At 45.1% G+C, this 263,658-nt stretch overlaps 2 protein-coding genes and 2 non-coding genes across 8 annotated transcripts; 1 reads left to right on the forward strand and 3 right to left on the reverse strand.

Moving 5' to 3' along the window:
• Nucleotides 1–32,981: 32,981 nt before the first annotated feature.
• Nucleotides 32,982–230,748, reverse strand: DOCK11 (dedicator of cytokinesis 11). 5 transcript variants are annotated; one of them, XM_053892125.1, is made up of 55 exons: nt 230,471–230,748; nt 181,097–181,213; nt 180,694–180,783; nt 180,197–180,279; nt 178,850–178,919; nt 177,897–177,992; nt 164,727–164,861; nt 162,132–162,309; nt 161,621–161,700; nt 160,172–160,255; nt 155,964–156,104; nt 154,565–154,777; nt 146,839–146,961; nt 145,443–145,525; nt 142,134–142,256; nt 141,857–141,933; nt 139,002–139,186; nt 138,843–138,908; nt 136,789–136,881; nt 133,971–134,094; nt 130,276–130,397; nt 129,504–129,590; nt 127,618–127,707; nt 121,480–121,598; nt 119,613–119,682; nt 119,405–119,530; nt 118,741–118,812; nt 117,293–117,439; nt 113,751–113,834; nt 112,804–112,915; nt 112,254–112,292; nt 110,441–110,619; nt 103,252–103,368; nt 101,252–101,327; nt 100,539–100,648; nt 98,155–98,266; nt 91,417–91,483; nt 89,551–89,598; nt 87,679–87,821; nt 86,193–86,308; nt 83,288–83,425; nt 78,447–78,629; nt 76,343–76,456; nt 73,334–73,549; nt 73,187–73,244; nt 62,753–62,859; nt 55,334–55,456; nt 50,601–50,714; nt 49,916–50,062; nt 41,035–41,245; nt 40,458–40,648; nt 39,542–39,642; nt 37,880–38,018; nt 33,614–33,631; nt 33,344–33,456 (listed from the first exon to the last, which is right to left on the reverse strand). In XM_053892125.1, the coding sequence occupies exons 1-54, from the start codon at nt 230,570–230,572 to the stop codon at nt 33,626–33,628; spliced, it is 6,147 nt and encodes a 2,048-aa protein (XP_053748100.1). In that variant the 5' UTR covers nt 230,573–230,748; the 3' UTR covers nt 33,344–33,456; nt 33,614–33,625. The 5 variants fall into 5 exon arrangements, with proteins under 5 accessions (XP_053748097.1, XP_053748099.1, XP_053748098.1 ...); XM_053892122.1 differs by lacking the exon at nt 33,614–33,631 and having other exon boundaries at nt 32,982–33,456; nt 230,471–230,745; XM_053892124.1 differs by lacking the exons at nt 33,614–33,631; nt 230,471–230,748 and adding an exon at nt 220,741–221,035 and having other exon boundaries at nt 32,982–33,456.
• Nucleotides 90,633–90,705, reverse strand: TRNAQ-CUG (transfer RNA glutamine (anticodon CUG)). The gene has a single exon. It is a non-coding gene; the product is annotated as a tRNA-Gln (tRNA).
• On the forward strand, nt 93,217–97,546 carry LOC109250786 (DNA endonuclease RBBP8-like). The gene is made up of 2 exons (XM_053892127.1): nt 93,217–96,785; nt 97,299–97,546. Exon 1 carries the CDS (start codon nt 93,559–93,561, stop codon nt 94,894–94,896), a length of 1,338 nt encoding a protein of 445 aa, XP_053748102.1. The 5' UTR covers nt 93,217–93,558; the 3' UTR covers nt 94,897–96,785; nt 97,299–97,546.
• Nucleotides 230,749–240,438: 9,690 nt separating the features above from the next.
• TRNAK-CUU (transfer RNA lysine (anticodon CUU)) lies at nt 240,439–240,512 on the reverse strand. The gene has a single exon. It is a non-coding gene; the product is annotated as a tRNA-Lys (tRNA).
• Nucleotides 240,513–263,658: the final 23,146 nt, after the last annotated feature.

Consider the following 263,658-nt stretch of genomic DNA (forward strand, 5'->3'; position numbering starts at 1 on the left):
CATTTTAAAAGCGCACATGCAACTTTCTACATAATTCTTTTTTACCGGTTTAGGCCGAAGGACACACACTGAATACAGAAAGTGGGTGACCGTGAAGGTCAATGAGGCTGGGGATGGAGGAAAATGGGAACCCTTGTTACTTTCCTATTGCTGCTGTAACACATTACCATAAATTCAGTGACTTAGCACAGTTTTATTAGCGTTCTGGAAGTCAGAAGTCTCACTGGGCCAAACTCAAGGCGTGAGCAGAGCTGTGTTCCTTCTGGGGGTTCCGAGAGAGATTCCGGTTTAAAAAAATTTTTTTTAATGTTTATGTATTTTTGAGAGAGAGACCCCGACAGAACCGAGCGGGGGAAGGGCAGAGAGAGAGGGAGACACAGAATCCGATGCAGGCTCCAGGCTCTGAGCTGTCAGCACAGAGCTGGATGCGGGCTCGAACGCACAAATGGAGAGATCACGACCGAGCCACCCAGGCACCCTGAGAGATTCTGTTTTTAGCTTCTAGAGACTTCCCAGTTTCCTTGGTTTGTTGCTGCACCACTCAGGCCACTGCTTTCCTTGTCTCCTCTCCTCTGATTCTGACCCTCCTGCCTCGTTTTTTCATTTATAAAAACCCTTGTGATTAGATTGGACGTACCAGATCATCCCTGATAAATCTCCCCGTCTGAAAATCCTTTATTTAATCACATCTGCAAAGTCACTTTTGCCTTATAAGGTTACATAGTCACAGTTGTCTGGGACTGGGGCATGGTCATCTTTGGGGAGGGGCATTGTTCTCTCACCACCCCCCTCCAAAAGGGTCGCATCTGGATGGATGATGAGACCTACTAACCTAGGTGTATATTCTGGTTGAATTAAGCCAATGTTGAATTAAGCCAATGTATGCACCTGAGATCTGTTGCAAGAAATACAGAGCAATAACAATGCTGATAACACACCTAGTCTAGACCCTACCCAAAAGGCACGGGGATGTTTTAACGTATCTGAAACAAAGGCCTTACTCTTAGATTTGTGGCCCTCGAGTTCCATAAATAATTACTGGCCTTTCAGGCCCTGTAGTAGCCACTAATTAAAAGCAGGCCCTGCCAACAAAGAGCTGCAACCGGTGTGTGTGGGGGGGGGGGCTATTGTAAAGGCAAAAGCAAGGAGCTGTGGGACACAAAGAAGGGGTCGCCCTCTGGGAGAGAAGAGACAAAGGAGGCTTCCAGAAGGCAGGCCTGCCTGCACAGAATCTTGCAATACCAAGTCTTGCGCTCAAGGTTCAGAATAAGTCCTTGTGTTATTGAACGACATAATGTTTAGGAAAACACTTTGTGAACTATCGAAGCTGGTAGAACTGAGAGATGTTACCGTTTTTTCTAAATCCCCCTGCAAATAGGACAGCCACTCTCTAACCTAAGACCCCCCCCCATCACCACACACATGCACTTGTTGACATTTGCTATAAACATTATACAATAAGTTTATAATAACATTTCCAAAGTGATTATGTCATCTGCCTTTTAAGAAGTCTCCACTTGGAACTGGAACCCCTGGACGCTGGCTTCGTGCCACCGTGGGCACTGTCTGGCATAGTTTGAGTGAGTGCTTAATGAAATGAGCAGTACTGGCAGCAAATGATTAGAAAAATAAGGGTCACGATTTGTCATTAGCCTCCAGAAACGTCCCTGTGACTTAAACATTGTGAGGCAAAAGACAAAGAAAGGGCAGTGGTGCGGCCATAATGGTACTGGCCTCCTGACCACAAATACGAGTGTTCTAGCCAATTCTACTTCCTCTCTACCCTAAACTTGAAGCAATGTTTTTTTTTTTTTTAAATGGTTTGGGGGGCGCCTGGGTGACTCAGTCGGTTAAGCATCCGCCTCTTGGTTTCAGCTCAGGTTATGGTCTCACGGTTTGTGGGTTCGAGCCCCGCGTCAGGTTCTGTGCTCACAGTGGGGGGCCTGCTTGGGATTCTCTGCCTCCCTCTCTCTCTGCCCCTCTCCCACCGTCTCTCTCTTTCAAAATAAATAAACATTAAAAAACATTTAAAAAAAATGTTTTGGGGCGCCTGGGTGGCTCAGTCCGTTGAGCCTCTGACTTCAGCTCAGGTCATGACCTCACGGTTCATGGGTTCGAGCCCCGTGTCAGGCTCTGTGCTGACAGCTGAGAGCCTGCAGCCTGCTTCAGATTCTGTGTCTCCCTCTTCTCTGCCCCTCCCCCGCTCAAGCTCTGTCTCTCAAAAATAAACTGAAAAAAAATTTTTTTTTTAATGTTTTGAAGGGGGTGGTGAGGCTTAGGAATGCTGTGTCTTCAACATCAATGTTTTATTTGTAATTTCTGTGTACTTTTGCTCAAAAAGCATCTTAGACTGAATTAGGCCACTGCTCTGCTCTGCAGGAGGATGAGGACAAGATGAGGACTTTTCAGGAACTGCCACAACCAGCTCTTATTTGGGCTTTGTGTAATCAAAGTCATAATGAGTCAACATCACGTTTAGCTCTAGTCCTTAATTCTTTGAGCCCTGATGATTCGGCTAATCGCCTTTCTTTTTGCCGTGGCCTGACGTGACTGGAGTTCTGGGCTGATCTATGTACCTCGGCCACTCCAGCTGGCTTTTGGGGTCTTTGCCCTTTTCCCTAAGGCTTTCCCCTTTTTTTGTAAGTGGAGTCAGAAAAGGGCACAGGCCAGGAAATATCTGGGGGGAAAGAATGATGTTCCTCTTGCCACGGTCAGGTCTCCTTCCAGCCCGTTAGAAACGGCCTCCTGAGTTTCTAAAGGACACAGACACCAGCATACATACCAAGGGCTTAGCTACGAATTCTGGCCCCTTAGGTAAAAATCTCACAAAAGGTCTTCCACCTTTTATCAGGCAAAACCCGAACAGATGCTCACAGCCACTGCAGGGCAAAGAAAAATAGGAAATAGCAAATAGGGAACTTCCCTTCTTCTGACATTAGTGCGCCGGTTCCCAATCGAGGTTGGTTTTTCCTCCCCAGGGGACGATTGGCAATGTCTGGAGATATTTTTGGTGGTCACGCTTTGGGCTGGGGGGGGGGGGGGGGGAGGGGGGGGCGTGCTATGGGCATCTAGTGGGTAGAGGTGAGGGATGCTGCTGAACATCCCTGCCATGCAGGGGACCATCCGCCCCCCCCCAACCAAAAAAAAAAGAATTATCCAGTTCGAAATGACAATAGTACCAAAGTCCAGAAATCCTGAGCTAGCAGACTCTTTGTTTCTTTTGTTCTTGGCTCCTATCCACCCATTGTCCTCATGCCCACCACCAATGAGTGAGAGGTTAATGCTAAAAGTACTTGTCCTTGATACCTCCCTTTCCTGTATCTAGTGCGTGTGGTTTTCCCCGCCCTGCCTCCAGCCGTGCAGTCGCTGATCTCACAAAACATCTCTCGGGTCTATTCTCCTCCTTCCTCCCCTCCACTGTTCTCATCAGGTCCTTATTGCCTCTCCCTTGTGCTATTGCAAGGGTCTGCAAATCTCCCCTCTGCGAGCCAGATCTTCCCAGTGTGCGAATCTGATCATTTCACCCCAGAGAACGTAAAGATGAAAGTGACATGGTCAGTGTCGTGCTCGCAACGTCTGGGTTTCATTGACTTGAAGGTTCTTGCTCTTCGGCAAGTCGTTTCCTTTTTAAATTTTTGTTTTGAGAGAGAGAGAGAGAGATGGCAAAAGTGAGCGAGGGACAGAGAGAGAATCCCACGAGGGGCAGACGGGGGTGGGAGGCGGAGTGGGGGTAGAGAAGCAGGGCTCACTCAGGCCTCGTATTTTACCAGAAGCAGGGCTCGAGCTCACCCAAAGCGAGGATCGAGCTCACGAACGGTGAGATCGTGACCTGAGCCGAATCAGACACTTAATGACCCAGCCACCCAGGCGCCCAGTAAGTGTTTTTCTCCTACAGGTTTGGTGAAGCTCACCCAAGAGAGTGCTTGTTTGCACAAGGGGCCTGTGACAGGATCCTTTGGGTTTTAGCCTGAGGCAGAGAGGTGTGGTGCTGGGACGTCTGCCTGGGTCAAAGTCCCGAAGCCCATCCACGTCCAGGTCTCCAAACGTTACAGTGGCTATTAAACGGACTCTTGGATTCAACAAGGCACCCATCTGCTCAGAACCGTCCACTGACCTCCAAGCCCCTTCCCTATCCCCCCTTTCTAACCTCCTCTTCCACTGCTCAGCCCAATGCAAGCTTCTCTGGCCACACTCACCTCTCAGCTATTCCTCGCATGAGCCAAGCGCACTCCTGCCTCAGGGCCTTTGCCCTGTCTATTTCCTCTGCTGTTTGCTCCAGCCTCCCCGGATAGCCACGGTCTTACTCCATCATTTCATTTAGGTGGCTCCCTGAGGCCTGCTCTGGCCACCGCGTGGAAAATTGCAAGCCCCACCGACACTCACTTCTAGCCCCCTTTCTGGGTCATTCTGCCCCGTTACACCGGAACGTAAGCTTTGTGTTTTCTGATTTGTTCCCAGCTGTATCCCCAGCACTGAGAACTATGCCTGACACGTAGTTCATACACAATAAAGATGGGAATAAATAGACAAATGAAGAAATCACACTGTGCCAAGTGCTCTCAGGGATCCCAACCAACCAACCAACCAACAAAACGCAACCATTCTTGCCGTTGACCTTGGGAGATTCCCAGTCTCAGGTGTGGACAGGTATAGAAGACAATTAAGGAAAACGCAACAAACAAACAAATGTAAATGGCAAACACGTTCGTTTGTGAAACGGGTCTCAGAGAAAGGCAAGACAGGCCAGTGTGGCGGGAACTGCTTTTGAAGACTTCTTGGACTAGATGGGAATTGAACTAGGCCTTGAAGGATGACCAGAACTTGAGAGAGACAAACAGGAAGACAGAGAGACAGAAAGAGAAAGAGAAAGAGAAATGAGTGAACAGCATTTTATGGCTGGATCTTATACGCAATAAGGAGCCACGGAGCACTTTTACGAGCAAGGTGGTGACATTGTGAAGGTGATATTCGGGAGGGGTGCCTGGGTGGCTCAGTCGGTTAAGCGTCCACCTTCGGCTCAGGTCGGGATCTTGTGGTTGGTGGGATGGAGCCCCGCGTCGGGCTCTGTGCTGATGGGTCGGAGCCTGGAGCCTGCTTCGGATTCTGGGTCTCCCTCTCTCTCTGCCCCTCCCCCACCTGTCCTCTCTCTCCCTCTCTCATATATAAATAAACATTAGACAATTTTTTTAAGTTGAAACATATCTTGAAAAAGTGATACTTGGGAGATCTGGTTTTCTTGAATTATGAAAACTTCTCTAATTCTTGCCTGGAGGCAAGAAGGCTGGAGAAAGACTGAGGGGGTGGCACTCGGGGACAGGGCCGGCCGCCAGGCCAACTTCGGGCTCCTCCACCAAACCCCAGGGGGGCCGTGAGGTTGGTTCTTCCCTGGGCCCCACTCCTCTGTGAAAGAGCATGCCCTTGAGGTCTGGCAGCCCGTTCTTTCTTGCGCCCCTTCAAAGCGTGCGATATCCCCTCCAGTCACTCCCTTCAGGCTGCAAGCTCTTCCTCTCTGGTCTCGGCCCTGTTCTGCTTTCCGACCCTTCGGTGTCCGAAAGAGGAAGAAGAGCCTCCATGCGTCAGCATCCAGGGCCCCACCTCTGGCTTTGGGTTTGGGGTGTTTTCACTGCTGCCACTACCCCAGCATCTCAGCCAGGACCCCCCACGACCTTTCACTGCACCCTCTCCCCCAACCTTGCACCTCGCCCAACTTAGGCCCTGCCCCCTACCCCGGCCCACAGCCACCATCTGTCTAATCTTTGCACACTGTCGAGGGCAGCCTTTATTTTATTTTATTTTATTTTATTTTATTTTATTTTTTAATTTTTAAAGCATTTGTTAAGTGTATTTATTTCTATTGAGAGAGAGAGAGGGAGAGGGAGAGTTGGGGAGGAGTAGGGAGAGAGGGAGGGAGGGAATCCCAAGCAGACCCCGCGATGCCAACACAGAGCCCGATGCAGGGCTCAAACTCACGAACCATGAGACGGTGACCTGAGCCAAAAGCAGCAGTCAGACGCTTAACCGACTGAGCCACCCAGGCGCCCCAAGGGGCAACCCTTTTAAAAAAAAAAAAAATTTTTTTTTTACGTTTATTTATTTTTGATAGAGACAGAGCACAAGTTGGGGAGGGGCAGAGAGAGAAGGAGACACAGAATCCAAAGCAGGCTCCAGGTTCCAGGCTCTGAGCTGTCAGCACAGAGCCTGACACGGGGCTCGAACTCACAAACCGCGAGATCATGACCCGAGCCAAAGTCAGACGCTTAACCGACTGAGCCACCCAGACGCCCCTAAGGGGCAGCCCTTTAATTGCATCACCACTTAGCTACCCTTAGTGTCTGTCTCTCCCATCTCAGCCTCAAGACTCCTCGGTTTAAAGATTCAAATGCTTCATTTGCATGTTAGTTCTCTGCACCTTCTTGCCCTGGAAAGTCTCCATTGTTCATTTGCCTGAAGCATGTGGGATAAACAATATTTACATCTGAACCTAGAAACCTCCAGTCCCTCTGGCCTCTTAGCCACCCCCTCGTTCACAAAGCGCCTGGGTGGCTCAGTTGGTTGAGCATCTGACTTCCGCTCAGGTCATGATCTCGCGGGTTCCTGAGTTCGAGGCCCGCGTCGGGCTCTGTGCTGACAGCCTGGAGCCTGGTAGGATTCTGTGTCCCCCTCTCTCTACCTCTCGGAGGAGGCCATTCGCATAGCTGTGACGCAGTGCAGAGGAATCAACGCTCAGAAGTCAGTTTGCCTTTCTACCTGTCATTTCCCTAAAGAAGCAAGGAACTGAGGCCTCAGGGTTCACTTGGAAAACACTGGGCTTGGCAGGGGCAGGGGGAGTGGGAACAGCAAAAACTCCTCCTTGGTCCCGAACTGGCCGATCTCTCCCACGTCCCTTCACCTGGATCGCCTTTTCCGATTGTGCCGTTTGGAACCAGACCCCTGCGTGGCTGCAGCCCTCCCCACTTGGTGGCACCCCCAGGGCTGAGCCGGCGTGTGTGCGCTCGGGGGGCTGTGTGCACTCTGTGCTAAGAACCAAAGCCCAGCCTCGCCGCCACTTCTCAGCCACAGAAGCGAAGGCCAGTCGTTTCAACTTCTCTGCGGCCTCAGTTTCCAGGACGGTACCACTCCTTGCAAATTTGACGAGGTTTGCTTTGTGACCCGGTGTATCGTTTACTTCCGTAAATGTCCGCGTTTGAGGATGAGCGTTTGAGGACAATGTATACGGTTGACTCTTGAACAATGTGGGGCTTAGGGGCGCCATCCCCGGGGGCGGTTGAAAAATCTGCAGATAAGTTTTGACTCCTCCCCCCACACTTAACCTACTCCCCCCAAATAGCCTACTGTTGATATGACGCCTTCCCAATAACATCAGCAATCAATTAGCACACTTTTTGTACGTTTTATGTATTATATACTGTCTTCTTACAATAAAGGAAGCTAGAGAAAAGAAAATCTTTGTAGGAAAATCATAAGGAAGAGAAAATACGTTCACAGTACTCTGCCGTATTGATTGAAAAATTCCGCGCACAAATGGACCCGCGCAGCTCAAACCTGTTCTGTTCCAGCAGCAACTGTATTCTCAAATTATTAGTGTTCTACCTTTGTCCGTTAAGTCAAATTTGTGAATCCTGTTGGTCACATTAATATTCTTGCTCTTTTTTTTGCCCGTTGGACCTATCAGTTGCTGAGAGACCAGTTAAAATCTCCCATTACGGGGGCGCCTGGGTGGCTCAGTCGGTTAAGCGTCCGACTTCGGCTCAGGTCACGATCTCGCGGTCCGTGAGTTCGAGCCCCGCGTCGGGCTCTGGGCTGATGGCTCAGAGCCTGGAGCCTGCTTCCGATTCTGTGTCTCTCTCTCTCTCTGCCCCTCCCCCATTCATGCTCTGTCTCTCTCTGTCTCAAAAATAAATAAAAACGTTAAAAAAAAAAAAAGCACACAAAATCTCCCATTACGATACCATGATGGGCAGATTTCTCAAATTCTCTGTAGATAGTAGTTCTAATACATTTACGCTTCTTTCTACCACCTGATTTTGTGCCATTTGTCCCACTTTTTTCTGTTTCTTTTTGTCCTTTCCTCTCTTGACTTCTTTCCAATGTTGTGGGGCCCTTGGGAGTCTGTTTCTCATCACAAGAGCCTGTTGTGCGTTCGGGGTTTAGTTGTAAGGGTTCAACGAGATGAAGAAGCTCACACCAAATGTTAATCCAGTGCCTAACATATAGTAAACACTAATAAATGGGAACTATTATTAGAAGGTTCTAGTACTCTTTCATCTTTGGGGTTCCCTCGTCTCTTACGGTTCCTCTTCTATTGTTCTCCTTTCTGCTGACATTGTCCTATTTGCTCTCAGTCCGCTTTCTTTCATTTCTCCTTTACTACCATTCGGTTTCCTGTTTCCTCTTACTTTTTCATCCCCAGGCTTCTCTGTGTGCAAGACGCAATGGCGAAGCCCCTCCGGGAAGCGAGTCACTGTGGAGGGGCGTGGTGGCACAGCGGGGTCAGGAGGCAAGACAGCACTGCCTTGTCCCCTAATGCCCGTTCCACAGGGTGACAGAGGCACCGCCCGGCACGAAGTGAACCCTACGTGTCACTCTAGGTTGGCCACGGTACAATTGGGTCAGCTGGGCTCATTGGCGTCTGTGAAACGGGTACAAAGCCATAGAACTCACCACTTCGGGCGAACAGTCTCATTCCTCAGTGCCTTCGCCTGTAGAATCCAGCTGGGGCCCAGGAGCACTGCTGTCGGAACATGGGTGTCACCTCACTAGGAGTTTGTGTATGTACAAACCAGAACCTGGAAAGAGGAACCATTTGTGCTTGAACACGTTGCGGTCAGAGGAACATTTTGTCATCATCGTTGTGACAGAGGTGCAACTAAAGTTAGCAAGCTGTGGATTTGTTTGCGCGCGCGTGCGTGTACGTGTGTGTGTGTGTGTGTGCGCGCGCGCGCCTGTATGATGCTTGGAGAAAGCAACCCATAGATGTTTCCGAAAAGCAAAAACTCCCCAGACCAAAAAAAGAAGCCCTCTTCTGATGTGGTCTTTGCCCTGGCCATCCCTTACTCCTGTTACTTCAGAGTTTTGCTTTTTCTGTGTCCTTCGTAGCATGACAGTCTCTCAAGATAGATTGTGTCACCGGAGGAACATTGGCCCTTGGTGGAGTTTTGGGTGTTTTTCTCTTCTCTGGTGGTTTCCACACTTGGATTGAAATACACAGGGGTGTCGGACTTCCATATTTTACGTGGGCCTCGCTCAACTATAATCTTTGATAGCAATTGAACAGATGCTTTGCCTTTTCACAGGAAATTTTAAAGAGATGCTGTTGATATTTTTGAAATCTCTTTCATGCAAAAGTGCCATTTCCACTTCCAATGTAGAGGAAATGCGATACATTCCTGGCTGTTGGCATTTATGATCCCCACATGCCTCTCTATGATTCAGAAGTTCTAAAAAAAAAAACAAACCAAATGATATATAACATACTGGGTCTGTCTTCGTGAAAACAGGAAACAGGAAAACTTAATTTCTTGTAAGCCGCAGAAAGGATATGGAGTAGAAGGTGAGATAAACATATGCTGGGGGTAGAGGTGCAAAGTGGGAAAAGGAATAGAGATATGAGAGAGAGAAAGAGAGGGAGGGAGGGAGAGAGAGTCTTCCAATTTGAGTAGTCAGATAAATATTTGATTGAAGTGACTTTTTTTTTTAACGTTTTATTTATTTTTGAGACAGGGAGAGACAGAGCATGAACAGGGGAGGGTCAGAGAGAGGGAGACACAGAATCCGAAACAGGCTCCAGGCTCTGAGCGGTCAGCACAGAGCCCGACGCAGGGTTTGAACTCACGGACCGTGAGATCATGACCCGAGCCGAAGTCGGCCGCTTAACCCACTGAGCCACCCAGGCACCCCTGATTGAAGTGACTTTGAGTGAGTTTTACTTCCCCTAGTATGCTCCAGACCAGGGACTCTCTAAATGTTTACTCTTAGGACCCCTTTAAACTCTTAAAAATTATCAAGGACCCAGGGCGCCTGGGTGGCTCAGTCGGTTAAGCGCCCAACTTCAGCTCAGGTCATGATCTCACGATTCATGGGTTCGAGCCCCACATCAGGCTCTCTGCTGTCAGCACAGAGCCCGCTTCCGATCTTCTGTCCCCCTGTCTGCCCCTCCCCTCCATGCACACACATGCAATCTCTCAAAAATAAATAGACATTAAAAAAGATTATCAAGAACTGTAAGCTCTGCCTCAGAGTTTACTTCCTGGGGAGCCTAACCTGTGACAAGTGTCCAGCACAGCGCTTATGACATTTGTGTTTAAATTTTTTTTTTTTTACGTTTATTTATTTTTGAGACAGAGAGAGACAGAGCATGAACGGGGGAGGGTCAGAGAGAGAGAGGGAGACACAGAATCTGAAATAGGCTCCAGGCTCTGAGCTGTCAGCACAGAGCCTGACGCGGGGCTTGAACTCACAAACCGCAAGACCATGACCTGAGCCGAAGTCGGATGCTTAACCGACTGAGCCACCCAGGTGCCCCTGACATTTGTGTTTAAACTATGGAAGGAACTAGTTTCCTCAGTTACAGGTATACTTGACCTTGAACAAACTACATCTAATAGCTTTTAGACACACGTGGGGATTATTCATTTTGTTAACAGATTTTTTAAATCGTTTAAGGTCTTTCTCGATCCTAGGATTTATTAAAAACTAAGGTGTAATAATTAGGGAAATGCAAATCAAAACCTCAATGAGATGCCACTTCACAGCCATTCAGATGGCTATTATTTTTTAAACAACAGGGAAAAGGGGGGCCTGGGTGGCCCAGTTGGTTCAGCATCCAACATCCGACTCTCTTCGGCACAGGTCATGATCCCAGGGTCGTGTGATTGGTGGAATGGAATGTTAATCAGTCTTAAAAAGGAAGGCAATTCGGACACGTGCTACGACGGTGTTGAACGTCGAAGATATTACGCTAAGTGGAATAAGCCAGAGACAAAAGGACAAAGATTGTATTATTCCTCTTCTAGGAGGTCTCTAGAATGGTCAGATTCATAGAGACAGGAAATAGACACGTGGTTGCCAGGGCTGGGGGAGGGGGAAATGGGGAGTCATTGCTTCACGGATACAGTTTCAGTTTGGGATGATGAGAAAGTTCTGGAGATGGAGGGCGGTGATGGTGGCACAACTGTGCGAATGCCCTTAATGCCACTGATCTGTACACTTAAAACAGTTAAAAGGAACCAAAAAAGAAAGAAAGAAAGAAAGAAAGAAAGAACGAAAGAAAATGGTTTAAATGGAAAACGTTAGGTTATGTGTATTTTAGCACAATAGAACAATGGAAACGAGTTTTAAGGTATAAATGTCTGAAATCTTGCAATACACTAGTAAAAGGTTGCTTAAAAGGGTTAATGAATCATTCCTTCTTATTGCCAAATAAAAGTTCATTGCATGGATTATACCACCTTGAAAACATGAGCCTCAGCGAAAGAAGCCAGTCATTCAGTAGGCTCCGCCCCCAACGTGGGGCTTGAACTCACAACCCTGAGATCAAGAATCACATGCTCTACCCACTGAGTCAGCCAGGTGCCCCTGAATTCAATTTAAATGACTGAATTACATCTCAATAAGGTGGGTGCTCACAAAAAGGTTAATGAAAACCAAAATAATAGACAGCCTCTCTTGAGGAATATCTTTCTGAACTGACCCAGGAAATTAAACTTTGATGCCTCGGTGTGGAAAAGTTCATGGGTTTTCTTGTATTTCCCTTTGATCATCCAGTAAATATTTATCGAAAACTTGTGGGCAAATAACACTATTGAAGGTACAGAGCGATCCCCAAAAAAATTGTTTTAAAATATTGTGCCTGCATAGATCGATGGGACAGAATAGAGAGCCCAGAAATAAATCCATGCTTACATGGTCGGTTAATCTTTGATAAAGGAGACAAGAATATACAATGGGGATAAAGACAGTCTCTTCAATAAATGGTGCTGGGAAAACGGGACAGCTCCATGCAAAAGACTGAAACTGGACCACTTTCTCATACCATACACAAACATAAACTCAAAATGGATCAAATACTTAAATATAAGACTTGGAACCATAAAACTCCTAAAAGAAAACCTACGCAGTAATCTCTTGGACGTCGGCCTTAGTGATATTTTTCTGGAGTTGTCTCCTGAGGCAAGGGAAACAAAAGGAAAAATAAACTATTGGGCCTACATCAAACTGAAAAGCTTTTGCATAGCAAAAGAAGCCATCGACAAAACGAAAAGGCAACCTACTGAAGGGGAGAAGATATTTGCAAATCATATATCTGATAAGGGGTTAATATCTAAAATCTTATAAAGAACTCATGTAACCCAACACCAAAAAACCCACAAATACCTGATTAAAAATGGGCAGAGGACCTGAATAGGCATTTTTCCAAAGAAGACATACGGGTGGCCAACAGACACACGAAAAGATGTTCCACATCACTGTTCACGGGGGAAGTACAAATCAAAACCACAATGCGATGTTACCTCACACCTGTCAGAATGGCTAGTATTAAAAAGGCAAGAAAGAAGTGTTGGCAAGGATGTAGAGGAAAGGGAATCTTGGTGACTGTTGGTGGGAATGTAAGCAGGTGCAACCACCATGGAAATCAGAATGGGGGGCTCCTAAAAAATTAAGGATCAAAATGCCACATGACCCAGTAATTCCACTTCTGGGTATTTACCCAAAGAAAACAAAAACACTAATTTGAAAAGATTATGCGCCCCTATATTTATTGCAGTATTATTCACAATAGGCAAGACATACAAGCCACCTAAGTGTCCGTTGGTCAATGAATGGATAAAGAAGATGTAGCGTGTATATGTACCCACACACACACACACACACACACCAGAATATTCTTTTTTGTTTGTTTGTTTGTTTGTTTGTTTAGTTTTGAGACAATGCGAGAGACAGAGTGCAAGCAGTGGAGGGGCAGACAGAGGGAGACACAGAATCCGAAGCGGGCTCCGGGCTCCGAGCTGTCCGCCCAGAGCCCGACGCGGGGCTCGAACTCACGAACCGCGAGATCATGACCTGAGCCGAAGTCGGACGCTTAACCGACTGAGCCACCCAGGCGCCCCCACACCGGAATATTCTTCCTCAGCCATAAAAAAGAATAAAATCTTGCCATTCGCGACAACGTGCCTGGACCCGGTACACTATCTGAAATAAGACAGAAAAACACAAGACTTCCCTTACACGTGGAATCTAAAACACAAGACAGGTGAACAAACAAGCAACAAGCAGAAAGAGATTCGTACGTGTAGAGAACAAACCGGGCGTTGCCAGAGGGGAGGGAGGTAAGGGGATGGGTGAAGGGGATCAGGAGGTACGAACTTCCAGTTATGGAAGAAATCAGTCATGGGGATGAAAAGTACCACATAAGGAATGAAGTCAGTAACACTGCAATAACTTTGTATGGTGACAGGTGGTAACTACCCTTAGGGTAGTGAGCATTTTGTAATGTATATAATCGTCGAATCACTATGTTGTACACCTGAAAATACTGCAAGATCGTAGGTCAACTATATTTCAGTTAAAAATAATATGGTGTCTTTCAGAAGCTTGCTCTCTGGTTAAGGGGACAAGCCATACACACGTGAAATGAGATTGATCAAGGCGATGCCATGTTGGAGTTCTATTATCAACTCTTGCTAATGATCCCCTTTGCGGGGCGCCTGGGTGGCTCAGTCACTTGAGCGTCCGACTTCGGCTCAGGTCATGATCTCGCGGTCCGCGAGTTCGAGCCCCACGTCGGGCTCTGCGCTGACAACTCAGAGCCCGGGGCCTGCTTCGGATTCTGTGTCTCCCCCTCTCTCTGCCCTTTCCCCACTCATGTTCTATCTCCGTCTCAAAAGTAAATAAACATTAAAAAATACTAACTAAAACAAAATGATCCCACTTGCCACATACAACCAGCGGAAAGTATCACTGTAAAATTAGTCATACTGAAAATAGGGTCTTTGAGTGGTTAAGGTCAAGGGATCTGAAGCCAGAGTGCCTGGTGTGAATCCTGGCTCGATCACTTACTAGCTGTGTGACCCTGTGTGAATTATTTAACTTCTCTGTGCCTCTGCTTCCTCCTCTGAAAATGGGGGTGATTATGATAATAACAGCACCCACTTCAGATGGGTCGTTGTGAGTATTAGATGTGTTAATGCATGTAAAGTGCTTAGGGCCGACCCTGGCACATAGCAGATGCTTGAGAAAAGTATTAGTTACTGCTATTTCTGGAAAATGGTGAATATTGAATATTTGTCCCGTGAAAAACCTTAAGCATACATTAAAAGATACTTCTTAACAGAGCTGTGGCCCTTTGGACAGAGATTTCAACAGCACATATGACAGGGTGTGATTCAGGAATGTCACAGTGTTACTGGCTTGCGGTATCCAGAATGTTCAGTATCCTGATTGGGCACAAATTAGGGATTCAATTAGTACTAGAATGTAATGAAACAAATTAGATTAAAATGTTATCCAAAAAGTATAATGAGATTATAGTTTTTGCTACTTTCTAATTTTTTTCTCAAAATGACTGGGTTTCTTTTGTCTTTATATTTGCATTGTTAATATTTCAAGTATACAGAAATGCATAGAAACAACATGATGAACACACATATACCCATTACTAAGCCTTATTAAACTGTAACCCTACTTACCTGAGTTTCCTTTCTCTCTAGGAATTAAAACATCATAAACAGAGCTGATACACCATCTCTCCATAGAGGTACCATTATCTTTAAAAAAAATTTATTTTTAATGTTTATTATTTTTGAGAGAGAGACAGCACATAAGCAGGGGAGGGGAGAGAGAGAGAGGGAGACACAGAATCCGAAGCAGGCTTCAGGCTCCAAACTGTCAGCCCAGAGCCCAATGCGGGGCTTGAACTCACGAACCGTGAGATCACGAACTGAGCCGAAGTCGGGCGCTTAAGGAACTGAGCCAGCCAGGCGCCCCATGTATCTTGTTCTTCCATTCTATGTAGCTTCTGTTTCTCAGGTCACCTCATGGTCCAAGATGGCTGCTCTTGCTCAAGCCTTCACTTTTACATTCCAGCCAGCAGGAAAGAGTAAGAGGTTAAGAATAAGGGACCCGGCAGTTGTCTTTTTTTTTTTTTTTTAATGTTTATTTTTGAGAGAGAGAGAGAGAAAGAGACAGAGCATGAGCGGGGGAGGGGTAGAGAGAGAGAGGGAGACACAGGATCTGAAGCAAGCTCCAGGCTCTGAGCTGTCAGCACAGAGCCCGATGTGGGGCTCGAACTCACAAGGGGCGAGATCATGACCTGAGCCGAAAGTCAGACGCTTAACTCACCGAGCCACCCAGGCGCCCCGCAGCAGTTGTCTTTTAAGGAAAATGCTCAGTAGCTTCCGTATGACATTTGCTTTTATGTCCCTGGTCAGAACTTAGTCACAGTAGCTATTATTCAGGGTGGCCATGTATCCAACTGAAAATTAGGAGTTCTCTTACTGTGGATGTACGGGAAAATGATGTTGGGGGATAACAGTCTTGGCCACAAGGGTCAAACCTCAAGTCAGTAGGTCACAAGTTACCTGCACACCACCCTGGGTCTTAGCTCTCTTGTCCTCTCTGGCACCCGATTTTCTTGTACTCTCAACTGTGCCTTTCAGCCATTTATCCGATAAATATTTCGTTAAGCACCTACTATGGGCCAGAAACTGTTTTCAGAGCTGGCGTTACAGCAGGGACCACGACAAAGGCCCTGCCCTCACGATGCTTACATCATAGTTGAGGGAGACAGACCATAAAGGAACCAGAAAAGGCAACACGGAAATGTCGGAGGGTGTGGATTGGTATGGAGACAAATAAAGCAGGTTGCGAGGCAAATGGATCGGGCTGAGAGTAGAGCGAGCAGTTATTTCGGGAAGGCCTCTGCGGTGAGGTGACATTTGAAGAGAACCCTGCATGAAATGAGGGAGAAACCTATGGCGATGTTTCGGGCAAGAGCATTCCGGGCAGACATAAGAGCAGGTGCAAATGCCCTGGGGTGGAAGTGGACATGGCGTGTTCAAGGGCCAGCAAGGTGGCCTGTGTGACTGAAGCAGGCTGGGAAGGTCGGAGAGGGATAGCAGCGGTGTGCCAGAGGTCTGCCAGGGCTTTGTAGACTTTTGTTTTTACTGGAGCGAGTAGCGGGGCCATGGGAGGGTTTAAATGGAGGCAAGACGGGATCTGCCTTATGTTTTAAAAGGATCACTTCAGCTATTGAGTTGAGTTGGTAAATGGTGGATGCAGAAGACCACGGTGGTGGGCCAGGCAGGGGATGCAAGTTATTTGAACTAAGACGGTAGTAATGGAGGGGCGAGAAAGGGTAAGATTATATTTTGAAGGTACGCCAAAAATTTTGCTGAGGGGTTACAAGCAAGATGTAAGAGAAAGAGAGAGGCAGTAGAGGCGACTGCTAGGTTTCTGGCCTGAGCCACTGGTGGAGGGGCGATGCCATTTCCTGAGATGGGAAACTGGGCAAAGAGCAGGTTTGGGGGATGGAAATCGAGTCCCGTTTCAACCAGGTTATATTTGATTTGTGGGCATCGGATGTTTGAATTGAGAGAAATCTGGGTTGAAGATACGATTTGGGAGCCATCAGCACATACATGGCCATGAGATTGGATGAGATCACCAGGAAAGGCAGCAGGGAGGTTGATAGATTTGGCAACAGGAGGACAAGGACATTCTCTTCTGATTCTTCCTGGTGTTGTTTTTTTTTTTTTCAGTGAAATCATAAGAATGATTATTTGCCAGCGGGGTGGTGAGATGGTGAAGAGGAAACTGGAGGTTTGGGGAGACGGGAGACAGTATATCTATTCATGATGTTTTATATATAAATATATATATATATATTTTTTTAATTAATTACTTAATTTCTAAAGTAGGCTCCATGCCCAATGTGGGGCTCGAACTCATAGCCCCGAGATCAAGAGTCTCATGTTCCACTGACCGAGCCAGCCAGGTGCCCCAGCACCCCTGTGATGTTATATTTTATAAAACATTTCTTTTTTTAAAAAATGTTTATTTGTTTTGAGAGAGAAAGAGAGAGAGAGAGAGACAGGGAAAGAGAGAGAACAGGGTAGGGGCAGAGAGAGAGGAAGAGAGAAAGAATCTCAAGCAGGCTCCACACCATCAGCACAGAGCCCAAGGTGGGGCTCGAACCTACGAACTGTGAGCTCATGACCCAAACCAAAATCGAGAGCTGGACGCTCAACCGACCGAGCCACCCAGGCACCCCTATTTTATAAAACATTTCTAAGCGTTTGTCATGGGGAGGGGTTTTGCATTATCCAATGAGCAGTTTGTTGTCATAGCTCACTTTTATGAGGAAAAGTGGTCCCTTTTTTTTATTTTTAGAGAGGGAGAGAGAGAGAATCCCAAGTAGGCCAGGAGCCTGATGTGGGGATCGATCCCACGAACCATGAGATCATGACCTGAGCAGAAATCAAGAGTCAGACGCCTAACCAACTGAGCCACCCAGGTGTCCTAAAAAAAGATCCTTTGAAATGAAAAGGCGTGTAGCTACTTAAATCATCCTATCCAGCGTAAGCCAAAAGATGCTTTATTAAGAAACTGACCTTGGGGCGCCTGGGTGGCTCAGTCGGTTAAGCGTCCGACTTCAGCTCAGGTCACGATCTCGCGGTCCGTGAGCTCGAGCCCCGCGTGGGGCTCTGGGCTGACGGCTCAGAGCCTGGAGCCTGCTTCCGATTCTGTGTCTCCCTCTCTCTCTGCCCCTCCCCCATTCATGCTCTGTCTCTCTCTGTCTCAAAAATAAAGGTTAAAAAAAAAAATTAAAAAAAAAAAAAAGAAACGGACCTTATTAGACAACAGAAAAAAAGGAAACAATCGAAAACCCGAAAATGTTTCTTACATTCCAACAAATGAATAAAAGAAAAGAGAAATGATAAAACAAAATAAAGGCTTTTTCCTTCTTTACATAGAAGGAGTGATGTCAGAGATTGATTTCTGTTTCTTGCTCCCACCAAGACTCGGTGACTGTCATCATGCAGGCAGGGTGAACTCCCACGTTGTTTGGCCTCTGGTCACATGTCCAGAGAAGGCTGCTTCTGTCCAATGCCACACTGTATAGGATAGACAGGACGGAGGACTAGAACTTGAGAGGCAGATGTTTCCGGGGTCCTTTGCAGATTAGCTGTGTCCTAGGCACATGCAGATAGTGTGGCTCCAAGGGAAAGTAGGTCCAAATGTCCCATCTGGAGACCACTGGAAAAAAGAGGCCAGACCCAGTCCAGCCAGTCCCTGAGGTTAGGCAGAGTCTGCGTGCGCTCAAGTCGTCTTTCCCATTCTTTTTGTAGTCCTTTCCACTGGGACTGGATTACAGAACACCATGTACTCTCTTCTCCCAGGCCACTGCAGAAAATGGTGGCATACCTTAACACATTGGATCTCCGGTGCCAGATGAAGGAAGAAGCAAACTCGTCTGTAGCTTATGCTGCATACTGTGAAGAACCTAAAAATATGAGAAGCACAGGTATTTTCATGTACCATAGCTGTAGAGGATCTTTCTTGCAGTCTTCCATTCTGCTTAACTGTCAGAAAGCAATGTGGGCAAGTACCTGAACTAAAATGATGTAAACATGGATGTTTGCCAACCATTTGCAGTTTCCCCTCTCCAAATTGCCCGTTCCTGTCCTTTACCCATTTTCCTATGGGGGAATTCATTTTATTGATTCGTAAGAGCTCTTTTCATATTAAGGTTATTTATCCTTAATCTGTCATATGTGCTACAAATATTTTACTCATTTTTTCCTTTGGCTTTACTTATGTTTTTTTTTAACTTATTCATTTTGAGAAAGAGAGAGAGAGAGAGAGTGAGTGGGAGGGGCAGAGAGAGAGGAAGAGAGTGAGAATTCCAAGCAAGCTCTGCACTGTCAGCACAGAGCCGGATGTGGAGCTCAAACCCACGAACCGTGAGATCATGACCTGAGCCAAAATCAAGAGTCACATGCTCAACTGACTGAGCCGCCCGGGCACCCCTACTTATGTTTTTAATTTAGCTTTTATGTGATCAAATTTATTAGTTGCTTTTCCTTTTTGACTTCTGGATTCTGTGTCTTCCTTAGCAAGACCTTCCCAACCTCAAGATTGTACACATGGTAACACATGTTCAATTCTATTTCTTAAGGGTCTTGTTTTTTACATAATAAGACTCTGATAAACTTGAAATTTATTTTTTTGTGTAAATAGTGAGGTAGGGATCCCTTAAATATTGTGCAAATACTTAGCCAGTTATTCCAACACATCGGTTGAATAATCCCGACACAATTTATTGATTTATTTCTTGAAATGCAATCTTTGTCATATAGATTCGTACATACACACGGATCTTTTCTGTGACATCCTTCTGCCTATTTTTATATTGGCAAATGCCCAGTTCCTAAAACGTCTGTGAAGACTTACTTTTTTAAGAGCATTTTTTTAAGGTTCGCAGCAAAATTGAGGGGAAAGTACAGAGATTTCCTACATACCCTGTGTCCCCACATATGCGTAGCCTCCCCCATTATCAACAGCTTCCATCAGAGTGGTATATTTGTTACAGCTGGCGAGCCTACACGGACACATCATAATCACCCAAAGTCCATAGCTCACCTTAGGGTTCACTCTTGGTGTTGTACATCTTGTGGATTTGCACAAATCTCTAATGACGTGTGTGCATCATTATGATATCCTAGAGTATTTTCACTCCCCTAAACATCCTCTGTGGTTCATCTGTTCATCCCTCCCCACCCCCAACCCCTGGCAACCACTGATCTTTTTATTGCGGCCACAGCTTTGCCTTTTCCAGAATGCCATAGTTAGAATCAGACGGTATGCAGCCTTTTCAGATTGGTTTCTTTCACTTAGTAGGATGCATTTAAGGTTCTTCCGTGTCTTTTCATGGCTTGATGGCTCATTTCTTTTTAGCTCTGAATCCTATCCCACTGTCAGGATGTATCGCGGTTTATCCATTCACCTAGTGAAGGACATTTTGGTTGCTTCCGAGTTGTGGTAATGACGAGTAACGCCGCCATAAATATTCACGTACAGGTTTTTGTGTGGACATGAGTTTTCTTTTTTTTTATTAAAAAAATTTTTTTTGAATGTTTATTTATTTTTGAGACAGAACATGAGCAGGGGAGGCGCGGAGAGAGAGGGAGACCCAGAATCCGAAGCAGGCTCCTGGCTCTGAGCAGTTAGCACAGAGCCCGACACGGGGCTCGAACTCACAAACCGAGAGATCATGACCTGAGCCGAAGTCGGACGCTTAGCCGACTGAGCCACCCAGGCGCCCCTGGACATAAGTTTTCAATTCCTTTGGGTACATACCAAGGGAGAGTGCCGGATCATGGTATGAGCATGTGTCATTTCTAGAAACTGCCAAACTGTCTTTCGGCAGTTCTAACAGGTGCGTAGTGTTACGTCGTTGTTGTTGAAATTTGCATTTTCCTGTTGATGTCTCACGTGGAATAGCTTTGTAAGTGCTTCTTCTTTTTTTTTTTTTTTTGCAAATATTTTCTCCTAGTCAGTGGCTTTTCTCATTCTCTTGGCATGGTCTTTCAAAGAGCAGAAGTTTTGATTTTAATGAGGTCCAGCTTATTAATTCTTTCTTTCATGGATCTGTCCTTGGTGTATCTAAAAAGGCATCACTCTGCCCAAGGTCATCTAGGCTTTCTCCTATGTTATCTCCTAGGAGCTTTAAACTTTCTTTTTTTAAATTGTTTTTAATTTTAATTTTATTTTTTAGAGAGGGAGAGGGAGGGAGAGAGAGAATGAGCAGGGCACGGGCAGAGAGAGGGAGAGAGAGAATCCCAAGCAGGCTTGGAGCCTGATGAGGGGCTTGATCCCACGACCCTGGGATCATGACCTGAGCTGAAATTAAGAGTCGGATGCTTAACTGACTGGCCACCCAGGCGCCCCTAAACTTTCTTGGTTTTATAGTTTTGCATTTTACGTTTAGATCTATGATCCATTTTGAGTTAATTCTTGTGAAGGGTATAAGGTAGGTGTCTAGATTCATGGGCGGGGGGTCGGGGGGGGGGGGTTGCATGCGGACGTCCGGTTATTCCTTAACCATTTATTGAGTAGACTATCTTTGCTCCATCGTATGACCTTCGTTCCTTTGTCAAAGACTAATGGACTCTATTTATGAGGGTCTATTTCTTTTAAAAAAATTTTTAAAATTTATTTTTGAGGGGGGCGGGACAGAGGATCTGAAGCAGGCTCCGTGATGACAGCAGTGAACCCAACACGGGATTTGAACTCATGAACCATGAGATCATGACCTGAGCTGAAGTTGGACACTCAATTGACTGAGCCACCCAGGGGCCCCTATGAGGGTCTATTTCTAAGCTCCCTATTCCGTTCCATTGATCTGTCTCTTTTTCATCAATATCACACTGTCTTCCTATCACCTCATAGTAAGTCTGCAGGTTGGGTAATGTCGGTCCTCCCATTTTGTTCTGCGAATGCCCACTTTGAACTAGCTATAGATTATTTAATTAGCTATATCATTTTAATATCTGATAGGGCAAGCCTTTCTTATTCCTCTTTTTTTACATCCTTCAGAAGATAGTCCTCTCAGGGTGCCTGGGGGGCTCAGTCGGTCGGTTAAGCATCCGACTTCGGCTCAGGTCATGATCTCACAGTTCATGGGTTTGAGCCCCACGTCGGGCTCTGTGCCCACGGCTCTGAGTCTGGAGCCTGCTTCGGATTCTGTGTTTCATTTTCTCTGCCCCTTCCCCGCTTGTGCTCTCTCTCTCTCAAAATTAAATACACACTAAAAATTTTTTTAAAAAAATAAAAAGAAAATCGTCCTCTGAACCTAGTGCTTTTCTTCCGGCGCTAATTTCTTAAGAGGTCTTGGGTTTTGTTTTATGGGAATTAAAGTCCTTCATAGGTGGCAACAAGTTGGGGGCTTGGCGGGGGAGAAGGACTTCACCAGAAAGTACAAGAAACAGCTCCAGAGATCGGGGAGCGGACCTTGAGCACGGCCAACCTGCAGACTAAGCGCCGGGTGAGAAATGAAGGTCAGGCCCACGGCTACTGCTTGTGGTCTGCAAGCAGGGGGGTGGGGGGAGGGGCAGATCGTTGCAACTAAGGACAAGCGCAGTCACCAGGAGGAAAGTGATCTCCCAGCGGACTTCCTGGTGGGATGCCCAGCCAAAGGGGCCCTGAGGACAAACCATCTGGTGGAGTGGCCATCGAGGAGTCCAGCGAGGCAGGCGGTCCTTCTTAAGCGGCATGACTGACATTAGGGGCTGGGTAAACTTTTGTGTGAGGGTCAGGGCCGCCTGTGCATAGTAGGATGCTTAGCCACATCCTCGGTCTCTGCCCACTAGCTGGCCCGCTTCCCCTTGGGACAGCTAAACATGTCTCCGGACGCTGCCAAATGTCCCCTGGGGAGCAAACATCACTCCCAACGAAGCACCAAGGTCTCGGAGCCTATGCGGCAAACAAATAACCGACGGGAGCGTGTGCGGTCAGCCGGCCGGGTGCCGGCGGTGGAGGTGCCCGTTGGCCTCCTAGAAAGGGGAAGCGCGACATACCCCATCCCCACTCCGCCACATCCTGGCGGCCGGGGAGGGATGCTCGGGTAGCCGACTTCCTAGCGACGGCAGAAGCAGAGCAGGGGCAGAGACCGATGCGCTCATGCCCATCTGAGGGAAGAAATCGTTGCCGGGGAATCGCCTGGCAGGGAGGGAACCTGAGGGCAGAAAAGGTATCCATCTCTGAGAACAACTGCACGTTTGGGGTGGAGAAAGGGAAACCATAGTACTTCCAGCTCGAGAGGTTTACGTCGCAAAGACTTGGCCAATCCCGACTGCATGTCAGTCTCCCCGGGGGGGGGCGGCAGCGGCAGACTTATCGAGAAATGCCTTTACGTGAGCCGAGCCGGAGTTACGGGTCATGGTTACGGACGCTGGTTCATGCAGACAGCGGGCATCGGAAGCCTGGTGTGAAGAGAGTGCACGGCACACGGGTACAGGGGTGCTTTCGAAGAGTCGAGAGAGCTAAGCGGAGGAGGACAGGGTCTACGAGGGTTATCAGGAGGCAGGGGCCAGCACCTTACGAAAGGAGGGTCGCCTGGCTGGCTCAGCGGGCAAAGCATGTGGCTCTTGACTTCAGCGTGAGTTCGAGCCCCATGTTGGGCGTCAAGATTACTTTAAAAAAGTAAAAATCAGTGGGGGCGCCTGGGGGGGCTCAGTTGGTTAAGCGTCCACTTCGGCTGGGGTCAAGATCTCATGGCTCGTGAGTTCGAGCCCCACACCGGGCTCTGCGCTGACGGGGCTCGGGATTCTCTCTGTCTCCCTCTCTCTCTTCTGCCCCTTCTGCTCGCTCTCTCTCTCTCAAAACAAATAAATTCAAAACAAAACAAAACTCAGTTGAAGGAGGCAGTGTGTTAGAGACTCTCTAGAGGGACTATCGAGGGAACAAGTCTCACCAGTTCAATTTCTTATCCAAAACCACTTTTGTGGGGGCGCCTGGGTGGCTCAGCGGGCTAAGCTTCCAACTCTTGATTTTGGCTCAGGTCATGATCCCAGGGTCGTGGGACTGAGCCCCGCATCGGGCTCCGTGTTGAGTGTGGAGCCTGCTTAAGATTCTCTCTCTCTCTCTCTCTCTCTCTCTCTCTCTGCCACCCCCCCAACACACGTGTGCACTCTTCGTCTCTCAAAAAAAAAAGCCAAAAAACTTTTGTGTAGTTCTGACAGTGGAAGAAGGTTGGAGAAGGTGGCACTAAGCAGAGAGGCCATACAGTGGGGGCAGCGGGGCGGGGGGGGGAGGCAGGAGGGAGCACTCACCGATGCTCAGATGTGCATGGCACCCGTAAATAACTAGATTGTGTCCGAAAGGACAGACACAGGGGCAGGGCTGGTTAAAGGGCTGGTTAACGGCCAGTATCCGTGTATATTTGTTGGTGCCTGTACCGCAAAGGGAATAATGTCCCTGCGCGTGGGCACAGATCTCCATCCTACAGCGAGATCTGGCGAGGCTAGAGGTGATCTGTGGAATATCAAATGGTAAAAAGGGCCTGACCTTGACCCATCCACTGTCCCTGCCCCACGTGCACTAACAGTGGAGAGAAGGGTCCAGAGACACGGAAGATGCGGTGGCTGGCAAGATCCTGTTACGCTTTGGGGTAGGTTGTAGTCAGAACGAACACGTATAACGTATAGACGTGCCAGACATCATTCTCTATGCTTTACACACGTCACTGAGTTTTCATGTTAGGAGGTAGGCACAATCCATACATCCATTTTATTTTTTTAATTTTTTTTTTAACGTTTTTATTCATTTTTGAGACAGAGAGAGACAGAGCATGAATGGGGGAGGGGCAGAGAGAGGGAGACACAGAATCTGAAACAGGCTCCGGGCTCTGAGCTGTCAGCACAGGGGCCCGACGCGGGGCTCGAACTCGCGGACCACGAGATCGTGACCTGAGCCGAAGTCGGCCGCTCAACCGACTGAGCCACCCAGGCGCCCCCATACATCCATTTTAGAGATGAGAAAATGAAGGCATGGGGGGTGGGGGTTAACCTAGCCAAGGTCCCACAGCTCGGTAAATGAGGGCCGGGATTCTCACTCAGCCAGCGGGCCTTCGGGGTCCGTGAGCTTAACCACCATAGGCTACGCAGAAGAAATGTCCAATCTCTCAAAATGAGAATCATCATTAGAGAACGACCAAAGGCTCCTGGGTAGGCTCCAGGGACGTGTAACTAGCCCATCCCCACCAAAGAGTCTCATCTAGAAGCACGGCTGGGCACCTGGGCGGCTCATTCGGTTAAGCGTCCCGACTTCCGCTCAGGTCATGATCTTGCGGTTGGTGAATTTGAGCCCCGCATTGGGCTCTGCGCTGACAGCGTGGAGCCTGCTTGGGCTTCTCGCTCGCTCTTTGTCTCTCTCTCTGCCCCTCCCCTGCTCGCGCTCTCTCCCTCTCTCTCTCGAAAATAAAGAAACGAGCTTAAAAAAAGAAACTTCCGAAGACTCAATCCAGTTAGTGACAGAAAAAGACTGACCTTGGATTATCTACTTATCACCTCCCCTCTGCCTGCCTGCCTGCAGATTACTGCCTGGATCACTCACACCCCGGCTCGCAACGGGTTACCAAACACACATGTAATGAATGAATGACCTACAATTCCCAGACTGCAGCCCTGTTCGTATGATAACTTCTGTTGGTTTTCTAACAGAGGCGCATGCAGTCAGCGTGCAGGATGCGTCCAGGGCCTTTAAGACTCAACCCTAAGAGACATCCTGAAGCCGCGATGATCATAAAATCCTACAGTACATAAAGAATGAGACTTGCAGATCAGATTTCAACCGAGGCTTGGTTGAAAAAAGTTCTCTCAGGGGGAGGAAGCGAATGGAGCATGAGTTTTCTGAACAACAACCACCAAAAGGCTGATCCATTCAGTTGGAGTCTCAGGCCAGAGGATAAAAGAACCTGGGAAAAACAAGATGAAAAATGTTGCCTGATTTTATGTGCGCTCTTTGCACATTCCTTGCAGCAGTGATCGGTTTTAAGGGTCAGAGTTCATATGACAATTAGAATGAAGAAGTTAGTTTTTCAGCTTCCGGTTAAACTCTTTCTCAACACACACACATAATACTTCCTATTCATCCTTCAATGCCGTGTTCATGCCCTGTCTTCTCTGCAAAGCCTTTAAAAGAACAAAAACAAAAACAAAAACTTTAAGAACGCTACGTTCAACCCGGGGCTCGAACTCATGCCCCCAAGATCATGAGAGTCGTGATCAAGAGCCAGCCAGGCGCTCACAAAGCCTTTTTTTGCTCTACATATAGAAAATCTCTGCCTATTCAAGCACTTGTCATCATCGCCACTGATTTGCTATTATCAGACTTCTTCATATCATCTTTTGATGCGACTAAGTCTTATCTCCCTCAACCACAATCTCTCTGAGGGCTGAGATATCTGTCCACATTGCCTTGCATATAACGAAGGCTCCAGAAGTATCTGCTTGTCTAAACTGGCTTCATTTTCTGGAGACTGTTCACGCACTTATTCCGTGCCAGGAACTTTTTTGGTTCCAGGGAAACAGAGGTGAAAAATCAGACAAAGACTTCACCTCTACGGAGTTTACCTTTTCGGGAAAAGAGTGGAAGATCTAAACCTTCTTGTCTCTCTAGAAAGTTGCAGGAAGTTGTAGCTGGAGACCATAAGAAATAGTACAGAGCAGTTGAAAATACCGTGGATTGTGAGTCGTGATCTACGTTGGCCTCATCCCTAATTTGATATATATCTTGAGTACATTTCTTTAAAAAAATTTGTTTTAAATGTTTATTCATTTTTGAGAGACAGAGAGCACGGGCGGGCGGCGGGGGTGGGTGGTGGGGTAAGATAGAGGGAGCCACAGAATCGGAAGCAGGCTCCAGGCTCTGAGCTGTCAGCACAGAGCCCGACGCGGGGCTCGAACTCACGAACTGCGAGATCACGACCTGAACCGAAATCGGACGCTCAACCGACTGAGCCACCCCGGTGCCCCGAGTACATTTCTTAACCATTTGTCATCTATTTCCCTGTATGTCATATAGGGATCACATAGTTACTGGGAGAATTGGATCAAAAAAGATGCAAATACTGCCGGAGGGAACTTCCTCAATCGGACAAAAAGCATCTATGAAAAACCCACAGCTAATACCACACTTAAAAGTGAGACTGGCTGGCTTAGTCAGAAGAGCATGGAACTCTTTCTTGATCTAAGGGTCGTGAATTCGAGCCCCACATTCGGGATAGAGAGGACTAAAAAACCCAGAAACTTAAAAAGAAAAGTTAGGGCTCCGTCGGTTAAGGGTCCGACTCTTAATTTCAGCTCGGGTCATGATCTCACAGTTTGTGGGATCGAGCCCCTTGTTGGGCTTCACGCTGGCAGCATGGAGTCTGCTTGGGATTCTCTCTCTCCCTCTCTGGAAATAAATAAGTAAACTTAAAAAAATAAAAGTTAAAGACTGAAAGCTTTCTCCTATAGTTACTGTGCAACCCAGACTAACGCCATCTTGGACAAATCTGCCCCGATGACCTGTGACATGAAGCCTTCTTGAGCAGTCCCTTTCCCCCACATTCTTCATTTAACCATACCCTTAAGTACACCCTTGGGGCATAATGTCCTTGATAGGGGTCCTCCTGGATGGTCCGCAAACATGTAGTCCCTAGCCTCTAGGGCTATAAAAGCAGGTCTCATGGGAAGGTGGGATTGCCCTAAGATCTCACCATAAGTCCTCTTAATAAACCATTTCCTGTCAGGCTGGATTTGTCAGCCTTTTTTTTCAGTCTTAATGGCTCCTACAGCCTTTGGAGGTTGTTTTGCATATACTACCCTCCCTCCTCTCTTTCCCCCTCTTTCATGGAACAATCAGTAATAAGACAAGGATGTCTGTTCTCCCTGATGCTATTTAATATTCTACTGGAAGTTCTAGCCAGGTTCTAAGTAAGAAAGTGAAATAAAAATAATGAAGATTGAAAAGAAAGAAGTAAAACTATCTCTATTTTCTTTTTTTAATGTTTATTCTTGAGAGGGCGAAAGAAAGAGCATGAACAGGGGAGGGACAGAGAGAGAGAGAGAGAGAGAGAGATTGAGAGAGAGAGAATCTGAAGCAGGCTCCAGGCTCTGAGCTGTCAGCACAGAGGCCGACGCAGGGCTTGAACTCACGAACCACAAGATCGTGACCTGAGCCGAAGTTGGACGCTTAACCGACTGAGTCACCCAGGCGCCCCAAACTATCTCTATTTTCAGATGACATGATCTTATACAGAAAGCACTAAAGAATCCACCCAAAAAAAACCCTGTATTAAAGCTAGTGAATTCAGCAAGGTTTCAGAATACAAGGTCAATATAATGAATCAGTTGTATTTCTGTAAGCTAGCAATAAACAATCTGAAAATGAAATAAAAGCTTCATTTACAACAGCATTGAAAAGAATAAAATACTAAGGAATAAAATCAACAAAATATAAAACTTGTATACTGGAAACTCCAAAACATTATTGGAAGAAATTAAAGAAGACCTAACCAAATGGTAAAACATCCCGTGTTCAGGGCTGGGAAGGCTTATTATTGTTAAATGGCAATAATCCCCAAATTGTTTTATAGATTCACAGCAGATCCTACTAAAATCCCAGTTCCCCCCACCCACTTTTTCTTGCAGAAATTGACAAGCTACTCTGATCTTAAAATTCACATGGAGATTCAAGGGCCCCAGGATATCCAAAAAATCTTGAAAAAGAACAAAATTGGGAGACTCACGCTTGCCAATTTAAAACCTTCCTACAAAGCTATAGTAATCCAGACTATGTGGTACCGGAATAAGGACAGACGTATAGACCAACGGAACAGAGCTGAGACCCCAGGGAAAACCCATGTTTTTATAGCCAACTGATTTCGATAAGGGTGCCAAGACAGTACAAGGGGGAAAAGAATAGTCTTTTCAACAAATGGGTGCAAGGACAACCAGATATCCACAAGCAGAAGACTGAATTTGGACCCCAACCTCTTACTATATACAAAAATGGAAATGGATCAAAGACCTAAAAGTGAGAGTTAAAACCGTAGAACTCAAAGAAAACATAGGTGTATATCTATCTCTATGACCTTGAATTAGGCAAAGTCTTCTTAGATACGACATCACAGCACAAGCCACAAAAAAGAACACAGGTAAATTGGACTTCATCGAAATTAAAAAAACTTGTGCTTCAAAGGATGCCACCATGAAAGTGAGAAGGATAGGAGATATATGGAAATCATAGATCTGATAAGGGACCTGCATCTAGCACGTATAAAGAACCCTTACGACTCAATAATAAAAAGACAAGCAATTTTTAAAAAATCGGTGACAATCTGAACAGACACGTCTCCAAAGAAGACATAAACATGGCCAATCGCCACATGAAAGATGCTCAACATCATCAGCCATCAGGGAAATGCAAATGAAAACCACAAGGAGAGACGACTTCACACCCGCTGGGAAGGTGATAATCAAAGAAGCAGAGAAGGAAGAGTGTTGTAGAGAATACGGAGAAACGGGAATCCTTATACGCTGCTGCTGGTGATGTAAGGACCGCAGCTACTATAGAAAATAGTCAGGTACGGGCGCCTGGCGGCTCAGTCAGTTGAGCATCTGACTCTTGATTTGGGCTCAGGTCATGATCCCAGGGTCGTGGGATCGAGCCCCGCATTGGGCTCAGTGCTGCGCATGGAGCCTGCTTACGATTCTCTCTTTTTCTCTCTCTGAAATAAAAAAATTAAAAAAAATTAAAACAACAACAACAACAACAACAAAAGAGAAAAGCTGGGCAGTTCTTGGAAAGGTTAATTGTAGAGTTACAATATGACCCAGTAATTCTACTCCTAGGTATATGTCCCAGCAAGCTGAAAACCTGTCTGCCCAAAAACTTGTACGCGAGTGTTTACGACATTAATAATAGCCAGAAAATGGAAATAGCTCAAATGTCCATCAAGTGAGGAGTACATAAGATGCGGTGTATCCATACAAAGGAATGTCGTCCAGCCTTAAAAAGGAATGGAGTGCCGATCCATGCTACAGCATGAAGGAACCTTGAAAACACATTAAACGAAAGAAGCCAGTCACGAAAGGCCATGTATTGTATGATTCCACGTATATGGAATGTCCAGAGTAGGCAAACCCAGAGATACGGAAAGTAGATTCGTGGTTGTCAGGGGCTGAGGGCTGACTGATCGGCATCGGGGAGAGGCTGCTGGTATATACGGGCTGTCTTCTTTGGCGGGGGGGATAAAATGGTCCAAAATTAATTGTGGTTGATGGTTGCACAGCTCTGGATATGCTAAAAACCATTGGATTGTGCATTTTAAGGGAGTGGGTTGTGAGGCATGTGAATTATAACTCGACAAAGAGGAAACACATAAAAAAAAAAAGCACACTGGAGTAAGTTTTCCGATGCCACACATGGAGGCAAATCTCTCTGTGGGACTCAGTCACCACTTCAACCAGGAGCTAGATAAACACACATGCACTTAGAGAGTGACCATTACGTGGTTGAGGGCTAGAAAAAAAGCCTTTATTGTAACTGGAACCAGATAAACAAAGCACTCTTGCTGGCCAACTCTCAGGAGAGGGGAAGAGCCTTGGACACAAACCCACTCCCCATCCCCAACCAACTTTTATTCTACTCCTGGCCCTTGCTTTTTTGATGGCTCAAGTGGTGTACTTTCAGCACAAGACCGAGACTGAAGGCAGCCCACCATTTTGTGGATCAGAACCCCAAGAGACGTAGCGGATTATTAATATTTTGAAGAGCTTGGAAATTCCTATTACTCCAATACGCCGCTCAGATTCTCCATTTCCGATAAAACTAGTATTTATACATGAGAAGCCCAGGTTGTTACACTGACCTATTTAGTTTGTTGATTAACCAGTGACTCATCTCTAGTTCCACGATACGGAGGTCAAGGTTCCGAGGCTATTGCTACCACAGCTGCTTTCTATTTCAGTTTTAAGAAGATGTTTACAAGATGTATATAGGCAGGCAAATCACATAAACATGGTCACAATAACAATCCCGTCCACAGAGACGATGCCACTGGCGACAGCTGGTTACCAGGAGAGTTTGCGTGGACTTAGGTTCTCTCTGGGTTGTCACCGCAGCGATAAACAAACACTATCAGGGATGACTTATTCCGGTTTTACAATGTGTTCAAAGACCTACCAGAACAGTTGCTTCCAGGGGGAACTGGATTCAAGCTTGACTGTAAAACAACCAGTATAGCAGAAATGTATTCTTTTGACGTGAGTTAGTTTGTAGAGGCCGGGTCACTTCATGAAATCATTCAACTATATAAACAGTAATACCTAACACAGATCGTGATTCCAAACACACTTTCCTGCTTCCTCTAGTCCAGCCCACCTGGTTCTCTACAGCTTGCTGCCCTTTGTCCGAAAGCTGGGAGAAATAAACCCTCGTGACACTGTGTCACGACCTGGGGGGACTCATTGGCCACAGGACACAAAATTATCCTTCAGGTTTCCCTTTTTTCCCCTGAGCCATCAACAGCCCAGGGCCAGTATTTCCACATAAGGTCTCTTGTTTTTTTTTTTTTTTTTTTTTTTTTTTTTCACATAAGGTCTCTTGTACTTGGTATTTCTTCACCATTCTTGGTCTTATCTAGGGGGTTAGGGCCTCATAATTAGATTACTGCAATAGCTGTCTAATTGGTTTCCACATTTCTATCTCCCTCTGCCTCAGACACATCTGACAGCAATGTAAAGTTTTAAATATCTAAACGTAAGAGTGAATCAAGCGATCTGTCTAAAAACCTTTGACTGGCTCCCCCATGTTTCCCGAGTAAAGTCCAAACACCGTCAGCCTGCCATTCAAGGCCTTCCACCATCTAGGTCCGTGTTTTCATTCTAGGTTTATATCCTCTACTACTCCCTTGAACAAAACTCGTCTCCTCGACACCCCCTGAACTCCTGCTATTTCGTTTTGCACTTCTGTGCACGATGTTCCTTCTGCCTGGAATGCCCTCTCATCCTTAAGAGCCTGTCCGGGGCTTCCTTTTGTCCACAAAGCCATCCCTGACCATCATAATCCATAGCGATCTCTCATTCCTTGAATGTGATGAAAGGTAAGGGCAGTGTGGCTCTGTTGGCAAATGCTCAGGTAGGACTTTTCTGGTCTCAGGTTGTCAATTCTTGTATTACGTTATCTTGTGTGTATCTTGCCTCCTCAACTACACTGCAAGCTCCTTGAGCACACGGACCAGTTATGTTACTTTAAAAAATTACCCACGGTACAGAACACTGTGGTGGGGGCCGTGATATGGGGCCAGCTGTCGACTAAAGACCACTGAAATGTCCCCAAGATGCCTCATTCTAGGTGACGGCTCCTTACACACACACACCAAATCTAATCACTTTAAACGTGAAACTAACTCTACGGGTTACTCCAAGATATTAAGGAATTACAAACTGCTTCTGGAACACTTCTGAATCCCCTATGAAAATACAAAGTTAACCTTCAATAAATAATTTCATGCTCCCCTCAAAGCTTCAAAATGACATGTAAAGAAAAATGGCCAGCCAGGAGCATAATCCCTAAGATTTACTTGATCACAAAGCATTTAGAAAAGCCAAGGCTCCATGCAATTCATTTCTATTTCAGTGTCTTTTTTTTTTTCTCTGCAAAATAGGCTAAACTAGATAAGGAAAATATGTCTAGAACCTGAAGTTTACATGAAAGCCGGTCAAAATGACGTGGGTAATTCCAGCAAAAGAAGTTCTTTACATCTTGGTTTCTCTTGAATGATTTAGGCAGTCTGAGAGGTCTTCGTGGTTAGAAATGTAATCCCTAGCTAGCAGTCGCTAAGTCTGCGGTGGGTATGTATCCTGACCCCCACCCGCCAAAATGCTGCAACCATCAAGTTCTATCAACATACGTGCCAATCTTGCAAACTGGAAAAAAAAGAGTCATTACAAAATGCCTACCTGCCTCTGCTGCTTTGAAAGCTCTGAAGTTGCATAGGGTGCACTCACTGTAAATTCGCAGGAATGTTTTATCTAGCTTTGTGGATGGCCTCCGATGACGAAACCCTGGCAACAGATGCCGCCTTCCTAGGGAAACCTATGTCATATGTGAACCCTCGTCCTGCAAGTCGGAGAGAGCCCGCCTTGATTACCTACCCAGCTTCGCTGGATCAAAACTTGAAGGAAACGGTTAAGTGTTGGTATTTCTAGGTACAGCCTTTCCTTCTGCAAGTCTCCGCTTTAAGTAACAATTTTGTCTCCTTGAGCCTCGCCTTGACTGCCAGCAGGCAGGATTTCAAGTGCCCTCCCCACTTTGAAATATCCATGTTTTCTGGAACTCTGATCAATTTTGTGCTCTCCAAGGACTAGCATGATCATGCCGTGGGCTCCTCGTCAAGAAAAATGCTAAGTTCAAAGTATTGTTTCCTTCACTTCTAATTACAAATAAGTTTTACCTTTTATTGTGTTCCATTATACAATTTTACATAGTACCATGGTTACTGTAAGCGATAATTAAGCAAACTGAATTCACGTTGCTGAGCTCTGCTTCTCCGTATATAGATTTACCTAAAAAAGTACAAACCGAGCACAGTGGTGCAATTTACCAGGCACTTTCAAGTTGCTTAGATATTTACAAATATGTAAGCACCCTGTTTGAAAGCATGAAAATTTTGGTGTCAGGAAGAAACGCTCCGTGTGTATCACATCTTTACATTGGAACGTTTGCACAGCTCCGCTCATTCCTGAGAAAGGTCAGTCTCGTTGTCACTTTACAGTTAGTTGCACGTCCTCATATTTCAGCAGTGTATCTTGGGGAACCATAGCCTCGGTCACTCGACGTACCGCTAATGGCACAAAATACATGTAACGTGTTCCTCATCCAAGGGGAATGTATTGTGTCTTCTTGTAATATCTAAAACAAACAAAAGAAACGTACGTGTTTATCACGAGGCATAATGGCCGCTGTCAAGAAAGTATGTGTATATGAAATTACAGGCATATTTCAATTTGTCACTGACACTTAGCTATTTAAAATGACATAAAACAGAAAGAGCAAAGGATAACGTTACCGACTTAAGTCTTCAAAGCTGTATTACAAAGGCCGCATATTAAAAAAGCAGAAAAGATCTGGTTACTCATTTGGAAAAACAAAAGACTGTGAAATGCAAAATTCAAGAAAAAGTGAGAGGTAATGCGATCTTGAAAATATTTTTTAACGAATACTCATAACAAGAGCTCTAAACAGTGGCTCTCAGAATCACCCGTAGGGCGTTTCAGACACACAGATACCCGTGCTCCTTCCCGAGAGACTTGGAAAATAATATCCAGTAAAGTCACAAGTGCGTATTTCTTTTCGAAAGATACCCTACAATTACATAAGCTGATCGATGCAGAGGATTTTTCATGGAAATGAAGAACTCCATACATACAAAATATAAACTTTATATCCCATAAGTATATAAACATATATATTCATATTGATACAGATATTTAAAAGATTTTTCCATTTTGTGTGACCAAAAGCAACAGAAAGCTCCTGCTTGGATTAGATGGAAGAAAAGAATACCATACACATCACATCTGACCTCCTTACTATGCGATCCCCACTGAGATCTCAAGCTTTCGATACTTGGTTCTCAAGTCAGCTTTTGAAAATTCAGTATTAAGCCCACAAACTGGTCTCTGGTGACAGCAATGAGTCACATCGTTTGTGTTGCTACAAATCACATCTTGTAGAAACTCCATAATAATTTCCTCTTACAAAATTTGTAACTCATGACACTAATCTGAGAGCCAAGCAGAGGTTGGAGGGATGACTAATTATTTATCCACACCTGTCAGATGTGATACGCCAATATGGGACTCATTGCGTAGAAAACAAAACGTAGAGTTGGTAGGACTCTAACTCGTTAAGAAATCTGCAATTATGGGGCACCGGGGTGGCTCAGTCGGTTAAGCGTCCGACTCTTGATTTCGGCTCAGGTCATGATCTCATGATTTGTGAGATGGAGCCCCATGTCAGGCTCTGTGTTGACGGCTCAGAGGCTGCTTGGGATTCACTCTCTCCCTCTCTCTGTCCCTCCCCATTTTGCTCTCTCTCTTTCCCTCTCTCTCTTTCTCTCAAAAATAAACTTAAAAATGGATTTGCAATTAATGGTTTTTTAACTTTAGTTTTTTAAAAAATGTTTATTTATTTATTTTGAGAGAGAGAGAGAGAGGGAGTGCAAGTGTGGACAGAGAAGGGGCAGAGAGAGAGAGAGAGAGAGAGAGAGAGAGAGAGAGAGAGGGAGAGAGAGAATCCCAAGCAGGATCCATGCTGTCAGCGTAGAGCCTGACAGGGGGCTCAATCTCACGAACCATGAGATCATGACCTGAGCCGAAATCAAGAGCTGGAGGCTTATACTGGATTCGACTCCTGAAATCATTATTGCACTATATGCTAACTTGGATGTAAATATAAATAAATAAATAAATAAATAAATACATACATACATACATAAATAAATGAGTTGGAGGCTTAACCGACTGAGTCACCCAGGTGCCCCTGCAATTAATAGTTTTAAGAGAATATAAATCCCCTTTTCAGAGTCAAAAGCTTGAAGAAGTTCTAAAAATAACTGTATATTGTGGTATACTGTAACAGATTATACCGAAAAGGGGCAAGGAATCTCCAGGCCATATATCTTTTGTCAAGTAATCATTTATGGAGCACAACAGAATAGTTTATATGTCACAACACAGCTACACTTTATTTTATTTTGTATTATTTTATTTTCCTTTGGGAAATAATGTGTGCCAAAGTGTGACTAAAAAAAAAGGCTCTCTTTTATGGAGAAAAAAAAAGGTTCTCTTTCCTTCTAATAGGAAAGCCTGAATTATAAAAACTCACTATAAAGTCAACATTTACTCAAAACGAGGCACACCTAAATATGATGCATTAGGACAGGACAGCTCACGTAAATATACACCAATAGAAACTAAGATTTTTCTTGGTTATCTATCAATGTATAATGTCAAGGATCTAAAATATAGGTCTCTACAACTAAATAAAATAGCCACGGCATATGGGAATTAAATGAGAGATGGGAAACAGGACAGCAGAGTTGTAAGATCCATACTTCAGGGGGAAAAGAACTTTATTACAGTGACTGCTCTAAATCTCTTGATCACCGTAATAGCAGTAAATTGAATAATTTGTTTTCAGTTTGAGTAATTTAGAGTTCAAGGCTAAGTCATGCAGTTGCATGCAAATCGAGTAACTGCAATAGACTGTACTCTTAATTTAGGCTCGGGTCATGATCTCATGGTTTGTGGGTTCGAGCCCCACGATGGAGCCTGCTTGCGATTCTCTCTCCCTCTTCCCCTCCCCAGCTCTCTCTCAAAAAACAAAACAAAACAAAAAAAAAAAAAAAGGAAGAAGAAGAAAGAAAATGAGACTCCTGGTCATTCAATGCAACCTTGTGCTAACTAAATTTCCCACAGGCTTCCCTAAAGGGAAGCATACAAAATCAATTTGGAGAGGCAGAGCTTGATTCAAAGTCAACTAGCCTGTTTTCCTAGAATTATCTCTTCTTTTCCTCATCATTTCCATGCAGCTCTTTGGACACTAGCCACTGCTGGCTTATTTGTAAGTACACCCTTGGTGTGACAATCTCATCTGGGGGAATGCCTTCATCAAGCAATCACTGAAATGCAGCTACCAGGACAGAGAAGGTTCTGGAACCAGCTTTAAGAATGTGTTCTCAGGGTGCCTGGGTGGTGCAGTCAGTTAAGCGTCTGATTGGCTCTGGTCATGGTCTCACGGCTCGTGGGTTCAAGTTCTGCGTCCAGCTCAGAGCCTGCTTTGGATTCTGCGCCCCCCCTCCACCCCTCCCCCGGTCACAGTCTGTCTCTCTCTCTCTCAAAAATAAATAAACATAAAAAAATTAAAAAAGAAAAAAAAAAGAATGTGTTCTCTAAAGAAGGGTTGTAGTTTCCCTTGTTTCTTTTAAGAAGTCTTAATTTCTTAAAAATTCAGAGTCTGAAGAATTTCTGAAGCAAATATTTATCTTATTGGGTGTTTGCATTAGTAAGGATATGAAGGTGACTTTAATAATAAGCTTACTAGGCTCAGTCACTGAGGGACGAGACCATAATGCTAAGACTTTTACAAACATGTTGAAGATGTTAAAATACTTCAAGTAACAATCCATGTGTACAGTGGTCAGGGTTCTGGCATAAAAATTCTGACGTTTAGGGGCACCTGGGTGGCTCAGTCGGTTGAGCGTCCGACTTCAGCTCAGGTCACGATCTCAAGGTTCGTGAGTTCAAGCCCCACATTGGGCTCTGGGCTGTCAGTGCAGAGCCTGCTTCGGATCCTCTGTCTCCCTCTCTCTGCCCCTCCCCTGCTTGCGCTTTCTCAGAAACACATAAACTTTAAAAAAAATAACCTAGGAATACTCTGGCTTTAAGATAAATAGACGTATAAAAGTCCTAACAACTTAATTATGACGTAATGTGGCTGGAAGTGGCGAACAGGTCTCGACTTCCCTGTTTTTTAGGTTGTGGTTTTAATAAAGTAGCTGCAATTGTCAGGAACACTTAGTCATAGATGAAAATGCTAAGAAGTTTTATGAAAACAGAGTTTTGGGTAGGCTGTTCAGGCATTAAGACAATTCTCGGGTTTTAGAAGCCTCTCAGAACGTCACCTAAACTATAGTTTCTTATGGCTGAGACAGGGATATTCTTTTTTTTTTTTTAAGTGTTTTTTTTATTTTATTTTTGACAGAGAGAGAGAGACAGAGCATGAGTGGGGGAGGGGCAGAGAGAGAGGGGGAGACACAGAATCCAAAGCAGGCTCCAGGGCTCTGAGCTGTCAGCACAGAGCCCGACGCGGGGCTCGAACTCACAGACCGCGAGATCATGACCTGAGCCGAAGTCGGACGCTCAACCGACTGAGCCACCCAGGTGTTTTTTTTTTTTTTTTTTTTTTTTTTAAAGACAGGGATATTCTTTTAGGGATTTGCCTCCTGTGCTCATCATTTCACTTCTTGAGAGACTCTTACCCATGTTTACAGTAGAGCAGGTCAGATTTGCTCAGCTCATTACTTCCAATAGCACTGTGGCCCAAAGAACAAAATGGCTAATTACCGATAATTGCTTTAGCAACTGCTTCAGATAATGACTTCCAATGCCATTTGCATTATATCATTGAAACGATTAAAGACAGTAGGAGCAAATGTGAAAATACCGACGGGATCATTTCAAGGGAATACATTTCGAACTAACAGATTCGGCTAAGTAACACTTCAGGGGCCCCAGATCGTGTTTTCATTTTCAACCACCCTAGGACTTGCCTGCTCGTGGATAATGTCAGACAATTCTTTTACCATGTCTCTGAAATTTGACTTTAGCCCTTCATGGTATTCAATTTGATCCTCTTTAATTAGCCGCTCATTTAGTTCAAGCGCAAGGCTGCATGCCTGTATGAATTTCCTGTAGACAAAAAGCAAAGACAATAAGGGTTTCGTCATTTATTCCTACAAAGTCTCACGGACCATCAATCTGATATTCACTTTAACCATGGCTTGCCTAGAAGGAAAATTAGAATCCTGTATTTGCTCACTGCTACTCTTTGCTGATGCCACTTCCTAAGTCTGAAATACCTTTTCCTTTCTTTCCCACCTTTCCCTTCTGGTTTCTTACTTTCTTTAAAACCTGGCTCAAAACGCAGGCCTTCTAGAAAGCCTATTTGCTCAGTCACTTGATCTTGTATCAGCTAACGTTATTGTGCTCACGTTAATTTGCATGTGTAGATGAGTCGTGCATTCAATTCAAAAGTAATTTATTTGGGGTTAGTATGTACCCAGTACAGTACTGGGTGCTACAGGTGAGAGTTATCTGCCCTGTGCTGGGAGCGGGGACAAAGATTGCGGGGGCGGGGAGGAGTGAAATCGGTGAAGGAGATTGAGAGGTACAAAAACTTGTTATAAAATGAATAAGTCACAGAGATGAAAAGTACAGCATAGGCAATGTAGTCAATAATGTTGTAATAACGTTGTATGGTGACAGATGGTGTGACCGTACTTCCCGCGGGGAGCACTGAGTAATATATAGAATTGTCAAATCAGTGCGTCATAGGCCTGAAACTAATAACACTGTGTCAACTACACTTCAATAATTTTAAAAAAGTGGGGACAGTTGATGACTCATTGTAAAAGTCTTTCTCCATCATTTCATGTGTTTATATATTTAAATGTCCACGATCGGGGTGCAGGTCTTAGGGGGCAAAGTACCTCATTGCCCATTTGCTTTGTATCCCTATCATAGCAACTAGTAGAATCTTTCTGCGCATGCCAGGCATTAATAAATACTGGTGAATGAGTGATTACTGGTTACTCTGCAACCTGGAAGGGCTGAGAACACACAGACAGGAAAAGTAAATGAAATTAAATCGGCAGCAAACGAGTGGATAAGTTCTCTTTCTCCTTGGTGTGTTTTACTCAACCCATCTCTCTTATTCTGAATATAAACTCTACATATTAAACAGATTTGTAATGCAAGACCATTCAGACATGCCTGGGGATGCTCAACTCAAGCCCTGGACCAGCAGAATCCCAATTGGAACTAAGAACACAAGATAGGAGGGGCGCCTGGGTGGCTCAGTCGGTTGAGCGTCCGGCTTCGGCTCAGGTCACGATCTCACGGTTCCTGAGTTCGAGCCCCACGTTGGGCTCTGTGCTGACGGCTCAGAGTCTGGAGCCTGTTTCAGATTCTGTCTCCCTCTCTCTCTCTGCCCCTCCCCTGCTCTTGCTCTGTCTCTCTCTCTCTCAAAAAATAAACACTAAAAAGAAATTAAAAAAAATAATAAAGTACCATTAGAGGGTCACTTAGCTATTGTAAAAAAGAACAGAATGTCTTTTTTTGGAAGGATACCATTTGGTGAATATTTTGGTTTCTATGAAGAAGAAAATGGAGTAAAAGATAGAGGTCTAAAGGGAAAATGACAAAGCACTTACCTAAACATGTCTTTCAACTCATTTACTTTCTTTGGTGGATACTTGCTAGCTTGACTATCATTTAAGAAAGCTCTTGCATATGCTAATGGACCAGCATTTACCTAAATTACAAAGGGAGAAAAATAAGAGAGTTGTTAGAATGTAATCAAAAAGAAACGTCTACATTTCTCTCTTATTTTTTTAAGATTTTATTTATTTATTTTTTTAAGGAATCTCTACACCCGACATGGGGCTTGAACTCACAACTCCAAGATCAACAGTCAAGATCAAGAGTCGCACACTCCACTGACTGAGCCAGCCAGGTGCCTCTGCACTTCTCCTTAAAAAAAAACAAAACAAAAAAATCCCTGGGGCGCCTGGGTAGCTCAGTCGGTTGAGCCTCTGACTTTGGCTCAGGTCATGATCTTGCACTCTGTCAGTTCGAGCCCCGTGTCGGGTTCTGTGCTGACAGCTGGGAGCCTGAAGGCTGCTTTGGATTCTGTTGTCTCTATCTCTCTCTGTCCCTCCCCGACTCATGCTCGTGCTCTCTCTCTCTTAAAAGAAATAAAAATTTAAAAGCCCCCTCGATGCATTAAAAATCTGTACCTGAGAACCATATTTACTATTCTTGCTATAAGCTTATTCAAAAAAAATGACTAAAGCCAATAATCTGCAAAGATGATATTCCAGTAAGGTACTTAATGACTTCTGCTGTGTAAATACAGAGCTTGGCTGCAGTCAGAGGAGTTTATGTTAAAGTCTTCTGCCATAACGCAAATTTTATGGCCGCTGAACATTTTTTTCGGTTAATTGAAAACTGCACAGGTGTTTGCACTCAGTAAGCGCAGAACACACACTGAGGTTCATGCTTGCTCTGTGCCCTCGGGAAAGCAAGCCTATCGAGAAACGTTTAAGACGTATTCAGCCACCGACATACCTGCACTGAGACACAACCCTGCAATTTCAGCTGCAGCTGAATCATGTCCACGTCGGCAGAGGAGCAAAGTTTTTTCAGCTCTGCCGTCTTATCTTTGATCTCATCAGTCGCGACATCGATGGGCTTTAAATGAATCTGCTGCTCATAGTTTATAGGGATCCTCTTCTTCACATACGGAAAGGAGTTTGAAGCTGTTAAAATGTTCAGATTGGTTGTGGTTACCTTTAAAAAATGATCCGTTCCAACGGCCAAGTCAAAGGAAAAAAAAAAACAATCCATGATGCTTAATTGCCCCCACCATGCTTTCTCTAGAAAGTACCGTAGGGTATCAGAAAGCACCGCAGTACTTCAGGATTGAGGGGGAAATTCTTTTTATCAGATACCCTAGAGCAATCGTGAATTACATATGGGGAAACTCTGGTATATGACATTGCCATGTCTGTGCAAGCTAGTGACAGAACAGCAGAAAAATGAAGGATGAAAATTTCAGTTCACACTTGCCTGCTGGCCACCTGCTACTTGTGTGTATCAAAAAGAAGCAAGTCAAACAAATGTTATCTCGCCAGGTCCTACTTACTGGTCAAGATGGTGCGGCGTTTACACTGTTCTTCTATGCAGCCTTGCTTTTTGCCTGATAATGTATACGGAGCTTCAAAAACAAATCTGTTGATATTATGGTTTCTTTCAAACTCGGTCTTTCTTTCTGTGAGTTCTTTGTCATCAAAGTAGGGCTTCACGTAAGTGACTTGGATATGAGCATATTTTGGATCGAGATCTTTAGCGTTCACCTATCAAGTAAGAAAGTTTGGCTTTTTTTATTCAACGGAAGGGAAGAGCGGGTACAGGTAAGATAATAAACTCCTTGGAGATTACTTGAGGAACCCTGTCATTAGGATTGTGCTCCCAAGTGAATACACACCTGGAGGAGAGCTTTATTCTTTTCGTAAGGATCATTTCCTCCTGATTGTAAAGAAGTTACAGAAACTTACACGGAAATTATAGAAATGTAGGAAGATAATATAAATTGCAATCCTACCACTCAGCAAGGACCGTCGTTCACATTTTCACGGATTTCCTTTCTTTTTCTTTTTTTTTTTACTTTTTATTTATTTTTTTATTTTTTATTTTTTATTTTTTAATATATGAAATTTACTGTCAAATCGGTTTCCATACAACACCCAGTGCTCATCCCAAAAGGTGCCCTCCTCAATACCCATCACCCACCCTCCCCTCCCTCCCACCCCCCATCAACCCTCAGTTTGTTCTCAGTTTTTAACAGTCTCCACGGATTTCCTTTCAATCTGTACTCTGTGCACACACATTTACAAAGCTGAGGTCACACTAGATGCTGTTTCATATTCTGATTCTTTAAAAATACATGACAATGGTTAACTGTACATTTGAATTCTACCTCCATAAAAATAAGATTCTGGAGAGGATTCTGAGAAGGCAGGAGAGCACCAGAAATCTATCTTCCTACTTAGGCAACATTTACACGGGCAGAATCTGTCTGCTCTAACTATTTTGGAACTCTGGAGTCCACTGAAAGCTTGTAACTTGTAGGGGAAGGCCTGGACGGAAAATCGCAGTTAGGCTTGATTTTTGTCAATTTCAGCTCTTGGCACGACGGTAGCTACCCGTATCCTACCCCTCAGCCCCATGGCAGGCAGCTGTGCACATGTTCCCGAAACAGCTTGCAGGAGCCAGGGTGGGCAAGAAGGACCCTGTCTTCCAAATATTGGGGATCTGTGCTCTGACTGCTGTTTCTGATTATAGAGGTACAAAGAGGATACAGCCATTTTCGTTATAATCCCCCACCCCTGGCTGAACTGACTTCCAGAGGATTTTTAAGTTTGTTTATTTTGAGAGAGAGAGAGAGAGAGAGAGAGAGAGAGAGCGCACACATGTGTGCAAGTAGGGGAGGGGCAGAGAGAGAGAGGGAGAGACAGAATCCTAAGCAGGCTCCAGGCTCTGAGCTGTCAGCACAGAGCCCGACACAGGGCTTGAACTCACAAACCATGAGATTATGACCTGAGCTGAGATCAACAGTTGGAGGCTTAACCAACTGAGCTACCCAAGTACCCCTGACTTCCAGGGGATTTAAAAGATCTCTCCCCTTTATTTTTCTTTTTCCCTCTTGGGAGCCAGACATTGAAGACTAGGGCACTCAAAATCAACTGCATAGAGGAGGGAAGTGAGAAACTCACTACACATGCCCAGGGGAAGGTGCAGGTTCAGAAAAGACCCGAGAAGACCCTGAATTTAGGCAGATCCGTGATACAGAGACAGCCTACGACAATTAAAACAAAACCCAGCAAATCCTGGAAGAGGGGGAGAATCTGATTTCTGGAATGATCACAGGATCAGATCCAAATGTACAGTTTTCAACAAGAAAAAAAAAATCACCAGGCATCTAAAAAAAACAGGAACATGGCACATTCGGAGGGGAAAAATAAACCAATGGACACTTGTCTCCCCAAAAAGACCTGATAGCAGACCTACTAGAAAAAAACTTTAAAATAACTGTCTTGATGATCAAAGAACTAAAGGGAGCTGTGGAGAAAGTCAAGAAAACAATGTATGAACAAATGTCAACATCAATCAAGAGGTAGGAAACCTAACCAATTTTTGGAGCTGGAAAGCACGATAAATAAAATGAAAATTCACTAGGGGGATTCAAAGGCAGACTTGAGCGGACAGAAGTAATCGTCACAGAACCTGAAGATATGACAATCACGAGGAACATCACCCCGTGGACCAACATACACACTGTAGGAGTCCTGGAAAGGAAAAGAGATGAAAAGAGGCAGAAGTAATAGTTGAAGAAATAATGGGTGAAAACTTCCCAAATTTGATAAAAGGCAGGAGTATAAACATCCAAGAAGATTCTGAGTAGGGTACGTCAAAGAGACCCACACTGAGCCACGTTAAAACCAAACTGTCAAAGAGTTTTGGAAGAATCAAGAGAGAAGCGACTCATCACACATAATAAACAAGTCTCAATAGGATGATCAGATTTCTTATCAGAAACTTTGGAGGCCAGAAGGCAGTGGGTGAGTGTAGTCAAAGCGCTAAAGAAAAAAAAATCTGTCAACCAAGAATTCTGCATTTTTAAAAAAAAAATTTTTAAGTTTATCTATTTTTGACAGAGACAGAGTGCGAGCATGAGCTGGGGAGGGGCAGAGAGAGAGGGAGACACAGAATCCGAAGCAGGCTCCAGGCTCCGAGCTGTCGGCACAGAGCCCGACGCGGGGCTCGAACCCACGAACCATGAGCTCGTGACCCGGGCCGAAGTCGGACGCTCAACCGACGGAGCCACCCAGGCGCCCCAGAATTCTGTATTTGACAGAACTGTCCTTGAAAGTGGGAAAGAAATGAAGATAGTCCTCAGTAAAGAAAAGCTGAGGGAGTTTGTTGCCACTAGAACCGTCCTACGTAAGATGCCACAGGAAGTCTTGCAGCTTGAGATGAAAGGACACCAGACGGTAACCTGAAGCGGCGTGAAGAAATAAAGATCTCAGTAAAGGTAAATCCGTGGGCAATTATAATAGCTAATGTTATTGTGACAATGGTATGTAACTCCATTTTTTGCTTTCTACATAATTTAAGGGACAAATACATTAAAAAATTATTGGTCTAAAAGCTAGTATTGTTGCAATTTTGGCTTGTAACTTAAAAATTTCGTTTTCTACAGAATTTAAGAGACTGACGTATTAAATCATTAGCTTATGGTTTGGGGGACACACAAAACATGTAATTCTACAACATCACCAACAGAAAGGGGTAGGGAAGGAGCTGTTAAAGAAGCAGATTTCTTGGTATGTTATGGAAATTAAACTGGTATAAATTCGAATTAGAGTGGTATGACTTTAGGATGTTAAATATCATCCCCATGAAAACCATAAAAATATACTTAAAGGATACAGTCAGAAGGAAATGGGAGACAAATGTAACCATTCCACTGTAAAAAAAAAATCAATTAAACCAAAAGAAGACAGTAATGCAAAAAAATGAGGGACAAAAAAGCTATAAGGCACATAAGAAAACAAATAGCAGAAGGAAAGAACTCTCTCCTTATCAGTAATTACTTGAAATGTAAATGGATTAAAATGTAATCAAAAGGGAGATTTGCAGAATGGATAAGAAATTATGATCCAACTATGTGTGGTCTACAAGAGATTTATTTTAGGTCCAAAGACACACATGGGCTGAAAGTGAAAAACAGAAAAAGATATTCCATGCATACAGTAACCAAAAGAGAGCAGGAGTGAATATACTAATATTGAACAAAGTAGACTTTAAATTTTAAAAGGTCACAAGAGACAAAAAAAGGACACTGTACAGTGATAATAGGTGCAATACAGCAAGAAGATAAAACAATCATAAACATCTACACATCTAATAACAGACCATCAAAACATATAAAGCAAAAATTGACAGAGTGCAAAGGAGAAACAGTTTTACAGTAATACTTGGGACGCTGTAGCACCCCACTCTCAATACCAGATACAGCAAGCAGACAGAAGGTAAGTAAGGAAGTAGGGGACCTGAACAACACACTTAACCAACTACATCTCACAGACATACACAGAACACTCTACTCAGCGATAATATGCATTCTTCTCAAGTGTACATGGGACATTTTCCAAGATAGGTTGTATGTTAGGCCACAAATGAGTCTCAATAGATTCAAAAAGACAGATACCATAGAAAGTATCTTCTCTGACCGTGAAGGGATGAAGTTAGAAGTCAATAACAGAAGTAAAATAGGACAGTTCATAATTTTGTGGAAGTTAAACACTTAAAAATCAACGGTTCAAAGAAAAACAATCACAAGGGAAGTTGGGACATACTTAGAGTGTAATGAAAATGAAATCACAACATACCGAAGCTTACAGGACACAGAAAAAGCAGCGCTAAGGAGGAGACTTAATAGTTGTAAACACAACATTACAAAACAGGAAAGGTCTTAAATCAACAACATGACTTTACAATTTAAGGAACTAGAAAGAGAGGAACTAAACCCAAAGCTAGCAGAAGGAAGGAAATAAAGGTGAAGCAGAGATTAATGAAATAGAAAATAGGAAAATAGAGAAAAGCAATGAAACCAAAGGTCAGTTCTTTGAAAAGATCAATGAAGTTGACAAATCTTTAACTAGATGGACTAAGAAAAAAAAGGACACTCAAAATTGCTAAAATAGGAACTGAAAATAAGGACATCACTACCAAATCTACAGAAATAAAAAAGATTGTAAGAGTGCTATGCACAACTGTATGCCATCAAATGAAATAACCTAGACGAAATGAACAAATTCCTAGAAACACACAGCCTACCAAGACTAAACCATGAAAACAAAATAGAAAACTCTGAATAGCGCTATAACTAGTGAGGAGATTGAATCCATAATCAAACATTTTCGGATGGAAAAAAAGCTCTGACCTGATGTCTTCACTGATGAAGTCTACCAAACACTTAAAGAAGAACTACCACCAATTCTCAGACTCTTCTAAGAAACTGAAGAGGGGGGAACACGCCCTGACTCATTCTGTGATGTCAGCATTACTCTGAAACCAAAGCCAGACAAAGAAAATCTACAGACTAGCATCCCTTACGAACGCTGCTGCAAAAATCCTCGACAGAATATTGGCAAACAGAATTCCACAGCATATTAAAAAGGATTATATGCCATGACCAAGTAGGATCTACTCCTGGAATGCAAGGATGGTTCAACACATGAAAGTCAATCAATGTAAATACAACCACATAAACAGAATAAAGGGGGAAAAAACTACATGATCACCTTAATTGATGCAGCACATGCATTTGACAAAATTCAGCATCCTCTCATAATAAAAATACTCAACAAGCCAGGAGTAGAAGGGATTTTCCACAGTCTGATCAAGGGCCACTATGAAAAACCCAGAGCGAATGTTATACTCCATGCTGAGAGGCTGAAAGCTTTTCCTCTAAGATCAGGAATAAAGCAAGGAGGCCTGCTTTTGCCACTTCTATCCAACACGGTGCCGGAAGCTCCAGTGAACTGCACACGTAAGGATGGTGAGAGCAGTAAATTAATTCTTTTTTTTTTTTTTAATTTTTTTTTTGAACGTTTTTTATTTATTTTTGGGACAGAGAGAGACAGAGCATGAATGGGGGAGGGGCAGAGAGAGAGGGAGACACAGAATCGGAAACAGGCTCCAGGCTCCGAGCCATCAGCCCAGAGCCTGACGCGGGGCTCGAACTCACGGACCGCGAGATCGTGACCTGGCTGAAGTTGGACGCTTAACCGACTGCGCCACCCAGGCGCCCCAACAAAAACCTCTCTGGAAACAGTCTCTGTATCCTTTTTTTTTTTCTCCCCACATATACGGGAGATGGCCAGGAGATACAAAGTTCCTTAGCTTCTTTTAGCTTCTCCAAATCCATTCTATCTGTTCTTACGTAAATATCTAAAAGCCTGTATCTGGAAATCTTAATCTTTTTTCTCCCAGTACATAGCTAGATTTCTCGACAGAGAACACACTGGTGGTTGCCAGAGGGGAGAAGGGTGGGGGGCAAATGGGCAAAATGGGTAAGGGGAGTGGGAGATACAGGCTTCCAGCTATGGAGTGAATAATCAGGGGAATAAAAGGCACAGCACAGGGAGTACAGCCGATGGCATTGCAGTAGCTTGTACGGTGACCGACGGTAGCTGCCCTGGTGGTGAGCACAGCGTAACATACCGAGAGGTTGAGTCACTATGTTGCACACTCGAAACTAATGTACCATCGTGTGTCAACCACACTCAGAAAAAGTAAGCTAGATTCCTCCTAAGAGGCACCTCAGGAGATAGGTGAGGTAATTATCTGGGCTAAGACAAAACACAGAAGGGAAATACACAAAAAAGAGGTCAAGCCTGATTTTAACCTTATAAAAGTAAAATATGTACATGGTAAAACATTCAGGGGGGCCTGGGTGGCTCAGTCGGTTAAGCGTCCGACTTCGGCTCAGGTCATGATCTCACGGTTCGCGGGTTCGAGGCCCGCGTCGGGCTCTGTGCTGACAGCTTGGAGCCGGGAGCCTGCTTCGGGCTCTGTGTCTTCCTCTCTTTCTGCTCCTCCACAGCTCACACTCTGTCTCTTTCTCTCTCAAAAATGAATAAATGTTAAAAAAATTAAAAAAAAAAAACAAAACAACCACATTCAAACAGTACACAAGGGTATAGAGGAAAAGTCGAAAATTTCTTTCTATGTAAGATTCTAGTCCCTCTCTTCAGGGGTAAGCATGGTTAACAATTTTATATGTATCATTCCGGAAATTTCCTAAGTATATACAAGTTATTGTGAATATCAATGTTTGCACAAATGTGATCATCCTATCCATGACATCCTGCACCTCACCTTCCCCCCCCCAATAAAGTATCTTGATAGTTTCAAACCAACACTTAGAAATCTATCTCAATTAAAAAATTTTTTTTTAATGTTTAATTTTGGAGAGCGCACGAGCGTGAGTGGGGGAGGGGCAGAGAGAGACAGAGACAACAGAATCTGAAGCAGGCTCCAGGCTCTGAGAGGTCAGCACAGAGCCCGACGCGGGACTCGAACTCACGAACCATGAGATCGTGACCAGAGCCGCAGTCGGACGCTTAACCGACTGAGCCACCCAGGCGCCCCTATCTCAATTTTTTAATGCATAGGTTGCCACATCCATTATAGGGATAATACCATTTCTTTAGCCATATGGACGTTTAGATGGCTTCCCGGTTTTTGCTACATAAACCTTGCAGCAATGACCACCTTTAATCACACATCTTTATGGTAGCGAACACCCACAAGATAAAATCTTAAAGGTGACCTTATTGGGTCCAAGGAAACGCAGGTTTTGAAATATTAGAAAACCTCGCCAAACGGTTCTTCAAACGGTCCGTGCCCTCCAGCGGAGTTTGTTCTTTGGCAAGGTAAAAGAGTGTTTTTAATTTTCACTTTCACGCATGAAGAAAGAAAAAAGGAACTTGCAAGCAACTGCTTATTATGTCTGTTGTCTACGGAGAAGGACTAAAATATTGTGCCTACAAATAACGTCAGGGGCCCAGCTGCCCGATGGTGCTTTTCCGCTAGCCCTCATGAGCCAGGTTTTCACGGGCAGCTTAGAGTAGGAAACTGCACATGCTGTTCAGCAAGCCTGGCTTTCCATTAACTTTCCATTTATAGTATCAGTTATGTGGCAGTGAGCCTAAGACTAGCTGGCTGCAAGGAGCTAAAATCTTCCGTTGTCTTAACTTAATAAGACACCACAAAAATAGTGAAGCTGATAAGAGGTAGAGAGGTTTTGCCAAATATTAATGAATTCCAAATCTACTGGCCTATCAACTTTTACATGTCTAAGGCATACGGTCAAGATAAAAGCATCTCCAAGAGAGACAGGTGAGTCTCCAAAGGGAAGACATCGTTTTCTTTTCTTTGTTCCCTTTGAGAGAGAGAGAAAGAGGGCGCAGTGGGCGAGCAGCAGAGAGAGAGAGAAAGAAAGAGAGAGAGAATCCCACAAAGGGCAGAGAGAGAGAGAGAGAGAAACGGGCCCCACCCGAAGTGGGACTCAAACTCACGAACCGTGAGATCGTGACCTGAATCAAAGTCAGATGCTTAACTGACTGAGCCACCCAGGTGCCCGACATCATTTTTGGGGTAGGCCAGGATGTGTCTTTACCGTGGCCGTGAGCTTTCCACTCTGGCAATGCTACCTACTAGCCGCTAAGCCACTTGCATCAGAGTCGCTCGGTAAATACTGCCGTGGTCTGCAGATCCTGAACCGTGTAGGCCCCTTCCTACCTTAGACACCAGCTCTCGTTCTGGGCACACCAGTGGCGACTAAGAACGGTCAGGCAGTCCCACTGTGCTTTTCCAAAAGTCTGCCTAGAGGAAACTATGCGTCTCTAGCAGGGAGCCTGTCTTGCTAGAATCTTTCTCATCCTGGCCTGGCAAGGCCTGCTGGGACGGATACCCTTTAGAGCAAGTCTCAAGGGATCTCTCCTAAATGTACTTCATTGCAAACGTAACTACCAAACTAAGGATATTTTATAACAAAATGCACTTAAAGCCCCTGTCCTTTCTCTCTTTTTTTTTTAATTAAAAAAAATGTTTATTTATCTTTGAGAGAGAGAGAGAGAGAGGGAGAATGTGAGCAGGGGAGGGGCAGAGAGAGAAGGAGAGACAGAATCCGAAGCCGGCTCCAGGCTCTGAGCTGGTGGCACAGAGCCTGACGTGGGGCTCGAACTCACGAACCGTGAGATCATGACCTGAGCTGAAGTCGGACGCTTAACCTACTGGGCCACCCAGGCGCCCCTCCTGTCCTTTCTTTCAATATCTGGACAGGCTCTATTTCCAAACTTCTCCCCCACCAGCCAGAAAAGGAAAGAGTCAGGAGCGATGTAGCATGCTTGGAACTAACAAATAATGATTTCAAAATGCAGGGTCTATGTTACCTTGTCTGAATCCTGAATTATTTTAACATTCTCTGTACCAAATTTTTCACCATAAAGTTTAACGAGTCTCAGGGAAATCTCCGAGAGGCCGGTGAGCTTGGGTTCTTTATAGATGTACTCCTTCCCATCCTCTTCTTCAAAAAAAGACTATGGCAAAGTGAAACACACAATCACTTACAAATAGCACGAGCCGGCACGGCATTTACAGAAAATGCACGAGATAACTAGCAATAACATGCTTGAAATACATTTTAAGCGGTACCAAAAGCCACATGGCACGTACTGACCCTTTCAACTTCAAATAAATATGAATTTCCCAATTCACAGTCATATGGCCGTGTACTTGGCCCGAAGATTTCCATGCTAGTTTTTTCTCATTCCCTGTCATACTTACCTATTTTTCGTCTGAAAGCTCTCAGTACTGGGTATTAAATATATACCTTAAGAGGTTTAACAGAAAATGAAACTGAGGGAGAAATTCAAATCTTCTGCGTTGGACTCTGGCCTACTGGATTTAGATAGGGAAACCAAAGTGAGCGTCACACTTACAGAGGCTTCCGGCTGTTGTGTTAGCCGCTCTATCTAGACAGAAGGCAAGAACCAATGCCTGCTGCTATAGTAATCTAATAATTCAAAGGTGAATGTTTAAAAAGAAAAACAACTTTATGAACGAAAGTATACTTACTTGGCCATAAAAGGCAACTCTGAAGAAAGTCCCTAAAAGTCTTTTTTTTGTGTGCATGACCTCTAGAATTTTTGTGTAAGCTCCATGAAGAGTTCTATAAACTTGCGTAAGTTTCTGAAAAACGAGAATATACAAACCGGCTTTATCTTTCGGTTAATTACTAAGTGGCTAAGATAAATACACGGCGGCGGGGTGGGGGTGGGGGGTTGGGGGAGAAGCAATGCTATTTCCTTTTCAAAATGTGTTTTGGGGTCAGCCACACTCCCCTGCCCCTCTGTCACAATTAGACGAAATTCCTCAACAATGTCAAGGCTAAGGGTAGAAATTAAAACGGTCAATAACCATTTCTACTAGATGCGTATCTGTGGGTTTATTTCATTCATACCTCAGTGGGAAGGCATACTTTAAACCTACTGTATTATTGACTACTACTTGCGTTATATCTGAATTAGTTTAACTGAAAGAGAAGCCAGATGCTTTTTTGCTTGAGCCTTTAAGGCAAAGGCGAGAATTAAAAATCCGTGCAAAAAGTTCTGGAGATAAAAATAAATGCAGATGCAGTCAAGCTCAGAGAAACAGCAGAAGCTGGGGGTAATTTCCCTCTCCCATTGTTGGATGAAGAAATAGGGTGGAGTGATGAGGAAAGGCTTGATTTAGGATGCTAGAGAGATCTGGATCCTTCCATTCTGAGGCATAGATAGTAGCCCCAGAAATACAGCAGACCACCAAGAGAAAAAAACAAACAAAATATGCAGATACAAAAATAACAGTATATGCCTCAGTGAGGACTGCTTTTATACAAGTTTACAGAAGTTTTTTTTTTTAAATTTTTTAAAAATGTTTTTATTTTTGAGACAGAGAGAGACAGAGCATGAGCAGGGGAGGGGCAGAGAGAGGGGGAGACATAGAATCCAAAGTGGGCTCCAGGCTCTGAGCTGTCAGCACAGAGCCTGACGCGGGGCTCGAACTCACAGAGTGTGAAATCATGACCTGAGCTGAAGTCAGATGCTTAACTGACTGAGCCACCCAGGCGTCCCTAATTTGGATTACTTTTCTTTTTATTTAAAAAAATTTTTTTTTATGTTTATTTATTTCTGAGACAGAGAGAGAGAGACAGAGCATGAGTGGGGGAGGGGCAGAAAGAGAGGGAGACGCAGAATCCGAAGCAGGCTCCAGGCTCTGAGCTGTCAGCACAGAGCCCGACGTGGGGCTCGAACTCACGGAGTGTGAGATCATGACCTGAGCCGAAGTTGGACACTCAACCGACTGAGCCACCTCATCTGTACCCAGAAAAAGGGAGCACATTGTGCCAAGAACATTATTAAGAATGTGAAAAGCCAACCTACAGAATGGGAGAAAATATTTGCCAATCACAAATCTGATAAAGGTTTAGTATCAGAAAATAATAAAGAGCTCTCACAGTTCAACAACAAAAAGACAACCCAATTTAAAAAGGGGCAAAGGTTTTGAACAAGCATGTCTCCAAAGAAGATATACAAATGGCTAAGAAGCACATAAAAAGATGTTCAAGATCCTCGGTCATAACGAAATACAAATCAAATACCATAATGTGAACACACTTCACATCCACTAAGATGGCTTTCATGAAAAACCCAAAACAACAGGTGTTGGTCGGACTGTGGAACGTATACATTGTTGGTGGGAAGGGAAAAGGGAAAACGGTTCAGTGGTTTCTTAAAACGTTAAACATAAAATCATCCCATGACCCAGCAATTCTACTCCTAGGTATATACCCAAGATAAATGAAAACAGTTGCCGTGCAGAAACGTCGACACGAATGTTCACAACAGCAGCAACTCTCCGTGATAGCCAAAAGGTGAAAACGACCCAGATGTCTGTCAATGGATACGTGGATAAACAAATCGTGGCGTAGCCACGCAATGGAAAATCATTCAGCCATAAAAAGGAATGAAGTTGTGACAGACGCTACAACGTGGACGAACCTCTAAATATTATGCTAAGTGAAAGAAGCCAGACACAAAAGGTCACATCTCTATGAATCCTTTTTTAATGACACATCCAGAATAAGGAAACCCATAGGGATGGAAAGCAGATTAGTGGTTGCCAGAGGATGGCGGGTGGGAGGGGGAGGAACCACTTAGTGGGTAGGACGTGTTTTTCTGGGGTGATGAAAACGTTTTGAAAGTAGAGAGGGGTGGCGGGTTCAGAATATCACGAATGCACTGAATGATACTGAATCGTACACTTTAAAAATGGTTAATTGTGTATTACGTGAATTTCACCTTGATAAAAACGGGGAGCACAGAGAGGCTGTGCTCAATTTGAGGGAAATCTTCCTTATCTTTATGGCTGCTGTCTCTGACACTTTTTCAGCCTGTCCCATAAAGATGCAGTGAAAAATGATATATCAGTGCCCGAGAAACAAGGACTACATCCCATGTGGAACGCTAGGGGATCCGCACAGACCTTTACAAGCCGACAAGGGAATAGGAGGAGTGTCCCTATAGAAAACAGCGTTTCCTTTCATGTGTAAAGATATATTTTTCTTTCTTCCCTATTAGTTGATTGAGCAGCAAAATACTCCCTGAGGTTCTTTTTCTTTTTAAGATTTTTTTTTTACATTTATTTATTTTTGAGAGACAGAGAGAGACAGAGCACAAGTTGGGGAGGGACAGAGAGAGAATGAGACACAGAATCTGAAGCAGGCCCCAGGCTCTGAGCCTGACGCGGGGCTCGAACCCACAAACCGTGAGATCGTGACCGGAGCTGAAGTCAGATGCTTAACCCACTGAGCCACTCAGGCGCCCCCTCCCTGGGGTTGTAATAGCCTTATCTTCAAGCTGGTAAGAAAGCGGGTATTCTGGAAATTTTACAAAGGTTCTTAGGATGTCATGTTTTGCTAAAAGGGGCAATCATCTTGTGGGCTATTCTTTGCCACCTCTATGACCTAGGTTTAGTTATTAATAGAATCACTCAAACGCCGCTATGATTTTTCAGGCATGCCTCACATACCCCAAAACTACGGCAGAGAGAGAAAAGGCCTAGAACCTGGGAAGAAAAAGTGAGTTTGATCAGGGCCAGTCTGAAGAGAGAGTAGAACAGTGCAGATGATATTAAATGTATGTGTTTTCCTTCTGGGAAAACGATGAAAGCGTACTTGCTATACTTAAGGATAAATTGCTTTGCTTTTTTTTTTTTTTAACGTTTATTTATTTTTGAGACAGAGAGAGACAGAGCATGAACAGGGGAGGAGCAGAGAGAGAGTGGGAGACACAGAATCCGAAACAGGCTCCAGGTTCCGAGCTGTCAGCACAGGGCCCGACGCGGGGCTCGAACTCACGGACTGTGAGATCGTGACCTGAGCCGAAGTCGGACGCTTAACCGACCAAGCCAGCCGGGCGCCCCCAAATTGCTTTGCTTTTTAAAAAAAAGGGGTTGAGGGGCGCCTGGGTGGCTTAGTTGGTTGAGCGTCAGACTCTTGATTTCAGCCCAGGTCACGATCTCACGGTTCATGGTACCAGGCCCTGCGATGGATTCTGGGCCGGGCGTGGAGCCTGCTTGGGACTCTCTCTCGTGCTATGTCACTCTGCTCCTCCCCTGCTCACGTGCTCTCTCTCTCTCTCTCTCTCTCTCTCTCAAAATAAATAAACATTTTTTAAAGAAGGCTTGGATCCTAAACCACCCCTTCCTAATACGATAGGCGTAGAAATTACGATTTGGACTCCAAGACTTGAATATAAAACCTGGGCCGGTGGCAACAGATATTCATTATACTACATTCTTTATTAATTACCCTTTACCAACAGCTTTATCTGACAGACTAAATTGGAAAAAAACTCCTCACAGTAGGGCTACCAGCCCCTTTGGTCTCCCCCTCGAACTGCAAAGAATCGTAAAAGCCTATGACTCTTCCCGGGACAACATGGAAATTCAATAGCTTTTTTTTATTTTTTTATTTTTTTAAGTTTATTTTCAGAGAGAGAGAGAGAGCAGGGGCAGGGGCACAGAGAATCCCAATCAGGCTCTGACGTGGGGCTCAAACTTATGAGATCATGACCTAAGCTGAAATCGAGAGTCGGATGCTTAACTGACTGAGCCACCCAGGTGCCCAGGAGATTCCATACCTTTATTAGGCGAAGGTTTGGTGAAGAAAACACTGAATTTTTTATGCCCTGAGGGGAAGTGGAGGGGAAGGTGCTAGATTAAAATGTTTTAAGAACCACTTGTATAATCTAAAATTTATATTCTGGATGTTTTACCCTCAATTTCCTTTGGAAAATTTATAGGAATATAAGGTAGGATTCCGATTTTAGGATGTCCCAGGACTTTTAAGGATAGGAACTTTCAGACTGGACAAATGTGTCAACACAACATAGTTAAGTATCTATGTTCTACAATAAAACACAAATGCCATGATATAATTAACCTTTTATTCCTCAGAGGACACACAGTAGAGGGATAGGAACATAACGATGTTACCGTGTTTTCCGAGACCAAAATAAAATATAGTTTAGGCCAATGATGCAAGTGTTTAGACTTTTTTTTAATGTTTATTTATTTCTGAGAGAGAGAGAGAGAGAGAGAGAGAGAGAGGGAGACAGGATCCAAAGCGGTCTCCAAGCTGTCAGCACAAAGCCTAATGTGGGGCTCGAACTCACAAACCTCGAGATCAAGACCTGAGTCGAAGTCAGAGGCTCAGCTGACTAAGCCACCCAGGCGCCCCCAATGATGCGAATGTTTCAATTACCTACCTCAAACTCACGACGTTTCTCATAAATTGGAATGATCAACTTGGAAATCTCAGAAATGACTTCGTAACGTTCTGCTTTCCATAAGCCATCCACACACTGTTCTAGCAACTCCAGCAAAACTTCCTGCGTTAAGGGCAAAATGCAATCAGGAATTAGAGGTGGTTTTAGAGTTTTGGCAAAGAAATTTTGAACCGTTTCAAGTTCGTAGAGAACAAACAACGTGTACAGAAGGGAGTATGCTTGTGTGACTCTATTTTCTAAATCAAACGCTTGTAATGTCTGGAACTGAAACCACTCTTGAAAATATGAAATCAATATTGATAACAGTGAAGCGTACCTGTGGATATCGTTTACTCACATGGCGAGGATGTTAACTGTACTTAGAAATGTAACCCATTAGGAAGGAGTATCTGTTTTCTTTTTTTTTTTTTTTATTTTTAAAAAATGTTTTATTTATTTTTGAGACGGAGAGAGACAGAGCGTCAACAGGGGAGGGGCAGAGAGAAAGGGGGACACAGAATCCGAAACGGGCTCCAGGCTCTGAGCTGTCAGCACAGAGCCCAACGCGGGGCTCGAACTCACGGACCGCGAGATCGTGACCTGAGCCGAAGTCGGACGCTTAACTGACTGAGCTACCCAGGCGCCCCCAAGAAGGAGTATCTTTAAAAGGGGATATATTATTTGTTCCAAACTGTATGTCTGATAAGGTAAATTCCCCTAAGCCTATAAATGTTCACAGCTTCCTTTTTATACTGAAGTTATATTTACACATAATGTAATAGAGCGTTCAGAAGACTGGACAACTTTCAAGCTGCTGTGTTAGTGATAAACATGTTTACTAAAATGATGCAGTCTTGGTAAACAATGCTTCCTTCCTGACTGCCGGCCCTAAAGTTTGTGAGAAGGACAGGATAATAGCTCAAGACAGAGATCTCTGACCTCGCCAGAATGATAACAGCTGCTGTAAGTTACTTTATGAACCCTCATCTCGACAATAAAAAGATGAGGCCCATTGCTGACACTATCTGTGAGTCTCAACAGCCTGTTTCTATCTATTTTTTTTTAATTTTTTTTTTTAACGTTTATTTATTTTTGAGACAGGGAGAGATAGAGCATGAACGGGGGAGGGTCAGAGAGAGAGGGAGACACAGAATCCGAAACAGGCTCCAGGCTCTGAGCTGTCAGCACAGAGCCCGACGCGGGGCTCGAACCCACGAACTGTGAGATCGTGACCTGAGCTGAAGTCGGACGCTTAGCCGACTGAGCCACCCAGGCGCCCCTCTATCTATTTTTTTAATGTTTATTTATTTTTGAGAGAGACAGAGAGTGAATGGGGGAGGGACAGAGAGAGAGGGAGACAGAGGATCCGAAGCAGGCTCGCGTGGTCAGTGCAAAGCCTGATGTGGGGCTGGAACTCATGAACCTTGAGATCGTGACCCGAGCCAAAGTCAGTCGCTCAGCTGACTGAGCCACCCAGGCGCCCCAGCGTGTTTCCATCTTAAAGAGATGTTCTTGAGGTTTACAGCGCTGAATGCTAAGACAGTTTTTCCTGTATGCCCTTTAGGCAATTCTGAACTCAACTTCTTCCTAACCTAGTTCTTTCACTTGTGCTTTCTACCTAGCCGGGGGCGACACCCTACGAACCCTTAGCTAGGAAACCTAAGAGTACTTTTGACTTGGCCCTGTCATGGGGTGACTTGTGTCCCTCAAAAAGAGATGTTGAAGTCCTGACCCCCAGTACCTCAGAATGTGACTTTATTTGTGGAAACAGGGCCCCTGCGGGTAGAGTTAGTTCAGGTGAGGTCAGACGGGAGGAGGCTGGGCCCTTAACCCAACAGGAGTGATGTCCACACAAGCAGACAGAGACGCGCGGGGAGAACGCCACCTGACTCCAGGGGCGGAGCTGGAGTAACGCAGCTATGACGTCAAGGGACCTAGAGACCAGTGGCCACCACCGAAGTTGGGAAGAGGCGAGGAAAGAGTCTACCCAGAGTCTCAGCGGGAACACGGTCCTGCTGACACCTTGACTTCAGACTTCTGGATGCTGGAACTGTGAGGTAATGGACGAGCGCATACTTTGTTACCTCGGTTCCGGAAAACGGACACGCGATCTCTTCACTCACCCTCCAATCAGCTCACCGCTGACTTCTGCCAGTGTTGCTTCCTCAACAGTTCTCAAATCTGACCCTTCCTCTCCATTTCTACTCTCCCGGCTAAAGCTTAAGACCTCGTTATTTTTTTCTAATCGATCTTCCTGCCTCCGGCCTTGGCACTTTTCAGTATGCGCCACGGACTTCTGGTGAAAATGCACACCGGACCACATCCCTCTCCCCTTCTTAGAACCTCAGGATGGCTATTATCCCTTCCTTCAAAGAGCAAAGGACAAGTTCTTTCACTTGGCGCCCAAGGCTTGCAATAGTCTGGCTGATATTTCTATAATCTTATCATTCACCAGGCCCAGCCTTGTACTTTATGCTCCAACAACAATGAACCCCTAGTAGTTCTCCTGAAGCACCACGGTGTTGTCTTAACTTTGTGCCTTTGCTCCTGTTGTGCCCTCTGCCCTTTCCTCCCCTTACTTGGTTAACTCCCTTAAGACGGCTCTTTAAGATCACCTCTTCTGGGATCCTTCTCCTCATGAATACAGAGGAGCAAGACACTAGATGCCTTTTATCCTACTCTGGTCATTCATCGGGTGGGTATCTATCATCATACTTGCCCCTCATCTATGTACCTGACTTTCCAAATAGGCCGGGTCCCTTCAGGGGTAGTAATGAGATCTTATTTTTATTGGTTTCTTTAGTCACCAGTATAGTGGCGGTGCATAGATGGTCATTAGCTGTTGCTGCTTCAATAAATGTATGTTAACATTTAATAGCCAAATTAAAATCTCCAGTAACAGTCGGAAGGAAGAACTTTGGGGGTAATTAAAAATCTGTGACAAACTACTGGGTCCCAGGCATGTAGAGCTGGTTTACAATTAGGAAAAAAATTCAGTGTAATATACAGAACAAAGCAGAATAAAAGAGAAACACGGTACCTCCAGTAATAGATGCAGAGGAAGCATTTGAAAAAAACTCAACATCCCTTCGTGATATTAAGAAAGAACTCTCCAGGGGCGCCTGGGTGGCTCAGTCGGTAAAGCGTCCGACTTCGGCTCAGGTCACGATCTCGCGGTATGTGAGTTCGAGCCCCGTGTCGGGCTCTGTGCTGACAGCTCAGAGCCTGGAGCCTGTTTCGGATTCTGTGTCTCCCTCTCTCTGACCCTCCCCTGTTCATGCTCTGTCTCTCTCTGTCTCAACAATAAATAAATGTTAAAAAAAAAATTAAAAAAAAAAAAAAAAAAAAAGAAAGAACTCTCCAGAAACAAGGACTAGGCAAGACCTTCCTCAATCTGATAAAGGGCATCTATGAGAAATCTATAGGCTGAATGCTGTTCTCATAAGTTTGAGAACGAGTCAAGAATGTCTTCTCTCGGGGCGCCCAGGGGGCTCAGTCGGTTAAGCGTCCGACTCTTGGTTTCGGCTCAGGTCACGATCTCACGGTTTGGGAGTTCAAGCCCCGCATTGGGCTCTGGGCTGACAGTACAGGGCCTGCTTGGGATTCTCTGTCTCCCTCTCTCTCCGTCCCTTCCCCCTGCTCACACACTCTCTCTGTCTCAAAATAAATAAATAAACTTAAAAAAAAAAAAAAGCCTGCTCTCACCGCTTGAATTCAACATTATGCTGAAGGTCCTAGGCAGCACAAGGCAAGAAAAAGAGAGAGAAGTCCTACAGATTGGCAAATATAAAACTGTCTGTGCAAATGGTATGATTGTATATATAGAAAAGCCTAAGGAATAAACAAACTACTAAAACCAATAAGCATACTTAGCAAGGTTACAGATTACAAGATCAACATACACAAATCAACTGTAGTGGTATATGTTAGCAACAACAAATTGAAAAATAAATCAAGCAATACTGTTTACAGTGGCAACAAAACATCGATTATCTAACAATAAACTCAGCAGAAGACTTCTGCCCTAAAAAAATCACAAAATACTGTTGGGAGAAATTAAAGATGACCTAAATAAATATTCACTGAAAGACTCAATATTGCTAAGCTTGCCATTTTCCATGTACTCGTATATAAATTTAACAAAATCCCCCGAAAACTTCCAGCAGGCTATTTTGAGGAAGTGGAAAAGAGGATTCTAAAATTTATATGGAAATTCAAAGGGTGTAGAATAGCCAAGATGAGTTTGAAAAAAACAGTTAGAGGGCTAACATTACCTGATTTCAAGACTTATAAAGTGAAAGCCATCGAAATGGTGTCATATTCATATCAAGATGGACAAACAGGTCAGTGCTATAGAACAGAGTACAGAAATAGGCTGCACACATACACAGAACTGAAATTTAACCAAGGCGCCAAAGGAATTCGATCAGGCAAAAGGAAAGTCTTATTTTCCCCCATAGGGTATGAACCATCTAAATGTCTACCTTGAACCTTGACCTCTATCTAATTCCATGCTCAAGAATGTATTTTAGATTACAGACTTATATAAATTAAAAAAAAATTTTTTTAACGTTTATTTATGAGAGACAGACAGACAGAGTATGAGCAGGGGAAGGCCAGAGAGAAAGGGAGACACAGAATCCAAAGCGGGCTCCTGACTCTGAGCTGTCAGCACAGAGCCCGACGCAGGGCTCGAACTCACAAACCGTGAGGTTATGACCTGAGCCGAAGTTGAATGCTCAACCGACTGAGCCACCCAGGTGCCCCTACAGACCTAAATATAAAACTCATATCCAGGGTTTATAGAAGAAAATGTAAGGGGCGCCTGGCTGGCTCTGTCAGAGGGGCGTGCGACTCTTGCTCTCGGGGCTGTGAGTTCAAGCCCCATGTTGGGTGTAGAGGTTACTTAAAAATAAAATCTCAAAAAAATAAAAATAAAAAAGAAAGTGTAAGACAATATCTTTACAATCTGGAGGTAAGCAAAAAATTCTCAGACCAGACACAAAAAGAATAAACCATTAAAATGGGAAACTGGACTTCATCAAAACCAAACTTTTTGGCTCAATTAAATTAAAAGACTCAATTAAGCAATGAATAAGCAAATCAAAGATAAATTTGCAGCACATATATCTGACACAGAACTTATATCCGGAACATACAAAAAACGTCTACGAGTCAACAATGAAAAAACGAACAATGCCATTTCTAAAAATGAAAAAGACCTGAACACACATTTCACAAACGAAGACATATGAAAGGCTAAGAAGCACATGAAAGAGTGCTCAACATCATTAGTTATCAGGAAAATATAAATAAAAAAAAACACAATGAGATACCAATTCATGCCTAACAGAATGGCAAAAATAAAAATTAAAAAAAAAATCAGCAATATCAGATGTCGGTGAGGATCTCGACCAACTGAAACTTTCACCTGTTTACTGGCGGGAGAATAAAACGGGCCATTCACTTTGAAAAACTCTTTGGCAATTTCGTAGAAAATTAAATACACAACCTCCCGGGGATCCAGCAATTTCACTCCTAGGTATTTACCCAAGAAAAATGAAAGCTTATGTCCACAAAAGGGCATAGATAAGGATGGTTAAAGCAACCTTATTCCTAACAGCCCTGAACTGGAAACAATCCAAAGTTCATCAACAGGAGAATGGATTACAAAAACAAATCAGATATCAATACAATGGAGTATTATTTAGTAACGAAAAAGAACAAACTTTTGATATACTCAACAACGTGGATGTATCTCAAAAACATTAGGGTGAGCAAAAGAAGCCAGAAACAAAACGGTATGTATCGAATGGAATGAATGAGCCCATTTTTATGGCACCAAAATACAGGCAAAACTCATCTATGGTGTGAGAAATTAGATGGTGGGGGAGGAGGGACTGACTGGAAATGGGCACAAGGGAACTTTCCAGGAGAATGGACGTGTTCTCTTTCTTGTTTCTGATGGGAAGTTACATGGGTGCATACAACTGTCAAAGTTCATCAAACTGTTCATTTAGGAATGTGCATTTGACTGTGTGCTAATTATATCTTTACAAACTACTGAAAATCAAAGGTCAGAAAAGTCATTTGAGAAACAAATTAAGTTTCACTATTATTGGTTTCATTCATGCGTTTAAATACAGGCACTAAATAGACAAACGTTTGTACTTTTCAATAAAACTCCCAAATCAGTGTTGGTTATTTTTCCACTGGTGAGGGCATGAGGAGGAAGCCTTCTTACCTAAGCTGAAATATACAAAGGCTCTTTTGGAACAGGATTCTATCTGTATACATCAAATAAAATATATAAATTTTTACTGTAGAACACAAAAGAGTTCCAACAAATGTGTTTACATACAAAACAGATCGGAGTTCTTGACTGATAAGAAATGTTACCCGTCTCCTTGAGAGTATTAAAAAGAGTCAGGATCAAGGCTATTTCTTTCTTTCCTTTTTTTTAATGTTTATTTATTTTTGAGAGAGAGAGAGAGAGAGAGAGAGAGAGAGAGAGAGAGAGACAGACACTGAGTAGGGGAGGAGCAGAGAGAGAAGGAGACACAGAATCCGAAGCAGGCTCCAGGCTCTGAACTGTCAACACAGAGCCGGACACCGGGCTCGAACTCACAGACCGCGAGATCATGACCTGAGCCTGAGCCGAAGTCAAGACACTTAACAGACTGAGCCACCCAGGTGCCCCTCCCACCTCTGAACTTTGGTCCCTGCTACTATCCTCCTCTGTTAGACTGCCTCCAGACTGTCCTTTCTCCACCCCTCTCTGATCATACCTCCTCTGTTTTACTTCAGCTCAAAGGCATCTCTCTCACCTTTGACTTTACATGGAGCACACTGAGGCCATTATTCAAATGGCATAGTCTTTTTTTTTTTTTTTTTACCCATTTCCATGTAGGTACATTAGCTGTTCAGGTTGATATTGGAGGTCAGGGATTAGCCATATGTAATTATTTTACAGCTCCTATATCACCAAGTCCAGAGCCTTGTTCCTAAGTCAATACGTATTCACTGATTGACAACTAAAGCTGTTTTGCTACCCATAAGAAGTTTACGGCAGAAATTTTCCAGTTTAGAAAATACTTTTCTGCGGAGACTGCTCAGCTGTTGCATCGTTAACTCTATTTTTTATGGAGATTTTTCCAAAGTATGTGGACCCTGACCTGGTTACTGGGATGGTAATTTGAAGATGATAAATACTGCCTCTCTAAAACCAGACAACAGGAACCGCTCCAGAGGCCAGGCTCCACATTCCAAATAGGGACATCTCTGCCCTGGGCAGTTTTAATGCTTACAGTTCATCAGCCCTTGGTTACCTTCCAAATTAAGTTAGCTGTAATAATTTTTTAATATAAATTTTAAGAAGTTAGATTTATGTAACTGGCATTGCAGGCCCCGGAATCTTACCTCACTGTAATGGACATCCATCATTCCAGCATCTTCTTTCATTGCTCCTTCTTCATCTATATTGGGAGTTATTTTCTTGAAGGCTGAACATCCACTCGGGAATAATTCTGTATGCATAGAAAGAAGTGAAGTAAATTCATTCATTCATTCATTCATTCATTCATTCATTTATTTATTCGAGAGACAGAGCATGAGTGGGGGAGGGACAGAAAGAGAGGGAGACACAGAATCCGAAGCAGGCTCCAGGCTCCGTGCTGTCAGCAAAGAGCCCAATGCGGAGCTGGAACCCACGAGCCGTGAGATCATGACCTGAGCCTAAGTCAGATGCTCAACCGACTGAGCCACCCAGGCGCCCCAGTACATTTATTTTTTAAAAAGTGCTTTGTGAAGAACAGCCTTACGTGGACTGCTCACCCTGAAAAACAAACACAGATACTTTTGTGCCGGTCAAAGCCATCAGTGGCAATTTTCAGCTTGTAAAGAATTTTGCAAATTACTCCCATCTATTACACATTCTACCAGTCTTTTTCCCGAAAAGCGAGCTCAAGTTACCAACAAGTCAGGTTCATTCTCTGACCATGCATCATCCTCAGTGGCTAGTATAGTAAATGTTTCCTAGTGTAACTGACCGCTTTGATCCTGTGTGTTTCTGGTCTGTCACCTAACCGAAAAGGGCATGTACTTTTCAGGCAGCCAGGGAATGTGCTTTGGTAACCGTTTCCAGTTCCTAATTTTCCTGAAGAACTGGAAAAAGGAAGTGGGTTGGGCGGCTGGAGGAAGCCTAGCCTAGGACTTGTAAGAGAGGCAGAGAAAACATGTGGCAGGACTGAAGCGTCCTTGGAGAAAGGGGACAGGCCCTGGGAGAATCAGCACGCTTTCAGAGTTAGATTGCCCTGGGAAGTAGCAAGTGAGCTGAAGCTGGGAACAGCTGCTGTGGGACCGTGGACCAAATGTTTGCCGTCAAGCAAGAGTTCAGGTATAGAAGGCAGGCTTTGTGGTTGCCCTACACGCTCTGTGCATGTGTCCAAACACTCTTGGGAAAAGAAGAAGGAAGGTTTAAGAGAGTCAGGCTTCCCCGTATTTAAGAGATTTCTCAGAATTCTGGCAGAAAGAAAGGTCAGCTATCAGGGCTGGGGTTCTGCCAGCTCCCCTGGTCTAAATGAAGGCTACACACATACATCGTCTTGTAAGATGCTTGATAGAGCGTGAGTTATCAAATAAGCACCACGCTTCTATGAGAGAGAGACAGACTTCTGGAGAGGGAAGATGGGGTTATTCTGAAGTGCTTTTTCAAGAACGGAGAGACACAGAGGGAGCAGTCAGTGGATTTCTGTGAAGAGAGGCGAGGCAGAAGTGAAAATAAGGGACGCCTGGGTGGCTCAGTCAGTTAAGCGTCCGACCGTTGATCTTGGCTCAGGTCATGATCTCCCGGTTTTTGAGTTCAAGCCGTGCATTAGGCAGATTCTCTCCCCGTTCTCTCTCTGTCCCTATCCCGCTCGCACTCCCCGCCTCTCGAAATAAATAAATACACTTAAAAAATTAAAAAAAAAAAAAAAGAAATGAAAATGAGATTTACTTTGACCCAATGGCCTTCAGGGCCATTTTTGTTGAAAGAAATTAGGTAATAAAAGACACTGAAGACAGAGCGGAATGCGCTTCATTTCTGAAGAGAAGCATGCCTAAAATGGTCTGTTATAGACTTCGAGGCAAGTTCTGTTCAAAGTGCTGGACCACAACAAGACAAGGAACTTGCACCCGAACATAAATCGATTCATCATTTCCTTCTTCAACTGAGTCTATGGGAAAAAAAAAAAAGTCTGCTAAATTAAATACACTCAGTGACATAGCTGATTTCCACTCAGGATAATACTCCTTAGCTTGTTGTGACCCAGTAACAAAGTTCTCAGATCGGCCACTCTTTGAATAGTGCGTTAGGAGAACTTTCTGAAATGTAGGAGACAATGTCCCACTTGATCAACTCTGCGAAGTCAAGAGCTAGGTGATAGGGAAGGGGGCCCCCAACGGTCCTCAACAAAGAAAAGGCCTCTGGCAGCTCGGTCCACGACTAGGGAAAAAAATGCCTGTCTGCTCTGAGACTTTTAAGTGATTCCCAAATCTAGGATTTTTCTAGAATGCTGTGATTTAGGGGAGGACAAAAAGGGGCACACTCCTGTGCCTGAGATCAGATGAGGCTAAAGCATCTTGGGAGAGCTATTTTAAGTAAATTTTAAGTAGATTTCAAATATATATTTTCTTTTATTTTTAATGTCTATCATTTTTGAGAGACAGACAGAAGGAGACACAGAATCCGGAGCAGGCTCCGGGCTCCGAGCTGTCAGCACAGCACCTGATGCAGGGCTCGAACTCATGAACCACGAGATCATGACCTGAGCCGAAGTTGGACGCTTAACTGCCTCAGCCACTCAGGCGCCCCTCAAGTATATATTTTAAGTATAAGGAGGGCAAATTATGTTTTTTCTCATAATCTGACAGGTCAATGCCCACTTTGGAGTTTGTTGTCTGCTTCATGGATTGTTAGCTTCAGAGTCCACTACACGTGGTAAGCGTGTTATCGGGAGTCCTATGCCTAATGACGTATCTCTACCTAGAGGAGAATATATCCCCCTTGTTTGCATAAGTTATTAGCACCCACCAAACTATCCAATGACAAAAGGACCCTTTTCGTTGTGAGGGTCTTTAAAATGCTTGGGGAAATTTCTGATTGCCCTTAGCCCTAGAAAGATTTTTAAAGTTTTTTTTTCATGTTTATTTTTGAGAGAGAAGAGACGGAGTACGAGCGGGGAGGGCAGAGAGAGGGAGGGCGACACCGAATGCGAAGCAGGCTTCAGGCTCTGAGCTGTCAGCACAGAGCCCAACGTGGGGCTCAAACTTGTGAACGGCGAAATCGTGACCTGAGCCGGGGTTGGCCACCAAGGTGCCCTTAGAAAGATTTTTAGATGAAATAAGCTGCTGAATCTGGAAGTGGCCAGTGTATATATCCCAACAGAGGGAGGCACGCGTTTTGGGGATCTCACATAGCGCTCTGTAGCATTATATAAGGTGGTCTTCAAGAGTCTGCTATCAATCTTTCTGGTATATGACCTGGATTCCTGACCTTGCCCTTCAAAGCTATAGCTTCTGTAGTCCTGACTGCTGTCCTAGGGAAAGCAAGATGCACACTGTCCAAGGACAGACCATTACCTTGAGCACAAGTGTCCCAGGAAAAAATAAAAGCCGGGAGGAGTTTGGAGGGTGGGGAGGCAGTTCAACCCTTGGTAAAATAAGACCGCTAGTCAGAAGAAGGATAAGAGGTTAAGAGTCCTGAAGGGGGAGGGGAGGCAAAAGGCGGGGAGGGCTGTGATTGGCAAGGAGTCAGGAAATAAAAAGACTGTGGAACTTAAGCTATCAGATCCTGGGTAAAAAGACTTGGGAAAGGGAGCAACATTACCCTATAAGGAATGAAAGGAACAGACTCTATGGGAAAGGAAATTCCTTTTTCTGGGTTGTTGGCGGGGGGAGGGGGGCCTCTAGGACCGAAGCTTTGCTGAGCCTTGGATGCCAAGTGGTGGTGGAAGGATGCAGACACCTGACTCTTGTCTTCCCCGGGTCAGAATAGTTGTGCCCTCTCTCAGGAAGAGGTACATCAAGTCTCGCCTCCAAAGAATGAGATCTAGAATACTTGGGGGGGGGGGGGGAGGGAGGTGTTCTCAGATAGAACCGAAATAGGGACATTGAGACCTTTTTTCTTTTTAGATCCGTGGGGGTGAGAGTACCCAACACCCAGTAAGTATCACCACTTAGAGGGAACTTAGGTCAAAGGAAGAGAAGGGTATCCTTAAGGTCTCTCCGGGAGGAAGAGCAAGGGCTTTGGCTGACTGAAAGGAGGGTGGGGGCAGGGAAAACTGCACACCTCCTCCCCCTTTCCCGTTCAGTCCAGTGCTTGAAACATAAAAAAAGAAGGATCTAGAAATAAGCCATCACTGGTGTTTTGTAGTCAGCCCTAGGGGACAGGGGCCCAAGCCTTTGCTTGCTTAGGCAACCACCCAATGGAACAAACTCTTTAAAAAAAAAAACAAACTCTCATCAGAACATCTGTTTCCAATATGTCAGCTGGTAAGTAGTATTTCATTTCATCTTGATTAAAAGAAGCACTTTATAATGACTTCAAGAGAAATGGCTTAGGAGTTTGAGAAAACAAAATTTTTGCAATTGCTATGGCCAAGATTTAAAATACTTTCTAACTCTCCTTCCCTTTTGTCTTCATTATCAAAGGACGCTTAACAGTAGAAAACAAAGGGTTGTGGAACTGCTCAACTATTTTTGTGAAGTCTGTTTTAAGGACTAATAAAATCTTTTTTTTTTTTCAGCGCTGAACTCAAACGTTTGTTTTATTTACTCTGTAAATAGCCAGCTCTTATCTAGATCATGAAGTTCTCAGGCTAGATGACAGGTTAACAGATTAAATTTTTAACTTGTGTTTTCAATTAATAGGGTCTATTGGTATAACTGTCATAGTTTAATCAACTCATCACCAAAAGAAGGTGTTTTGGATCATCTGAATGACTAAAGCCAAGGGTGGGGGCACCCTGAGGATTTTACTACTGCCACCACTTAAGTTTTTTTTTTTTAAAGTTATAAATAAAGTTATTTATTTTGAAAGAAGGCAGGGGGAGGGGGGGACGCCGAGACAGGGGGAGGGGGAGAGAGAGAGAGAGATAGAGAGAGAGAGAGAGAGAGAGAGAGAGAGAGAGAATCCCAAGCAGGCCCTGCGCTGCCGGCACAGGGCTCGAACTCACAAGCCATGAGATCATGACCTGAGACGAAATCGAGAGTCAGATGTTAACCAACTGAGCCACCCTTAGAATAAGGTTGGCTAGTTTAAGCAAGTAGGATTTTCCAGGTTTAAAAATAAACGGGGCCTATAAATAAATACATGAACTCCTAAATGTTAACATGTTTTGTTAAATGCAAAACATTTTTTTCCTACTCAGAGAGGGACTCTTTGCTTTATAGGAAGGATAAACTCTTAAACACCTTGGGGTACTAAGAAGTAAATATTTAAGCGGGAGGGAGATGGGCAAAATGGGTAAGGGGAGTGGGAGATACAGGCTTCCAGCTATGGAGTGAATAATCAGGGGAATAAAAGGCACAGCACAGGGAGTACAGCCGATGGCATTGCAGTAGCTTGTACGGTGACCGACGGTAGCTGCCCTGGTGGTGAGCACAGCGTAACATACCGAGAGGTTGAGTCACTATGTTGCACACTCGAAACTAATGTACCATCGTGTGTCAACTCTACTCAAATATTTAGAGAAGTTTTTAAAGCACTATTTCCACTTACTGAAACAGGTCGCATTGTTTTGTGTACAGGCTAGCTGCCCCCAACTCATGTCCAACAAACCACAGTAATATTTATATTCTATTTTAGTTGCTATCTTGCCCAGTCTTGTATTTTCAAAGTTTAAGGACTGATAATGGAGATTAATAATTCTTGATTGTTGCCTAATTTTAAGCCTTTGTACCTATGGGGAAAAAAATCTAGGGAAATATTTTAATATATTTAACAATTTTCAACATCTAAAGGGTACGGTTTTATACTCCGTGGACATAAAAATCTTTTTGCAGATTTCTCTAATTAGAGAGAGGAGATAACACTACCCTCGTTTGTCGGAAAACTACACCTAAAAATGCATTACCGTGTTTTGAGTTCTCGTAGCAGTTTATTTGGAACTGCAGATGTACAATTTCAATATTTATTTTGACTATAATTTCACAGGCAGACTGGTGATGTAGGGAAAAAAAAAACCCTCAGATGGGGCCTTCTTTTGATAATTATTATTTTTCCATTTTAAAACCAAGTCTAGGCACTCAAAGGAGAACACTAGAGTCTACCAATTTCAAACACACGGGTTGTTAAATATTTCAGTACCAAACAGAAAGTGTTAATGTAAAATCTAAGTGAAAAAGGGCCGCCTGGGTGGCTCAGTCACTTGAGCGCCTGACCCTTGATTTTGGCTCAGGTCATGAACGCATGGTTCCTGAGATCGAGCCCCGTGTCAGACTCTGCACTGACAGCGTGGAGCCTGTTGGGATTCTCCTTCCTTCTCTCTGCCTCCCCCCCCCATTCGTGCACACTCTCCTCCCCCCACTCTCAAATAAACATTAAAAATAATAATAAAAAAATAATAAATAATAAAATAAAAATAAAAAATAAAAAATAAATAAATAAATAAATAAATAAATAAATAAATAAAATAATAAAATGAATCTACATTTTATTCATGATACCATGCTTGGGATGACTCTTTATGTATAAAAAGAGGTTCTCCCCACATGGGTGGTGTTATTATATGAGGCAATCAACTGAGCCTTAGACGTAAAATGGAAGCTATATAGTTAACTGTAGGAATTCAAAACAAAACAAAACGTGGCTGTGTTCTCCTAGATCAAACCAGAGTGATAAGGCTCCCACGAGATGGTTTCATTCTGCCCTGATGTTACTCATTTAACTACCGTAAAGGAAATAGCTTGGCCGTTATGATAGATAGCAGAAGGTTTCTAACTCAACTATTTTACTATTTGAGTAGTTTTATAGTAGTCAACAATACTGGTTTTGGAAAGGGAAGCTTTCAGGCAGATTCTTGAATTGGATCTGCTGGATCCTGAAGCCCTTCAAGACCCCCGACTCCCCTTTTGTTTCTCCTTCCCTCGCCTCCCCGCCAGCTCTGTTGAGACACAGCTGAAATAGAACACTGTAAGTTTAAGGTGTGTGCGTTGATTTGATACGTGTATATTGCGAAATGAATGCCCCCCCCCACATAATTACCATTTGCGGGGAGATGAGAATATTTAAGATCCACTTTCTCAGCAACTTTCAGGTATATAATACAGTATTAACTATCATCACTGGGCTGTACATTAGATCCCCAGAATTTATTCCTCTTCTAACTGAAAGTTTGTACCCTTTCGTCAACGTCTTCCCACTTTCCCCACCCCCTAGCCTCTGGCAACTACCATTCCACGCTCTGCCTCTGTGGTTTCGAGTTTTTAGATGCTACATGAAAGTGAGATCATACGGTGTTGGTCTTTCTCTTTCTGACTCATTCCACTTAGCATAATGCTATGCCATGCTATGCTATGCCATCCATGTTGCCCAAACTGGCCAGATTTCCTTCTTTCTTGTGGCTGAATATTGTGTATATGTGCCACACCTTCTTTATCCATTCTTATGGATCCATTTCACAGGTTTTCATGTTCTTAACTAGCATCTCTTCATTTCGGCTTGAAGAACTCCTTTCAGCCTTTCTTGCATGGCAGGTGTAGTGGGGATGAACTCCTTCAGCTTTTGTTTGCCTGGGAATGTCTTTATCGGTCCTTCACTTCTGAAGGACAACTTTACTGGAGTCCTCTTGGCTGGCAGTTCTATTCTTTCAGCTCTTTGAATACTTCATCGCACTCTCTCTTTGCCTGCAAGGCTCTGCTGAGAAACCTACCAATGGCCTTATGGGGGTTCCCTGGTCAGTTACAAACTTCTCTCCTATTGCTGCCTTGGGGTTCTTGGTCTTTTGATAGTTTTATTATAACGGGTCTTAGAGAAGCTCTCTTTATGTTGAGCGTTTGGGGGATCTATGAGCTTCGTGAACATGGATGTCCAAATCTCTCCCCAGATTTGGGATGTCCTCAGTTATATTTCTTGAAATAAAAGTTTTCTGTCTCCTTCTCCCTCTCTTCTCCTTCTGGGACTCAAAGAATTCACAGATTGTTTCTTTTGATGCTATCCCAAAGATCACGCCCGGAGGCTTCTTTACTCTTTTTCATTCTTTTGTCCTTGTTCTCCTCTGATGAAACAAATTCAAAGGTCCTGACTTCCAATTCACAGATTACTTCTGTTTGATCCACTCTGTTGGCAATGCTGTTGCAGTTTTCACTTCATTCATTGTATTCTTCAATGCCAGAATTTTTTTTTTTTTTTAATTTCCTATCTGCGTTTAAGTTCTTGTTCTTGTACTATTCTCCTGGTTTCATTGAACTCTCTGTTTTATCATAGCTCATTAAGCCTCCTTAAAACAGCTATTTTGGATTCTTCATGAGGTACACTACAGATCTCCAGGACTTTGGCCTCGGTTACCGGAAGGTTATTGGGAGCCTCTGGTGGTGCCATGTTGCCTTCATTTTTCCTGTTCTCTGAAGTCTTTTGCATGGCTGTCTTTGCATCTGAAGTAGCAGTCACCTCCAACCACCTTTACTGACTGACTTTGGGGGAGAAACACCTTCCATCTGCCCTGCTACGGAGTCTGTGGCTTTCACGGACCTCCTATGGATACAAAGGCTTCATCTTCTTGCTCCCTTTTGTGGCAGATTTTTTTTTTAATGTTTATTTTTGAGGGAGAGAGAGAGACAGAGTGGGTAAGGGGAAAGGGCAGAGAGAGGGAGACAGAAGCTGAAGCAGGCTGCAGGCTGCAGGCTCCCAGCTGTCAGCACAGAGTCCGACGCGGGGCTTGAACTCGTGAACCATGAGACCGTGACCTGAGCCGAAGTCTGACGCCTAACCGACTGAACCACCCAGGTGCCCGTTTTGTGGCAGATTTCTGAGGCTTGTATGCCTTCTCTCCATCGTGCGACACACCAGGCCAAAGTGCTAAAGCTCAAGCGTGTGGTCTCTTAGTGGCCCACAGATGCTGGATGGCCTTCTAGTCGGCTGCCAAGGCTTGCTCTTAGCCACCCATCAGGAGCACACACAGGGAGCCGGCTACAGGATAAAGGAGTGCAGGGTTTAGATGCACAGAGCACTGGAGGTGCCTGTGGGCTAGGTGGGGGTGGGGGCAGGAATCCATGAGCTATGTGTCCCTAGTGCCTTGGGCTTCTAGATGGAGCCTGCGATGCGGTTAGCAGGATCCACGTCTCTTTAAGGCCCTCTGAGAGTCCGATCTACTCCCACCTCTTCCTGCCCCTAGTCACGCGGCTCATGAGCCAGGTACCCCGGATGGGGCAAGAGAGAAATGCGTCTCTTTGGCAGGCCTTATACTGCTGCGGATGCCAGGGGCCCACTCACATGCTCCCACTTGTTCCCCACAGAAGAAATCATGGGCGAGAAGGTCTCTCTTGGCACGGAGCTGTGCCACCTTGGGGGAGGGGTGACATGAGTTAAGTCAAACCGTTCCTTTCACCCTCTACGATGCATCTGAACTTGTATTTGTTTTGCTCCAACGGCATGCTGGAACTTTGCCACGGGCCTCCTGGACGTCCACCAAGGTCCTCTGGTCTGTGGATGATTGTCTAAGACGGGGCTCTCCAGGTGTGCTCAGACCACAGCTGAGAAAGGCTAGGGCCAGTTCATGAGCCACTACAGGGTCCACGTCCAGGACCAAGGTCTGTCTGCCTATTACCTGAGAGGCACAGGTGGGGGAGACTCCTCCCGGGTCCCTGGCTGTATGGTGCTGAATCCCACAGCTCCCACAGAGGCACTTTTGTCCGCAGACGGATGGCAAACTGCTGAGGCGGGGGGATACAGAAACAAGGGGCATCTTACTTGGCCATCTTGCCGATGCGCTCCCTTTTATTTATTTGTTAGGTTCATTTATTTTGAGAGAGAGCGAGAAAGAGAGAGCACGCAAGAGCAGGGGAGGGGCAGAGAGAGGGGGAGAGAGAATCCCAAGCAGGTTCTGCACAGGCAGCGTGGAGCCCGATGAGGGGCTTGAACTCACGAACCATGAGATCATGACCTGAGCCGAAACCAAGAGTCGGACGCTTCACCGACTGAGCCACCCAGGCGCCTCCTGACTCCCTTTTCATATTGTGTTTTTTTTTTTTTAATTTTTTAATGTTTATTTATTTTTGAGAGAGAGACAGAGCATGAGCAGGGGACGGGCAGAGAGACACAGAATCCGAAGCAGGCTCCAGGCCCTGAGCCGTCAGCACAGAGCCCGATGCGGCGCTCAAACCCACCAATCGCGAGATCATGAACCCGAGCCGAAGTCGGACGCCCAACCAACTGAGCCACCCAGGCGCCCCCTCGCCCCGAGTCCCTGTTAGTACCAAAGTATTATTGCACTAAAGTGGCTATGGAGCTGTAACCTGGGTGCATTTTTGAAGTCGAGACGGATGAGGGGAAAACAAATGATCTGTATTCACCAGAGCTCCTCACGAGCCCCGAGAAGAATTTAATTTGTGGCAGTGTTCCAGGGAGACGGTCTTGGAAAATAAACATTGGGCATCAGGCCTGGCCCTGTGCTATTTAACTTATTCCTGTACTCTCAATGAAAGCAGAAGGCAAAGCGAATAATCCAGTTTTCCAACACCTTCTGTTTGAACACCAACTGAGGCTAAAGGTGAACATATATTTCAGAGCTCAATCGTATCACATTCAAGCTACAAAGAGAAAAACTCCGGGGCTAACTGAAATTCTCCCCGTCTCTAGGAGCAGAAATCTCTTACTTTTTCGATGGAGAAACTCGGCAACCAGAGCTGCCACGTGCACGTAACACATTGCTGCCTGGAAAAGGATGACAAAGGAAGAGCGGTCAGAATGCGTTCCAGAGCTTTCTGCAGGGTGGTGTTTAGAACAAAGCCCGAAGCAGTCACCTCTGAAAAATCTCCATTTTTTACATGAATCTTGGCCATGCTGTCAAGCCAGGTTTTCCTGAGCTCCGGGGTGCTCGCATAGGACTTGGCTAGACTATACTGGAGATCAATTAACATTTCGGGATCTTTCTCATGCTCCTTCATCTGAGCGGTGGCCATAAGGACGGTACGGATTCTCTTGGTCAAGTCTTTGACTTCTGTGGGAAAAGCGGTGGCCTAATTTCAAAACAAACAAACAAACAAACAAACAAACAAAAAAGACATGTTTATCAATATTACCCATGTGCTTTCTAAGCCTTGGCATCCAATCCTGGGAATCCCATGACTTATATTCCTGATTACAGTTCTTGGTAGACCCATGTGTCTACGGAGCTTTGATTTTTTCTTTGTACGGGGTGCCTGGGTGGCTCAGTCGGTGTGGAGCATCCAACTCCCGATTTCGGCTCAGGTCTTGATCCCGGGATTGTGGGATCAAGCCCTGTGTCGGGCTCTGCACTGAGCACGGAGCCTGCTTAAGAGTGTCTCTTTCTCTCACTCTCTCTCTCCCTCTGCCCCTCCCTTGCTCATGCTCCCTCTCTAAAATTAAATAAATAAATATTAAAAAATAAAGAGCTTTATTTTTTTAACGCTCATTTATTTTGAGAGAGAGCACACACGGGAGAGAGCATGAGTGGGGGATGGGCAGAGAGACACAGAGACAGAGACAGAGAGACAGAGAGACTCCCAAGCAGGCTCTGCACTGTCAGCACAGAGCCCGACATGAGGCTCAATCTCACGAACTGTGATGACCTGAGCCGAGATCGAGAGTCGGATGCTTAACCGACTGAGCTACCCAGGCACCCGTGAAGCCGTTTAAATGAATTCTCTTTTAAAATGTCCAATGAGCTCAGGCTTCAAAGGCTCTAAACTTGACGGCAGTATATTCACAATACATAAAAGCATGGATCTGGAGGCAGACTACCTGGCCCTGAACTCCAGCTTTTCCACGGTAAATTCAACAGCCAGGAGAATTATTTGCCATTATTGTGTGATTTTAGTTATAACGGTAACTAAAAATCGACAGCTTACTAGGTACTCGTATGGTCTAGGCGTGCCTTACATGTTTTCACTTTTGCAGCAACCCTATGAAATAGGTACCATTATAATTCGTTTTATAAAGGGAAATTGAGGCGCACAGCCGTTACATAGCTCGGCCAACGCATCACAGTTGGTTAGGTGGTAGAGACAGGATTTATACCCAGACATTCGGGTTCCAGACTAGTGATCTCAGCCACTCTTCCATCCAAACACTGCCACGTACACTAAAGGAAAAACCTTACACCGATACCGTAACGATTTCCACTTACACAACTAAAAGGTTGTGAATCACAGAAAACCCTAAAGAGTCAATAGCCTCTCTCAAGATGTTGTTTTGTCCTCCAAACCCATTAAGCTACAGTTTCCTTTTTATCCTACTAAGAACGTATTCTCATCGCTTCTCGGCCTTTTGGCTAAGATCAAGTGTAGAACGTATTCTCACTTCCTCTTAACCCCAACGGAGTAATCACAGTTATCCGTAGGATTCAGAGAAGACGAGGAAGGGACAATACAGGGGTTGGGGAGCTTTTCAACGGGAATGTAACCAACTGTGGAGGAAACGGTTTTTCAAAGTGCCTTCCCGATCCCTTCGAAAATAATAATTACATATGATAAAGTTCCTTCTTATGCCCCAGTAGCAGTCCCATTTCCTGGGGTGAAGGCATAACTTGTTGTCATAGGGTTTATTGGTAATGACAGCCCCACCAGAGTAAAGCGAGGTCATTTCAGAAATGAGTCATGAAAAAGATTTCTTACCAAGGTCAGCCAATACAGACCTCATTTACTTTGAAAATGATGCTAAGACAACTTTTATATAACAAAGAATTAAGGATGGTCACAAGTGGTAAAATAAACTCTCAGAGTGTGAGATCCTAAATGGCATAAAATGTTTTTGTGCTCATGGGATTAGCTGGAGCATATGCTGATCTCCCGGGGAACCAGTAGAACTGGCTGAAAAGCAAACTTTCCCAGCCTGAGAATGGCTGGCACTAATCAGTGTTGTTTTTTTTTTTTGTTTGTTTTTTGTTTTTTTTTTTTTCAGTCTAAGCAACGTTCCTATGGGAATTATTTTTTGGTACACAGATTCTACACGTCCCAAACATCAAGTATGCTGTGACTGTGGTTTTTTTTTTTTTTCTTACAGTTTTTACACAATATGGTCAAATTATCCTGGAGGATGACCTTTCCCAAGAAGGGCGATAATCCCCTGGGGAGGAAAAGTCCTTGACTGACAAAAAGATTCTTCTTCCCTTGTACACGTGCATCGCTGAAGATCAGAACCTGTTTTCCGTGCAACAAGACAAACGAAGTTTTACAATGGTATAGGTTCTGAGTATGTGGGTAAGGAACAGGACCGGTGGTCAGGGTCTTAGGCTTGGCCTCAGCCAGCTGGTACCGGAGAACGACAGCCTTGGCCTTGGGTTTGCCCACACATATCCACGGCAAGCCATAATCAGTTCAAAGATAATTCTCAAAACTCAGAAGACCATCAAGTGGCGAATTCCTTCTGCGTTATTCCTCCTCTGTTGGCCACTCTCGGTGACATTTTGTGGAAGTTCAAACTCAGTGCTTCATTAACCAATACCATAAATGGTATTGGTAGCCAAATGGTAGTCAAAAAAGAATCCATGCCTTGTCTGAGCAAGTGTAGAAATCAAGCTCAGGAAAAAATTCCAATCCTACTAGCTCGAACAGCTGTGTATACATAACATAGTCATTCATCCGTCCAGTCAACGAATACTGAAGCTCTGTTCCGTACGGGGCGGTGCTCTGGGTGCCGTACCAAACAGAGCCTTGACTCGTGAAACCCACGTTCTATATGCGCCCTGTGCCATCAAAAGCTGTGAGTCCAATGAGGGTTTGACTACAGGAGTGTAAGCTTCTCTGACAGTGAATGTGGTGCTAGTTTATTACTTGTAGTTGAGGACGTACCTTCATAGGTCTGTCACTGTTTGCGAAATTGTTGATAATGAACAGGGATTCCTGAAATCGCGATCCGCCGCTTAGTGCCACGTCGGCTATCAGCTGGCTCACAGCAATTATGATCTGTGGGAGGAAGCACACGTTGGTTTTCGAGTGTCTTTTGAACAAACGCTGCTTATCCTCATCATTGGATGAGACCATAAGCACCCGTAGGAAACGCTTCTTTTAGTTTTATTGTTTGAAAAATTTTTAGATGTTTATTTCTTTTTGAGAGAGAGAGAGAGAGAGAGAGAGAGAGAGCACGAGCAGGGGACGGGCAGAGAGAGAGGGAGACGGAGGACCAGAAGCGAGCTCCGTGTGGACAGCAGAGAGCCCGGTGCAGGGCTGGAACCTCGAGATTAAGATCTGAGCCGAAGTTGGATGCCTGACTGAGGCACTCAGGCGCCCCTGAAACGCTTCTTTTAAAAATGCCTCACTGGGGTGCCTGGGTGGCTCATTCGGTTAAGCGTGGGACTCCTGATGTTGGCTCGGGTCATGTTCTCACGGTTTGTGAGATCGAGCCCTGCCTTGGGCTCTGTGCTGACAGCACGGAGCCTGCTTGGGATGCTCTCTCTTCCTGTCTCTCTCTCTCTCTCTCTCTCTCTCTCTGCCTCTCCCCCGCTTGCCCTCTCTCTTAGAATAAATACACTTAAAAAGATTTTTTAAAATGCCTCACAGTTCCATCATAATCGAGTTTCCTTCATACGTGAGGGGTTTAAATTCTTCTAGTGTAAGAGCAGCTCCAAAGGTCCCAGTGACAAATGTTATTGGGACGTTTCTTGGTTTAGAGGTGAACGGCTGTTCCAAACTCACAGCACAGCTAGATCTAACACGGTTTTCAAAATCATGAACTGCTAACGGGGGCGGTCAGACCCCCACTCTAAACACGCTTTGCTAAGGAGTAGCTCCGGCAAAGCCGGGAACAAATGACGTTTGTCTCTGACGGCCTCTCGCCCGCCTTTCGCCGGTCTATTTCCGTGTGCCACACTCCCAACTCCAGGACTTCGGCTCCCTTCTTGGCTTCTCGCTGGGGTCTGTCTAGTTTAGACAGCAGTGGACGGAAGGGCCTTTGATGGGGATTTGAATCTCTCAAGCTCCCTTGGATGATTACCTAAATGATTCACGTTAAGGTGTCGATGGCCGCTCCCGGGAAGCAGGGCTTTGTGGGAACAAGGAGCACAAGCTCTAGGGTCAAACTGCCTTCGCTTCAAGTTTTGACTCTATCAATTATTCGCCGTGTGGCTGTGGGGAAGCTACGGAACCCTTCTGTGCCTCGCTTTCCCCATTCGTAATAGGGGGGTGACGACAATACCTGTTTGAGTTGGCCTCGTTTCACAGATGAGGCACACGGTTAAATGCCTTTAAATGGAGTAACTCGCCTAGGGTCACACGGTAAGCAAGTAGCCAAACTAGGATTTAAACCCAGGTAGGTGTGCTTCCAAAACCCATGCTTTCCACTAAACCTTGAGCCGTCTCTCATCCTTTACAAACCGGGCATGCTGGAACGTGAAAAACAAACTAAAAAACCTGTTACCGTAACGTACGGGCTCTCACCGGTCATGTTCTCCAACCAATATTTGGTGTGGTATTTCCTTATCTCACTTAATCCTCATGAAACCCTATGAAGAAACTGAGGCACTGAGAGACTCGGGCAGTTGCTCAAGGTCGCACAGTGAGTGGGAATCTGGGATTCCGCACTAGAGTCTGGGCTCTTCACATCTACACTCTGGAGCAGCACTGCCCAACAGAAATAGGTGGGCCACATTCGCAATTTTAAAGCGTCCAGGGGCCACGTTAAAAAGCAAAAAGACATAGGTGCAATTTAATAGGTTTTACTTCACCCAATTACGTCCAAACTGTCACGTCAACATAAGGTCAGCATAAAACAACGGCGATATTTTACTTTTGTGCCCTCAGCCGTCCAACACCAACGTGTATTCTACACTGACGACACGGTCAGGCACTCGGGGGAGACCTAGGTGGCTGGCCGCTACCGTCGTGGACCGAGTATCGCCGGGCCTCGATCTAGAGGCTAAAGAGGGAACAGAAGAAAGGAGCTTTGGTTTTCACCGACCTGCAGATGGGTCCTCAAAAAGGTTTTCCTCTTGGTGTACTCAAAGTTGTTCCTCATCAGAAGATACAAAAGCGCGGACGCCTCGTTCCTGGTTGAGCTGATCTTCGAGGTGCAGCACTTGAGAACCTCGTAGCAAAATGCGGCACACATGTTAACCCTTCCTTTGAAAAAGGCGGAGGGGAACTAAAGAGCAGGAAAAACGGAAGTAAGTGTCCGGAAACCCACTCCCCCCCCAAATCACTCACCCATCCAACGCCTTCCATCTTCTCACTCACAACTGTACCGAGTGCCTCGAGGACACAAAACCAAACTAAGGTCAGGGCTCTGCTCCGGAGAACCGGAGACCGGCACACATTAATAATAGAACAATTCAAGTCAGCGGACAGGTCACGACACAAATGTGCAGGGCAGACTGTAAATGCTACAGATCCGAGAAGAGCTCACGATGGTCTGGAAAAGACGGTAAGTAGGCTCTTTTGGTTTTGGTTTTTGGGTTATTTTTGTGTTTTCTAAGAGAGAGAGAGAGAGAGAGAGAGAGCATGTGCGAGCACGGGAGATGGGCAGAGCAGGGAAGAGGAAGAGAATCCCAAACAGGCCCTACGGGGGGCGTGGAGCCCAACACGGGGCTTGATCCCATGACCCTGGGACCATGACCTGGGTTGAAATCAAGAGTCAGAGGCTTAACCAACTGAGTCACCCAGGCGCCCCGATAGGTAGGTTCTTGATAGTACGTATTAAATTAATGAATGGCTGAAATGATGAATGATTGATGGGTCTCAGTTTGGGCTTTGAAAATGGGAAGGACAGTCTGCATTATTTACTCTTTTGCTGTGTATTTAAACAGCTCCTTATGTTCCGAACTCCCAAATGCTGAGAAAATTATAGTGGGAATCTAATCAGCAAGTAAAGTTGATCTTTTAACAAACTGGGGTATAGGCAAAGTATAGGCCCACAAACATACGCACGTGTGTCTTCTCATAAATAGTTGTTGAGTAAGATACATTGTGGCATTAGAAAGAGAGTACAAAAGTTATGCTCAATCTTCAAAACAGCCAAGTGGCTATTGCTTTGAAAATATATTCAGGCTGCTTTGTGGAAGATAAACTATTCATCATAACATAGGCTTGTTACAATCTCCCATGCTTACATGTCTAAGCAAGCAGGAAGTTGCTTTGAGGGCACACAATGGATTTTTTCAGGGAGTGTGAAGCTAGAGGGCCACCCTTTCAAAATTATTCCTTGGGAATCTTGAGTTTAAACCCATGTTATAGGAACCTTTTTTTTTTTTTTTTTTAAGTTATCTCTATGCCCAACGTGGTGCTCAAATTCATGATTCAAGAGTCACATGCTCCACCGACTGAGACTGGCAGGTGCCCCAAGAATGTATTTCTTCTTGGTTTTTTAATGTTTATTTATTTTTGATAGACAGACAGACAGAGTGTGAGTGGGGTTGGTGCAGAGAGAGAGGAAGACAGAGAATCCGAAGCAGGCTCCAGGCTCTGAGCTGTCAGCACAGAGCCCGACGCGGGGCTCGAATCCAACCACCGTGAGATCACGGCCTGAGCTGAAGTTGGATGCTTAACGGACTGAGCCACCCAGGAGCCCCAAGAATCTATTTCTTTGTAATCACCTTAACACCAAGTACAATGCTATGCGGATAATGAATGTTTAATGAACGTTTTCTGACTGGCAATTGGGAAATCTCATCAACAGTTTCACCGGATTAGACCAAATATTGCTGGGCAAGATACTCTAGTATGAAAATAAAGGTGTAAGGGAGGGCATGGGAGTAGTGTAATTAATCCACTATCATTAGTTTCTACCTCCATCACACTTCTTTGAGTGGGCAATGGCCAAAATCATCAATGACCTCCTAACTGCCAATCCCAATGGATTTCCTTTCCTCCTTACCTTATTAGACAGCTCCATACCTCATAATAACGTTGAAACTTTTTTCTCCTTTGGCTTCCAGGATATCCTTCTTTTTTGCCTTTCTTCCTACTTCTGTGACTGTTCCCCTCTCATCTCCATTGAGTTCTTTTCCAGCCCCTTCCATGTTGTTTTTCTCCCATGTACTGCTCTTGACCTTTGGGGGGGGGGGGGGAGGGGTGGGGGTGGGGCTGGGGGTGGGGGGAGGGTTCTTCCTCTACATGTTCTCCAGGGTAAATTAAACCACTCCCATGGCTTCAATTACCACTCTTATGCTGCTGATCTCCCTAGTTCACTGTGTTCCAGTGAAACTGGGCCTTTCAGTTCCCAGAACTTCTGGGCCTTTGCCTATGCATGTCCTTCTCCCTAGAGTGTTCTTCCTTGAGCTTTTCAAACAGCTGGCCCCTTTTTGTATTTCAGGTCTCATTTTAAAAGGGATAAGCCTATCTAAAGTAAGGGATCTCCCACAAATCCTTATTCTCTATCTTAGCACCTTCGGTTCCTTCCCAGAACTTATAATTACCAGTTAATTTACTTGTTTATTTCACTAGACTACAAGCTTCCTGAGAGCAGAGACTATGTTTCTTTTGTATCTCCACCACTGTATCTCTAGTACCTAGTACAGTGCCAGACAGAGAGAAGGTGTTTGGTAAATACGGGATGGATGGATGGATGGATGGATGGACGGACGGACAGACGACTCCAAGTCTAGCTCTCTAACCCAGATCACTCTCCAGAGCAAAGATCCATATATCCAACTGCCAGTCCTAACAGCTCTAACTGGATGGCCTAAAGGCACCTTAAATTGAACAGATCCACAAAACAGAACTCATGAGCTTTTACCCCAAATGTAGTTTTTTCTCTATATTTCATATCACCCACCCTACTCCACCATCCAGTCGGTGAGCTGATGACCAAATCCTATCAATTCAATTTCCTTCCCATGTTTTATGTCTGCCTCTGACTCTCCATCTCTGCCTTATTTTAGGTCCTCATCTCTTTCCTAGCTTATTGTAGTAAGTCTTCTTCCCACCTTTATTTAGTACTGCCACCAATCTACCGTCCACACTACTTTTGAGAGAGTTTTTGCCCATTGGCACCGATCTGCTCTTAACACAAATCTTTTTGTGTTGGTTCCATGCTTCCTGATGCCTAAAAGAGGAAGTCTAATCCCTAGGATGAGTACATAACCATCTGGTCCCCATTTACCTCTTCAGTCTCCTCTCTTGCTCAGTCCATACTAAGTTCTATCGCTACTGCTACGGGGAAACTTCCGCCAAATTAGAACATTTCTCCTCCTCCAGCCAGCCCTCGGTTCCCTATATAGACTTCTTTTATTCTAATGGTATTCATTCGTGTGTGTGTGTGTGTGTGTGTGTGTGTGTATGTTTCCCTCTACTGGACAATAAGCCCTTAGACTGTACCCCTGACAAAGTATCCAACACCAGTAAGTACCTATCCAGTAACTGTTTGGTCAATGAAATATTTCTGAATCTCTTCCCCTTAGTTTCTTTCTTTTTTTTTTTTTTCTCCCCTTAGTTCCTTATAATGTGCTTCTGTTGAACTCAATTCTCCGGATACTTCTTTCTTCAAAAATTATATTACGGAGTGGCAATTAAAAAACAACCTTCAAATCCACCTAAGTTCTCCATCAACTAAACGCAATAAGCTTCCATACAAAGAATGATGGCAAAAAAAAGTTTTCCATGCTTAGCTGTTCCACTACACAAATCAACTAATTGAATTTCTTGGTCTTGTTGGAGTTTTACATACCAGAGTGGAAGCCTAGGCTGTGCCTTTCCATAATTTTAACTCCATCCTGGTTTATGATGCTTTTTATTATGTTTAAAAGCTACCAAAACCAGACAAGAAATCAATTTTTTGCTAACTCTTTCAGTCGTATTTATTCCTGAAAGCCTGGTCTGAGGTTTTTGTTGAGATGAGGTAAGCAGCCTGAAAATGTAAAGCCCGCAGACACAATTAGCACTGAAAGGCAGAATTCATTCATCTGAACGCATACTGAGTGCCTACCGTTTGCAGGATATCATGCAAGACCCTGGGGCTATAAAACTTGGTCTCTGCTTTCCCGTGCTTGGACATAAGTGCACTGAGAACTTCTAGATCCTCAGCGTCTCAAGAATACTTTCAAAAGAAGCAAACCAGAAGAAACACTGGCAAAGTTGGTAATTTGAAAATAATACTTTTCAAAGGAGCCTGCTGAAAACGGGAAGGAATGACAAGGTGAAATAAAACGTAAAAAGCATGGGGATGCCTGGGCGGCTTAGTCGGTTAAGCATCTGATCTTGATTTTGGGCTCAGCTCACGGTCTCGCGGTTTTGAAATGGAGCCCCGCGACGGGATCCGTGCCCAGTGTGGAGCCTGCTTAAGATTCTCTCCCTCTCTCTCTCTCTTTCTCTCTCTCCCTCTGCGCTTCCCCCACACGTGCATGGGCACACACGGTTTCTCTTTCTACCACCATAAATAGTGGTACCTGGGTGGCTCAGTTGGTTAAGCGTCCATCTTCGGCTCAGGTCATGACCTCGCGGTTTGTGGGTTCGAGCCCCGCGCAGGCTCTTTGCTGACAGCTCGGAGCCTGGAGCCTGCTTTGGATTCTGTGTCTCCCTCTCTCCCTTCCCCTCCCCTGCTCGCACTGTGGCTCTCTCTCAGAAATAAGTAAACATTAAAAAAAGGTTTTAAATAAATTAATTAAAATTTAAATTAAAACAAAAAAGCAAAAAGCACGTTCAGATTTTAAGGGGTTTTGGGTGGGTCCTCTTTGTGTATTTCGCTATTCTGTACTTCATAGCTTCATTATCTGAGGCTTGTAGATGTCACTGCAATGATCACCGTTGCCCTCTTTCTTTCATGCGGCAGATGGAGCCCGCCAGCAGCTATAAAGCTTTTCTCCTTACCTTACTGATGAAAGCTCGCAGTGAGGCAAAAACATGTTTCAGTGACACTTCAGACTGTCCATTTTTAAGAAAAGCCAGATGGATATCAAATACTTTTTTCATTAATGGGTTGTGGCCATCATTATTTAAAAGCTGACTCTGCAAAACAACAACAACGAAAATACATTTTGCAGAAATAGTTTATGCTGCCCGTCCCCCAATGAGAGAGTTTCAGAAAAAGAAAAAGCTTAATACAACTTAGAGACATTTGTGCTGTCTTTCAAGTTGGAAATCCTAAAATACCACACAAACTACGTTTACACTTAATTCCGCCATTTCAAACAGATGAAAAAAATGATTTTTCCAATGTAGCACCGCAAATACAGAACTAGTACGGGAAGAATGTTTTCTGTGAACCTGTTAATATTTTTTTCAAAGATTTTATTCTTTTTAAGTCATCTCTACACCCAACGTGGGGCTTGAACCCACAACCTCGAGGTCAAGAGTTGTGTGCTCCACAGAATGAAATAGCCAGGTGCCCCTCTTAACCTATTAATATTACGCAACATTAACCATACTGCTTCTCAATGAAGAAATCAGTAAATTAAAAATGGACACAAGGCCCAGGCTTTGTATTTCTTCGAGGAAGACTAAATAATGTAAGAATTATGGACAATATCATTTCTATTTTAAAAGTCTATTATCCAATTTACTTTTAAAAGTATGTTTAGTAGAAGACGTATTTGGCTACTGGGGACAAACCTCAGGAAGAGAGATCATAAGGGGCACGACAACTGAACAGACTATGTAAAATGTTTACTCCTCGCAAACAGAGGCATAAAAGAAACAACAAACTGTAGAGCAGTAGCTACGGGTTTGTGAACCTTTTTTTTTTTTAAAGCATTGGTCGCCTGGGTGGCTCAGTCGGTTGGGCGGCCGACTTCAGCTCAGGTCATGATCTCACGGTCCGTGAGGGCTGTGAGTTCGAGCCCCGCGTCGGGCTCTGTGCTGACAGCTCAGAGCCTGGAGCCTGTTTCAGATTCTGTGTCTCCCTCTCTCTGACCCTCCCCTGTTCATGCTCTGTCTGTCTCTCTCTGTCTCAAAAATAAATAATAAATGTTAAAAAAAAAAAAAACATTAAAGCATTGGCTAACTTCTCTAGGCCGACCATCCCTGAAGAAACGAATTAGGGAGTTACAATTTGACCCAAAGTAACAACAAAAAACACAAAATAATATACCAAATGGTGACAGAGCTAACTGATGGTGACATCAGGAGCCAGAATCCCTGAATGAGTAAGACTTTTCTGGTTCTTTCCTTAGTGCACTACTTCGAGGCAGGGTATAGTGGTTAGAAGCACGGATTCTTTTTTTTTTTTTTAATTTTTTTTTTTTTAACGTTTATTTATTTTTGAGACAGAGAGAGACAGAGCATGAATGGGGGAGGGTCAGAGAGAGAGGGAGACACAGAATCGGAAGCAGGCTCCAGGCTCCCAGCGGTCAGCACAGAGCCCGACGTGGGGCTCAAACTCACGGACCGTGAGATCATGACCTGAGCCGAAGTCGGACGCTCAACCGACTGAGCCACCCAGGCGCCCCAGAAGCACGGATTCTTGTGAGGACTGGCCTGGATCTGAATCCTCAGTCTGCCACTGATCAGCTAGGCGACATCACCTTCCCCGTGAGCCCCAGTTTCCTCATTTTAAAAGGGGAGTAATAACTGTCTACATCATAGAGCTAGTCTAAGGAGTAAAAGCGGGTTCATGTGTGTATGTTTGAGTTTACTGGGTTATAGTTTATGTCCCATAAAACTTACCTATTTTACATACATGACTTAATTGTTTTTAGGAAATTTACAGGGCTGTTCAACCGTCACGATCCAATTTTAGTGCGTTCTCATCACCTCAAAAAAAACCCCACCCTGGATCTCATTTGCCATCACTCCCCTTTCCCACCCCCGGCCCCACAATAAAAAAGTGAGTTAATAGTTTTAAGTGCTTAAGATGGTGCCTGACCTCTGGGCCAAGACGTGTTTGTCAAATAAGAAGTATCTGCATTTTAAATCAGAACAAACCTAATCCTTGATAAAGAAATTCTGTAGCCTATGTCTTATTAGTATCTAATTCCATTTTCAAGGATCATAATCATTCCATTTTCAAGGATCATAATCCCTGACCTGAAAAGCCCAGGCCAGGCTTCCATAATCAATCTGGAGGGCTGAAGCAATGAACTGAATTACAGAGGGAAGAGGAAAGAAAAGAATCGGTCTGTGTAACTCAGGGGAAAGCAGGCAAGATTTTTCAATTTTGAGCTCTCCCACTAAAGTTACATTATGTTACAGTTGGGTAATTTTTACTCTTCAAAGCGCTCTCCTAGTCATTATCTCATTTTACTCCCTCCACAACCCTGCAAGATCACTGCTTTTTACCTTCTCCTTTTGTAAAATCCCAGTAATGACGATTTGTATTGAGAGGCGGACATCTGAGAAAAAGCACAAGGCGCCTGGCTAGGGAAGCCAGCCAGCCTGCCTGGACATCACCTGGCCCTGGCAGAGCACCTCACCGTGCTGGGTATTTGGGCAAACCGACTCGATCCCAAGCCGAGCTAAAAATGACTGGACATATTCTTCATAAAAGTGTGATGGAAAGCGGTTGTGAAACACACAAAAATCAAACAGCAGAATTTAAGCGGCAGAAGGAAGCTGAAGGGCAAATAAGCCCCAACCCCTCCCTCTATGGCCAGGGGAAAGTGAGTCTCTGTGAATTCCCAAGGTCACACAGGAGCCGGGCAAACAAGGTCTGTCACGCAAGTTTCCAGACTGTTCCTTCGGGGCTTTTTCACTGCATTCTGCTTCCTCTGACTAATTACTTCGCGTATATTGTTTTCTTTGCAATGACACCAACTGAATTCTAACTTTTCATTTTTACCTTGAAGCACTGGGTGAAAAACGAGACGGTATCTAATACTGTCAGGGACACTTCGGTAGCAGTGTTGCCTTCAAGAAGGGCCTGATGGAAAATATCCGCTTCGGTGGTCGCAGAACCTAAGATTTAAAACAGTAAATGAAAACTGCCCAACGCAGAGACGCGCATGCCAGTTTTGAATGCTTTTTGCTCCCCCCCGAGGACTCCAGAGAGAGACAAGCGAGAAGAAAAGACGCTCTTGACGCCTGCAGACCTAACGAGTCTTGCTGTATTTATCCCTTAATCAAATATGCTCCTGCTTCGTCAACTCTGCTAATTCTAACTTCAGCTCCGTATCCAGAGCTCTGCAACACCGAATTGCGTGCCCCCTTCCTCGGAGACAAGATTTCAGTGATGAACGGCGGTGATGTAACTAGGAATGACACAGGAAATTATGTGCGCAAAAATGAGAAATAGACAATCAGCTACATCACACACAGCCTCCTACCGTTGTTTCTAAATCAGAAGGAAAACAAAGCATCTGGGCCAACTGAAGGAAGTAGGTCCATTATATTTTTACAAGCGATGAGAGCAAAGCTGAAGGCTGTAAAACTTGCATTTTTTTTTTAAAGGTCTTGAGTCTATTATTAGCTCAGGTTCCATCTGCTCAGGATATTTGTTTTTATTATTAGTCCTTATTACGAAGCCAGTGTCGCTGGCTTCCTTTTCTGTGACCTCCAGAGGACTGTATGGAAATGAAAATTTTCTCTTTGACTTTTTATTAATATTTGCTCTTCAGAGGATCACTTCTATTTCCAGAACCCTCTGGCTTCCCCAGATGGGGCAACATTTCTCTCCTGGTCGGAGTCTCCTCGTCAACATTCCAACACGTGTGAAATATACCTTTGTCAAAATAGTATTTACAGTTCTTTGATTTCTGCAGTCAGCTCAGTATGTGTAATCCCTTAAAAATCACTGAATGAACAGACATTCTATATACTAAACAGATATTACATATACTATTATATTAAGATGCCATTTGCCACGCTGATGGTGCAAAGCCTGCTTGGGATTCTCCTTCTCTCCCTCTCCCTCTGCCCCTCCCCTGCTCATGCTCTCTCTCTCTCTCTCAAAATAAATAAACTTAAAAAAAAATCCTTAAAAAAAAAAGATGCCACTATTTGCATTGAAGTTTAACAATAGGAATGAAGGCTATCCAGTGTAAAATAATATGATGAGAACAGCAATTCAGTGGGAAAAAGCTCATTTCTTTAATACTGAACTAATGGTGGTTTTTCACCATTACCTAAAATCGCTGGAAATCCATGCATATTTTATTAGATATCCAGGTATGATGAAAGGATTGTATATAATCACAGAGGTATGCAAATATATCCACGAATGTAAAGTCATTTCCAGTCGTGCTGGTGATTTAAGCTAGAACTGCTGTAAGGTTAAATCGCATTACATGCGTATTTCAAACGGGTATCCTACCCACGTTTTTACTTACTGTGATTAAGTGTAAATGAACTTTCCAGGCTACTAAGATGCTGAAGCCGGGCCTGCATTACTCCTGATCTGTTTCGAAGGGCTGGCATGGTTTGTGATTTTCGGTCTATCCCAAAGTGCTTTGACAGCCAGGCATCATGCACCCTAAAATAAATTTTAAAGTTAGGAAAGGGAGTACTCTAATAATAGATCTCATTGTTCGATTTTTTTTTAAACTGATAACTGATTAGGTTTCCACATAAACAGTGCACTATGTTCAATATTCTATCAACTATTACTTGGCTTCAATGAGGCATCATCACTGGAAACTGTATGGAGTTTTAATGTGTATTTATTTATTTTATTTTTTAAAGATCTTATTTTTAAGTAATTGCTATACCCAACGTGGGGCTCGAACTCACAATCCTGAGATCAAGAGTCACATGCTCTACAGACTGAGCCAGCCAGGTACCCCTTAAAGTGTATTTAAAAGAGCTTTTACTATGAGCATATAATTAAAGCATTTAGAAAAAAAGTTTCTTACTTCCCTCCTTCTCAGAAACATCAGAGTCAAGTGGCCAACACTGCAGTAAGATTCCGTCTTTTCCCAAAAGGTGAGGAAGGGCAGAAGTCCGAGAAAACAGTGAGAGGGGATACTCAGAATTGAAATGAGGTGGGGAGAGTTCCTGGGGTTAGGTGTGCGAGAATGAAGGCCAATCTACTCTGTTTCTGGACTGGAGTTCAATCTGGATCCGAAATTTTTACTCTGTAAACATGTCTATTGATGGATGTGCCAATTTTTGCTTTCCTTCAGTTTTAAGATTCCGTTAAAAAAAAAAACAAAACAACTACAGCTGGGTCATAGGGGAACTAAGAAAGAAAAGGGAGTTTGACTGTCCTCTAGTAAACTGTGAGAATTGGCAGAATCTTAGGGGTGAAAGCTCATGGTGGTAGTTACCATGCCAGCTCCAAGTTACCAGGAAAGACAGTGGAAATTGTCACCTGAATTACCTACTATTAGGATGTTCCCGAAAGTTAGCAATAAACTCCATCCAAAGTGCCTCTGTAGTTTTTGGAAGTGCCATGGATTGTGAATTTTAAAAAAAAAACCAACTCTGTTTGAGCTTCTTAACTCTACCTCTAAAATACATCTTATTGGAATAAGTAATCTTTTCCTTAGGGTCCCTCAAACATTTTCTAAAGTATTTATCTCATTAAGACTTAGGTAACAGGGGCGCCTGGGTGGCTCAGTCGGTTAAGCGCCGACTTCAGCTCAGGTCACGATCTCACGGTCTGTGAGTTCGAGCCCCGCATCGGGCTCTGGGCTGACGGCTCAGAGCCTGGAGCCTGCTTCCGGTTCTGTGTCTCCCTCTCTCTCTGCCCCTCCCCGTTCATGCTCTGTCTCTCTCTGTCTCAAAAATAAATAAACATTAATTAAAAAAAAAAAAAAAGACTTAGGTAACAAAAAGAAGAAAATAACTAACATAGACTGCACGTCCCAATCACTGTTGGGGATTTCTATTTACCTTAGTAGCTGAAGTCAATATTAACAGGTTGTTGCTACAAGTACAGACCTTACAGCTGTTCCCACTTCATGATTTCCTGCCTTCTCCGGGATCTAAGCCCGTTCTCACCTCTTCCAGAAAAGACAAGCATCTGTTCTAGGAATCAGAACAGAAACTCTGCGTATCAGGCTAACCACTACCCTTTGGAAAACTTAAAAAACGTATCAGTCCGCATCAGTTTAATTTACACTTTGAGTTGAGATATATTCAATACATCATGGGCACCTTCATGTGAACTCAAAATGAACAATCTGGGTTTTACATGGTATGATCAAGGCTGCCCTCTGTTGGAATAGAAGGAAAAAAGTGGAAATTGCAGTGGGAATTACCTTGCTATGTTTCTTTTCCCCATATATCTAAAGTGAAACAAACATACTCTAGAAGGAAAAAAAAATAGCACGTTAGTAAGATACTACCACGCTTTACATTTTAAGACATCATAGCTGAAAACCCGGGTGTTACAAAGAGTGGCCCATTTAAACCATATTACAATAATATGTTTTGGTATACAGACATATACGCATAACTACTTGTGGGCTTGTGATATTGTATCTTTCTAGATTTATTTGCTACAACTACATTAGCACCACAAAGCTCCATGCCTTCACATACAATTCTAACGACATTTAAAAAACCTGTCAATGTAAGTGATGATTCTACATTGTGCTCTGTTAACGTTTCATAGCAAAGATCTCTGGCATAGCCATTAATACCTAAGGAGAAGCTTCTTAAGCCCTAAAAATTGGAGCAAGTGGTATATTTTTATAATGACACTAAAATACTTTCTATTATTTAAAATCTCAAACACATACGTAAGTTGGGAGGACAGCATACTAAACTCGCACATACCCAGCACCCACCAGCTCCAACAGTTATTAACTTATGGCCATTCTTGTTTAACCTCTACTCTGGACGTGTCCCTGCTCTCCCCCCACTCTCCCTACTTCCTGTATTTTTCTGAAAGCAAGCCCCCAACATCATATATTTTCATTAGTAAATGTTTCAGTATGGTTTTTTTTTAATGTTTATTTATCTTGAGAGAGAGAGAGAGAGACAGCACGCGCGAGCAGGGGAGAGGCAGAGAGAGAGGGAGGGAGAGAGAATCCCAAGCAGGCTCCACGCTGACAGCTTGGGAGCGAGAGCCCAACGCAGGGCTCGAACTCACAAACTGTGAGATCATGACCCGAGCTGAAATCAAGAGTCGGACGCTTAAGCGACTGAGCCACCCAGGTGCCCCAGTATAGTTTTTTCAAACACCTTAACTACCATTTTGTTTGCTGACATCTTCTGCAAAATTTTGAAAGCCTTTAATAAACGTGCATGGATTATCCTCTCTTTGTTTTGAAAGACACGCGCATAAAAACATCACTTATGTGCGCTACTTATTTATTTATTTTTAAAGTAAGCTCTACGCCCAGCGTGGGGCTCGAACCCACGACCCTGAGATCCAGAGTCGCATGCTCTACCGACTGGGCCAGCCAGGTGCCCCTGTGTGCTATTTGAAAATTTCTTCTGATTCATTCTAATTTTTCCTTTAGCGTTGAGTAAGGATGTACAAATAGCTCAGCAAACAATCTAGGGCAACTTCCCACCTTGAACTAGGAAGCAAGACTGAATTTTCCCCCAACAGCTTTGGAATGGAAATGCATTATGTACGTATATACGTATAATATATATGATACGATATATACACATGTATGTATATATACATATAATATACAACATAACACATGCGTATATGAATATATACATGTAATATATATAACATAACATATGTACATACATACACGTATATATACATACACACACGGTTCTGACGTTGGTAGAATTACTCAGCTCTACAGAAGAGGACAAATTCCAAATTCCAGTCACTGAAGCTGCTCCCTTAAGCCAGCATCTACTCCAAATGAATGCTTTCGGACAGCTGAGGCCATCTCTAGTCTTCCAGATCACAGAAAGACCGCTGCTGGGCTGAAAGACGGTCTATCTCTTAGCTAATTTCTATGGTAGCGTAAGCATTCCACCGCCATGTTTTCTCCTGTCTGCGTGAAGAGCCTGTATTGCTAGCTTTGATGTTGCCAAAAGAGTCGCGTATTTCCTACATTATTAGCAATTAAGCTGTTGGGAAACAAAGGTTATTACTTTATCCCCCCAAATAAGGAGAAAATTTATGCAAATAAATGAACAGGACTTACTCTAGAAGGATGAGAATGTTTATGAGCTCCTGAGGAGATACTTTATTCCAGTAAGTTAAGAGAGTATCTGAAAATGAAATAAAGAAGGTGGTGGATCTTGAAATCAGTAAAGCAATTAGTACAGTGCACCCCAAAGTACCAACAACGTAGCGTCAACAACCAGCCACCCACAGCCAGCTGTTTCACCTATAGCCTTCCCTCCCATCTCATTGCCCAATGCACACACTGTATTTGTTTGAACTAATCCCAAATGTATTGCTTCATCTGTAACTCTTCTAACAATTATTTTTATTTACTTGGTAAGTATTCTTCTGTACGGCCGATACTCATCTTTATATCATTCCTGAGACAGAGGAAGGGAAACAGAGCTAGGGTTTTTAATGGGCTTCTTCAGATTTTATGCAACGGGCTGTACTTATGTGTATTTTTTCCAAGGGAAGGTCAAATACCTTTGGCTGCTACTCAGAGGGCTCTGTGAACCAAAAAGTTTGAGAACTTTAAGCTTTGGGAGAGAGATTTTTTTTTCTTCCTCTTTGTCTTTGCATTATAAACTCTGAAGTCCTGGTAATATGTAAATACACACACACACACACACACAGTTAAAAACAAAACAACAGGCTGAAAATGGAGTTGCTTATGCTAAGCCCCACATCACCAAACCAAGACAATAACAGTTTGGGCTCTCCCAGGAATGGAATCTTAAACTGGTCAATTAGGAATCATCTGGTCAGCACTAGTAAGGCAATCTGCCTGATAGAGCCCTAGCATCCCCTAAAAAAAAAGTGACTTTGCAATAACCAACCCATTTTCTTTCCTTGTGTAAACTTTCTTGTTCCAGCTCCCTTTCACCTATAAAAGGCTTTCATTTTGTATAGTTCCTCAGGAATTTTATTTGCTAGATTGAATGCTACCTGATTCTAGTCAACTTCTGCTCAAATAAACCCTTAAAAATATGCTGTTTATCTTTTAACCATATGTCCACGCACATATATCAAACTGTTTCAGATATAAAACTCCCTACAACCTATCGCATATACTTCTCTTTTGACCTGCTTTCTTTACTTCCAAAGAGCTACTTAGGGAGATTTTAAAAAAAAGGGGGGGGGGAAGGGGGAGGGGAAGGGGAGGGGAAAGGGAAGGGGAAGAAGAAGGAGAAGGAGAAGGAGAAGGAGAAGAAGAAGAAGAAGAAGAAGAAGAAGAAGAAGAAGAAGAAAGAGGAGGAGGAGGAGGAGGAAGAGGAGGAGGGGGAGGAGGAGACGAAAGGCTGCCGCCACTTAACTCTCCTTTATTTTTTATTGTTATTTTTTTTAGATTTTATTTTTAAGTAATCCCTACACCCAAGGTGGGGCTGGAAACACAACCCCGAGATCAAGAGTGGCAAAGCTCTACCTACCACTGAGCCAGGCAGGTGCCCCTCTCCATTCCTTTTCTATGCTACTCAGCTATCATAGTGCCCTAGCTCTTCTTCTCAACGTAAAAATCGCATAGGTTGTGGCCAACGCGGCAAACGACAAAATTGCCAGCCCAGCTACAACCTGGGCAAGATAGGGATGGAAGACTTGGCCCTGTCGGCTATGGGGAGGGGGGTGGAGGAGGGAGGAACGTAGGGATTTTGCCTTTAGTTCCACCTGTTTTTAAGATCATGAGTATTGACAGTTTCCAGTGATTACAAAACACGGATCCTCAAGAATAAAAATGCTAAAATAAGGTCAAATTAGATTTGTTTAAAAAAAAAAATAATCCCAGCAGTGACTTCCGGTCTCCCCCGCTTCCTGCGTTTGGTTGCGTCTCCGCTCACAGAAGCCCAGATAACCCAGAAGCCACTGGGTTTCCGGCCTCTCCTCAAAGGGGCAGCGTGGAGGCGCCATCTTCCCGCTCCCGTGCACCAGATTTTCCCACCGAAAGTCTGGTGCCCCCTTTCCACCGGAACACCAGAACTTTCTGTCCAGCCGTGAGCCACCCCTGTGCCAGCCCTGTGCCCCGAGAGAGCGTCGGAGAAGGTCTGTAAAACGGGTGAAGGCCTCGTTCGTGCCGCGGCCTAGTTCTAGCCAGCAGCCCCTCCGCCATTTTGTGGGCGGCCGCGAAGGCGCCGTCAAGCCGTTGGCCCGTCTCAACCGTTTCTAAATCCCAAATCGGTGAGACATGATGCAGAGAGGGAACGTGGGGAGAGGAAACAGGGGAGGTGGCAAGAAACCTTCGGGAAAAGAGAAATTACAGCTTAGTGTATGTGATCTGTCGTCTGACGAATTTAAAAAGACCTGGCTAATGCTCAAAGAGCTCCATGACAAGGAGCTACGCCGTTTACAGGCAAAATTAACCAGTTTGAGGAAAGAGCGATTGGCTGACGGAAGGTGGTCGGGCTCCATAGCCAAAATTAAAGAGCTGACCGAGCAACAGAAAGTCCTCAACAGCACCATTCGTAACTTGCGAGATCAGTTAAACTCGAAAGAATGCGAGCGCTGTTCAATAAATGAGACCTACAGGAACACACTGCAGCAAGAGTTTTATGGGATCCAGCAACAAAACCTTCACTTTATTATGGAGCTTACCGCAGAAAGGAATAACTTAAAAGAAGAAAACAAAAGGCTTTCTGCAAAACTGAGAATGACCGAGCAACAGCGTAACGCTTCTCTCAGTAGCGACGAGGACTTAATTCCTTGTACTCAAGCGACTCTGCCAGTTCTTTCGGACACGGCGTTTGCTCAAGGAGCTCGGGTGCATCTGCCCGTGAGATCGACACAGGAATCAGATACCGACCAGCCGAAATCTGGAGTTCAAGAGGAATCGCAAGAGAGTTCGAAGTTTCCGGTCCCGTTTTACAGTCAGGACCTCTTTGAGGTGCCAGAGACCTCTTCTGAGATGATTTCTTCTCAAGGCAGTAAGTCCGCCTTAGAGAGCAGTGCCAACCCGAAGTCCCCTGAAAGTTTAATTTTAACACCTACACCCAATGCTCCAACGGGGTATGGATTTCACGAGGGTTCGGACAATCAGGAAGAAAAGTTCGGCCGGCCAAAAAGGAAATACATCTCAACACAGAGGACCTTCACACAGAAGTGCAAAACTCGGATGGACTTCTGTTGCACCCTTTCCAGTACTTCTGCCTCAGAAAACCCACCTGTTCAATTGGTGTCTGAAACTTCAGAGGAAAATATGCCTACTTACACTAGACATAGCATATTTTCCTCTTTTATAGAGACAAAGGAAGATTCCCCTTTAAGTGTACCTCTTGTTGACTCTGGCGGAAAAAGTGGTGGGAAAAGAAGATTAATGGCTAGAGATGTGCAGCGCGGCACTGGGTTTCCTGTAAGAGACGGCGGGAACCAGACAGCTTCCGATGAACAATCCACTGAACGATTCACTGTGAAGAATACTAATGAACCTACAGGTGCAGGGTATGGTGCCAACAAGCCTCAAGATGATACCCAAAGTGTCAGAATAAAGAGAAAAGCCAGGGTACAGTCCAAAAAACGGGAGAAGTAACTTCCCCTCGTCCTCTCAAGAAAAATGTTTTTCTTTAACAAGAGGACAATCTTCTCGTCACTTCAGACTGTGTAACTGATTACCCCTGACTCTGATTCCGTTTCTTACCCCTGACTCTGATTCCGTTTCTTACCCCTGACTCTGATTCCATTTCTTAGCCCTGACTCTGATTCCATCTCTCAGGAAATAATATGCAAAACGACAAGAACAAAACAAGTTGGGCAAATGACTAAGACATCAAAACGGTGAATTATTGCCAGTGAATCACAATCAAATACAGCCACAAAGAGAGAACGACGTTCGTTCTTTAGAAGTGTTCGACCTCCATATAAAAATGGAGAGGTCTGCCATGTTTTTTGTTGAACTTAAGTTGCTACTGTTTATGAATCGAAAGCCAAGAGAGGACCTGAAGGGTGTGGACTTGTGAGAGTTCAACACTTAAATGTACATAGATTGACTAAAATATTTACCAGGCAAGACAACGTAACTAGGATACATCCATTGAGAAAGATCCAGAAGCGGATTTTTTTCAGAACAGGATGAATAGGACTTTACGCGTACAAAAGATAAAGAGCAGATACGACACAGACCGTATACGAGTTATGAAGAATGTGCTTTTAAACATCAGAAAGCAAGAGCAGAGGAAAGAAAAACCTAATGAACAAAGACCACAGATTTTCAACAAGCAAGGTCAACGTTTACAAGAGAAGCAAGAACTGTGAAGTTCTCAAGAAACAAAGCAGTTATGGTCTTATCCATGACTTTAAAAAGGCAGCCAGAAGCTCGTCACTGGCTACCACAGCGGCGTGCGTGTGCACGTGTGCACACGCATACGCCAACCAGAGTGGAGGAGAGAAGAACCAGTCATCAGTACCTCTCCCCCTCCTCCTTTTCTTCCTCCCCCTGCCCCCATCTTACTTTCCCTGGGCTGGGGTGGTATTCAACGACTTTTTTTTTTTTTTTCTGTTGTCGTGGGTTTTTTTTTTTCATGTGTCTTTTGGGCCTTTTTTTTTTTTTCTTAAACATTTATTGAGAAAATTCATGTGCCATATAACACGGCCCATTTAAACAGTGCACAAGACAACAGTTTATAATATTTTCAGAGAGATGTAAAACCATCCACCCAGGGTTAGAATATCGTCATTACCCTGAACGGAAGCCCCGCACACAGCCGCAGTCACTATCCGCACATGCCCACTTTCTGCCTTGCAGGACAACAAAAACAGGGAGCTGTGGCTGTAGTTGTTTAACCGATTCATTATCTCTTAGAATGAAATGCCACCAGCATTGAAAATGATCTCCCTTTATTGATTTCTTTACCAAAACAAGGGAAGACATCCTATATAGTCTCAGTATAATCTCTGATTTTTATTCTAAATCATATAGTCTTAGAACTTAAGGATTATAGTTGTTTTGCTATTTGATTAATATATTCTCGTATTTGTTATTAGTATCTAGCTATTTTTAGGATTACTTATTTACTTACTTACTTAACTATTTTGAGAGAGAGCAAGTAGGGGAGGAGCATAGAGAAGAGGACAGAGGATCCGAAGTAGGCGCTGTGCTGACATCGAGAGCCCTATGCGGGGCTCAAACTCATGAACCGTGAGATCCTAACGTGAACCGAAGTCCGATGCTTAACCGATTGAGCCACCCAGGTGCCCGTGCCCCATATCAGCTATTTTTATTAATGCTTTATTTATTTATGTTTTGAGCGTGAGAGAACGTGAGCAGGGGAAGGGCAGAGAGGGGAACCGAGGATCTGAAGCAGAGAGCTTCAGCAGAGAGCTGTGCTGACAGCAGAGAGCCCTGTGTGGAGCTCGAATTCACAGACTGTGAGATCGTGACCTGAGTCGAAGCCAGATGCTTAACAGACTGGAGCCATCCAGGTACCCCATATCTAGTTATTACTTTTTATTTATTTTTTAATGTTTATTCAGTTTTGAGAGACAGACAGACAGAGTGGGAGTGGGAGAGGGAGACACAGAATCTGAAGCAGGTTCCAGGCTCTGAGCTGCCAGCACAGAGCCTGATGCGGGGCTCAAACTCACCATCCGTGAGATCATGACCTGAGCCGAAGTTGGACGCTTCACCAACTGAGCCACCCAGGCGCCCCTCTAGTTATTTTGTAATGTCTCTCTAGCTAGGTAGCTATCAAATTATTTCATGTTTTTATATCCTAAGTTACTACAAAAAAAGATTTAAAGTAATATTGACTAAGAATAAAGCAAAAGATAGAAAATAAGGAAGATATAATAATAATCAGAACCCAGGTGCTTTTATGTTCTTCATTCCTGCATACAGGTTTTTTAGCAAAAATACTGAGAAAAGGAAGAAGGGAAGGAATTGTGTAAATAAATGTGGTATTTTGGAATAAGATAACCTTGTGATTTTATTTCCAGAGGACATGCAGTTTATGAAAATCCTTTGGTTATTCTATCATATAAAGAACTGGTAATACCAGCAAATAATACAACAGAACACCAAGGGACAACAAAACGGAGCCTGAAAAAGAACTCGACACTGTCCAGTACGATACAGTGGTTCTGTGAAAATAACACCGGCATTCGTTCCCCTCGGAAAACCCCTCCTGTCTTTTTGTTTGCTTCTGTGTTCCAAATCCTGGGTCCAATAAAAGCTAAAGTATTAAATATGACTTCCAGTTATTATGGTTTCCTTCTGTTTACATCGGTCATTTATTTATTTTTTTTTAATTTTTTTTTTTTAACGTTTATTTATTTTTGAGATAGAGAGAGACAGAGCATGAATGGGGGAGGGTCAGAGGGAGAGGGAGACACAGAATCCGAAACAGGCTCCAGGCTCTGAGCTGTCAGCACAGAGCCCGACGCGGGGCTCGAACTCACGGACCGCGGGGCTCGAACTCACGGACCGCGAGATCGTGACCTGAGCCGAAGTCGGCCGCCCAACCGACTGAGCCACCCAGGCGCCCCTTACGTCGGTCATTTAATGCGTTGTAAGTGCTGCCTGAAGAAACATGTTGAGCACGTCTAAAACGATGGTCTCATCTTAGAAATTAAACTTGAAATTAAAAAAAATTAATTCAAAGAATCAAACCCGTATGGCCCAAACGATCCTATGTGAAATTAAAAATACAGCAACACGTAAAGGTCAGGGTCTTCAAAGATGTGTCTCTACGGTGCGTGTATTCTGCATACCGATGACGATCAAGTATTTGTTGCACGAACCTGGGAGGGTGGGTGGGTAGTAGAGATCGTGCTTAATATGCTGGCAACTCACCTTCAGAAATCATTTTTACTATATACAGGTAGCACATTAAGAGGCTTCTGATTTCATACTGATCCAGTCGGTTATACTGGGATATACTGTTCCTTGTAGAGCTCTGTCGGGTCTGTAACACAAAGACAGGACTTTGGTGAAACGATGTTGGTACTGTAGTTTCCCACAGCCTTGAACTCAACCATTTGCGGGCTTTTTTGTTTTGTTTGTTTGTTTTGACGGGGTAGGAAGAGCAGAGGGAGGTGGGGAGAGGGAGAGAATCTTAAGCAGATTCTCAGCCTGACGCAGGGCTCGATCTCACGACTGTGAGATCATGGCTCAACCGACTCAGCCACCCAGGCACCCCAACTCAATAACTGTTTGTATCCGTAGTCCTGTTTGGGAAGATTCTAAACCTAAACCCCAGTTTTTTTTTTATCATACTTAGAAGGTGCATGAGCCGAATCTTTGCTGCTACTGCGTAGAATATTAGCACTAGAAATCACCCTGCGGTCTTCACCAACAGAATAGCCATGAACACCCTGTTTTGTTCCCAGAAGTTCTGTGTGTTTTAGCAGTAGTAAACAAATTTAAATAATCAGATGTGGCTATTCCAGGAAAAACCGCTTTTGCATGGAGGAACTTAACTAAGGTATATGGAAGCATAGAAACGCTTTCATTTGAATCTTTCAGAGTTTCTTAAGACCCACCCTACAAATAATAGGCCAGGAAACCTCTAGTTTTAAAAAAGAGCTAAGAATACACGATAATTACACCAAGAAGAACCCAGTGATACTTCAAAACTAGAACTTCTACAGAGTAGCGATGTTCCCATTATTTAATGACTTTTGTTAAAATATCAGTTGTGGGGGCGCCTGGGTGGCTCAGTCGGTTAAGTGTCCGACTTCGGCTCAGGTCATGATCTTGTGGTTCACGAGTTCGAGCCCCGCATCGGGCTCTGTGCTGACAGCTCGGAGCCTGGAGCCTGCTTCCGATTCTGTGTCTCCCTCTCTCTCTGACCCTCCCCCCATTCATGCTCTGTCTCTCTCTGTCTCAAAAATAAATAAACGTTAAAAAAAAAAATTAAAAAAAATAAAATAAAATAAAATATCAGTTGTTAAGCATGACAAGATCTGACTTGTTCGGGGATTTATATGAATAAGAGTATTAATGATCCAAAGATTATTCACAAGTCTCTTTAACCTCTCTGTCCTTTATCTGCCTTACCTGTGACAGTGCCTGTTGACATAATTCTAAATGACGTGAAATGGGAACCTTTGTGAATAAAGTGCTATTTACCCCAAGGCTCAAGGAAGTATATTCCAGTGGTTCTCAAGGGGTGGGTTCCCAGCCAGCAGCATCAGCATCACCTGGCAACTTAGAAGTACAAATTGGCAGGCCCCATCCCAGACTGAATCAGAAATTCTGGGGGTGAGGCCCAGCCATCTGTTTTTAGTAAGCCCCCCAGGTTATTCTGATGCCCACCAAGAATGCCGTGGTATAGGAGAAACATTGCTCGAGTCAGAAAACCCGGGTTCAGATCTGGCCTGCCACAGCTGTGTCACAACCCCAGCTTTCATTTGTAAGTTGAGTTGGAATTTATTATTATTTTTTTCATTTTATTTGTAATGTTCATTTATTTTTGAGACAGAGAGACAGAGCGTGAGTGGGGGAGGAGCAGAGAGAGGGAGACACAGAATCCAAAGCAGGCTCCGGGCTCTGAGCTGTCAGCACACAGCCCGACATGGGGCTCGAACCCACGAACCACGGGATCGTGACCTGAGCTGAAGTCGGACGCTTAACCGACTGAGCCACCCAGGCGCCCTGGAATTTATTCTAACCCTAATTTTATATGATTCTACGATCTTACATAGCAGTGTGACAAGGCTGTATTGGTCTAAAATGAGGTTTCTTCTGGTTCAAGGCAGACATATCCCAAACTTGAATGTTAGAGACTATATTCTGATTAAGTGATGCTGGGACACTGAGATCATCAATTTGAGGACCTAATCTGTCTTGCTCCCATGTTCATGACTCTACCACAAAAGCACGAAAGGCTGAATTAACCCTGCCAGGAAGGGATTTAAATGACAAGGTGCATTCGATATTTTAAACCTGAACCTGCCCTATCTAGAACAGGTTACAGTGTGTGAAGATTCAAGGAGGTATTCAAAGTCTGAACTCTTAATGATGAATGTCTTCTCCTCCATAAACAGTTTTAAATATCCAAGTAGCAGCTGCCACGATAGGAAGGAACCACCACAACGTCCAAGAATTATTATGGGATGCTTTTCACAGGTCCAGGATGGACTACAGGAGAGTCGAAAGCCTTTTACTTACATAAAAAGAAAGACTGTCGTCGCCTAAGATATTACTAGGGTTAGCCCATATATTTAGGTTCTTACGTTTTCAACAGTTCCGCTCTGATCTGGAAGTCCTGTTACTCCTTCCGGGATGAGGGAACCTCTTGAATCTTCCCTCTTAATCCCATGTCCATTTTGAAAAGCCCCATAAGCTGGAAAAAAGCCAAGTCTTTATCACCAACAGGAAGAACGGTCAAAAAACATTTTTAAAAGTAAGTACTTGGTTAATTAAAATAAAGATAGATGTTAGGGAATAGATTTTGGTCATCTAAAAGGCAAAATTTCTATATTGTATCAAAATGCCCTAAGCCTAACTTAGGGTGATTTTTTTTTTTCTTTACCTCTTGAAATACTTTACTATGTATGAAGCTACAAGAAGTTCCTTGCAAGTAATAAATGAAAGCCACACAATTTTAGAGATAATTTTACGGATAAGGAGACTTGGGCCCAGAAAAGGGAACTGTCTTGTCCCAGCCTGGAGACAGATAAGAGGATTGGAAGGCAGTGTTTTTCTCATTATCCTCTCTTCTGTCAGTCTCCCAAAGCTCCATTTTCAACAAGCTGAGATAAGGAAACTTAAACAAACAAAAAGAGTGGCCACCAGTGTGAGTCAGATTTGAATTAAACATAGAGATCATGCTATGTATAGTTTTTATTATGAAATATCCCCCCCCCAAAAAAAAACCACCCCAGAGAAGCACAGGGTGCATTTCTAAACAGCCATGCGATGTATCATCTTTAAAGGACTGAAGTACCCGTGTCTTTGTCAGCGGTCAGACTCCCTCTATTTGTAGGTGAAGTGAAGCCGCAGGCGAACTCATCCCTGGATGCCTGTAACACAGAGTGAGAACTAGGTCATTTAAACAAACGTGCCCACGAGGAGGAGAGAAATCGGAATGAACAGAAGGAGATGGGACCCTAACTTGAAACAAAGCTCACTGTGGAAGTCCGAGTCGGGTATCGCCATTGGTATTTAGGGGACACCTCTTTAAAATGGGACACTAGCATACTGTGGCCAGCATGGCCTCTGGCCGGGTACTAGAACTCTGGGTGGCTGGTAAAAGCTATAACTGACTGCAGTCTAGTCTCGGTTCAGTTCTCTTCCTTGGTACCAGGGGCGATGCTGGCAGGGCGGGCGTGACCGGAAGCCCTAGGTGAGCTTGAGCCACAGAAGAAAAGAAGAGAGAAGTAAAATATTTCCCAACATCACTGTCCAATGTTGTGGCGTGAGCCTGGGCAGGAGTGACTGCGTTTGTGAAGAAAGAGCAGCCTGCAACCCAGGCACCGAAATGGGGCACCTGCACGGAGCCCATTTCCGCAATAAGCTATAGGTAATCAAGCCACCGGGGAGGCTCACGAGCAGCTTTCTCAGGAACCCAAGGCCGGCTTGACAAAGCGACTAGGACATTTGATCGGGGTGGTTTCCAAAGGCAGCTGTGAAGGACACAGTTTAACCTGCCACCGAACAAAATGACACGGCTACTGAAAGCGTGAGGGTGATCTTGGGCCATTATGGAACACGGAGCGGGGACAGGGCAGGACTTAATGGCTAAAAAGCGTACAGTTCTGAGTACTACATTTTATTTATTTATTTATTTACCCGAAGTTTATCTATCTTTGAGGGAGAGAGAGAAAGAGTGCGCACAGGGGACGGGCAGAGAGAGAGGGAGAGAGAGAATCCCAAGTAGGCTCCACACTGTCAGCGCACAGCCTGATGCGGGGCTCGATCCCACGAACCGCGAGATCATGACCTGAGCCGAAATCAGGAGTTGGACGCTCGACCAACTGACCCACCCAGGCGCCCCTGAGCACCACATTTTAATAGGGTGATCAGTAAATGCAAAACCAGGACAAGTAGATCAGAGAACCTTTCAGGCCTAACGTGAGAAGGACAGTTTTAATTATCACAATGGTAAAACGTTCTTTTGCCAAACGGGAGACTGACCACCCTCCAAAGTTCCTTTTAATGCTAAGATTCTAAAGGGAGAAAAAGCACAGACCAATTGGGCTGAGCAAACAGCAGCTCATCAAGAAGAAACGAAGGAAGGCTGTCCTGGGAAGGGAGAAGCAAAGGAATACGGTTTAACCCCTGGTGCCTAACATGTGGGAAAGGAAGAACCTTTTCATTCAGTTTTCCAGTTGAATAAATATACGAAGGCAAATAACAAATCTTAACAACCAACACTGGGTACAAGGGATTCCTGGTACTCTCTGGGACCTTGTTACTCAAAGTGGGGTCCTTGAGGGGCGCCTGGGTGGCTCAGTCGGTTGAGCGTCCGACTTCAGCTCAGGTCACGATCTCGCGGTCCGTGAGTTCGAGCCCCGCGTCGGGCTCTGGGCTGACGGCTCGGAGCCTGGAGCCTGCTTCCGATTCTGTGTCTCCCTCTCTCTCTGCCCCTCCCCCGTTCATGTTCTGTCTCTCTCTGTCTCAAAAATCAATAAACGTTTAAAAAAAAATTAAAAAAAAAAAAGTGGGGTCCTTGAGCCAGAGGCAGCCAAAAGGGTCTTAGAAATACACAGCCTCAAATGCCACCCCAGGCCTACTGAATTAGAATCTCTGTTATAACAAATTCCCCAGGTGATCGTAGGCCCGTTAAAGTTTGAGGAGCGCTGCTCTAGAAAAAAAAGTATGCAGAAGTAAAAAAATGGAATGAAAAGGGATGATGAAGACAGAGACCACAGAGCACAGGACCCCAATTCTAAACACATTCAATAAAACAGGATAAAACATCAGCGGGAACACATTGCTACTTACGGAACTGGGCACGGCTGCACAAGGGTACATAGTGTCTCGACCAGCTAATCGCTGTATATTTTCCAAGAGCAGTCCAACAAACGGGAGGTACAACTGTGCTATTTTGGCTTGTTGGTTCTGGAAAAGAATGACCAAAAGCTTAGTAGGCAGGCAATATGCATACATCACAAATAAAGTTGGCCCCGTCTATCAGTTTTAAGGCTCAGAGGGGGCTAATATCCTCAACAAATTAGGGAAGCAGGAGTCTGTTTATACTCACGGTCTCGAAACTAACTACCGCAGAACTTTCTTGGTATTTGGATTTACACATGATACAGAGTCAAATCACCTCCTTCAAACGTAACTACATAAAGTACGGGGCAAAAGTTTATTCTTTAAAAATTGCTTTTATGTTTATTTTTGAGAGAGACAGAGCCTGAGCGGGGGAGGGGCAGAGAGAGAGAGGGAGGCGCAGAATCTGAAGCCGGGGAGGGCTGAGTTTACATGAGCACAGGGATTGTGCCTGTCTCGTTCACTGCTTCAACCCCAGCGCCTGGCCAGATGAAAAGATGGTCAATACACATTAAGCTGAATGGATGAACAAACAGAAGAAGTGAAAAACAGTGAGTTACTCTATTCCTTAAAGAGACGTTTTTTTTTTTGTTTTGATCAAAGCAATGAAGATAATGTGATCTTGGGGGTGCCTGGGTGGCTCAGTCGGTTAAGCGTCCAACTTGAGCTCAGGCCATGATCTCAAAGTTCATGAGTTCGAGCCCCACGTCGGGCTCTGTGCTGACAGCTCAGAGCCTGGAGCCTACTTCGGATTCTGTGTCTCCCTCTCTCTCGGCCCCTTCCCCACTCATGTTCCATCTCTCTCTCAAAAATAAATAAACATTAAAATATATATATAATGTGATCTTGGCCTCTTGAGTCAATTGGAAGACTTGGGAGATTAATATATTTGTAAATAAATATATTTATTTATCCACAGGCCACTAGTAGTCTTAATGTGGTACCTCTTATAAAAATATATATTTTTTATAAATGTTTATTTTTAACAGAGATAACACACGCGTTTGAGCTGGGGAGGGACAGAGAGAGAGGGAGACAGAGGACCTGAAGTGGGCTCTTTGCTGAGAGGGGACAGCCCAATGTGGGGCTCGAACCCACGAACCACGAGATCATGACCTGAGTCAAAGTCAGACGCTTGACCGGCTGAGCCACCCAGGCGCCCCTCTTATGAAAATGTATTTACTGCTTTTCTCAGCTCTAGACATTCCTCATCCAAGATGTACTCAAGTCAGCAAAAACTGTGGTTGCAACGGCATAAAAGTTGCCCTCCACATTTCATGACTTTGGGACATCTGTCCGGAGACTTAGGTAAGGCCTCGAGGGCTCAGTAGTCAACCTAGGGAATACAGATTAACAGTATCTCATGGTTCCTTGAGTTTGAACAATGTTGCATATTGTTCATTATTTCTGGGAACCTGTCCCAGACCGTGCTGATGTGCACGGAGGTTTGAGAACCAATGATCTAGTCCAAGTGCAGTCCAAGACAGGAACGGCCCTTACCCGCATCCCTGACAAATGGTTAACTTTTACACTTCTCCTTAAACACGCCAGCCCCTTCCTGGCTTCTGTCAGAAAGGCCGTTTAGCTGATTTAGTCCTTGTAAGTTCTACCCGCTAGGTATAGCTCTGCCCTTTGGAGCGACAAAGAGTAAGGATGCTTCCACTCTTAAGTGGCAACTCTCTAAGTATTTAAAGACTGTTACCCCAAAATCATTTCATTCATCCTTGGCATGGCCAAATGGCCCTAGTTACTTTCCTTTATTACTTTTTTTTTTTTTAAGTTTATTTATTTTTGAGACAGAGAGAGACAGAGCATGAACGGGGGAGGGGCAGAGAGAGAGGGAGACACAGAATCGGAAGCAGGCTCCAGGCTCCGAGCCGTCAGCCCAGAGCCCGACGCGGGGCTCGAACTCACGGACCGTGAGATCGTGACCTGAGCCGAAGTCGGGCGCTTAACCGACTGAGCCACCCAGGCGCCCCCCTTTATTACTTTTTTATTAAGTTTTTTCTTTTTATTTGGAGAGAGAAAGGGGGGGGGGAGAGAAAGGGGGGGGAGAGAAAGAGAGAGAGAGAGAGAGTACAAGTGGGGGAGGGGGAGAGAGAGAGAAAGAGAGAGAGACAATCCCAAGCAGGTTCTGCCCTGTCAGCACAGAGCCTGACAAGGGGGCTCGAAATCACGAACCGTTGAGATCATGACCTGAGCTGAAGGTAGATGCTTGACTGACTGAGGAGCCACCCAGGCGCCCCTCCTTCATTCTTCACATAACTTTGGTCTCAAGATTTTTCACCATCATGATCACTCTTTTTTGGCAGTTCTCTAGTTTTTCAGTGTCCCACTTTGGATCTGACAGGTAGTACAGTCTAGTGGCTAAGAGCATAGATTGTGGATTTAACATTTTTTAAATGTTTTATTGCTTATTTTTGAGAGAGAGAGAGAGAGAGAGAGAGAGAGACAGAGCGCCAGCGGGGGAGGGGCAGAGAGAGAGGGAGACACAGAATCAGAAGCAGGCTCCAGGCTCTGGGCTGTCAGCACAGGGCCCGATGCGGGGCTTGAACTCAAGAACCATGAGATCGTGACCTGAGTCGAAGTTGGACACTTAACTGACTGAGCCACCCAGGTGGCCCCAGACTGTGGATTTTAGACGGGTGTGAATTCCAGGTCTCCTGTTCCTAGGCTGTGATCAAGTCACTGAACCACAGTTTTCTCTTTGGTAAAATGGGGATAATAATATTAATTCATGAGGTATTTAACACACTGTCTGACACGCAGCAAGTCCTCAGTAAATTTCAGCTGCTATTATTATAGCTTCTAGATGCGAGTCCACTTTGGCTGGATAGTGAGTGATCACTAGGGAAGGAGATATTACAATTCTCTCAGGGGAACAGGAACACAGGGAAACGCACAGTCAGTGTAAAACATATTAAGCCTTGCCCGCACAAAAGACAAAAAAAAAAAAAACAACAACCTAAGAATCTAGCACTAGAAGATGGTTTAAAGTAAGGTGTTATCCAGGGGCGCCTGGCTGGCTCAGTTGGTGGAAAGTGAGACTCCTGATCTCGGGGTTGTGAGTTCAAGGCCCACGTTGGGTGTGGAGCCTCCTTAAAAAATAAATAAAATAAGGTATATCCATCCATGTGGTGGAATAATACGCAGGTTTTTTAAGACTCTTCAGGATGTATTATTAAATAAAAAAAGAAAAACGCATAATGGCTTCCAATTATACATACACACATATATACATATACATACATGCCTGTGCGTGCACAAAGTAGAACTATGTTGATAAAACTGGCAACAGTAGCTACTGCTGCAGAGATGAACTGGGGCATGGGGATAAGGAATGGAGAGAAGCATTTTGATTTTTTTTAACCATGTACATTGATTACTTAAAAAAAGGTGGGGGGCGGGGGAGGAGGGAGTACAGAGAAACAATCTGCCCACAGCCCAGGTAGGCATTGCAATCCTCTTAGGTGTCAGCATCATTTGCAGTGGGTACAGGAACAGATACAAACGTCAATCATTGGACGTTTTTGTTCTGAGTAGGAAAAAGGTCTCCTAGTAATTATAACAAGTTAGCAGATCTCCCAACGCCGTTTACGAGTAGCACAGAATAGGGACCAGTGACATCTTGAAAATTTCACTGGAGGAGAGGAAGAGGAGTAGCAAGTATGACAAGGGGACCTCAAAGCAGCCTTTCCGTTGGAAGCATTTTTTTTTCCTTGACTGCGTATTTATTCGGGCTCACTTTGGGAGACCCCCCCCCCAAAATTATGGGAGCCTACGGGCGCCTGGGTGGCTCATTTGGTTGAGCATCTGACTCTTCATTTTGGCTCAGGTCATGATCTCGAGGTCCATGAGACCAAGCCCCACGTCAGGCTCTGTGCTGACAGAGCAGAGCCTGCTTGGGACTCACTCACTCTCTCTCTCTCTCTCTCTCTCTCTCTCTCTGCTCACACTCTCTCTCTTGAAACACACACACACACACACACACACACACACACACACACACACACACACATTTAAAAAAATTATGGGAGCCTAACACTTCCCCCTCTATCTTTACCTTGGCATCATCATTAATGGTGAATACGTTTTACTTGAATGTCTTTGACAAATGACCCCTGACTCAGGCCACCCGTGAATTCTTTGGACCCAACAGAGAAAGGAACTGAAGCTTTGGCTAACCGGGCCCATGAAGCAAAGTTCTACTGGAGAGGATTTCATAGTCTTTTAATAGCTGTTTAAAGCCTTTGAACACAGAGAAGAGGGCTTTAGAAGCTCCTGAAAGGGTAATGAGCTTAGCATTTCAACCTTTCCCCTCCTCCAAAACCTCAAATACTCAAAGGGGCATAGTGCTGAACTTACTTACAGGTAACAATAGTTACATGTGTATGTGTGTACGTATACTGTTCTCAGAATTTTAAAAAGGAAAATAATGTCCAAATAGGTGACAGAGAGTATTTAAAATCCCACGTCGAGGTAAGACACAAGTGATATCCCATGTTCCTTCACTTTCATCTGAAGAGGTAGGGGTAAATATAACACAGCTTCCTGCTCCTGGGAGGGGAAGTTCATCTTGTACTTTTCCCGCGAATCCTTTGAAATCATGGCTAAAGACCTTTTCTTCCACACTGCACAAGATTCTCTTCTGTACTACTAGGCATCAGCAGCAGGGGTAACTGGCCGTTTTAAAGGCTTGACAAAGTCTGGGTGGAATGGCTGACGTTTGAGAGATCTGTCCGTTTAGATGCATTCTAACGGTTAACTCGCGTGACGTCAGCATCAACATTCACGAAAAAAGAAAATGGCACAAAATGGAGTGAAGCACACTAAGTGGGCAGATGTTACTATATAGTTATAAGGTGCCCCAAACCAACGTAAACCGCAGTAACAAACCACATCCTAAAGCCGAGTTTAAGCCTACTTTAAGATAGAATCTGAAGCTGAGTTTAAATTTACTTTCAGATAGAATCACATAAAGAGAATTAGCAAAATCTATAGGAAACAAACAAACAAACAAAAAAACCTCTGTAATTAAAGAAGTATAAGTGGAATGTAGCCGGCAGGCATTTTCTGTTATTTACTTATTATTTTTTTTTTTTCAGTTTATTCATTTTGAGAGCGAGACCGAACAAGCAAGCGCATGCACAAGCCGGGGAGGGGCAGAGAGAAGGAGAGACAGAATCCCAAGCAGGCTCTGTGCTGATGGCGCAGATATGGGGCTGGAACTCACGAACTGTGAGACAGTGACCTGAGCCAAGATCAAGAGTCGGACGCTGAACTGACCGAGCCGCCCAGGCGCCCCAGGCATCTTCTGTTTATTAAGAACAAATGGGACTACTGTAGAAAAAGAATAAGCCCTATCTCCGAGGCAGCGTTCCAAAGTGATTATAATAATAAATGATTTCCTAACTTTTATTTGTATTTGAACGTGAAAACAAAGGGACACATTATTTTTTTATTTAAAAGAAATGTTTTTTTTTTTTTTAATTTTTACTTATGTATTTAATTTTATTCAAATTCTCATTAGTTGACATACGCTGCAATATTGGTTTCAGGACTCGAATTCAGTGTTTCACCGCTTCCATACAACACCCAGGGCTCATCACAACGAGTGCCCTCCTTAATACCTATCACCCATTTAGCCCATCCCCCACTCACCTCCCTACGTCAACCGTCGGTTTGTTCTCTATCATTAAGAACCTCTTGTGGTTTGTTTCCCTCTCTTCTCTTCCCCCCTCTTCCCCTACGTTCATCTGTTTTGATCTTAAATTCCACATATGAGTAAAATCATATAGTATTTGTCTTTCTCTCATTGACTTATTTAGCTCAGCATAATACATTCTAGCTCCATCATGGAAAAGGGCAGTGGGACAAATTATCAATCATGAAACAGTAGGATGTTACCTTGAGGCATTTGATTCCAGGTATGTAAGTTAGGTCACTCTAAATCCATAGAGTTCGCACTCTACTTAAGAAAAATGTCTTTTAATGTTCATTTATTTTTGAGGAAGAGAGACAGAGCATGAGAGGGGGAGACAGAAGCCGAAGCAGGCTCCAGGCTCTGAGCCGTCAGCACAGAGCCCGAGGCGGGGCTCAAACTCACAGACTGCGAGATCATGACCTGAGCCGAAGTCGGACACTTAAGCGACTGAGCCACCCAGGCACCCCTGCAACCTACTTTTTTAAGCCCATAGGGTTTAATGGTAATAAGGGCGGAGAATACTTGTTAAAGGTACAGCCAACAGCAACTACAGCTATGGCCTTCACACATAGACAAGGTGTAATGTATATATAAGGTTTATAGCCACATCCACATTTTTTCAGTAAGAAAAATCTTCATTGTCCATACTTCATATTTGACATAGTTAACGTGTCTTACTACTAATCATTTAATCCATAATATAACCGACTTGAGCACATATATTAAGTTATATATTTGAAAGAACGCACGTGGCCATAACCGTGTATGATTTTTTAAAAATCATTAGTTTACGTACCAATCATAAGCAGTTATGTTGTTCATGAAGCAGTTATGTTGTTCTTTATACACGATTTGAGAAACCAACGTTTTTCTCCAATAGTTAACTGAACAGTACGTTATTTTATTTTTATGTATTTATTTTTTGCAGTAGGCTCCATGCCCCCCTGGGTGGCTCAATCGGTTCGGCATCCGACTTCAGCTCAGGTCATGATCTCACCGTTTGTGAGTTCGAGCCCCGCGTCGGGCTCTGTGCTGACAGCTCAGAGCCTGGAGCCTGCTTCGGATTCTGTGTCTCCCTCTCTCTGCCCCTCTCCCGTTCACGCTCTGTCTCTCTCTCTCTCTCTCTCTCTCTCTCTCAAAACTAAACAAACATTAAAAAATTAAAGACAGAACAAAAAAAGGAGGACCCACACACCAATGTGGGGATTGAACTCAAAAGCCTGAGATCAAGAGTGGCATGGTTTACTGACTGAGCCAGCCAGGCAACCTCCTAATGAACAGTATTTTTAAAACCTAACCATACTGAGACAAATCTTACTTACAAAAGTAAGTTCGTCAATGCTCATATTACGTTCCTTACTGAAGACTCCATCTTTAATGTAATATCTTGGCAGAAATTGACTAATGCGATACTGATCATACGGACATCCTTACCTTGTGCTGGTATCTAGTGTCAAATGCATGTTTTATCAAAAGATTCTTTATGACAGAGATAGCTGTATATCTGATCTCGTAATTGTCTTGCAGAGCAATGGAGGTTTCCCTCAGAAGTAAACCGACCAAGAAGTGATGCTTGCAATATTCATCTGATAAACTGTATTCAAGATTTGAATCTGCAGTACAATGAAATTTAAAGCCCGTTTACAAAAACAGTAATTACTTTAACATTAAAATACTGCGTTTATTACTTAGCAAACACGTGGTCATGCTCGCAAGAGCTATAATTTTGCCATTAACAAACGTGAACAATTCTTTTGTCATACAGAAGGAGCATGCAAAATTTTTACAAGACAGGCGCACTCATAATTAGGGTATGTGATAGCCTTAATGATCACGTCAGTGGGTAAGAGAGTCCCTAGATTTCTTTGTCCTACATTCTGTTGAACTCTTAGGAATCTTAAGATAGAACCCGGAATGAAACAATACTATATTTGGCAATGTCTTAACACATTTCTTTCGATCTGAAGAGCTTTAGTTACAACTACAAATTGGACCGATTCCATACAACAATGCTTGAATTACTGATCTGTTTACACTTGTCAAAAGGAGGAAAAAGAAGGCAAAGACAACTGAATCGTTCTAATGGGATTAACTATCGACTATTCTAGTAGATGTTCCATCCCGGCCTGGACGCATGTCAACCCCCCTTCTTCAGCAAATACAGACCTTCGATTTCATAAAATCACTTCGAACTAGGTCTTTCGCTCCCTTTTGGACCTCAGTCCATTTCAAATCCCCGCTGCCCATATCTTGGTTGGGACTTGCCTTATAACTACTCACAAGGGATCGTGATCAAGTTTAGCAATTTCTACGGTAGACTTTTACAATCTGTATTTCCTCTCCTCTACCCTACCCTTGAATTGAATGAGGCCATAAAGCTGAAGGATAGGTTTTCTTTTCTTTTTTTTTTTTTGGCCTCCACTTTAGCGGTTAATATAATGCTATGTATTCAGTTAGGACATAATAAGTGGTGTGAGTAGTCAGATTCAATCCTAAATCCTGATGATCCGTCCACCCCTTCTGTTCTCGGACTTCCTCATAGCTACCAATAAATCATGGGGAAGTATTCGAGCCACACATGCTCAGAATCTAACACGGGAGTGGTTGAACGGGGATGCTTGGTTTCTTAAATATGTTGCCTTCATTTACGCTGGCTAGAATTCAATGACTGAAACCACTGCTCAGCAGCTACTCCCCTGGAGACCAAGGCAGCTGATTTTCTTCTTGCCATTGGTCACCCTCTTCTGTGAACCCCCACCACTTTCTACGCACGAGGGCCAAGAATAACTGAGCAGGTGGGGGGGGGGGGCTTTATGTGGGGAGATTTTGCAACAGCAGTTAGGTTTTTCACTTCAGTGCTTTGAATAAATCCAATCAGGTAGTTTCATCCACGCCTTCAAAACTGTCGCCAAGCAGTCATTAGACAGGGTCGGAGAGGAGGGAGGGAAGCCTGGGACAGAGGGCACTGGCTCAAAGAATAGATACACCCTCCGGTCCCCTTGCTGGCTTGAGCAGGAACTTGTTTGCAAGCAATCGGTGTTCAAGCTTATTTTAAGAGGAAACAAATATACTGCCTCATACACCACCTCCTAGGTTTTCTAAGTACGTTAGCTTAAAGCCTCACTGTGTGTGGCTAGGGAGAATGTGAATAAGCAAACAAAGCCCCCCCGTCCATCTTAAGCCATTCATCAAATCAATGGTTTTTCAAGACAGTTAACTACTTTAGAGTGAACCGAGTTAAACCTACCTACTGAAGTCAAACGGTCCACCGCAAATGAAAAAAAATCTAATTAATATATGAAAAGAAAAGGGACAAATAAAAAACATAGTAACATAAGAATTGTGCTACACAACAAAGCATTCAATAAAACTAGCAACGGAGATAACATTTAATACATACATATTACTATTCCACTCTGCCTTTATACGTTCCTTGCAGTGGAAATGCATTCATATGGTTTTTTTTCTTAATTTAGTCTCATTTCAGAGTCCAAACACTACTACAGAAAGCAATTTGACTAGTATCTGATATCTCTGTTTAAGCAGCGATCTATGTAATACACCTGATCTCTCCACACTATGAATACTATCACTGACGCTATGAAGAAAATGCAGATACTGTTAATGAACATATCTTCACGTAGCTAACAATTCTGACGTTACCTTTAAATTCACAGGTTTACCTAGAAAACATTACCCTATGCTAGCACTAGCCAAAAAAGAAAAAAAAAAAAAGAAAAAAAAAAGAAAAGAAAAGAAAAACATGTTCTCAAGTGATGGAAAATGCAAACACGTACCTTGCACTCGCTGGAGTTTCGGTTTGGCAAATGCCATTGGCAAATTCAGAGGAATGTAATGCTCGTGGTTGCAAATTGTTTGCAAAAATTCAAACTTGTATTCAGCCAGAACCTAAAGGGAAGGAAATTATACACGAACTCCTGTTTAGTCGACACGTACCATTTTAATAACGAAACACAGAGCGTTAGTTTCCAAAACGGAAGTGTTCAGTGGTTTAAGTATACCTTGAGATGTGGCCTACGTAGGAAAGAGTTAACACAGCAGGCCCAAGGCTGCTCTCCTTAAAAAAAAAAAAAAAAAAAATGCCTGCTTGCAAGGTTGGTTGCAGGCTGGCATTTGGGAAATTGGATTCTGAAATGCTCCCTACATGATAAGGTCGTGCCTTCTCTGCCAGCCTGCTCTATTTGTACAAACAATGTGATTTATTGCTTTCTTTTCCTTTCCCGACTCTGGAAGGTTGACCAGTCTCCAATATATGACCAGCCCCCAAGAAAAAAAACTTCAACTCCAAGTCTCAACTGGGCTTCCCTGAACAGAAATGTGGCATGCACGCGGCTGCGTTTTCAGGGCTGGAGAGACTCCGGGTGACCTTCACAGGAGGGAAGGCACTCGGGGAAGCCTGCGTGAGAATTGCCAAGGACTCCACTTGGGTTTTGATCTTACTGTTCCAGCTAAGTAGCCTTACTGCGTCACTCTAATGAATGTCAGCCGTGACTAAGACCGCCCCAAGTATATGTTCAGTCCCGTGAGTCTTTCTAGTTAACCACTGAGCGTGTGGGTGGTCTTGGGGACTCCCAAAACACCATCCGATATCCCCTGCGTTGAGGTACAGATATCCGCAAAGTACAAAAACAAAGACAGCAGTTCCAAACCCTCCAGAGAATAAATGTCACTCTTGGTCTCAAGCTCTAATGTCCGACAGCTGTTATACGTCCTTATAACTTACCTTAGGATCTTTGGGGCTGAATCCAGATATATAGTCATTTATCAAATTGAAAACAAATCCTCTATCCATTAGTGTCAAACAGCGCTATAGAAACCAAGACAAAATGAACAGGGACGTAATTCTAGAAGTCTGTCATGACAAAAGGCAAGTGATTTATTGTTGGAATTGGGTCCCAACTGTACAATTTTCATATATATGTAAGCATTCCCATATATGTGTATATATGTACATATACATACATGCACAAATGCATATATCCTTATATACATATATATGCATATATACACACAAATACATATGCATATATACATACACATATATACGTAATCTATTGAGCTACAGGGACTCATTTCGGTCAATCTGAAAAGCTCTAAGTGAAGTATATGGTGGTCAGCTAGCGATGAAAAGTGGGGTTTGGCTATGTAAACATTTCAGACCCAAAGAGAAGGTTCTCTCTGTGTTCCGTGAAGTCTTGGCCTATTAAAACATCCTTCCTCTGTGGAGAAAGAGGAACCCTTTTGCCCTGCTGGTGGGAATGCAAACTGGTGCAGCCACTCTGGAAAACAGTATGGAGGGTCCTCAAAAAACTAAAAATAGAACCACCCTACGACCCAGCAATTGCACTAACTAGGTATGTATCCAAGGGATACAGGTGTGCTGTTTCGAAGGGGCACATGCACCCCCGTGTTTATAGCAGCACTATCGACAACAGCCAAAGTATGGAAAGAGCCCAAATGTCCATCGACGGGTGGATGAATGGATAAAGAAGATGTGGTATCTATATACAATGGAATATTACTCAACTATAAAAATGAATGAAATCTTGCCATTTGCAATGACGTGGGTGGAACTAGAATGTATTACGCTAAGCGGAAGAAGTCAGGAAGAGAAAGACAAATATCATATGACTTCACTCACGTGGAATTTAAGAAACAAAACAGATGAACATAGGGGAAGGGAGGGAAAAATAAGATAAAAAACAGAGAAGGAGGCAAACCTCTTACATCCAGAGAACAAACTGAGGGCTGCTGGAGGGGAGGTGGGTGGGGGGGGAATGGGCTGGGTGGGTGATGGGCGCTAAGGAGGGCACCTGTTGGGATGGAGCACTGGGTGTTGTCTGTAAGTGAGGAATCACGAAGTTCTACTCCTGAAACCATTATTACACTATATGTTACCTAACTTGGGTTTACGAACAACATCCTTCCTCCGCGACAGGCCTAATAGCTGTTCACACTTGCCTGCGGGTCATTCTCCTCCTCATCATGCCAGGCCTGGCTAGTACCTCCAGCACTCTTCTGCCGAATCCTACCCATTCCTCAATGTCCCGGGGAAATCCCATCCTCCTTAGCCACCCCGGCCCACAAGCCCCTTGAAGCATTTATATTCTACGCTAGCTTGTTTTGTACTTATTAGTTCCCTACGATTTTACCTACACAGGACAACAGGAAGACTCTCTTTCTCTTTATGTTCTCCCTAGTGCCTAGCCTATTCCTGTGAAACAGAAGGAACCCACTATGCTTGCACCTCATTTCTCACTGTGCTTGCGACAGCGTTCTAGAGAAATACGAACGCGAATATGACATGGTCTTCACCCCCGTCCAGGGGTAAAGACAGACAAGGTAAACAAATAATTAAAATACAGCACAGTAAGAAGTAGCACAGGGGCACGGAAAGGACGGGTGAACAACAAAAAATCTTTGGTCTTGCTCCATTCATACAGATCAAAACCAAAACTCCTTAGCCGGACATTCAACGCCTTCCATCCTAAACTCTCTGCGCACAAGGCTTGCTCATCCCTAAACAATTCTGGAAACACGCGTATCTCTCCGTCTTTGCTCGTGGACCCTCCTCTACATGCAACAGCTTCAACTCTTCTAGAAGAACTTTTCTTCTCGGCCCTGGTCATAGTTCCTGGTCATAAACCCTCCTGTTCTGGTCTTGCTACTGTAGTTTGTTTCTATTTTCCAAGTAACAATCATCACACTTTACCCTGAATACGTATTAGAAATGTGATTTCAGGGGCGCCTGGGTGGCTCAGTCGGTTGAGCGTCTGACTTGGGCTCAGGTCATGGTCTCACAGTTCATGAGTTCAAGCCCCGTGTCAGGCTCTGAGCTGTCAGCTCAGGAGCCTGCTTCGGATTCTGTGTCTCCCTCTCTCTCAAAAATAAACATTAAAAGAAAAGATTCTGTCTCTCTTTCTCTCTCTCTCCCTCTGCCACACTCTCTCTCTAAAATAAAAAAATAAAAAAAAAATAATAAAATAAAATAAAATAAAATAAAAAGAAATGTGACTTCTGAGACAGCCTCTTGTCTCTGAATCTTCACAGAGAAGACAGGCAAATGGTGACTCAAATGAAGTAAATACAGCTATGACATCAACTGTGTTCTATTTATTCCCTTTACATAGTAGCTTTCAAGTTTAAACCCCATGGGACAAACTGAGAGTTTACATTTCAAATAGCGTCCTCCTTAATTTACTTTAAAATGATAGGTGGGGACGCCTGGGTGGCTCAGTCGGTCAAGCGTCCGACTCTTGATTTCGGCTCAGGTCATGATCTCAAGGTTCGTGACACTGAGCCCCGTGTTGGGCTCTGCACAGACAGTGCGAAGCCTGCTGGGGATTCTCTCTTTATCTCTCTCTCTCTGCCCCTTCCCTGACTCGTGCTGTCTTTCTCTCTCTCTCTCAAAATAAGTAAACATTTTAAAAAAAATGGAAAACAAGGGTACGTCAGACACGAAAACTGCTTGGATGGAGTCTCGACCGTGAGGTTCTTTACGTGAGGCTGAGATATGAGGAAGGGCTGGGAGAAGAGGGGTAGTAGAAAGGAGCAAGCAAACAGTAAGCACATTTACAAACCCGTGCCCCTTCTCTGCAACAACTCAAATATTGTCACCCATTTTATAGAACAATTACATTCTAGCACTGCCCTTTACGTACCAAAAAACTAGAACTACGATAAACCAGAACAGTGATAAATGCGTGGTTCTTCATCCATATAGGAGTTTCTGGTATCTCTCAAACAGAATCATCTCGCTGACCGAAATGAACAATCTTCCCTCACGTGGATTAATAACATGTAGATTGCGGTTACATCAGCAAACAGGTTGCTTTCGTTCCAGAGTTGCAAACTCAAAGGCCGACAGGGGTCAGAGAAGTGATTTAAATGCATAAAGAGTCAAGGGTATACTAAGGAGTGGTGGGGCCTGTGGCAACCTAGAAAGTACATGCCTCGTCTAAAGGCACCTAAATTAATATATTTGAAAAAACATCCCGTGAAACAAGCAAAACATGCCTTCTGGCTAAGCCACCCCTGTATGGGACCTCTGATTTAATTAATTAGGCATTTCAGTGTGGGGGGCGGGGAGGGATCAAACCTGGCTGTTTTACTAAACTGATGGATGAATTCAGTCAAAAGTTTCTCCCGCATTTTACAAAGACCTAGCTGAGTCTCTAGAAAGTGGGTAGTTTTTTTTCTTTGGCTTTAAAAGACCACATTGGTGAAGAGTATCTCCTCACCATGTTCTGGCTGCCTTTAACTCACCTTCAGGAAGCTAGCCAAACTATAATTGACATTTCTGGACTCATCGGGAATCTCGGCATAGCGAATAGTCACATGGGGAATTATCGCAAGAAGCAATGAATGTAAGACATGATGATATGCCTCTGGAAATCTCTGGCCTCTGGGAAGCTTAAATCAAACAGACATAGCAAAGAGTCAGAGCTGCAAAAGGTTTAAATCAATTGCTATTTTTATTTTCAAACACATGCTAGATATAAATGTGGCTTTTCTTAACTGGAGTGTAACTTTTCTCCCAACTTAAAGATGACATCACTAGTTCAACATACGCTTCAGATCCTTAGAGGAACTATAATGAACTGACTGAAGTCATCAACAAACCAACTTTGGGGGCGCCCGGGCGGCTCAGTCGGTTGGGCGTCTGACTTCAGCTCAGGCCATGATCTCACGATCCGTGAGTTCGAGTCCCGCATCAGGCTCTGTGCTGACGGCTCAGAGCCTGGAGCCTGCTTTGGATTCTGCGTCTCCCCCTCTCTCTCTCTCTCTCTGCTCCTCCCCCACTCATGCTCTGTCCCTCTTACTCTCAAAAATGAGGAAACGTTAAAAAAAAATTTTTTTCAGAATAAAAAAAAACAACTTTGGAATTATGTTCCTGAGATCTACCCACATCCCAGATTTTCATTCCAGTTTTTTTTCCTGACACACAATTTCAGCAAACCCATTCTGTGAAAAGTCTGACGAAAACGGGAAATAGGTGAATATTTACATTTCACAAATCTCGACTCTGTAATTGCCAGAACTAAGAAAATTTCTTTGTACTTTTATGAGAATCTAAAAATACAACTCAATGTATATGCCACATTCCAGAAACACATCTGTTACAGAAGGTGTTTTGAACGTCATACGTGCGTCAAACCTTTCTAAGAGGTGATTTCTGATCTGGTACTTGGTCTCCAAATGAATGTTTCAACATAGACATTTCTAAGCTACAAGATAAAAGGCAAGCTTCAAAGAAAACGTATTTTACATGGCAAATAACAAAAAGGAAAGAATGCATGTGAACAAGCCTCTGAGGACTTTGAAAATGTATGAACTGTCAGACCTCAGATTCATGCAATACATCCATTGGTGTTTGGTTTTGGTTTGTTTTCTTAGGCAAAATTGACAAAGTCAAGGGCTAAGAGCCCTTCGGTATAAGAGGATCTGTGCATCATTGCTACCTGTGAACAGGATTAGCCTTCTTTGCCTATGCTAAATATTATCCTTGGGGCACCTGGATGGCTACGTCTGTTACATGTCTGACTCTTGGTTTCGGCTCAGGTCATGATCTCATGGTTCATGGGATCGAACCCCACGTCAGGCCCTGCGCTGACTCTCTCTCTCTCTCCCTCTCTCTCTACCCCTGCCTTGCTCGTGCACTCTGTCAAAATAAATAAATATTTTCAAACATAGATTATTCTTAGCCTACTTACCTTAATTTTATTCTCTTCCAACAAGTATGTGGCCATAGACTTTGCAATAATTTCAAAAAAAAACCACGAGTACTAAAATAAACCAACAAATACATAAAATCAATTTTTAATAGTTACCCAAATCCTGAAGCTCAGCAAAGTTCGACAAATCAGTATGGACCTTATCTCTGAACTTTAACATTTTAAAGTGATCGCAATTCACCATCGAAGTTGCACAAGGTAATACTGTACCACCTCAGCGCCAGCCGGTGAGGTGCAAAGGGCATGTGGTGGGAATGTTTGCCGTGTGGGGAGGGGCATCTTATCACAGACCTTATTTGGATTTGCTTACACATGGTGCTGAGAGGAAACCAACTTTTAGTCTGTCTTAGGATTGCTCTTAAATTCTCTACAGATGGGGCACCTGGGTGGCTCGGTTGAGCGTCCAACTTTGGCTCAGATCAGGATCTCGGGGTTCGTGAGTTCGACCCCACATCGGACTCTGTGCTGATAGCGTGGAGCCTGCTTGGGATTCTCTCTGTCACCCTCTCTGTCTGCCCCTCCCCTGCTCTCTCTCTCAAAAATAAACAAACACTAAAAGAACGATGGGGGGGGGGGGAGGGTCACATGAGCAAATGACGAAAAGACTAGAACCGAAATGGTTCCTTGTGTCCTGGTTCCTCACCTTTAGCAGTTTGTTTATCGATAAAAAGTCAGCAGACTGTTTCAACACTGCGATCATCGTAGTGGCCAGAGTTTCATGTATCAGCTGGGCCTGAGGCGCGTTCGGTTTTTCGGGTCGGAAGCTATACTACAAATGCAGGAAAATGCAGCCCTAAGTCAGAATCCTCACATAAAATACACTGCTCACAGAGAAAGCTTATTCCACAAACCTTGATGAAGGATCTTAAATAATTATCCAAGCCTTCTTCATGGCACTTTGAAACGATATGTAAGAGAACCCTGCAAACACATTCACAGAAATCAGCATGTGAGTTACCACAGTTGGGAGTATCTAACCCCCCAAATACCCCCACACTGCCTGAAGAATTCAAAGTCAGAGGATTGCATAGGATGTCCTAAGATGGTCCGACCAAGATTTCGGCATCGAACTTGCTCGGGGCCTTGCACAACATTTCCTGGGTCAAAACAAGGGCATTGTAGTTGGGCAACCCAGATGCCTCGCTTCTGTTCTGCACGCGTTTCAAGCATGGTCATAGCTTCTATACAGTACAAGACCTCGGGTGCCGTACATATTGAAATCCCCTCCAGGGAGTAAAAGGAAAGGAAGAGAAAGATGGAAAGCACGGCAACAGATGGGGGGAAAGGAAGAGAGAGACCAGACAGGTGTAATGACAGGATCTGGGATGAGAAGTAAATACAAATTCATATACGAGACTAGCAGTGGTTCTCAAACTTTATCGTGCATCAGAATCACCTAGAGGGCACATTGCTCAGCCCCTCTTGCAGAGTTTCTGACTTTGTAGCTCTGGGGTGAAGTTCAACGATGAGCGGTATTTTTTGTTTGTTTGTTTGTTTTTTGTTTTCCCCTAAGCTCCCAGGTGATATTGATGGTGCTGGTGCGGGAGCCATATTGGACAACCACTGGACTAAAATAATGCTCCTTAAGTTTTCAAGCAAACTAGCCCCAACAGCAGAGCAAAGCAAACGGTGTGCAGGGCCGTAGCTTAAGACCCGCTGGGACAGGTCGTGGCAACGGCAGAAGCAGCAAAGCCAGAAACATCCAGCACTGAGCTCTCAATTCTATGGGGTATCCTATTTTCGTTTCAAAATTCAGTGCATTTTCCATTCAACTCTACCATAGATCCTTGTTTGTTTCTATAAAAAAATAATAATCCTTTATCCTTTTCAGTAAAAATTCATGGTTCAGGGCGACTCTGTCCAACATGAGAGCCACTAGCCACTTGTGGCTATTTAATTAAAATGAACTACAGTTACAAATTCAGTTCCTCAAACAGATGAACACAGGGGAAGGGGCGAGGGAAGAGGAGAGAGGGAAATAAACTATAAGAGACTCTTAAATATAGAGAACAAACTGAGGGTTGACGGAGGGAGGTCGGTGGGCGACGGGCTAGACGGGTGACGGGCATTAAGGAGGACACTTGTTGGAATGAGCACTGGGTATTGGATGTAAGTGATGAATCACCGAATTGTACACCTGAGACCAATGTTATACTGCATGTTAACTAAATGTAAATTACAGAAAACTCAGTTCCTCAGTTACGCTAGCCACATTTCAAGTGCTCAGTAGCTAAATGGCTAATGGCTACCATATTGGACAGCACACGTGTAGAACAACTCCATGACTGGAGAAAGTTCTATCGGACAACGCTGGTCTAGGGCAATGGTTCTCAAACTCTGTTGCATTATGGAATCACCTAGAAAACTTTAAAAAAAAAAATTGCTGACGCTGAGTTCCATCCCTAGATATTCTGGTTTCACTGGTACGAATGTGGTCTCGGCACACACATCTTTAAAAGCTCCCTGGGTGATTCTGACATGCGGTAAAGTTTGAGAACCCCTGGTCGAGGAAAACACATTCAGTTTGTCCTTTGATTTCTGGTACCATCTATCCCTGGGGATACAAGGTCCCCCAGTCTGAGAAGCATGAAACAAGAGAGAACAGATATTAGATTTCTGACTTTTGCGTTCTCGTTTGGAAGATCAATTTGTATTTGAAATGCAGAAACACAAAAAGGGACAAGAGTTGCTTCTCCGTATTATAGGGTCGGAACTCACATGGTACAGTTGACAGGAACGTCATCCTCGTGGGTCATGTTTGTGAGAACTCGGAAGAGTTGCATAAGAATTACAGGCAGAAACTGTATCATCACTTGGATCTCCATGGCATGCAAACACTAAAATAAGCCATTGTTAGTTACGAAAACAAACAGAAATAGGACGTAACTTGTCAATGTGAAACAACAAAGAATCAAGTCATGAGAGATGTACTCGCTAGAAGAGAAGCTCACGTAAACGTGAGCTTTGTAAGACAGGGCGCTTTGGTTAGCTCCTTTAGCCACGTCTCTATTTGGGCACGCAGATTTTCTTAGTTTATTTCGCATCAGACACTTTGTTTACTGAAGATAAAAAAGTATGACTGGGATAAACGGGTTTTGGAACAAAGACCGCCGGAGTCTCGGGAAACCGACACGTCCCAGCAGGCAGTGTCTTTGACAGAATGGGGACCACCGGTCAATCTGCTGAGAAGGGAGATTCAATCAAGTGCACTTCTCTACATAATCGGCTTTCCACTGGCCCCACCCACGAAGCTGAGGCCGCACGACATTGAGACATCCTCCTAGTACATTTCTTCCAAGTTCTAACACCCTGTCTCTGGCGGTAGGTGCGTTAACGGCAAAAAGAAGCCGTGTGCCCACATACGCAGAAACGACGCAAGCGGCGGAATCTGTAACATTTCTTTCTTCTTCCTTCCCTTCTCTCCGCGTTCCTTCATTCACTCAGGCATTCACTCAATCATTTAACCAACCAGCCAACCAGAAGGCGAAAACAAGTCTCACTGTTTCGACCTCCCTTCAAGGTTTCGTGCTGTGGGAAATACAGAGATGGAGGGGACAAGTCTCTGTACCTAAGGAACTCACTCTTTCTCTTTCCCGGGCCCCCGTACATAGCCTAGCCTTCCAGGTTTTCCTTCCTTTTGCCCCCTCTCTTCCAGCCTTACTTGCCATCACCCCCTCTGAACCTATAATCAAAATAGTCTAATCGTTTCCTAGGAGGCCTCTACAGGTTCTCTTTACTCCCCACACCCCCACCTCTCATTTCCAAATTCATCTCCCTCCGACTGGGTTACAGCAGATCACCTCCTGTCTGGGATGCCTCCCCATGACCTAGGGCAGTGCTTGGCAGCCAGGGGCCACTCTGCCCCCCAACGGGACGTCCTGCCGTGTCTGGAGACATTTGGGGTTGTCACAACTGGGGGCTGCTGACACCTAGCAGGCACGGGCCACCGATGCTGCTAAACATCCGACAGTGCACCGGACAGCCACGTACGACAATGAACCTGTCCAAAGTGTCAATATTGCCAAGGTTGAGAAACCCTGGCCTGGGGTTCAAGATCACTTGAGACCTAACCTGTGTTTTTAGCCTTAACACTTTCCACATTCTTCACGAGGCCAAACTGGTACCTTGGTTGCTCTGTGAGTAGATCATATGCATTCCTGCCTTGGTGCCTCTGTTCAGTGTGTGGCCACATCCCAGCCACTTTTCTAAGTCAAGTTCAAACCCCTACTTCGGTGAAGCCGCTCATCCCACTCATTCAACAAAGGCATTGTGAATGACCTTCCAAATGCCAAGCACACCAAAAAAAAGCCCTGGTTCCCACCATCAAGCAGTTCACGGTCTATGGGGAGGGGGGCCGGAGGGGGGGTAAAGACCTGGGACTAAATCTGCAATACGAATGGCAACGTGTACAAATAGCGGTCTATACAAAACGCACAAAGGAAGAAACAACGCGGTCTTCAATAAGGCTTCAGAGAGGAGGAGAGTTAAAGGGCAAGTGGGATCACATCAGGTAGAAAAGAGAGATGGGCAGTCAATGCAAAACTAATCCGGTATCGCTCCTCGGTCATTTATCCTCGATGCAACAGCGCTAGAGTGCTCTTTTCCCCCCTTGTTACAAACAGAACAACCACGAACAAAAGGCTGTCAAGGGCCCCCCATTCCTAGATGTACCCCGACAAGCTCCTCTCATGCCACCTGCCCCCTCCAGCTGCTCCCTGCGTTCCAGCTACACCGTCTTTTCTTTCCTTCTGTCTTTCAAACATGCCATCGCGAGATGTTTACACCTGCTGCAATACTCTGTTCTCCTTTGCCATGGCTTTATCACCTATGCTTGTCTTCCTCTCATCTATTTCTTTTCAGCTTGAGGCATCAGCTCCTGAGACAGCCCTCCGTGACAACTCCGTCTAGAACGCGCTCCTGTCACGTCGGACCCCGTTAACCTGTTCTCTTTGCTTCACAGCATTTATCTTGATCTAAAATTACTCATTTATACTCTCTGTACCCCAACTAGAGCAGGTATGTAGTCTGAACAGTTCCCCATTATATTCCTAGTGCCCTCATCAATATCTGGCCCATACGAAGTGCTCAGTAAGGATTTGGTGAATGACGAGATCAATGAATAAAATAAGGAACCAACAGGGGCGCCTGGGTGGCTCAGTCGGTTAAGTGTCCAACTTCGGCTCAGGTCATGACCTTGCAGTTTGTGAGTTCGAGCCCCATGTCGGGCTCTGTGCTGACAGCTCGGAGCCTGGAACCTGGAGAGGGAGTCTGTGTCTCCCTCTCTCTCTGACCCTCCCCTGCTCATATTGTCTCTCTCTCTCTCTCTCTCAAAAAAAGATTAAAAGGGGCGCCTGGGTGGCGCAGTCGGTTAAGCGTCCGACTTCAGCCAGGTCACGATCTCGCGGCCCGTGAGTTCGAGCCCCGCGTCAGGCTCTGGGCTGATGGCTCGGAGCCTGGAGCCTGTTTCCGATTCTGTGTCTCCCTCTCTCTCTGCCCCTCCCCCGTTCATGCTCTGTCTCTCTCTGTCCCAAAAATAAATAAAAAACGTTGAAAAAAAAAAAATTTAAAAAAAAAAAAAAAAAAAAAAGATTAAAAAAATTTTTTAAATAAGATAAGGAACCAATTAAGATGGGAGGCCTGTAGTCTCAGTGGTTCCTAAGTTCCCTGAGCCCTCAGCACACCAGCCTGTACCATGCACTTGATATCTATCATATCTTGCTTTCGACTCTCATTTGTACTGATGACTTATATTGTCATTTCATTTATGTATGTCCTTTCTCTCCAAATGGTCTTAAGATGGGCGATGACCCTCAGTTATTCTTCTCTGCAAGCCTCGCAGCATCAGGGGAAATATTCCATACATAAGTAGACGTTAAGTGACTTGGTAAAACAAGGCCATTTACAGGGGCAACAGACAGCAAGGCTTGATGGAAAGAACACGAGACCAGGAGTTAAGACCCATGTGTCACAGGCTGAGCTCAGCTCTGCTACTGACTAGCTGAGTGACCACAGGCAAATCCCCTCTACTTGGGCTTCAGTTTCCTCATCAAAAAAATCTCAAGACTCCCTTTTAGTGCAAACGGTCCATACAGGCGTTCCGCTCTTTCTGCAATCGTGTGGCATTTCACTCACTGCCACTAGAGGGCGCGCAAAGGTCACATAAATATCAGAAATTCCACACCCTTAAAAACACAAATAGGAGTGCGTTTGTTTTACTCCATTTTAAGAATACCAGTATATGAAAATGATGCTCTGCTCCATTCCATTCTGCTAAAACTTTTATGGAGCTTCCCCCCTGGAAGAAAAGCCAAAGATCTTAACAGACTAAGCATTCGTACACAGAGCTGGCTTTCTAGCCGTTACCCGAGGAAAGGATTTGAAAGCTGGATGACAGTTATACTCTTATGATAATTAAGAATAATAGCCACCACAGGGGCACCTGGGTGGCTCAGTCGGTTGAGCGTCCGACTCTCGATTTTTGGCCCGGTCCTGGGATCAAGCCCCATGTTGGGCTCTGTCGTGAGGTCTCCCTCTGCCTCTCTCCCCCATTCAGGCACTCTCACTCTCTCTGTCTCTAAAATCAAAAAAAAACATTTTTTTTAAAGAATAATAGCCACCGTTTATCAACCATCTCCCTGCTTCTACCCTTCCAACAGTATCTTCCCAATATGGTAGGCAGAATGATACTTCAAAAACCCAAATCACAGGAGCACCTGGCTGGCTCAGTTAAGCCTCCGACTTTGGCTCAGATCGTGATCTCGCGGTCCGTGCGTTCGAGCCCTGCGTCGGGTTCTGTGCTGACAGCTCAGAGCCTGGAGCCTGCTTCCCATTCTGTGTCTCCGTCTCTCTCTGCCCCTCCCTACTCGCACTCTGTCTCTCCCTCAAAAACACACATTAAAAAAAACCAAACAAACCCAAATCATGCCATGTCACTCCTCTGTTCAAAGCCCTGCAACGCTCTGGAAGTCCCGCTGGACACACCAAGCAAGCTGCTCATATTTATACATATTTAGATTTATGTACATATATATAACACACTCATTTACTTGTTTATTTTCCATCTGCCTCCACAAGAAAGTAAGCTCTTGCCAACAGGGATTATTGTTTGCTTTCTTTCCTTATATTCCAAACACTCAGAATGATGTCTCTGACCCATAGAAGGCACTCAAGAAATAAGTGTACCCCGAGTGGTTACGATATGGTGGATGTCCTATCTCACTTAAGCCCCACAACCACCCTACGAGTTGGCATCACAGGTTAGCCCTGTGTGACAGATGAAGAAACCAAGGCTTGGAGTAGTTCAGTAACTTGGCCAAGGTCAATCACAGAGCTAATAGGGGACCGATCTGGGACACAAGCTCGGTGAAACGATTCCAGAACCCATACCTGTGGTCTCATGTCATACTACCTCTCTGAAATGAAACAAACATTTTTGGGGGCGCCCGAGTGGCTCAGTCACTTAAGCGTCTGACTTCGGCTCAGGTTGTGATGCCACAGTTTGTGGAGTTCAAGCCCCGCATCAGACACTGTGCTGACAGCTCAGAGCCTGGAGCCTGCTTTGGATTCTGTGTCCCCCTCTCTCTCTGTCCTTCCCCTGCTCACGCTGTCTCTCTCTCTCTCAAATAAATAAACATTAAAAAAATTTTTAAAAAAAGAGACAAATGTTTTGGTCTCCTGAGAACATCATTAAGTAATAACATACATCCAAAGGGAAATCCTGTAGAGATTTCCTTTAAAATAAAAATTCCTGGGGCGCCTGGGTGGCTCAGTCGGTTAAGCGGCCGACTTCGGCTCAGGTCACGATCTCGCGGTCCGTGAGTTCGAGCCCCGCGTCGGGCTCTGTGCTGACAGCTCAGAGCCTGGAGCCCGCTTCAGATTCTGTGTCTCCCTCTCTCTCTGCTCCTCCCCTGTTCATGCTCTGTCTCTCTCTGTCTCAAAAATAAATAAACGTTAAAAAAAAATTTTTAAATAAAAATTCCTGGGGTGCCAGGGTGAGTCAGTCGGTTGAGTGTCCGACTCTTCATTTTGGCTCAGGTCATGATCTCCCGGTTCGTGGGTTTGAGCCACGCATCGGGCTCTGTGCTGACGGTGCGGAGCCTGCTTGGGATTCTGTCTCCTTCTCTCTCTGTCCCTTCGCCTGCTCGCTCGCGCGCTCTCTCTCCCCAAATAAATACATAAAAATCTAAAAAATTAAAAACAAATCAATAAAATAAAAATGCCCCAGACTTTCCATGGCTGACCTACGAAAGGAGTAACCAGAAACAGTCGCCGCCAGCTAGGTCCCACGATGTGCAGTTCAGTCCCACCGTGTTAGGGAATAAACAGGGCCTTGGGTTCTCAAGACATTTAAATAAAATATGGTGTTTCTTAAGACTCTCTCCCACGCGACATGCGGAAACTGGGCTTTTCGGTCTTCAGTGGACCCTGCTGATATCATCTTTCACCCACAGACACAGGAATCGTCCATTTTACTCCCAGCAAAAGGGACACGCTCCCATCTGTCCTGACCCTTTTCCCCACGGCAGGAGCCACCTTCACCGGGCAGTCAGCAGGACGAGAAAAGAGCCAAGAAAACCGATTTATGGAACTGAAGTAAACATTTTCATGAGATTTTCAAAAAATATGTCGACAGAGTCTGGCTGTAACAGTTTCTTCCTAATGTAGCAACTCTGCTGTCTGCTCCTAAATAGGCAACTGATAGAAAAGCACATTACAGAAAGTATTCCCTTGAGGATACACAGCCCCAACTATTTTAAGGTGTTCGTTTCATTTCCCTCCCCCACCTCCCCCATCAAAACGTGGCAACGGGAAAGATACGAGAAACAAACCTTCCGCCGAAAGCTGCTGTTCATTTACCTTTAAATATTTAATGAGCTCCCCCGGAACTTCTGTGGAGCCCGACTGAATCAGCTGGCAATGATGGAAGAATTTGTGGACATGTAGATCCTGCAAAACAGATGGACACGGCCATAGAAATCTGATTCATCACCCTCAAACACAGGCGCTCTAACGCTCCGTCCCCCCGGCATCCGCGTCTCACAAGATGATCGATCTGGGTCTTCTGACGCCCAGATTCGGCAGCTGCAGTCACCAACACGTGTGCCCGTGTCCCGTGGTCCCCTCGGCCATCACAAAAAGCAGCAAAACCGGGCGGAGTGAGCGTGTACCCACGCATACCGGGCAGGTCACAATCTTTGCGCAGCTAGCCAAATGTTCATTTAATTCCTTTTTTGACGGGTGTGGTCTGTCGGGTTGGGCAGCCTCTACCTCTTAAGCAGGCTTCATGCCCAGTGTGGAGCCCTATGCGGAGCTTGAGCTCACGACCCTGAGATCAAGAGTCGGATCCTTGACTGACTGAGCCAGCCAGGTGCCCCGGGCTGCTTCTAGATTTTAATGAAACGAGTAGGAACAGAGGTCTGGACTGATAGGTGAAGAAAAGGTATCAGCAGGGAGTTACCAGATAATAATAGTCTCAGGCATTCAATGCCCAAGCGATCGTGGCAATTTGGTCGGCAAGTATCCAGCCGTCCTATGTGGAATCTAGATATTGTATACCGAGAAGGACCTTATAGGCCACGCCAAGGAACGTGGACTTCATCTTCCCCATCGGTGAATTTCCAAACTGTGCTTGAGAACCTCCAACAGATATTTGATTGTAATTTCATGGATGCCAAGGACAAGGGTAAACTACTAGTCATCCATGATCCACTGACTTCAAATTGCTATGTTCAATTCCGGTCTATCTATGAGAAAAACATCCAACAAATTCCAACAGAGGGGCATCCTACAAAACTTCACTACTCATGAAAACTGACAAGGCCATCATAAACAATGAGTGTCTGAGAACTTGTCCCAGCCAAGAGAAGCCTAAGATGACATGACAACGAAATGGAGTATGTTACGCTGGATAGAATCCATAGGTAAAAAAGAAGGAAATCTGAATAAATACAAACTTTAGTCAATGGTTATGGATCACGACTGGTTCATTAATTAGAACATACGTGCCATACTAATTGTTTTTAAATATTTATTTATTTTGGGGAGAGCACAGCAAGGGAGGGCGAGGGAGAGGAGGACAGAGGACCCAAAGCAAGCTCTTTAAAGAGCTGACAGGCCGACAGCAGCGAGCCTGATGTGGGGCTCGAACTCCTGAACCAGGAGATGGTGATCTGAGCCAAAGTCGGACGCTCAACCCACTGAGCCACCCTAGTGCCCTTGTGCCATACTAATTAATGTAAGAGGTTAGTAACAGGGGAAACTCGGCACAGGGTATATGGGAATTGTATGTACGACCCTATTTTTCTGCAAATCCCAAACTGTTCCCAAAACTTAAATTTATTTTTTAAAAAAGGTGATGATAGCCTCCAACCTTCCTTTCAGAGTTTTGTAAGGCATGAATCCATTAATGGGAATAAACGGATTTGAGGATTTGACAGGGATTATACAACTTGAGCTATTACAATTAAGAATGATGTTATTGCTAATGAGAAAGTCTTTGAGGCCACAACTTCTCTGAGGCTGCAGGAATCGAACATAGTCTATTTTAAACAAGAAATGGATTCAGGAGCCCCTGGTTGGCTCAGTCAGAAGAACATGTGACTCTTGACTTTGGGGTCCTGAGTTCAAGCCCCACACTGGGTGTAGAGATTACTAGGGAAAACAACAACAACAACAACCGAACAAAGAACTTTAAAAAAATATTCAAATAGCAAAATTGACGAAATTCACATGATGCAACTTACTTGAGTATAAATGGTAGACTCTAAGTGGCTTTTAATCTTCAACAAAGGCTTAGCGCCATCTACCCACTTAATATCCACATTCAATTGCTGTGAACAGAAACAAATGTGTTAGTTTCACACATAGGGAATTCCTGGAGAAAACAGTCTGCCTTTAGAGTAAATGGATCCTAAACCATTTTGAATTTCCAATCTTTGGCAGGCTGACACTTTTATAAATTACAATAAAAATGAACTAGTAACTAAAGGAGTATTTTAAGATGATGCACAAACTCCAAGCCCCAGCTTTTGAAACTTACTAGAATCAACAGACACAAGGTAACCTGGGTCAAATTGCTATCAAAGGTTTACACTGATTTTCCTGACTTCTCTTTCTGGTGGACCAGTCCTCAGACCACAGTTTGTGAAGCTATCCTCTAGAATACAGCATTCTACTTTTCATGTTTTTGAGAGAGAGAGAGAGAGAGAGAGAGAGACAGCGTGAGCCAGTGAGTGAGTGCAGGGAGGGGCAGAGGAAGGGGGGAGGAAGGAAGGAGAGAAAGAAAGAGAGAAAGAGAGAGCGAAAGAAAGTGAAAGAGAGAGAGAGAGGATCTTAAGGAACTTCCATTTTCAGTGCAGAGCCCAACTCGAGGCTCGTTCCCACGTCCCTAGGATTATGACCTAAGCCAAAATCAAGGGTCAGACGCTCACCGACTGGGCCACCCAGGTGCCCCCAGCATTCTACTTTTTAAACGCGACATTGTGATTACTTCAACAAAGACAGTTATTCTCCTACCCTTCTTGATTCTGCATCATTCACATTCAAGTAGCCTGGAGGAAGATTGGCTGAAACCGGCAGCTGCTGCTCCAATGTAATGATTCTCCCATCCTTCAGCAAAGGTACCCAGGCAAAGCCAACTGCCAACACAATAATCAACCGTGAGAAGTGAAATCGCAAATGCAATTAGCTCCACAAATCTCTGACTGCCGGGGAGCAGGGCAGGGTGGCGATGTTTCCTGCGGTGGGGGTGGGGTCCATATGTGGGAGTCCAGGTGTTGGGCGTCCGAATACCCGGGAAGGAACAATGCACTTGGATGGCTTCCTAATCCCAGCCTGGCCACTAATGACTTATTTACTCAATTTCCTGCACTATAAATTGGGAACAACACACAACCTTTCCATCTCATAGTTAGGAGAGAGCAAAGAGAGGTAATAATATACGAAAATACTTTAAGTTTTTAAAAGTGCATCAGGACCATTATGTTTACCCTTTGGGGGATAATTTGTGGTAGACTTCTTTTTTAATTTTTTAAATGATTATTTATTTTTGAGACAGAGAGAGAGCAAGAGCAGGGGAGGGGCAGAGAGAGAGGGAGACCCAGAAGCCGAAGCAGGCTCCAGGCTCTGAACTGTCAGCACAGAGCCCGACACGGGGCTCGAACTCACAGACTGTGAGATCATGACCTGAGCTGAGGTCGGACGCTTAACCGACTGAGCCACCCAGGCACCCCTAGACTTATTTTTTTTTTTTAAAAAGGACTCAGATCTCTCTCATCCATTCTTAGTAGAAGTACAGAGTCTTGTGTCTGGGACAATCTCAGACCACCAGCAGTAAGTTCCAAAGTTTCTGACAGCAATCCAACAGGAGGGGACTACGGAAAATCAAGGTCACAAGCCAAGGTTGCAGTCCGTATTCATACAAGGCAGTACTCAGTTGGGCGGTTTTCCTGAGTACAGAAGGAGGAAAATGCAGTAGGAGAATGCAGCCAGTGCATAAGTGTTTACAACTTGCATCCACTGAGAGATTTTTCCCAGTCTCTATATTTCTTAACGGTTCTACTCAAGAAAGCCTCTTGGATTTCTATTAAAGAACTCATCATGTTCTAGCTAAACGAGTCAGAGCCATCTGTATTCCTCAGGTTGAACAGTGTCAGTATTTCCATTATAGAGATTACTCTGGGCTTCAAGTGTTTATAACTCAGCGGTAAAAAAGCTTGCTCTGGACCCAGTTCTGGCATACGAGACAGGGTGTTGGCTGGAGAGCACTTTTTAAAGCCGCTGCCTCCTGATTCTTTAAAATTCTTTGCGTGAGCTGTGTGTGTGTGTGTGTGTGTGTGTGCGTGCGCGCGTGTTTATACTGTGAACACAGAAGTCAACACAAATCTGGTTAGAATGTTTTCATTCACGTGTTTAATTTGGCAAATGCTTTAATTCTTAAAAGAAGACAAATATGTTGCTTTCTCTAAGTAGACTAAATGGCTTTCTCAGACTCTGAAACACGCCCGCAGGGATCTTTACTAGTACAGCTTCAGAAATGGTTTACCCAGAGCCGTTCTCCTATAAAGAACACAGGAAAGTAACATGAGTGCGAGAACCATTCAAAAGGACTCTGTCAGAGTAATTAAGCGAAAACTGGACAGGAGACAAAAGGCTTCCAGTCCAGAAAATAGGAAAATCTCTTTCTTGTTCTTGGGCAAAACTTTTCCCCACAGAAATTTGTAGTGAGATAGAATTCAGATACCATACAATCCATCCGTTGTTGTTTTTTTTTTTTTAATATAATTTATTGTCAGGTTAGCTAACATACAGTGTCTATAGTATGCTCTTGGTTTCGGGAGTAAATTCCCGTGATTCATCGTTTCCATACAACACCCAGTGCTCATCCCAACAAGTGCCTTCCTCGATGCCCATCACCCATTTTCCCCTCTCCCCGCCTCCCCTATCGATTCATCCGTTTAAAGCGCACAATTCAATGATTTTTAGTCTATTTCAGAAAGCTGGGCATCCACTGCTACTCATTCCAGAACTCTTTCATCACGCCGAAAAGAAACTCCACACCTCTTAGAGGCTACTCCCTATTTTCCCTTCTCCCCAGTCCCTGGCAACCGCTAATCTACTTTCGGTCTCTATGGAATTGCTTAGGCAACACCTTCCGCACGGTGAGTTAATCAAAAGCACGACCGAGGGTGTCTCTCAGTGAAAAGGCATATAGAGCACTTGGAAGCTGGAAAGGTACGATGTCAAGCACACGCCATCTGGCTCAAAGGTGTGGAGCCACTTAAGGATGGGCAGTAACACGTGATGAGTGGCCCACAGAATAACCATCTTCTGCTCCACCGAGCACCTTGCCCACTGCTGTCTAGGATGGAAATAAGGAAGTAGTCATTTGTCTTCCAGGAGATGCACAGCCTTGGGTTCCTACTGTTCCGCCAGATTTCTTCTCAACCCGCAAGGTCCCTGCCCTGAACAAACTGCGATTTCTATGGACTTCCTGCAGAACAGCTCTTACTGGTGTTTACAACCCTTCTGTATTTCCATATTGGTGACAGAATGCAATCAAATCCACAGCCTGGCATTCAAGGCTTTCCACGATCTGACGCCTCCTTATCAACCTGACATCCTGTGGCTCCCCCTCCCCAACACCCTGTGCTCTCGTGGTATTGAACTATGTGTGGTTTCCTGGCCATACCCCTCAATAGCCCGCCTCTCTCTGTACAGGCTGCTCCTTTATCCTCGAATCCGCTACCTTCCTACCATCACTGCATTCTCAATCTCAACCCCGCCCCTCTAAGGCCTCACCCAAACACCATCTCCTCCTGGAAGCCTTCCCAGATTCCCAGCCACTCGTCCCTCCACCAGTTGAAGTAATAACTCCATATTCTCTGAGATCACATCGTACCACTTTCTCGGTAACTACTTTTGATCTTGTATTGTAGTTGTCCACACCGGTCTCATTTCCCCGGCTAGACCATACGCCCCCTTAAGACGCGATCTATGTTTGGTTCTCCACAGTACCTACTACAATGTCTTTCTTGCACGTAATAAACATGCCGATGTAGTTGGTGAACGAATGAATGAGTTTAAGGCCGATCCAGGCCAGCTTGGATCTGAATCCCAGAGCATGCTGACATCTATACAGTGGGGGTGGCACACAATGTTTACAGGTCCCCTATGGTCTCCTAAAGAAGCTTCCTACTGCTTTACCTCCAGCCTTGCCGAATGGGACCAGGACTGGGGCTTCATTACTGGAGTTTATGCCAGTTCATGGCATCTGTTCTGTTCTCACTAGAACCAGGGGGGTCCCCAATCTCCCTCCAGCTCAACAATGTCCCCAGCTCTGGGCTCACTTCCCACTTCCTCAGGGAGCCGAACTGGAAAGTTCTGGTTGCTGGGCCATTCTACATAAGAGAAATAGCACAAATACCGCCTATCACAATATGTGTCCCCGCACGAGAAGCATGGCTTTACGTTGTATGTGTCACTTTACGTGACTTCCGGGACTCCAAGCACACAGGCAAGCATTTGGACGCGACATGTGGTAGAAGTGGTGGTCGCATGAACATACGATTCATCTCATACCGATGAACCTTTTAACTCCGAAATGTGCCTTTTAAGAAGTGGTTCGCAGCCTGAGGAAAAGAGGCCTGTTGCATTCTAGACAATTCCATCTCAAACAGCCGTAGAAAGACACTTTTAAAGAATACACGCACCTGGAGTTTCAACTGTGTCCTGCTTTTTGGTTGTTCCCTTTGTGTTGATTTCACAACTTACATGATAAAACGTGAAGAGCAAATGATGTTTTTGATGCAGGTGAATGGGAAGCTCGATTTTAATCTGCAATGACAGCAAAATCGCACACAGCATTTTGTTTCATTTTTAATTGTCAAGCTGGACCGTCAGACCTTTAGTTCAGTTGCATCGTTACTTTCCCAATGACGTATTTTTCTAAATGACAAGCCAAGTCACCAAATAATAGATACTGTTTAAACATACTTTCAAGGCTTGTCCAGTCAGTTTCAATTTGAAAACAGTATTCTCCTGGGTTGTGAGGGCTGATTTATTACTTTTGCTGGAGAGGTCAGTGGATTCTCCCGGACTCAACTTTGCAGCAGGATTTTCTAAAACACTGGATCAAAACCACAGCCTCACAGCCCAGGGATACTATGTAACTCAATCTGCAGTCAGTGAATACAATCTATCCAAAGTGTGTACTGAATTTGGAAGGCTTCTTTTCTCTAAATTGTTGTGTTCCTTTATGCGAGGGGGTTGGGGTGGGAGGGGTGGATTGAGCTTTGCAAATAAACCTGCAAAAAGTCACTGTGGTATTATGGTATGCACCAATTACAGTTCCCGTAAATATCTTTTGAAGCAAAATGTAAGTTTACTTAAAGAAATAGCAATTGTAGGGGCACCTGGGTGGCTCAGTTGGCTGAGCGTCTGACTCTTGCTTTCGGCTCAGGTGACAGTCTCATGGTTTTGTGGGTTCGAGCCCCGCATCTGGCTCTGCACTGACAGGGCACAGCCTGTTTGGGATTCTCTTTCTCTCTTTCTCTCTCTCTCTCTCTCTCTGCCCGTCCCCCACTCACACTGTCTCTGTCTCTCTCTAAATAAATAAATTTTACTTTTATTTTTTTAACATTTATTCATTTTTGAGAGACACAGTGTGAGTAGGGAAGGGGAGAGAGAGGGAGACACAGAATGTGAAGCAGGCTCCGGCTGCCAGCACAGAGCCTGACACGGGGCTTGAACTCACAAACCATGAGATCACAACCTGAGCTGAAGTCAGAGGCTTAACCAACTGAGCCACCCAGGTACCCCTATAAATAAATTTAAAAAAAAAAGAAAGAAAGAACAATTGTCACCCTTGACATGTGAATTTAACCCTAAAAATGAATACTCTTTTCTTAAGATTTATTTTATTTTGAGAGAGAGAGAGAGAGAGCCATGAGTGAGGGAGAGGGGCAGAGAGTGAGAGGGAGAAAGCATCTTAAGCAAGTTCCATGCTCAGTGTAGGGTCCGATCCCATGACCTTGGGATCGTGACCTGAGCCAAAATCAAGAGTCAGACGGTCAACCGACTGAGCCACCCAGGCGCTCTTTCAAATGAAGACTTTAATACAAACCCCCAACCTCAAGCGATTTTCCAATCAGGACCCAACCAAATATGTGCAAAGCCTCCCGGAAGCATGTCAGCGACAAATTACGGGTTAACTGATTTGACGCACGTGCATTTACCTGCACAGAACACATGCAATGTCCCTCTCCCCTGGTCAAGACAGACTGGATGACTGAAAAGCCTGCTTCTTTCTGGCATCCTAAAAATAACGTGGATTACTTCTACCTGATCAAGTTTTCTGCAGCGACTGGCGTTGATTACAGAGGGGGCCAAATTAAAACAGCTCGGGGAGGGACATCTGGCCGAATTATCATTCATGCAAGGCGTGGTTTTGGCGTTAGAACTGATTTCTGTCATAGGTAGATGTCGCCAGAGCGTGCCTATTCACAGCGTCCACGCCATCTGGGTATCTAATGGTCTGTTGCACATAAATACGGGCCTCCCCTCTCCCTGGGGGGCTAACCCACAAAGCCGCCGCCTGTATCCAGGTTCGTGGAGACATGTAGGAGTCAAATCCAGTCTGCAGATTTGGATAAGCCAGGGACATGCCGACTAGAAGAGGCTGTGACAGAGACACTAAGACAGACTCTGGGAGGTACACAGAGATGTAGAGGTGGAGAAGGAAAGAGAGACAGAGACAGGGCCGGAGAGGTAGACTGGGGAGCGGGGCACGGAGCCTGGGAGACGGTATAGGTCCCATTGTCTACACTGTACTGAGGCATTAGAGCAGCCAGCGGGATTCTGGTGGCCCTCAAGTGTTGCTGTGTCTCCCAAAGCCTTTCACTTACAGAGAGGCTGCACCCCCAACCCCATGCAAAACCACAGGAAGAAAAATCTAGAAGGGCCTTGAACAAAATCTGCTCTGAATTTCTTATTTTATTTTTGTAAGTTTATTTATTTCTTCTGAGAGAGAGAAAGGAGGGGCAGAGAGAGGGAGAGACAGAATCCCAAGCAGGCTCCGCACTGTCAGCACAGAGCCTGAGACGGGGCTCGAACCCACGAACCGTGAGACCATGACCTGAGCCGAGATCAAGAGTCATACACTTACCCGACTGAGCCACCCAGGTGCCCCTGAATTTCTTATTTTAAAGCTGAGGCAATGGAGACTCAGAAAAGGGAAGTGACTTGTTCAAGGTCATGGAGCCAGTTGTTGTCAAAGCTAGGGCCCCAATCCCAGCTCTAGTCTCGCGTTTGCTTCCTGCATCGTTACCTTGCGCCAGAGTCCCTTCAATCTGCGGGCAAATCTTCTACTGTCATCAAAGGGCACCAAGCAGGCAGTGGCCCTTCATCTTGGTGTGACCCTTTCTATTTGCATAGGACAAGGGATTGCAACGGCAGATGAGATGATGGAAATGAAGAAAAAAAGAAGAGCCACCACCGTGTTTTATAAACACCAGAAAAATGCATTCTTACCTCATCATAGAACTCTGGATTTTGGTTGTGATGGGAGACAACAGCGTAAGCATTTGTGGTAAAAACAGATCCTGCAGGTTTTCCATAAATACACTGCAAGAGAAGGAAACCGAGTCACCAATCTCGGTGAGAAGGTCTTTAAACATAATGCAATGGAACCACATCCAGTCAGAGGCATCTGTGAGCACAAGGCCATGGCCAAGCCCACTCAGTTCTCACCGTGAACTTGTAAACTCCGAATCATTTACCCGCACTCCAGCGATCACCCCCAGACATCACCTAACTTGGCTGCATGGGTGCTTCCGGATTTCCGGCCATCAAAGAAACGCACTTCCAAATTCGTCAATGGCAAGGAGTCAAATATGGCTAATCATGTGGAAAGGAAACACTCTGAAACCAGTTCTGGAAAGCTTACGTTCTCTGATGCTACTTGCTATCTTAACTGAAGAGGCTCCCCCTAAGCCAGTTAGCAGTATTTGCTGAACGCTCCTTGTGTGGTGGGCAAGGTGAGGGGTTAGAACACACACACACACACACACACACACATACACACTAGCAGATACATGAGGCTACAGACGAGCTCACTGTTGTCTCACTTTATGAGCCACATTTTATTTTTTTTTTTTATTTTTTTATTTTATTTTATTTTTTTATTTTTTTTCAACGTTTTTTATTTATTTTTGGGACAGAGAGAGACAGAGCATGAACGGGGGAGGGGCAGAGAGAGAGGGAGACACAGAATCGGAAGCAGGCTCCAGGCTCCGAGCCATCAGCCCAGAGCCCAACGCGGGGCTCGAACTCACGGACCGTGAGATCGTGACCTGGCTGAAGTCGGACGCTTAACCGACTGCGCCACCCAGGCACCCCTGAGCCACATTTTAAAAGTCACCAGCTTTCTGTTATACCAATAAAATAAATGCGAGGCTTTCTATGGTTCCACGAAAAGATCAAATTTCATTTCTGGTGTGAGTTTTTCACTTCCATAGGGCCTAACTGCTTCACCCTGTCACTTCAGAGCCAGCCTCTAGGCCAGCTCTGAAATGAAACTGAGACTCCGTGTGAATGCATTGCCAATTCTCCTTTAAACACGGTTGTGAAGGCGATTTGCGGGAACTGCCGAGAGGTAAGGTAAGAATCTTGAAGTGTACAAAAGGATATTGCATGGGGGAGAAAAGGAATAGTTATTCTCATCTGCAGTGAAGGGAAAATCAGAGAAAATATACCTAATTTGAGCCAGCGAAGCGAATTCTTAACCTAGGTTTCGGGGGGGGGGGGGGGGGGGGGGCAGGGGAAGAACGACACAAAAACAAAAAACCCAAAAAAACGCGCAAAACAAAAAACAAGAACAACAAAAACCACCTCTTTTCAAAGGCAGGGGTTACTAAACATTCAACGACTTAGTCAGGGGCCTCCAGCCTCTTTCCCCAGGAGGGTTGAGTCGAAGACTAGCCATCCATCTGTCTGATTTAGGCTCAAGCTAGAGAAGCAGGGAGCCAGATAAACAATTCGTGACGGCTAGATGTTCTCAGGCCTCTGATGAATGTGCTAAAGAGTGCAAACGTAAAGGCGCTATGAAGTGATAGGTATTTAAGGACTGCTCTGTCAGATAATACGGAGGCACCATTTGGCCGGTCACAGAGAAGAAGTCCTATCTCAGATCAAAGCACTCATTTCTGTTTGCTCAAAGACTGTTCAGGTTTCAAGGAGAAAGGAGTTTATAGTCCCCTGCTGATACCATTATAAACTGTCAGGTCATAGGAGAAAATGACCTTGTGATTGCACATCAGAGCCATGAAAAATCAAAGTGGAGCAAAGGCAAAAATCTGGTATGTGAAGCTTACCCCGTTTCTCAAAGCTACATATGCTCCTACCTCGTTTTGTTATTTCTTAATATTTAATCCTCGCAGTCAAGGTGTGAGGGCAGAAAAGGCAATACTACTTTTGTCACGTCAGCACATTTTCCTTATGGCGCGGAAACGAATTAAACTTAGCCACCAAGTACCACGGTCTTTGTCTTTCCTAAAAGTGCACGCTTATCAAGATCGTGAACAAACCTTTAGAGCGTGAGCGTCGCTTTCATCTGAATCCCGGAATTCTACACAGACTGCGATGTTCCTCGCCTAGAAAGGATTAATCATTCAAAATGAGTCCTGGCACCGGAGAACGGTAAATAACATGTTACACTCCAAAATGTACAGTTCACGCTGCGTTACCTTGGCAAATGTCTTCTGGCTGTCATATTTTAATTGCAAGGGATAGACATACAAATGGTTTTTATAAACAGTAAACGGATAACAATATTTTGTCATTTCTGGAACAAACTCTTCGACCTCCACGGTAATATTTTGACAATTCTTTTCGAAAGGCTTCAGGGGCACATACGAGGAAGTAATGCAATCTATATCGGAAAAAAAAAAAAAAAGAAAACAGGCAAAGAGAAAACAACTGAGAAGACGGACACATTACTGCATTGATAAAAATATACGTGGACTGTGTTCCCAAAGAGTGATTTAACAGATTTCTGAGCGGCTGACGAAAAGTCCTACAACCACTTTAAGAACCCAGAAGGACGAGATGGCGTAGCCTGGGCCTGATTTGAGTGGAACCATCCAAACCAGACACGGATTGCTAGTTCCTTCTCAATGTGGAATGATTTGCCAAATATAACACATCATAATTTTGACAAATTTAACTCTGCAGAGAAATCCATTACATTTTTCCTCCTATGGCTGCAATTTAGCTTTCACTGCAAATTTTTATTGGTATCGGGGAACTAACAGTAAATGTAGGTCTCCAATTAGCTCATGGATAGTCACTCTGAAAAACTTGGTGCAGGTGCAATTTTCACCCAGGAAATAACGGAGGCCTTTGGAAACAACAGACCTTGGGATGTGCTACCAGTGATAAATTCAACACTCCCGAAGGTGAAATACACAAAGGCTCAGAAAAGGGCGGCAGCCTGGGTTACTGAAGTAGCCATCACGGGGCACCCGGGTGGCTCAATACGTTAGGCATCCAGCTGTGGCTCAGGTCATGATCTCGCGGTTCGTGAGTTCGAGCCCCACGTCGGGCTCTGTGCTGACAGCTCGGAGCCCGGAGCCTGCTTCGGATTCTGTGTCTCCCTCTCTCTCTGCCCCTTCCCTGCTCATGCTCTCTCTCTCTTTCTCTCTCTCTCTCAAAAATAAATAAACGTTTAAACAAAAATTGAAGTAGCCATCGGAATAGAGGGGATTCATATACTGACGGAGCCCTAAGATGGTTTCTCCTTGCTGCACAGAGGTATTGACAGAGCAGGGAGACCCAGGAAGAGTCATAGATGATGAGGGTATGGTTTCCTCCAATTACTGTGATACTTACAACAGACTCTCTGGAGATACAGAAGAAAGGCACACAGAAACAAGTGACCACTCTACTGTCCCAAGATAACTACTGTTAGTATTTTGGCGTATTTTCTTCTAGTCTCCTTTCCATGCATGTTCTGTATAATAATACAAAAAATCCTACTGTATATACAGAACTTTACCCTGGGATATTTTTTTTTTATTTTTTTAATGTTTATTTATATCTGAGACAGAGAGAAAGAGACAGAGCATGAGTGGGGGAGGGGCAGAGAGAGAGGGAGACACAGAATCCAAAGCAGGCTCCAGGCTCTGAGCTGTCAGCACAGAGCCCGACGTGGGGCTCGAACCCACAAACTGTGAGATTGTGACCTGAGCTGGAGTCGGTCGCTCAACCGACTGAGCCACCCAGGCGCCCCTACCCTGGGATATTTTTAGCATTTGATGTACCGTTTTGTCCAGTGAGTTCTTTATAAACATCATTTCTCTGGGCTACATAAAGTCTCCCGGTATAGGTGGACCGTAACTGCCTTCATCACACTGACAGTGCTGGACTCTTAGGTTGTTTCCAATTTCCCTCCAATATAAACAACATGGAAAAGAACACCTAAGAGTACAGTGGTTTATGTTTTCAGTTCCAGAGCCGAAGGAAGGCCCCTGTCGGCCCCTCTTCTTAACGCAGTCCGCCCCAATCACAGATTCGAGTCGCTCGTTTGTTTTCTTACTTAGTGTCAGTCACTCCTTCTAGACTTTAATCCCCATAATTGCAAGGCATCTTGTAGCTATGCAATAAGTGTTTATTCAATAAATGCTGATTCAGTGAATGAATGGATAGATAGCAGCTCAGAATCAAAATGCCTTAGTTACGGACATCGGTGAATGTCGATTGCCTCCTGTACTCCTGTATTCCTGCCCACTGTAGTCCTCCTCACGGTAGGTGAGGGTGCCTGGCTAAAACCTAGCCAGCATTAGATAGTCTCACGTTAAATATTCTCGTAAATTTGACAGAGGAGCAAAAGCATCTTGCGATTTTCATTTGCATTCGGGGCATTAGTACTAAGATTTGAACATTTTTCCAGTTCTTATTAGCCACTCCATTTTATTTCTTACCAAGTGCCTTTTCTGTCTTCTGTCCATTTTTCTCCCGAGATCTGAAATTCCTGGCATTAGAGAGGAAAAGAAACTCTCCTCCTTTTGGATCCCTTCATTGGGGAGACTTATCCAAGGCACAGGACAGAAACTGACTAGGGAATACTCACAACATTATATATTATATATGAAACTGCATCTGACAAAATCAACTTCATCCTCTTCCGAATCTGTTAACTGTCCACTATGTGTACTGGACGGACTAGTGTCCCTTCCAAAATTCATGGCCACCAAGAACCTCAGAATGTGACTTTATTTAGAAATAGGGTCTCTGCAGATGTCATTAGTTGAGATGAGGGCATACTGAATTAGGGCAGGCCCTACATCCCATGACTCGTGATTCTTCCTTAGAGCATTCAGGGGGAACACAGCCCTGCTGATGCCTTGACTTTGACATCTAGCCTCCAGAACCTGGAGAGAATAAATCTGTCGTCTGAAGCCACCCAGTTTGTAGTTTTTTCTTACAGCAGCCCTAGGAACTTAATACGCCACGTAAACCTTAAGAAATATATTGAAAAGACAAAAACCCTGAGATTCAAACATAGCCCTTTAAGGTTTATTTGTAACATGTGAATTCTTACTTGATAAATCCACAGGAACACATTCTACTGTGACGTTTAGCTGCCCAGGAATAATCTGCAATTTGGTCTTCTCTGGCCTAGGGGTAAAATAAGAATATTTTATACTTAAAATCCATGATTACGGAATGCACCGGTTGCCCTATATGCAAACTTCCAAATGCTTCCAAATGCAAAAATGCTCCAAAGCATTCAGCTTCTCCCATATATGACTCACATTTACCACTTTAAGAAACTATAATCCATCTATTGTATTGATTTACTACAATAACACACTTACTTCTTGTATTCTGAGAGTAACTTGAGAATGTCTTCATTTGAAAGCTTGCTACTGTCTTGTTTATACAAAGGAGAAAACCTCCCATCCAGATCCAGAGAACCTTGAGTATCTTTGAAAATGGGTCTAAAACAGCAAAAGAATTTTTTTTTTTTTAATTCTGAAGTACTGAGAAATGAAGACACACTTAATGCTGGTATGTGTACAAAATGGTAAAACTACTTCGGAAACTCGCTTGGCCATTTCTCATGAAGTTGAGCACACACCTGCCCTCTGATCCTGCCATGCCGCTACTCTGGGCATATTTCCGCATGGTGCATGAATGTTCAGAGCAGACGTATTTGTTATAGCCCCAAAAGGAAACGGCCCAGAGAGTCATCCACAAGCGAATGGCTAAACGGTGGGGTATTCATACAAGGGAACACCGCTCAAAAACAGACTGAGCACAAGAAACCAAACGCAAGAGTACATTCTGCACGACCCCGTTTGCATGAAGGTCTCGAGTAGAAAAAAAGCCCTCGGTAGTGATAACCATCGGTCGATGGCTGACTGGTGGGAGTGGGATGGCAGACCGGACAGGGGTGTGAGGAAACTTTCTGAAATGATGGACACGTTCTAGACCTTGGTTGGAGCGGTAGTTACAGGACTGTAAACACGTGTGAAAATTCATCAAGTCGGATATATAAAATGTGTGCCTTGGAATCAAAGGTAAAGAGTATCTCAAAGTTGATGACCGTTAAATTCGATCTTTGGGGCACCTCTGTTAGGCATCTGACTCTTGATTTCAGTTCAGGTCATGATCTCCCGGTTCGTGAGTTCAAGCCCCTCATAGGGCTCTGTGCTGACAGCTCAGCCTGGAGTCTGCTTGCGATGCCCTGTCTCCCTCGCTCTCCTTCACTCTCTGCTCCCCACTCCCCGCCCCCCCCCCAGGCTCATGCCCTCACTCCTAAAATAAACATTTAAAAAAAAAAAAAACTAGATCTTTAAGATCTATTTACAAAGTTTACAAAAGGTCTGTAGAGTTTCCGATATGGATTTGGATTATTCCCTGCCTCTTCCCCTTCTCCCGTTTGTAAGCAGTGACTTACTACTAAAATGAAAAGTAATGTACAAGCACCCAGCCCGACTGAAGCAGCCCTAACCAGAAACATAATTCCCCTTGGCAGAGCCTCTGAAGATTCGGTTCTAGGCATTAACTACTGTTCCTACTTCTAAGCATACCTCCTTTATTTTCAGTAAACAGGGCTTTATCGTAGATTGTTAAAATATCCCAGGCAAGCCTTTAGAGTGAGTTTTTGCTGCTGTTGACAAGCAAAACAATTCCAGAAGGAAAAAAGAGGGTCATTCCTCATCAGAACTGGGGATCAGAGCTCCCAACTTTCAAGACTTTTGAATTAATTTTCCTCCTGACAAAACGGCATCAAACGGCTACTACAGCCCGCGCAGGGGGCCGGAGTGGGCGGAGGTCATGGGCCGTGGGTGCTGAGTCCTACTCTGCTACATGCTGTGGGAAGCTGGACAAGGATTTTTCAGTAATTTTTTTTTAAATCTTTATTTATTTTTGAGAGAGAGAGAGACACACAGTGTGAACAGGGGAAGGAGCAGAGAGAGAGGGAGACACAGAATCCGAAGCAGGTTCCAGGCTCTGAGCCGTCAGCACAGAGCCCGACGCGGGGCTTGAACTCACAGACCGCGAGATCACGACCTGAGCCAAAGTCGGACGTTTAACCGAATGAGCCATCCAGGTGCCCCAAGGGTTTTTTTGTTTTTTTGGTTTGTTTGTTTTTTTAGTTCTATGCCTGAATTTCCTCATCTCCAGGGTAGGAATAATAGTACCCCCCTCTTAGGAAGGTGCACGTTAAGCACTTAGACCACTGTCTTGTGCAGGGTTAACACCTAACTATAAATACTAACCACGGCAGCAAGTGACTTCTCAGGCTGCAGCACCACTAAGGACGTGCAGATTTACAAGCCATGCTTCCCCTTCTATAATGCCTAAAGAGACCCACAACCTCTGCTCCTCTTCGCCATTCACCTAACCTCGGCTGTCATTTTTTCTTCACCAGTGTGCGAAGCAAGGACCACGTGCCTTTTCGTCTACCGACACGCAAAACATTTTGAAACCTTCCCCAAAATGAAGCGATTATAAATAGCGACAGAAGGGTTAATTAACTTAGAATCTCCTACCCTTCTGCTACTTCCCAACACCCACTGAACATAATTGATTGAATTATTCAGAACACGGTGCCCTTCCCTTCCCCCAGAAGTTCCAGGGAGCTGTACAGGCTGTACCTCAAACAAGCCAGTGAACTTGTATCTCAAAGGGGGGATAAGCAACAAACACATGTGAAGTCGTCACTGTACGTAGACTTGGAAGATGTGGGGGGAAAACTAATGTGACCTACCATACGACAGAAGGTATAGATAACGTGCTTTCAGATACACTACCCGTGAAGGGCCAGAAAAGCAAGTCGATTCATTAATGACACACTTGCACTTAACCGCACTCTCTTGCCTTCTGATTTTTAGTACGTTTTCCAGAAACATCCCAGGATAGCTTTTCGAAGCCTAAACCTAGCCAACTGTGAAATAGTGGGCACGCCGAACAAAATTCCCTACAATTGCTGGTTTTCTGGGGCAAACAATTCCCTTACTTTAGCAAATAAGTTCTGCTTTGAAATGCAATAAAATTAAGTGGGGTCCGTCAGCTCAGGAACCCCAGCCAAAGAAGATTTCCCTGAGGCACGGACGTATGAAGAAATGAGAGGGTCTTGAATGCACGGCGAATTTTAAGAGAAAGAACTTGTATATCCTGTTACGGATTTCACGTTTGCGCCCTCCCGCCCAAGTTCCCATGGTGGAAACCGAAAGCCCAAGGTGATGGGTATTAGGAGGAGGGGCCGGGGGCAGGTGATGAGGTCCGAGGGCAGAGCCCTCGTGAATGGGATTAGCACCCTTAGAAAAGGCCAGAAAGCAAGCTCGCTTCCTTTCCGCTACGGCAAGACAAAGGAGAAGTCGGCTGTCCGTAACCTGTAAGGTGCTTTGCTCACCAGAACCTGGCTGTGCTGGCACCTTCATCTCAGACTCCCAGCCTCCAGCACCGTGAGAGAGAAATGTTTTGTTGCTGAAGCCTACTGTCGGTCTCCAATGATCTGTCATCGCAGCCCCGGACGGATGAAGGACACACCATGAGCGTCCCGAGACAGAACCGGGTTGGCAGAGACCAACTGCTAAATGCCACCGGCAAGGACCACAACCCTGAACTTTACACAGGAGGGTGAACAGAAAGGTCAGGATTATATGTGCACAAACCTGGCAGCCCAAGCAAAGGGCATTCTGTACTGTCCGAGGCGGCTACATACTTGCTTTGCTGTCCTGTGCACCTTCTGGGCCGTCTAAGGTCAGAAATAAGAAGAAACGCTCATATTTGTTGAAACTACCAGAGACTCCCCGCGAAAAATCATCCCCCCCCCGCCCCCGCTTACTGGTGGAAAACATCAAAGTCCAGCCCAAGAGATAAGGAAGGTGCTACAAATAAGACACAACACGCGTCACAATGCTACCCACCTTCCAGGACCAACGTTTTCTTAAAAGGTTTGTGTTTTCTCATTGGATGGAAATAGACGTAGGGCACGTTTTGTACCAAAGACCCGTAGTGGGGAAATTCTGAGCAGGTCTAATGTGCGTTTCCTTTCACACATGAGCAGGCAGACATTCATTATTCTTGGGAGAAGTTTGTTCTCAATACAGTTGACCTTTCTACTCCCAAGATAAAAGCCGAGTGACCAAGAGTCAATGCAGTTAGTTTAGTTAGGCAAGGAGCTGCTGTTTGCGCAGGCACTAGATGACAAAAGATTAACGGCCCATAGAGTCTCAACAGGCTGTGAAATGCTGGCTGGATGCTTATCCCTTGGGATGTGAAATGCTAGCAGGCCTTTATCTACGTCCTGGAGACTCCCCCCCACCCCCCAAACACACAAATTAGCACAGCTAATGAGCTGTGCCATGAACGCTTCCCCTCTCTGGGCCTCCGTTTTCTCATTTATAAAAGGAGGGGAAAGGACCACGTCGCCGATTGCCAAAGCGCGGATTTCGTGATCCAGAAATTTGGATGATTACATGCCATCCGAAGACACCCAGCAGTAAAAACCATCGCTACCATTTAAAACGCCAACATTTCACGAAAAGACTCATCGGTGTGATGTTTCAAACGTGGGAAGAACAAAAATCTCAGAATAAAGGGCAGCCCCTCGAACTGAATACATTCAGCTTCCCGCGTTGAACTCCTTCTCCTGTCTTTCTTTTCGTATCACAGACAGGAGGAAATTTCAGTGCAGACCGGCATTTGGGAACTGCGGGGCCGGACTTCCCAGCTCTGACATTCTAGGGCTGTATGTGAGGGCTGGAAATAAAGAACAGCTATCGCCAAGGATACGGCGTCAATGAACAGATGTCGCCTAAAAGCCTTTAGCTCTTACTTTGATAAGCAACCAGAAATCAGACTGTCAAGTAAACAGAACACAAAACGGAAAAAAGTCACGTTCAAGCTTAGCATGCATACTCACATAGCATACAGTATTTCCAGAATATACCGTGTACTGAGAGAATGAGGTTTTCTCGAGGGTTCATTAACAATACCGTTAAAAACACCCGTAAAACGCAATTTTTACATCAGGCTGAAATGCTCGCAAACGATCTTTATAAATACCTTTGCTGGGTCTGAATTTTTGATGTAGGGTTCTGCACAGTGTGTAATGTTTCCCTGGAGCACCTTTTCAATTCTCGCAACTAGAAAAATTTCAGGATGTGGATTCGTCACTGAGAAAATTCCCTGGAAAAAAAAAAAATGGCTTCCATTAGATGTTTTTATGTAACTTCATACATATAGTTGTGTGGCTAATGGTTCCTAGTAGTGTGTTTAGCATAGCATGTTGACATCCAACACAGGGTCGTGTCCAGGACCCTGAAAATAGACAGCGTTTCCTTTCATACAGTTTCTAAAACTCCTAATACTTCTTTCAAAACAGATTTTCTATTTTTAAAATTTTTTTAATGTTTATTTATTTTGAGAGAGAGAGAGAGAGAGAGAGAGAGAGAGAGCGCACAAGTGGGGGAGAGGGAGAGACAGGGAGAGAAAATTCCAAACTGGCTCCGCGCTGTCAGCACAGAGCCCGATGTGGGGCTCAGACTCACGAACCGTTAGATTGTGACCTGAGCCGAGATCAAGAGTCAGACGCTTGGGGACCTGGTTCAGTCGGTTAAGCGTCCGACTTCGGCTCAGGTCATGATCTCGCGGTTCGTGAGTTCGAGCCCCATATCAGTCTCTGTGCTGATGGCTCCGAGCCTGGAGGCTGCTTCGGATTCTGTGTCTCCCTCTCTCTCTGCCCCTCCCCCGCTTGCTCTCTCTCTCTCTCTCTCTCTCTCCAAAATAAATAAACATGAAAAAAATTTTTAAAAGAGTTGGATGCTTAACAGACCGCACCACCCAGGCACCCTCAGGTTTTCTATTTTGTCACCAACTTCACATATAGTAGTCCCTGAGGGGCAGCTGTCACCATCGCGGCTTAGCCTCTTGTGTTTGGCTGTGTCTGCAAGGTACATTCTTCGGCCTAATTAAGACAGCGCGTATTGTTCGGCTTCGTGGGCATGTGCTAAAATAGCGTGAACTTCTCAAGTGGAACTGGATATGCCTTTTCAAAAGTAGCTGTGCGTAACTCCAGAGCAATTCACTCACAATTAATACTAATTGCAGCTGAGAGGAAGAAAATAAAATACTTCACTGCAGTGAAAGAGCTCCAGCTTTCAATGTGGGGACAGAGGATCCAAAATGTCGTTTTTTCCTGCACGCTCCATTTGAGGACACGAATGAAGACGCCAAGTTACGTACGTTTTCTTTTGTCTTTTTAATTTTTTTTAATGTTTATTTTTGAGAGACAGAGAGAAAGAGAAAGAGAGAGAAAGCATGAGCAGGGGAGGCGCAGAGAGAGAGGGAGACACAATCTGAAGCAGGCTCCAGGCTCCGAGCCATCAGCATAGAGCCCGACGTGGGGCTCGAACCCACGGACCGTGAGATCATGACCTGAGCCGAAGTCAGAGGCTCAACCAACTGAGCCACCCAGGCGCCCCTTACGTTTCCTATGAATACATGTGAAACGACCACGTCATCCGCTGTCCAGCTCGGCTCCTTCCAAATACATTATCTTCCAAACAGCCTGTTAGTTGGTTATGTCTGTTGTTCCAAGGAGCGCCGCGCAAATGAATTCAAATGGAAAAAGCCATCATTGGGACTCTACCAAGTTTTATTTTGCTACTTGGTATATTACCAACTGTGTTAAGATCATGCGTTCCAGTTTTCAAAACATTTCAGACACATTATCTCATCTGCTCTGGAGAGAACACTCTACAGCATACAGGAAAGAGGAGAAAACTCAGTGTACGACCCCCAGTAATTCCCCCACAGATCCAACGACTTGTAAGGACCCTAAGAACGGCAGATTCACCTTTGAATTCCCAAGCCTCGAGCAGGGAAGGAAGTGGTTAAAAACTGCTCGGGAGTCAAGTTTCCTGGGTTGAAATTCTGGCTCCACCATTTATAGGTTTAGGCAAGTCACGTCCTGTGTCTATGCCTCGGGTTTCTCATCTGCGAAATGGGGAGGAGGGTGGCAATAGCTATTCCAAAGATTTCCTGTATGGTTTCCACGTACTACACGTTAGGTACCCAGTCACTACTAAAGTGGCCCAAAGCACTGCAAGGTCACAGAACTTGGTTTCTTTTTTTTTTTTTTTTTTTTTAATTTTAATTTAATTTATTTTGAAAGGGAGAGCACGAGCAGGGGAGGGGCAGAGAGAGAGAGAGAGAGGGAGAGACAGAATCCCAAGCAGGCTCCGCACGGTCAGCACAGAGACCGAAGCTGGGCTTGAACACACGAACCGTTGAGATCACGACCTGAGCCGAAACCAGAGTCAGACACTTAACCCACTGAGCCACCCAGGCGCCCCTGGATCTCTGGTACTCCCAGGAACATGCTGCTCGGGCGTGGAGAGGCGCCTGGCAGCTAGCCCCTGCTGACCTTGCAGAACGTATGCTCAACAGCACATGAGTGCAGTGTCACCCTTCCCGGTTGTCCCCTAGCTGTCCCGGATGGTTTTTGTGCATGATATCCCTTAGTCTTCAGAAAAACCCTTGAATGCAGGCACTACGATATACCCATTTTACAGAGGGAAAAAAACGAGGCTTATCCAAGCGCATGCGGTGAGCGGGGCAAAGGAGCCTGGCAACCACGGCTTCCAGACTATACATATAGCCCAGGCTATGCTGCCTCAGCCCTGGAGCGCACGCATCCAACATCTCACACAATGAGGCTGGAGGAGAACAGCAATACTGGTTATCGTGACAGCTAACGTTCACTGAGCACCTGCTATTCTCCTTTCCCAGGACGCTGAGCATCTTCCCACACGGATGCCAGCAAGGAGTATTAGAATTTGGAAAACTCGGACAGTGGCGAAGAGCAAGGTGCTTTCAGAGAGCGAGGTGCCCTCTCCCTGTCCCCAGAGCACAGAAGGGTAGCCAGAGAGTGCCCGGGAATGCCACATGGGCTGCAAGTCTGGCCCTTGTAGACAAGGCCTCTGGCCCAGCCATCCTTTCCCACCAAGGAGGCATGGGTGTGCCTGTCCCCGGCCCCAGGGTAATTCTAACCCACTTCGGTGCCCCTCTCCCTCTAAAGAATGGGTCAAGTCCCCCCATCCCAGTGCCCGGCACTTACATACCCCATAGCACGGCAAGGCTTTGGGGGAGGGGGGAGTCTGTACCCTTTCACCAGCCCAACAACTGCTCCCCCCGCCAGGGGGGGAGCCCACACAGCCACAGGGAGGCAGGCCCCCACGAGTCAGCATCTCCCCCACAGCCCCAACCCAAAGTAAATCAGGTCTGACCTTGGGAGACACGGGGGGCCGAGCTCTGTCAGGGCATCTGGGAAGAAAGTGCCAGGCAACTGAGAATAAAGGGACTGGTCATAGTGACTGTTTGATGTCAGGGAGGCAGAACTATTCGATGGATCCAACTCCTTCCTTCTCCTGTGGTCACCCTGTTGGTCCTCAGGGAAGCCACTGGAGAGAAAGACTCCAATGAACAGATGGCAATGGAGGGCCTAGAATGGCCCCCAAACACCCACCGTCCACCAAACCCTGGGAGCTGCCTCTTCCTATAGATAACGCTGCCATCTGAATAGCCCTGCTGGGAGGGACGCAGCTGCCCGACAGTCCTTTCTGGAAATGCCTGGGGAACTGGGTAGTTTCCCTCTTTCTAGGGTGACACGGAAGCAGTACAGTACAGGGGTAAAAACCTGGCCTTTGAAACTGGCCAGAGCCAGTTTCGGGTCCCGTCCTTCATCTTCTAAGTTCTGGGACTTTGGGCAAGCTACTCCTGGAGGGCTCTGTGCCTCGGTGTGCTCATCTGTAAAATGGGTATGGTCACAGTACCCACCTACTTTGCTGGGGTGTTGTGAAAATAAGGGACTCCGTAAAGGAGCGAGAGAAACACAGTGGCACCAAGAAGTGCTTGACTTGTTGTTACTGCTCAAGAACCGACAAGCTGGGATTTGGGCTCCGATCTGCTAACATCCAGTCTCTCTCTGACACAGCACGGCTTCCTAGTCGTAAATGGGAAGAAGTTGGGGGGGGGGGGGGAACTTCTCCAAAATAGAATTTTCAACTAATTGGAGTAAATGACCACCTCCTGGTATCATCGTCAGCTGACCTGAAAAGGGTGCAAGACGATAAAGCCATTTAGGGCCACTGCCCATCGCTGTCCCCTTCTCACCTCTCATGTATCCCTGAGGTTTCTGTCAAGCCCCACATCTTCCCCGCAGCCCCCTCTCCGTTAACTCCTGACCCCTGAACCCTCCTTGCGTTCCGAATGCGTCTCCTACCACTGTGTTAGAGGCCGCAGCCCTTACTTACGTTGTGCCACACATTGTCGATTGGGGTCTTTCGGCCCGACCTTGGTTCCAATCCTGCCTTCCCCACTCTTTGACCACGTTATGGTGGCCAGCTTACTTCACCTCCCGATCTGTCCTTCCCTCACCTCCCCGACAGCAGTAATGATACTATTTCACAAGACTGTGATGATTGCATGAGACCCCAATGGAAAATTCTGGCATACCAGAGATATTGAAAAAAAAAAACAACAAGAAAACCTGCTGCTTTTCTTCCTGACCTAGATTACAGGTGGGATGATGCCCACGACCACAATTACAACTCCATGCCTTGAACATACAAGCTGAGCAATGGGGAAGTAATACAGTAAATACATCATTGGCTTCAAAGGACTTCTTTGATACGGTGCAGGAAATTTTACACAAAATTCCGTAGCAGACTCTTAAATACTTTTATACTGTATTTGCTCAATCTTTTTTAAATTTATTTAAAAAAAATTTTTTTATAATGTTCATTTTTTTTTTTTTTGAGAGACAGAGAGAGAGAGACACAGTGTGAGCAGGGGAGGGGCAGAGAGAGAGGCAGAAACTGAAGCAGGCTTCAGGCTCTGAGCTGTCAGCACAGAGCCCGACGTGGGACTCGAGCCCACAAACTAGGAGATCGCGACCTGAGCCGAAGTCTGACGCTTAACCGACGGAGCCATGCAGGTGTCCCTCAATGTCTTTTTTTAAATGTTTGTTTATTTTTGAGAGAGAGAGAGCGAGCAGGGGAGGGGCAAAGAGAGAGGGGGACAGAGGATCCGAAGCGGGCTCTGCACTGACGCAGCGAGCCGTCCCGATGCAGGGCTCGAACCCACGAACCTTGAGATCATGACCTGAGCCGAAGTCGGATGCTCAACTGACTGAGCCATCTAGGTGTCGCTTGCTCAATCTCTTTCAGAAGCATATGCTGCAGTAGTGAACATATGTTCACATATGTGATAAGTATAATCTGAGTAACAAACTAAGAGGCAACATGGGGAAAGCCCAAAGAGGGAAGTTCACTGTACACGTAAAGTCTTCCCCCAGCATGCAGCAATCTGTACCAGTGAGCATAATCCTGAACCCAGGAAACCCGGATGCCTGGTATTTATTCTAAGGAGATAACTCAGCAAGCGAGCTAACGTGTGCACGTGGACGTTCAAAGCAGTGTGATTTACGATACCCCCAAATTACAAATATCCTGGTTAGGTACGTCAGTGGAATACTATAAGAGCCTTTAAGGACGTGAGTGACCCAGAGGGCGCCTGGCTGGCTCGGTCGATTGAGCCTCCGACTCTTGATTTCAGCTGTCATGATCTCATGGTTCATGAGCTCGAGCCCCACATCGGGCCCTGCGCTGAAAGTGTGGAGCCTGGTTAGGATTCTTTCCCCCTCCCTCTCCCTCTCTGCCCTTCCCTGACTCTCTCTCCCTCTCTCTCTCAAAAATAAATAAACATTAAAAAAAAGAAGGGCACCTGGGTGGCTCGGTCGGTTAAGCGTCCGACTTCGGCTCAGGTCATGATCTCGCGGTTCATGGGTTCCAACCCAGAGTCGGGCTCTGTGCTGACAGCTCGGAGCCTGGAGCCTGCTTCGGATTCTGTGTCTCCCTCTCTGTCTGCCCCTCCCCAACTCATGCTCTGTCTTTCTCTCTCTCAAAACCAAATAAATATATATTAACAAAAAGAAATTTAGGGGCGCCTGGGTGGTTGAGTGTCTGACTTCGGCTCAGGCCATCATCTCACAGTTCGTGGGTTCGAGCCCCACATCAGGCTCTGTGCTGATGGCTCGGAGCCTGGAGCCTGCTTCAGATTCTGTGTCTCCTTCTCTCTCTGCCCTTCCCCCGCTCGCATTTTCTCTCTCTCTCTCTCTCTCAAAATAATAAATAAACGTTGAAAAAAAGAAAGCAGAAACTTAAACTCTATGCTACATTCTATTTTCCTTTGAGTTGCAAAAGTCGAGAAGGAAGACTATCAGTTCTGCTCTGCCTAACCTCTCATGGCTGCCAGTCTGGTCAGAGGTCAAAATGGCAGGGAAGCGTCAGGCTCCTTGTGAAGGGGCTTCTTTGCACCAGAGAGGACAGAAGGGCACAGCATTACATATGTGACATGAGCAGCTCCCTCCCGTTGCTCTGCAACCAGAACTCCTCGTTATAAAGACCCTTTATGCTCCATTAAAACTACCTATTCATGTGGGGTCAGCATGAACACTGCCAGCTCACAAATGAAGCTTCCAGATTCCAGACAACATGGGAGACTGGCTCTGGGGCATCCACCGCCAAGCCACCGACAAGAATAATTTCTGGAGGAATCTGTGGGGACCTTTTGCTGTAGGGGGGTTGGCTGGCCAGGAATTTGAGGGAACTTAATGGCACCTCAGCCAGGGGTGTAGCCAGATAGACACATGGAACCCCTAGGCTGTTCTTGAACCTTCCGGAAACAGAGCCTCCAGTCTGTGACCATCACAAGACTTGCCCTGATGGTGGCCGAAGTTTCATTCAGATGGGCACCTTCCCTTCCTTGCCTAATTTCCTCTTCTTCATGGAGTCTGCTGGGAACTCCATTCTTGGATCCATAGTCAGGCTTCAGCTACGGTGTTATCCTCTGTTCTGTAAAGTTCTGTACACAGTTCCTAAGTTTCTGCAAGGGGGTGACCTCTGCTCATGTCCTAAGGAAAAATCTAATGTGGGGGCACAAAGCCGGCTCAGTCAGAAGAGCGCGTGACTCTTGATCTCGGGGTTGTGGGTTCGAGCCTCACACTAGGTGCAGGGATTACTTAAATAAAACTCAAAAAAAAATTTTTTTTAATCTGAGGAAGGGGCGTCTGGGTGGCTCAGTCGGTTGAGCGTCTACCTTCAGCTCAGGTCATGAGCCTATGATGTTTTGAGTTTGAGCCCCGCATCGGGCTCACTGCTGTCAGTGTCCCCCTCTCCCTCTGCCCCTCCCCCGCTTGCAATCTCTGTCTCTCTCTCCCTCCCTCAAAAATTAAAAAACAAAACAAAACCTAAGGAAAAACCTAATGGTGTCTTAAGAAATCTCTGAAATAAAGACCGCGCACCAAGACAAAAACCAAAAGCAAACACAAGCTACTACTCCTAATGGAAATGGGAATTAGGGACAGGAGATGATCGTCGGGTCAATTTCTTTCTTCAGAGAAATTGGCCTTTCAGGCACCTACTGCCTTGCTCAGAAGCGTGCCCGAGTGTGGCCGTGTGTCTGTGCCTGTCCGTGTCACCTTCGTCGTCCAGCTCACAGGATACTTCCTCTGAGACTCCCGTCACGGCCCCGCTTGAAAAGGTGACTTCGCTGACCCACTACCGGCGCATGCTGGTTTCCATCCTGTCCCTCTAACGTCAGTCCCCAGGGGAAAACATCTAGACACACACCTTTACAAGAGACGCCCACGAAAGCATCGTGCGAGCGGATGAAACCCCCCAAGGGGCTTTCTGTTTCTTATTCCGAACGCTAGAAGATCGCGCTCTACCTGCTTTATGTAGCGTAACTGGGATTCTGCAATTCCATGAATAAAAGACTCTGGTAAAGAGCTTCTCGGGTGTCCGTCGGCGGCCAGTTGAGCAGAAGCACCCCACAGCATTTCACGGACAGACGGGGGATTCAGGTCTATGTGGAAGTCAGCTGAAATCTTACAATTGTTCCTCACATCAAACAAAGCGAGATTGATAAAAAAGGGTTCAACCTGGAATGAAAACGAGGGCATGTTGAAGCGAAGACCTTTCAGTGGGGTGCGGGAGGGAAGACACACGACAAAACAATGTTTTTATTCCTCGAGGCGCGGTGATTACGGTTCTTTTCTGAGTATCACAGCTACGATGGCTTTCGGGCTCATTTGCATATAAGAAAGAGTATTCTAAAATAACAGGCTATCAAATGTTCACTTTTGTCAGGCGTAAATAATTTTACAAGTCATATGTTTTTTCTAATGCGTCAAACTCCGAAGGCACATTTAAAGCACGTCAATTGTTCTAAGAATAAAATGTAATTCTCGGTAGGTTTACTGACATTACTGAAAAATAACGCCAATGCTGTAGAATAGACCTAAATCTTCCCTTTTGTTATGCTACCGCTTACTTGATGATACATTTAATAAGTGCTAATATCCATCAACATCAAATTACTTGACAAAAGCTTTGCCCCGTCAGCAGTTTGGGAAGGCCACGATTCCTCCCTACAGATGGCATTTGAAAGCCGGTCACAAAGAGCAATTTTGTGCCAAACGGCACAAAGATTAACCCTTTATCCACAGAAAGTCTGCTGGTGCATTGCAGCTACTTTGGAAGGGAACAGATCCTCACGGTGGATACTTTTCAAAGACAAAGCCAGAACCAAAAACTAAAGATGAACAGAAAACGCCGTCTCTTTGGTGATTTAACATTTACGGTTGCAAGTATTTCTGAGTAACTCAAATGATCCGTGACAGCTACCAGTTACAGTTTTCTGTGAAGAACAAAATGAACTCACTCGAGGAGAACGAGTGAGGCTAGCTGACTGCAGAGCATCCGTATCCCCGCCTGGGGACACCCCGTGATGAGCCAGGTCACAGAAGAAGTCCTATTCTCTGGGAGAATTCGCAACAAGGAGGATTTTCCAGGTTCTGGGGACATGTCCCTTGTGAATGTCAACACCCTACTCTATCTGCTGTTTTGAATAGGTCAAGACGTTCAGGAATCCTCTCAAGATGAGACCATATTCATATTTTGGCCAAAGAGAAAAATGCCAAATGACACGAAATGCCTCCGTGTCAAATCTATCATAGCGTATAGCAATGGAATTTGCATCCCATAAATTCGTTCTAGTGACAAAACAAAAACAGCATTTCCTCGATGCCCTGCTTTAAGGGAGGTGGAAGGACAAGTCATACATACATTTGTGGCTGGTCCTCTTGCATGGTCTCCAACTTGACCCAAGACATTGAAAGTTAAATCGTGGCAGTTTACCAGGAAACGTTTATTGCACTTTTCCTCGAATGGCTTTATATCAGGCTCGATTCCTGAAAAGTCCAACCTCTACAAAACAGAGGAGAAGAAGTCATTTTGTTAAAAAGAGGATTCCTAGGAACATAGGTCTTTAAGTAAAAAGCGCAGAATCCTACAGTTTTCTATTCAGACTTCATTTGAACTTTTTATTTTATTTTTTTTCACTCGGTAAGCCTTTGTAGAGCTCTTACACTAAGGTTCAAACACCGACGGAGAAATCCTAGAGGGAGATGATGAGACTCTGATCTAAGGCATTGGAAAAGTCACAGGTCTGTACCACGGCCGACAAAGCCCTGTAGGACGCGAGTCCCTACCTCCCCCGACTCCTCTGACCCCATCCCCCACCACTCTTGCCTCCCCCAACCCCCACGCTCGGTTCCAGCCACACTGGCCTCCTTGTTTATTTCTCCAAGACCCCAAGTACACTCCCACCTCAGGGCCTTTGCACTTGCTGTTCTGTCAGTTAGATGCATGCCTTACTCCCTCATTTCATTCATGTCTCCGGTCAGTTGGCATTTCCACAGAGACCTTCCTTAACTCCCTATAGAGAACTGCACACTCTGACAGTCTATACACTCCCTTTCCTTGATTTAAGTTTTCTAACACGACTTTTTTTTGTATGTACTTAGCGGTGACGGGCCTTCCCCACAAAACATACATTCCAGGATGATAGAGATTTTTTTTTTGTCTTTTATGAGGTGTGCAGGGGGGCAAAAGTGCCACGAATGGACATGCGAGGCATCCAGAATAACACGGTGGTCCCTAATTGACTGTGCTGTTAGGAACTCAGCTGCGGAATAAAAAAAGAATAGCAGATATGGGGGGAGGGGGAGTAGAGACGGTGAGCTCAGTGTGGGATGTGTTCGGTTGGAGTGAGGTTACTAAGTGGCTGGGAAAATAGCAGGGGTCTGGGCTGGAGATGTGAATTCGGGAGTCAGTGGTAACTAGACCCTGGGGACCACCTACGTTTAAATGATGAACAGAGGGAGAGGCGTCTGCTTCGAAAAGTGACAAACAATGAGCTCAGCTTCTCACAGAGCTGGGGGCTGTACCCTGGCTGCCAGAGAGAGAGAGACTTTTCTTAAATTACTGGTGTTTCCAATTTTTTTTTTTTTTAAGGTTTAAAAACAGATATTGGGAGTCAAGGAATTCCTCTCGGCAAGGGAGGAGTCTGTCCCTCCTCAAAGAAACTCCTAGAATCCTCCTCTTCGGCTCCCACAGCTCAGGCGATCGGAGTCCATCCGTTTATTCTGAATATCCGAACAGATTTAACCAGATTTAACATCGGGAGGGGATGTCTGGATTGTGGCACGGCTCACTATACCAGAAGATCGGCGACCGGGGAGGCGGAAAGGACTCGGTGAACCGGAGTAGAATATACTGCCAATGTGGATAGCTCAAGCCAAGAAACCCAAGGCTTTTTCTCAATTGCCTAAGTAATTCAAGCCAAAACAGGTATTGTGCCGGAAGAATCTTGGATAATTACAGCCCTTCTGACCTAGCCGGCATCACTGACCAAAAAAAAATCCTCCTTCCACGGGCCTACCTATAACATTCGTACCTGAAAGCACCCTTTTCCTCCCGAGTCTATTTATCTACAAACCGAGCACAAATGTGTGGGACTAGACAGCTCCCTCTTGAACACTTATCTGTAAAGCCGGCTGAGGCCAGTCATTGCCATGGAGATCAATTCTAATTTCCGCCCATTTATCTGCTCTCCTTTCTATCTTCCCGAGACAGCGGACTTTGAGGGAAACTGGACTAAACCACCCCAGCCCCCAAATCCTTTCCCTTCTGAGGCCTCCAAGTACAGACGCTGGGACGCAGAGCCTTCCCCCAGGTCTGCCGCGGTGGTCTTTATGCTCTAAGGTCGGCGATAGAGAGTCCCTCTCAAGACATCGTACTGGGGTCAAAAGAGAAGGCTGATAGCATAGGATGATGGCACTTCACCCAGAAAAGGGACGCAACACATACGACACAGATTTCTCTGCAAGGACACTGCCTTCCCTACATTAAAATCAACCGTTTTGGGCGTCCAAGTGTCACTGCAATGGTGAAATTCTTCACCGACGATTGTAGCTCACTGATAACTGCTTTTATGCTTGAGTTCAGTTCCATGACCACAAAAACACCACACCACAAATTTTTTAAAGATACTGGATTGAGTTTCAACCACAGTCAATTGGCTTCTTTGTATACAAGGAAAGAGCCTGACATGTCCAATTAGAGCCCAGTCGTGGGGCGGGGGGGGGGGGGGGGGGGGGGGGCGGGGCTCTATGAAAGGCTCAGGCTTGTTTGGAATCAGCAACTTTCTGAATGAGTATCTAAGAGCCAGTACTCCGAAGGTCCTACTGTACCCCCACCCCCTTTTTATTTAAATCACATAACTTACACAAGCAATCGAATATTGCTACGGAAAAAAAGTAGGAGAGGGGTGCCTGAGTGGCTCAGCCGGTTAAGCATCCGACGCTCGGTTTCGGCTCAGGTCATGATCTCACGGTTTTGTGAGTTCGAGCCCCACATCGGGCTCTCCACTGACAGCTCAGAGCCTGGAGCCTGCTTCAGATTCTGTGTCTCCCTCTCTCTCTCTCTCTGCCCCTCCCCAACTTGTGCTCTCTCTCAAAAATAAATAAACATTGGGGCGCCTGGGTGGCTCAGTCGGTTGAGTGTCTGACTTCGGCTCAGGTCATGATCTCACGGTCTGTGAGTTCGAGCCCCGCATCAGGCTCTGTGCTGACAGCTCAGAGCCTGGAGCCTGCTTCGGATTCTGTGTCTCCCTCTCTCTCTCCCCCTCCCCTGCTCATGCTCCGTCTCTCTCTGTCTCAAAAATAAAATAAAAACATTAAAAAAATTAAAAAAATAAATAAATAAATAAATAAATAAACATTTATAAACTTTAAAAAAAAAGAAAGAAAAAAGGAGATAAAACATGTTTTAAAATTTTTCCTCCAAAATTATTTTCTCATATGGTATTTTTATTCAGGAAAAATGCCTGCATTATTGATAGACTATATACTTTTCCCATGTCAAATTAAAAAAAAAATTAAAAAACCGTTCGAAGCAGAAACAAAATCAGTCTTCCCCAAATTATATTTTTCTGATCTATTTTCACTGAGAAAAAAACATAAATGCTATTTATGTAATGCAAACTTTTCGATTTCAAAAAAAATCCCAAAATTTTCATTATAAATCTCACTAGAAAAAAGTGGAAAAAGAATCCGTCTTTCCCCAAATAATTCCATTTTCTCGTGAAGTATGTTAAGAAAAATATTTGTAGGGGCGCCTGGGTGGCTCAGGTGGTTAAGCGTCCGACTCTTGGTTTCAGCTCAGGTCATGATCTCACAGTCATGAGATCGAGCCCCGCATCGGGCTCCCCGCGGAGCGTGGAGCCCGCTTGGGATTCTCTGTCTTTCCCCCTCGCCCTGCCCCACTCTCTTCTCTCTCTCAAAATAAATGAATTTTTTAAAAAAGAAATATATCTGTGACACTTACATACTGTCGAGTTTTTCCATTTAAACAAATCAGCCTTTCAATGAGAAAATACGGAATTAAACATGAAGCGCACAGATCTTAGTACAAAAAGTGCCTCGCTCTCACGAAAGAGGTTAAAATACGCAACTGCCCGTAAACCTGCACATCCCCGCACTAATTTCCCCTTGAAGTGGGATCAAGCCAGACATGAACATCCGAGAGTGGAAAATCAACCACATTTCTCATGGGACCTCTTTATACTGCAGAGATCTGCTGTCTCTGGATCACACTTGTATTTAATGGGTTAAAAGAGTACCAGCGCCATCTTTAAGGGTTCTTTAATTTATCTCTTTTGAGGAGTGAGATGAACTAAAAAGAATATAGGGAAGGAGGGGGAAAAAAAAAAACAACAAACATGTGTATTCAGTCTCAAACTATTTGCATATGTGACAGTCCTCTTGAGGAAGTTAGCTGTTAAGCCACTTGTTCAAAGTGAACATGACAAATACAGAACAACAGGCATGAGTCGGTGGTACAAAACATCAATGGTTTCAACATTTCACAGATGTTGTTTACCTGACTAAGCGATGATTCTTTGATTATTTAAAGAAATAGGTCATTGATACCTGGACTTCCGAATCAAAAGAAAAGAGATTCTGTCTTCCGTCCCCTCTGCTGAGTTTATTTAGCTGTTCAGTTTCTCTGCCGTACTAAAATTAAAAATACACACACCGAACGTTACTTCATTTTCTTCAAAACGGTATTAAATAACATTTAAATATCTAGTGTAGGTGGGGCGCTTGGCTGGCTCCGTTGGGAGAGCGTGCGATTCCAGATCTGGGGGTCGTGAGTTCAAGCCCCGTGGTGGGTGTAGAGATTATTTTTTAAAAAATACCTAGTTTGTGAAACTACCCTCTGACAGATCTTCAAAAGATATACTATTTCCCAGCTCCATATAACTTAATGCAGATAAAAAAAACGTGTGCTTGGTGGAGAGTCACCATTGCTACGACCCATGATAAGCTATAGATCAGGTTCTTCTACCTTCTATGTGCCTCTCATAACATCAAGAATCTTGATCAACCCACCGTAGTACAAAAAAGGAATATAAGAGATTTGAATGCAAAAGAAAGACAAATGACAAAACACTATCTTCTCCACACCCACGGTGCTAGCCATGGGATATCATATACAATTCCGATTCCATCGCTTGAGGAAAAACATAATGGGCTGTATAGCCTGGAATGTCAAAGACTCCAAAAGGATAGATTAAAATCTACAAAATCACAGAAAACCTAGATCAGGGGCTCATGAGCGTGTTCCTAAGTTTCGGAAAATTGCTGTGAAGTTTAAGAGAAGGGAAATTTTTTTTCTTTTAAGAGAAGCGTAAATTTCAAGTAGAAAAAAATAACTTCTAAGCTTATGTAATTTAGTAGTCCAAGAAGAAGAATCAAGTGAAAATATCAACAGGTTTAACGAGGATTTAAATGAATAAATGGGGTATAAGCTTCTGCTCTACTATGGTATAGAGTCCACAGAGTAAAATATGTAACCTACTAAGATAGGTATGATAATCGCCTCTACACTTTCCAAGTTAAGCTCATTTCAAACTTCAAAGAGTGGAGTAATTAACACAAATGATGTCTGGTCACCAAAATCTTTCTCTGATGAAATTATTCATATACGCGCATGTATGTATCTACATACAGACAGAATATGTGATTTTCACATGAAATTAACAGATGCAGATCATTCGACTGAATATCACGTTCAATATGCATCAATACCCCTTGAACGAAGAATATTTATTTTATGAATGACATTAATAAAGTCACAAAAATTTAACAGTACCTCCTGCCATCTGGGGGGAAAAAAAAGATATTCTACACTGTTAGCAGGCCCTCGTAAATCCAACTGTAGGAGTGTAACTTTTCTCTTACAATCTCTACCTGTTTCACTAATTTGCTGTGGTTTTTAACTTAGAAATGACATTGCCAAATGGAATCCAGCATTAAAACTAATAGCTAATCCTGCGCTGTCTCAGTTGAAGGCAAGTTGCCATAAGAAAGATGTACCTTCATCAGTTCCGGATGCATACTCCTTTCCAAGCTGGCCATGATGTTCTCGGCTTTTCCTTGGCTGCTAGGTTCATCTTCTGCAAATTCATTAAAAGCAGATGTTCCAAACCATGCAGACCATTACTAATCACCTAAGAAGAATATCCTAACTATCTCTCCCACCCCATCCTCTCCTACTAGATTTACTGCAAAGAATTTTGATTATGAAAGCATGGGGAAAACTTTAATGGACTTTTGACAATCTGCCATGAATTCCCTATCCGTTTTAGTCTGGTGATATTTCATGTGTCAGAGCCCATGAAACATCAACCCTTCAAAACAAAAAAAACAAAAAAAAAGAAAAAAAGAAAGAAAGAAAGAAAATCTATCAACCTCCATAGTCACTTTTAATGAGGAAGTAGGTCAACCTTCAAGATTAAGAGTTCTGTATTTACCCTACACAAAGGACATTCCCATGGATTAAAGATAAGAGCTCTACCTCGATAATGAATCATTTAAAAATTCTGACCTTGTGTTGTTTCTACCGTCTCCTTTTTCTCTTGCACTAAACTGTCGGTATTGATCTGAATAATCTTTTTCAAAGTTAGCAACCATTCCTCCATTTCCTGCTCAGTCTCAGCAGCCAGATAATGGCTATACTTATCTAACATCTTGAGTTCGAATGCATGACGGCGCATTTTGGGGCACTAGAGAAAAAAAAGAAAAGAAAAAGAAAAAGCATGTGTCCAGTTAGTTACCTTTTCAATATTAGATTTCATTAGTTTCTTTTTTACCTCTGCTCAGCACACATGCACGTCAATACTGTCATGAAAGAATTGCTTCTTTCAACAAGAAATAGAAACTCCCAGACGATGAATGACCATGTCAAATGTGCCATTTTCATTCCCCTCTATACTGGGCACAGTGCTACATGCACAAAGTTGGCATAAGACACGACTTGTTGACTGAGGATTATCACTTGAGGCCTTTTCCCATCTAGAGAATCGAACCACCAGCATCAAAATAAGCAAATGTTTTTAATTCTTTCTACCCTGCTTAAAGTTTTTCTTGCATATTTATAGGTTTTCAAAATCAGCCCTTGGAAACAAGCTCCGATGTGCTTTGAAATAAACCTGGCACTTGCTTTCTATCACACCATAAAACGAGGTTTCGATACCTAATTCACGTTACTGTGCATAACATGAAATGCATCACAATAGCATAAAAGAAGACTATGGTTGGTTCACATTAAATTGTGGCTCTCAGTAAAAATTATGGGAATGACCTATGCTGAATACTAGCGCAGAAGGAAAATAAAAGCCTCCTCCTCTCGTCAAACATGATGACACATTCTTTTACATTACCACCTTCTCTGTCATGACAAAAGAAATGACACACTCTCCCCGCTCCCCACTACCTCAGCATTAATTTCAAGAAAGGCTCATGAATCAGTCATTTTCCACCACGTGGTCATCATTCAAGAAGGAACCAACAAAGTTCCTCCTTCTCATCTTCAAAGTACAGCAAAGCATGAAATCAAACGGCGGTAGCAAATCAGCAAGATTTATATATTTGAAAATATTTGGGAGGGGGAATCATAAATGCAAGGAGAAAGCAGCGGCTGGGAACATTATAAAGGACGGTCAATCTGGACTGGAGCTAATCGAGAAAATCTAGGAATCACGTACCTTCTTTATTCCAGTAAGATAAGAAAGCTGTAGCTTTCTGTATGTAGGTAACTTTTATTTACATAGATCTTTATATATTTTTTAAATGATTATTTTGAGAGAGAGGGAGGGAGCGTGCACGTGCACGCACCCACACATACACGTACGCAGACTCACGTGCAAGCTGGGGAGGGGCAGGGCGGGGGGGGGGGTGAGGGTGGGGGGAGGTGGTGGTGAGGGCGGGGAGGGGAGAGAATCCCAAGCAGGCTCCATGCTGTCAGCGCAGAGCCCGACATGGGGCTCCACCTCATGAACCGTGAGACCGTGACCTGAGCCAAAATCAAGACCCAGATGCTCAACCGACTGAGCCACCCAGGCGACCCAGATCTTGTTATTTTTTAAAGTGTTTTCTATTCGATCCGCATGACAATCTCATTTGAGTTGAATTCATAGTAAGTGGGATTGATAATAAGATTCAGGCAGGATGAGGACACTGAACCAGCATCTCCTGCCTCTTCATCAGCTGGCTCTGTAGTGATGGCTCCATCTCTCGACCAATCGACTTCCTGCTTACACCATCTGTCTGCCCTGTCTCCCATTGCATCTTTGTCCATGCCCCCTCAGTAACTCAAATCAGCAAACACTTGTGAAGCCTCTACTCAGTCCACAACGCTGCTAATTATTACAGGGGACAGAGACATGAATAAGAGACAGTCCCTCTAATCCCAACATGAGCGGAGTAGAGTATAACATGAGCTGTATAAGGGGTGCAGGGGGCATGAGGTTAGAAAGCGGGGTGAGGCCAAATCACTGTAACCTGTAAGGTCACAGTAAGAGGTTTAGCTCTCCCACTGCAAGATAATAAATCAAGAACCAAGAGGTTTTAAGTAGACAAGTGAAGGACCCTATCTATGTCCGAGGAAGATGGGCTGCCACAAAATAACACATCAGAAGGCAGGAAGGCAAGACTCTAGGCAAGAGCAGACAAAAAGGAGAACCAGAGGAAGGGAACGGAAAGAAGGGAAGAGATCAAGAAGCACTTCGGAGCCAGACTCCGACTGAATACTGGCACAGAGCGAGAACAGGTTCCTGGTGTAAATGTTTTGGTGGATGGAGATGCCACTGACCAAGACAGAAAAATGCTGACGTTCTTAACAGTTGATTGATAACCCTCTTCAAGAAAGAGGAGGAGGGGCGCCTGGCTGGCTCAGTCGGTTAAGCGCCCGACTCTGGCTCAGGTCATGGTCTCAAGGTTCGTGAGTTCGAGCCTCGCATCAGTACAGAGCCTGCTTCTGATCCTCCGTCTCCCTCTCTCGGCCACTCCCTGGCGAGTGCGTGTGTGTGTGCGCGCACACGTGCGCAGGCATGCGTGGGCTCTCTTTCTCTCTCAAAAAATAACAAACATTTAAAAAAAGAAGAAGAAGAAAGAGAAGAAAAGATAACGTCTATAGCCTTACCTGAACAACGTCGATGCAGGCGTCCAGGTAGATGCAACCTTTAGATTCTTTTGAATTTTTCTCATCTTTATAGGAATTGAGAATATATGAACCATCAGGAAGTTGAGTCAAGTAAAAATACCGTCTCTTGAATACCTACAGGGGAAAACCCAGCAATGATACATTTGTTACATATACAATGCATTTGAACAGCTTATTTGAACTAAAAACCTTGAAGGGCTTGCCACAGTCATTACATCTGGACAATCTTCAGACAACTCTGAGAAGTCATCAGGAATTACAATTATCTTCACTTTCTTAAGATGAGAAAGTTCAAGCCAAGTGATTTCCTCTCAGTTAATCTAGAGAAGACCTGTTTTTGTTTTTTTGTTTTTTTTTAAACACATTTTAACACTTTATTTTTTTTTTTTTAAAGATTTTTAAGGAATCTCTACACACAACGTGGGGCTCGAACCTACAACCCCGAGATCAAGAGTCACGTGCTTTTCTGAGTGGGTCAGCCAGGCGCCCCTGCTTTAACCCTTTAAAGTTGATAAGGCATTGGGGCACCTGGGTGGCTCAGTTAAGCGCCCACCTCTTGATTTTGGGTCAGGTCACGATCTCATGGTTTGTGAGTTCGAGCCCCACGGGAGGGGGTCTGTGTGGACAGTGCGGAGCCTGCTTGGGATTCTGTCTCCCTCTCTCTCTGCCCTTCCCCTGCTTGCTTGCTATCTCTCTCTCTCAAAATAACTGAAAATAAGCTTTTTAAAAAGTCAAGTCTATAAAGCATTTTTGTATCTGACTCACTGTCCGTTTCACTGTAGCGTCCTTTCCCCCATTTAATTGCAAAAACTATGAGTGGGTTCTCATAATTCCATTCACATCACCACAAATCCAAGCACAAATACAAAAATATTCTGGAAGTTTGAAGAAAAAGACAGACATGTACGGCGAAAAAATAAAAGTACAAAATGTATATACATACACATAGCCCCCATGATGTATTTTCATCTCACCTGCACACCTTAGTGGACTCGCCTATATTGTCCCATGTCCTCATTTCTGGAAGCCCAGCCTAGAATGTACTTGCAGGGAAACAGGGAGAGTCACTGCTTGCCTCCCAGTTGTCCCCCGAGTGCCCAGAATGCTGAGATCTGAGTCAATAAGCCCAATGGGATTGTGATTTGAAATCAGGCATTCACAACAGTTACGGAGGAACCTTTCACTACCAACTCACAGCAAAACCCACAGGAACGGGGAGAAGGAGGTAGACAGTCGGATTTGTTCTTGCTGGCCCTCTAGGCTCCCTTACGAAGTCTTAGACCTGATCAAAGAGGTTGAAGGGGGGATTTGGAGCTCTCTGATGAGCCTATGCTTCTTTTAATAAGCCACAGCCCGGAGACTGTGTCAAGCATCTGTTCTGGTAAAATTCCCCAGGATGCTGGATCTAACATCTTTCCAGGGTGGGAATGGGTGGGAATGGAAAGAGGCTGGGACACAGGCTCTTGGCGATTATTGAGGAAGCACTTTCTTATGCTTCTTGTCTTACAGAAGTTGGCTTTAAGATTTAAGCTTGCCACTTCCAATCACCCATCTGATTATCCAGTGCAGTCTCAGACTATTTGAAGAACTTTAATTATGGAAAGAGTATTATTTGGCAAGATCATTCTCGAAAATGACAATTTCTGGGCAAGTATTTGAAATACCAACAATTTATTTTTCCATAGCATGAATAAGCAAATATATATACATTTTAAGGGGCATTTCTTTTTAGGAAAATCAATGAAGAGAAATAATAACGCTCGTAATTAATTTCGACTTGTTTCAGTATCACTGATTTTAGAACGAATGACAAAAATATACCAGTGCGAGGAACACCCCAACAGGTTAGACTGGTAAATGCTACGGCTTCTATTTCAGGGAGCGGCCATGTGGGTTTGTAGATCAACAGAAAGGAGTCCAAACAGAAAATTATCACTTTGTTTTGCAACGCCAATCGAGCAAATATTACTACGAAGGTACAGAAAGTGTGTGTGCGTGATCTCACAATATGAGGATATATACTTCTCATATTTCATTCACCTACATTTAAGTTTACAGGAGCTATAGCTGAAGAAACCTAGATTCATATATAAGGAAAACGTTAATCACAGTGCTGATTTTATACACACACAAATACATACACACAGCTGACTCTTGAACAACGTGGTTTTGAACTGCCCGGGTCCACTTACACATGGATTTTTTTTTTTTAAACACATTACCATACTGTAAATGTATTTTCTCTTCCTTATGACTTTCTTAATAACATTTTCTTTTCTCTATTGTAAGAATACAGTATATAATACATATCACATACAAAACATGTGTTAATTGACTGGCTATGTTATCCATAAGACTTCAGGTCAACGAGTTATCGGTAATTAAGTTTTCGGGGAGCCAAAACTTACATAGGGATTTTCCACTGCGCAGGGGGTCGGCGCCCCTAACCCGTTCCCCACTTCCCTGCACTGTTCAAGTCAACTGTATATGTTTGCTTATTTTCATGACAATGGTTCGTATCTGTTATTTACATGATGAGACCAGGGGTGCTGGGTGGCTCGGCTGAGCATCTGACTCTTGATTTTGGCTCAGGTCATGATCCCAGGGTCGTGGAATCGAGCCCTACCAGCCCGGGCTCCATGCTCATCATAGAGCCTGCTTAGGATTCTCTCTCCCTTTCCCTCTGCCCCTCTCCCCTACATGTGCTCTCTCTCTAAAATAAAAATCGGGGCGCCTGGGTGGCTCAGTTGGTTAAGCTCCGATTTCGGCTCAGGTCACGATCTCACAGCTCATGGGTTCGAGCCCCGCATGGGGCTCTGTGCTGACAACTCAGGAGCCTGGAGCCTGCTTCGGATTCTGTGTCTCCCTCTCTCCTTGCCCCTCCCCCACTCACGCCCGGTGTCTCTCTCTCTCTCTCTCAAAAACAAACATTTAAAAAACTTTTAACAAAAATAATTTTTAAAAATAATAAATAAATGAAAATGATGAGACCAGACAACCTAAAACGACACACTGTGCCCAAAGGAACAAAACACCCCTGTTTCAAAGCTATTACAGTAATTATGCATGGCACAAATGAAAGCACATTTCCCAGGTGAAAATTACAACCCCATTAGAATCTGACCTGTGATTCAAACCTAAAACTCGAGTAGAATCCACTTGCAGAGTCCATAGCCAGCAACAAAGAGAGTGGCAAGGGAAAGGAAGACACAGAGCAAAACATTTGTGGTACGGAGTCAAATTATAGTCCGTGAAATTTTTTTTTTCACGTACAGCTGCCTCACCAAGCAAAGACGTTTTGTGGCAGCCGCCACTTCCAATATTAGCAAAGCACATCATTACAATAGAGAGGGAAAGGGATCTGAAATTACAGTAAATCACTTCCTGTAACATTGCAATTATGTCTAAATGGGGGTACTGAGGTAGGTAGCTCATGAATCCGGGGACAAAACAGATGCCTGCAAATCCTCTGACCTTGCTTCTCGGCCAGCACGCCTGCTCACCAGCATGAAGCTGTCCTCAAGACTCTGCTTCTCGGCTTCCTCGCTTGTAAAATGGGATCCGGCCACGGGATCTATACGACCATTTTTTTTTTTTTTCACAATCTACAAATAATTGTATCGAAACTGAACAAGTAACACAGCAGCCTTCCTAGGGTAGGGGCCACCCTCTCCAAGCAATTTCTCACGGGCTCGAAATGCAATTGGTACAGGAAGGAATTTTAAGTCATTGCTATGGAAATCAGGCTCTGCATCAACAGATCTGAAAGATCTGGAAGATCTCTTCTCATCCTAAGAGTCTGGGCTATATGTCGCGTTTCAACTTCTGGGGAGCTGTTAAAATAAGGACTATATCGGGGCGCCTGGGTGGCTCAGTCGGTTAAGTGTTCGGCTCTTGGTTTCAGCTCAGGTCATGATCTCACGGTTCTTGGGATCGAGCCCCGGGTCAGGCTCTGTGCTGACAGTGCGGAGCCTGCTTGAGATTCTCTTTTTCCCTCTCTCTCTGCCCCTCCCCTGCTTGTGCTCTCTCTCTCAAAATAAATAAATATGAAAAAAAATTTTAATTAAAAATAATAAGATAAAATAAGGACTATATCAAACAGTGGCAATTACTCTGTCTCATACCTCTCATTCTGCAGCCCTCAAGTCCTTTGTAACCAACAGCTAATTCTGTTAATGTCACTGGAGATAATAAGCTAATTAGCCACACTTTACTTAACAGCAAACTGAGCGACCAACAGCTCACTCAAGTTTACATACGCAAGTCAAGGGCAGAACTAGAATCAGGGGCACCTGGGTGGCTCAGTCGGTTAAATGTCCGACTTCGGCTTAGGTCAAGATCTCGTGGGTTCACATCCCACGTCGGGCTCTGTGCTGACAGCTCAGAGCCTGGAGCCTGCTTCAGATTCCGTCTCCCTCCCTCTCTGCCCCTCCTCTGCTTGCACTCTCTCTCAAAAATACATAAACACACAAACAAAAAAGAACTAGAATCAGAAGGCTAGGAGGATGACAAAGAAAGCCTTGCCCAAACCCTCCAATGGCTTCCCATCGAAGACCACAAGCCCTCACCATAGCCTACGATGATGATGTACGTGATCTGGCCTCAGATGACCTCTTGGGCTTTATTTCTAATTATGCTACTCGAGCTACACCGGCTTACCTGCTGTTCCTCAAACACCCCCACACAAGTGCCCTTGGGTCTTTGCACTTTCTGTTTCCTTGGCCTGGAATCCTCTTCCTCCCCATATCCACACAGTTCACTCTGTTACTTCTAAGAGGACCACCTGCCCTCGTGATGGCGCAACATTCTATCTTTTTCAATCAGCAATCGCTAGCCAAACATACCTTCTTCATCTGTTTTGTTTATTCGCTGCCTGGCCCTTTCAGTCTGCTAAGGCCCACATCTCATCCATTGCTACATCCCCAGTACCTACAACGGCACCTGCAGACTCAATACAAGCTTGCAAAAGAAATGATGAATGAATGAGCAATTCATTCCCCAGTACAGATTCTCCAGTGGTTGCATCCAATAGAATGGTATTTCTCTGTACTGTCCGTATTCTTCTTCCTCCTCCTCGCCTTTATTGTTTTTCCTAGATGGTGGACACAGCTGAAAATTGCCCCACCTTATTCAGTGAGGAGCCTGGATCCTGACGAGCGGCCCACTCAGACCACCCAGAAGAGTAACACAGAAAGGAAGCCAGAAGAGGTAATTCTCTGGGATCGAGTCTTGCCAAGTCTCCTTAAAACCCTGAGCTGTCTGGATGACAACCTTTTAAACATTTACCACATGACCCTTTCTGGAGCCAGAACAAAGGCTTTCTGTCACTCAGCTGAATCAAAGATGGAGGGTAGGAAAGTTCGAGCACGAAGTATCCTCAAGTCAGGAGAGCCTTTTATCGTGCGATCTACCAAGTCTCAAGAGTGTTCACGTACGTGCGGTACCTAGAGGGTAATTTCTTTACTGCTAGATTACATGAACCAGGAGCCCTGAGAGAGAATGCTCTGAACGATTTAGCAAAGTAGGTAGGCAAAGTAGGTGGGCCAGGAGCGATGTGGGAACGGGGCTGGAGAAGCTTACTTGACCGATGGCTCAGAACAGAAGACAAGGGGCAGCGAGGAAGCGGAGAAGGCAGGAGAGCAAGACGACAGAAACCCTACCAGTACGTTGGCCACCTAATATATCACCTATCTCTCTTCACCCTATCATTTTACAGTCCTACCAGATTTTAATATATCACATAGGTCTACCCTCTGGGAAACTGGTTACAAATCAAATAGCTTTCTTTTTTCTTTTTTTTTTTTTTTAAAGAACTCCACCATATCTGGGCACCGGAGATTTTTTTTTAACTACTTAGTCTGAAGCGAAGTCTACTGGGAAAGGTCTACAAATCTGCCCTTCTCATTGCGGACGGGTTACTTTATCAGCTTTATTTCAGTGGTTCACGGCCCTGCTCAAATTTTTGGCGACCCTCAATCACCCGCAGGGTAGGGCGCACATGACCGATCCCACATTCAAGGTGTTCCCACAATCCTCCTAATAATCTAAATCTAAATAATCTAAAATAATACAAACGGCTGACATCTGTGGAGGGGTTAGCACTTAATCGTCCTAACGACCTTGTATGAGGATTACTATTACCATCTCATGTTACAGAGGAGAAACTGAGGCACAGGGCGACACCAATGGATCCAATGAAATTTGTCCTCCCAAGACTAGCCAACTTCCCCTAACACACTTGCCCTGTACGTATTGCCTCCAACACCCACCTCCTGATTTCCTTCCTTTGAGGCCCTACCCCCTTCAAAAAGCCTCCTCTGACTTCAGATCCCAGTGAGCTGGACTCACAGAACACTTGGTCTCTGTACCACCTTTAAACAATATATTATTTTTTTAAGTAAACTCTAACGCCCCGTGTGGGGCTCGAACTCACCACCCCGCAATCAAGAGTCACACGTTCTACAGACTCAGCCAGCCAGGCACCCTGTATGCCATTTTTATTGGGCGTCTCATCTCCCTGAATAGGTTTTAAGTTCTACATGTGAAACTTTTCTCTACCCTTTGCAATGCTAACACCTTGAGGGGTGCCTGGGTGGCTCAGTCAGTTAAGCATCCGACTTCGGCTCAGGTCATGATCTCACAGCTCGTGAGTTCGAGCCCCGCGTCGGGCTCCGTGCTGACAGCTCAGAACCTGGAGCCGGCTTCAGATTCTATGTCTCTCTCTCTCTCTCTCTCTCTCTCTGCCACTCCCCTGCTCATGCTCTGTCACTCTCTCTCCCTCAAAAATAAATAAACATTAAAAAAAATTTTTTTAACCAAATTAGTGAGAAATCCCTTACCCATAAAATGAAGACAATCTGTTTGTTCTAATAAACATAGTGACCTTGGCCTCCCAGAAATTCTTCTAATATCGTATGTGCTTTCTTTCTTGGGTAAAACTCCCTCGATCTGTTGTTCTCCCAACACAGAAGGGAAAAAAACCCTCCTGTAACAGTCAAAGAATAAGTGAGGACTTTTTGACTCTGGATATATAACAAATGGCTCTCTTTTGTGCAAACAAGAAAAGGGGGAGGGGGCAGCAGAAGTGAGTCATACATCAAGCAGTTGAACTTACAACCCCGATAACATACCAAGACACTTCAACGTTTAATTGCTAAGAATGGGGAGGAGGAACTAGAGGAATGCGACCAAATTGAGCCAAGAAGAGGCATAAAGGTGGGTGTCCCAGGGGTTGGCCAAGAATCTGCCTTTTTTTTTTTTTTTTTTTAATGAAAAACCACCCTCAAGATCATACTCTTCCCTATTCCATAGATCATTATATCCCCTAGGAAAAATAGCTCTAAATACCAGCGGAAGGTCAAATCCAACATCATAGCTATCTAGTCCACATTAAACTGCCTCCACCGATATGGAAAGGAGCTGAAAAAAGCAGATGTTTCTAGCGGTTACTTGAGAGAGAATGTAAATGAACAGGTTTCTGTCAAGATTGGCGTTTCTGTCTAAGAGATCATTTATTCTCAATGCTATCTTAAACTATTCTCCAAAACTTTTCCAGGAATTGAAGAGTGGCAGTGGGGTGTGTTCTCATTAACTAGAAAGTACAAATTGAGGAAATTAATCACCGATGACAAGGCTTGTCTTGTTTTAACATGAACACCAAGAGCAGAGCAGATCATAAGCTCTGAGTAAAATAGTCGCTGAGAACAGACAACCCCCGAGAGCTGCGCGACGCCAGCAGCCTCCTCGGTGAAAGGAAGCCATCAGGCACCGAAAACTGTGACTTGTGCCCTAATGCACATCATGACCAGCTTTCCTGCAGCCTGGGCTCCTCACGACTAATATCCCAGCCAACAACGGAGAGGCTCAGCAAGCACTTCAGGGAAAATCATGACAATGGCAGAAAATGATATAGACACGATCTTAACCAACCTGACCTGGAGGAAAGGCGTGTGTTGGGGAAAATGCACATTTTTATTCCATAAATAGGGAGTCTCCTAGTCTTCGCATATGAAGAAATCAGCTTAGATCCTTCACCAGCCCCTTTTCCATAGAGCCCATCACTATCAACTTGAATGTTCTTGCAAAACTGTCTAGCACCTCGCTAGGGAGGATTAACTTTCTGAAGCAGCCTATATATGAATGACTTTAGCTACATTATTTATGTCACATGACAGATCATGTGGTTGCTTTCTCAAAAGACCTTATAAAGTAGGAGCCTCTTTTTTTAATGTTTATTTATTTTTGAGAGAGAGAGAGAGAGAATGAGCAGGGGAGGGGCAGAGGGAGAGGGGACAGAGGATCTGAAGTGGGCTCTGTGCTGACAGCAGAGAGCCTGATGCAGGGCTCACACTCATGAACTTGGGAGATCATGACCCGAGCCAAAGTTGGACGCTTAACCCACTGAGCCACCCGGGCGCCCCTAAAGTAGGAGTCTTCTGATTCCCTTTTATCTACTGGACTTTGCTGAGTTTATTCTAACCCTCTTTCCTTCCTTTTTTTTTTTTTTTTTTTCTTTCCACCTTCTCTCATGACTCCATTTCTCCCTTCCTTGTCATTAGATTCCCTTATTTCTGATAGTCAAAAAGTCCAGGAAAAGGGGGCGTCTGGGAGGCTCAGTTGGTAGGCTATCTGATTCTTGATCTCAGGGTCGGGAGTTCAAGCCCCACACTGGGCGTGGAGACTACTTAAATCCAGGGAAAGGACTCGAGCTTGCTTATAAAAACAGCTGTCGTCCATAATTTCAAAGTTGCCAAAGGACTAACTTACATAATTTTTAAAACCCAGACGTTTTTAGATGAATAAAGCCCCTTAAATTGACATGTCACCCGGAAAGTTACCAAGCTGCTCTAACTTTAATCTGTGTCGATCCCGGTGGAATCTGCAGGCCAATGTCAAGCCACAGCACACGAAGGAGGCACAGATAAAATAGAAGGGAAGGCACATGGCTCCCATAGGCTGTTATTTGCTAATGAGTCGTGATTCATACCAAGATCCTTCTGTTGGAGCTTCCTGGTGAGTCTCCTGTCAGTGGGAGGGGCTATCAACGCTTGAGTTGTGTGACAGAAAAGGTTCTTTGCTCTCAACCCTGCAAGCTCTAGGCCTCTGGTGCTCATCGCCAAAGCCGCCAAAGCTTCTCGCCGGTGTGGACTAGACGTGCTAGCCGGCCGGGGAGCCCGGATCACCGATGGTGAAACTGCCTCCGGTATCAGGAAAATAACTCAGATAATCACATGCCCCACTCATCTTCCCGTTTGCTTAGGAGACTCATTAGTATTCTTCACTTCAAAGGCTAACATAATAAAAACGCATACAGAAGAGATCTTCCTCTCAGAATGGCTCCTGAACTGTCAGCCCTGTGCCTCAGTTCCTCTGTCTCGAGCTTTGCCAACTCTCCAAGAGCTGGGTCAGTGCTCACCCCATCTTTAGATTTAGACTCTCTCCTATGTCGGAGCCAGTCCAGGCCCGTACCAGGAAGAACGTGTCTGATCCGCCCCCTAAGGGTGCAGGCCCGAGGCCCCCAGGGTGCCGCAGCTCACAGGCCCAGACTTCCACTTTGGCCCTCACTCCAAGTTCTAGTCTGGCCACTACGATCCTGCTACCTACACCCAACACCGCCCCCCTCCCCCATGACCCTTCTCCATAAGCCCTCTGTTTCCATAGAGAGGGCACGGTAAACGCTACGAGTTTCAACCAATTTTCATGATGCTGAGCTAAATAACAGTTAAAACACAATTCTCATAGGAACAACAAAATATCTTGGCAAAACCCCTCAGACACCTTTAACGGAGTCTGGCCGACCCTTCCTCTCTGCCCATCCTAGCTGTGATTAATCCTGAAATCCAATACTACTGCTTAGGAAGTAAAACCGGAAGAACACGGGATGTGTAATTCAGCTCCCAGAAATCCAAAATGGAAGGCCAGCATCCATAATGGAGACTAGCTGGGATCAGTGAAATCCGTGACCCGGCACAATTCCCAAATCTCATTATGGCCGATTTCAAATTATTCCCTATTCGTTTGTTGTTGTTGTTTTAAGAACTGTGTAGCACATATGATCACTTCGGTTTATTGCTCTTTTCCTTTCTTGGCCTACTGTGTGGTAGAAGTTTGAAAAAGAAGTGTTTTTATCCTATGTGGAAGGAAGGAAGGAAGGGAGGGAGGGAGGGAGGGAGAGAAAGAGAGAAAGAAAGAAAGAAAGAAAGAAAGAAAGAAAGAAAGAAAGAAAGAAAGAAAGAAGTGGCAGAAAGAAAAGAAAAGAAAAGAAAAGAAAAGAAAAGAAAAGAAAAGAAAAGAAAAGAAAAGAAAAGAAAAGAAAAAGAAATGGCCAAAACATGAGCAGCTGGGGTGAAAAAAGAGGCAACATAAAGAGCCTCGCTCAGCAACAACAGACCAACAATTAGCTGGAGACAAGCAGCAGCTGTCCCCTTCAGCCAGGCCATGTGGTCACCAAGTTGCCTCAGTCCCACCACCCACTTCATGAATTTATGGTCCCTGCCCGGCCCCTGTGAGTGGTGGACTTTGCAACCTCGGGGATAGATAATACAGACGCTAAACCATCAATCTTGGACCACTTGCCTGAATTAGTTTTCTGTTGTCGTTGCAACAAATCACCACAGACGTACGGGCTTCAAACAACACAAACGTATTCTCTCACGGTTCTATAGGTCAGAAGTCTGACGTGGCTCTCGCTGGGCTACATCGAGGGGTGTAGCAGAGCTGGGTTCCTTCCTAGAATCTCTAGGGGAGAACCCATTTCCTTGCCCTTTCCAGTTTCCAGAGGCTGCCTGCATTTCCTGGCCAGTGGCTCCTTCCGCCATCTTCCAAGCCGGCAAGAGAGCATCTCTCTCTAACCCTGCTTCCCTTCCCCCCTACCCTTTCCCTGTCCCTCTTCTGCCTCCTTCTTCCACTTTTAAGGACCCTGTGATTACACCGAGCTCACCTGGATAACCCAGGCTACTCTCCCTACGTGCTGATTAGCAATCTTAACTCCCTTTTGCCACGTAAGGAAACATTTACAACTTCTGGGGATTAAGAGGTGGCAGTCTTCGGGGGGTGGGGGGGCGCCTTATTCTGCCTACCACATCAACCAGTCTGTGTTTCACAAATTACGGAGGAAAATTAAAAGCATGTACTTTTTACAGGCAACTGCAGTCTGATGTGTAGTATATGGGCTCCAGAAAAGTTGAAGGTAAAGCAAATTACAATTTAAAGGCATTAGAGTAATTCACCATTGCAAAGAATCCTGTGGTGAATTGTTCTGTAAAGGTATTAATTCCCCAAGGTCTTGTTTCCTGAATCCAGATTTCCATACATCAGAGTCATGTTGGGCTACAGCTGAAGTATGGATAGAACATTGTAATATTTTGAGTATGTTGGGAGCGGAATCAAAACCCACGGAACCGTTTTCTGACAAGCCGCACAGAATTATGGCCTTCACGCATGCATTTCTGAACCTGATCATTCTGATAGGAGATGTATTATCATAAAGACTTCAGTCTCACTCACTCAGCTAGTAAGCGCTGATCGTGTGCTGTTTAAGAGCACAGGCTCGGGCGACTGCCCGCCGAGGTTCCAGTCCCATGTCTGGACATCTGGGGCCGTGTGGCCTTGGGTTAACCACTACATTTCTTTGTGGCTCACTTTCCACAGCTGTACCCTAAGAATGAAAAGAGGACCTCTCTCATAGGGCCGCCACAAGGATTATATGAGATCCAGAATACAAAACACTCCGTTATGGCGCCTGGAACATATTAAGTCCTCGATGCATGGATTCATCGCCACGCGCTAAGGCCCCTGGTGAGGTGCAGGGGACACGCAGGAAGCAATCCTACAACTGGGATTCATCATGTTCGGGGCTTGAAAACGAAAGGGGAGAACCGGACATAGCCACTGAAGGGAAAGCAGCAGGCACAATATTAAGACAAAACCGGAGTCTTCTCTTGGTCGACACCATGGTCGCTGCTCGCAGGCTGTGTGAAAAGACAGAATGACCTCCGATACTTAATGGAAGGGTGAATCATCCTCAGCAAACCACATGATCTTCTATCGAATATCTGAACGAACAGTTACATGTGGTTATCAGAGAATACTTTGCTTTTCTGCTCAGACTCATCAAGGACCTTGTTAGTTTTAACCTCTGGATTTGGACGGCTCATCACAGCCCCTGGAACAAAAGCCAACTTCACGCCCCCAGGCATTCAAGACTGTGCACAATTTTCTCCCTCTGTTTCTACCTCTATCTCGTACGAAGCCCGTACGCAAACTCGCTGTTCGGGCCAAACTACAAAACGCTGCGATTCTCTGACAGCCCTAAGGTGCCGCTTTGTAGAGTAGTAAATTTGCTAGGCTTCTTATCCAGTCTGGACACCACTGGAGGCCGGGGACCTCCTCTTAGGCGTCCATATATTTCCCCTCAGTGACCAGCATATAATCTGCACCAAATTAGTATTTGCTCAATAAACGGATTACCCTGCCCTTCCATTCATTACCTTCATTTCCAGAACAGGAACCTGCGATGCCCTTTTGTTTCAAAGCTTTTATCTTCATTCAGCTGACAGCCTCCTCTTTAAATTTCTCTTATTTTTAATTGAGGTATAGTTTGAATGACAGCCTCCTTCTTCAACTTCCTGACTCAGAATAATTACATTTCTTTAAAAAGTTGCACTTCTAAACTTATCCTGAAGGTTGCAGATTTTTAAAATTCAGTACCTCTGCGGGAGCCTGCGTGGCTCAGTCGGTTGAGCGTCTGACTTCGGCTCAGGTCATGATCTCGCGGTTCGTGGGTTCGAGCCCCGCATCGGGCTCTGTGCGGACAGCTCAGAGCCTGGAGCCTGCTTCGGATTCTGTGTCTCCCTCTCCCTCTCTGCCCCTCCACTGCTCATGCTATGTCTCTCTCTCTCTCTCTCTCTCTCTCTCTCTCTCTCTCTCTCAAATAAACATTAAAAAAAATTCTTTTTTAATAAAAAACAAAATAAAAGAAAATCCGATACCTCTGTGACGATCCCCTCAGTCAAGTTTTCTTCTGTTCTGTTTTGTTTTGGCTATAGGGCTCACTGGAAACATTTTTTTAACAGAAGTATTTTTCTCCTACACAGGCTCCTCATGACAATATCCTTACAACGATGAAATAATATAAGAAGCACTTCTTACCTTCATGGTAACTGTGATGGTGCTATTTACGTTTGCTTTATGCAGCCAGCCTTGTTTTATCACACCGCCCTTCTGAGAACACAACGAAGACGAATCCTGAAACAGGGCAGAAACCATCAGTGAAACGGCCAGCCGTCCAATCAAACATTTGGGGGACACAAACTGGGCCCTGCCCCCATTTGCCAATTAAAGCATAAAGCCCCCACCCCACCCCCGCAAAGCTACCCGATTAAACTGGAAACTGGAAACCAGGGAATGAAAGGCTTTGTGCCGTCTATGCAGTAGGTACTCAGTATTTACTGAATCCTAGGAGCTGTCTACTGGCAAGGTCTTCTGCACTAAGCGAACAAGTCAAGCTGCACCTCACAGTGTCACAGAGGGGGGCCTGGGTGGCTCGATCGGTTGGGCATCGGCCTCTTGACTTCAGCTCAGGCCATGACTTCATGGATCGTGGGTTCGAGCCCTGCGTTGGGCTCCACGCTGACAGTGGGGAGCCTGCTTGGGATTCTCTCTCTCTCTCTCTCTCTCTCTCTCTCTCTCTCTCTGCCCCTCCTCTGCTCACTCGAGCTCTCTCTCAGAAATAAATAAATAAACTTTAAAAAAAATGTCACAGATATCCGGGCCATCTGTCCCATGAGGGATCTATTAGGGAGCAGAGTCCAGATGAATCATCACACCGCGTGCCCAGACGGAGAAAACCAACTCCACGAGCTCATCCCACAGGTGGGGAAACACGTTTCCGGTCCAATCCCAGCCCATTTCAGTTGATCTTTCCTAAACTCCATTTGGAAATGCAACAATTTTACAACAAAACAACAACAACAACAATTTTTGTTGAAAGCTGGCCGCAGATCGTTCAAAAACCATTCTGTCCCTCATCTCTTCCCAAGGAAGTCTCTCTCAGCAGAAGCGACCTTGAGGAAAGCAGTGCAGGGGGGCCCCCCCATCTTTACCTCATCTTTGTCACAGTCCTCATCAATCTCAAACACATGGTTGGGTATCTTTTCTGGTCGCAGAGACTTGCTGAAAACGCAAGAGAATTAGGTCAGATGCTGACGAGAACTGAGAGGAAAATAAAAGCAAGACGAGCAGACTTTCCTTTACAACCAAGAAGATGCCAAGACACAAGGAGGACGGATTCTGTCCCCCTTGCCAAACTCAGATGTTCCCCTCTGACTCAACGTATGCTACCTTTCGTCTATGGACTCGCACAGGCACAGCCAGCCGCAAAGCGACAGCTGAGGCCAGATATTTTGTCAGGGACAGCACAGTCGTCAAAGATGGTGTGTCAGAATCTGTCAGTGGTGGCAGAACCTTGTCTTTCGCCGGGACAGAAAGCAACACGGTGTAATCCTGGCTCTTCCCTCTGTCTGCTGTAGGAACTTGGACTGGTCGTCCATCTTGGGATTCGATTTTAAAGGACATTTTGAGGACTGTTTTCTCCCCTAGGAAAAGTGTTCCTGAAGACCCCAACGGGCTACACGACAGCTTATTTCTTGAAAACATTTCCCGTAGGACAGATAGACTACGAGGTCAGTAGTAGTACAGATGAGGAAAGGGCGAGCAGGGAGGTTCAAAGAGACTGAGTGACCGGCCCAAGGTCATCCAGTTAGTAAGTAGCAGAAAGAGGAGTTGAACTCTTAACAAGGAAGATCTGAACTGACTCCTGGGCCAGTATGCTCGGGGCGGTCAGTCAACTCAACTGAGAGAGATACGCTTTTGGGGAGCCTGGGTGGCTCAGTCGGTCGAGTTTTCAACTCTCGATTTCAGCTCAGGTCGTGATCTCACGGAACGTGAGTTTGAGCCCTGCGTCAGTCTCTGTGCTGACAGCGCAGAGCCTGCTTGGGATTCTCTCTCTCCCATCTCTCTCTCTCTGCCCCTCCCCCACTCGCAGGCCCTCATGCACACACACTCTCTCTCAATCTCTCTCTCTCTCTCAAAATAAATAAATACACTTCAAGAAAAAAAAGAGAATGTCTGGGGTCACTGAACTAAGCCAAGTACCTTCTAGCATTTTCCTTGACGCCACTGGAAAGCGCTCACTGCATTATCCAGAATCAAATAAAGATGATTCTAAGATGCATCTAGGCCAAAAGGCAAACTCCTACTTGTTGAAAGAATTTCAACGAGCAAAGTAAACACATATTCAGTTATCCAAAGTACGTTTACCAAACACGCGGGTTGCTTACGGCTTTGCCTTACTACAAATCACAACTGAGAAGCTTCAAAAGTGGTTAGAAAAAAGGTAAACCGCTGAGCAACTCTCCTCTTGAAGAGTCTCCGTTGAATTCTCCACTTACCATGGCAACATTCGAAAGTCCCCGGAGAAGTCTTCATACTTATAATTTACCACATGCCAATCTGTGCTATAGGTTTTAATACACTGAAAGAAAACAGAAATCCTTCACTGGAAACATTAAAAAGTACACACATATCCAGCTTCTTAAAGTCTCGCTGTAAGCTGACAGACTTTCAAAAATCATTTGGAAGATGTCGGCACTGGGATCTTCCTCTGGGGATGAACACGGTCTCCCTAACCCAACTGGCAGCAGTAAATCCCAATTCGTACAGCCTTTTGAACAACTGTCACTCCAAGTCCAGAGGGTGTTCAAATCCCAAAGAGAAAAACCAAGAACCCATGCCATTTGGCACGGTATTTAAGCTGCATCCCCTCTCTCGCCTCCTCTAGACTCGAAACGGAGATCTGCCGAGTTATAGTAATTTTATTTCCCGCTTACAGTAAAGGAAGGATATTGTTTCAGTGTGGTAATTACTCTGTGGACTGTGAGTGTCTTACCTCTTTGACAAACAAACTCTGGGCTCTTTTCTCAGCATCGTCTGGTACAGTGGACTGCACTGTTCTGCGCTGACGGCTTATCACCGAGATCTAGAAGGCAAAGGAACATTCTTGCCGTAAGAATTAGCTTCGAAAGTACGAGGGTTTTCCTTTAAAGAAGTGCTTGTGGGGGCCCCTGGGGGGGGGGCGGGGCTCAGTCGGTCGAGCCTCGCACTCTTGATTTCAGCTCGGGTCACGGCCCCAGGGTCATGGGATCGAGCCCCACGTTGAGCACGGTGCTCCGCATGGAGCCTGCTTAAGATTCTCTCTCTTTCTCTCCCTCCCCCCTCTGCCCCTCTCCCCGACTCGCGCCTTCTCTCTCTCTCAGATTAAAAAAAAAAGAAAAAAGTGCTTGCGAACTCACAGATATGTCTTCCATCGGAAACATAAGCAGGTCTCTGAGGGGGTCGCTGTAAATCTGGGTTTTCCTTTGGGTGATGACATTCTCATAGTCCAAGGGCTCAACAATTTTGGTCTTTTCCTTAATAAGAGACAAAAATAAAAGTGAATATGGTCAAACTCACAAGAGATAAGTTCCTCTCCGTGTGCCAAAGACACCTTACTTCATTAAAGAAGGGATTATTGATGATAATAGGCGCTTGGACACTTTCACAACAGACGTAAGTAAATAAACACCATAACTAGACACACACACACCAAACACATACATACACACACAGGTCTCTCCGCTGAAGTCAAGAGCTCTGGAGAGAGAGCACTGTCCTCTGTTTATCCACGTGCCATCCAAAAATGTAAGGTCAAGCAAAACCTGGTATATCTGGAAGGGTGTCCATCGATTTTTGTTGAACTGGCTCTGCTCACTGGGTAACGGAGGCAGAGAGGGTATCAGCATCCGTGTGCCTGGTGCAGGCACGGCCAGGGCAAGCCCGGGTATCGGAGGTGGGCGATCCACTGGGAAGGGCACAAGAGGATGAGGTTCTGGGTGGCACGGTCAGTGGGTCCCTGTCGGGACTTCCAGGTGACCTGGCTACGGATAGGAGGGCCCCAGCTTGAGGCTAGGGTTACAAGGAGCAGGGTGGGTGACTGAGAAATCCAGGATAGGACTTATTGATTAGAGCAATACTAGTTAGCATTTACCAAGCCCTTTCTATATGCCAGCCACTGTGCCAGATGCCTTCTCTGTGTTTTCGCATGTAATACTCATGACCCCCCTATGAAATAGGCTTGGCCTGGGGCTCCTGGCTGGCTCAGCCAGTGGAGCATGCAACTCTTGATCTCAGGGGTCATGAGATCGAGCGCCACATTAGGGGTAGAGTTTACTCATGAATGAATGAATGAATGAATGAATAGAGATAAGCTTAATCTTTGTCACCGTCTTACGGACGAGGACTCTTTGCACGCAACCCACGCTACGTCACTAGTCTGCCTTCAGAGCTAGGATTCGAACCCAGGTCTGGGACTACAAAAGCTCCGTTCTTTCTACCTCACCCAGCCTTTCCTCCCCTCAGAAGTACACAAAGAGGGGCACCTGGGTGGCTCAGTCGGTCAAGTGTCCAACTCTTGATTCCGGCTCAGGTCATGATCTGAGGGTCATGAGATCGAGCCCCACATCGGGCTCTGCGCTGAGTGTGAAGCCTGCCGGAGAGTCTCTCTTTGCCCCTCCCCTGCTTGCGCGCACCTGCACACTCTCTCTCAGAAAGATTTTTTTAATTAAAAAAACACGAAGTACATAAAAATACTAACACGTGAGAAACTGAACTTGGAAGAGGACCCCACCACTTACTTCTATCATTTTTTTTTCTTCACTGAACTTATCGCCGTGGGATAGAATATCTACTTTACCTCTTTGCCTATTTGAGGGCACAGATTTCCCCTTTCTAATAATACTGCTCTCCTCAAATCGAATTAAAATTACTTAAAAATTTTTATTTAGAAAAACTACATAAAGAAAACTTGAATATAAGCTATACTGAAAGTTAGTGTCGAAATGGAATCGGAGTTATATTTATATTTGTGTACACGGTATTAGAGACAGTCTCTGGCATATTACATCCACAGACTCCTTTGAGAAGATTGTTTTTTTTAAGTTTTTATTTAAATTCCACTTAGGCAAGGGGCGCCTGAGTGGCTCAGTTGGTTAAGTGTCCCACTTCGGCCCGGGTCATGATCTCGCAGTTCGTGAGTTCGAGCCCCGCATCAGGCTCTGTGCTGACAGCTCAGAGCCCGGAGCCTGCTTCAGATTCTGTCTCCCTCTCTCTCTGGCCCTCCCCCACTCGCTCACACGTGTGCACGCACACGCGCTCTCTCTCTCAAAAATAAATAAACATTAAAAAAAATTTTTTTAATTCCGGTTAGGTAACATACAGTATAATATTAGATTCAGGTAAACGATATACTGATTCAACACTTGCATACAAGACCCGGTGCTTATCAAGACAAGTGCCCTCCTTAATCCCCATCACCTACCCCATCCACCTCCCCTCTGGTAACCATCAGTTTGTTCTCTATGGTTAAGAATCTGTTTCCTGGTTTGCCTCTGTCTCTTTTGGTTTTTTTTTCACCGTTGTTCGTTAGTTTTGTTTCTTAAATTCCACCTATGAATAAAATCATACGGTATTTGTCTTTCTCTGACTGACTTATTTCACTTAGCATAATACTTTCTGGCTCCGTCCATATCGTCGCAATGAGCAAAATTTCGTTCCTTTTATGGCTGAATAATATTCCATATATATAAACACACATTCTGCTGCTTCTTTATCCATTCATCAGTCGATGGACACGGACCGTTGGCCTAACTCAGCTACTGCAAGTAATTCTGCTATAAATGAGAACAGTTTTTATATGTGGTTCACAATTAAGTCACAGCTGCATCTCAGTTCCGTATCTGAGGAGCATCTCAGAGTTTCCTCTATGAGAGTACTCAGAAAGTTTAAACCACTTTAACCAAAGAGCATCCTATTCAACAAATCTAAAAGATCCTTAAGAAACGGTATGGGAGTGCCTCACGAAATTAAAAACAGAACTACCATATGATCCAGCGATCCCACTTCTGGGTCTTTATCCAAAGAAAACAAAATCAGTATTTCAAAGAGACATCTGCACTCCCACGTTTACAGCAATGCTATTCCCAGCGGCCAAGTCACAACGTAAGCGTCTGTCAACAGATGAACGGAGAAAGAGATGTGATGTATGCATATACTGAAATATTATTCAGCCACGAGAAAGAAGGCCATCTTGCCATTTGCAACACCGAGGATGAACCTCAAGGACGTTATAAGGGAAATGAGCCAGACAGAGAAGGACAAAACTGCATGGTATCTTGGATAAAGAAGATATGGGGTGTGTGTGTGTGTGTGTGTGTGTGTGTGTGTGTGTGTGTAATATTACTCAGCCACGAAAAAAGAATGAAATCTCGCCATTTGCAATAACATGGATGCACCTAGAGGGTATTAGGCTAAGTGAAATAAGTCAGAGAAAGACAAATATCATACGATTTCACTTTTATGTGGAATCTAAGAAAACAGAACAAAAACAGACTCGTAAATACAGAGAACAAACTGGTGCTTGCCAGAGGGGAAGAAGGTAGAGAGGTGTGTAAGACAGGTGAAGGGGACTAAGAGGTACAAAAGTTCCAGTTATGAAGTCAAGCGGATGAAAATTACAGCACAAGAGGGGCTCCCGGGTGGCTCAGTCGGTTGAGCGTCCGACTTCAGCTCAGGTTATGATCTCGTGCTTCCTGAGTTCAAGCCCCGGGTCGGGCTGTGCTGACAGATCAGAGCCTGGAGCCTGCTTTGGATTCTCTCTCTGTCTCTCTCGGTCTCTCGGTCTCTCTCTCTCTCTGCCCCTCCCCCACTCATGTCCTGTCTCTCAAAAAAATAAGTAAATGTTAAAAGAAAACTTTTTTTAAAAAAAAGAAAATTATAGCACAGGGAATACAGTCAACGATACCGTAAAAACTTTATTTAATAGCAGATGGTAACGACATTTATCATGGTGAGCATTTCATAACGTATAGAAATGTCAAAACACTATGTTGTGCACCTGAAACTAACAAAATGTTGTGTGTCAACTATACTTCAATTAAGATAAAAAACCTTCCCATTGGGGTAGGACCCGAAAGGAGGACACAGACTTGATCACTGTTGACGGTAAAGATGGGTGATTAGTACCTGGGTTCTCATTATTCTCTTCTGACAACAACAAAGAAATACTATATGATGCCATTTATATGTGAAATCTGAAAAAAAAAAAAAAAGTAGAGTGGTAGGTGCTGGGGCTGGGAGATGAGGGAAATAGGGAGATATCACTCAAAAGGTGCAAACTTCAGTTATAGGATGAGTAAATTCTGGAGCTATAATGCACAGCATGGTGACTATAGTTATGAATACGATATCGCATACTTGAAATTTACTCAGAGACCAGATCTTAAGCGTTCTCATCAAAAACAAGCATGCAAGGGGCGCCGAGGTGGCTCAGTCGGTTAAGAGTCTGACTCTTGATTTCGGCTCAAGTCATGATTTGATTTCACGGTCCGTGGGATCAAGCCCCGCCATGAGGCACGGGGCTCTGTCCGTGCTGACAGTGGAGCCTGCTTGGGATTTGCTCTCTCCCTCCCTTCCTCCTTCTCTCTCTCTCTCTCTCTCTCTCTTTTCCCCTATTGCCCGCTAGGGCTCTCTCCGTCTCTCTCTAAATAAATAAATAAACATTTTTTTTTTAAAAGTATGCGAGGTGATAAATGTGTTAACTAATTTGATGGTGGTAATCATTTCACAATCTATATGTATGTTACATTATCACACCTTACGCTTTGAAAATATACAATTTTCTTTTTCAATTAACCTCAGTAAACCTGGGTGGGGGGGGGAAGATGCTCACGAAGATCTATGTCCAGTCTTAAATTTGAACTTGTAGACCCACAAGATCAAGTCAAGTTGATCATCCCCTATCACGTCTGTGAATACTGGTACAAAATGAGTTGAAACAGAAGAAACAGTTCCTGTTTCGGGAACTCATATTTTCTGATAGTAAAATTGGACCTATCATGTTTTCACAGACCCAGGTGAAAGGAAAGGGACGGCAACTTCCATGCCGAACATTCAGAGTCTGTGATCAAGGACTCAGAGAAGTTAAGTGAATAAAGCCCCATCTAAGAAGGCAAGCCTGGAGAGCCTGGGTGGCTCAGTTGGTTAAGTGCCCGACTCTTGGTATCATCTCAGGTCATGATCTCACAGTTCGTGAGTTCGAGCCCCGCATTGGGCTCTGTGCTGACAGTGTGGAGCCTGCTTGGGATTCTCTCTCTCTGCCCCTCCCCAGCTTGTGCTCTCTCTTTCAAAATAAATAGATAGATGGGGGCGCCTGGGTGGCTCAGTCGGTTAAGCATCCAACTTCGGCTTCGGTCATGACCTCACGGTCCTTGGGTTTGAGCCCTGCATCGGGCTGTGCGGACAGCTGGAGCCTGGAGCCTGCTTCGGATTCTGTGTCTCCCTCTCTCTCTGCCCCTCCCCTGCTCGTGCTCTCTCTGTCTCAAAATAAATAAATTATTTTTTTTTAATTATATTTAAAAAAAGGAAGGCAAGCCTGAGGCGCTGACAATAATTGCCAAGTCTTGCTTTTCGTCTTGCTTGCCAACTATCCGCTCAATACAGATTGCAAAAACAGTCCTCAAATTTCAAAGTTTAACCTGTTGAATTGGCATCTGTTAATCTCTCTGTACAATAATTTCACAAGTACCTGCTCCAAGTAACTCTGAAAAAGGAAAAAGAAAAACACAAAAAGAAAGAAAACCTTCTTTCAGCCTCCTAATGCAGTTGTGGAAACGCTTCCTAATGCGATATGGGAAAAAAGCGTAGGTCCAAAATGAATCACTTGTTTAAACGTTCAGTATATGGGGCGCCTGGGCGGCTCTGTCGGTTGAGCGTCCGACTTCGGCTCAGGTCATGATCTCACAGCTCGTGAGTTCGAGCCCCGCGTCGGGCTCTGTGCTGACAGCTCGGAGCCTGCTTCCGTTTCTGCGTCTCCCTCTCTCTCTGCCCCTCCCCTGCTCATGCCCTGTTTCTCTCTGTCTCAAAAAAATAAATGAAAAAGTTAAAAAAAATTAAAAAAAAAAATGTTCAGTATAAAATAAGCCTTCCAGACTTGAAGCCTACAGCATGCCCTAGGCTTTGAAGGCTATGAATTCATGTTATGGAACAAGGTTTCACTTTTCGTTTCAAACCAACTACACTGAGGCGCCTGGGTGGCTCCATCGGTTCAGCGTCTGACTTTGGCTCAGGTTATGATCTCGCCGTTCACGGGTTCGAGCCCCGCATCGGGCTCTGGGCTGACAGCTCAGAGCCTGGAGCCTGCTTTGGGTTCTGTGTCTCCCCCCCGCCCCCCCCCCCCGCCCCTCCCCGGCTCATGCTCTATGTCTCTCTCTCCCTCTCTCACAAATATATAAACATTAAAAAAATAACCTCACTGCATTAAGCATTCTCCTGCTTCATTTGCCAGGGGGTAGCTGGATTGTAGAAAAAGTTGGGGTGTGTATTCTGAGTCCCACAAAGCTTACCCTAATGGAAGATCTGGGGCTGTGAGTGGGGCTTCATCTCTTCAAGAAGAAAAAAAGGAAGGACTGACCTCCCCCCCACCCCCTGCCAGGCCTCCAATCCTCATGTTTCCCCCACCCCCTCCCACAGGCTTGTTAAAAGCACAATTCAAACCGGAAGTGAAAGAGAGGCCACATTAGGAGTCAGCCCCCCAAAGAACCGCTCCTTCCGTCCTCTTCCAGTAGAATTCAGTTGTGAACTCTCTTGGCATCAGAGACAAGGAAAACCTTTGACTCTCAGAATTATCCTGATTTCACGGTGGCTCTGCCCTGTGGTCTAGAACGTATCCCCGGTCTAACTTTTGCTATTCAGCTTTACCATTTGACTATAAGACTTAACAGGGTTTCCCTTAGGAAAGCTTCCCTCACACACAAAAAGGGTCTTTTCCCGCAGGTTCGGAATTTTTCCTTCCTGCCAGCGTGTGCGCTCACTGGTCAGAGAAGGCGCTTTTTCAGAACGCAAGAAAACTGGGTTTTAACCAACGGTACTTTATAAGCATTCAGAGAATAGCGAGGTCCCACTGCGAATTTCTGCACAGTTCTGTGGCGGCGTTAAGGGAAAGGCAAAAGCCTTCCTACAATCTGGAGAGAAGCAAGCATATGCTTCAGCCTTCTCCTCGTAAGCAGTGGCAGGAAAACCGTCAGCCTAAATTTGGAACCTACTCCGTTTTCACCATAAAGAAAAGAAAAAAAAAAACCCAAAACGGTTTGCCTTTGAAAGTTCTCACTCACTGATTTGGAAGCTCTCTTGAAATAACTTGCTAGTAATATTAGTAACTTACTTTTTTTTTTTTGAGAAGGCGGTGGGGGGTGGGGGGTGCAGAGAGAGAAGGGGACAGGGGATCCGAAGCAGGCTCTGCGCTGACCGCAGCGAGCCCGATGCGGGACTCGAACTCACGAACCATGAGATCATGGCCTGAGCTGAACTCAGATGCTCAGCCGACTGAGCCACCCAGGCACCCAATATTATTAAATTTTTATTTTATTGTTTCACCTGAAGATCACTATGTGGCCTTCAGAAAACACTTCAAATATATGTTTTACCTGTTTTTTTCGTTTTTTATGTTTTATTTATTTCTGAGAGAGAGAGAGAAAGCGCGCGAGCACATGCGTGGAGGAGGGGCAGAGAGACAGGAGGACAGAGGATCTGAAGCCGGCTCTGCCCTGACCCCAGCGAGCCTGATGCAGGGCTCGAACTCACAAACCGCGAGATCATGACCTGAGCCGAAGTCGGACCCTCAACCGACTGAGCCACCCAGGTACTCCACATTCTACCGGTTTCTTACCACAACCTGCCAGGTAGACAAGGAAAATACCATCACTTCAACATCATACATGGAGAAACAGCCTCAGAGGCTTAATAAAGTTCAGCCATCTACAGCTAGTGGCAGAATCAGGATTCGAATCCGGGTATCCCAAGTCTGGATTCTCCTTTTAGCAGTGTTCTCCAAATTCAACTCATTCACACACAATCTTCAGGACTTTGGCATACCTTCTGCACTATCCTATACTTCGTATTTTTCTTCAAATCGAATCTCTCCTTCATTGAAATATTTATTCAAACAGCAAGCCGTATGTCACCCCCATGAAGGAAAATAAATCCGTATTTTTCTAATCTCTAAGAAAATAAAATTTTTTCTGGATTTCTTTTTTTTAAAGGAAACTCTAGCCTCTACGTGGGGCTTGAGCTTGAACTCACGACCTGAGATCAAGAGTCACATGCTCTACCGACTGAGCCAGCCAGGTGTCCCTCTAATAAAATAAAATTTAAAATATCAATCTTTGTAGTACGGTTTGGGACGCAGTACACTTTCCCAGGCTTACTTAGGACCAAATCTGAATAGACTTCCATGTTGTAAACCCTAAAACTGTAAAGAAATGTATGATTCCCCAACCTGAGATGACTTTCTGATTTCTAACATAGAAAGAAAGAACAGGAAAGAAAGGAAATTCATCAATACAAATTTGGTTACCGTCTACTTCCTGGTCCAAAGAGAGGAAACAATGGCTCCTTATTGGGTGTCACTGACAGCATTAACCACTTAGATTTTATGATTTTGTGGTGGTTCCCTCTACATCTACTATATGAGGTGACGGACCTTTCATCATCTTAACTATGTATGTATCATTATAAAACCATGCTTGTAATCCTAAAATAAATACGTAAATATATATACGCGCATGTATATATTCGACCATCCAACCACTCATGTACTTGTTTTAACTGACATGTAATTAACATGCAAAGTTATATCAGTTTCAGGTGTACAACATAGTGATTCGACAATTGCAGACATTAGTCAGTATGGTCACCATCTGTCACCACACAATGTTATTATAATATTATTGACTATATTCCCTATGCTGTACCTTTCATCGCTAAGGTATTTATGCTATAACCGGAATGCTCTTAATCCCCTTTACTTATTCCACCCATGCCCCAACCACCCCCCCGCCCCCGCCCCACGCTCTGGCAACCACCAGCTTGTTCTCTATAATACAACCACTCATGTATTTAAGAGCTCACGTTACTAGCAAGCCTATTTATATTATCATTAGAAACGTAACCACATAATTTCCATTTTATTTAAAAAGCAATGATAATTGCATAATATATCTCTGTCTACAATGTGCAATCAGCCTGGGTTGCTTCTGCTTAGATATTACACCAAAGGTCGTTAGTTTACTGGTAAATCTTTTACTTTAGCAACCAGTTCTCCTTAAGAATTCTAAGAATGTAATGTCTCTTCTGCAAGTCTTCTGGCTTCCCAGAATCCCTCCTGTAGCACACTGGGAGGGAGACCAGAAAGCTTAGCAGTGGAGTACTGGGCGAATTCAAAACCCATTACCACCACTAACCACCCCACTCTCCAAGGTTAAGTTTCAGTGCAAGAAGGAGCACAGATAACAGCAACTGGTTTAGGAAATACAATGACTTAGCCCAAAAGTCAGAAGCCCATTTCCACGGCACTGTGATCACACTACTGTTTCGATGGCATCTGAACATATTCTTCTTGGGACGCCTGGGTGGCTCAGTCGGTTAAGCATCCGACTCTTGGTTTCGGTTCAGGTCATGATCTCACGGCTTCGTGAGATAGAGCCCCGAATCGGGCTCTGCGCTGGCAGCGAGGAGCCTGCTTGGGATTCTCTCTCTTCCTCTCTCTGCACCCCTCCCCCCACCCCCACTCGCGCTGTCTCTGTCTCTCTCAAAATAAATAAATAAACTTAAAAAAAAAATGAACAGGTACACCTGGGTGGCTCAGTCACTTAAGCGTCCGATTTTGGCTCAGGTCACGACCTCACGGTTTGTGAGTTCGAGCCCCACGTCGGGCTCTGTGCTGACAGCTCGGAGCCTGGAGCCTGCTTCAGATTCTGTGTCTCCCTCTCTCTACCCCTCACCCGCTCACTCGCTCTCTCGCTCTCTCTCTCTCTCTCTCTTCCTCAAAAAAATAACTAAACATTAAGAAAAATATTTTTTAAATGAACATATTCTTCTCGAAAACAACAATCTCAGGCAAGAAGAACCTACTCAAAAAGAGGGCATTAGTCAATGAATCTCTCCTTCCCATCCTTCCTCTATCTCCCTCCCTCTGGAATTTCTCCAGATTCCCCCCCTCCCCCACCAAGGCTTTCAGCTCCCCTTTTGTTTGAGACACTGGTAGCAGAGTCTGGAGTGCTTTCTCCACAGAGAATATCTTAAAATAACACTTTGCACTCAAAGTGGCCACTGGGGGCATGTAACTTCCGGCAATGCAGAGAAGAAAAGTGAGTTTGCGATATACCATTTATCGGGTCCCCTGCCAAGGTCCAGGCCCCGTGCTAGCACCTGGTAATGCAGAGATGAAAAAGAACCAGACCCTGCCCTTGAGAAGTTCACCGTTTAGCAGTGGTGGGCGGGGGGGAGGGGAGATAGACCCAAGACGTTCAAGTTGATCGCAGAGGCTGTTGTAATTTAAACCCCGCTTGGCTTCCGTGCATCTGTCATACCCTCCGACAGCCCCATCTTCCAACAAAGCAACTGCACAAGTGTTTTTGCACACTCAAGCGTGCAAGCCTATATATTTACATTCGAATCCATCAGAAGAATTTCCCTGTGTGGGTGTATGTGGTCTCCGATGGTTTCCTCTGGTCTTCTACTTCTGTTGATAAACTCTGTAAGGTCAGAGACTAGGTAACCGTCAACGGCGGTGCGCGAGGATGAGCGGCGGGCAAAACAGAAGTGACAATGTGCCACCGACGGAGACTAGAGATCTCTGGGGGGCCCCCACAAGGCCCCAAGGAACCCCGTGTGTGACAAATGTTTTCGTAAGGTTCGAAGAGAGGGTTTGACTTTTTTATGACCTTGTCTTTCCGAAATCACACGATTACCTTTTCCCAGCACATCTCTTGCCCTCTTTCCCAAAAGAGACTGCAAGTACCGAAGAAGCTTTGTATTCACATAATCTGACAACGATGCTGGGGGAGGGAAGGCCATCCTTCCAGTTAGCACAACCCAGCTTGGCAAAATAGACAGGAACATATTTTAATGAAGATTGTTTTTCAGGGCAAATCTTGGCACAAAAACCCACATACAAACTGCATTCAAGACACCGACCTTTCTTAAAGCAGACAACTAAGGGAAGATTTGTCATTTTTCACGAGACCATTGGGCCGTGCTTATCCCTGCCCAGTTTACAGATGAGGAGAATGGGGGCTCAGGCAGGTCCAGTGTCGCACATTGGCGAGACAGGATTCAAACCTATTATCCAATGGAGCCCAGGACCGGCACCCTTCCCCACGACACACATCGTAAACCTACGTGCGGCGAACTTAACAAAAACAACGCACCTCCCCACCGTGCTTCATTTCCTTGGACAGGCTTTGCGTTTGAGGATTTGCTAAAGCTTACTCAAACTATGCGATCATGTTTACCAAAGGGCGATCTTGCCTTCTCGTCGCCTGGATGATGCTGAGCAAGACGGGGTTAGAGAGCCGGCAAGGTAATTGGATAAGGAGTTTTGCATTTCCGAGCCGCTGCTCCCAATTTAGCATCTGCCATCGATGAGTAGGGATTTAGCACCTAAGGTCTTTTACTTGGGGGAAAGGAATTGGCAGATCCAACGTCAAGAGGGTAAGAATCAAGTTACAAAAAAAGAACAGTAAGAGAGTGACCGTATCTAATTCATCTCTGTATCCTCCACGGAACCTAGAAGAGAGCCTTGAGAACTACAAAGCCAGAAGCTTCTGTGGATCATGAGGGGATAACCAGCTGAATGATACAAAGAGACCTACGCTGAGTGTATGCCTTCCAAGCCCAAATGGCAGCACACGAGGCAAGCTATACCACTCTCAGAATGAATTTCCAGAGCTCGGCTTTAATTTAGGAACAACTTAACGTGCTAAGAATCGGCAAAGTGAGACTTTAAAGGTATTTAGATCCAACAGAGAAACACTGAGGAAAACGAAAACTCATTTTTTTCCCCCTTTTTAGAGTTTCTGCATAGGGAGAAACGTTTTTATGTTTTTGTAGTTTTTAAGGTTTTCTTTCTTTATTATTTTTAAAGTTTATCTATTTATTTTGAGAGAGAGAGAGAGAGAGAGCGAGCAGGAGATGGTTAAGTGTCCAGCCCTACGTGGGACGGAGAGAGAAGGAGAGAGAGCCTCCCAAGCAAGCTCCTTCCTGTCAGCGCAGAACCCGACGCGGGGCTCGAACTCACGAACCGTGAGATCACGACCTGAGCCAAGATCAGGAGTCAGACACTTAACCGACTGAGCCAGCCAGGCGCCTGAGGGAGGAAACCTTTCTAAATGTCAAATTACTTCCCTTTTCCAAGTCTATTTAGCTATTTATATAAACTCAAGAACTATTTTTAAAAACCTACAAAGAATTTACATAATTTTTAATAACGAAATAAACAAGTCTGTATATATACTATATGATTACTTCGAACTCCGTTAACAAGTGTTTTTCATTACAGCCAACTCAAATACTATGCAAATAATCTAGATTATCTCCAAATGAATAAACAGAATTTCAAAACAGTCTATCTTCCCCATAACTTCATTAAAAAAAATTTTTTTTAACGTTTATTTATTTTTGAGGCAGAGAGAGAGAGACAGAGCATGAATGTGGGAGGGTCAGAGAGAGACGGAGACACAGAATCCGAAGCAGGCTCCAGGCTCTGAGCTGTCAGCACAGAGCCCGACGCGGGGCTCGAACTCACAGACCGTGAGATCATGACCTGAGCCAAAGTCGGACGCTTAACCGATTGAGCCACCCAGGCGGCCCCCTCCATAACTTCACTTTAACCACTAATCCTAAGTTTATTCCACTGGTTGGCTGACAGGAAAACTGATTTGAATTCAATCACCCCTGACCTCGTGTGTTCACTTTGTGCTAAGAAGCATTTAAATGACTCAAAGACAAAAAGAGGTAAAAATGAAGAGAAAGGCTTGAAAAAATTGAGTGGCAAAGTATCTTTTTAAAACAAGAAGTGCCTTTTGTTTCTGTTCTTCAGCAAGCCTCTGTTGACAGGGGGGGAAATGGGCCTTCGTTATACAAAATGGCTTTCCTTCTAGTAAATCAAAGAGTTCGACAAGTTCACAGGGACAAGAAGAGTTATGGCAGAAAATCCATTCCTGCAAGGAGAAATTAGACCGTCCTCAAAAAACAAAAAGAAATATCCTTGACTTTTTCCTGAGTTTTATAAACACAAGTATAACATATCTTGCATTCTTTTTTTTTTTCTAACATTTTTAAAAATTTATTTTGAGAGAGAGAGAGCATGCAAGCAGGGGAGGGACAGAGAGAGAGGGAGAGAGAGAATCCCAAGCGGGCTCCGTGCTGTCAGCAGAGAGCTCGACGTGGGGCTCGATCCCAAGAACTGGGAGCCGGTGACCTGAGCTGAAACTGAGACTGAGCCACTCAACTGACTGAGCCCCTCAGGCACCCTGCTGTGAAAGGTTTTCTGAAGGTCTTAAGTAAATAACCTTGAGATGATAAGAAATGTTCTGGGGCGCCCGGGTGGCTCAGTCGGTTAAGCATCCGACTTCAGCTCAGGTCATGATCTCACTGTTCGTGAGTTCGAGCCCTGCGTCGGGCTCTGTGCTGACAGCTCGGAGCCTGAAGCCTGCTACAGACTCTCTGCCCCTCCCCTGCTCAGGCTCTGTCTCTCTGTCTCAAAAATAAAACCATTAAAAAACAAAAAGAAGAAATGTTCTAGAATTGATCATGGTAATGGTCGCACATATCTGTGAGTGCACTAAGAGCCTTGAAAATACACGCTTTCTGGGGCACCTGGGTGGCTCAGTCGGTTAGGCAGCCGACTTCGGCTCAGGTCACGATCTCGCGGTCCGCGAGTTCGAGCCCCGCGTCAGGCTCTGTGCTGACAGCTCAGAGCCCGGAGCCTGTTTCGGATTCTGTGTCTCCCTCTCTCTGACCCTCCCCCGTTCATGCTCTGTCTCTCTCTGTCTCAAAAATAAATAAACGTTAAAAAAATTTAAAAAAAAAAAAAAAAAAAAAAAAAAGAAAATACACGCTTTCTTCCCCCACTGTTGATATTTTTTGTAATTTTGTAGGTGTTTTCTCCTATGCATATTGTAAATAGTTGCGATCCACCATACACACGGGATAGTTATTTCATGTAAAATTTGTGTCCCACATTTTCACCTCACATCGTTGCCTGAAGATTTTCCACGTCACTTAAAATTATTGCAAAGCAGAATTTTCATAACTGCAAAATATTCAGGCGATTCACCTATTGTTGGCAACTTACGTTTTTAAACATTTGTTTGTTGATAGTTTTTTTTTTCTTTCTCTGTCATTTTTTTGAGTACAGTTGACATACAATGTTATGTTATTTTCAGGTATACAACACAGTGATTTGACAAGATTATACCGTATGCTATGTTCACCGCAAGTGTGGTTACCATCTGTCCCCAAACAACACTATTATAATATCGTTGACTATGTTCCCTGTGCCGTGACTTTTATTCCCATGACTTAGTCGTTCCATAACTGAAAGCCTGTACCTCCCATTCTCCTTCTCCCATTTTGCCTAACCCCCACCCTGAACTACACATTTTAAATGGGTAAGTTGTATGGTATGTAAATTGTATCTGAACAAAGCTATTAAGAAAGCGAGGGGTGACTGGCTGGCTCGGTAAAGCATGTGGCTCTTGGTCTTGGGGTTGTGAGTTCAAGTCCCGTGTTAAGCATGGAGCCTACTTAAAGTTGTTTTTTTTTTTTAATTAAAAAAACAAGGGCGCCTGGTTGGCTCAGTCGGTCAAGCGCCCAACTTCAGCTCAGGTCACGATCTGGCGATTCACGAGTTCAAGCCCCGCGTCGGGCTCTGTGCTGACGGCTCGGAGCCTGGAGCCTGCTTCCGATTCTGTGTCTCCCTCGCTCTCTCTGCCCCTCCCCCGCTCATGCTCTGTCTCTCAAAAATAAACAAAAAACATTTTAAAAAAATTACCAAAAAAGTTTTAAAAAGAAAAGTAGAAGAGAAAAAAATAACATACCCAGTTTCAGTTCCTTATACCTAAAAAAAATCCCTCCAATATTTGGTAAGAGATGAGTTCCCAGTATACCCACCATGTTGCTCCCTATTAGAAAATGGTTAAGTGTCAACGTGTGGGCATCTTACACTCCGGCCATACATTCCGCCGACTGGCCCGTTGCAGAAGTGAGGCTAGCTGCCCCACCACGCCCTGGGGGCTCTCCTGGAACTCTGACGCACAGAAATACAAGACACACAGCTTCGTCCTATACGGTCACTGAGCATCAACTGCGTGCCAGACAATGGGCTACAAAGGTGGCCAAGATGTGGGTCCTGCCCTTCATGAACTCACAGGCTTGGGGAAAAGACAGACCCCTTGAAACGGAGTTAAAATACAACAGGGTAGAGGCCCGGACGGGCGACACAGAGACTGCTGTGGGGCCACAAGGAAGGGAGAGAGGAATTCCACTGGGGAAGGGGGCTCAGAAAGGAGGCAGCGTGTGCGCTCAGCCTCGAAGCACCGAATAAAAATGCCCGTGGCGGACAAGATGAATAAAGGCATCACAGGCAAAGGAGAGAGCATAAGCAGGGGCGCCCAGGAGGCTCAGTCAGTTAAGCGTCTGACTCTTGGTTTCGGCTCAGGTCACGATCTTGCGGTTTATGAGTTCGAGTCCTACATCGGGCTCCACGCTGCCAGGCGGAAGCCTGCCTGCGTTTCTCCCGCTCTGCCCCTCCCCTGCTTGTGCTCATGCGCTCTCTCTCTCTCTCTCTCTCTCAAAATAAATAAATAAACTTAAAAACATTTTTAATAAGAATACAAAAAAGAAGAGAAGGTGAATAAATAGCATGGAGGAATAAAAGCACGTGTTCAGCGAGTCTGGGGACGGACAGAATGGGGAGAAATGGCAGAGATGGGCTGGAAAGGCACGTTTCTGAAGGGCTCTGTGCGCCAAGGCAATGAGTTGGACTGTTTCCTGGTGTAGGTGATGGGGAGCCAACAGAGGTCCTGAAGCAGGGGAATGACACGAACAGATGTTTTACTCATATTTATGCACGGAAAGCCAGAAGGTCAGCGCTAATGGAAATTAATCCATAAAATGACAGCATAGGCTGAAAATTTGCCCCATTGTCTACATTTTCCAGGAGCAATACACTGAATTATGGAAAACTACTCATTAGAGCTGCATACAAAACTATTAAGGAAAATAAAGAGAGAGTTCTATTTATGCAAAGAGATTTTCCCTTAGAGAGAGAAATGCTTACAAGACGTCTTCCTCACGTGGCAGACATCAAATTAGCCTAAACATTTCATTTTGACAAAAAAAAAAAAATCAGCTGCCAATCTACACTTAATTTGTTCCCAACACCTTTTCAATGGCTAATTTGATCCAAACAGAAGTTGGATCACAGTACTCCTTTGTTTAAACCCCTTCAGGGGTGCCTGGGTGGCTCAGTCGGTTAAGCGTCCGACTTCGGCTCAGGTCATGATCTTGCGGTCTGTGGGTTCGAGCCCCGCGTCGAGCTCTGTGCTGACAGCTCAGAGCCTGGAGCCTGCTTTGGATTCTGTGTCTCCCTCTCTCTCTGCCCCTCCCCTGCTCACACTCTCTCTCTCTCAAAAACAAACATTAAAAAATTTTAAATAAACATTAATGTCCTCTTTTGTCTCTCCCCCGACTAGAATTAAAGGTCCATGCTTAGGGGCACCTGGGTGGCTCATTTGGTTAAGCGTCTAACTCTTGGTTTCGACTCAGGTCATGATCTCATGGGTTTGAGCCCCGTGTCGGCTCCCCCTTCCCCCCCACCCCGTTACTGCTTGGGATTCTGTCTCTCCCTCTCTCTCTGCCCCTCCCCTGCTCGCTCTCTCTGTCTCTCTCTCAAAATAAATTTTAAAAACTTAAAAAAAAATTTTAGGGGGCGCCTGGGTGGCTCAGTCGGTTGAGAGTCCGACTTCAGCTCAGGTCACGGTCTTGCAGTTGGTGAGTTCGAGCCCCGCGTGGGGCTCTGTGCTAACAAACAGCTCACAGCCTGGAGGCTGCTTCAGATTCTGTGTCTCCCTCTCTCTCTCTCTCTCTCTCTCTCCCCCTCCCCTGCTCATGCTCTGTCTCTCTCTGTCTCTCAAAAATAAATAAACGTTAAAAGAAATTTTTTTAATCTTTAAAGAGCTCCGCACTTAGTCTCATTCGTTGCTCTGTCCCCAGCACCCCAAAAGTATATCTTGAATGACTGAATGACAAACCATGAATCCACTGGCAATATCTTTCTAACCCTGAGCATTGAGATTTTCTGCCTCTTCCAATTTTTCATGACGTCAAACGCAATCTGCAAACTGCTCACTGAAATACACACTTCTGAGCAGCTGTCCCAAGGAGCCCTGCTATTGAACACCTTAACATGAATCATCACTCATCATTTTCTCTTTGGGGAAACTCAAAACGTCATATATGAAATTTTCATGTACAAGGTGGCTCAGTCAGTTAAGCGTCCGACTTCGGCTCAGGTCACGATCTCACGGTTCGTGGGTTTCAGCCCCCACTTACCCTGTGAGCAGAGGGTACCCACAGGTATATTCTCTAGCTTCCTCCCCTAAAGCCATGTGACACATGCCCAGAAGAAGCACTAGCAAGAAGCACACCCCCACGCTCTTAATGGAGTGCCCCCATTTTGCAATGCCAACCCTCAGCCCACGCAAGAGCCACCGTTGAGCCCTCAGACTTAGAACAACCTTGTCTCCACGGACCTGTACCCACAGCATGTGGCAGAACCACCATCATCATGACAAAGCTATGTCTTTCCTAGGAAAGACTCCCTGTACCTTCCCCCCACCACCCCTGCCGTCCATTCTTCAACTAGACTAGCATAACCCTCGCCCATCCCGTCAATAGGACAGTGCATTCCCGTCTTGCTTTCATTTTCAATTCAACCTGGACCCCGTGGCCAAGAGCCCCCTCACTAACCCCTTGTTATTCAAAACGACATCCAGGGCCACTCCGCAATCCTGGATCAAACCCCCTGCTTATTTTTCTTTGCTGCTGCTGGAGAAAATCCTGACTTGGAGTTCAGGGGCTTCATTTACAGGGATACAAATCCTCGCCTAGGCTGGGTTCTCAGCCCCACCCTCAAGGCTTTGACTGACTGCCTGTTACTTCCCTGTGACCCCCAGAACAGACACGTGAGGTTTCACGAATGGAAAATCCTCTCTCTCACACAGTGGCGTCTCGGTGGATTTGCATAGCCTGACGCAAGGGCTCTCCTACTTAAACAGATGTCCCCACACTGATGTGAATGCGCATATAACTCCGCATCATTCCACATTTTTTGGCAGTCAACCCCTTTCGGGGTGCCACTTTCTCCATTGCTAAATAGGCTCCTAATCTGGGGTCTTAAGTGATCCTTGGATAGGATGTGAAACTCTGAAATTACATGGAAAACGCTATCCATACATTTCTGTAGGAAAAGGTTCCAAGAGCTTTCAGAATCTCCAAAGTATAACCCAAGAAAGGTTAAGAGACACTGCCTTCCTCATCAAGATAAAAAGCTTCTGCACAGCAAAGGAAATCACCAATGAAACTAAAAGGCAACCGACGAAATGGGAGAAGATATTTGCAAATGACATCTTGGATAAAGGGTTAGTATCCAAAATCTATAAAGAACTCACCAAACTCCACACCGTAAAAACAAATAATCCAGTGAAGAAATGGGCAGAAGACATGAATAGACACTTTTCCAAAGAAGACATCCAGATGGCCAACAGACACATGAAAAGATGTTCAACAATGCTCATCATCTGGGAAATACAAATCAAAACCACACTGAGATACCACCTCACACCGGTCGGAGTGGCTGAAATTAACAACTCAGGAAACGACAGATGTTGATGAGGATAGGAGAAAGGGGAACCCTCTTGCACTGTTGGTGGGAATGCAAACTGGTACAGCTTCTCTGGAAAATGGTGTGGAGGTTCCTCAAAAAATTAAAAACAGAACTACCCTACGACCCAGCAGCAGCACTACTAAGAATTTACCCAAAGGATACAGGAGTGCTGACTCACAGGGGCACATGTATCCCAATGTTTATAGCAGTGCTTTCAACAATAGCCAAATTATGGAAAGAGCCCAAATGTCCATTAACTGATGAATGGATAAAGAAGATGTGGTTTATGTATACAATGGAATACTACTTGCCAATGAGAAAGAATAAAATCATGCCATTTACAACAATGTGGGTGGAACTGGAAGGTACCATGCTGAGTGAAATAGGTCAGTCAGAAAAAGACATAGATCATATGTTTTCACTCATGTGGAAGTTGAGAAACTTAACAGAAGACCATGGGGGAAGGGTAGGAAAAAAATGGTTACAAACAATGAACAACTCAGGAAACTACAGATGTGGAGAAAGGGGAACCCTCCTGCACTGTTGGTGGGAATGCAAACTGGTGCAGCGACTCTGGAAAACAGTGTGGAGGGTCCTCAAAAAATTAAAAATAGACCTACCCTATGACCCAGCAATAGCACTGCTAGGAATTTACCCAAGGGATACAGGAGTGCCGATGCATAGGGGCACGTGTACCCCAATGTTTATAGCAGAGCTTTCAACGATAGCCAAATCGTGGAAAGAGCCTAAATGTCCATCAAGTGACGAATGGATAAAGATGTGGTTTATATATACAATGGAATACTACTTGGCAATCAGCAAGAATGAAATCGGGCCATTTCCAGCAACATGGATGGAAATGGAAGGTATTATGCTGAGTGAAATAAGTCAGTCAGACAAAGACAGATACCATATGTCTTCACTCATATGGAGATCTTGAGACACTTAACAGAAGACCATGGGGGAGGGGAAGGGGAAAAAATAGTTACAAACAGAGAGGGAGGGAGCCCAACCATAAGTGACTCTTAGATACAGAGAACAAACTGAGGGTTGATGGGGGTGGGAGGCGGGGGGGGGGGGGGGGGGGGGGCGGGGCGGAGAAAGTGGGTTGGGATGAGCACTGGGTGTTGTACGTAAGTGAGGAATCGCGGGAATCTACTCCCGAAGCCAAGAGCACATTGTCTACACTGTATGTTAGCTACCTTGACAACAAAAAATAATTAATTAATTAAAAATAAAAAATAAAAAAATACACTGGCTTCCTAACTTCATATAAACAGGTTGCTTTATTTTCATAGGAGATTTATTGGTCTGTGTAATTCTAAAGCAAATGCATGTTCACCGAAGAATTTTTCATCCACAAATAAAGAGAGAAAATAAAAGTCACTTAGAATCCCACCGTCTGTAGATAATCACTGTCACTATTTTGGCGTCCCTCTGCCTCTTTTCCATACTTTTCTTCCAAATCGGGAGTCCCCCTACTGTTAATTTCTGATCATTACTGTCTTCCAAATAACATAAGAGAAACGCCAGAATATAGAGAATGTGGGATTAGTATTCAAAAATCCCTTTGATTTCCAAGCGACATCCACCCATAAATCATTTAATTGAGCACCTGCTATGTGTGTGACACACTACTCCAAAAGTAGGAAGTAAATCCTCCTCTGAGTTCTCACACAAAGTGTTAAAAATTCTAGGGATTTGGGGGCGCCTGGGTGGCTCGGTTGGTTAAGCATCCGACTTCAGCTCAGGTCATGATCTCACCATTACTGAGTTTGAGACCCACATCGGGCTCTCTACTGTCAGCGCGGAGCCAGCAAGGAGCCTGTTTCAGATCTTTTGTCTCCCTCTCTCTCTGCCCCTCGCCCCTCTCTGTCTCAAAAATAAATAAAATACTTAAAAACACCTTTTTCTAGGGATTTCAATAGAGAATGTGAAGCTCAGCCTAAGAAAGCCAACCTTTTTTTTTTTTCTAAGTAAGTTCTACACCCAATGTGGGGCTTGAACTCACGACCCTGAAATCAAGAGTCACATGCTCTACCGACTGAGCCAGTCGGGTGCCCAGAAAGTGAACCTTTTAAAGTGACTAGATCTGGGGCACCTGGGTGTCTCACTCAGTTGAGCGTCTGACTCTTGATTTGGGCTTAGGTCATGATCCCAGCCAGGGTCTTGGGATTGTGCCCTGTGTTGGGCTCAGCGATGAACGTGAAGCCTGCTTAAGATGTTCTCTCTCCTCTGTAAATTAAAAAAAAAAGAAAAAAAAAAAAACGTGACTGGACCTGTATCAACTGGTTAAAAAAAAAAAGGCAGATTGTATTATAGTATTGATGAAACACAAACCATTAGAAGTGAGGTTTTTTGTTTTTTTTTTTTTTAAGTTATTTATTTTGAGAGAGGCAGAGAGAAAGGGACAATCCCAAGAAAGCTCCGGCACCGTAAGCGCAGAGCCCAATGCCGGGTTCAAACTCCCGAAACTGCGAGATCACGACCTGAGCCAATACCAAGAGTTGGTCACCCAAGGCGCCCCCAGCAGTCGGGTTTTTGTAAACAATAGCTTTCTTTCCCTCTATTAGCAAAACGCAGACTCTCATCTAATAATAAAAATGCATACACGATGAAAATAAACATGTGTGAGATGGGGCTACAGGGTAAAGGCTGGAGATCGTCTCGACCCATAAACTCGTTCTGAGAAACATTCCCTGTGTTTTGAGCAATGACGTTAGTGAGTGTGGCCTCCTACAGTGGGGACTATTCAAAGGAGAGCACTTGTTTGCCTGTTGAATTCTGCTGTGTTTAAAGGAGGAAGATCAGTGTAATTACTTCACCAGCCACTGCTTACATATTTCCCAACAAGAGAATTCTGGCAAAACAGAATTCCTGCTTGTCTACTTTAAATATATATAGGCAAAGGATGGGCCCACTGAAAGAATTCTTGCCATTTAAGTGTGCTCTCTCCAATGTCATTTTCATCCTGCATTTAAAGAATATTCTTTAAATATGGGATATTTAAACCCGTACTTACTTGCAAAGAGCAAATAAACCTCTTTGCAGAATGGAAGCAGCACCCAGTGACATGCTCAAAAGCTTTCTGTCTCGGTCACCCCATCCCCCCCTCCCCTGCTCCCCGCCCGGCTAATTACTGGGCCTGTTCCCCTGGCCTGTGACCGACTGTCAGAGGTTTCTCCGTGGGAGCAATCCGGGTCTAGCCCAGTGAGCTTCCTGGAATTCTAGAACACACTGGCTTTCCACTGGAGAACCCGCCGCCTCTGGCCAAGTCAAAGGCTTGCCCCGGCTACCTTGTAAATACAACCTGAGAGGAGCCACTTTGAAGCTGGGAGCAAGGTGTTCAGCAAGCAAACCGGAGACAAAGCCGCGGGCAAAGCCTGGGTATCTTCCTGTCCCTTGGGGACCAGAGGCCAAAGCTGCTTCTGGAAGACCCTGGGGGCAGTTTAAGAATCCTCACCGTTTCTTATATAAGGAGGCTTTCAATGGATGGCTAAACGGGATGCGCTGTGGGACTGAGGGTGTAGCAGGAGGGAAGTCCAAGGACTTTAAGCCCTTCTGGGGGCACCTGGGTGGCACAGTCGGTTAAGCGTCCAACTTCGGCCCAGGTCATGATCTCGCGGGTCATGAGTTCGAGCCCCTCATCGGGCTCTGTGCTGACAGCTCAGAGCCCGGAGCCTGCTTCAGATTAAGCGTCTCTTTCTGTCTCTGCCCCTCCCCCGCTCACACTCTGTCTGGCTCTCTTTCTCTCAACAATAAAATAAACATTAAAAAAAAAAAAGTTAAAAAAAGGTAGCTGGAAGCCACACCTGCTGACCCGAGGTCCCTGTGCCCTGGCCAGGAGCTGGTCCCACAGTGTGGTCACGGCCCACGAACCACTGCACTGAGAACGGCTTTCCGCAGAATGCGCACCATGGGGTTGTTCAAGGCACTGACATTTTGCCGGAGGACAACCGGGTGTTATCGTACCCCCTATTTGGGAAGTGGCAGAAAGGGAGTGTCATCTGTACTGACAAGGAGAAGAGTAAATACGGTCAAATGAAACCATGAAAAACTGATGCATTCGGCGTGGCGGCATGAGGATTTTTTTTCCTTCCTTTTTCTTTTTTGTTTTTCCCCCAAAACATTTCGCTCTTTAACCACTTTTAAAGTGCACACTTCCCGTGGCATGGAGTACATTTACACCGTTGTGCAACCGCCACCGCCCTCCATTTCCGAATTTTTTTCATCAATTCAACACCAACCCCTCCTTCCCACCCCCACCCCCAGGCCCTGGTAACAGCTAATCTGCCTTCTGTCTCTTTCAATTTGCCTGTTCCGGGTACCCCACATAAATAGAAACACACAACACTTGTCCTTTCGCGTCTGGCTTATTTCACTTAGCATGACGTTTGCAAGGTTCATCCGTGTCGTGGCACGTGTCAGAATTTCATTCCTTCAAAGCCTGAATAATATTCCATTATACAGGGGCGCCTGGGTGGCTCAGTCGGTTAAGCGTCTTGACTCTCGATTTCAGCTCAGGTCACGATCAGCTCAGGTTCATGGGATTGAACCCAGCGTCCGACATGCTGCGCGCGCGCTCTCTTTCTCTCTCTCAAAATAAATCAATAAATGCTTTAAAAAAAATTCCACTGTACATATATACCGTGTTTCGGAGATCTGCAGATGGACATTTGGGTAGTTAAGTCTCTTGGCTCCCGTGAATAACGCTGCTGTACGAGTCCCTGCCTTCATTTCTTTTGGGTATAGACCCTCGAAGTGGAGTTGCCGAATCATATGGGAATTCTAAATTTAAGTTTTTGGGCAACTTGCCAAGCTGTTTTCCACAGCGGCCGGACCACTGGTACATACCCACCAGCCGTGCCCAAGGGTTCCAATCTCTCTACATCTTCTCTAACACTTGTTATCAGTGGAGAGGGATCTCCTTGTGGTTTTGATTTGCATTTACCCCATACTTAGTTTGACATCGACTATCTTTTCCTATGCTTATGGGCCATCGGCGCCCACTTCTTGGGTGAACTGTTCCTGCAAGTTCTTTGAGCATGTTCAAACCATCCGTTCCGCGTGTTAATCCAATAGAGCCTTCGCAAATTTTTTTCTTCCACTCGGTGGGCTGCCTTTTCATCCTCTCGATGGTGTCCTTGGGTACACAAAAGTTTTTAATCCACTTTATTTTTTAAAGAAGGTACACGATAAAATGTGTTAGCCTTATACGTCTTTTTAGACTTCTCTTGGGTGGGTACAGGAACAGGAACTGAGGGCCTCTCAATGAGGTGACAACTCGTTACTCCTCCCCCAACGTGGCTTCTCCCTGACACTTGTATGCTGAGAGTCGGAACTCACGAGGTGTGTGATAGGTGAGCCTTGTCAGGGCAGCAGGGATGGTGGGGACACGGAATCCTGTAGACTTTTTTTTTTTTAAAGTTTATTTATTTATTTTGAGAGGAGGGGGAGAGCATGGGAGGGGCAGGGAGAGAGGGAGAGAGAGAGAATCCCAAGCAGCCTCCTCACTGTCAGTGCAGAGCCCGACGCAGGGCTCGATCCCACAAACCAGGAGATCATGATCTGAGCCGAAATCAAGAATCCGATGCTCAACCGACTGAGCCACCCAGGCGCCCCGGAATCCTATAGACTTTTAAGGTTCCCTAGTTCTACCAGGCAGGCACTTCATAAGCTATCCTTTCACTGGTTGGTTCTGGACTACACATCCTCAACCTTCCAAACCTCTCACACAGGAGATACACGTGCAGAGTTGTTACCACGGAATGGACTGGGACATTTAAGGCATTGTTGTGAAAAGCAGCATCCAAGTTCAGTTCCATCCTGAAGAATCAAACTCTCCACAAGTCATTCCCACTGTTTTGCAACGGTACGCATCGCCTTTCTTGTATCTCTGCCCTTTGTTTCTTTTCCCCGTCCCCCCTTCTCCCTAACTCCCACTGGCAACATGGGGCTTCTAAACAACTACAGTAAAACCTTGGATTGCGAATAACTTGTTTCGCGGGTGTTCCGCAACGGAGCGAACACTTCCGATAAATTTTAACTTGATTAACGAGCGCTGTCTTGCAATACGCGTAGTTACGTGATCACAACCAGCCAATGGTTCTTGACATTCGCTTTGATACACAACTGCGCTGGACTACAAGCACGTTTCCAGAACAAACTGTGCTCAGAAACCAAGGTTTTACTGTATTTGTCACGTGGGATTTTATTTTCGCACGAATTCTGATGTATGGCCAATTTCTACAGACAGTGAGAAGAAGTAACACATACTCATTTTCTTCCAGGGAGGACCCTGAAACCACAGTCAAGTCCCCTGATACGGCTGTGCTTCAGTAGCTTCTGGGAATAAATGAAGTCTACGTTTCAGGACTATTCTGACGCCAAACTGTTGAATACCTTCGCGCCAAAGGGTAGAAACCCAGGGCGCGCCTGTAAATTGGGATTTCCTGCTCTACCGAGTAAGCATTTGTCACCAAAGGCATTCTCAATTCTAGATCACTGGTCTACCAAGGCATTTTTTCCTAAGTACAATAAGATCTGAAACTTTTACTTTAAACTAGGAAATATGTCTCCACTTCTGAATCAAGTCAGAAGGATATCGGAAGGAAGGCCTCCACCTTCCAAAACAACTGGCTTAGAAATTTGTGTGGGGGCGCCTGGGTGGCTCAGTCGGTTGAGTGCCTGACTTCGGCTCAGGTCATGACCTCACCGGTTGTGAGTTCGAGCCCCGCATCCGGCTCCCTGCTGTCCGCGAGGAGCCCGCCTAGGATCCTCTGTCCCCTCCCTCTCTGCAATTCCCCACGTGCTCTCTCTCAAGAATAAACAAAACATTTAAAAAATTGTTGTAATACAAGGGGTACCTGGGTGGCTCAGTCTCTTGAGCCTGTAGCTCTTGATTTGGGCTCAGGTCATGATCCATCCACAGGGTGGAACCTACTTAGGAGTGTCTCTCTCACTCTCTCTCTCTCTCCCCCTCTGCCTATCTCCCCTGCTCATGCTTGCTCTCTAAGAAAGAAAATAATAAAATTAAAAAGAAATTTGTGTTCAATAACTTTTATTCTTAGGAAATCCCTTTTTGTACTTACATCATTAGGGAAACAAAACCCTCAACTCCTTTCGTCTACGTTCACATGCTCTACCTACAAAGCCACTTTGTTATGGGGGGGGGGGTGGAAAAGGGAAAAGGAAAAGTAGCTCCTCTCTGCCACAATTCTTTTTTTTTTTTTTTTTTTTTTTGATGTTTACTTATTTTTGAGGGAGGGAGAGACAGCGTGAGTGGGGGAAGGGCAGAGAGACAGAGGATCCGAAGTGCACTCTGTGCTGGCAAGCGGGGCTCAAACCCACGAACCAGGAGATCGCGACCTCAGCTGAGGTCACACACCTAACTGACTGAGCCACACCCAGGTGCCCCTTCTCTGCCACAGTTGGAACACTTTATTGAAAGCTTGCTAAGCCCCGGGTGCTGTGCTAAATTCAACTACCGGTGTTAACACCTCGCTGAACTCTTCCAATAATCCTAGGAGGTGGAAAATACGATCATTACTCAGATTTTTATCAGCGAGAAAAGGGAGGCTGAGCGCGATTGGGTAACTTGACCAAATGAGTGTTAACAGTCCATGGGGTAGGCCAAATCCTACGATGCCCCCTAAGATTCCTGCCCGCGGTCTACTTGCCCTGTATAAACCCCTCCCCTTGAATGTAAGTGGAACCTATGAAGATTAGGAGGTGGCACTCCCCTGATTCCATGAGTAATAAATTGACTCGGAGTTGATCAAAAGGGAGATGATCTTAGGTGGGCCTGACCTAATCAGGTGATCCCTAGAAGAGGGACTGGGCCCTTCCTGGCGAGTGAATCCCCTGCTGGCTTTTTATTTTTTACTTATTTTTTTTATTTTAATTTTTTAGAGAGAGAGAGTGTGCAAGCAGAGGAGAGGGGCAGAGGGGGAGAATCTCAAGCAGGCTCCGTGCTGTGGAGCCCGAGGCGGGGCTCCATCCCACGAGCCTGGGATCATGCGACCTGAGCCGAACTCAAGAGTTGGACGTTCAACCGACAGAGCTGCCCAGGTGCCCCCTCCTGCTGGCTTTTTAAAGAAAAATTTTTTAACGTTTTATTTTATTTTTAAAAAAAAAAATTTTTTTTAATGTTTATTTACTTTTGAGACAGAGGGAGACAGAGCATGAACGGGGGAGGGTCAGAGAGAGAGGGAGACACAGAATCCGAAGCAGGCTCCAGGCTCTGAGCTGTCAGCACAGAGCCCGACGCGGGGCTTGAACTCACTGACCGTGAGATCATGACCTGAGCCGAAGTCGGACGCTTAACTGACTGAGCCACCCAGGCGCCCCCTTTTTTTTTTTTTTAATTTTTTTTTTTAATGTTTATCTACTTTTGAGACAGAGTTATCTTATTTTTTAAGAGACAGGGAGGGACAGAGCACGAGCAGGGGAGGGGCGGAGAGAGAGGGAGACACAGAATCCGAAGCAGCCTCCGGGCTCCGAGCTGTCAGCACAGAGCCCGACGCGGGGCTCAAACTCACTGACCGTGAGATCATGACCTGGGCCAAAGTCGGACACTCAACCCACTGGGCCACCTAGGCGCCCCCCCTGCTGGCTTCTTAGAAGCAGAATGCCATGCTAATAAAGGCCCACATGGCTAGGACCTGAAGGCATCCTCTATGAGCTGCCAGCCAGCCCCATCTGCAGCTGACAGCCGCCAAGAAAACAGGACCAGTCAGTCCTACAACCACAAGGAACCGAACCGCGCCAACCTGAAGGAGCTTGGAGAAGGCCCCTGAGCTTCCCCCTGCCAACACCTGTGGGACTGTGAGGAAAGACTCCAGCTGGGCCCTGCCCGGGTTTCTGACCCAGAGAAACTCTGCAATAAGTTATTTTAAGCTGCTCGCTTTGGGACAAGATGCTGTGCAGCAACAGAAAACTAATACGGTCAGGATTCCAAGCAGCGCCCTTTAACGCTGACGACCAGGCCCTTAACCGCTACGGGACTCACTGAGGCAGCTTCACCAATCCCTAAGCATTTTTAACTCTTCAAAAAGAACGGGGACATAAGTTTCGATTGAACAGTAATGGTTATGATCTTTGCCTGTTTTGATGGCTTTCTCAAGTTTCAGACGTGTTTTGATCCTAGTCTAGTGCAGACGGACATTTTTTGATTCATTAAAGAGCTACAAATACAATACTGTATTAGGTAAATTGTGAAAAAAAACCAAGCAGGACGGAAAACATAAGATTTTATTTACCAGGAACACCTTGTTGGAGCAGGCTCAGCCTTTGTAAGGGCTCCAGGCTGTGGTACTTAACAAATATTTTCCTTTTGACTCCGTGGCGTGATCTACAAGATCTGTCATCTGCTGCCTCCAAGGAGATGACAGCACATTACCTCTTTTAAGAGGGCCCAACTGAAACGTCACTGACCAGAAGAAGCCAGTGAATTTTTGGCTGGAGTGATATCCACGTAGATAGAATCTCCAGAAATCAAACACTGGTAAAAATCCACTTCAAGAGAATCTCGGGGCGCCCGGGGGGCTCGGTCAGTTGAGCATCCGACTTTTGATTTCAGCTCAGGCCATGATCCCAGAGTCATGGGATCGAGCCCCACATCGGGCTCTGCACTGAGCACGGAACCTGCTTCAGATTCTCCCTCTCCCTCTGCCCCTCCCCGGCTCATAGGCGGTCGCCCGTGCTCTCTTTCAAAGAAAAACATAAATAACAAATAGAAAAATAAAGAGAATCCGTCTAAAAGCAAGTGAACTGGATGCATCACGCTACTTAGAACTCCAAGTATATGTTGGCCGACCATATACAGGAAGGTTTGATTCTGGCCCTAAGATCATAAAGAGAAAAAAAGAAAACTAACCCAGTTTTCCAGAGTTTATTGCTTCCTTTTGGAAAAGCTTCTGCTACACATCTGGAAGTGATTTTCTAACACACTAGTTCCAATGAGTCATCTACAATATTAAGCAATGATTCCATAGGGTGAACCCTGATCATATTTTTCCATTAAGTGGCATCCACTGAGGTCAATGAAAGGCAAAGGCTAACCCAGTCTTGGAGAACCGCACCCTCCCCAGCCCCACTTTATATTGTGGAGAACGTGGGTTTTAAGAGGTGCAGGAATGCAATTTATCTCCCAGCACTAATGCAGGACTCCTTCTACTGGTTTCCTTCCACTGGTCATGTGCAGAAGATGAATCCAAAGGCTGCTTGGGGGGGGGGGGGGGGAGCAAGCCTAAGTAAAGCTGGCAGGAACACCATTATGAGGCCATGTATAAACACAGAGCAGTCAGAAATGCAGGGGGTCGGGATGGAGGGGGGTGGTGGACTCCCTGGACAAAAGAAGACGACAATCTATGCTACCCAGAGTTCAGCAGCTCAAGACTCTTCACTTGGCCAGCAAGGATTTCCCCAAGGAACATTCTAGAAAGGACTGCCAATTCACCCCTTGCTCTTTTGGCCACATCTTAATATACCGACTCCAACCATCAACTTTTAACCCATATCATATTGGTTTCCTAATATTTAAAACTTCTAGCATAGATGTTTACAAGCATAATTCCAGTGCATTCCCCAAGTGTCTTCGGACACTTGGACTTCTTTCAGGTTCCAATGAAGGAATGAGTCATGTTCCTCCAGAGGCTAAGGAGCCACTTAGAGAGGCTATTTTAAATCTTTCAGGTGACAAGGGTATTATTTAGTTCCCAGAAACAGTAATTGACTAACTGGCTTCCTCGGGGCTGAAGGAGTTAATGCAACTTCCCAGAGCCATTCTTCTCTTCCAGGCACCAAAACAATTTGATTTTAAGTGGCACAGGAGCTAGAAAAACCTAAACCATTAAATCCTACCTTCCAAAAGATATAAATCAGTGGGTGTTCATTTGCATTACAAAAGGATTCTTTGCCTTGCCAAAGGATCCCAATCAAGTTTATTCAAAAATCAGATTCTCCTAATATATGCTAAATGATTTGATTTGCACGTGGGCTTCAGAGCAAACACAGCTGTCCTGAGTCGGATTAGCAGGTACCTTTTCGCCCGGATTTTGGTGCTTCAAGACCCATTTCAGAGATGCGATGCCCTCCGGGGTCACACAGTGTGAGGTCGACCTTAACATTTCTGACTCCTACTCCCCGATTCTAATGATAAAATTGCTTTGCTTTTTACCCAGCACTTTTCATCCGAAGCCTTCAAAGTGTTCAATCCACATTTGCTAGTCTTCATAATTATGCCAAACAAGCTGGCACGAGAGCTGGCAGTGGAAACCTTCCAGAACTACCGGGGATGTGAAGAAAAATATTAGGACCACTGACAGGCAGAAAACTAAATGGTCCACGGAAACACAAAGGCCTACATTTAAGTTTATTTCTTACAAAACGAAAAATACAAGATTTCGTGAGTCTCACTTTTTAAAAAATAGACCATCTTTTTTTCAAGCAGTTTTAGGTTCAAAGCAAAAGGGAGCAGAAAGTACAGAGAGTTCTGTTCCCATATACCGCCCTGTGCGCGGGCGCACGCGCGCGCGCGCACACACACACACACACACACACACACACACACACACTGCTCTCCCATTATCAACATCCCACACCAGAGAGGTACTACACTTGTTACCATCCATGACCCTATACTGACCCATCATCATCACCCAAGGTCCACAGTTCAAACCAGGGTTTTAGCAAATACACAAGGGCATGCATCTACGTTCAAGTGTCATACAGAACAGTTTCACTGCCTCGAAAATCCTGTGCTCTGCCTATTCATGCCTCCCACCGTCCTACTTTTTTAAGTTATGAAGAAGAAATACTCAAAACCCACTTTAAATACAACACATCGATGCTTACATATGTTTTATAGGATGACCAGAGTGGGGGCGGGAAGAAGTAATGGGCGAGAAGACCCACGGAGAGAAGGCACGAGAAAGAAATCAACTCGGGGATGTGCATGCTGGTGGAAGAAGAAAAGCACACTGTACAGAGCGAAAAAAGACCCGGTTCACCAAGCTGCGCACCGTAATCTAATTATCTTAAATGTCAGAGGCAAGACCTTCCATTTCGGAGCTCCTGATTTATCAGTAATTCTCCCATCCATTTGTTCTGAAAGCCACAAGAAGTCTAAGATTATTTTTTAATGAAAGAACAAAGATACGGCATGTGCAAAATCAGGAGCACTGCAACCAGAAATCTCTGCAGCGTCAATGCACGTCGCCTATTAATTAGCTTTACTCGAAATTTAAGTCCCTCTAGTGATTAATATTATTAATGGCAGCAAAGGGGGAGAAAAGTCAAGGTAGGCATTTCTGCCTCTCAAAGTTTATTTTAAAAAATAGGAAACAGGGGCGCCTGGGTGGCTCAGTCGCTTAAGCATCTGACTCTTGGTGCCAGCTCAGGTCATAATCCCATGGGTCCATGGGATCGAGCCCCACATTGGGCTCTGGGATGACAGTAGGGGAGCCTGCTTGGGATTCTCTCTCTCCTCTTTCTGCCGCTCCCCTGCTCTCTCTCTCAAAATAAATAAACTGAAAAAAATTTTTAAATAAAAAATAGGAGATCTATAAACAGACCCCACGAGTCACATGTAAGTATAGAACACATAAATTCAGCAAGCCTGAAAGGGAAGTATGGAACTTGTCTGGAATTCTACTTTTTCTGATTATAAAACTAATACATGCTCCATACAAAAGAAATGAACATTTTCAACACAGAAAACAAATCAAGAATAAAACGGACTCATGGTCCCACCATCCAGAAATATGTACTGTTAATATTATAGATACACATGTACACTTATAAATATACACACTCTCTCACGCCCACCTTGAGAACGCTTTCTTTGAATATAATATTTATTTAGTGCTTGTGATGTTCCAGACGTTTTTCTACGTGCTTTATTGTGTTGTTTTACTCAGTCCTTACAACCACCTTGTGAGGTCAGAGCTATCGCTGCCTCCATTCTACAGATGAGGAAGCAGAGGCACAGAGTGACGAAGCAACTAACTGCACACGTGTCGCGTAATGCTCTATTTTACAAAAATACGATCATGCTTTTTCACAACCTCGGCGTTTTCCCACGTCAGTAATAAATACAGATGTCGCCTTAATGACCGCATGGCTTGCCGGTGTTTAGAGGTACCTTGGCCCAACCCTTTACTCTTGAACACTTGGGGTGTTTCAATTTGGGGGTGGGTTGTTGGTTTGGCTATTCGGACCCACGACGGTTGTTAACATTATTTCCACTTGACTAACAAGCACAAGAAATCTCCACAAAGTTCAATCGTGTGCCCAAGGCAACGCAGATGGTCAGAGGAATTGCTGGGCCCTTCCGGCACTCTTGACTACCGGGCATTAGCTCTCTTCACTCTCTGCCAGCTCCTTATGGCACTTACATTCTAATGGACACAAGAAGTGGTCAACAACTATAGTTATGGGACAGAAGGAAATCAATTCCCTCTAAAACCAAAGAACTAGTGTGGTAGGATGGAGAAATGCCCCCCTCACCCCAAGATCTGCCCCCATCCTAATCCCTGGAACCCGCAGATGTCAAAGGGGTCCTTACACAAGTGATTGAGTCAAGGGTCTTGAGGTGAGTTGATCATTCCGGATTACTGGGATGGACCCTAAAAGCCATCACCAGTGACTTTTTTTTTTTTTTTTTTTTTAGTGTTTATTTCCGAAAGAGACAGAGTGTGAGCAGGGGAGGGGCAGAGAGAGAGGGAGACACAGAATCCGAAGCAGGTTCCAGGCTCTGAGCTGTCAGCACACAGCCAGCCCGACGCGGGCTCGAACTCACGAACTACCAGATCATGACCCAAGCCGAAGTCGGACGCTTAACCGACTGAGCCACCCAGGCGCCCCACAAATGACCTTATAAGAAAGAGGCAAAGGGAGATGTGACACAACTGAAGAGAATGCAGTGTGATCACACGGGCAGAGGCTGCAGTGATGGAGCCACAAGTCCAGGAAAGCCAGCAGCTCCCAGAGCTGGCAGAGACCAGGAACTGACCCTTCCCTAAATTCTGCAGGGGGAATGCGGCCCAGTGATACAGATTTTGGACTTCTGCCCTTCCGAATTACAAGAAAATAAACGTGTTGTCTTAAGCCACCCGGTCTGGGGCAACTTGTTCCGGCGCCACAGGAAATCAATACAACTAGTAGCAGGCGAGAAGTCCGCAGAAGGAACAATTTGCTCCAAATGGGGGAGGGGAGCTGAGTGTGTGGTGGGGGGAGATGGCCATCGGACCTAAACCCTGCAGGACAGATAGGAATCCCTTGAGCAGCAAAGGGGCTGGAAGGGCAGTCCAGGAAGAGGAATCAGCGTGCACAAAGGCATGGAGGTGAGAAAGGGAGGCAGGGCGTTTGGGGAGCAGCAAGGGTCCAGCATGGCCAATGTTCAGACCGTAGTCGACGGGATGCGGTGGGAGAAGAGAGAGAATTCAAAGGTGGGATGGGCCCCACTGGTGCACAGGAAGGGGCGTGGAGGCCCACTAGGAAATCTAGGTGCTTGTTTATAGTAACGTGGAGCCAAAGCAGACAGAGTTAGCATTTTTCTGGGTTTGAGGATTTTGTGATTCTCTTCCCGCACGCGCTCCGGAGCGGCGGCAGAATGGCGGTCAGTTTCTAGCTATTTCGAGACAATAGCTGTTTTTGCTTACTGTCAAAATGCATCCGCTCTGACGTGTTATACCACCGGGGACATGTGGACGAAATCCTGCTTAGATGATTTCTCCGGGGAGGGCCCAAGACATATGGCGATGGGATAAGACTTCCTCGATTCCACCCGCTGTCTACTGGAAGGATGTTCCTGCTCCCCAAGGCACCCACTCTGAAATGTACCTGGTTGTGGTGAAATACACGTGGCCTCTACCTAATAATTACCCCAACCGAGCAGAATCCTCCATTAAGTGAAGCTACAGGGACTTTGTCCTGTGGAAGGTTTCACTTTTGGAAGCTCTACTGAGCCAAAGGCCACCCTTTCCCAGCTCAACTCAGCAGGAAAAAAAAAAAAAAAAAAAAAAAAAAAAAAAAACAATAACAACAAAGTGATGCAAACTGGGCTCTGTATCTATAACTACACCATTTCTGGGTTGTTTTTTTTTTTAATTGTAGTATTTCCTAAACCCTCCACTTCTTTTAGTTGGAACTAAACCCAAAGCCAGGACATTTTCGGGGACACCCTGGCCAGATGTGTAGCTCCACGACACGTCCTTGGCATCCAAGGCCATTGGATTTCCAGAAGAGGCACCCAGCCATCACTAGCTCAGGCCTCTGGAATTTTCCACCCTTGGCTAAAGAAAAGGTTAAAAAAAATAAACATGGCTCTGTCCCACGGAGAGCACTTTGTGGCCAAACACGGAGGAGAAGAGGAAGGAAGAGGTGAGAAACAGATGAGAAAGGGAGAGTGGAAGCGTGGCCACCATGGAATGAGGTTCCCCACAGCATGGTGGAAGGGAGCAGCAAAGGGCCGGCTGCGGGACGGTTCTGGAGCTGCGGCTGGACCAGGGAGCCAGACCCATGCACTTTCCCGGAAGGCGGCGGGGCATCCTCCACCCCCTGTACCTTGCCCTAAGATTTAATCCCTTAACAAGAAATCATTGGAAACAGATTCTCTGCTTCGGCTCAAGCAACTGTTCTAAAAGCATTTCCCGTGAGATTTTAGCACGACCTGAGGCAGGCAAGTATCTATCTTTTCTCTCGGCTAAGGCAGTTATCTTCCACAGCTCAGCATGCCTTTCTCTCGGTCTCTGTCTCTCCAGCTCCCTCTCCGGCAACACGCTTGGTTTCTAGCTCCTTCTAGTAGACACCAGAGTCCCAGATGTTCCACTACAGCCAGGTCGGTTAGCCAAGGGCCTGAAAAAAGGCCAGGCCTCAGAGAAATATAGCCGTGGCCAATTAGAATTGATGTAAAAATAGAAAATGCAACCCCCATGTGTGATAGAGCGCTTCTTCAGAGCAGTGAATCTCTCTGCCCCCAGCTCATCACGGATATTCTACCTGCCGGTGTGAGAAGGGCCACTGCAAACGCCATCAGCCAGTGAGTTTTTGTGGCGTATCTCTAAGATGGCAGCGGCTAGATTCGGTGAAGAGAGGAAGTTTCGATTTATCTCTCAGTTGAAATCATCACGAAACCAGAAGGAAACCAGAGAGATTTTCCAGTCCTCTCTGTTTCTCCAATCATGTGTTTTAGAAACCCATTTCTGGAAAAGGGTCCTGCGATTACCTTGCATATGCAGGCAGGCCACGCCTGGTCTAGCTTGACCTTCAGGAGGAGTGAAGTGTCTCTCACACAGGACACATGAGAAGTGTCTTGGGGGTGGTCAGCCAAAGAGTTATTCTCTGTGATTGAAATCATCTCTTTCTCTTTTACACACACACACACACGCACACACGCACACCTCACTACTCTTCTCTTTAGCTGGGGGTGGAAAATTCCATAGGCCTAAGCTGGCTAAGTGCCTAAGTGTCTGGCCAGCCTGTATCCTGAAACACCTCAAGTCTGAGAGCGGTGCCCACTTACAAGAACTCCAGACTGAGGGAGTTTTGTGTGGGAAAAAAATTGTTTTTAATTATGAAGAATTTAAGAAAACATCCAAATTGAAATCGCAGACGGCAAACCTGTATTGCTTTCTTTCAGCCAAAATTCTCAAGAGGGATTGTACTTCCTCATTTGAATTCTGCGAAGACGTCTGCACCTGGCTCACCGTTTACCAATCTAGCAGATCCCTGTTCCTCCTCCGCCATTTCAAGGATCCACATGGATCCTCAAGAATAATGGCTTCCCAAAGACGTCCAACATCCTAATCCTTGGAACGCATGTCTTTGTCACTTTACATGGCAAAGGGGACTTTGCAGACGTGATGAAGGATTTTGAGCTGGGGAAGCCATCTTGGATTATCCAGGCAGGACCCATGTAATCACAAGGGTGCTTCTAAGTGAGAGAGGGAGGCGGGAGAGTCAGAATCAGAGGAGGCGAGGCCAGAGTGACAGGATGTCAAAAAGACTCGACCAGCCATTGCCGGCCGAAAGATGGAGGAAGGGGCCATGAGCCAAAGAACGCAGGCAGCCTCTAGAAGCTAGAAAAGGCCAGGTAATGGATTCTCCCCTAGAGCCTCCAGACGAAGTGAAGCCTTGCTGACTTTCTGATTATAGGACTTCTGACCTCCAGAACTGTGAGAATAAACTCACGTCTTGAGCCACTACATTTGTGGCAATTGGTCACAGCAGCCATAGGAAATGAAGACGGCCGTGCGTCTAGTCCAAACGTCGGCAGGGCCACTGGCTGGGCCGCCTCATCCTGGACACTGCCTCTCCTCAATTCTCTAAGCAGACACTCAGCCCTTCAGTCCACTGGTCCCACCGTGCTCAGCTCAAGCTGTTTTAGGGTCACAGGGAAGGGAGGGCAGTCCTCCCCAGGACCAGCAGGAAGACCAGAACTCACTTCTAGAGGAACTGGGCAACTGGCTGGAAAGCCAAGGCAGGGGCTCAGCTACAGGGGATGGGGTAAGTCAAGGACACCATGACTGGGACAGTGACATAAAGAGGACAAGGAAGAAGACAAAACCCAGTGCCCAGGAAATGAGTTTTAAACACAGGGCAGAAGCGGGGCGCCTAGGTGGCTCAGTCGGTTGAGCGTTGGACTTCAGCTCCGGTAATTACTTCGCGGTTCATGAGCTCGAGCCCCGCGTGGGGCTCTGTGCTGACAGCTCAGAGCCTGGAGCCTGCTTTGGATTCTGTGTCTCTGGCTCTCTCTTCCCCTCCCCCATTCACACTCTGTCTCTCTCTCTCAAAAACATTAAAAAATTTTTTTAACTAGAAAGAAAGAAAGAAAGAAAGAAAGAAAGAAAGAAAGAAAGAAAGAAAAAGACAGGGCAGAAGCAGCAGCCCGTAGGAGTTGAGGCCTATCCAGAACCTGAAGTCTGGATTTGAGAGTCCTCTGATGTCCCCTGCTTAGGCCCAGGCTGGTCTCTGAGCCTGGGACGGTGCTGAGCCAGCAGTGGACAGCAGAGCAGGAGTCAGGAGGAAAGGAAGGAGGGAGGGAGAGAGGGAGGGAGGGCCAGGCTTCAGTTGCAGAACCAAAGTGAGGAGCCTTACGGAATTCTCTGCTGGCTCTCCTGGTGGGCATTCTGCCAGAATGGTCATTTGCAAGCAGGAAGACAGAGCAAAGTTCCTCCAGAGGCAGTCACGGCGGTCACTGGTAGTGGACAGTGGAGAAGCTCTTCTCCCGTGGGGTCAGCTCAGCGAGGAGAGCCTTCTCTGCTCCACAAGCCATAGAGCATCATGGAAACACTCTTCTGGACAGAGGGAGACCGATTGGACCCTAGGAGCTTTTTTTCTTTTTAAGGTTTATTTATTTTGAGAGAGAGTGTGTATGTGATGGGGGAAGGGGCAGAGAGAGGAGAGAGAATCCCAAGCAGGCTCTGTGCCATCAGTGCAGAGCCCGACCTGGGGCTTGATCCCATGAACCGTGAGATCATGACCTGAGCCTAAATCAAGAGCCGGACGGACGCTTAACGGACTGAACCACCCAGGTGCCCCCCCCCACCGCCCAGGAGCTTTTAATAATGATGCAGTTCAATTTTTGCAACAGTTGATTCAGCGCCCTCCTGGACTGAAGTTACTTCTTGGTGGTTAAGTTAGGCACTTTACAAGGTGGTATTCCCTCCTTCAGGTCTCTAGGAAACCATTTAACGCAGTGAAGCATTAGAAACTTGTTAACCTACGAAAATAAACTGGTTATGCCAATAGCACTCTTCCATGGACACGAGGAGCACGGACACCGGGTCCTGCAAGGCGTAAAAAGCTGGCCGTTTCGCAAGTGGGAAAACTAAGCTACTAATATCAAAGGCATGGAGAGACATACATATGTTATTTTTGGGCAGCGCTAACCCGTGCAAAAAAAAAAAAAAAATCATAAAAACAGTTCCATGAATATGATCCCAGGTACCTCTGCAGAGCCAGTGTTCTGGAGATTTTTTTTTTTCCATATAGTTATTCAAATAGCAAAGAACGGAAGAACGGCCAATTGCAAACGGTTCTCAAAATCCTTAGGCTTACTTTGGCAAGGAAAAATCTATATGGAGCTTGCCCACATTTTTCAATCACAACCCCACCCCTCTTTTTTTGTTTTTGTCCTCACCTCCTCCTTTCCCACTACGGAGACCTAATCTCGCTCAGAAACAAACACTGCTTCCCAGGAGAAGGAGATCAGCACTTAAACCACACAAAAAGAGCTTCCACAGCCTGATTTATGGGAGAATCCAGCCCAGAAGCTAGTGCTTCCTTACCTGATTACACCAAAGGAGTCAAGACACCTGGAGTTCATTACCTGTTCTGTCATTTACTCCATAGGGATCGCCTGGGGCGCCTGGGAGGGGGCGCTCAGTCGGTTAAGCCTCCGACTTTGGCTCTGGTTACGATCTCGTGGTCCGTGCGTTCGAGCCCCGCGTGGGGGCTCGCTCCTGTCTGGGAAGAGCCCACTTCAGACTCTCTGGCCCCTCCCTTTCTGCCCCTCCCCCACTGTCCCCCCTCTCTCTCCAAAATAAATAAAACGTCAAAAAATACATATTTAAATATGGACGGCCTACAGCCTGTCTCCCTTTCCCCCACTTACACAACAGGGGTGGCCAAACTGTGGTATATGTTTAATAGTGACCTGTAAGAACATGCGAAGTCATGGGCATGAGAACATTTTGAACTCTTGGTAAGCCCGGGGCTGTTAAAATACGAGGTCTCGGCATCGGCTAGAATGCATTATCATACAAATGCATTTTCCCCGGCCTCCCGGCCTCCCGACACACTTCACTGAAAGACTTCAAATAAAGATGTTCTGTCTCAGAGGCACTTCTTAGAATATTCCGACATTTCTCAGCAGCTTGAATCATATACGATCCGACAGAAGCTGTCAAGAAACGCAAAAATACAACTTCCCGCGAACGGGCAATGAAAAAAAAGGTGAAGCACAATTGCAGGAAATCATTAAGAGCAAATTTAGGCCTGATTGTTCGAGGTCGTGCACAGACAATAGATAAACCACATGTCACTGGAACAGCTGCCGTCTTTTCCATCCCATCGACTGTGCTGGAACCTGCGCACGCCATTCCTAATAGAACTTACCCTGCTACCACGAAACCAAAGTAGCTGAATACAAATTACATTCATTTCTTTTCAAGTTTTTATTTATTCAAGGAATCTCGACACCCAACACGGGGCTTGAACTCATGACCCCGAGATTGGGAGTTGCACGCTCTTCCGACTGAGTCAGCCAGGCGCCCCTGAAGTACATTAATTTCTTAGGAGACATTGAGGCTTTAACATGTTTCCACTAAAAGACACGTATCCAAAATAGATCTTTAAAAAGGCTCTTAAATTTGAATTTCGGGGCACCCGGGTGGCTCAGTCGGTTGAGCATCCGACTTCAGCTCGGGTCATGATCTCGCAGTTTGCGGGTTCAAGCCCCACATCGGGCTTTGCTGACAGCTCCGAGCCTGGAGCCTGCTTCAGACTCTGTGTCTCCCTCTCTCTCTGTCCCTTCGCTGCTCACGCTGTCTCTACCTCTCAGAATAAATACTATTTTTAAAAAATCAAATTTCAATATTCCCTTACGTTTTTAAAAAATGGACATTAAAAACTAAATTAATTAAAAATTAACAAATTTAAAAAGTGAAGATTAATGAGTGAAAGGGGTGTCAATAAAGTATTGAGAGGGAAAGGAAAGAGCACTGAAGTTCTCTTTTTCCATACAGAGCTCAACTCTCCTCTCCCCATCCGTCTGCGTAAACCACTCTGAACACACTGTCATAAAGGTCTGTGCTTCTCCCAAAGCCCTCGCACACAAGTTCCAGAGTTCCCCAGAGGGGAGCACCATCTCCCCAGGCACAGGCCAGGGTGCTCCTCCCTACTAGACGACTAGCCCTCCTACTCACTCATCAGACTAGTCTAGTCTGAAGGCAAGAATTGCCAAACACCCAGAGCCCTCGCTCACATCCACTGGGCTCTTCAATATGACCAAATCCAACTGGGAACAGATACTGCCAAGAATCTAATGGAGAGAGGTCTACCAGTTTACCGTTCCAGGAGGGGGAGGAGTCTCGGCTGAGCCATGCAGCTTACCTTTGGGGGCATCATTTGGAGCAAGGAAGTTAAAAAAACAAAAGCCAGGGTCCACGCTTCCCATCTGCCGGTTTACTTTTGTCCGGTGACCTGTGATACACAAAAGCCTTGTTGCCCGCCGTAAAGCCTGGGAATATTAATGAGAGCCAAAAGCACTGGGCGGAGCCACGGGCCAAGCCCTGCTCTAAACGCTTCGTAAGTGACGACTCCTTTAAGCCTTTCAACAAGCCCACCAGAGGGGTCATCAAGCGGCGAGAAAGCTAAGTAACTGACCCAAGATCACCCAGCTGGTAAGCAGCTGAGCTGAACTCTGAACCTGGGCAGTGTCCTCCCAGATCCCACTCGTAATCATTGTGCTCTGACAAGCCCTGGGTTCCAGGCAATGGAGCTCAATGAGACTGGCCCCTTGCCCCAGCGACTGCTCTGAGAGCTTCCAGGGTGGAGCCTTGCACGAATCAAAAAGGCTGATAAAAGCAGCAGGCCGATGTCCCCCATGAACCCCTCCGCCCGCCCGGCAAAGGCTGAGGGAAACCAAGAGACCTACATCCCAAAGAGATGTGCATCATAAAATTACCGTTGGATTTACAGAAAAGGGGAAACCGCCCTAGCTCCTTCTCCCTCCCGTGGTTTCTGGCCTTCCTTTCTGTGTTAAAAAAACAAACAAAAAAACTAACAACTTCTCAACATGCCCTACTAATAATGATTCTGTATCTCGGAAGAAAGTAACACCCAGGTAGGTAAATGACTCCTTTGAACTGAATTCCCACAAACAAGCAAGGGGGTTTCCTGACGTGGAGTACTAAGGGTCTGGGAAGGTAGCAAGCATTCCTTCCAGCCCTTGGAGGTCAAGTAAATGAGTGCCAAGGTGAGTTATTACACTTGTGCGCTACACAGGAATTTCTGAATGTTAAACGTTACCATTGACTTTCCCCGATCCCGTAAGAAAATAAAAGGCCTCTGTAGTCAAATCAACGTGGCAAGGGCCACAGAGATGAACAGTGTTCATTAGCAAAGGCCTATTTAACATTGTTGAACCCGGAAAGGGCCGAACTCTTGAAAAACATTAAGGATCACAAAAAAAGGACGTGGGGCGGGGAAGGCAGCGAAGTCACTAGAACTGAACACCAAAGGCAGAAATCTCTAGCCTGCTGCCAACTTCTGCCTTCTCAATTTAGGTTATTTGCATACATCTAATCTCCCTTCCGGGTCTGTGAGTCCCTTTGGGGCAGGAAACATCCCAGGCAGCCCCTCATCCCCACGACTCAAACCCCCGAGAGGGGGAGCCGCCCAGGGGGTGACCTAATTTCCCATCTCCGTTCTAACTGGAAGTCTGGGGCTGGCCTCCAGACCATTCCTCCACGCCCTGCCCCCCCACTTCCCTAATCACCCCCAAAGGTGCAAACCTCTTTAATCAGCTAATCTTGCCTACAATCTCATCTCAACCCGGGCTCTTCCTCCCCTTCCTGATCCCATTTGGAACACTTCCCTGCCCTCAAGAACCCTAGTCTTCTGGCACCCGGCTGGCTCGGTCGGGAGAGCATGCAACTCTTGATCTCGGGGCTGTGAGTTCGAGCCCCATGTTGGGCATAGACCTTAAACAAGTATTTAAAAAAAAAAAAAAAGGCCTAGACTTTTGCCAAAACACAACGCTACACGCTCAGCCATTCCCTAGAATGTTCTCTCCACGTTAAACCTGACTCAACTGAAATCTGGTTTTGTCCTGACGACCCTCTCAGGACGACGTTGCTCATTTTCTTTGCCCTTCCCCTACCACCAAACGCGCTTTTTCCCCACTTCGGCCAGGCTGAACAACCTCAGCACCATCTGGACTCCACCTCCTCTCCTCTTATCCTCCCCCTTCAAGAAAAATCCCCAAATCCTGTTGATTCTATCACTGAAACATTTCTTACATCCTCTCCCTTATCTCCATTCTCACTGCCTCGGGTAAGCCTTTCTTATCTCTCTCCGGAACTATGTAACTATATTTTAACTAGTTACCTGGCCTCCAGTCACCTAACACCTTGTCCATCCCACATACCGCTGCCAATATATTTCCCACATCCCAGGCACTATGTGCGGCACTGGGAACAGAGATGAATACACAGCCCCTGACTTCCTGGCTAGTATCCAGAAAGGGTAAGAAACACTCCCCCCTCCCCCATCTGTGACAGACTCTTCTAGAATACCTGTTTCCACCAGATCTTTTTGGTTTTGTTTTTTTTTTTTAACTTTTGAGAAGACAGAGGATGTGGGGCGGTGGGGGGGGGGGGCAGAGAGAGAGGGAGACACAGAATCCGAAGCAGGCTCCATCCAGGCTCCAGGCTCCGAGCTGTCAGCACAGAGCCCCACGCGGGGCTGAAACCCACGAACCGGGGGGGATCATAACCTGAGCCGAAGTCGGATGCTTAACCGACTGAGCCACGCAGGTGCCCCCCCCCCCCAGATCTTTTTTTTAAACCTTATTTTTTCATTTAAGAGAGAGAGAGAGAGAGCACATGTGCACGTGAGCAGGTGAGGAGCAGAGAGAACCTTAAGCAGGCTTCATGCTCAGCTCCGGCAGGGAGGGGGGGGGGGGCACGCAGGGCTTGAGCCCAGGACGCTGGGATCATGACCTGAGCCAAAATCAAGAGTCAGACCTCCACTGGCGCCCCCTTTTCTAAACCTTTACGAACCACTTAGACATGAGACGCTTTCCACATACTACCTTCTTTAATGTTCATGAGAACGACACAAGGTGGGTACAACTATCTATCCCCATTTCACAGATAAGGAAAACAAGATCTGGTTACTTGCCTCTGATCTGGATCTGGTCACAAGCAGGTGACAGAAGCCAGATTCAAGCCCAGGTCTGACTCTTGAGACTGGGCTCTTGCCTCCCACATTTTAAGGAGGACAATGACATGCTGGACAAGAGCCCACAGGATGACCAGGCCGGCGAAGAATCTCGAGACCAAGTCACGTGAGCAACAGAGGAAAAGAAACGAAGTCTCTTTGGCTTTGGTGAAGAGTGAATTTAAAAATGACATGGTGGATGTCCCCAAATATTTGAAGGGTTGTCATGTGAAAGAGGAAGCAAACATAGCCTGTATGGCTCCAAACAGCAGGGGAAGGCCTGGCCGCGGTGGAACTTAGAGTAAATTTCAGCTCAAGAGCCTTTTCTAATGTACCCCTCTCTAACAGGGAGAGAGTGTTTAAGGAGTGGCTAAGTCCTCATTTGTCAGGGGTACTCGCAGGGGCCAGGAGTCTAGAGCAGCGTTTCTGTGCACATCAGAATCACCTTGGGTAGTTGGTAAAAATACAGATGCCTGGCCCCACCCCAGACTTATCGAAACAGAATCTTGGGGTGGAGACCGTTATTGCAAGACTTACAAACAAGGAAATAAGTCTGTAAGAAGGTTCACTCAAATCCTCAAAAGAAGAAATACGAATGGCTAATCAACGTTTGAAAAGCTGTTCAAGAATAACTAAAGAAATACAAATTAGGACAGTGATGTACCATTTACCTCCTATCGGACTGCAAAGATTAAAAAAGATTAATAACCAGTGTTGGCACAGGGGAGAGGGGAAATGAACACCGGCATTTTCTGACATAAGAGTAAATGGCAACAACGTTCTGCAGAGCAATTTAACAGCACGGTCCAGGGGCGCCTGGGTGGCTCAGTCGGTTGAGCGTGCGACTTCATCTCAGGTCTGGATCTCACGGTTCGTGAGTTGGAGCCCTACATCAGGCTCTGTGCTGCCAGCTCAGAGCCTGGAGCCTGCTTCAGAGTCTGTGTCTCCCTCTCTCTCTAACCCTCTCCCCTCCTCGCTCTCCAAAATAGATAATAAACATTTTATTTTATTTTATTTTTAATCTTTATTTATTGTTGAGAGAGAGACAGAGTGTGAGCACGGGAGGAGCAGAGACAGAGGGAGACACAGACTCTGAAGCGGGCTCCAGGCCCCAAGCTGTCAGCATAGAGCTGTCAGCACAGAGCCCGACACGGGGCTCGAACCCACGAACCGTGAGATCATGACCTGAGCCGAAGTCGGATGCTCAACCGACTGAGCCACCCAGGAGCCTCAATAAACATTTTAAAAATTAAAAAAAAGTATGTTCCAGAGGACTTTCCTTTTTCTTTTAATTAATTTTTACCTTCGAGTATAATTAACATAGTGTAATATTCGTTTCATACGTACAATATAGTGACTTAACAATTCTATACATTACTCAGTGCCCTTCACAATACATGTACTCTTGGCCCCTTTCACCTGTTTCACCCTTCCCCCCTACTCACCTCCCCTCTGGCAACCACCAGTTTGTTTTCAGAGGGCTTTCTATTTACTATTTTTAAGAAACTTATTTCTTTTGAGTGACAGAGAGAAAGTGCGCGGGGGTTGGGTGGGGGTTCGGGGAGAGGGAGAATCTTAAGCAGGTGCCATACCCAGCACGGAGCCCGAAGCGGGGCTCGATCCTACATCCGTGAGATCATGACCTGAGCTGAAATCAAGAGTCCGTCGCTTAACCGACTAAGCCACTCAGGCACCCCTCCCGGAGGGTTTTTTTAATACTAAAAATGTGTCTAATGTTTGAGCAAGCAATTCCAACTCTGGAAATTTCTCCTAAAGGGACAATCTAGCAAGTTTGAAAATGCCTGCCCAAAGATGTTCCCCAGTTAATGTTTACACCAATGCTGTCCAAAAGAACTTTCTGCAGTGATGGAAAGGTTCCACGTCTGAGCAGTCTTATGTGGTGGCCACCAGCCACATGTGACTGCTATGCATTTGAACTGTGGCAAGTGCAATTTAAGAGCTAATTTTGGAAGTTAATTTATTTTTTTTAATTTTTTTTTAACGTTTATTTATTTTTGAGACAGAGAGAGACAGAGCATGAACGGGGGAGGGTCAGAGAGAGAGATTGGGAGACACAGAATCCAAAACGGGCTCCAGGCTCTGAGCGGTCAGCACAGAGCCCGACGCGGAGCTCGAACTCACGGACCACGAGATCGTGACCTGAGCCGAAGTCGGCCGCTTAACCGACTGAGCCACCCAGGCGCCCCAATAAACGGTTTTTTAAAAAGAAGGCTTAACAATGATTAGAACAGGAAAGGAATCAATCCAGGGATCTGTTTCACATGTTTGTCTCAGCCCAGCACTGACAGTAAGGAGCCTACTTGGGAATCTATCTCTCTCTCCCTCTCTCTCCCTCTCTCTCCCTCTCTCTCTCTCTCTCACTCTCTCTCTCCCCAAACCCCCCCCCCCCCAGCTCCCGCTTGCACTCTTGGTCTCAAAATAAATAAAACTTAAAAAACAAACAAAAACAAAAACTAATGCAACCGGCTTTATTCCACTGTGTTAAGTTGTTTGGTCCTATATTAAGTACGTTCCACAGATTCCCCTGGGAAGAGAGAGCAGGAAGGCCGATTCGTTTCCAGGCCTTCCCTAAATGCGAACCTAACACACATTCCAAGCCAAGGTGGCTGCGTGTGGTGGGTAGGGGGAGTCAACAGCTGCGGACGCTCTTCACTAACTCTCAGCTTTTGGAGAGTTTTCCTCTACTAGAGTTATTATATATGAAATCTAGCTGGTGCCGGCCAGGGAAATATCCTGCCTCAAGCGGCTACACCCCGTAACATCTAGCAACTCTTTCCAGATCCTTCTCCGCACAAGGAATTGAGGGTCAGTTCCCCAGCAGTAGGCCAACAGTATTTAAACACCTACCAGGTGCCTTTCCCAGGCTGACACAGGGACTCCTCTTAAGGGCAGCCAGAATACAACGGGTTTAACAAATGCCTGTTTCCACCACCCCCCCCCCCCCCGCCCCCACTCCCGCTAGCACAAATAGCTATAGCCCCAAATGTAACAGAAACAGCGTTAAAACTCTGCATTTTAAACGTGTGTGTATGTAAACACTTCTCCCTTAATCACAGACACTCTCAGGTTATAATACGCCTCCCCAAGTCCCTCCTGGGAAATCTCTGCCAGTGGTTAATTCTGTTATTATCCCTTTCCCCAGGTTAAAACTGACCTTCATATAAACGTCAAACTTACAGGAAAATGCAGCAACTAAAACAGTCTCTTTCTCTGTCTGCTTCACCGTTAATAGAGTCACGGAAGCACTAATAACTGAATGAAAGTTTGAATCCACGACTACACGCTCTGTATAGCCCAGGCCTTCCGAATTTTTCAAACAGTGAGCAAAACTGAATGACGTTAGCACAAGCCAACAAGGGCGAAACTGTGTTAAAAAAAAAAAAAAAAAAAGCAAAAAACACCTGAACAGGAAATACTGTATGTATGCTGTATATTTGTTCAGTTTGGAGGGTTTTCCAAGTTCTGGAGAGAGATCGCCAGAGGAAAGCACGATGGGCTATGGGAACGGCTCCGTAGTGAAATCCTAGGAGTAGAGACGTGATTCCTTTCCTTGCACTTCGCTTTATCTTGCTTCGCTGATGCTGCATTTTTGACACATGGGAAGATCTATTGCAAACCTGCATCAAGCAAGTCTATGGGCACCATTTTTCCAAAAGCATGTGCTCACTTCTTATCCGTGTCGCCTTTCGGTCACTTCCTGCAATATTTCAAACGTCTCCATTATCGTCTATTTGCTATGGTGATCTGTGATCGGGGATTACAACTCCCTGTAAGCTCAGAGGATGGCCAGCAATTTTTTTTTTTTTTTTTTTTTTACCACGGAAGTATTTTTTTAATTAAGGTACGTACATTGTTTTTTAGACACAGTGCTATTGCGCACTTAACAGACTACAGTATGGTGTCAACGTAACCTTCATACGCACTGGGAAACCAACAATTTCACTCACCTCGCTTTATTGCGATAGTCCCTCTCCCGCAATGATCTAGAACAGAACCGGCACCACCCGTGAGGGATTCCTGTGTGTGACGCCACACTGAAGCCCTAACGCGAATGTCGGGGGTTTATAGCAGCAAGTGTAAATCCTACTTCAGCTGTCCCTAATAAACACGTTGGGGCTTAAAGCAGAAAAGAATCAGAAGTTATGGCGGCAGCTGCAACGTGGTCCACTTGTGCTCCAGCCACCCGTGGCCTTACTAACATTGGTCAATGGCTCTTTGTGTCAGAAAAGCAGGGGCCAGGAAAGAGCCGGTTAGGAAAGTCCACTCCCTTTAAGGCTGTTTCCTTAGGTCCTCATTGACTGGACTGCTTAGAAACAGCATTCACCAAGGTGCTATGGATAATCCAAAACTGATCCGTGTACATACTCTGGGCGACAGCCGCATACGAAGACCCAACCCCGGGCTGGAACTGATAAAAAAAAAAACGAAGGAAGAAACTGGCAGTGACATTCACTTATAATTATGGGGGCACCTCACACTATGGCTTGAACGTAGAGGCTCAAAAGATAGTCACTGATTTAGATTCCTAGAATCTGTCCCCCCCCCCCCCCCCCGCCTCCTGACTCCCCAAATCTCAGCATGGATCACAAACGAGAGTAGGAAATAAATATCGTTCCTGTGCCTTGCCTGGTAAACATCTGTGGACTCAGTCCCAAGTAAACCAGGCTGGCAGCAGCTCCCAGAAGAATCTGCTCCCGCTAACAGTCTTTCCAGCTTTGTCACAGAGCCAATGGTTAGGAAGGGACAGCTGCACCTGTGCCACACAAAATTCTTTTTTTTTTTTTTTAAGGCTTATTTATTTTTTGAGAGAGAAAGAGTGCATGCGAGCTGGGGAGGGGCAGAGAGAGAGAGAGAGGGAGACAGGATCCGAAGCTGGCTCTGGGCTGACAGCGGAGAGCCTGATGCGGGGCTCGAACTCACGAACCGCGAGATCATGCCCTGAGCCCCACAAAATTCTTTTTAAAACCTAAAAGCCGGGGCAAGAATGCTAACTTTAACGTTTTGCTGCTGAGGGTGGCAGGTCAAATGCTGGTCAAATCCTAGTAGAGGTGTGTGGAGACCCATTTACTCTCTTGAGACCATCTGTCCACATCACAGGATCCCTTCACACCCTGCAGCAGGGGGCCGGCTACCTTGCTCAAGCATGGTTTTCTTTCTTCCCCATTTTAGGGAAGCGTTTCCTGTGCTAGGCAGATTGAATCACTTGTTTAACAATCACCCAAGATGAGAGCCCTGGTATAAATGCCCTGCACACAGCTTGCCTTCCTCTCTAAACTGGCTGTGATGACAATCGAGGTTCCAATGTGACCCCAACGGGACCTCATTCTAAAATCAGTGAGACACACAACAAGCCAAGTCCATTAAAACAACATTAAAGGTCTGGTTTTAGATCTGCTAAACAGCAGGATTAAACTTTCAAGGGTCCAGCCACGATAGAGAGATTTCTTTAAAGTCACTTGGCTTTGCACAGTTGTAGCTATTAGGGATCAGATCTTTATCTCAAAGGTACATATTTTACCTTTGATCCTCCTCCAGAACTCCCACTAATGTCAACTTTCTCCACTGTTGGGATCAAGCCCCTGGCCTCCCTTTAATGTTGGCTTTATCGCAGATTCTACAAGATCAACAGAAAAATTACAAGGAAAAGCTGTGAAGTTCCCTTCCAATGATAAGTTGTTTTAACAAAAAGAGCCCACACTGAAATGCTGAAATTTAAACACAGCAGATGAGACGCTTAAGGTAGAGGGAAAGGAGACAAAAAAAAAAAAAAATTTACAACAAAAACCCGAAGTAACAAAACAAACACCAATTAACCGGTATGATGGCTTATTTAAGGGTTTGCTCTCTAGCCCAGGAAATTGGCAACGAGTGTCTTCAAAACAGAAGGGACAAGTGCCCGTTAGCACCCGTCCGCTTTCCTCCGGAGCCAGACAATCCGAGCTAGGCAATCCGGATGAGGCTGAGGGTGCAATGGAGGGCTCCCAAGGGGTCGACACGCTTTCAAATCCCCATCCCCCAGCCCTGCCGGCTCAGAGGCACCCCCAGCCGTGAACGATGGGGCTCTGACCCCCAGGTCCGCCATCCCTGGACTGGCACACACCATCTTCCCTCAAACCCACGGCTCCATCCATCTCCTTGCCTCCGGAGCGCTCCTGGGTCCCAGGGGATACCCTCGCCCAGTGGCGACCGACCCCGCGCGCACTCGCCCCGGAACCCCGTTGTTTGCAATTCTCCCCCTCCGCGGCAGCAGCAGCACCCCTTCGACACCCATCACCACCCTCTCCCCCGAGGCGGGAGGAAGTCGCTCTGCTTCCTCTGTTCTCACCGCCCGCCCGAGCTTGGGAGCCCGGGGCTTTTTGGGTGGGGTTCTTTTTTGTGTACACGATGTGTGCGTGTGTGTGCGCGCGTGTGTGTGTGTGCAAAACGCTCATCGCATCCTTCCGCCGCGGCTGCCTCAGGTGCCCGCAGGAGGGAATCGGGATCCCGTCTCCCCCAGGTCCCCGGCTCTTTGTGCCGGCTGCAGGGCGGCGCGAGGTCCGCACCCTAGCTCACACCCCCTCCCCCGCTCGGGCCCCGGTTCCGAGCGCGCCCGCCTGCCGCGCAGCCGTCCGAGCCCCGGATCGCCCGTCGGCGCCCGGCCGGGCGCACGCCTCCGCGGCGCCGGGCGGCCGCCGCGCTGTCAGCGGGCGCCGGGGACTCAGACCCCGGCCGGCGGCGGCTGGTGCGCAAACTTACTGAAGCGGAGCCGCGGAGCGCGGAGCGCGGGGCGCAGCGGGCAGCCGCCGCGAGCGCCGCTGCAGTCCCCGCGCGCGGAAAGCCACCCCGTCTCTCGCCCCGGAGCGCGTCCCCCGGGGCGCCCGATGCCCCGGCCACTCACCAGCACTACGGAGCCCCGCACGGCCTCCGACACGCTCTGCCGGAGCTCAGCCGCCGTGCCGGGCTTGCTGAGCCGCTTGGTGAATTTGCGCACTTCGGCCATGGCAGCGGCGGGCAGGTCGCGGCGGGCGCACTCACTGCCCCGGGCCGGGGCGGCCGCGGCCGCTGCTGCTTCTTCTGTTTACCCGCCGGCCGACGGGCCACATCGCAGCTCGGCGGCGGCGCGGCTCCCGCGGCTCCTCCCTCCCGGCCGCGGCTCCTCCCTCGTTCCCTCTTTCCCTCCCCGGCTCGCCCGCGCGCTCCGCGTCCTGCCCCACGGCGGGGCCGCTCCCTCCCCTGGAGAGCCCGAGCTCGCTCGCGACCGGCCCCAGGAGGAGGGTGTGTCCGGCGAGGAAGGGTGTGTGCCGGGGGAGGGAGAGCTGGAGGGGGGGGGCGAGGGTCACGAGGGAAGAGGGGGGAAGTGGCAGCCGCTCGGGCTCCGCCCGCAGCTGAGGTTGCTGGTGCAGCCGCATCCGGGAGGGGAGATCTGGCTGCTTCATGTTCCGTGTGTGTGTGTGTGTATGTGTGTGTGTGTGTGTGTGTGTGTGCGCGCGCGCGCGCGCGGGGCGGGGGGGGTGTGTAACGAAATATCTCCAAGTGTGGGGTGTGTGCTACCCCACTGCTCCTTTCCCGCCCCAGAGGTTGCAGTGCCTGCAGGAGAGCGGGGGAGACTCTGGCGTCCCCCCACCCCGCAAGCCCCCAGGGCCGAGGCGGCGCGGGGCTGGGAAACAACGTGGAGCGGACGCCTATTGTGTGCCGCGCCGGGGAGGGGTCGCGCCCGAGGCGGAGGAGGGAGAGCGGTTTTCTGGCCGGAGCTGCTCGCCTGGGTTCCCCCACCCCCCCACACACACCGTTTTCTTACCCGGGCGTCCCGCCCGTGGGGCCGACCCGGGGAGGGAGCAGGCTTCGGAGAGTGGAAATTTGCAGTGGCTGTACCCACTCCCCCACCCCACCCCCACCGGGGCGGGCGGGACCCGAGTGGCGGGGCCTGAGCCTGTGGCAGGTTGTCTGGTTCGGCAGTGACTGTGTGCTGGCGGTGGGGTGGGGTTGGTATTGGGAAGGCCATTGCCCGGAGTCTGGGGGACCTACCGGTCTTCTAGAAGCTTTCACACGTGCGTGCGTGCGCAGCTATCCCCTCTCCATTGCCCACTCCTTTCCTTATCCTATTCACCTTCCAAGAAATTATTTTCCGAGAATCAAAGACTGTCTTGTAACTAGATGCAAACGAACATGCTTAAGACAGAAATAAGGATGGGAATCTTGAAGTACTGAGGACCCTGTAAAAGCTTCCCCACGTGAAAATTGAGAGGCCCTGCTGATCGTGGCAATTTTCCGTCTGGTTACTTCATTTGTCCAGAGTTTGAAACCGACCAACGCTTACTGAAGACCCTTGCAGCCTTTCTGAGAAGGTTCCTATCACTGCCATGGGGCATTTTCTGCACTTCGGAGATCACAGTGACCCCTACGTAAAGGACTTTGTTATGAAAACAAGGACACGGATGGTGGTTTCTGTGAACCCAGAAAAGGCCAAGTCTCTTCGCAGCAAATCTATTTTAGCAGCCATCACATTCGCCCCAATAAAGCACACAGGGAGAGTGGGAGAGGGCCTGATATCTGCAAGTCCTGTAAAGGTGACTGTATCACCAGTCTGGGCTTTGCACAGTGTGTATATAAAATTTGTTCACTGTTGGGGCCCCTGGGTGGCTCAGTCACTTAAGCCTCTGACTCTTGGTTTCAGATCAGGTCACGATCTCCCGGTGTCATGAGTTCGAGCCCCTCCCCTGTTGGCACGGTCTCTCAAAATGAATAAACAAACGTTTAAAAAAATGTTTAAAAAATAAAATAACATTTGTTCACTGTTGAGTGTAGGTAGATCAATCACGGATTCATGCCCTACATTCCATGAATGCCTGCGTGGCCCGCACGGTTGATTACCTGCACAACAGCCATAGCGCTTTTTCTTTGCTAAGGGAGGCTGGATTTGCTTTCCCTATAGGGCAGAGCCACAGGGCTTGGAGAAGGTGGGCCCAGCGCCCAGTGAATTGTGACTGCTTTAAAAAAAATTGTAATAATCTCACTTTCCTTTACTAGAAGAATGGTCTTGACTCCCATTCAGTTTCGGCCAATGGCATATAAAAGAGAAGGGTGGGAAGAAAGCTCCTGAGAAAGTTTCTCCCCCCTCGATAAAAAGAGATGGGCAGGGAGACCTCTGTCTCCTTTTCTTTCTGAGAGGGGTGTTTTCTCATGATGCGTCTGCTCTTGGCAGCCATTTTATAACCACGAGGAAAGATTTTTACAGAGAAGCCGATCCAGAATCTGAATAGCATGCACCTGCTGAACCAACCCTAGTACTGCCCATCTCTGATTTCCTTTTTACATGATAAAAGTAAGCCGTTTGGGTTTATGCAACTATTGCATATTCTGTTGCTTCCAGCCAAAAAGCATCCTTCTGACTACAGACTCCACTGTAGCCATTGAAAGCACACAGGGTTGGGGGGTGCCTGGATGGCTCAGTCAGTTAAGCGTCTGACTTCATCTCAGGTCATGATCTCACGGTTCGTAGGTTCAAGCCCTGCATGGGGCTCTGTGCTGATGGCTCAGAACGTGGAACCTGCTTTGGGTTCTGTGTCTCCCTCTCGCTGTCCCTCCCCTGCTTATTCTCTCTCTCTCAAGAACAAATAAGCATTTTTTAAAAATTAAAAAAAAAAAAAAAGAAAAGAAAGCACACAGGGTTGATGTGGCGCCTGGGTGGCTCAGTCGGTTGAATGTCGGACTCTTGATTTCGGCTCGGGTCATGATCTCACAGTTTGTGAGTTCGAGCCCCACGTCGGGCTCTGTGCTGACAGCTCAGAGCCTGGAGCCTGCTTCCGATTCTGTGTCTCCCTCTCTCTCTGCCCCTCCGCCGCTCATGCTCTCTCTCAAAAATAAATAAACCTTAGAAAAAATTTTAGAATGGATGCTCAAGGAAGGCCTCTTTGAAGAAGTGAACATAGAGGTGAGTCTTGATGGAAAAGAAGCAGCCACCAGAGATCAAGAAGCAGAACCTTCCAGAGCTGGAGGAACAACAGGCGCGCGGCCTGGAGAAGGGAGCGGACTTGGTGCATTCGAAGGCGGGAGCAAAATAAAAAGGTCAGCGGGGCTGGAACACAGAGGAAGAAGAGTGGTATGAGATGCTGTCGGACAAGGAGGCAGTTTCTGCTGGACCGTGTGAGCCATCAGGAGCATTTGTCACACTGATCCTGCACAAACACCATCTGGTCGTCTTTCAGGCTCCACGCTCATTCCTGAGGCTGTAGGTTTCACTTTTTCGCTTTCAGGCTTCTGTTTAGTTACATACACATTGAGCGTTAATGCTAGGCACTGAGGGAGAAAGCGGGACGAATCAAAGACACTGTCCGTCGCCTTCAGGAAAAAGATGAAAGTCTAGCAAAGAATGTATTTGTAAGGGGCGCCTGGGTGGCTCAGTCAGCTAAGCGTCCAACTGTGGCTCAGGTCATGATCTTGTGGTTGATGGGTTCGGGCCCCGCATCGGGCTCGGCGCCGACAGGTGCCGAGCCTGCTTGGGATTCTCTCTGTCTCCCTCTCTCTGCCCCTCCCCGACTCGCTTTCTCTCAAAAAATAAACAAACATTAAAAAAAGTTTAGGGGGGCGCCTGGGTGGCTCAGTCGGTTGGGCATCCGACTTCAGCTCAGGTCATGATCTCGCGGTCCGTGAGTTCGAGCCCCGCGTCGGGCTCTGGGCTGACAGCTCAGAGCCTGGAACCTGTTTCGGATTCTGTGTCTCCCTCTCTCTCTGACCCTCCTCTGCTCATGCTCTGTCTCTCTCTGTCTCAAAAATAAATAAATGTTAAAAAAAAAATTTTTTTTAAAGTTTAGGGAAAAAACCAATGTCTTTATGATACAAAGTAGTATGTAATGAAGACCATGCTTGAGGGAAAGAGGCTGGTGACATCGCATCCTGATTAGGGTCCCTGGATGGCTCCTTGAAGGAGGAGGTATTTAAGCTAGACCTTGAGGATGAGGAAGATTTGAACATGACTATTCTCACATAGTAAAGGGAAAATGTAGAGGCAATCCTACAGCTTCCAGTAGGGCATTGTATCGGGTGATCTCTTTCCACACTTAGTAAACACGTTCAATTTCATCACACACCTATCTACCCTAATTGAACCTGAGATTTGAGTGCTCGAGATGCCTTTGAGCCCTTGACCTAGAAATTCCACTTCTATGAGTTATGAATTCATGCCACACAGAAACTCTCACAGGTGAACTGAGATGCCTGCCTACAGATGCTCATTGTACCAGTGTTTGTAATAGCCAAGTATTAGAAACAACTTAAATATCCGTTCATAAGGGACTGCTCTATCTTCCATCCCTAGACCAGTGCCTGGCACACAGCACGTGCTCAAAAAATATTTGCTGAGTGAATGCGTGCGTCCATGTACGATTCATTCATACTAAGGAATTCTCTATAGTTATTTTTTAAAAAATGAGGTATAGGGGCGCCTGGATGGCTCAGTCAGTTAAACGTCCAATTTCGACTCAGGTCGTGATCTCACGGTTCGTGAGTTCGAGTCCTGCACATCCGGTTTGCTATCGTCTGCACAGAGCCTGCTTCGGATCTTCTGTCCGCCCCACCCCAAACCCCTCCTCTGCTTGTGCTCTCTCTCTCTCTCAAAAATAAAATAAACATGAAAAAAAAAAAAAGAATGAGGTATATATGTATGTACTCATGTGGAAAAAGCTCCAAAAGATACTGATAGAACACGAGTTGCAAAGGGGGTGCCTGGCTGGCTCAGTTGGTAGAGCATGTGACTCTTGATCTCAGGATCTTGAGTTTGAGCCCCATGTTGGGTGTAGATTACTTTAAAAAAAAGAAAGAAAGAAAGAAAAATTTAAGAAAGAAAAGAAAACGCATGGCCCTTGGCTCAGAATGTGTTTTGAATTTAAGACAACAGTAGAGGGGCACCTGAGTGGCTCAGTCGGTTGAGCAGACGACTTCGGCTCAGGTCATGAGCTCACAGTTCATGGGTTCGAGCCCTGCGTCGTCGGGCTCTGTGCTGACAGCTCAGAGTCTGGAGCCTGCTTCGGATTCTGTCTCCGTCTCTCTGTCTCTCTGCTGCTCCCCTGCTCATGCGCTCTCTCCCCCTACCCCTCACACCCAAATATAAATAAACATAAAAAATTGAAAAAAAAAAAAAAAAGAAGAAGAAGACGATGACAGAAGAACATTAACCAAGCAAGGGCCCGATCTGAGTGTGGAGTCCCATGCCACTCTGCACAGGCTGCACACCCATGAGGCCAACGGTCTATGTTGCTTCTCCTGGAATCCTGGTGGGTTTTTGACTGACAGAGGGACATAACGCGACTTCTGAGGCTCCTCATAAAAAGTGATACATTGTCTATCTGGCTCTTTTGGACCCCTTTAGAGCCCTGGGCTGCCATTATAAGCAGTCTGTCAAGGGGCGTTTGGGTGGCTCAGTCGGTTAAGCGTGTGACTCTTGATTTCAGCTCGGGTCATGATCTCACGGTTCATGAGTTCAAGCCCCACGTCGGGCTCTGTGCTGACCGTGAGGAGCCCGCTTGGGATTTTCTCTCCCTCCCTCTCTCTCTTTGCCCCTCCCCTGCTTGCACACACTCTCTCTCTCTCTCTCTCAAAATAAATACATAAACATAAAAAAAAATAAGCAGTCTATCTTTTTTTTTTAATTTTTTTTTAACGTTTATTTATTTTTGAGACAGAGAGAGACAGAGCATGAACGGGGGAGGGTCAGAGAGAGAGGGAGACACGGAATCCGAAACAGGCTCCAGGCTCTGAGCTGTCAGCACAGAGCCTGACGCGGGGCTCGAACTCACGGACCGCGAGATCATGACCTGAGCTGAAGTCGGACGCTTAACCGACTGAGCCACCCAGGAGCCCAAGCAGTCTATCTTGAAGCCACCATGAGATGAGGAAGCCCGGACTAGCCCATGTGGAGAGGGCACTCGGAGAGGCCCTGAAGTGACGAGACCCCTGGCCTGCACCCTGCTGCTTCGGTGCCCCTGCAACTTCAGCTGTGCTCACCACCCGACCACAGTCACATGTGAGCCTCTGAGCCTCACCCATCTAGCCCAGCTCTTCCTGAAATTCCTGACCCACGGAAACCATGAAAGATCATACAGTAAGTGCCGTTCTTTTAGGCCAGTAAGTTTTGAGGCGATCTGTTATGTAACAATTGATAACTGGAGGGGCGCCTGGGTGGCTCAGTCGGTGGAGCGTCCGACTTCGGCTCAGGTCATGATCTCACGGTCTGTGGGTTCAAGTCCCGTGTCGGGCTCTGTTTTTGCTGACAGCTCGGAGCCTGGAGCCTGCTTCCGAATCTGTGTCTCCCCCTTTCTCTGCCCCTCCCCCGCTCGTGCTCGGTCTCTCTCTCTCTCTCAAAAATAAAAAAATAAAGATTAAAAAAATACAGTTGATAACTGGAACAATATCATTAAAGCAAGGACAAGGTGACAGCCAGTGCCAGGAATGGAATAACAGTTACTTGTTATCCTGTGGTGGCACCAGTAGAATTCAGGGTCTAGGTGATATATCAGGTTTTTTTACTAGGCTCCACGCAGGACGTGAAGACCAGCGTGAGGCTTGAACTCACCACCTTGCGATTGAGAGATGCTTAACTGACCGAGCCACCCAGGTGCCCCACAGGCCCTAAATGATATATCAGAGCGAAAGGAACTGTGTCTGAATGTGTGAAACTGGTTTGGATCCTGTTTCTTTTTTCAACTAGTCTCTACACCCAGCGTGGGGCTCAAACTCACGACCCTGAGATCAAGAGTCGCACACTCTATCAACTGAGCCAGCCAGGGGCCTCTGCTGGGTCCTGTTTCAATCAAACCAGCGTTAAGAGAATTTTGAGGCAACAGGAAATCTTTGAACAAGGACTGGATGTTAAATGATATTAAGGAATAATTGTTAATTTTACTACATATGACCATGGCATGACGGTTATGTTAAAAAGCAGTCTTCAGGGGCGCCTGGGTGGCTCAGTCGGTTGAGCGGCCGACTTCGGCTCAGGTCATCATCTCGCGGTCCGCAAGTTCGAGCCCCGCGTCGGGCTCTGTGCTGACAGCTCGGAGCCTGGAGCCTGTTTCAGATTCTATGTCTCCCTCTCTCTGACCCTCCCCTGTTCATGCTCTGTCTCTCCCTGTCTCAAAAATAAATAAAACGTTTAAAAAAAATTAAAAAAAAATTTAAAAAAAGCAGTCTTCATAGATTCGAGATGCAAACTGAAGTGTTTACAAATGAAACAACATGATGCCTAGAATTTGCTTTAAAATACCACAGAAAGTGCCAAGACCATTCAATGGCGGGGGGCGGGGGGGCGCGGGGATGGTCTGTTCACTAAGTGGTCCTGAGACAACCAGATCTCCACATACAAAAGAATGAAATTGGTCCCCTACCTCACTCCATATATAAAAATTAACTCAAAATAAACCAATGATCTCACTAGAAGAGCTAAAACTATAAGACTCTTAGAAGAAAACATAAGAATGTATCTTTATGACCTGGGATTTGGCAATGGATTCTTAGATTTGATACCAAAAGCATGAGTGCCAAAAGAAAAAATAGATAAATTGGACTTCATCACAATTAAAAACTTTTGTGCATCCAAGTACATCATCAAGAAGGTAAAGAGAAAACCCATCAAATGGGAAAAATATTTGCAAAGTATGTATCCAATAAGATTTTAGTATCCAGAATGTACAAAGAATTATTTTTTTAAATGTTTTAATGTTCATTTATTTTTGAGAGAGAGAAAGAGGGAAAGGGAGAGAGAGAGAGAGAGAACACGAGTAGGGGAGGGGTGGAGACAGAGTAGGGCAGAAGATCCGAAGCCGGCTCTGAGCTGACAGCAGAGAGCCTGATGCGGGGCTCAAACTCATGAACCATGAGATCATGACCTGAGGCAAAGTTGGATGCTTAACTGCCTGACCCACCCAGGCACCCCCAGAATGTACAAAGAACTCTTATAACTCAACCAGAAAAAGGCAAACAAGCAATTAAAAAATGGGCAAAGGACTTGAATAGACATTTCTCCAAAGAAAGTAACAAGTGTTGGCCAGGACGTGCAGAAATTGAAATCCTCATACATCGCTAGTGGCCATATAAAATGGTGTTGCTGCTATGGAAAAAAACGTTTGGCAATTCCTAAAAAATATTAAACATACAGGGACACCTGACTGGCTCAATCAGTAGAGCATGTGACTCTTGATCTCGGGGTCATGAGTTTGAGCCCCACATTGGGTGTGGATGTTACTTAAAAAACATCTAGAATGGGGGCGCCTGGGTGGCTCAGTCGGTTGAGCGGCCGACTTCGGCTCAGGTCATGATCTCACGGTTTGTGAGTTCGAGCCCCACGTGGGGCGCTGTGCTGACAGCTCAGAGCCTGGAGCCTGGTTCGGATTCGGTGTCTCCCTCTCTCTCTGCCCCTCCCCCACTCGTGCTCTGTCTCTCTCTGTCTCAGAAATAAATAAACATTAAAAAAAATAAAACCAAAAAAACAAAAAAACCTAGAATTACCATATAATCAAGCAGTTCCAATCCTAGGTATATATATCCAAGAGAAATAAAAGCATATGTCCATATAGATACCTGTATGTGAATGTTTAGAGCAGCATTATTTGTAACAGTCAAAAGATGGAAACAACCCAAATATCCATCAGTGATGAACAGAAAAAAATTATGGTACAGACACATAATGAAATATTTTCAGACATAAAAAGGAATGAATTACTGATACATGTTACAACTTGGATGAGCCTTGAAAACATTGTGCTAAATGGTAGAAACCAGACGCAAAAGATCAAGTATTGCGTGATTCTTTTTGTATGAAATACCCAGAAAAGGCAAATCCATAGAGACAGGAAACAGGTTAGCGGTTGCTAGGGAGTGGCAGGGGGGGAAATGGGGAGTAATTACTTAACAGGTATGAGGTGTTCTTCTGGGATGACAAAAAGATTTTGCAATTAGAGAGAGGGGGTGGAGAATGTACTGAATTTAAATGATTAACTGCAGAATATCATTCAACCTTAAAAAAAGAAGGAAATCCTGTCACATGGTATAATGTGGATGGACCTTGACACATTACATGGAGTGAAATAAGTCAGTCACACACACACACACACACACACACACACACACCCTACTGTATGACTCCATTTATTTGAGACGTCTAGGTGGTCAAAATTATGGGAACAAAAAGTAGAATGGTGGTTGTCAGGGGCTGAGGGGGTGAAGGGAAAGGAACGGAGAGTTGTTCAATGGGCATAGAGTTTCAGTTTTGCTAGATGAAAAAATTCTAGAAATCTGTTACACACACAACAATGAGAATATAGTTAACACTACTGAATGGCACACTTAAAAATGGTTAAGGTTGGTGGGGGAGCCTCGTGGCTCAGTTGGTTGGGCATTGACTTCAGCTCAAGTCATGATCTCATGGTTCATGAGTTCAAACCCCGCACCAGGCTCTCTGCTGTCAGCACAGAGCCTGCTTCAAATCCCCTGTCCCCCCCTCTCTCTGGCCCTCCCCAGCTCACGTTCTCTCTCTCAAAAATAAATACACATTTTTTAAAAAATGGTTAAGGGGCGCCTGGGTGGCTTGGTCGGTTAAGCGTCCGACTTCAGCTCAGGTCATGATCTCACGGTCTGTGAGTTCGAGTCCCGCGTCGGGCTCTGTGTTGACAGCTCAGAGCCTGGAGCCTGTTTCGGATTCTGTGTCTCCCTCTCTCTCTGCTCCTCCCCTGTTCATGCTCTGTCTCTCTCTGTCTCAAAAATAAATGTTAAAAAAAAAAATTAAAAAAAAAATAAAAATAAAAATAAAAAAATGGTTAAGAGGGTAAATTTTATAGTATGTGCTTTTTATCGCGATTAATTTTTCTAACATCGACTCCGTGCCCAACGTGGGGCTTGAACTCAACGACCCTGAGATCAAGAGTCACATGCTCTACCGACTGAGCCAGCCAGGCGCCCCTCACAAGTTTTTAATTTAAAAAATGGTTAATTTTATGTTATATGGAATTCAGCTAAATTAAAAAAAATAGCACAACAAAAAGGGGGGGGGATGGTAGACGGAACAAGATTAGCAAAAAGCCAGTAACGGTTGAAGCTGGGTGATGGGTACATGAGGATTCTGTATACGTACTATTCTTTCTGCTTTTGTGTACGTTGTAGATAAAATTTTCCAGAATGGAACACAGAGGGGGGCGCCTGGGTGACTCAGTCAGCTGACCATCCGACTGGTGATTTCGGCTCAGGTCACCATCTCAGGGTTCGTGGGATCCAGACCCACATCGTGGGGCACCATGCAGACAGTATGGTGCCTGCTCTGGGTTCTCTCTCTCCCTCCCTCTCTTTCCCTCCCCTGCTCATGCTGTCTCTCTCTCTCAAAATAAATAAGCATTTTAAATAATGGTTCTTTAGAAATAAATACATAGATAAACAAACAAATAAGCAAAATAGAGGAAGCATTTTGGTAAAATGGTAGCAGTAAAATACATACTGTCTATTTCCAGACATTTCCTTGGTCTAAAAGTTTAAAGTTAATTATACACTGGTAAACTGCTAGTATGTGCTAGTTTGGAGTGAACAATGGCATAAATAAGTAAGTAAGTAAGTAAGTAAGGAAATAAGTAACTGACAAGGAAGCCAGAGAGTGTTGGGAACAATGATGTCTAAGGGAACATATTCCTATAGTTGTTCTTATGATGTGATAATCTGCCTTTTAAAATGGCGTGCTGTGCCCAGGAACTACTGAAAGCTTGTAAAAGATCACCAGGAGAATGGAAACATGATAGTCAGGGAACTAATGCATAGGAGGCATTTACCACCTAAACGTCACACTGAAATTCATTGTCCTCCCCAGTGACTGCAGTTTCTGTGACATTCAGAAATACTTATTAAATGCATGCACCATCAGGGCCTCCCTACTGAGCAATTCTAGAGAAGGCCAATCACATGCTAGACTATTCGAATGGCTCCCTGCCACCACCCCCGCGCCCCCCCCCCCCCGAGAAGTGTGGGGACAGTCTATTTAGCAAGTGGCCTTGTGCTGGATAAACTCATCCTCCTCGCTCCCCAGGGATACTTGGGTGGAGAGAAAAGTTACGAACAAGCAAATAAATAAACAAAATAAACCAAAACCAGACGCTTACCGGCCTCATAAGGCCTGAATCTCACAAAAACGAGTGTAAACAGTTAGAGCCTTTGATTTCTTTGATTATCTAGAGTGAAATAATAATGGTTTCTGAAACCGCTGAATTAAAGAGTAGCTGTATGTTGTCGAGCGAGGTGTTTGTGTTCCTCTCTCTTCCCCAATGAATCTATTCAGAATGGTTCCTTCAGAATAAGCTACAGTGAAAAAATATATATATATGAGGTGATGGTTACATGTATATACAGATATATTAATATATATATAACAAGTGTGCTTTATTATTTATAAATGTAGCTTAATAAAGTTGAACGTGTGTATATATATATATATATATACACACAAAATATATTTATATACTATATATGTGTGTATAAACACTATATATATATATACACTATATACATAGATGATAGATGATAGATAGAGGATAGGTAGAGATAGAAATAGATATTCGTGTGTGTGTGTGTGTGTGTGTGAATGTTGGCATGCCTGAAGGCTCAGTCTTTGGACTTCTTTAGCTACTCTTGCATCCCTTGATGATCTGTCTTGTTTTTTTCAATGTTTATTTATTTATTTTGAGAGAGGCAGAGAGTGATCAGGGGAGGGGCAGAGAGAGAGAGAGAGAGAGAGAGAGAGAGAGAATCTCAAGCAGGCTCCTCACTGTCAACACAGAGCCCAGCCGAAAGATCAGGACTTGAGCTGAAATGAAGAATCACATGCTTAACCAGCTGAGCCACCCAGGCACCCCTCCTTGGTGGTCTATCTTATCCAGTGTTCATGACTTTATATTCCATCTGTACCAGCACTGTCCGATAGAAATATAATGTGAGCCTCATATATCATTTAAACTCGATTAGCCAAGGGGCACCTGGCTAGCTCAGGCAGTAGAGCATATGACTCCTGATCGCGGGGTTGTAAGTTCGAGCCCCACATTGGTATAGGGATTACGTAAAAATAAAATCTTTAGGGGCGCCTGGGTGGCTCAGTTGGTCAAGCATCCAACTCTTGACTCAGTCATGATTTCACGGCTCGTGAGTTGCAGCCTCACGTCGGGCTCTGTGCGGACAGCTCAGAGCCTGGAGCCTGCTTCGGATTCTGCGCGGCCCTCTCTCTCTGCCCCTTCCCTGCTCACACTCTCTCTCTCTCTTAAAAATAAATAAATGTTTTTCAAAAGTTTAAAAAAATCTTCTACTAGACATGATCAAACAGTTAAAAAAAAACCACAACAGGTGAAAATAATTTTCTTTAAGATTTTTTTTAAAAGTAAGCTAGCTCTACCCCCAGCGTGGATCTTAAACTCACAACCCCGAGATCGAGAGTCACATGCTCTACCGACTGAGCCAGGGAAGCGCCCCACGATGCATTTTCTTTAACCCAATACAGGTTGTGCCCACTACGTTAGAGGAGAACATTGCCCTAAGTGAGATTTGTCATAAGCCAAAATGGCATAAAGCAAAGAAGCAATTACCATTAATTTATACGGAAAAAGGTTTGAGTGTTCCCAGACCTCAAAACAACCCGTCTTGGGCTTTTCTGATACCGTAGGACACATTTTGCTAATGGATGCACAAAATAAGTGGAGACTGAGCACAGATTCTCACAGACACAGCTCAAAGCTACGGCTGCTGAGATGCCGAGATGCCGAGCGCTTTCCCAGGGCAGGGGCTTGGTGGGGCCACTCTCACGGTTTGGGGTGCACTGCCCCGATAACAGCTCACTGCCAAGCAAACGCAGTTTTCACCCTTTTTGCCTTGTCTGGTAAAAGTGAAAATCCTTGGACTTCTTTCAGTTAGCGAAAGCAGGTCCCAACGCAGGTTTTTAGTAAAAGCCAAGCGGCGGGACGCGACCTTTTGAAAGGCAAGGGAAAGCCGTCCATCCAAAATGCAATTTCAACGTGTGATTAATATGAAGTAAATATTCGTGAGATATTTTACTTTCGTTTTTTTCTGCTGCTTGGGATCCTCTCTCTCTCTCTCTCTCTGTCTCTCTCTCTCTCTGCCCCTCCCGACTTGCACCGTCTCTGCGTCTCTCAAAATAAAGAAATAAACTTAAAAAAAAAACACAACAAATCTAGTGTGTGTTTTACACTTAACGGCCCCTCTCAGTTCGGATTGGCCAGGTTCCAAGTGTTCAATGGCCACGTGTGCAGATCTGTAACCTGACAGCTTCCAAATTTACTTCCCCAGCTCAGGTCTCCCCCCCGAACTACAAGGCATCCAAGTGTCTCCTCAACCACCCTACCTGGACTTAGTATGGGCATCTTCTCCCCAAAACATTTCAAAGGCTTACACACCTCTGTTAACGGCAGCTCCATTTTTCCTGTTGTTCACACCCCAAACCTACTCCCTTTCTCTTACATGGCTCCAACCTGGTGGCTTCAAATCCTGGTGGCTCTACCTTCCAATTACCGGGCCATTTCTCACCACCGTGACTGCCCATACGCCGGTCCAAAGCACCATCATCTCCTACTAGGGGATGCGTCAGCTTCCTGAATGGTCTCCTCGCTGGTAGCCTTGGCTCCTTCAGATTGTTCACACCCCAGCAGCCAGGATGGCCCTGTTACGGTTGACCCTCGAGCGGCGCGGAGGAGAGGGGAGCCAACCCCCACAAAGTTGAAAATCCATGTGACCTTTGACTCCCCCAAAACTTAACTACCAATGGCCTACTGTTGACTACAAGCCTGACGGACGGCATAAAGGGTCGATTAACACACATGCTGTATGTTGTATGTATTACGTACTGTGTTCTTACAAAGAAGTAAGCCACAGAAAAGGAAATGTTGGGGCGCCCAGGTGGCTCAGTTGGTTGAAGCTCCAACTCTTGATTTCGGCTCAGGTCATGATCTCCTGGTTTGTGGCTTCGAGCCCCAAGCTGGGCTCCTCGCTGACAGTGCAGAGACTGCTTGGAATTCTCTCTCTCTCTCTCTCTCTCAAAAAAATATCTACCCCCAAAACCAAGAGCACACTGTATACACTGTATTTTAGCCAACTTGACAGTAAATTATATTTAAAAAGTAAAAATAAATAAATAAAATGCAATACAATTGCACCCACCTCCACCCCCAGATTCCTTCTTTTTTCCCCTTCCCTGTTTCATATTCTCCCTGAAGTACTTATTACCTACATCTTTTGTTTGTCTCTCCCCCGTAGATTATAAGCTCTGTGCGAGCAGGGGCGCCTGGGTGGCTCAGTATGTTAAGTGTCTGACTTCAGCTCAGGTCATGATCTTGCGGTCTGTGGGTTTGAGCCCCATGTCAGGATCTGTGCTGACAGCTCAGAGCCTGGAGCCTGCTTCAGTTTCTGTGTCTCCCTCTTTCTCTGCCCCTCCCCTGCTCATGCTCTGTCTCTCTCTCTCTCTGAAAGATAGATGAACATTAACATTTTTAAAAAAATTTTTTAAAGAATCAGACGCTTAACTGACTGAGCTATCCAGGTACCCCATATATATTTTTTCAGATTTTTAATTTTTTTTCAACGTTTTTTATTTATTTTTGGGACAGAGAGAGACAGAGCATGAACGGGGGAGGGGCAGAGAGAGAGGGAGACACAGAATCGGAAACAGGCTCCAGGCTCCGAGCCATCAGCCCAGAGCCTGACGCGGGGCTCGAACTCACGGACCGCGAGATCGTGACCTGGCTGAAGTCGGACGCTTAACCGACTGCGCCACCCAGGCGCCCCTTTTTCAGATTTTTAAAAAGTAATCTCTACACCCAACGTGGGGCTCAAACTTACAACCCCGAGATCAAGAGTTGCACGTTGCACCGACTGAGCCAGCCAAGCATCACACACTGTTCTTGTTTTTAAACAAGATTTAAAAATTCTTTTTATTTAAGATTTTTTTAATTAAAAAAAATCTTTTTGAGGGAGAGAGAGGGGCTGCAAGTGAGCAAGGGGCAGAGAGACTATCCCAGGAAGGGCAGAGGGAGAGAGAGAGAAAGAGAAGCGGGGCTCACCCAAAGTGGGGCTCATGCTTTCCCAAAGCGGGGCGCGAGCTCACCCAGTGTGGTACTCGAACTCACGAACCGTAAGATCGTGACCCGAGCCAAAGTCAAATGCTTAACAACCAAGCCACTCAGGTGCCCTAATGTAAACATTTTTGAACATTGACTTTTATGTCACATTTTATAACAAAACTTAATAAAAATCTCTGGGCTTAATATATTGTGTTTTTCATAAATTAAAAATAAAGGCACCTGGTCGGCTCAGTCGGTAGAGCATGTAACTCTTGATCTCAGGGTTGTGAGTTTGAGCCCCATGTCGGATGTGGAGATCAAATTTTTTAAGAGAGAGAGAGAGAGAGAGAGAGGCAGAGAGAGAAAGGGACGGAAGATCCAAAGTGGGCTCTGTGCTGCCAGTGGTGAGCCGTACGTGGGGCTCAAACCCACAAACCTTGAGATCATGACCAGAGCCAAAGCCGGAGGCTCAACCGACTGAGCCACCCAGGCATCTCTAGTGTGGAGATTACTTTTAAAAAATAATAGAGTCAAGGGGCACCTGGGTGGCTCAGTCAGTTAAGCCTCTGACTTAACTCCAGAGTTAAGTTTTGGCTCCAGTCATGATCTCATCGTTCATGGGTTCCAGCCCCGTGCTGGGCTCTGTGCTGATAGTGTGGAGCCTGCTTGGGACTCTCTCTCTCTCTCTCTCTCTCTCTCTCTCCCCCTCCCCTGCTTGCTCTGTATCCCTCTTTGTCAAAATAAATAAACATTTTTTAAAATTTTTATTTATTTATTTATTTAAATGTTTTAATTTATGGGGCGCCTGGGTGGCTCAGTCGGTTGAGCGGCCGACTTCAGCTCAGGTCACGATCTCGCGGTCCGTGAGTTCGAGCCCCGCGTCGGGCTCTGGGCTGATGGCTCAGAGCCTGGAGCCTGCTTCCGATTCTGTGTCTCCCTCTCTCTCTGCCCCTCCCCCGTTCATGCTCTGTCTCTCTCTGTCTCAAAAATAAATAAAACGTTAAAAAAAAAAATTTTTTTTTTAAATGTTTTAATTTATTTTTGAGAGAGAGACAGAGCTCTAGCAGGGCAGGGGCAAAGAGAGAGAGAGAGAGAGAGAAGGAGACACAGAATCCAAAGCAGGCTCTGGGCTCCGAGCTGTCAGCACAGAGCCTGACGTAGGGCTCGAACCCACAAACTGTGAGATCATGATCTGAGCCAAAGTCAGATGCTCAACCGACCGAGCCACCCGGGCGCCCCATCATTAAATAAAATAATAATGATGATAATAATAATAAAATCTTTAAAAAGAAATAAAATAAAAATAATTTAATCTTCTAAGTATGCTACCATTGGTATTTTGGCATCTTATACAATTTCTAAAGCCTGTGAATCAAATCACAATCTTTTCTTGAAGCAATCAATTTTCCAGAAAACATGTTTGGTTTTTGGCTGTCTACTTTAATTCAAATGGGCATTATGTCTTGAGCTCCTGGTGGAGTTCTGGTCACATATGATAATTTTAAGAGTGTCCCTTGGTCACATACATGTGGGCAATGCTGTTCGGTCTATTACCTTGTAGAAACTACTCTGTCTCCTTGGCCCTTTACTTAATTTTCTAGACTTCCGCCAGCTTGATGACTTATTCTGGTTATTTGCCCTTCTCCCGATTTGTTAACGTAGGCAAGCCCGAATCTCTCCATACCAAGTGCTTTGCCATTGTATTGCTTTTCCCCTAGTAGTTAGGGAGCGATTTTCAATTTTTCCTCTGAGAGAATATATTTTTTGTATCTAATCCTTGATGGTTATTGACTTTGGCTTCATGTTTCTCTCGAAATGGCTGAAAATGTCTACTGAGTCAGTATATTTTTAAGTCTTTGTCCTCCTCGGAGTGCTCCATGTGAAAAGCTTTGTGAAATCTTCTTTTTTTTTTTTAAGTTTATTTATTTAAGTCATCTCTACAACCAACGTAGGGCTTGAACCCACGGCCCCGAGATCGAGCGTTTCATCCTCTTCCAACCAAGTCAGCCAGGGGCCCCCTGGAATTTTCTTTTTCCGCAATTGTGACTGGTAGTTCATTTGAAATTTCGGGGCTGGGATCAATCTAAATGTTCAATTCTTTCCTCATATCCTCTTTGCACTAGCAAAAAATTACGGATATATAACATGCATACCTATCGTTATGTATATATCAAATGTGTACCTATGTTTGTACATATTTGTTCACTGTGGCAGATTCTGAATAGTCTGTTAATTAGTATGGTGAATGATGAAAATATATTCCATTATGCACACGTATGGTTATGGTCTGAATGTTTGTGTCCCCCCCCCACCAGATTCTTATGTTGAAATCCTAATGTTCAGCGTGATGGTATTAGAAAGTGGGGCTTTTGGGGATTGGTTAGGTCATGAGAGCAGAGCCCTCATGAGTGGAATTAGTGTCCTTTCTAAAATTTTTTTGTTGTATTTTATTTTATTTTTAGAGAGAGAGTGCGAGTGGGGGAGGGGCAGAGGGCAAAAGAGAGAGAGAGAATCTTAAGCAGGTTCCATGCTCAATATGGAGCCTGACACTGGGCTCGATCTCACAACCCTGGGATCATGACCTGAGCCAAAATCAAGAGTCAGATGCTCAACCGACTGAGCCACCCAGGCGCCCCGGGATTAGTGTTCTTATAAAAGAGACCCCACAAACCTCCATAGTCCCTTCTTCCACGTGAGGACACAATGAGAAGTCTGCATTCCAGGAGAGGGCCTTCACCCAACCATGCTGGCTGGCACCTTGAACTCAGACTTCTAGTCCCCGGAACCGTGAGCAATGAATTTCTTTTGTTTATGAGCCTGTGGTATTTTGTCACAGCAAAAAAAAAAAAAAAAGAAAAAGAGAAAAAAAAGAGACACATGCACACACATAGGTAAATATACATATATTCGTACACACATGCATATGTGTGAATATTATGTATGTGTATACATAGAGTTGGTGTATATATTTCCCATGCGAGTTTGTCTACTTTCACTACATGTGTACTTATCCATAAACAATATATAGTACCTCCCCTCCATTCCATTGCCTATTTTCTAGAATGAATCGGCTACCACTGCCTCTCCTGCCTTTGACACTTGTTCCTCAGCTGCCTGCCACCTGGTCTCTCATCACTGCCTGACACAATCTTCTTGCCTGCGAGTGTTCACCATGTTCAGCAACCTTTCCCCAGTCCTCACTGCCTGGCTCAGCACTGTGTCTTGCTCTTTTCCTCGGGAGTCTCTTCTCTGTGAGGGGCTTATATGAAAGCAAGCAAGCAAGAGGGAAGGAAGGAAGGAGAAAGAAAGAAAGAAAGAAAGAAAGAAAGAAAGAAAGAAAGAAAGAACAAAAGAAAGAAAGAAAAGAAAAGAAGGAAGGAGAAAGAAGAAAGAAAGAAAGAAAAGAAAGAAGGAAGGAGAAAGAAGAAAGAAAGAAAGAAAAGAAAAGAAGGAAGGAAGGAGAAAGAAGAAAGAAAGAAAGAAGAAAGAAAGAAAAGAAAGGAAGGGAGAAAGAAAAGAAAGAAAGCAAGAAAGCAAGCAAGAAAGAAAGAAGGGAGGGAAGGAAGGAAAGAAGGAAGGAAGGAGAAAGAAAGAAAGAAAGAAAGAAAGAAAGAAAGAAAAGAAGGAAGGAGAAAGAAGAAAGAAAGAAAGAAAGAAAGAAAGAAAGAAAGAAAGAAAAGAAGGAAGGAGAAAGAAGAAAGAAAGAAAGAAAGAAAGAAAGAAAGAAAGAAAGAAAAGAAGGAAGGAAGGAGAAAGAAGAAAGAAAGAAAGAAAGAAAGAAAGAAAGAAAGAAAGAAAAGAAGGAAGGAAGGAGAAAGAAGAAAGAAAGAAAGAAAGAAAGAAAGAAAGAAAGAAAGAAAAGAAAAGAAGGAAGGAAGGAGAAAGAAGAAAGAAAGAAAGAAAGAAGAAAGAAATGAAAGAAGGAAGGGAGAAAGAAAAGAAAGCAAGAAAGCAAGCAAGAAAGAAAGAAGGGAAGGAAGGAAGGAGAAAGAAAGAAAGAAAGAAAGAAAGAAAGAAGGAGGGAAGAGGGAGGGAAGGAAGGAGAAAGAAAGAAAGAAGGAAAGAAAAGAAAAGAAGGAAGAAGAAAGAAAGAAAAAGGAAGGAAGGAAAAAAGGAAGGAAGGAGGGACGAAAAAGAAAACAAAGGCTCGTGTGACCTGGTCCCGGTGACGTGAAAGAGTGGGCCTCAGGGCCAGTGTCCTGCTTTGCCACTCCCTGTACACAGGCCAGTTTCCTGTCCCGACCTCTGGCTTCTCACATCCTAATGTGTGTTTCTTAGCTGGATGTTCTGTTTCTTTAAGCTGACCGTGCCCGAAATATACCTCCTTATCTTCTACAAAGCCAGCTTCTCCAGCTTCTCCTTTTCTGTCAATGACATCATCACCAGACACGAAACCTGAGTCATCTTGGACTCCTCTCTTGACTTCAAACCCACATGCACCCAGTCGTGTTGGTTCTTTAAAAAAAAAATGTTTTGGATTTGTGAAATATTTCAAACACGTAAAAAAGGATCAGAAAATAAACGCCTATTTAATCACAGCTCAGACATGACAAATCCTACTATTTTCCAATATGGGCTTCAGAGATTTTCTTTCTCTTTTTTCTTTAAAAGTTTTGTTCCATGGGGCGCCTGGTTGGCTCCGTGGGAAGAGCGTGCCGCTCTTGATCTCGGGGTTGTGAGTTCGAGCCACACGTTGGGTGTAGAGATGACTTAAATAAATACATTTTAAATACATACATAAATAAATAAATAAATAAATAAATAAAATTTTGGTTCCAGTTTTCTTTTCTTTTTTTAAGATTTTAGTTTTGTAAGTAATCTCTACCCTCAACGTGGGGCTCAAACCTACAACCCTGAGGTCAAGAGTCGCATTCTCTACCGAAGGATGTACATGTTTCCTTGTGCACCTGTGTAAAAGTGTCTCTGGAGTTTGGAGAGCCAGGAACATCCTTACCTTTCCCATGAACTAGCGATTTGCGAAAATTCCCTTTTCTCCTTATCCTCATGACTGTTCTTAGCAGACTTCCTTCCGAAAGCATTCACATTCTGTTTTTGTATTTAAGTATTTAGTTATCCCGGGATTTATTTTCGCGCATGGCGTGTTAGTGATGTAACCTTATCAATCTCTTCCATTTGGACAACCGATTTTTCCGGAAGCATTTAATAACGAACAGTCCATCCTGTCTCTCCTCTTATTTATAGCCAGCTCAGTCATGTAGTAAGTTTCCGGATAGGAGAGTCTGTCCTGGTTTCTCTGTTCCATTCCATTGAAACGCTTATCTATCAGGGCGCCTGGGTGGCTCAGTCAGTTAAGCCTCCGACTTCGGCTCAGGTCATGATCTCGCGGTTTGTGGGTTCGAGCCCCGCGTCGGGCTCTGTGCTGACAGCTCAGAGCCTGGAGCCTGCTTCGGATTCCGTGTGTCTCTCTCTCTTGGCCCCCACCCCCACGCATACTCTCTCTGTCTCTCTCTCTCTCAAAAATAAATTAAAAAAAGACAAAAAGAAACTTACCTATCACTGAGCCAATACCACAATATCTTCATTGCTATATCTTTATAATAAGTCGTCAATATCTGGTACAAAAAAATTCACTCGTATTGTTCTTCAGAATGTGCCAAGTTGTTCAAGGGCAAATACCATGCCGGGCTGTCTTAACAAAATATTGAACTTTTAAAGCTTAACAAGACAGAAAAGTCATTTATAAGCTAAAGATCTGTGCTGATTATCTGCTCTGCCAATTGACTGGATAACCATCCCATGTTGTTTTAATCACGTTCTTTCAGTTTTAGATATTTTCATCTGTAGGCTTATATCCACTAAATGATAAAGGCCAGGTTTGTCTTGTTAACTATGAGAGTCCCAGGATCTTGTGTTTTATTCCTGTCAACTCTGCACCCTGCACATAATTAATGCTCAATAAATAATTGTTGGGAAAAAAAGAACGTGTGACTTATTGACACTTTTCTCTTACGTACAGTTGGAGGACCAACTTATCAAATTTCATACACACACACAAACCTGCAGGGATTTCTATTGGAGTATTGAATTTATAGATCAGTTGGGGGAGAATTGATCTCTTTACGACATTGTGTCTCCCCATCACTGAACATGGTGTACTTCTCTTTAGTAATGTCATCTTCTAATTTTCACTAGAAATGTTTTACATGTTTTGTTAAATTTGCCTAACAAAAAAACTAGCTTAATAGCTTTTGTCCTATGATGAGTATGATTTTTTTCTACTTTATTTTTTCAACGTTTTTTTTTTTTGTTTTTTTTTTTTTATTTTTGGGACAGAGAGAGACAGAGCATGAACGGGGGAGGGGCAGAGAGAGAGGGAGACACAGAATCGGAAACAGGCTCCAGGCTCCGAGACATCAGCCCAGAGCCCAACGCGGGGCTCGAACTCACGGACCGCGAGATCGTGACCTGGCTGAAGTCGGACGCTCAACCGACTGCGCCACCCAGGCGCCCCTCTACTTTATTTTTTGATTAGTCATTCTCAGTATATGGAATCCTACTGAATATATATATATATATATATATATATATATTTTTTTTTTTTTTAACAGTACGTTCTAGGTCCAACATGGTGGGGCTTGAACTCACTACACTGAGATCAAGAGTCATATGCTCCACCGACTGAGCCAGCCAGGCGTCCCCATTGGTTAACAATTTAGAGAAAAGTCTATTTATCATCACCCCACTCCATGGACATTCAAGGGTAAAAATAAATAAGTAAAACCATAAAAGTCTAGAAGACAATATAAGTGAATATTTATCTGATCTCTAGAAGGGGAAAATTGTTCTATGTACAGGGGCGAGGAAGTAAGAGATTGATCGTGTAAAACCTCTGTAAATAAAAGGGTCATGAATTAAAAGATTAACAATAAACCAGACACAGGAATATTTAGTATATTTATAGTATACTATTGTATATTTAGTATATTTATTGCATGAAGACCCCAACAGAGAAATGATTTGCACAAGACTGATCTGTTCACAAAGGGGGAGATAAAAATAATGAAGGATTGAAAAGTGGTTCAGCCCCACTAAAAATCCAAGAAAGGTAGGGGCGCCTGGGTGGCTCAGTCGGTGAAGCGTCCGATTTCTGCTCAGGTCATGATCTCACTTTATGGGTTCGAGCCCCCCAGCAGGCTCTGTGCTGACAGCTGGGAGCCTGGAGCCTGCTTCGGATTCTGTGTCTCCCTCTCTCTCTGCCCCTCCCCGACTCATACTCTGTCACTCTCTCAAAAAGAAGTAAACATTAAAAAATTAATTGAAAAAAAAGAAAGGTAAATTAAAGCAGTAATTAAATATCATTTCTTACCTGTAAACTAGCAAACATTTTTTTGAAGTGAGACTGTTGGTGAGTTAGAAATTCCTGTTTATTGTTGGTGCTTCTTTTTATTTATTTATTTTTAAATATTATTATCATTATTATTTAGTTTAGAGAGAGAGTGTGAGCAGGGGAGAGGGGCAAGGAGAGAGAGAGAGTCCTAAACAGGCTCCACAGAGCCCGAATTGGGGCTCAACGTGGGGCTCGATCCCATGACCCTGGGATCGTGACCTGAGGCGAAATCAAGAGTCGGACACTCAACCAAGTGAGGCACCCAGGCTCCCTTCGGTGCTTATCTTAAGTAAAGCGATGGTGATAGTGTGGGGAATGTTTGAAATATTCACTCGTGGCCGCCCATCACCTTTGGAACAGCATTTCTGTTCACGTTACCAGGTTTAGCAAATAGAAACATAAGACACCTGGTTACCTTTGAATTTCAGAGAAACCACAAATAATTTTTAAGCGTAGGTATGTCCCATAAATGTTTGGGATGCACGGATGTTAACTATTATTCATCGCTTCCCTGAAATGTGGACTTAACCAAGTATCCCGTATTTTATCTGGCAGCCTTATTTTCTATATTTGTGGAAATTCCGAGTTTCCAAGCCCTGCGTCAGATTCTCAGGCCCTTGCGCTAGCCTGGAAGCAGGTGACCTCACCCCTGCTTTCGGGAGACTTAGATCTGACAGTGAGGGTGGTAATTAAACCAGACTCTCCATGGAGCTTCTCTTTTTGCTGACATAGATGATGAAAGGAGAGATCCTGCTTTTTCCTGGTGCTGGTGACAGTGTAGGGCAGGGGGGTTTTTTATAGTGAGGTTCAAAGCCCTCGTCTATGTACACCTCCAGAATGTGCCATTTCCTTAGGCCGTGGTATCTTTTTCATCAAGCTTGTTCAGTGACCTGGTTTCAGGCATCGTTTCTGGCAGTTTAGACTTGATTATCCAGTCCTGCCAACAATTCTGTGAAAAACTCCATATTCCTTAGTCAACTCCTTTCCTGCTTAACCTTCCAGAGTCAGCTTCTATTGCTTGTGATTAAGAATCCTGACTGATCGGGGCGTCTGGCTGGCTGAGGCGGTGGAGGGAGCGACTCTTGATCTCAGGGGTGTGGGGTTCTAGCCCCACGTTCGGTGGGGAGATTATTTAAAAATAAAATCTTGGGGCGCCTGGGTGGCTCAGTCCGTTAAGCATCCAACTCTTGATTTCTGCTCAGGTCATGATCGTAGGGTCATGGGATCAAGCCCCTAGTGAGTCTCCATGCTGACTGTGGAGCCTGCTTATAATTCTCTCTCTCCTTCTGCCCCTCTCCCCTGCTAGTACTCTCTCTCTCTCTCTCTCTCTCTGTCTCTCAAAAAATAAATAAATAAACTTTAAAAAATGTGCATAGTGAGTCCCCATTCTAAAACATTTACCTAAGTGTGCACTCTGTAATGGGGACAAAAATTTGTGCACAAAGGTGTTCATCTAAGTATTATTTAGAAAATTGAGGGACGCCTGGGTGGCTCAGTCAGTTAAGCATCTGACTTCAGCTCAGGTCATGATCTTGTGGTTCATGGCTTCGACTTTTGCGTCAGACTCCATGCTGACGGCGATTGGAGCCTGGAGCCTGTGTCAGATTCTGTGTCTCCCTCTCTCTCTGCCCCTCCCCCGCTTGCTCTTTCTCTCTCTCTCTCTCTCTCTCAAAAATAAACATTAAAAAAAAAGAAAATTGAAAAACTGGAAACAGTCTAAACCTCTAACATCTAATTCTAGGAATCAGGACTCTGTTCTAGAAATCATTAAATGGAATCATTAGGAGAATATTTAAGGACACAAAAAATGCTGTAATATTAAGGGACAAAATGAAGATAAAAATTTACATATGTAGTATGATCTCTATTGTGTAAAAACAAACAAACAAACAAACAAACAAACGGCAGGGAAAAAAGCTGGAAGAAAATTTGCCAAGATGGGGCTGCTCTGGGTCATCAGCTTATTTTTTTCCTGCCTTTTTTTTTTTTTTAATACTTTTCATTTGATTTGTTACACAATGAATAAGAATTACTCCTGTAGGAGCACCTGGCTGGGTCAGTCAATGGGGTGTGTGACTCTTCATCTTGGGTTGTGAGTTTGAGCCCCATGTTGGGTGTAGAGATGACTTAAAAATAAAATCTTAAAAAAAAAAAAAGTGGGGCACCTGGGTGGCTTAGTCGGTTAAGCATCCGACTTTTGGTTTTGGCTCAGGTCATGGTCTGCGTTTCGTGGGTTTGAGCCCCGCACTGGGCTCTGTGCTGACAGTGGGGAGTCTGCTTGGGATTCTCTCTCTCTCTCTTTCTCTCTCCCTCTGTCTCTGCCCCTCCGTAGCTTGATCTCTCTGTCTCTCTCGAAACGAATAAATAAACTCAAAAATTTTTAAAAACAGAAAAAAAAGAATTACTCTTGTAGTCATAAAAAGAAATCTCTTCTCGGGGCGCCTGGGTGGCTCAGTCGGTTAAGCGTCCGACTTCAGCTCAGGTCACGATCTCACGGTCCGTGAGTTCGAGCCCCGCGTCGGGCTCTGGGTTGATGGCTCAGAGCCTGGAGCCTGCTTCCGATTCTGTGTCTCCCTCTCTCTCTGCTCCTCCCCCGTTCATGCTCTGTCTCTCTCTGTCTCAAAAAAAAAAAAAAAAAAAAAAAAAAAAATTAAAAAAAAAAAAAAAGAAATCTCTTCTCTAACCCTATTGGACCATCTATATCTTACCAGGCAGACACATTTGCCTTGTGTAAACAGTCCGTGGGGGTGGGGATTCTGTAGGCATGGGAGGTGACATCCCGAGTCAGGCCATGAGAACACAAGAGCAAAAGAGCTCACTGCTTCTTTCAAAACCGTTCACAACAGAACTCCTGGAAAAATACCCCAAGCCCCTTGGAGTAATGTCTCACTTTGAGTCTCATTATTTGCTTTTCACTTGTTTAGGAGCCCCTGACTCCCTTCTGGCATCCTTTTTGGGGGATCCCTCCTGTATGAGGTGGAAAAGCCTAGCCAGGCAGATCTAAATATTAGAATCTGGTTAATAGCTTCATCATGATTAAAAAAGCCTGTTTCTCAAACAGAGATAAACAAGCCTATGGAAGAATGGGGTCAGATGGAAAAGGGGTCATGTGTAAAGCAACAAAATGCATCTTCTTGGAGTGTCCATTTTTACGAGATGGTGAGTAACTTTAAATGTTTTTTTTTTTTTAAATCTTATATTTAAGTCATCTCTGCACCCAATGTGGGGCTTAAAATCACAACCCCGAGATCAGGAGTCTCAGGTACCGCCAACTGAGCCAGTCAAGTGCCCCTAAGTGGCGTTTTTTTTCAAGTTTAAAAACACTTATCTATTTTGAGAGAGAGAGAAAGAGAAAGAGAGAGAGAATGTGCACACACACGCACTCGTGCGGAAGGAAGTTGGAGAGGAGCAGGGAGAGGGAAAGAGAATCCCAAGCGCAGAGCTTGATGTGGGGCTCGAACCCACAAACCGTGAGATCATGACCTGAGCCGAAATCAAGAGTCAGACACTTACATGATTGAGCCGCCCAGGTGCCCCAAATGGTATTTTTATATTGTAACAAACTTAGATGTATTATGTAGTAAAAAGCAAAATGTGCATGGGCTTTTAAAGTAAAATCCAAGACTTCATGAAATTTTATGCTTGTAGCATTCATACACCTCTACTTTGGAATATTTCTGTGGGAAAATGTGGGAAGCACCGAAGGGCATAGTTTTGCTTCTCTGTAAGGTGGGTATTCCATTTCTCCCTGTATCGGAGCCATATGGTTCTTCACAGAACGTCTCCGGCTGCGTAGGGAGCCCGGGGGAGGGGGGAGGTTGACCTTGAGAATAAGACCCGTTTTATTTAATAACAAACATGGATTTGGGGGGGGGTGGGTAAAGAAGTTGCGGTAGATATACAATGGAATACTATCTGGCCATTAAAAAAATGAGGAAATCGGGGCGCCTGGGTGGCGCAGTCGGTTGAGCCTCCGACTTCAGCCAGGTCACGATCTCGCGGTCCGTGAGTTCGAGCCCCGCGTCGGGCTCTGGGCTGATGGCTCGGAGCCTGGAGCCTGTTTCCGATTCTGTGTCTCCCTCTCTCTCTGCCCCTCCCCCGTTCATGCTCTGTCTCTCTCTGTCCCAAAAATAAATAAAAAACATTGAAAAAAAAAATGAGGAAATCTTACCATTTGTGACATGGATAACCCTTGGAGACACTATGCTACGTGAAATAAGTCAGACGACGAAAGACAAATGCTGTATGATCTCACTCACACGTGGACTCTAACACGAAACAAAACCGAACAAACCCCAAATCTCATAGGGACAGCTGGCTGGCTCGGTTGGCAGAACATGCAGTGCTTGATGTCGGGGTTGTGAGTTCAAGCCCCACGTTGGGCTCTCCACTCTCCGAAGCAGAGCCTGCTTCGGATCCTCTGTCTCCCTCTCTCTCTGCCCCTCCCCAGCCATCTCTCTCTCTCTCTCTCTCTCTCTCTCCCTGTCAAAAATAAACCTTTAAAAAAAATTTTAAAAAGAAAACACACACTCATAGAAAAAGAGATCAAATGAAAAGTACAGAATAGGGAATATAGTTAATAACATTGTAGTAACATTGTATAGTGGCTACAATTATCATCGTGAGCACATGAGTAATGTATAGTATTGTTGAATCAATGTACGGTATGCGCTCCTGAAACCAACATGCCATTTTATGTTAATTATACTTCAGTTAAAAAAAAAAGAGAGATCGGGGCGCCTGATCTGGCTCAGTCAGTGGAGCGAGCGACTCTTGATCTTGGGGTTGTGAGTTCAAGCTGCACATTGGGCACAGAGCTTACTTTACAAAAGAGAGAGAGAGAGAGAGAAATCGGATTTGTAATTATGGTTGAGGGCAAGGGTAAGGGGGAATTGGAGGAAGGCGGCCAAAACGCACAAACTTCCAGTTATCAGATAAGTGAGTACCAGGGATGTAATATACAACGTGACAATAGCTAACACTGCTACGTGATATATAGGAAAGTTGTTAAGGGAACGAATTCTACAAGTTCTCATCACAAGGAGATTTTTTTTTCCTTTTTCCTTTTCCTCATTCGTTTCTTTTTTTTTTTTTTAACGTTTTTGATTTATTTTTGAGACAGAGAGAGACAGAGCATGAATGGGGGAGGGGCAGAGAGAGAGGGAGACACAGAATCGGAAGCAGGCTCCAGGATCTGAGCCATCAGCCCTGAGCCCAACGCGGGGCTCGAACTCACGGACCACGAGATGGTGACCTGAGCTGAAGTCGGACGCTTAACCGACTGAGCCACCCAGGCGCCCCTCATTCGTTTCTTTAAGATATTTATTTATTTATTTATTTATTTATTTAGAAGTATTTATTTATTTAAGTAACTCTGCCCCCAGTGTGGGGCTTGAACTCATGACCCAGAGATCCAGAGTCACATGTTTTACCAACTGAACCAGCCAGGGCCCCTCTTTTCTTTTTATTGCATTTATATGAGAAGATGGATGTTAGCTGAACCTATTGTGGGAATCATTTCACAATACATGTAAATGAAGCCGTCATGCTATATGCCTTAAGGGGCGCCTGGGTGGCAAGGTCGGTTAAGTGTTTGACTTTGACTCCTGTCATGATCTCACGGTTCGTGAGTTCAAGACCCGCGTCGGGCTCTGTGCTGACAGCTCGGAGCCTGGAGCCTGCTTCGGATTCTGTGGCTCCCTCTCTCTCTGCCCCTCTCCTGCCCGCACTCTGTCTCTCAAAAATAAACAAACATTAAAAAAATTTTTTTTGTAAATTACACAGTGACATATGTCAATTATTTTTTTATTTTTATTTTATTAAAAAAACTTTTTAATGTTTATTTATTATTGAGAGAGGCAGAGTGAGAGCAGGGGAGGGGCAGAGAGAGAGAGGGAGACACAGAATCTGATGCAGGCTCCAGGCTGTGAGCTGTCAGCACGGATCCCGACGCGGGGCTCAAACTCACAAACTTCGAGATTGTGGCCTGAGTTGGAGTCGGATGCTTAACTGACTGAGCCACCCAGGAACCCCTTTCTTTTTATTTTTTTAAAGCAAGCTTTATGCCCAATGTGGGGCTCGAACTCATGACCCTGAGATCAAGAGTTGCAAGCTTTACCAACTGAGCCAGCCAGCCACTCCAATTATTTTTTCAATAAAACTGGAAAAAAAGATGTATTCAACACAACTAAGTAAATGGGCAGTAATGATTTCTTTTCCCCCCTCAAAGCTTGCATGAAGAGTTTTTCTTCTTTGTCTACCCGGTTTGTCCTAAAGTTTTTGTGCAAGACTGGACAACAATGTTATCTCTACTCAACCCAATATATGCCAGAAATCAAGTGTCACCAGAGAGGACTTTCTTATCAAAGCTTTCCAGATACATTCTATGATTGCAGAATCAGACCTAAATAAATTCCAGCGTGCAGGTTCCCCTTCTAGAATCTCTTCAATGAATCTTTGTCCTTTTGTAATATTTTCTTCCAAACCCTGACAGTGACCTTTGTTCTCCGAAGTGATTGCAGGGCATTTCCGGCTGCACTGTGAAACACTGAGATTCTAGAAGGAGTGGAGGGTCATGTAAAAACTCTTAATGGAACACACAGAGATCTATTTATTCATCCATTATTTCAACAATGCTTAATAAATTAAGCGTCTACTAGGTATCCAACAATAAACCAGAATTTTATTTTGTTGAATTGTTATTTTCTTTTCTTCTTTTTTTAGTTTTTTTATTTATTGAGAGAGAGAGAGTGAGCATGAGTGGGGAGGGGTAGAGAGAGAGGGAGAGAGAGAATCCAAGTAGGCTGTGCACCGTCAGCAAAGAGCCCGACATAGGGCTTGATCTCACAAACTGAAAGACCACGACCTGAGCCGAAACAGCAGTCAGACGCTCAAAAGACTGAGCCACCCAGGGTGCTGAGTTGTTCTAAAAAAACAACAAAACAAAACAAAACAAAAAGCATCTGCTACGTATGAGGGACTGTTCTAGATGCTGCAAATTCAATGATGAGCCAAACCCAACACCATCCCGACCCTCGAGGAGCTCTTACCCTGTGTGCAAGGGATAGGCCTTACTTAAATAAGCCGTGAATGCATGAATAATTATAATCAGAATAACATAAACAGACATGTCAACTCTTCTCTGGTGTATGGACAAGAGTGCCCGGAATGTGGGATCACTAGTCTCTTCTCTACCTTCTCCCTACAAAAGAAAGATACATGCTCACCCTTTGCCGGGCAACTTCCCAGCACATCCCACCCAGGGGAGTAAGCGGAATGTATTTCCCCATTCCATGGACTCTGGGCTTGGTCATCTGACCTATTCTGAACAACAATTCCATTTGGTCCATATTCATGGGCCAAGTTGATAGCGTCTCAGTCCTGAGCAGAGGCTTTAAGAGGCATTGTGTTTTTGTGTTTTTGCTTTCGTATGCCTGTATTTTTGCTTCCTGCTGCTCTGCTTTGGCATGGGTCCTGAATCAAGGAGCAGACCTGAACTCAAGCCTAAGAAGCCAGGTTAACTGAGCCTAGGGGGCCCACAGCCAGCCCGCAGAACCGCAAGGCAAGGGAGAAAGATTTGTCGTCTCTGAGATTTGGGGGGCTGCTACTTAAGCAAAAGCTGACAGTCCACCAGTTTGTGAATATTTATTAAGTACCTACTATATGCCAGGCACTGGGCTAGGGGCTGAGATTAAGTAGTTAGCAAAACCTGACCTTGTTCTCATGAAAATCACACACTACCTCTTCCTTTTGTTTGGCTGACGTATTTTTTTTCTCATTCTTTCTGTTTATTTCCTCCTTGAGGTGGGGCCAGCACAATGTACTAAGAAATGCTTGAGATCTCAATGTTGTCTGATCTGGTCTTGAGTTTCCACCTCCTTCCAGTCCCCCAGTATTTTTGTAGCCTTTCCTTGGGCTCTGAGAATGGGGATATTACCATCGAATTTTCATGTCCAATGGCATGGAAAATGTGTCTTCTTTGGGAAAAGAAGGGTTTCCTTGCCAGTGTCCAGGAGCTGAAAAAGATTGTTAACTACCCATATTTTAAAATTCTGTCTTTTAAAGTTTATTGATTTATTTTTTTGAGAGAGAGAGAAAACACAAGTGGGGCAGGAGCAGAGAGAGAGGGAGAGAGAGAATCCCAAACAGGTTCTGCACTGTTAACACAGAGGGCGATGCAGGACTCCAGCTCACGAACTGTGAGATCATGACCTGAGCTGAAATCAAGAGTTGGACGCTCCACTGACCGAGCCACCCAGGCGCCCCTAAAATTCTGTCTTAAGTTGTAAAAAATGTTCCAGTAACTGAGTGCCTTTAAGATGCTTCATAGATGGGGCCCCTGGGTGGCTCAGTCAGTTAAGCGTCCGACTTCGGCTCAGGTCACGATCTCACGGTCCATGAGTTCGAGCCCCACATCGGACTCTGGGCTGATGGCTCAGAGCCTGGAGCCTGCTTCCGATTCTGTGTCTCCCTCTCTCTCTGCCCCTCCCCCGTTCATGCTCTGTCTCTCTGTGTCTCAAAAATAAATAAATGTAAAAAAAAAAAATTAAAAAAAAATAAATAAAAAATCTTAAAAGAAATAAGACTAGCGATATTCTTTTACTTAACCATAGTACAGTTACCAAGGTCATTAAATTTAATATTGATATAATTTTCTGTAATCTGTCATCGTATTCCACTTTTGTCAATTGACACAGTCATGTTCTTTATGGTGTTATCTCCCCCACCCATACAGGCTCCAGCCTAGGATCAGGTATGCATTTAATTGTCATGTCTTTTTAGTCTCCTTTAATCTGGAAACATTGCCAGAGATTTACTTTGTTTTTATGACGTTGACAGTTTTTTTTTTAATGTTTTATCTTATTTTTTTTGAGAGACAGAGAGTGAGTCGGGGAGGGGCAGAGAGAGAGAGGGAGACACAGAATTCTGAAGCAGGCTCCGGGCTCCGAGCTGTTGGCACAGAGCCCGACGTAGGGCTCGAACCCACGCTCGAACCGTGAGATCATGACCTGAGCCGAAGTCGGTTGCTGAACCGGCTGAGCCATCCAGGTGCCCCATGATGTTGACACTTTGTAAGGTTTTATTATTTTTTTTAATTGTTTTCAATAATCTTTTTGCCCCAATATGGGGCTCAAACTCACAACCTTGAGATCAAGAGTGGCGTGCTCTACCGACACGGACGTTTTTGAAGAATACAGTCTTCGTGCCCTTCTTCTTCTTCTTCTTCTTTTTTTTTTTGTCTGTTTGTTTCCTTCAACAGAACTTTCCTTATTTGGTGTTTGGTGAAGTTTCCTCACGATTAATTTAGGAGATGCATTCTCAGCTGAAATACTACGGAGGTGACGCTGGGGGTCTTTCTCAGGGTCTCACGTCTAGAGACACATGTCCACCTGTTAATTTGTGGTGTTAATTTTGATTGCCTGGTGAAGGTATTGTCCAATTTCTTCGCTGTATCATTATTTTTCTTTTTACTGTGCAGTGAGCAAGTACTTTATGGGGTAATATGTTAAGACCATGCAAATATCCTAGTCCTAATCAAAAGCCATTGATGATTCTTGTCTGACTAATATTTAAGTAAGATCCGTCCCCTCTCCTTCATTTTATTTATTTAGTTAGTTATGTTTCTTATTGATATGGACTCATGGCTTTCTATTTTTTTTATTTAAGAGAGAGTGTGTGAGCCAGGGAGATGGGCAGAGGGAGAGAGAGAGAGAGAGAGAGAGAGAATCTTAAGCAGGCTCCATGCTCTCTAGGGTGCCTGACTCAATCCCACGACCCTGGGATCACGACCTGAGCCAAAATCAAGAGTCAGATGCTCAACCAACCGAGTCCCCCAGGTGCCCCTGGCATTCCATTTTTCCAATGTTTCATAATTTATTACTGTACTTAATTATTGTGATTCTCAGTTTGTCCCAGATTTGGCCAATGGCCCTTTCAAGCTGCTTCCTGTCCTTGTGACATACCCCTGTCGTTTATTTTGAGCACTTCCTTAATTTGTGGCATAACAGTATGTTCCAGACTGGTCTTGTGCCTACCTTGCCCAGCCCTGAAATCAGCCATTTTTCCAAGGAGCTCTGCGCAATAAAATCTTTTGACTCTGGTTTGCAGCTCTTTCTATCACACCACGCCTGGGTCAGTCTTGCCAACACCAAGGCAATGTTTGTGAGATTTTTATGGAAAGGTGCATCTCAGGGGTGCGGGATAATTTCTGGGGAGTAATGGGACACAAAGTTGATTAGAAAGTTGCCTAGAGAGCTACAACTTTTTGTGGTAAGCAAATGGAAATCAGTGAAGGTTCCTGATCAAAATTCTCAATTGGGAATCCCAGTAAAAAGAATGGGAAAGATTGACTCAGTAAAGATTGAACTTCTTAGCTGGGGATAGACTGTCTGGACACAGCATTATTAATCAAGTTTTTTTATTTTTTCCCCGAAGATCTTATTTTTAAGTAATTTCTAAACCCAACGTGGGGCTCAAACTCACAACATCAAGAGAAACATGCTTCACTTACTGACGCAGCCAGGCGCCCCAGCAATCAGGTATATTCTTGATTTCCTTAAATGGAATAAAAAGGAAATCATGTAAAACACCCCTGTCATAATCTCTTTGTGTAATATATTAGGAGCCTAACAGCTACAATAAATGAAACCAGGGCGCCTG

This window comes from Panthera pardus, unplaced genomic scaffold (assembly GCF_024362965.1).
Source record: "Panthera pardus isolate Hobbes unplaced genomic scaffold, ASM2436296v1 HiC_scaffold_27, whole genome shotgun sequence".
NCBI lineage: Eukaryota > Metazoa > Chordata > Mammalia > Carnivora > Felidae > Panthera > Panthera pardus.

Excerpts from the sequence above, each read along its gene's own strand:
- DOCK11 (XM_053892122.1), bottom strand. The coding sequence starts at position 230,572 with ATGGCCGAAGTGCGCAAATTCACCAAGCGGCTCAGCAAGCCCGGCACG. Across the intron at positions 41,246-49,915 it reads TAATTCAGGATTCAGACAAG|GTGAACGCTAAAGATCTCGA; the intron begins GTAACATAGACC and ends CTTACTTGATAG. Across the intron at positions 39,643-40,457 it reads AGGGTTGTGTCTCAGTGCAG|GTAAATGCTGGTCCATTAGC; the intron begins GTATGTCGGTGG and ends TTTGTAATTTAG.
- LOC109250786 (XM_053892127.1), top strand. The coding sequence starts at position 93,559 with ATGATGCAGAGAGGGAACGTGGGGAGAGGAAACAGGGGAGGTGGCAAG.